At 43.4% G+C, this 288358-nt stretch overlaps 8 protein-coding genes, 1 long non-coding RNA gene and 2 pseudogenes across 17 annotated transcripts; 7 read left to right on the forward strand and 4 right to left on the reverse strand.

The window, feature by feature from the left end:
* Positions 1-10214: 10214 nt before the first annotated feature.
* On the forward strand, positions 10215-89633 carry LOC135513820 (growth hormone receptor-like). The gene is given in 11 exon segments (XM_064936768.1): positions 10215-10534; positions 44421-44537; positions 63540-63672; positions 64007-64179; positions 65508-65686; positions 66102-66255; positions 66729-66819; positions 66970-67039; positions 82855-83078; positions 83347-83900; positions 83903-89633. Coding segments are annotated over 10 exon segments (1968 nt in total). The 5' UTR covers positions 10215-10534; positions 44421-44440; the 3' UTR covers positions 84196-89633.
* A 9179-nt stretch (positions 89634-98812) lies between these two features.
* LOC135513821 (selenoprotein Pa-like) lies at positions 98813-105939 on the reverse strand (annotated as a pseudogene).
* A 23175-nt stretch (positions 105940-129114) lies between these two features.
* On the forward strand, positions 129115-146756 carry LOC135513822 (zinc finger protein 131-like). The gene is made up of 9 exons (XM_064936769.1): positions 129115-129209; positions 131625-131760; positions 132008-132109; positions 132288-132432; positions 143226-143331; positions 143490-143684; positions 143934-144309; positions 145060-145190; positions 145304-146756. Exons 2-9 carry the CDS (start codon positions 131640-131642, stop codon positions 145805-145807), a joined length of 1680 nt encoding a protein of 559 aa, XP_064792841.1. The 5' UTR covers positions 129115-129209; positions 131625-131639; the 3' UTR covers positions 145808-146756.
* A 7815-nt stretch (positions 146757-154571) lies between these two features.
* Positions 154572-161088, forward strand: LOC135513823 (RING finger protein 37-like). Of its 2 annotated transcripts, none has more exons than XM_064936771.1 (7): positions 154572-154715; positions 156247-156313; positions 157448-157549; positions 157677-158410; positions 158545-159320; positions 159460-159681; positions 160337-161088. In XM_064936771.1, exons 2-7 carry the CDS (start codon positions 156260-156262, stop codon positions 160606-160608), a joined length of 2160 nt encoding a protein of 719 aa, XP_064792843.1. In that variant the 5' UTR covers positions 154572-154715; positions 156247-156259; the 3' UTR covers positions 160609-161088. The 2 variants fall into 2 exon arrangements, with proteins under 2 accessions (XP_064792843.1, XP_064792842.1); XM_064936770.1 differs by having other exon boundaries at positions 156250-156313.
* A 6982-nt stretch (positions 161089-168070) lies between these two features.
* On the forward strand, positions 168071-176674 carry LOC135513507 (uncharacterized). The gene is made up of 3 exons (XR_010451551.1): positions 168071-168161; positions 176055-176149; positions 176341-176674. It is a non-coding gene; the product is annotated as an uncharacterized LOC135513507 (long non-coding RNA).
* Positions 176675-180331: 3657 nt separating this feature from the next.
* LOC135513825 (nucleotide sugar transporter SLC35D2-like) lies at positions 180332-188752 on the forward strand. The gene is made up of 12 exons (XM_064936772.1): positions 180332-180532; positions 183967-184000; positions 184185-184271; positions 184468-184535; positions 184724-184795; positions 184899-184967; positions 185106-185208; positions 185755-185847; positions 185960-186027; positions 186372-186450; positions 186687-186769; positions 188508-188752. Exons 1-12 carry the CDS (start codon positions 180375-180377, stop codon positions 188653-188655), a joined length of 1062 nt encoding a protein of 353 aa, XP_064792844.1. The 5' UTR covers positions 180332-180374; the 3' UTR covers positions 188656-188752.
* Positions 188753-188961: 209 nt separating this feature from the next.
* znf367 (zinc finger protein 367) lies at positions 188962-195828 on the reverse strand. The gene is made up of 5 exons (XM_064936773.1): positions 195192-195828; positions 194185-194347; positions 193871-193990; positions 193488-193626; positions 188962-193352 (listed from the first exon to the last, which is right to left on the reverse strand). The coding sequence occupies exons 1-5, from the start codon at positions 195468-195470 to the stop codon at positions 193100-193102; spliced, it is 954 nt and encodes a 317-aa protein (XP_064792845.1). The 5' UTR covers positions 195471-195828; the 3' UTR covers positions 188962-193099.
* A 17885-nt stretch (positions 195829-213713) lies between these two features.
* Positions 213714-216872, forward strand: LOC135513593 (intracellular hyaluronan-binding protein 4-like). Its single transcript, XM_064936477.1, has 8 exons — positions 213714-214144; positions 215086-215227; positions 215456-215566; positions 215658-215735; positions 215846-215932; positions 216065-216236; positions 216368-216541; positions 216807-216872. Exons 1-8 carry the CDS (start codon positions 213874-213876, stop codon positions 216870-216872), a joined length of 1101 nt encoding a protein of 366 aa, XP_064792549.1. The 5' UTR covers positions 213714-213873.
* A 730-nt stretch (positions 216873-217602) lies between these two features.
* On the reverse strand, positions 217603-235401 carry LOC135513827 (dual specificity protein phosphatase CDC14C-like). Of its 7 annotated transcripts, none has more exons than XM_064936775.1 (17): positions 235111-235400; positions 233260-233350; positions 232436-232511; positions 232084-232176; positions 231849-231925; positions 228594-228660; positions 228399-228461; positions 228224-228311; positions 227666-227896; positions 227367-227505; positions 226946-227108; positions 226690-226787; positions 221457-221504; positions 221267-221353; positions 220808-220976; positions 220329-220394; positions 217603-220051 (listed from the first exon to the last, which is right to left on the reverse strand). In XM_064936775.1, exons 1-17 carry the CDS (start codon positions 235217-235219, stop codon positions 220031-220033), a joined length of 1686 nt encoding a protein of 561 aa, XP_064792847.1. In that variant the 5' UTR covers positions 235220-235400; the 3' UTR covers positions 217603-220030. The 7 variants fall into 7 exon arrangements, with proteins under 7 accessions (XP_064792847.1, XP_064792846.1, XP_064792848.1 ...); XM_064936774.1 differs by having other exon boundaries at positions 231810-231925; XM_064936776.1 differs by lacking the exon at positions 235111-235400 and adding an exon at positions 233600-234089 and having other exon boundaries at positions 231810-231925.
* Positions 235402-235711: 310 nt separating this feature from the next.
* On the reverse strand, positions 235712-238921 carry prxl2c (peroxiredoxin like 2C). Of its 2 annotated transcripts, none has more exons than XM_064936782.1 (6): positions 238509-238921; positions 237997-238065; positions 236728-236781; positions 236506-236611; positions 236266-236400; positions 235712-236031 (listed from the first exon to the last, which is right to left on the reverse strand). In XM_064936782.1, exons 1-6 carry the CDS (start codon positions 238578-238580, stop codon positions 235901-235903), a joined length of 567 nt encoding a protein of 188 aa, XP_064792854.1. In that variant the 5' UTR covers positions 238581-238921; the 3' UTR covers positions 235712-235900. The 2 variants fall into 2 exon arrangements, with proteins under 2 accessions (XP_064792854.1, XP_064792853.1); XM_064936781.1 differs by having other exon boundaries at positions 238401-238919.
* Positions 238922-253397: 14476 nt separating this feature from the next.
* LOC135513594 (F-box/LRR-repeat protein 17-like) overlaps positions 253398-288358 on the forward strand; it is a 558551-nt pseudogene continuing 523590 nt past the window's right edge.

A 288358-nucleotide genomic window follows, 5' to 3' on the forward strand; every position in this document is an offset into this window, starting at 1 on the left:
TGACAGATCTAAAAACCACGATATGTGAAAAACATAAACACATGCCCAATCTTCCCTCCCTCTTTCTGCCTTCCACATGCATTCAGTTCCCTCCAAATCCCATCCCTGCATCGCTGACATGAAAACAGGCAGATTATGTCAAACTCTATTCAAGATTATAAACTGGATGGTTCGAGCCCTGAATGCTGATTGGCTGAAAGCCGAGGTATATTAGACCGTATACCACGGGTATGACAAAACATTTATTTTTACTGCTCTAATTACATTGGTAACCATTTTATAACAGCAATAAGGCACCTCATTGTGTGTAGTATATTGCCAATATCCAGGCACTCCACATTGCGTTGTGCGAACGAACAGCCCTTAGCCATGGTATATTGTCCCAATACCACACCCCCTTGGGCCTTATTGCTTAATAATAACAACGATGATGGCTATTCATGTAGTAATAGAATAGTATGCGTAACAAGAAAGTAAATGCAATTAGATTTTGTTTTCAGAATGTTTCACTCTTGAACCTGTTAATGTAGATTGTGGAGTTGCTCCTTCTTTGTTCTGTCTTTTTCTTTCTCTCTTTCTGTCTGAGTGGGTTCCTTCCTACACTCACTTTCCACCCCATCCCCCCTCCCTCTTTTCATCAGTGTTAAGTCCCTGATTTGTATTCTGAGTATTAAGACACAAGCAGCCTCTTATAAAACAACATTTGCATGATGCATTCAGTGATTAGGGTGGGCGTCATTTTTAATTGTCTTGTTTTGCCCCTGACTGGGGCTCTCACGCTGCTTCTCTGTGGACCTTTCTCATCCAATCACAAGTAGCACACATTCACTCCAATTTACCCCTCCATCCATCCATCCCTCCACCCCTCCAACATCTGTTTTTTATGTGTTTGACTAGGTAAGGAGTCATGATGCTTTGAATGGTGCTTTGTGTAAATGAAGGGTGAGAGCCAGCGTCAGAACGGTGTGAGGCTATTAGTGGTTATCAGATATAGACATGTGTTCTCAGATCTTCTCTGTCCCAGTTGAGTAAATTAGATTAAATTGACTTGTGTATAGGGGTCACTTCTTTATGATTTACTTCATTTCTAAAAACCTATACAGTCAGTGGCCATTTTATTAGGTACACCACCCCGTGGTTCGCTCCTACAGACAGTGAGCCACCTTGTTTGCTATATAAAGCAGACAGAAAGGCAACTAAGCATTCAGTTACTGTTCGATTGAATGTTAGAATGGGCTAAATGAGTGACCTAAACAACTTTGAGCGTGGTATGATCCCTGGCGCCGGTTTCAGTATCTCGGAAACAGACTGCCACCTGGGCTTTTCATTGCACAACAGTGTCTAGGGTTTACAGAGAATGATGTGACAAACAAAAAACATCCAGTCAGCAGCACACCTGTGGGCAAAAATAGCTAGTTGATGAGTGATCGAAGGAGAATGGCAAGAATCGTGCAAGCTAACAGGGGGGCCACAAACAGACAGGCAACGGCACAGTAGAACAGTGGTGTGCAGAACGGCATCTTGGAACGCTCAAATCGTCGGTCCTTGTCACGGATTGGCTGTTGCAGCAGATGACCACACCAGGTTCCACTCCTATCAGCTAAAAACAAGAAGAAGTGGCTCAAGAGGGCAGACAATCACCAACACTGGACAATTGAGGAGTGGAAAAACACTGCCATGTTTCTTATTGCATCATGCTGATGGCAGAGACAGGATTTGGTGTAAGCAGCATGAGTTTATATGCTTGGTGCCAACGGTACAATGCAAATAGTCTGAGTAGCCATTTGATTAGATGTTCAGGAGTCTTATGGCTTTAGGGTAGAAACTGTTTAGAAACCTATTGGATCTAGACTTGGCGCTCCGGTACTGCTTGCCATGCGGTAGCAGAGAGAACAGTCTATGACTAGGGCTGCTGGAGTCTTTGACAATTTTTAGGGCCTTCCTCCGACACCGCCGTTCATAGAGGTCCTAGATGACAGGAAGCTTGGCCCTAGTGATGTGCTGCGCACAATCCTCTTTAGTGCCTTGCGGTTGGAGTCCAAGCAGTTGCCATACCAGGAAGTGATGCAACCAGTGCTCTCGAAGGTGCAGCTATAGAACCTTTTGAGGATCTGAGGACCCATGTCAAATCTTTTCAGTCTCCTGATAGGGAATAGGTATTGTCACGACTGTCTTGGTGTGCTTGACCATGTTAGTTTGTTGGTGATGTGGACACCAAGGAGCTTGAAGTTCTCAACCTGCTCCACTACAGCCCAGTCGATGAGAATGGGGGCGTGCTCGGTCCTCTTTTTCCTGTAGTCCACAATCATCTTCTTGATCTTGATCACTTAGAGGGAGAGGTTGTTGTCCTGGCACCATTTGACCAGTTCTCAGACCTCCTCCCTATAGGCTGTCTCGTCATTGATCAGGCCTGTTGATCAGGCCTGTCATCGGAAAACTTAATGACGATGTTGGAGTCATACCTGGCCGTGCAGTCATGAGTGAACAGGGAATACAGGAGGGGACTGAGCACTCACCCCTGAGGGCCCCCTGTGTTGAGGATCAGCATGGCGGATGTGTTGCTACCTACCTTTACAACCTGGGGCGGCCCGTCAGGAAGTCCAGGATTCAGTTGCAGAGGGAGGTGTTTAGTCCCAGGGTCCTTAGCTTAGTGATGAGCTTTGAGGGCACTATGGTGTTGAACGCTGAGCTGTAGTCAATGAATAGCATTCTCACATAGCATTCTCACATTTGTCCAGGTGGGAAAGGGCAGTGTGGAGTGCAATAGAGATTGCATCATCTGTGGATCTGTTAGGGAATTATGTAAATTAGAGTGGATCTAGGGTTTCTGGGATAATGTTGTTGATGTGAGCCATGACCAGCCTTTCAAAGCACTTAATGGCTACAGAAGTGAGTGCTACTGGTCAGTAGTCATTGAGGCAGGTCACCTTAGTGTTATTGGGCACAGGGACTATGGGGGTCTGCTTAAAACATATTGGTATTACAGACTCGGGCAGGGAGAGGTTGAAAATGTCAGTGAAGACACTTGCCAGTTGGTCAGCGCATGCTGGCAGTACACGTCCTCGTAATCCATCTGACCCTGCGGCCTTGTGAATGTTGACCTGTTTAAAGGTCTTACTCACATTGGCTGCAGAGAGCGTGATCACACAGTCTTCCGGAACAGCTGGTGCTCTCATGCATGTTTCAGTGTTATTTGCCTTGGAGCGAGCCTAGAAGTAGTTTAGCTCGTTTGGTATGCTAGTGTCACAGGGCAGCTCTCGGCTTTGCATCCCTTTGTAGTCTGTAATGGTTTGCAAGCCCTGCCACATCTGTCAAGCGTCAGAGCTGGTGTAGTACGATATGATCTTCGTCCTGTTTTGACGCTTTGTGGTGTACTCCTCAATGCCATCGGAGGAACATATTCCAGTCTGTGCTAGCAAAACAGTCCTGTAGCTTAGCATCTGCTTCATCTGACCACTTTTTAATTGATCGAGTCACAGGTGCGTACTGCTTTCATTTTTGCTTGTAAGCAGGAATCAGGTGGATAGTATTATGGTCAGATTTGCCAAATGGAGGGCATGGGAGAGCTTTGAATGTGTGTCTGTGTGTGGCGTAAAGGTGGTCTAGAGTTTTTTTCCTCTGGTTGCACATTTAACATGCTGATAGACATTTGGTAAAACGGATTTAAGTATCCCTAGATTAAAGTCCCTGGCCACCAGGCGAAATACAACTCATTGAGTGTGGTCTTAGTGCCAGCATTAGTCTGTGGTGGTATGTAGACAGCTACGAAATATACAGATGAAAACTCTCTAGGTATATAGTGGGATCTACAGTTTATCATGAGATACTCTACCTCAGGCGATCAAAACCTCGAGACTTCCTTAGATATCGTGCACCAGCTGTTATTTACAAAAATGCATCCGCGACCCGTTGTCTTACCAGACGGCGCTGTTCTATCCTGCCGATACAGCCTATAACCAGCCAGCTGTATGTTGATAATGTCATCGTTCAGCCACAACTCTGTGAAGCATAAGATATTACAGTTTTGAATGTCCCGTTGGTAGTTTAATCTTCTGCATAGGTCATTGATTTTATTTTCCAAGGATTGCTCGTTTGCTAGCAGAATGGAAGGAAGTGGGGGTTTATTCGGTCGCCTACGAATTCTCAGAAGGCAGCCCGCCCTCCGGCCCCTTTTTTTCCGCCTTCTCTTCACGCAAATGACGGTGATCTGGGCCTGTTCCCGGGAAAGCAGTATGTCATTCATGTCAGACTCGTCGGACTTGTTAAAAGGGAAAAAACGACTCTGCCAGTTTGTGGTGAGTAATCGCATTTCTGATGTCCAGAAGTTATTTTCAGTCATAAGAGACGGTAGCAGCAACATTTCTTATAAAATAAGTTAAAAAATAAGTTACAAACAACACAAAGAAACGAACAAAAAACACAATTGGTGAGGAATACGTAAAACGTCAACCTTCTTCTTTGGCGCCATCTTGTACTTACGAACCAGTACGAGATGAACTGGCCACTGAGTGTATATGATTTGTTATGCTTTGATTATTGTCATTCTCAATCACACACACACACACACACACACACACACACACACACACACACACACACACACACACACCAATGAAGCCATTAATGCCACTATCTTTTGGCAGTAGTGTGAGTTTGTGCCCACCTGCATATGTGTGTGAAGCCTGCGGTGCTCTCAGCTCCTGACATCCTAATTCAATAGAGTGCAAGCTGTTGACAGCGTTGGTGAATGGCCACACTCTCCATGTGAACCTTTACTAAATACATTATAGGTGACAAGGCAGGGGACATTGCAAAGGCCCCTGCCTTGAGGAACAACATCCTTTGAACTAAATTAACTAAATTAAACATGGCCTTTGAGGTACAGTCCATTTCAGTAGGAGGAGATAGTGGCAGAAAATATCCAATTTGACATGAGTATCGCCACAAAGCCTTCAGTTACAAATGTATCTTATTCTATATCATTCTTAGACATCATGCAATGTTGTGGGAAGTCAATCAAACGGAATTATTAGCACAGATACATCACTGAGAGAAGACAAGTAATAGATTGACTGCATCAAAGAATCCTAGGCATTCCAAACCACCAGGCTGTGATCCAGTTGATCTTCTGATGGTAAAGAAGTGCCGCTTGGTTCAACCTCCCCACATAAATAGATATTGTATATGGCTCTGGTGATGATTAGTAAACGCTCTTCTGAGTCTCCGCTGTCCAAGCCTTCATTAGATATGTGTACCCAGAGGCTTCACAATCAATAGTCCCTGGCTGCTCTGGGAGGACAGCAACAGCACCTCAACACTCGGCCTTTCGGACATTCATCTTCTGGACAGCTTTTTGCCATAGCAATACAGACAGGCATTTTTTATTTGTCTTATTTTTGCTTAACTGACCACGATATCAGTGATTGATTAATTACTATTGTATAACATTTTATGATTATTGTAGAAAAATGTTTTGAATTTACAGTAATCCGTAGACTTGATCAACTACAGGTTATGTAGTGATAGATGGCACCAGAGACAGGTAGGTTCAAGTTCTTGTATTTGTATTTATTAAGGATCCCCAAGGCAGCAGCTACTCTTCCTGGGGACCAGCAACCTTAAGGCAGTTATATACAATTTAAAATATTACGTGACATTATATTTCATAACAATTTTCACAGCACATGAAGTGTTTGCCCTCAGGCCACTACTCGACTACCTAATATCTACAATACAAAATCTGTGTGTACTTGTGTGAAGAGTGCATGTCGTATTATGTGTATGCGTAAGTGTGTGTCTGTGCCAGTGTGTGTGTCTCTTCACAGTCCCGCTGTTCCATAAGGTGTATTTTTTATCTGTTTTTTAAAATCTGATTCCACTGCTTGCATCAGTTACCTGATGTGGAATAGAGTTCCATGTAGTCATGGTTCTATGTAGCACTGTGCGCCTCCCATAGTCTGTTCTGGACTTTGGGATTGTGAAGAGACCTCTGGTGGAATGTCTTGTGGGGTATATTGTGGTTCATCATCACATGAAGTAGGTCTATGCACTAGTTAGTTGATGGTTGTACTATGATAAAGCCTGATTGTAACGTTCGTCGATCCTCGTCTGAGAAGGTGTAGGAGAGATCAGACCAATATGCAGCGTGGTATGTGTCCATGTTAATTTATTCAACAGAACACTAAACAAAATAACAACGGAGAATAAAACAAAACAGTTCTGAAAGGTGACATACACTAAACAGAAAACATTCACCCACAAAACACAGGTGGGAAAAGGCTACCTAAGTATGATTCTCAATCAGAGACAACGAACGACACCTGCCTCTGATTAAGAACCATACCAGGCCAAACACATAAACACAACCTAGAAAAACGAACATAGACTGCCCACCCCAACTCACGCCCTGACCATACTAACACATAGACAAAATAAAGGAACTAAGGTCAGAACGTGACACTGATTAAAAATATATTTTTTTGTTTGTATCTCTGTGCTATATTTGGTTGCCCACTGTAGCATATGAGACATCCAACAAGGCCACCAACAGTTGTTGTGTTGCGTAACATTATTACATTTTTCACAGTCATGTTAATTACTAACATCAAAAAAGTTGGCCAAACATCCCATAAATTATTGTAGCAGGGTTCAGAGGACAGCCTGGCTCCAGAGTGGCTCTTCAGAAGGAGAGCAATATGGTTGTATTGTTCTCATGTCATATCCAATTTACATGATCATTTAGAGAGGAACCAGAAGGGAACAAAATAACAAACGAATGTGTCCTTTCTTCTTTTTTACTCCCTTATTAAGTGGATAAAATGGAGAGGGTCTCCACCCAGACAAAGCTCTGTTTTACTGTGCGTTTGCCAAATAACCAATCAGTGGTGTAGTGGGTGGAGGCCCTCTTTTTCCCCTTGGTGGAAAAAATCTATTGAACGATTAGGTAGTGTAACGTTCATTGAAAGATTAGGAAGTGTAATACCGCTGTTAGGTTCCAAAAATTCCCCAAATACTCAGATTTTCCAAAAGTCCTGATTGAAGGATTTTGGAGTTCCTGCTTATTTCCTCCTGACTCTGGGAATTCCAACAGGGGTTTCTGGAAAACCTGGGAATTGTCTTTGCCAAATAACACACTGTCCTGAACTCAAAGCAATAGTGTCACATGTAGCCCCAATCTCTTAGCCTGGGGGCCCGTCTGTTTCTGCACTCTTGCCAACTCCTGGTGGAATCGTCATGACAATGACACTAAAGTAGGCAAAAGCACAAACAGATCTGGGACCAGGCTGATCTCAAAGCAAAATTGAGAGTGAATACTCCATATATAGCTCATTTTGAATCACAAACAGAAATATGTATCTCTCTAAAACACATTTATAGATGAGCTGGGGAGTCCTTCCCCTTTAAATCTCATCCCTCCAGACCTGAGTTATAGTTTGTTTACAACAGGATCCATCCCGCTCATCTGCACAGCGTTTTTTTCACGGTGCAGAGAGAGGAGCAGGGAAAGCCGTAACTTCTGAGTCCTATAAATGGACAAGGTAAGGGGGTATAAATACAGGAGTCGGTAACTCAACACAGACAGGGCAATTCCATCTATCCTTCTGCAGCACGATTTATATCAGCAGAGCATTCTGGAGGCGAGCATAGAAGTGGCACATGGCCAGAAACACTGAGCTGCTGCCCTCGGCTGCTGAGCACCTTGGATAGTACAGAAACACTGAGCTGCTGCCCTCGGCTGCTGAGCCCCTTGAATAGTACAGAAACACTGAGCTGCTGCCCTCGGCTGCTGAGCCCCTTGGATAGTACAGAAACACTGAGCTGCTGCCCTCGGCTGCTGAGCCCCTTGGATAGTACAGAAACACTGAGCTGCTGCCCTCGGCTGCTGAGCCCCTTGGATAGTACAGAAACACTGAGCTGCTGCCCTCGGCTGCTGAGCCCCTTGGATAGTACAGAAACACTGAGCTGCTGCCCTCGGCTGCTGAGCACCTTGGATAGTACAGAAATACTGAGCTGCTGCCCTCGGCTGCTGAGCACCTTGGATAGTACAGAAACTGGTTACCAGACAGATGAATGCATGCAAAATACAACAAGGCAGAATCCAAACAGACAACCAATTGCCTAGATTGTTAAATTAATAGGGAAAATGTATTTGAAATCATTGCTATATGAGAATTAAATGTTATGTGGGTATTGGGGGGGCGTTCCAGTAAAGACTGCAGTATAATTTGTAGTTTCCATAAAGTTTAACTATATGACTGAATTGGCACATTTCACTGTTTTGCGTAGTATAGATACAGTACATAGGCCAATGCAGTAGATAGGCCTACTTCATACGGCTCGTAATAATGGCCGGACCGGAGCAAATGTGATGGCATCGAACACCTGGAAACCATGTATTTGATATATTGTATACCATTCCACCTATAGAGGTGTGGCGTACGCACATGGGACCCCGCGTCACCTTCACCTTCATTGACAGCTGAAATTCAGGGACCACACAGCTCCACATCCCTCCAGTGGGACCTCCACATGAGCCTGACCAACCTTTTTGACAACTTTTAAATCAATTCTGCAATCGTACAGATCAGGCTACAAATTAGACAACATTTTTTATTTCAACCACACCTGAAACAAAAATACAAATCATCATAGGCGATCTATGTCATCATTGATCTGCAATTCTGAGATGATCTATGATTTTTACCTCATCATTTAGTTCATCAGATATCTTTCTGAAGGACAATTTCTACCAAGAGAACATGCAAAGATGACATTACATACACCAAAGCATTACATTCCAGCAGTAATTGGTGGTAAGATTGAGGCAAATTGGAGATTGATTCATGGTTTAGACTCAGAAGAAAGAAATGAAAACTGCCTAGTTACTAAACATGTCCCACACACTATTGCAAATAACAATCACCTAAAAGAGGCAATCTGTTGTTCAAACAACAACAAAGTGGGACACCCCACCACTGTTTTGGTAAACAGCTGAGGGATGGGGCTGGAGAAATGTAACCAATCTCAAACTCATAGACAGAGCTTCAAAATGACCGTTTTAACCGTATTTTGAGGCGGTACAGTGATTGTTGTTTGCTTTTACATTGTTTACAAACAATGGAATAAAACAAGCTTATTGCCCCTTTAATTAGGCCTATCATCCCAGGACATAGACATACTGGTAGAAAGCTTAAATTATTGTTAATCTAACTACACTGTCCAATTTACATTAGCATTACAGTGAGAGAATACCATGCTATTGTTTGTGGAGACTGCACAGTTATGAACTTGAAAATGTATTAATAAACCAATTAGGCACATTTGGGCAGTCTTGATACAACATTTTGAACAGAAATGCAATGGTTAATTGGATCAGTCTAAAACTTTGCACACACACTGCTGCCATCTAGTGGCCAAAATCTACATTGCGCCTGGGCTGGCATAATATATTATGGCCTTTCTCTTGCATGTTTTTTCTTTGCATTATCTTTTACCATATCTAATGTGTTATATTCTCCTACATTAATTTAATATTTCCACAAACTTCAGATAGTATCAAGAATATGCATATCCTTGCTTCAGGTCCTGAGCTCCAGGTAGTTAGATTTGGGTATGTCATTTTAGGGTTGGATCCTTAAGTTTACTGACTTGCCTAGTGAAATAAAGGCTCAATAAAAAAATCTGTTAATTGCGAATAGCCTAATCAGATCGAGGCAAATAGAAGCTTGCACAAAAAATGTAAAATAAATGTTCTCTGGATTCTTCCACAGCAGCTTGAATTGAGTCTGATGGCAGGAATTTAGGATGCAATTGAAAGGCTAACATTCAATTCATAGGCAATAACATAACATTTCACATTTACAAAACAACCTGCTTGTTAATCACTTCCATATTTATTTATTTTATTGAACCTTTATTTAACTGGGCAAGTCAGTTAAGAACAAATTATTATTTACAATGACGGCCTACCCTAGCCAAACCCGACGACGATGGGCCAATTGTGCGCCACCCTATGCAACTCCCAATCACGACCGTTTCCACTTCATTTTAATTAAATACAATTGAAGCTACTAATAGACGTTGAATTGACGTCTGTGCCCAGTGGGAAATGTATTTCACCCTCTTGATTTCAGTAAGGAGTTTGGTAAATATTTTCCGGACGGGGGCGCGTATTTATGTACTTGACTGATGCAAGAGCCCGGAGCAGTGAAAGGGACACTGTCCCTTTCCGAATCCCTCTGTCGCACTTGATCCCAGTTGAAATAATCTAACGATAGGGACGGGTCAACTTGGTCAAATAGAGGAATCAATCAAAAAGAATCGCTGTTAGTAGTGCTTACTCATAGCTTGAAGTATGGTAAAGTGAACATTGGGATATTCTTGGATTTTTTTTCTTTACATCGACGGTTGAGGGGGTAGGCTACTCGTGGAGTTAAAAGGCGGACCACTTGTGTTTTCCCTGGTTCTGTCAGATGAACAAGTCGTAAGAAGTCGATACCACTCGCGCATTCTCCAGCTGACATCTTTGTGTTAGGTGAGTGTGTTAATAGAATAAAATGATTCATTCAATTGTCTGCCTATTTTAAAAATGTATTTGATTTAATTTGAGATGTCCTCTCAATGCTTTTTGGGGATGCAACTCGCACACTGAAACTGGCAAAAAGTTTTGACAAATCGCTATTCAACATAATTACCATCGTGTTGCTACATTTGTCGGTGTGCTATTCTATTATATTATGTTTCAATATTAGCCTATTGATAAAAGCTGTTTTTATTTTTGCGGAAACCCTCAAGGGAACTGGTTATTTTATTATTTTTGAATGATCTGCTATCTGAAGCGATTTATTACGTGCGGTGCACATTTCTGCGATGTTAATATTTGGTCGTTTTCGGCGTGGCAGATGTCTTCTGATGGAGGTGGTTAAGGTGTTTCGGTTTCCAAAGTAGTTCAGTAGTTGTAAGAAGTTCACACCTGGAATTCCCTTTTCAAACACTATTTAGTGCATCATTATATCGGTATACTATGCATGCTTGAATAGTTAAAGATTCTCAGGACAGACGTCAATGCTTCATAGCTCCATTTGTTCCCTATTGATTTCGCAGGGCTGCGACTCCTGTTGACAGTGTGTGAATGAATGATAGCCCAGCCCTAGTGTAAACCTGCAATGACTCAAAACTCCAATCTGAAGTATGGCACTGAGCTAGAACTGCATTAGCATTCGAAATGCATGGAATACATACTGAAATCCATACTGAAATCCATACTGAAATCCACGTCATAATTGGGGCGGCAGGGTAGCCTAGTGGTTAGCGCGTTGGACTAGTAATCGGAAGGTTGCAAGTTCAAATCTCCGAGCTGACAAGGTACAAATCTGTCATTCTGCCCCTGAACAGGCAGTTAACCCACTGTTCCTAGGCCGTCATTGAAAATAAGAATTTGGTCTTAACTGACTTGCCTAGTAAAATTCAAAGATAATAATAATTGTATTTTCTAACCCTAATTTGCCTATGTATTGGTCACTCAAAGGCTTTTTTAAATGAGAAATTGGATGACGGTACAGGATCTTTAAAAAAAAGATGTGCTGTTATACATGTATGCCAACCATGCAATAGGCCACTAAATCCATTTCAGTCAAAAATGGTTAGGATTTTACATTAAACAGGCTACAGGTTATTCAATGGTTGTTATGAAAGAATACAATATTCCCTGGCCTTTATTGATAAACCTTTTGGGTGCAAAAACCCACTGTTGTGGGCGCATCTACAACAGGAAAGTGATCAATGGTCTGATCTAGGGGTGACCACATTTAGTCGACTGGTCAATTGTTTGGTTGATAGGCTATTGGTCGTCAATATTGTTTTTAGTCAGCGGCAAATACAGTTGAAGTCGGATGTTTACATACACCTTAGCCAAATACATTTAAACTCAGTTTAACACAATTCTTGACATTTAATCAGAGTAAAGATTCCCTGTCTTAGGTCAGTTAGGATCACCACTTTATTTGAAGAATGTGAAATGTCAGAATAATAGTAGAGAATTATTTCTTTCAGCTTTTATTTCTTTCATCACATTTCCAGTGGGTCAGAAGTTTACATACACCAATTAGTATTTGGTAGCATTGCCTTTAAATTGTTTAACTTGGGTGAAACGTTCTGGGTAGCCCTCCACAGGCTTCCCACAATATGTTGGGTGAATTTTGGCCCATTCCTCCTGACAGAGCTGGTGTAACTGAGTCAGGTTTGTTGGCCTCCTTGCTCGCACACGCTTTTTCAGTTCTGCCCACAAATTGTATATAGGATTGAGGTCAGGGTTTGTGATGGCCACTCCAGTACCTTGACTTTGTTGTCCTTCAGCCATTTTGCCACAACTTTGGAAGTATGCTTGGGCTCATTATCCATTTGGAAGACCCATTTGCGACCAAGCTTTAAGCTTTAAGAGTGATGTCTTAAGATTTTGCTTCAATATATCCACATAATTTTCCCTCCTCATGATACCATCTATTTTGTGACGTGCACCAGTCCCTCCTGCAGCAATGCACCCCCACAACATGATGCTGCTACCCCATTGCTTCACGGTTTGGATGGTGTTCTTCGGCTTGCAAGCCTCCCCCTTTTTCTTCCAAACATATCAATGGTCATTATGGTCAACCAGTTCTATTTTGTTTCATCAGACCAGAGGATATTCATCAGAATCTTTGTCCACATGTGCAGTTGCAAAACGCAGTCTGGATTTTTTATGGCGGTTTTGGAGCAGTGGCTTCTTCCTTGCTGAGCGGCCTTTCAGGTTATGTCTGTAACAGTTTCAACTGTTCTGCCTGCGGCTATGGAACCCTGACCTGTTCACCGGAGGTGCTACCTGTCCCAGACCTGCTGTTTTCAACTCTCTAGAGACAGCAGGAGTGGTAGAGATACTCTTAATGGTCGGCTATGAAAAGCCAACTGACATTTACTCCTGAGGTGCTGACTTGCTGCACCCTCGACAACTACTGTCATTATTATTATTATTTGACCATGCTGGTCATTTATGAACATTTGAACATCTTGGCCATGTTCTGTTATAATCTCCACCCGGCACAGCCAGAAGAGGACTGGCCATCCCCCATAGCCTGGTTCCTCTCTAGGTTTCTTCCTAGGTGTTGGCCTTTCTAGGGAGTTTTCCCTAGCCACCGTGCTTCTACACCTGCATTGCTTGCTGTTTGGGGTTTTAGGCTGGGTTTCTGTACAGCACTTTGAGATATCAGCTGATGTACGAAGGGCTATATAAATCAACTTGATTTGATTTATATAGAACTCATTTTACTGTGGATATAGATACTTTTGTACCTGTTTCCTCCAGCATCTTCACAAGGTCCTTTGCTGTTGTTCTGGGATTGATTTGCACTTTTCGCACCAAAGTACGTTCATCTCTAGGAGACAGAACACGTCTCCTTCCTGAGCGGTATGACGGCTGTGTGGTCCCATGGTGTTTATACTTGCGTACTATTGTTTGTACAGATAAGCATGGTACCTTCAGGCGTTTGGAAATTGCTCCCAAGGATGAACCAGACTTGTGGAGGTCTACAATTTTTGTCTGATTTCTTTAGATTTTCCCATGATGTCAAGCAAAGAGGCACTGTTTGAAAGTAGGCCTTGAAATACATCCACAGGTACACCTCCATTTGTCTCAAATGATGTCAATTAGCCTATCAGAAGCTTCTAAAGCCATGTCATCATTTTCTGTAATTTTCCAAGCTGTTTAAAGGCACAGTCAACTTAGTGTATGTAAACGTCTGACCCACTGGAACTGTGATGCAGTAAATTATAAGTGAAATAATCTGTCTGGAAACAGTTGTTGGAAAAATTACTTGCGTCATGCACAAAGTAGATGTCCTAACCGACTTGCCAAAACTATAGTTTGTTAACCTGTCAGGTTAATGTTAACAAGAAATTTGTGGAGTGGTTGAAGAACGAGTTTTAATGACTCCAACCTAAGTGTATGTAAACTTCAGACTTAACCTGTGTGTGTGTGTGTGTGTGTGTGTGTGTGTGTGTGTGTGTGTGTGTGTGTGTGTGTGTGTATATATGGCATGTGAAACACCTGTCTGATTCACGCCTGTCTGAGTGGACTAATCAGTTGGGAGGCCGCAGGGATGGCACACCATTTACCGTTAATTCCCATAATTGCTAATCTACAATGTTTGTTTGGTTATGCTCATTTCTGTTAATGCATTCAAAAATGTTATGATTACAGTTTCACCGTTGTCATTGTAGGAGAGGACAAGTGGTTTGCAGAGCACACAGCCTAGGTTACACTTGTGAGAAACAAGTTTTGCTTTATTTTATTCCATTTACGAGTTCTCAATTGAGTCATTGTCTTTAGTTTGGAGCGCTCCGGTCAATGTTGAGTAAGGACACACACCTGATTACGCATATTGACTGGTCTACCTGACCTGCGTGCAAATGTAGGCCTATAAATGTCCCCATTTGGTGATCTGATACTATTTCTGATTGTCTTCATTCACCATCACTGTGGCACTTCTCAAAGTCATTTTTTCTTTGCCTTTAAACACCCAGGCTAATACAATAGTTGATACAATGTTTCAAGTCCCTTGCAGACAGGCCATGAGTAGCCAATGTGATTTATAGGATTGTTTTTTTTTTTAAACATCAGACAAGCTCAACATATAGTTGATTTTATTCAAACAGGTTGTGTCTATATATGGAAAAATACACGTTTTAATTGTGAACCAATCGATTGGTTGAAAGAACACACGACTCTTTGGTTGACTCAGATTATTTTTAGTCGGCGACATCCCTAGTCTGATCTATTCCTAATTGTTGGGAACATCATATCTCAATCCTCCTGATTCCTGTCTTGTTGCCCTGTTATGGGCTGGGCGATATGGCAAAAATATCATGTCACAGTATTTTTCAATGTTTTTGACAGTAGGTTGCTATAGAGGTATTTGACGGTATTTCATGTATCTGAATGATAAAAGTCTAAATATGCTTTATGAGTAGTGCATGACCCTAGGATGGCAGTAAATTAATTATAAGTTGTTTTCATGTCTTTCTCTATTCTGATTGTTTTATACTCAAACAAATTGGGACAAACCTGACAGTGTATTTCAACATAGCACTTTGGGGAGCCATAAAACAAATGGAGACCCATTAATTTTCAATGAAGGGAAGTGAAGTAGGCAGTTGGGCAATAGCATTAAAAGTGTTGTTTTTTGCATTTTAACAAACCCTAACCCTTTTCCTAACCTTAACCTAATTATCCTAACCTGCTACAAAAAGTCAAATCTTGACAAATTTGACAAAAGCTGGATGACTTCTAGCCATGACCATGAGTGAGGGAGCATGAAGAGGGCGGGACCAAAGGTGGGGAAAGCTGAACTTTGTGTAAATACTCCACGATATCACAATGCTATTGATCAATCAAAGCTCACTTTAGCGTCAAGCCCCTACTGGATTGGCGGTTGATACCTAGCGCTACTTAGCCTGCTTGCAAGTTTGCTAGCATCCACATAGAGTGGCTATCTAAATGAATGTGTTATGTGAAGATTTTGTGTAGTCCAATTTATTTCTATTTTATTTAGCGCTGTTTCAAGATGTTATAGACTGTGTGTGTACACCGTTATATTATTCCCCATGCTGATTCAAGGTACAAAAAATTGACATGACTAAAATAAAGTGCGACCAGACCACTGGCTGAGAGATATTGTGCATCAGATGTTTTAAAAGGGTTGTTTGGGGAGCTGAGAATCGAGCTACTTCCATTATCTCTGTTATTCTATGGAGTGTAGGTCTAGTACATGGTGATTCACTATTCCAAATCAGGTACAGGGTGAGCAGAGATGAGCTGAAGAGCTGAACAGACGTCATACTTTGTTTCCCCCTGTATATTATACTTCATCAACATGTCTGCGCTTAGTGCAGCAGGCAGTGATAGGGACCCTTTATAAATAAGTATAGTGAACAGCATTGGACTTTAGAAGCTGCCTCTGTAATGCAGGCTGATTGGCATACAGTATGTGATGTACCTTATGTTGCTGAAAACAAGAGTTTTATAGACGAGGACAGAAGTGGGCCGTTAAATCTACCTTCAACATGTCAAGCTCTATATAACCCTTTAATACACATGCACGCGCAGACACACACGCACGCGCGCGCAGACACACACACACGCACGCAGACACACACACACGCACGCGCGCGCAGACACACAAGCGCGCACGCAGACACACACACACGTGCGCGCGCAGACACACGCGCGTGCAGACACGCGCGCAGACACACACTCGCGCGCAGACACACACTCTCCCGCAAATCTCAGGCTACAGTGATGGGCCAGTCACTCCCAGTGTGGTGTGGGAACAGCAGTAAGAATTGAGAGGAGAGGATAGTGGTCCTCAGGATACAGAGTGGGTTGAAAAGGGCAGTTCATTTATTAGAATCTAGTGGTGTCCAACATGCGAGGGGATCCAATCCGGAACGTGTGGTTTGAGTGACTAATAAAAAATAGATATTTCATTTTTAGGTGGGGAGTGGGGACGAATTCAATATACTTAAATTACTAAAACCAAATGGAAACTGTATAAATTGGAATGGACCTACAGTCGCAGTTTCTTGACCATGTCCAGCTTGCTAATAATCACAAAATGAATGCTAGACTGTCAGGAAGCATCAAAACAATAGAAATTTATTAGGAAATATATATATATATTTTTTTATTTCACCTTTATTTAACCAGGTTGGCCAGTTGAGAACAAGTTCTCATTTGCAACTGCGACCTGGCCAAGATAAAGCATAGCAATTTGACACATAGAGCAACACAGAGTTACACATGGAATAAACAAAACATAATCAATAGTACAGTAGAAAAAAATATATATAGTGAGTGCAAATGAGGTAAGATAAGAGAGTTAAGGCAATAAATAGGCCACGTTGGTGAAGTAATTACAATATAGCAATTAAACACTGGAATGGTAGATGTGCAGAAGATGAATGTGCAAGTAGAGATACTGGGGTGCAAAGGAGCAAGATAAATAAATAAATACAGTATGGGGATGAGGTAGGTAGGTAGATAGATGGGCTGTTTACAGATGGGCTATGTACAGGTGCAGTGATCTGTGAGCTGCTCTGACAGCTGGTGCTTAAAGCTAGTGAGGGAGATATGAGTCTCCAGTCACAATGGTGGCTAGTGTATGGGGCTTTGGTGACAAAACGGATGGCACTGTGATAGACTGCATCCAGTTTGTTGAGTAGAGTGTTGGATGCTATTTTATAGATGACATCACCGAAGTCGAGGATCGGTAGGATGGTCAGTTTTACGAGGGTATATTTGGCAGCATGAGTGAAGGATGCTTTGTTGCATTATAGGAAGCCAATTCTAAATTTAATTTGGGATTGGGGATGTTTAATGTGAGTCTGGAAGGAGAGGTTACAGTCTAACCAGACACCTAGGTATTTGTAGTTGTAACCAATATTCAGTGCAGGCCTCCGAACCTCATTGAAGATCGAATGCGGCCCCCGGGGAATATTTGTTTGACACTGTTGTAAACACTTTAAATGTGGCTTGGTTGGATCTCTAACCTAACAATGCCATAGAGAGGTTTGAGGAGGTGAAAAAAACAAGTTTAAAATCACATTTTATGTAGGTGGTGGGTGTTGTATTTATTTTATTTAACCTTTATGTTGCTAGGTAAGTGACTTAAGAACAAATTCTTACTTTACATTGACTGCCTACACCAGCCAAACCCTCCCCTAACCTGGACAACGCTGGGGCCAATTGTGCACTGCTCTAAGGGACTCCCAATCACAGCCAGTTGTGATACAGCCCGGATTCGAACCAGGGTCTGTAGTGACACCTTTAGCACTGAAATGCAGTGCCTTACACCGCTGTGCCACTCGCACTCATGTCTGATTTGATTGTATTGTAATACACACAGCACACATGACAGAAATATTACGCATAGGGCCCTCCGACTGGAAACGGCCCTGTCTTACTTTCACCAAAATGAGTTAGACCCATCCTACTATGTTATGTAACATCCACACATTTTTTTCAGTAATCTGCTGCCTTGGGTTTCTAGAACACAATGCGAAGATCGGTGAGACGGTATAAAGATGTGTTTCAGGTAGAAGAATGAACATACACACAACTAAGGACGGAGTTCTCCGCAGCAGACATCTTCTATGCCGCGGCTCAGTGCAGAGATTCGGTATCAAATTGATTACTCTCTATTCTCACTCTCACACATATGAAAACTGAAAACCTACACAAGCACCATATTCTACCAGTTGCTGTCTGTCACACTCACACATACACACATACATCCACTTGCCTTCCCATAGCAGGGCTTGGAGATGTTTGTACTGATCCCCTTCCAGACTCACTGTGCTGACTGGGAGTTTTCCAATCCTCTGAAATAAGAGCAGGAGACATGAGCACCATCCAAAGAGCAGGCCTGCATGCCTTTACGCGCACACACATGCACACACATGCACACACATGTACACCCAGAGCACTTCCCACTCAGTCCTTGCCTACTGGCACAAAAGAGAGACTAGTATATAATCCAAGCACCGCCATCTGATTTGAAAGTTAATATATTTATATACAACACTGGAAAGCAGGAGGACACCCTATAGTCAAACTATCCCTGCCCTGGTCTGAAGTAGGGATGTGACAAATGGACAATTTTGCTTAACGTTTAAACGTTGTTTTTTTTTAAATCAATTTGTTAAAACAGTAAGGAAAAACCCATACAATTCCACCTCAATTCAGAATGCAGAATAATGGTCCTATTAGATATCTATGACCTCTAGAGCTGGGCAATGAAGCTCTATCTACCACAACCTTTTACAGACATAGAACACAGCTACAGTAACACGTCGACCGCAACAATTGCTAACTTTTCAGACAATTAGAAGCGTCTGTACCTTATCAGACAGTAGAATTCCGCTCCGGTATATAGACTCTTCTTTATAGAGGGCTTGCAGTTGCCTCACAAATCACCTAGCAACCGCACCAAGCGCCATGTTGGATGACCAAACTCAGTCTGTTGGAAGTCCTCTAATCGTCCACATGGCTGGCTGCCTTTTGCAACCAATGGAAACTTCATTTTTCTCAGGACCTAGAAAATGGAGGCAGTGGGAGAACCTACTCAAGTAAGTAAATATATTTTGAAAATGGTCAGTGTAAGAAACCTAGTGTGCAGGCTTACTCAAATAAGCTGCTAATGTAATGTTCACCAGTTAGCCAACTTTACATATTGTAGCTAGCTAAGTTAATTAAATATAACCAGCTTCTAACTTCCGACTGTAATTAGCTAGTTAGCTACCTATCTTGATGTATTTATCGTTGTACTGTAGCTCTAAATGAATGTGTAGCTTGGTAGCTAGTTAACAGCCATGGAAGAGGATGAAAGGATTAGCCAGCTGTTCCAGCTGTCCGAGAAGGCAGAGTAGGCTACTCTGGATAGGGCAGGTGCATTACCTTTGTGGGAGGGCATAATGAACCTATTCTTCTGTTCCAGTCCCTAGCAAGGAAAAACTGAGGACAGAGAGATACTGTATAGCAACATAATATTCAGTGCTGTCTAATTTGAGTATAATGAAGCCTGTTTCTTTGATGTTTTCTGTCCTCAGACACAGAGCCGTAAAACCCTGTCTGCAGATGAAGAGGTCCCAATGAATGTTACAAGAAAATAAGGGTACATCCTTGTATACCATGGATTCTGTGTACCTATGATAGCACATTTTGTGAACAAAAATACAGTTTAAAAGTTACACACATTGTATAGTACTATTCCAGCAGGCCAACTCTGCTGGGTGTGCAGGCGTCTGTTCCAGCCCTGCGCTAACACACCTGAAGGTGCTCTCTAAATGGCACAACAGAATCATTCAGATTGTCACAGCCTATGACAAACATCTAGTATGAGAGGAGATGCTGCAGCATTGCTCATCTTCACAGTGGGAATCCAGTCAACATGGGTGTCTTGATAGAGGTCAGCTGGTTGAACCTACAGTAGTACATAACAAATGAAAATCCCACCTGATGTTAGAATCACTTTCTCAGGTCAGCTATACCATGAGGTCTCTTCAGTGTTGTTTGGCTGTGTTTAATTCATTCAGGTGTTTTCGTGTCATATAAAGAACAACCAATAGTCAACACAGCAGGTTGTCCTACCCCATTGAAGCCTTTGTTCTATATCCATACATTTTCCCTCTTATGAATGAAGTTCTCAACAGATTATCATTGGGTTATTATATGAATACATGGTAACCGCTGTTTTTCTTTGACAAAAATGTCCTCCAGGATATATGGACGTCATATCGTACAACTTGCATCTCACTTTTTCATGGTCATGGAAGGGATCCAGCTTTGGTCAAATTAACTTAATATTTGACATTTCATAGCAAGTTAGTAGAATTTACGCCGCAGGTTACGAGAATGAATATATCAGGTTAGGATCATTAGATTACGGTTATGAATAGGGTTAAGGGTAAGCTAAAGTGCAAAAAAATTACTTTGACGTTAATTTGACAGAAGTTGGATCCCGTTTGGATCCCGTTTAGCCAGGATGTCTTTTTGGCCTAGGTTACATTCAAGACAAGTTTGTTTTTATTGAACAATCATGGTTAAAAAATTGCTTCCCCAAACTTTGAAACTCATGTGACACATGCTAGAACTGCAAGCTATCTAGCTAGCTAATTTTGGCTAACTTACTGTAACACCTTGTTAGCATAACATCTAAATTAATCTCAGGTTCAGGTTTTAACGTGCAAAAAGGTTTATTCACTTTTTTGACAGTTCTTGAGTTCATTGGTGCCACCAACAGTGTTTCATGATTGAGGGGAATCTGTATACATTGATTTCCTGTTGTTTTTCCTGCCTTGTTAGAGCAGCCAAATGATCTACAGAAAATGCCCGTGGTGATGAATGAACTAGTTTTAGGCACTGCAGTTTGGGTTAGCCTGTCGGCTGATGTTAACGGAATAATTCATGTGGTCGTCTTTCAACATGGCCCCCAGGAGGTGTCGTTCATTAACTGCAGGCCTTGGATTGTTTCCCTGACAACAATAAACATTGCTGATAGATGTGCTGATGTATTTTTTTCTACCGTTTTTATGGTATGGCAGCTAGATGTATTTTCTTTCAACTATACTGAACAAAAATATAAACGCAACATTTATAAACGCAGGTTACACGTGGTCTATGGTTGTGAGGCTGGTTGGACGTACTGACAAATTCTCTAAAATGAGGTTGGAGGTGGTTTATGGTAGAGAAATTAACATTGAATTCTCTGGCAACAGCTCTGGTGAACATTCCTGCAATCAGCATGTGAAATGCACGCTCCCTCAAAACTTGAGACATCTGTGGCATGTTTTTTTATTTTTTACAAAACTGCACATTTTAGAGTGGCCTTTTATTGTCGCCAGCACAAGGTGCACCTGTGTAATGATCATGCTGTTTAGGTGGATGGATTATCTTGACAGGCTAAAATGCTCACAAACTGGGATGTAAAGAAATTTGAGAGAAATAAGCTTTTTGTGCATGTGGTTCATTTCGGGGATATTTTATTTCAGTTCATGAAACATGGGTCCAACACTTTACATGTTGCGTTATATATTGTTGTTCAGTGTAAATGTCTTGGTAAGTCCCGGTATTTAACAAACTTTAAAGTACTTTTTTAGGAGAAGGTTGGTCTGTGCACAGGTAGGCAGACTGCACGCAGCAGATCAAGGTTATTTGATTGACAGTTCTGGTCGCCTAGTGATGGAACTTCAGAAGCGGCATTCCTTTACAGACAAGTAAAATGTTTCGTATCTCCAGAGAAGGTTTCGTGTTGGCGTTTAAAAAATACGTAGCCTACCCTAACAGACAAGCAAACATGTCATAGCCGAGATGCTTTCAAGGGGCCACATTTCATTGTATGAAAAAGGTTATCGATACAAGTAGCCTACTGTAATTTTAATATTGATACAAAAAAAGAAAACCACTCAATCAGCAATAAAGAGTAAGTACCCTGTGCTTGCAAGACTGGCCCGAAGATACCTCTGTATCCCAGCAACATCAGTATCCCGGTGAAGGGGGAGAATCAAGAATTCCGCAGTGACCTGTTGCCACAAGGAAAAAGCAACCAGTGGAGCGCAAACAACATTGTAAATACAACTCGTATATATCTGTTTATTTATTTCCCCTTGCCATTCATACTACAACTATTTGCACACGGTTACAGCACTGTACGTCGCTAATAGTATAACATTTGAGATGTCTTTATCCTTTTGAAACCTTTGTGTGTGTGTAGTGTTTACTGTTAATTTCTGATTGCTTATTTCACTTTTGTTTTTCACTTGCTTTGGCAATGTAAACGTATTTTCCCATGCCAATAAAGACACATTGGAGAGAGAGAGAGATTTGAAATGTCTTATTATTTTGGAACTTCTGTGTGTGTAATGTTTACTGTTCATTTTTATTGTTTATTGTCTACTTCACTTGCCTTGGCAATGTTAACATGTGTTTCCCATGCCAATAAAAGCCCCTTAAATTGATTTGAGAGGAGGGTCAGGCCGGCCAGCACGAGGGAGGGAGGGAGGGAGGGAGGGAGAGGAGGGGCATGCAGGACAGCCTGAGCGAGGGAGGGAGGGAGAGGCAGGACAGCCTGAGCGAGGGAGGGAGGGAGGGAGAGGAGGGGCAGGCCGGCCAGCGGAAGGGAGAGGAGGGGCAGGCCGGCCAGCGGGAGGGAGAGGAGGGGCAGGCTGGCCAGCGGGAGGGAGAGGAGGGGCAGGCAGGACAGCCCGAGGGAGGGAGGGAGGGAGGGAGGGAGAGGAGGGGCAGGCAGGACAGCCTGAGCGAGGGAGGGAGGGAGAGGAGGGGCAGGCAGGCCAGCCTGAGGGAGGGAGGGAGAGGATGGGCAGGCAGGACCGTGCGCCAATGTCTTGGTAATATGCATCTTGCAATGTCTTGTTTTGCCTCTTCCTCTCTGGTTTTAGTTAAATTACACAACTTTCCCCAGGCCTTTATAGCCTATCGTCTAGAAAATGTTAAGGATCCCAACTTTGTTTAAACGTTCACACCCCTAGACTGAAGAGAACATTCCTGCCTATGTGGTTCACACACACACCAATGTGTTCTAACCATTGCCACATCTGTAGGACACGTGTTTGCTCAAGTTTTTAACTTACTGATGAAAAGAACTATTTGCAAACTTTTGCAATTGGTGGGGGCAATGGCGAACCTTATACTTTGCATCTTGGTTCAGTAGCTTCTAGATTGACTGTCAGAATTTTAGCCGCATCACAATCCGAAGAGGCTCCAAGCCTATTGGCCAAACCTTTTTTGGTTTCTACATGGTTCCATATGTTTTATTTCATAGTTTTGATGTCTCACTTATTCTACAATGTAGAAAATAATAAAATAAAGAAAAACCTTGAATGAGTAGGTGTGTCAACTGTTGACTGGTACTGTGCGTACGTACATATGTCACGGTTGTTGAAGGAAGTGGACTAAGGTGCAGCGTGTTGAGCGTACATTTTCTTTTATTATAAAAAATGACGCAGAGAAAACAACTGTGAAGCTACAGGCTATGTGCCATAAACAAAAGTCAACCTCCCACAAAGACAGGTGGGAAAAGGGCTACCTAAGTGTGGTTCTCAATCCGAGACAACGATAGACAGCTGTCCCTGATTGAGAACCCTACCTGGCCAAAACATAGAAATACAAATAATAGAACATAGAATACCCAAATCACACCCTGACCAAACCAAATAGAGACATAAAAAGGATCTCTAAGGTCAGGGCGTGACAACATACATGCATGCATACATACACACACCGTGTTTCCTGTGTGTATGTGCGTATATAATATATATATATATACGTATACACACACACACACGGGAAACAGTATGTGTGTTTTTTATATATATATATATATATATATATGTATATATCCCATTCAAAAAACACTAATGTACTTGTCCTCTTGCTCAGTTGTTTACCAGGGCCTCTCACTCTTTCTATTCTGTTTAGAGCCAGAATGTGCTGTTCTGTGGAGGGAGTAGTACACAGCGTTGTATGAGATCTTCTTGACAATTTCTCACATGAGAAAGCTTTCATTTCTCAGAAGAAGAATAGACTGAAGAGTTTCCATTTTGAGCCTGTAATCAAAAAGTTATAGCACCGCTTCAATCTAGAACCAAGGGCTTCATTTGGCAACGTGAAGAAAAAAAGTGCTGTATTACTTTCATTTCAAAAGTTCTCTCTTTATGATGTCTTGAAGTTGGTGGTGAGAATTTATGCCGGTTGGATGCAGATTATAGGTAGCACACAAAGGTGAGAATGAGATCACCCTCATACACTCTTGGAGGGATGTCTCCATGTTGTGATGATTGAGTGGACTCTTGACCCTTGATGATGTGTCAACATCATTCTACAGAGGAAGAACCAGCAGGCCACACACACACACACACACACACACACACACACACACACACTTAGATAGGAGAGACGAGCTGGAGAGCCAAGTGATCCATGTCAGGCTCTCAAAGAAACCTTGCACTCGCACGCAAACACACGCACACTGTTCAGCGCATTCCTCTGAGTATTTTCCTCGGTGGCTCAATAAGAGGGTTCAAGTGAACTGAGAGAGGGGGGGCGAGAGAGGAGAAGGGGATAGGGGTGGCGAGAGATGAGAGGGCGTTGAGAGAGGAAGAAGGAGAGAGAGGAAGAAGGAGGAGAGAGGGGGGAATGAGAGAGTAGGAAGAGGGGTGTGAGAGAGGAGGAAGGGGGGTGAGGGAGGAGGAAGAGGGGGTGAGGGAGGAGGAAGAGGGGAGGAGGAAGAGGGGGTGAGGGAGGGGGAGGGGGCGCGAGGAGAGGAGGGGGAGGTCGGGGCGTGAGGGGAAGGGGAGGGCGCGAGAGAAGGGGGAGGGCGCGAGAGAAGGGGGAGGGCGCGAGAGAAGGGGGGGGGGGCGTGGAGAGGGGGAGGGCGCGAGAGAGGGGGAGGGCGCGGAGAGAGGGGGAGGGGCGAGAGCGTGAGGAGAAGGGGGAGGGCGGAGGAGAGGGGGAGGGCGCGAGCGAAGGGGGAGGGCGCGAGAGAAGGGGGGGAGGGCGCGAGAAGGGGGAGAGGGTGTGAGGAGAGAGGGAGGGCGCTAGTGAAAATGAGGAGGGCACTAGAGAAGGGGGAGAGGGCGCGAGGAGAGATGGCGAGGAGAACGAGAGGTTGGGGGGGGAGAGGAGAGAATGAGAGCGTGGGGGGTGGGAGAGAACAAGATGGGGCGAGGAGAGAATGAGAGCGAGGAGGTAGAGGTGAAAACGAGAGCGAGTGGGTAGAGGAGAAAAAACGAGAGCGAGGGGGGAGAGGGGAGAATGAGAGGAGGGGAGAACGAGAGAGATGAGTGGAGGGAGAGAACAAGAGGCGGGGGAGGGAGAGAACGAGGTGGGGGGAGGGAGAGGACTAGAGAGGTGGGGGGAGAGAACGAGAGAGGTGGGGTGGGAGAGAACAAGAGAGTGGGGGTGGGAGAGAACGAGAGGGGGATGAGAGAACGTGAGGGGGGTGAGAGAGAACGAGGGGGGGGGAGGAGAGGAGGAGAGAACGAGAGGGGGAGAGGAGGAGAGAAGAACGAGAGAGGGGGTGAGGGAGAACGAGAGAGGGGGGTGAGGGAGAACGAGAGGGGGTGAGAGAACGAGAGGGGGGTGAGAACGAGAAAGGGGAGTGAGGGAACGAGGGGGGGTGAGGGAACGATTGAGGGGGGAGTGAGGGAGAACAAGAATGAGAGAGATTGAGGGTGAGAGACCGAGAAAGGGTGGTGAGAGAACGAGAGAGGGAGGGTGAGAGAATGAGAGGGGGGGGGGTGAGAGAGAACGAGAGACAAGGGGAGAGAGAGAGGAGGGTTGAGGGAGAACGAGAGAGAGGTGAGGTGGAGAGAACAAGAGGTGGGGACTAGAGGTGGGGAGGAGAGGAGAAAGGTGGATAGGAGAGAACGAAAGAGGAGGGTGAGAGAGAACGAGAGAGATGGGGGGTGGGGGAGAACGAGAGAGGGGTGTGAGGGAAAACGAGAGAAGGGGGTGAAGGAGAACGAGAGAGGTGGGGGTTGAGGGAGAATGAGAGAGGAGTGAGACATGGGGGTGAGGCGGGGGTGAGTGAGAATGAGAGAGAGTGAGACAGGGGGTGAGGGAGATTGAAGGGGGTGAGGGAGACAAGAGGGGTGGGAGGGAGAACAAGAGAGAGAGGGGGGGGCAAGGGAGAACAAGAGAGAGAGGGGGGCAAGGGAGAACAAAGAGAGAGGGGAGCAAGGGAGAACAAGAGAGCGGGGGGAGGGAGAACGAGAGGGGGGTGAGGGAGAACGAGAGAGAGGGGGATGCGGGAGAACAAGCGGGGGAGAGAACGAGAGGGTGGGTGGGAGAGGACGATGGGATGAGAACGAGAGAGTTGGCGAAGAGATAGGTGGCAAGTAGAACGAGAGTGGGGGGTGGGAGAGAACAAGAGAAAGGGGGGTGGGAGAGAATGAGAGAGGGGGGGTGGGAGAGAATGAGAGAGAAGGGGTGGAAGAGAACGAGAGAGGGGGGGTGGGAGAGAACATGAGAGAGGGGGACGAGAGGTGGGGAGGAGAGAACGAGAGAGGTGGCGTGGAGAGAACAAGAGGGGGGAAGAAGAACGAGAGAGAGAGAGGGAGGAGAGAGAACGAGAGAGAGAGGGAGGAGAGAGAACGAGAGAGAGGGAGGAGAGAGAACGAGAGAGAGAGGGAGGAGAGAGAACGAGAGAGAGAGGGAGGAGAGAGAACGAGAGAGAGAGGGAGGAGAGAGAACGAGAGAGAGGGAGGAGAGAGAGGGAGGAGAGAGAACGAGAGAGAGGGAGGAGAGAGAACACGAGAGAGAGAGGGAGGAGAGAGAACGAGAGAGAGAGGGAGGAGAGAGAACGAGAGAGAGAGGGAGGAGAGAGAACACGAGAGAGAGGGATGAGAGAGAGAGGGAGGAGAGAACGAGAGAGAGGTAGGGACAAGAGAGTTTTGGAAGAGAGAACTAGAGAGGGGGGGTGAGGGAGAACGAGAGAGAGAGAGGTTGGGGTGAGTGAGAACGAGAGAGGGGGGAACGAGAGAGAGAGAGAGAGTTGGGGCGAGAGAGGGGGGGGAGAGGGAGAGAGGGGGGGAAGAGAGAGAGAGTTGAGGGAGAGAGAGGGGAGGAGAGAACGAGAGAGGGGGGGAACGAGAGAGAGAGAGAGTTGGGGCGAGAGAGAGGGGGGAGGGGAGAGAACGAGAGAGGGGGGGAACGAGAGAGAGAGAGAGTTGGGGCGAGAGAGAGAGGGGAGGGGAGAGAACGAGAGAGGGGGGGAGTGGAGGAGAGGGAACGAGATAGGAATTAGATCGAGGCTAGTCTGATGAGTGTTAGCTGCCGAACCCTGTTACCCCTGGTAAGAATAACAACACTTCAATGAGGGCCTCCATAGAACAAGAACCTGAGCAGGACAGAACACAGATAGACAGGAGATTAGAGAGGCCTCAGATCCATAGACTTCCAACCCTCTAATTCTACACGTTCTGCTCACAACACTAAAGACATTGCAACAAAGGCAAAACATGAAAACAATTCTCCACTTAGACTAACTGACTGGATGAAAGCCCCAATCAATAAATGGAAAGAACTTCCATTGGGATTTCAGTTCAGGTAGGGCCTTCAAGCAATTCTACCTTTCGGCCTGATTTGATGTTGGCTAACCATCCATACCCCTTTGCCTATGTTACGGACAACAAAGTATGATGCTGTTTGGTTGATTTGATTATGGTGTTAATAAAGTTATAGATTTAGATCTTAATAGGTTGTACATTATGACATCATTAGCTCCTATTGCTGCGCAGTACAATACCAAGGCTACCCAAAGCATTTCGTCAGGAAGATGTAGTCATGTATCTCTGGCAGGAGTTTGGTTGGTTCTTAGTGAGAGTTAGGGGTTGATCCTCAGAACAGTAGCAGTGTGTTTTAGATGGATTCAGAGTGTGCCTGCAGTCCCGTAGGTTCTCCTATGGGAACTAGAGGTCGACCGATTATGATTTTTCAACGCCGATACCGATACCAATTATTGGAGGCCCAAAAAAGCCAATACCGATTAATCTGACGATTTTTTTTTACATTTTTAAATTTGTTATAATGACAATTACAACAATACTGAATTAACAATTATTTTAACTTAATATAATACATCAAAAAAATCCATTTAGCCTCAAATAAATAATGAAACATGTTCAATTTGGTTTAAATAATGCAAAAACAAAGTGTTGGAGAAGAAAGTAATATGTACCAATATGCAATATGTGCCATGTATATGTAAAAATGTGTGCCATGTAAAATATGTGCCTTGTAAAAAAGCTAACATTTAACTTCCTTGCTCAGAACATGAGAACATATGAAAGTTGGTGGTTCCTCTTAACATGAGACTTCAATATTCCAAGGTAAGAGGTTTTAGGTTGAAATTAATATAGTATTTATAGGACTATTTGTCTCTATACCATTTGTATTTCATATACCTTTGACTATTGGATGTTCGTACAGGCACTATAGTATTGCCAGTGTAACAGTATAGCTTCCGTCCCCCTCCTCGCCCCTACCTGGGCTCAAACCAGGAACACATCGACAACAGCCACACTTGAAGAAGCGTTACCCATCGCTCCACAAAACCCACGGCCCTTGGAGCGCAAGGGGAATAACTACTCCAAATCTAAAAGCGAGTGACGTTTGAAACGGTATTAGCGCACACCCAGCTAACTAGCTAGCCATTTCACATTGGTTACGCCAGCCATTGGGCTGATAGGCTTGAAGTCATAAACAGCGCTGTGCTTGTGATGAGCTGCTGCAAAACGCACGAAAGTGCTGTTTGAATGAATGATTACGAGCCTGCTGCTGCTCAGTCAGACTGCTCTACCAAATCAGACTGAAGTATAACATAATAACACACAGAAATAAGAGCCTTTGGTCATTAATATGGTCGAATCCGGAAACTATCATTTCGAAAACAAAACGTTTATTATTTCAGTGAAATACGGAACCGTTCGGTATTTCATCTAACGGGTGGCATCCCTAAGTCTAAATATTCTTGTTACATTTCACAACCTTCAATGTTATGTCATAATTACGTAAAATTCTGGCAAATTAGTTCGCAAAGAGCCAGGCGGCCCAAACTGCTGCATATACCCTGACTCTGCGTGCAATGAACGCAAGAGAAATGACACAATTTCACCTGGTTAATATTGCCTGCTGAACTGGATTAGTAGTAATGACTAGGGATTATGATTGATTGCTTTTTTATCAGATAAGTTTAATGCTAGCTAGCAATTTACCTTGGCTTCTACTGCATTCGCGTAACAGGCAGGCTCCTCGTGGAGTGGTTAGAGCGTTGGACGGTTGCAAGATTGGATCCCCTGAGCTGACAAGGTGAAAATCTGTCGTTCTGCCCCTGAACAAGGCAGTTAACCCACCGTTCCTAGGCTGTCATTGAAAATAAGAATGTGTTCTTAACTGACTTGCCTAGTTAAATAAAGGTATTAAAAATAATGAAAAAATAGGAAACCGGTGCCCAAAAATACCGATTTCCGATTGTTATGAAAACTTGAAATCGGCCCTAATCAATCGGCCATTCAGATTAATCGGTTGACCTCTAATGGGGACAGACTTTTTTCTAAAAGCGCAGAGCAGAAACTCAAAGATTATGGAGTAGAGTAAGCTGTCTGGTCTTGTTTGTTAGAGAATTGAGCGAGAGGTTAAACAGCAGAATCTAGAGGAAAGGGAAAGAAGTGAAGATTGATGGTCAATTAGAATGGGGCTACATGCTAGAGTAGGGGGTTGGAGCGAGAGGTTAAACAGCAGAATCTAGAGGAAAGGGAAAGAAGTGAAGATTGATGGTCAATTAGAATGGGGCTACATGCTAGAGTAGGGGGTTGGAGCGAGAGGGAGGCAGAATTTTCAGCACATTAATGTTTCCTATGAAAAGAAGCAGTGATGCAGTCAGTCTCTCCTCAACTCTTAGCCAAGAGACTGGCAGCATAGTATTTATATTATCCTTCTGATTACAATGAAGAGCAAGACGTGCCGCTCTGTCCAAGGCCAGCTGCAGCTTAACTACAGTTGAAGTCGGAAGTTTGCATACACTTAGGTTGGAATCATTAAAACTTGTTTTTCAACCACTCCACAAATTCCTTGATAACAAACTATAGCTTTGTCAAGTTGGTTAGAACATCTACTTAGTGCATGACTCAAGTCATTTTTCCAACAATTGTTTACAGACATATTATTTCACTTATAATTCACTGTATCACAATTCCAGTGGGTCAGAAGTTTACATGCACTAAGTTGACTGTGCCTTTAAAATAGCTTGGAAAATTCCAGAAAATGATGTCATGGCTTTAGAAGCTTCTGATAGGCTAATTGACATCATTTGAGTCAATTGGAGGTGTATCTGTGGATGTATTTCAAGGCCTACCTTCAAACTCAGTGCCTCTTTGCTTGACACCATGGGAAAATTAAAAGAAATCAGCCAAGACCTCAGAAAAAAATTGTAGACCTCCACAAGTCTGGTTCATCCTTGGGAGCAGTTTCCAAATGTCTGAAGGTACCACGTTCATCTGTACAAAGAATAGTACGCAAGTATAAACACCATGGGACCACACAGCCATCATAGCACTCAGGAAGGAGACGCGTTCTGTCTCCTAGAGTTGAATGTACTTTGGTGCGAAAAGTGCAAATCCCAGAACAACAGCAAAGGACCTTGTGAAGATGCTGGAGGAAACAGGTACAAAAGTATCTATATCGACAGTAAAACGAGTCCTATATCGACATAACCTGAAAGGCCGCTCAGCAAGGAAGAAGCCACTGCTCCAAAACCGCCATAAAAAAAGCCAGAATACGGTTTGCAACTGCACATGGGGACAAAGATCGTACTTTTTGGAGAAATGTCCTCTGGTCTGGTGAAACAAAAATAGAATTGTTTGGCTATAATGACCGTCGTTATGTTTGGAGGAAAAAGAGGGAGGCTTGCAAGCCGGAGAACACCATCCCAACCGTGAAGCACGGGAGTGGCAGCATCATGTTGTGGGGGTGCATTGCTGCAGGAGGGACTGGTGCACTTCACAAAATAGATGGCATCATTGGTGATGAAAATTATGTGGCTATATTAAAGCAACATCTAAGACATCAGTCAGGAAGTTAAAGCTTGGTTGCAAATGGGTCTTCCAAATGGACAATGACCCCAAGCATACTTCCAAAGTTGTGGCAAAATGGCTTAAGGACAACAAAGTCAAGGTATTAGAGTTGCTGTCGCAATGCCCTGACCTCCATCCTATAGACATTTTGTGGGCAGAACTGAAAAAGTGTGTGCGAGCAAAGAGGCCTACAAACCTGACTCAGTTACGCCAGCTCTGTCAGGAGTAATGGGCCAAAAGTCACCCAATTTCTTGTGGGAAGCTTGTGGAAGGCTACCCGGAACGTTTGACCCAAGTTAAAAAAATTCAAGGCAATGCTACCAAATACGAATTGAGTGTATGTAAACTTCTGACCCACTGGGAATGTGATGAAAGAAATAAAAGCTGAAAGAAATAATTATCTAAAGCTACTATCATTCTGACATTTCACATTCTTAAAATAAGTGGTGATCCTAACTGACCTAAGACAGGGAATTTCAATTAGGATTAAATATCAGGAATTGTGAAAAACTGAGTTTAAATGTATTTGGCTAAGGTAAACTCCTGACTTCAACTGTATTTCTTTCTTTGCAGTGCTTGGCCACATGACTGTACAATAATCAAGGTGAGACAAAACTAGAGCCCGTAGGACTTGCTTTATGGAGTGTGGTGTCAAAAAAGCAGAGCATCTCTTTGTTATGGACAGACATCTCCCCATCTTTACAACCATTGAATCTATATGTTTTGACCATGAAAGTTTACAGTCTAAGGTAACACCAAGTCATTTAGTCTCATCAGCTTGTTCAACAGCCACACTATTCATTACAAGATTCAGCTTAGGTCTAGAGTTTAGGGAATGATTTGTACCAAATACAGCGCTCTTCATTTTAGAAATGTTCAGGAACAGTTACTGACTACAACTCCTTGTTAAGGGTTTCAGTGACTTCATTAGCTCTGGTTGCTGACACGTAAACTCAGCAAAAAAAGGATCCTGTCTTTTAAAGATAATTCCTAAATATCCAAATAACTTCACAGATCTTCATTGTAAAGGGTTTAAAATAGAGGTTGACCGATTAATCGACATGGCCGATTAATTAGGGCTGATTTCAAGTTTTCATAACAATCGGTAATCTGCATTTTTGGATGCCGATTATGGCCCATTACATTGCACTCCACGAGGAGACTGTGTGGCAGGCTGACCACCTGTTATGCGAGTGCAGCAAGGAGCCAAGGTAAGTTGCTAGCTAGCATTAAACATATCTTATAAAAAACAATCAATCTTAACATAATCACTAGTTAACTACACATGGTTGATGATATTACTAGTTTAACTAGCTTGTCCTGCGTTGCGAATAATCAATGTTGTGCCTGTTAATTTATCCTCGAATCACACCTACTTCGCCAAACGGGTGAGGATTTAACAAGCACATTTGCGAATAAAGCACTGTCATTGCACCAATGTACCTAACCATGAACATCAATGCCTTTCTTAAAATCAATACACAAGTATATTGTTTTAAACCTACATATTTAGTTAAAATAAATTAATGTTAGCAGGCAATATTAACTTGGGAAATTGTGTCACTTCTCTTGCGTTCTGTGCAAGTAGAGTCAGGGTAAATGCAGCAGTTTGGGCCACCTGGGTCGTTGTGAACTGTGTGATGACCATTTCTTCCAAACAAAGACTGTAATTAATTTGCCAGAATTTTACATAATTATGACATAACATTGAAGGTTATGCAATGGAACAGCAATATTTATACTCGTTTGATAAAATACGGAACGGTTCTGTATTTCACTGAAAGAATAAACGTTTTGTTTTCGAAATGATAGTTTCTGGATTTGACCATATTAATAACCTAAGGCTCGTATTTCTGTGCGTTTATTATATTATAATTAAGTCTATGATTTGATATTTGATAGAGCAGTCTGACTGAGCGGTGGTAGGCAGCAGCAGGCTCGTAAGCATTCATTCATCCAGCACTTTCCTGTGTTTGCAAACAGCTCTTCACAATGCTTGAAGCACAACGCTGTTCATGACTTCAAGCCTATCAACTCCCGAGGTTTGGCTGGCAATACTATAGTGCCTATAAGAACATCCAATAGTCACAGGTATATGAAATACAACTGGTATATGTCAGGATTTGGCCAGGGTTGTTCCGGGTTTTGGTCAGTAGATGCCCCCATTGTGCTTTTTGTCCTTATGTTTTTCCCTTGATCCCCATTATTATTTGCACCTGTGCCTCGTTTCCTCTAATTGTATTTAAACCCTTAGTTTCCCTCAGTTCTGTGCTCTGTGTTTGTATGTTAGCACCCTGCCCTAGTGTTCTGTGTACTCTTGTCGATTCCGGGTGACGCTCTTGTGGTATTCTGTTTTTTGTTTTTGTTTATTTTTTGTGAGTTTCTTTTGAGGCCTTTTTGTGCTTTTCCTACCACCTTTTGGATTTGCCATTTTTTGTATTTAAGGATTTTTTCTTTATTAAATACACCGTCTTAAGTACTGCTGTGTCTGCCTCATCTTCTGGGTTCCGCCGACTATTCGTGGCTCAGTTGGTTAAGTGACTCTTTCTCACTCCGGAGACCCAGGTTCGAAACCGTGTCCTGACAGTATAGAGAGAAATAGTCCTATAATTCCTATAATAACTACAACCTAAAACTTCTTAACTGGGGATATTGAAGACTCATGTTAAAAGGAACCACTAGCTTTCATATGTTCTCATGTTCTGAGCAAGGAACTTAAACGTTAGCTTTTTTACATGGCACATATTTCACTTTTACTTTCTTCTTCAACACTGTGTGTTTGCATTATTTAAACCAAATTGAACATGTTTTATTATTTATTTGAGACTAAATGAATTTTTATTTATGTATTATATTAAGTTAATATAAGTGTTCATTCAGTATTGTTGTAATTATATATACAGTATATATATATATATAAATCGTCCGAGTAATCGGTATCAGTGTCATGTCTGCTCCTGCTCCTCCTCCCTGGCGCTCGAGGGCACCTGGACTCCTTCACTTTGTTGATTACCCCCTGTCTGTTCCTTGGTTGTGTTCCCAGTGTCCGCATTGTTCCGTATTGTGTTTGTTATGTGTTCCTGTCCAGACGCTGTTCCTGTTCCATTTCATGTCCATCAGCTAATAAACCTTTACTCCCCGTACCTGCTTCTCATCTCCTGCTTTGCTCCCATAACAATATGTGACGATTTTTTGGTCCTCCAATAATCGGTATCGGCGTTGAAAAATCATAATAGGGTGACGTCTAGTTAAAACACTGTTTCCCATGCTTGTTCATTGAACCATGAACAATTAATGAACATGCACCTCTGGATTTGTCGTTAAGACACTAACAGCTTACAGACGGTAGGCAATGAAGGTCACAGTTATGAAAACTTAGGACAATAAAGAGGCACTTCTACTGACTCTGAAAAACACCAAAAGAAAGATTCCCAGGGTCCCTGCTCATCCTCGTGAACTTGCCTTAGGCATGCTGCAAGAAGGCAAAAAATTGCAATGTCCGTACTGTGAGACGCCTAAGACAGCACTACAGGGAGACTGGACAGACAGCTTGTCGTCCTCGCAGTGCAGACCACGTGTAACAACACCTACACAGGATCGGGTACATCCGAACATTAAACCTGCGGGACAGGTACATGGCAACAAGAACTGCCCGAGTTACACCAGGAACGGACAATCCCTCCACCAGTGCTCAGACTGTCCGCAATAGGCTGAGATAGGCTAGACTGAGGGCTTGTAGGCCTGTTGTAAGGCAGGTCCTCACCAGACATCACCAGCAACAACGTCACCTATGGGCACAAGCCCACCGGCGCTGGACCAGACAGGACTGTCAAAAAGTGCTCTTCTCTGACGAGTCACATTTTTGTCTCACCAGGGGTGATGGTCCAGCTTGACATTGCCACCAGCCATAATGCTCGTTCTGTGTGTGATTTCCTGCAAGACAGGAATGTCAGTGTTCTGCCATGACCAGTGAAGAGCCCGGATCTCAATCCCATTGGGCACGTCTGGGACCTGTTGGATCGGAGGGTGAGGGCTAGGGCCATTCTCCCCAGAAATGTCCGGTTACGTGCAGGTGCCTTGGTGGAAGAGTGGGGTAACATCTCACAGAATGAACTGGCAAATCTGTGCAGTCCATGAGGAGGAAATGCACTGCAGTACTTAATACAGCTGGTGGCCACACCAGATATGGTTACTTTTGACCCCCCCTTTGTTCAGGGACACATTGTTCCATTTCTGTTAGTCACATGTTTTTGGAACTTGTTCAGTTTATGTCTGTTGTTGAATCTTGTTATGTTCATACACATATTTACACATATTAAGTTTGCTGAAAATAAACGCAGTTGACTGTGAGAGGACCTTTTTTTTGCTGAGTTTATATAATTGAATCATCAACATACATGGACACACAGGCTTTGTTTAATGCCAGTGGCAGATCATTGGTAAAAATAGAAAAGAGTAGCGGGTCTAGAGAGCTGCCCTGCGGTACACCACACCCTATTAGTTTGACATTAGAGAGGCTTCCATTAAACAAAACCCTCTGAGTTATATTAGATGAAGGTTGAAAAATCTTTCAAAAGTTTGGGGTCACTTAGAATTGTCCTTGTTTTTTTGAAAGAAAAGGTATTGTTTTTGTCCATTTTTAAAATAACCTCAAATTGATCAGAAATACAGTGTAGACGTTGTTAATGTTGTAAATTACTTTTGTTGCTGGAAACGGCTGATTTTTTTCCCCCCTCCAACAACAAGACAATGACCCAAATCACATCTCCAAACTATGCAATAACTATTTAGGGAAGAAGCAGTCAGCCTGTATTCTGTCTATAATGGAGTGGCCAACACAGTCACCGGATCTCAACCCTATTGAGCTGTTGTGGGAGCATCTTGACAATATGGTACATAAGAAGTGCCCATCAAGCCAATCCAACTTGTGGGAGGTGCTTCAGGAAGCATGGGGTGAAATCTCTTCAGATGACCTCAACAAATTGACAATTTGAATGCCAAAGGTCTGAAAGGCTGCAAATGGAGGATTCTTTGACGAAAGCAAAATTTGAAGGACACTATTATTTCAATTAAAAATAATTATTTATAACCTTGTCAACGTCTTTACTATATTTCCTATTCATTTTTCAACTCATTTCATGTATATTTTCATGGTAAACAAGGACTTTTGGGGCAGCAGGGTAGCCTAGTGGTTAGAGCGTTGGACTAGTAATCAAAAGGTTGCAAGTTCAAATCCCCAAGCTGACAAGGTACAAATCTGTCGCTTTGCCCCTGAACAGGCAGTTAACCCACTGTACCCACTGTTTCTTAACTGACTTGCCTAGTAAAAAAAATAAAAATTCTAAGTGACACTAAACTTTTGAACGGTAGTGTGCATTATCTCAACAAAAGGTCACGGGCAATAATACCAAAGGCTGCACTAAATCTATCAGTACAGCTCCCACATTCTTCTTATTATCACTTTCTTTCAACCAATCATCAGTCATTTGTGTCAGTGCAGTACATGTTGAGTGCCCTTCCCAACAGTTTGCTAAGAGATGGCAACAAGCTGATAGGTCTGCTGTTAGAACCAGTAAAGGCTGCTTTACCACTCTTGGGTAGCGGAATGACTTTGGCTTCCCTCCAGGCCTGAGGACAAACACCTTCATCTAGACTCCGATTAAATATATGACATAGTCAGCTATCATCCTCAGTAGCTTTCCATCTAACTTGTCAATGCCAGGAGGTTTGTCATTAGTAATTTATGACATTAACTTCAACTCTCCCATAGTTAAAATTCAAACTTACAATGCTGTTCTTTCATTATTCGTTTTTTATGCATGAATATGATTGTTCGTTGTTGGCTTTTCCTGCCTAAGCTTGTCCGCTGTGCCAATGAATTACTCATAAAAATAATTGGCAACATCATGGTTTTGTGATGAATAAGCCATCTGATTTGATGAAAGATGGAGTTGAATATGTCTTTCTGTCCATAATTTTATTTAAAGTACTTCCATCATTCTTTATATCGTTGATCTTGGCTTCATAATACAGTTTATTCTTCCTTTTTGTTGAGTTAAGTCACATCATTTCTCAATTTGGCGTAAGTCAGCCAGTCAGATGTGCAGCCAGACTTATTAGCCACTCCTTTTGCCCCATCTCTTTCATCCATACAGCTTTTCAATTCCTCATCAATCCATGGAACCGTAACAGTTCAAACAGTCAGTTTCTTAACACGTGCATGTTTATCAATAATTGGAAGAAGCAAATGCGTACATTCATAAAGTGCAGCATTTGTATGCTCCTTATTTATCACCTCAGACCAATAAATATTTTTAACATTATCCAAATAAGAGTCACAGAAAAATATTTTGTATGATCTCATATACAATTTTAGGCCCAGCTTTTGGAACTCCACTATTTTGATCACTGCATTCAATGGGTATGGATACAGCTTTAGGACAAAGTTCTACAATATGAGTACAAATTTGATCAATACGTGTGGATGATCTTTTTCCTCTAGTATTTGTAAATACCCTGATAGGTTGATTTAGTTCCCCAAATCAGGCCTTCTGAGTAGTGCAGTGGTCTAAGACACATTGCAGTGCTAACTGTGCCACTAGTGATCCTGGTTCATGTCCAGGCTCTGTCGCAGCCGGCCACGCCCGGGAGACCCATGGGGAGGAACACAATTGGCCCAGCATCGTCTGGGTAAGGGGAGGGTTTGGCCAGCAGGGATGTCCTTGTCCAATCTTGCTCTAGCGACTTCTGTGGTGGTTTGGCTGACACGGTCACCAGGTGTACAGTGTTTCCTCCGACACATTGGTGTGGCTGACTTCCGGTTTAAGCGGGCATTGTGTCAAGAAGCAGTATGGCTTGGTTGGGTTGTGTTTCAGAGGACACACAGCTCTCGACCTCCGAAGTCGGAAGTTTACATACACCTTAGCCAAATACATTTAAACTCAATTTTTCACAATTCCTGACATTTAATCCGAGTAAAAGTTCCCTGTTTTAGGTCAGTTAGGATCACCGCTTTATTTTAAGAATGTGAAATGTCAGAATAATAGTAGAGAGAATAATTTATTTCAGCTTTTATTTATTTCATCACATTCACAGTGGGTCAGAAGTTTACATACACTCAATTAGTATTTGGTAGCATTGCCTTTAAATTGTCTAACTTGGTTCATACGTTTCAGGTAGCCTTCCACAAGCTTCCCACAATAAGTTGCGTGAATTTTGTCCCATTTACTCCTGACAGAGCTGGTGTAACTGAATCAGGTTTGTAGGCCTTCTTGCTCGCACTCGCTTTTTCAGTTCTGCCCACAAATTTTCTATGGGATTGAGGTCAGGGCTTTGTGACGGCCACTCCAATACCTTGACTTTGTTGTCCTTAACCTCTTTGAACTCTAGGGGCAGTATTTCATTTTTGGATAAAAAAACGTTCCCATTTTAAACAAGATATTTTGTCACGAAAAGATGCTCGACTATGCATATAATTGACATTTTGCCACATCTTTAGAAGAATGCTTGGGGTCATTGTCCATTTGGAAGACCCATTTGCAACCAAGCTTTAACTTCCTGACTGATGTCTTGATGTTGCTTCAATATATCCACATCATTTTCCTTCCTCATGATGCCAACTATTTTGTGAAGTGCACCAGTCCCTCCTGCAGCAATGCAACCCCACAACATGATGCTGCCACCCCCGTGCTTCACGGTTGGGATGGTGTTCTTCGGCTTGCAAGCCTCTCCCTTTTTTCTCCAAACATAACGATGGTCATTACGGCCAAACAATTCTGTTTTTGTTTCATCAGACCAGAGGACATTTCTCCAAAAAGTACGATCTTTGTCCCCATGTGCAGTTTATGGCAGTTTTGGTGCAGTGGTTTCTTCCTTGAAGAGCGGCCTTTCAGGTTATGTCGATATTGGACTCGTTTTACTGTGGATATAGATACTTTTGTACATGTTTCCTCAAGCATCTCCACAAGGTCCTTTGCTGTTGTTCTGGGATTTATTTGTACTTTTCGCACCAAAGTACATTCATCTCTAGGAGACAGAACGCGTCTCCTTCCTGAGCGGTATGAAGGCTACGTGGTCCCATGCTGTTTATACTTGCGTACTACTGTCTGTAAACAATTGTTGTAAAAATTACTTGTGTCATGCACAAAGTAGATGTCCTAACCGACTTGCCAAAACTATAGTTTGTTGACAGGAAATTTGTGGAGTGGTTGAAGAACGAGTTTTAATGACTCCAACCTAAGTGTATGTAAACTTCCGACTTTATATATATATATCTGTGTATGTATGTATATATATATATATATATATATATATATATCTGTGTATGTATATACTGTGTATATACTGTGTGTGTCATGCCCTGACCATAGAGAGACTTTTTATTCTCTATTTTGGTTTGGTCGGGGTGTGACTAGGGTGGGTAATCTAGGTTGTTTATTTCTATGTTGGCCTGGTATGGTTCCCAATCAGATGCAGCTGTTTGGCGTTGTCTCTGATTGGGGATCATATTTAGGCAGCCATTTCCCCACTGTGTTTTGTGGGATCTTGTTTATGTTTAGTTGCCTGTGAGCACGCCATAGCTTCATGTGTTGTTTGCTCTTTATTGTTTTTTGTGCGTTTCACAAATTATAATATGTGGAACCCATATCACGCTGCGCTTTGGTACGAATGTTCTTATGACGACCGTGACAGAAGATCTCACCACACTAGGAACAAGCAGCGTGCTCAGTAGGAGAAGACATCCTGGGCTTGGGATGAGATCATTGATGAGAAGATATCCTGGACTTGGGAGGAAATAATGGGAGGACACGAAAGCCTTCCTTGGAAGCAGGAGAGAAGGGAGGAGAGCGACGACGACGGTGTTTGCGGCCACAGAGAAAGCCCAAAAGACAGCCCCGATTTTGTTTTAGGGGGGAGCACACGGGGTGGTCGGCGTGGCCGAGAAGTGAACCAGAGCCAATCTGAGAGAAGATGGAGAGAGAAATGAGAGAGTTGTGTTGGTGTCTGAGGCATGAGCGTGTTGTCAGTCTGATGCTACCTGAGTCAGCTGGGACTTTGCCCCCACCCAGACAACGGGTCCAACCATGGAGCGGGACTGGACGCTGTGTCTGGACTGAACATCGGCGCAGAGGAAGGCTCCGGCCTTGGAGCGGGACTGGACGCCGTGTCTGGACTGAACATCGGCGCAGAGGAAGGCTCCGGCCTTGGAGCGGGACTGGACGCCGTGTCTGGACTGAACATCGGCGCAGAGGAAGGCTCCGGCCTTGGAGCGGGACTGGACGCCGTGTCTGGACTGAACATCGGCGCAGAGGAAGGCTCCGGCCTTGGAGCGGGACTGGACGCCGTGTCTGGACTGAACATCGGCGCAGAGGAAGGCTCCGGCCTTGGAGCGGGACTGGACACCATGTCTGGACTGAACATCGGCGCAGAGGAAGGCTCCGGCCTTGGAGCGGGACTGGACACCGTGCCTGGACTGAACATCGGCGCAGAGGAAGGCTCCGGCCTTGGAGCGGGACTGGACACCATGTCTGGACTGAACATCGGCGCAGAGGAAGGCTCCTGCCCTGGAGCTGGAGGTTCCGGACCGTGGACCATTGCAGGAGGTTCCGGACCGTGGACCGTTGCAGGAGGTTGGAAGCACTGGACTTGGGACCGTCGCCGAAAGCTCTGGACTGGGGACCTGAATTCGTTTCTAGTCATCTCTCCTCCTTCCTTCAGGTTTCTTCTTATTTTGGACTTTATATGGCGGTTGGCAACTAACTTTAGGTGGATTACCACCACCGACTGGAGTGTGGACCTCAGTTAATCTTTCAATCACCCACCTGGGTATATGCTCCTGAAAACTGTTAGCAGTTGTTATTCATCAATAACACTGACCCCAAAGCAAATCAGGGGGAGAAAAATAGGTTTATTCAAAGAGAACAAATCATAGTTGTTATGATGAGAAGTAGATGGTAGATGTTCATTCTTCCCTGTCCTCAATGATTCTCCACAGAACAAAAGACATGATGTAATTTTTAACCACCAACCCTAGCCTGTGGTTGACCAATTATAATTTCTGGCAATAAAATTGGCCAATGGCCAAATAACAAGTATCCATAGTCAGGCTCAAGGTATAGACTGTTCAGACCAATGAGATCTTGCCACATGTAGCTATGAGTTGTGGACTGAAATTCCTCCCATGTCTCTGAACCCTTAATCCTTAAAAACAACTATTTCCATTGATCATAATTCCCTATTACAGAAAAAACACTTTCTATTGATCGTTAATTCCCTCTTGACCTTTAGTCCTCTGCGTTGTGCCATCTCCTCGAAGAATAAATACACATGGGTATCTGCTCCTAAAAACCAATGAGGAGATGGCACATGGGTATATGCTCCTAAAAAACAATGAGGATATGGGAGAGGCCGTTCTTGCAGCGCGTTGAGCGCCACAAATAGAATCCAGTACTATATTAGCGCCTGGCCACGCAGATGCTCACAGACGCGCGTGTGCAGTGTGGGTGCAATGATTGAATAACATGTATGTGTACATTTATTTTGCAACACTCGCACGCGAGCGGTGTGGTCAGCATGTAAGAATACATATATTAAAATGGGCTATTTTCATCCCTTTCCTGGGTAACTTCTCAGAGATAGACATAATATGGAAAATAACAAACAAATCAGTTGATGTGTGTGCGGGGGGGTTGAAACTATAAACCCATAGGCTTGGCTGTCTCATCTCTTCCAGGATTTTGAGAGGGAGGGTGGACAATGAGCCTGTCATAGCAAATGTAAGCAATGTCCCCACGCGCTCTGGCTGCTTTCATGGCCGGGAGAAGTTATTTTCTCTTCTGGCGCACAGCTTCAGGATAGTCCTGAAACAGCTACAGGGATCTAGACAGTCATAAGACCGGGACAATCTGCATTCCCAGCCACAAGAGCTAACTGCGTCGCGGGCTACTTTCAAACCCTCAAGAAAACCCAGCTGGCTTGATAGGCAGCTAACAGTGGTAGCTAGGCTAGCTGCTACACCAAGCAGCACATCAGACCCTTGATCCTAACTCAAAAGGTAGCTAGCTAGTAGCCAAACCTTTTCAGAACACTTTTTCAGACTGCGAGGAGTGCGTTCCCCGAGGTGTGTGAGGTGCGAGAAGAAGGAATAGAGGGTGATAAACGTAGATGGTGAGAAAGAGGGAGCACAAGTAAGTGGAAGGAAAGAAGTAATTGATTTTGGACTGAACCATTTTCTATGGCCAAACAAGTATTCCTCTTGCCAGATTCCTTACTTTTGAATCCCTGCCTTGTATATGTTGGCCTCCTGGCCTGTAAACATACACGCAACAGATGGGCTTTGACTCTCAGGAAGTGGTTTGTTTATATTACAGATATGTGTGAGCTTCCATGCCCCGACGAATTGAGACTGTCCTGAGGGCAAAAGGGGGTGCAACTCAATATTTGGACCACACTGTTCCTAATGTTTTGTACACTCAGTGTATATATGACACTCAGTTATATATGATTGAGCTCCTATGCTTCTCAATGGACAGATCATATGTAGGATAACATTTGATACTTGTCACAAATGCCATACAATACATAAAAACAATTCAAAACCAAATGTAGCATATATGTAACCCATTCTCAACCTACTTTGCCTTGAAGCTGATACTTCAGGTCTTCACAACAGTGTCTATTTCAGTCCAATAGGTTTGAATTTCTAGTCCTTCCTGTTCTGCCGGTCTCTGCATTGTTGTCATAGGTGGCTCTGTCATAAAACACATCTTGGCCAGGTCGTTTTTTTCTAACATGGCCAGGTCGTTTTTCTAACATGGCCAGGTCGTTTTTCTAACATGGCCAGGTCGTTTTTCTAACTTGGCCAGGTCGTTTTTCTAACTTGGCCAGGTCGTTTTTCTAACTTGGCCAGGTCGTTTTTCAAACTTGGCCTGGTCGTTTTTCTAACATGGCCAGGTTGTTTTTCTAACATGGCCAGGTTGTTTTTCTAACATGGCCAGGTTGTTTTTCTAACATGGCCAGGTCGTTTTTTCTAACATGGCCAGGTCGTTTTTTCTAACATGGCCAGGTCGTTTTTCTAACATGGCCAGGTCGTTTTTCTAACATGGCCAGGTCGTTATTGGATACTGTCATGAATAACCCACTTGGATAAATAGAGATTTTAGTATCAGTAGGAATATTAGTCTCTAGTGTCTCCCCTAAGGCTTCTTGACCAGCCAGTCAGTCAGTCCCTTCTGGGTGGTAGCTTCGGACAAGGTTGTGGCAAGAAACACCTGTTATATCCACTTAGGGGTTACCAGAAGGTTCTGAAGACTTCTAGTTGACCCCAATCCAGTCAGATTTGGGAAGCAGTGCTCTAAATAGATGTTTGAAAGAGAGAGAGAGTGATAGAGACAGGGAAACAGAAAGAGAGGGGGGAGAGGGGGAGACAGACGGAGACAAAGGGAGAGAGACAGAGGTTGGCCTATATATAGGGTCTGGACATGCCACATGTAGAATCTGTTCCCCTTGGTGAACCACAACAGTTTGTCAGTGTTGCTGTGTCACTGCCACGCCACCTTCATGAGAACTGCTATTTTAGTTTTAGGAGGATGGCACCGCACGGGACCACCTGGAACTGTAAAGGTATCGAATGGACGTTTGCTAAGTCACAAAGGATAGGCCATTGAAGGTCAGCTTAATTATACATTGGAGTGCGTTTGAAATACAAAATGTATTGCATTTACATTTTTGCTTGTCGCTATAGCAGGCATAAAATGAAATATCCCAAGCTGGCAGTGTAAGAGAATGGAGCATAATGTTCCAGTCAGTCACCAGACTGTCACTTCTGTAGATTTCTGTTGATGTCTCAGTGACCTGGCTGACTGCCATACAATCAATGCATAAAGCCTCTGAGGGAACTATTTCATATGCACACAAGTTATACGGTGCCTCTTATATTATGGACGCGCACGCACACACACTACAAACACATTGGGCAACATACAGTACCTTGTGCACAGTAGTGTGGAGCGTCTCTGTAGCTGCTTGGATGTTAATTATGTGCTGTCCGGGGTTAGGTTTCACATAGGCCAGCTGAAAATAAATGTCAGTCACAGTTTGTGCTTGCAGGGCAGATAAGGGTGGAGAGAGGGGGGGGGGGTAGGGAAAGGAAGAGAGTGCAGGGTAAAGAAGATATTGGCTCAGTATTTCACACAGGGATGTCATTGGGTAACATCGCTGACAATTGTCTGTTTCTCTCTCTCCAGCAAAGGAAAGCTCCCCTGTCATGGCTGCTCCATCCTTCCTCCTCCTCTTCCTCCTGGGTTTGCTGTCTGCTGTGAGATCATCCTCGCTGATGGACCCTGGCTCTATGACGTCATCAGGTAGACTGCTACACCCCGCACCTTTTCACTCACTCGTTTGTCTCGTCATGTGATTATCAGCACTGTAGAGAGAGTGTGATGTGTTGAAATGTATGACACTCCTACTGTATCTGATTCCACCTACGGTAACTGACATTTATCTCTGACAACAATCATCTATCTTACAACACAATACTCCTTTTTTTCTAAATCGGATCTATTGCTCTTTTTAGTATCAAATCTTTAGCATGTGAACCGATGCCCTTTCTTGTTCGATCCAATATTGCACAGTCCAGGGCATTTACACTTATCAAATCTTATATCAGACAACAGTTGCAGAGTCCTGTGTTTGCACACATGGGAAAAGGTTGTTGGTTGAGCAAACGGCAGCCTTTCCTTTTTCAGCCAGTCCGACTGCACCAGATCAATAGTGAAGGTAAATAGATTGAACTGGGCTGTGACAAAGTCCAGGGACAGGCAGACAGGATGGGTGACATGTTGACCTAACACAGCTCCCTCCATACAGCCAAGGAAAACATGCATTTTATATACTGCACGTTTATTAACCACTACTACAAAGGACAAATAATATGTAAAACGTAATAAGCTATAGATATCATGAGTAAAGAAAATGGGGAAGGGAGCCCTAATTGTTTTGCTCCAGTAACCATGTAAATGGTGTCTCTCCTGAGTGGTGCAATCTAAGGGACCAAAATTCAGGAATGTCATATTCATGGCCATATTCTGTTGCCACATCATTTGTGAAACTATGCTCCGAGTCTCTGAGTTCAGAACATGGCGTTATAGAGAGAGATAGCTGGACCCGGAGTTGAGCGATGTCCTTGCAATGCACTGGCTGCTGCTCAAATGGACTCTGTCCATTGTAAGTGGGTTAAAGTGAACAGCTCTGGGCCAACCTCTACTGTAGAAACTGTTCCCTCACATGATGTTTGGTCAATCTGTATGGAGTGATCTAGAATGTTTTGTCACTTACCATGAGCCTGTCTCCACTACTCTGGAATGTTTTTTAATTTGGTCTGGAGGACTCCAGTACATAATGTATCTCTCTGTGACCCTGTCTAACAGCACTCTCCATGGGGAGTCCTCAATCTTCTCCTCATCCTCTCTCCCTCGCCTCCTCCTCTACCCAGAGCTCAGTGGTCCATAGATTATAAGGGCATAAACCTGGAGCACTCCCTTATGGATTAAACTGGAAAAGTAATGGGTCACTGTTGGTCTGCTGGTGAAGATTTAATGTTGGAACACGGGTGGTGTGGCCTCGCTCCTCTCTCACATGAATACCTGGGTGGTGTGGCCTCTCTCACATGAATACCTGGGTGGTGTGGCCTCTCTCACATGAATACCTGGGTGGTGTGGCCTCTCCCCTCTCTCACATGAATACCTGGGTGGTGTTGCCTCTCCCCTCTCTCACATGAATACCTGGGTGGTGTGGCCTCTCCCCTCTCTCACATGAATACCTGGGTGGTGTGGCCTCTCCCCTCTCTCACATGAATACCTGGGTGGTGTTGCCTCTCCCCTCTCTCACATGAATACCTGGGTGGTGTGGCCTCTCCCCTCTCTCACATGAATACCTGGGTGGTGTGGCCTCTCCCCTCTCTCACATGAATACCTGGGTGGTGTTGCCTCTCTCCTCTCACATGAATACCAGGGTGGTGTTGCCTCTCCCCTCTCTCACATGAATACCTGGATGATGTGGCCTCTCCCCTCACTCACATGAATACCTGGGTGGTGTTGCCTCGCTCGTCTCTCACATGAATACCTGGGTGGTGTGGCCTCTCCCCTCTCTCACATGAATACCTGGGTGGTGTGGCCTCTCCCCTCTCTCACATGAATACCTGGGTGGTGTGGCCTCGCTCGTCTCTCACATGAATACCTGGGTGGTGTGGCCTCTCTCACATGAATACCTGGGTGGTGTGGCCTCTCCCCTCTCTCACATGAATACCTGGGTGGTGTGGCCTCTCCCCTCTCTCACATTAACATCTGGGTGGTGTGGCCTCGCTCCTCTCACATTAACACCTGGGTGGTGTGGCCTCACCCCTCTCTCACATTAACATCTGGGTGGTGTGGCCTCTCCTCTCTGAAACTAAGCCTCACTTTGTTCCTGGACTTCTAGAAGGTCAGAGTGGGTGTCAATAAGGTTCATACAGGTGACAAAAGCATGTAGAACATATCATTTTAATAATTTCAAAAGTTGGCTAAATAAAAAAGCAATGACAATAATAATGCCTACTAAATTAGTTTTTATTAGTGAGCTTTCTCTGGTTTTGTGTTTGTGATATGTGTTACTGAATTGTGGGTAGCTAAAATTATACACAAATAGTTTGATTCTAGTGTCTGTCTTTCCCCGGGGGTCTTTAGTTCACCTGGCAATAGGCTGTTCCCAAAAACTGCTGCAAACACTTATCGCTTCCAGTTTACATAAACTTCTGATAACTATTTAGATAACGACTGTCCATCATGATGCGTCCAAAATTCCACCTTATTCCCTATGAAGTGCACTACTTTTGAACAGAGCCCTATGGGGAATAGGGTGTCATTTGGGATGTAGTCAGACGCTGAGCAGTCTCCGGGAACCACAGAGTTCCGTGTTTATTTGATTGGTTGTCAATGAAGGCAGTGCTAAGGAGATGATTGTGGACTTCAGGAAACAGCAGAGGGAGCACCCCCCCCATCCACATCTAAGGGACAGCAGTAGAGAAGTTTTAAGTTCCTCGGCGTACACCTCACAGACAAACCTAAATGGTCCACCCACACAGACAGTGTGGTGAAGAAGGTGCAACAGCGCCTCTTCAACCTCAGGAGGCTGAAGAAATTTGGCTTGTCACCCAAAACCCTGACAAACTTTTACAGATGCACAGTTGAGACCATCCTGTCGGGCTGTATCACAGCCTGGTACGGCAACTGTACCGCCCTTAACCACAACGCTCTCCAGAGGGTGGTGAGGTCTGCACAACGCATCACCGGGAGCAAACTACCTGCCCTCCAGTACACCTACAGCACTCAACGTCACAGGAAGGCCAAAAAGATCATCAAGGACAGCAACCACCCGAGCAACTTTCTGTTCATACCGCTAACATCCAGAAGGCGAGGTCAGTACAGGTGCATCAAAGCTGGGACTGAGAGACTGAAAAACAGCTTCTACCTCAAGGCCATCAGACTGTTAAAACAGCAATCACTAACTCAGAGAGGCTGCTGCCTGCATTGAGACCCAATCATTGGCCACGTTAATAAATGGATCACTAGTCACTTTAAATAATGCCACTTTAATAATGTTTACATATCTTACATTACTCATATCATATGTATATACTATATTTTATACCATCTATTGCATCTTGCCTATGCCGCTCGGCCATCGCTCATCCATATATTTATATGCACATATTCTCATTCAGCCCAGAAGTGTTAGATTACTTTTAGATATTACTGTACTGTCGGAAGTAGAAGCACAAGCATTTCGCTACACTCGCATTAACATCTGCTAACCATGTGTATGTGATTTGGAACTGGCCCAGTCTTCCTCAACAACGGTGAAACATCTTCCTCCTTTCTCCGCCTCTCTCTGCCTCTCTCATTCTCTCTCCTCTCTTATTCACTCCACTATTTCCTCTACCACGCTTCTATCTAAACGCCCCTGAAACTCTCAGCGTGTCTCTAGTTCCGTCATAGTTTCTACCCCAACCTGTTTTAGTATATCTACCCTTTACATATATTTACCAGATGTGCCTCTGAGATGCAAGTTCTGTTGGGCCTTCCTAGAAATCTTTAGCTACATGTTTTTTCACCAGTGGGCAGACCGCATAACAAGTAGAAAATATGCTTTTGGAGACGCTCCCTGTGTTTAGGGCCAGACCAGGGTGATTAGTGTGTGAGTGTGTGCCTATGTGCGTGCGTCTGACTGTCTGGACCCTGTGTACCTATTGATCCTGTTGTGCTGATTTTGAGGCTCTTGCTATTTAGCCATGCAGGCAGAAACAAGCGGTGACTGCACAGCGTTTGGTACGCCTTGCCCCCCCCCCCCCACACACACACACACACACTACAATTTCAGAGCTCTCAGTCTGAGCCCTACAAAAAGCAGTACTGGGTTGTGTTTACGGTTTGTAGCAGGGCTTGGCCAAGTTAAGTAGAGACAGGGCCCAATGATACAGCCAAGTTAAGGAGAGAAAAGGACCCAAAAATACAGCCAAATTAAGTAGAGGCAGGGCCCAACGATACAGCCAAGTTAATGAGAGAAAAGGACCCAACGATACAGCCAAGTTAAGGAGAGGCAGGGCCCAATGATACAGCCAAGTTAAGTAGAGACAGGGCCCAACGATACAGCCAAGTTAAGCAGAGACAGGGCCCAACGATACAGCCAAGTTAAGGAGAGAAAAGGGCCCAACGATACAGCCAAGTTAAGTAGAGGCAGGGCCCAACGATACAGCCAAGTTAAGTAGAGGCAGGGCCCAACGATACAGCCAAGTTAAGTAGAGAAAAGGGCCCAACGATACAGCCAATTTAAGGAGAGCAAAGGGCCCAACGATACAGCCAATTTAAGGAGAGAAAAGGGCCCAACGATACAGCCAATTTAAGGAGAGAAAAGGGCCCAACGATACAGCCAAGTTAAGGAGAGAAAAGGGCCCAACTATACAGCCAAGTTAAGGAGAGAAAAGGGCCCAACTATACAGCCAAGTTAAGTAGAGGCAGGGCCCAATGATACAGCCAAGTTAAGTAGAGGCAGGGCCCAATGATACAGCCAAGTTAAGTAGAGGCAGGGCCCAACGATACAGCCAATTTAAGGAGAGAAAAGGGCCCAACGATACAGCCAAGTTAAGGAGAGAAAAGGGCCCAACTATACAGCCAAGTTAAGGAGAGAAAAGGGCCCAACGATACAGCCAAGTTAAGGAGAGAAAAGGGCCCAACTATACAGCCAAGTTAAGTAGAGGCAGGGCCCAACGCTACAGCCAAGTTAAGTAGAGGCAGGGCCCAACGATACAGCCAAGTTAAGTAGAGGCAGGGCCAAACGATACAGCCAAGTTAAGTAGAGGCAGGGCCAAACGATACAGCCAAGTTAAGTAGAGGCAGGGCCCAACGATACAGCCAAGTTAAGTAGAGGCAGGGCCCAACGATACAGCCAAGTTAAGTAGAGGCAGGGCCCAACAATACAGCCAAGTTAAGTAGAGGCAGGGCCCAACGATACAGCCAAGTTAAGTAGAGGCAGGGCCCAACGATACAGCCAAGTTAAGTAGAGGCAGGGCCCAACGATACAGCCAAGTTAAGTAGAGGCAGGGCCCAACGATACAGCCAAGTTAAGTAGAGGCAGGGCCCAACGATACAGCCAAGTTAAGTAGAGGCAGGGCCCAACGATACAGCCAAATTAAGTAGAGACAGGGCCCAACGACAGCCAAGTTAAGGAGAGACAAGGCACAACGATACAGCCAAGTTAAGGAGAGACAGGGCCCAACGATACAGCCAAGTTAAGTAGAGGCAGGGCCCAACGATACAGCCAAGTTAAGGAGAGGCAGGGCCCAACGATACAGCCAAGTTAAGGAGAGACAGGGCCCAACGATACAGCCAAGTTAAGGAGAGGCAGGGCCCAACGATACAGCCAAGTTAAGGAGAGACAGGGCCCAACGATACAGCCAAGTTAAGGAGAGACAGGGCCCAACGATACAGCCAAGTTAAGGAGAGGCAGGGCCCAACGATACAGACAAGGATTTATGGGAAAGAATGGAAGGAGAACCAGGGAAGAATTTTCAAGGGGTGAGGGAATGAGGGTATGAGGGATGTTAAAATGATACATTTCCAATTTGTGCTACTAGTTCAGGGTGCCACTGGCGCAACATTGGGCGTCCACCATGGCTCTCCACCTCACTCTCTTCTGTATGAGGGCTTTGGCCTCTTGCCAGGAGATCCTAGCTTTTTTCAGTACTCGTAGTGTTCTTGGCACAACATTGGGCGTCCACCATGGCTCTCCACCTCACTCTCTTCTGTATGAGGGTTTTGGCCTCTTGCCAGGAGATCCCAGCTTTGTTCAGTTCTCGTAGTGTTCTTGGCACAACATTCAAACATCTGGCAGATATTAGCCTGGAGAAACCATACAATGCTCAGGCCTTATTCCATGTTCCAGGTAGAAACACACTTTATAAGGAGGCCAGTAACAGAACAAAATGATGTGAGAATATTTTATGTTGGCTCATAACAACTAAAAGCTCCCAGTGAAAACTAGGCTAGAACCACCTCAGTCAGTCCGTGTGAGAGACCAGCGACTAATCTTAACAAAGCAATCCAATGCCAAAGCAGTGTGCGCGTGTCTGTTGAGAAGGGTAACTGTAACCCGACCGATTCATCTATATTTACTCTCAGCCATTCTTAATATGACATAACCAAGCTAATGCTGTTGTTGGGAGGTTATTATAGGAGATGAACATTATCTTGGGCTAATAAATGACTGGATCCTGGCTAATCTGTCTGGGACTGTGAGTGGACCCCGGCAAACTATGGTTATCACACTTCAAAGTAGAATGGGGATGATAGTCTTAAGGCTCAACTCAATCTAAACCACATAGAAGTATTGTTTGTATTTTCTTTAACTCTTATTTTACAAGGTAAATTAACTGAGAACACATTCTCATTTGCAGCAATGATCTGGGGGATAGTTACAGGGGAGAGGAGGGGGGGTGAATGAATCAATTGGAAGCTATTAACTGAGCAGTTATTTTTCCTATGGCCATATACATTCACTAAATGGTTTAATGTACTTTAAACACGAACAACTCCTGCTACTTTCATTTCACAGGTTTGCTTCCGGTCTGTTTTCAGAATAAGACGTTTTGGTGTGCAGACAGTAGTTTGTGAATATGGACTAGCACGGTGTAAACATTGACAAGTTGAATAGATTTTCAACCTTAGATAGAGCTCCAGTTAACTTTCATAGGGGATTCTCTTTGTTTCTTAGAGGTGTGTTGAAGTTGTCTTTGTAGATCTGAACACAGAGGTTTGATTTGTTATGGACATTTGTGTGTGTGTGTGTGTGTGTGTGTGTGTGTGTGTGTGTGTGTGTGTGTGTGTGTGTGTGTGTGTGTGTGTGTGTGTGTGTGTGTGTGTGTGTGTGTGTGTGTACATATTTTACTGTACTTGTGAGTACCAGAAGTCCTCACTAGAATACTAAACCAACTCAAATTCAGAGGTGAGGACATTTTGCCGGTCCTTGCTTGTAAAAAGGCTATTTTAGGCTCAGGGGTTAAGGTTAGTGAGGACATTTTGACGGTCCTCACTTGTAAGAAAGGCTATTTTAGGATTAGGGGTGAAGGTTAGTGAGGACATTTTGACGGTCCTTGCTTGTAAAAAGGCTATTTTAGGCTCAGGGGTTAAGGTTAGTGAGGCCATTTTGACGGTCCTCACTTGTAAGAAAGGCTATTTTAGGATTAGGGGGTGAAGGGTTTGGCTTACCGGTTAGGGAAAATAGGATTTTGAATGATAATCAATTGTTGTTCCCCAAAAAGTCCTCACAAGTATAGTAAAACATAGGTGAGTGTGCGTGTTGGCAGTTATTTTTAACACCTATTTACAATCCCTTGTGTGAATCTGGTGTTCAGTGTGTCTGTCCCGTCCGTCTGTGTCTCTCTGTGCTTCGTTTCTGTCCATGAAAACAGGGTGTAGTCTAACACGGCCCCTCAGCCTGTTCACCTTATGGTTAGTTGACCTTTAACTTGATGATGTACAGTATAAGGGCATAATTCACTGAAGCTTCCTTTATACACATGTAAATGTTACATACACAACCAATACCTCATCCTCATCTGTTCACTTCAAAACCAGGATGATGCCTTAGCATGAACCTCTAAAGCAGCGGTGTAAAACTTTACAAGACTCCAAAAGGTGAAGCTCAGTTGTACGGTAAAAAGCATATTTCGCCCTTAAAAACAGTTAAAAAGACAATTTAAAGCAGGGTCGACAAACTCATTCCACGGAGGGCCGAGTGTCTGCAGGTTTTAGTTTTTTACTTTCAATTAAGACCTAGACAACCAGGTGAGGGGAGTTCATTACTAATCAGTGACCTCAATTCATCAATCAAGTACAAAGGAGAAGCGAAAAGCTGCAACCGCTCGGCCCTCCGTGGAAGGAGTTTGACACGTGCTTTAAAGTGTATTTGTAACCGCTTACGGTGTAAATATGTTTTTTACCCTACAGCTGAGCTCAACATTTGTCGTCTTGTGGAAATTAGGCTATTCAGGCCTACAGCTTAAGATATGACCCAATATACACTACCGTTCAAATGTTTGGGGTCACTTAGAAATGTCCTTGTTTTCCATGAAAACATACATCAAATGAGTTGGAAAATGAATAGGAAATATAGTCAAGATGTTGACAAGGTTATAAATTATTATTTTTAATTGAAATAATAGTGTCCTTCAAACTTTGTTTTCGTCAAAGAATCTTCCATTTGCAGCAGTTACAGCCTTGCAGACCTTTGGCATTCTAATTGTCAATTTGTTGAGGTCATCTGAAGAGATTACATCCCATGCTTCCTGAAGCACCTCCCACAAATTGCATTGGCTTGATGGGCACTTCTTATGTACCATATTGTCAAGCTGCTCCCACAACAGCTCAATACGGTTGAGATCCGGTGACTGTGCTGGCCACTCCATTAGAGACAGAATACCAGCTGACTGCTTATTCCCTAAATAGTTATTGCATAGTTTGGAGCTCTGATTTGGGTCATTGTCCTGTTGTAGGAAGAAATTGGCTCCAATTAAGCGCCATCTGCAGGGTATGGCATGGTGTTGCAAAATGGAGTGATAGCCTTCCTTCTTCAAGATCCCTTTTACCCCACCATGCTTGACAGATGCCGTCAAGCACTCCTCCAGCCTCTTTTTATTTTTTCTGCGTCTCACAAATGTTTTTCTTTGTGATCCGAACACCTCAAACTTAGATTTGTCTGTCCATAACACATTTTTCCAATCTTCCTTTGTCCAGTGTCTGTGTTCTTTTGCCCATCTTAATATTTTATTTTTATTGGCCAGTCTGAGATATGGCTTTTTCTTTACAACTATGCCTAGAAGGCCAGCATCCAGAAGCTGCCTCTTCACTGTTGACATTGAGACTGGTGTTTTGCGGGTACTATTTAATTAAGCTGCCAGACGAGGACTTGTGAGGCGTCTGTTTCTCAAACTAGACACTAATGTACTTGTCCTCTTGGATAGGTTGTGCACCGGGGCCTCCCACTCCTCTTTCTATACTGGTTAGAGCCAGTTTGCTCTGTTCTGTGAAGGGAGTAGTAGACAGCGTTGTATGAGATCTTCAGTTTCTTGGCAATTTCTCGCATGGAATAGCCTTCATTTCTCAGAACAAGAATAGCCTGACGAGTTTCAGAAGAAAGTTCTTTGTTTCTGGCCATTTTGAGCCTGTAATCGAACCCACAAATGCTGATGCTCCAGATACTCAACTAGTCTAAAGAAGGCCAGTTTTATTGCTTCTTTAATCAGAAAAACAGTTTGCAGCTGTGCTAACATAATTGCAACAGGGTTTTCTAATGATCAATTCACCTTTTAAAATGATCAACTTGGATTAGCTAACAACATGCCATTGGAACACAGGAGTGATGGTTGCTGATAATGGGCCTCTGTACGCCTATGTTGATATTCCATAAAAAATCCGGCTACAATTGTTTCCAGCTACAATTATCATTTACAATATTAACAATGTCTACATTGTATTTCTGATCAATTTGATGTTATTTTAATGGACAAAAACAATAGTGTTTCTTTCAAAAACAAGGACATTTCTAAGTGACCCCAAACTTTTGAAAAGGTAGTGTACTTTATTAACATTTCTTTGTCATTCAGGCTTATTTTTCATATTCTGAAAAACATATGTTTAGATTTGAGAAAAGTTTTATTGGAGCACTTCCTACATCGATGATTTGAAATCTCAACCACTTCCTGAATGGAATTGTGTTTGTGTGTCAGGTTGGTGCCAGGAAGACATATGGGCCAGCAGGTCATGGTGACACAGCAGAACCGTAGATATACATAGTTTGCCAAAACTCTGCTTAAGAATTAGCATCTTAATGTCCTGCCACTCCATTTGGTTTCTAGGGGAAGGTTTTCAAATCTGTACTCAACCCCCCTCCAACCCTCCCCTTTTGAAAAGTACACCCATGTTTACCATCCAGGCTGCACTGAATGACAACATGGAGGTATCTGATGCGACAATTTTGCAGGTAAGCAGTGGCTACGAGAACTTTTGGGTTAAAATCCAGGTCTCCAATTCAAGCACCAGCTCAGGATAATAAGGATAATCAGGATAATTAATCATGCTAATCCAAGGCACCGGGACATCGGTCACGAGATCCTGTTCACGTATCATGATGGAGAAGACGATTTCAACAACCAGCCTTAGTGTGAATAGTCCCTTCCTTTATTCCTTTCTTGAGATTTATCTAATATAAAGACCGTATGTAACCGTCCGGCTCAAATTGGTCTTATGTAGCAAAATATTTAATTGTGTTTTTTACATCGGATAAAAGACTCAGAGCTACAAAACTACAGTTGAGGAACAGTGGGAAAGTAATTTTGCTTTGAAAGTTGATAAACTTGTAAACAAACTTTTGAGAGAATGTACTTTGAATGTTTTGGTACGACTATTGGAGAGCTCTTCTTTGTCTACACCCATTCAGCATCGTTCACAACCTCTTAAGCTTTAGCCCCACCCATCTCTTTAAGGGTTCATCCGAATGTACTAACAGCAGTCAAGCACACAACCTAAGTTGCTAGCTACTTCCAGACATCTAGGTGAGCGAGAACAGCAACAAAAACATTACTTTCCCTAGCAGAGCGTTGTAATCCAGAGCGTTGGTGACTGCAACTGTGCTGTCAGATTGCCCGTTCGTAAATTCAGAGCACTTCGCATTCAGAGCGCACAGCAGACACTCTGGCTGATGAGTTTACTGACACCGGCCATATTCAACGGGTGTTGAGCATTTGTAAATTCATCAGTTATTCTGCGCTGTCTCGCACACTCAGGCGAGAGTGCTCTGAAACCGGTGTAGATGGCCAGACTGAATTTACGAATGCACTCTAAATGGTTACTTGCATAGTAGAGTCTTTTGTTAAGACATGTAGTTAGCTAGCTAGTTAGGTAAACAATGAACCCTAATGAACCATAATCACATAATGATGTTACTATCCTGCATGAATCTACAAGTGAAACTGGTTGGTAATCTAATGTTAGCTAGCTAACATTAGGCTATAGCTAGCTAAGCAAATGGCTCTGAGATACAAATAATAAGCTCATACACGTAATGCTAGCCAGCCGGCCAGCTAGAGGTTTTCAAATCTGTACTCAAAACCCCTCCCCTCTAGCTAGTTAGTATGGTAAACAATGAACCATAATCACAACTCATGACATTACTACCCTGCATGAATCTGCAGGTAGCTAACCAACCAGGTTGAACATTAGCTAGCTGGCATTAGGCTTTAGCTAGCCAAGCAAATGGCTCTTTCTGTCAATTAGAAATGTGAAATATCAGAAAATGTAGCTAGCTAGACTATTCATGGTTGGACGTGTCTCCTGTCAGATGCCGTGGTTACCCTTAATTTGAAGATGTAATCCGGAGACAGGTGTTTTCTCCATCTCCTTAGCTATCACACTCAAATTCCACTGATTTCAAAACTCAGTCCTCCAGAAAGTGGAGAACAACACTTATGCAGTTGTAATACATGCTAAATTTTTTTAAAAGCCAGGTTAGACAGGATTACCGAGACATACTGTCCAGCTCAACAGCGGGAAGGTTAATGTCTTCTTTGGCTAAACAAACTAGGCTCATAATATATCAATTGTATTCGTATTTACAGATGGCATACACTTTTGTTACTAAGGCACATAAAAGTTCACATGTTCAAGAAGGCATGTCTGCAAAAAAAATGCATTTTGATTAAAAAACAACAACTTTACGTTCAAACGGCTCTCCTGTGAAGTAGTGACCCGCGACATACGCATAGTTTCCTGAAATGGGTCCCATATTGCTCTCACCTCACCCAGCCTTGTGGATTGGGTTTTGTCCCACGTCACTCTTATCATTGTGTTGACAAACTATACTGTGTTCCATCATTTGCTAATTAGTCAGACGAGTGAATGATGGATATGGTTAATGTCATAGAGATCCTATTGGTATTATAATCCTAATTCTATGGTTACTAATGTAATAATGCTGCATGAACACCCCAGTCAGAGGAGACCTTCCCCGTCAACACACATTTACTGTAGCAGTTATTATTAGCTATTATCATCCTACTTAATAGAATCAGTGTTCAGTAAACACAGTTTTTATAACACTCACTCTGTCTGTCTTGCTCATCTGTTTGGCTCAGTCCTGCAGACGTGTATACACAGTGCGATGGCCTTGAGTAGCATTTAATTTGGTTTGTACCGGTGATGGAAAGCTAAGAGCAAAGAATTGCCAGTGTACCTCAGAGACTAGTAAGAAACAACAGCTTCCTCTGTTCTGTGTGTTTAGTCTGTGTGTACAGTGTTTTTGTGTGTGTTTGTGTGCTCGTTAATGTGTGTGTAAAAAGCTGTGGCCTTTCTCATGTCATGCTCTGAATGGATGTAGCCTATCTCAATTTGCACGGAAATCACATTCAATCCCACTGATTTGGACACTTAAGTGAAGAGAGCAACATGGTTGGTGAAAGGACATGCTTTTAAAATGACAGAATGTCCTGTAAGCAGAGGGATATTACATGGGGCCTATGGGGATGGATATAGGGCACTTACTAGCTAATCACATCTGTATTCAGAGCTACAGGTTTAAGCACAGTAGTTACAAGGGAGCAATGGATCTAATGATGGGAATCATTTAAGGCAAGGATCTAATGATGGGAAACATTTAAGGCAAGGTTTAGACTGCAGCTGGTGTGTCTAGATGAAGAAGAAACTGTAAAGGCCAACATGGCATTCTGATGAGCCTGTGAATGTAATGACAATAAAAGGCTGTTTTTAATTATTGTGAACGTCCTTTTTATGCATGTAGAAATGCATGCTAACTCGGACAGCACACGCATGTAAACATGCTTTATTATTTCACTTTTAGATTTGTGTATTGTTGTGAGTTACTTTTTTTTAAACTAGGCAAGTCAGTTAAGAACCAATTCTTATTTACAATGACAGCCTACCCCAGCCAAACCCTCCCCTAACCTGGACGACACCATAATTTGCAAATAAATTCGTTAAAAATCCTACAATGTGATTTTCTGGATTTATTTTCCTAATTTTGTCTGTCATAGTTGAAGTGTACCTATGATGAAAATTACAGGCCTCTCTCATCTTTTTAAGTGGGAGAACTTGCACAATTGGTGGCTGACTAAATACTTTTTTGCCCCACTGTACGTGTTCATGAGAGTCTCACCTTTGCACAGAGGAGCCCAAACTGTCCGGATGCTACAGACAGAAGTTGGCAGATCTGCTGTACCAACTTCAGACAAGTCTCCTGACACTTGTGGAGGTCAAAACCATTGTGTTCGTGAGAGTCATCTTTCCATTGAGGGGTCATAATAGTTGTAGGCCAAATCGTTCAGATGCTGCAGATGATTTTGTGAGAAGAGAAGATTTTCGAGAATATGCTGAGAACATGGTAACCACATTCTGGGTAAGATCTGTTTGACATTAAGGAAATTGTCTCTTGGTAACAGTCCTTATACATTACTGGAACATTCCTATGAAAATGTTAGGTATTGACCTAATGAGACTCTTAAAGGGAAATTTCTTCTAAATGTTTCAACTTCATATTCATCCTCTCCAGCACCACCCGAACATCAACATATGTGAAAATGGGGTGTTTCTATGTTTGGTAGTAAACAAGATAGAGGAAGATATGTGTTTCCAATGGCATCATCATTGTGCATCATGTCATTTAAACCAATTATGAGTAGGCACTGCCTACTAATGGATGGGTTGGCTTACAACGTCACAAAATGGTGTGCGTGCTTCCATGGAGCAGAAGTCAGCCTGTTGTAATTCTGGATGGACAGATTGCTAGCAAGAATGACAAGAAACTGCTATGTGGGGAATTGTAAGTGGCTCATTTCATCTTGTTATTGATACCATGTCTTAACTGATTTCATGTCAAGGCTATTTTTTTTAACTAGGCAAGTCAGTTAAGAACACATTCTAATTTACAATGATGGCCTAGGAACAGTGGGTTAACTGCCTTGTTCAGGGGCAGAATTACAGATTTTCATCTTGTCAGCTCTGGGTTTTGATCTAGCAACCTTTCGGTTACTGGCCCAAAGCTCTAACCACTAAGCTACCTGCCACCCCATAATATGCCCCCCCCCCCCCAAAAAATCTAGCTTACATGTTGTCAACAATCTAAGCCAACCTCATCTGTTTCGCCCCATGGTTGCGCACACACATCATTTTTGTTGCTAAAACAACCAACCCGTCTCGTCAACATCAACTCATTTGTTGATGATGCCACATCTATGTTATTACTAAACATAGAAATGTGCCATTTTCACATACATGTGTGTTGATGTTGGGGTGGTGCTGGAGATGATGAATATGAGTTGAAACATGTTAACATTTCCCTTTTAAGGGAACATTTTTTGTTAGCTAGGCATTTACCAAATGAGTTGGAAATGAGTCAGCGTTAGCCTCTTCAGGGTAATTAACTTACCGTTTAGCAATATACCCACTAATTCATCCTTATCATGCGTTTTGCTCTTTTCAAACCAGGATTTATCACTAGTCACCAGGCAGCTTTGGTACTCCCATAAAGTGATTTATTTTGACTGGTGAGGGTCTGTATGATGCATGATGACCAAAGCTGACATCTGGGCAGTGAGTCTGGCTCTTGTTTCCTAGCTACGCTGTATGGAGGAAGAAATGCAGGCAAACACTGTTTGAGAGAGAGAGAGAATTATTTATTTGTCCTTTTTTGCTCATCTTTATAAAGTGTGCCAATAATTTTGTACCTGGCGGTAGATGACATCACAAAAGGCGACTGACAAAGGTCTCTGGACCTTTAGTTGTCAAAAATGTACACATCAAAGGTTTGAATGAGCATGCAGGAGACCGTTTCACCTCGGACCTTTCACATCTGACTCACTTTAGGCTGGGAAGCTGGATGGATGTGTCCCGTTGGTGATAGATTAGTGGAGAATTGCCTCATTATATGGTAATTTAGCAGACACTTTTATATAACACCACTTACAACTTTACAACTTCAGCATTAATTCATCACAATCCTTTCACTTACTTAGCCTAGTAGACAAGCTACGATGGAGTACACTTCCTTTTGACGGGGCCTTATTACTACTATTATTATTATTACTATTGTATCATGACTCAGATTTATTTGATCTTAGTCAGTTTTGATACATTTTGAGAGAAAAAGTCCTGATTTGACATTTGTAAACAATTTACTGTTCAGACGTCTACCCGTATGTTCCTTTAATCCGTTTGGAAAGGGTCTTTAATGCAATATTTCCATTCATGCTTAGCCTATTAGTTTAGCTTTACAGTAATTGCCTTGGCAAGTTGTTTTAAGATGCAGATGGAGGATCTTAATTTGATCACTCTTTTGTTGCTGAGAATTATCCTGCAAAGCCGGACATACAAACGTGTATTTGAGTTTTAAAAAGGCTTTTAAAGTTTGTAATTTCCACATAGAAATGTCAGACATGATTTGCCCTAATGAAAAATGTATCAACCCCTACAAAAATGTCCATACATTTTTAATGCACATAATAATTCACATTTCCTGTTGCGGCAGGATTATACTATTGTTATAGAAAACTGTCTCAAATTAAGATCCTACATCTGTACGTGTTTTCTTCGATGAATCTCTACCATTAATCAAATCTTTCAGTTGGCAGGGGTTAGATTTTTTAAAATTAATATTGAACTCCGAGTATCTTAAAGCTTCAATATGTAACTTTTTGGCCAACCCAACCAAATTCACATAGATATGTAAGTTATAGATTTGTCATTGAAAGTAAATCTAAGAAGCAGTAGATATGCTATTTCTATGCTTCCCGTTCCACAATTGACTTTTTGCGTCTTTTACTTTCAGTTTTGTACACCAGCTTCAAACAGCTGAAAATACAATTGTTTTGGTTATGGAAAAGATATGTCACAACGGTTTAGATGGTATTGTCATTATCTACATAATGACTGCTGACCACCTGCACACCAACAGTCTCCTTGCAGACTCTCAGCACATATGCCCAAACATACAAACACACAAAAAATAACATTGTTTAAGTGCCTCACTGTATTTATATTCTGTATTTATATTTCTTTTATTATAACTCTTGTTATGCACCCTGCCGAGAGTGAACCTGCAAGTAAGCATTTTATTTTACTGTGTTGTGCCATGTGATTACGGAATGACAAATAAACTTTTGAGTTGACTTGACTTGTAGGCCATTCTCCTTGCTATAGGTTGTGGCCTCATTGCTTTCCAGGTCTGCGGTAACTCTGATTGTGGCAACTGGAATTCGAGGGGTGGGAGTTAGGGAGGGTTGAAATAACAGAGTGCAGGGAGCAACAGATCGACCTTGGTGTGAGAGAGAGAGAAAGAGAGGAAAAGACGGCGAGAGAGAGGAATGCACTGAAATAGGAGATGTAGGCCCATACTCACATAAAACCTGAATGCAGTATGTACATGTATTTAACATCACAATGAAACTGAGAAATACACTATATACACACAAGAATCCAAATACACCATTTCAAATTAGTGGATTTGGCTATTTCAGCCACGCCCATTGCTGACAGGTGTATAAAATCGAGTACACAGCCATGCAATCTCCATAGACAAACATTGGCAGTAGAATGGCCTTACTGGAGAGCTCAGTGACTTTCAATGTTGCACCGTCATAGGATGCCACCTTTCAACAGGTCAGTTTGTCAAATTTCTGCCCTCTAGAGCTGCCCAGGTCAAATGTAAGTGCTGGTATTGTGAAGTGGAAACACCTAAGAGCAACAACGGCTCAGAAGTGGTAGGCCGCACAAGCTTACAGAACGGGACTGCCGAGTGCTGACTAATCTGGAGTGATGAGTCACGCTTCACCATCTGGCAGTCCCGACGGACAAATCTGGGTTTGGCGGATGCCAGGAGAACGCTACCTGCCCGAATACATATCTGACAACTGTAACGTTTGGTAGAGGAAAAATAATGGCCTGGGGCTGTTTTAATGGTTCGGGACTAGGCTCCTTAGTGCCAGTGAAGGGAAATCTTACCGCTCCAGCATACGATGACATTCTAGATAATCCTGTGATTCCAACTTTGTGGCAAAAGTTTGGGGACGGCCCTTTCCTGTTTCAGTATGACAATGCACTCGTGCACAAAGTGAGGTCCATGCAAAAATGGTTTGTCGTTTGGTGTGGAAGAACTTGACTAGCCTGTACGGAGCCCTGAACTCAACCCCATCGAACACCTTTGGGTTGAATTGGAACACCAACTGCGAGCCAGGCCTAATTGCCCAACATCAGTACCCAACCTCACTAATGCTCTTGTGGCTGAATGGAAGAAATTCCCTGCAGCAATGTTCCAACATCTAGCCTTCCCAGAAGAGTGGAGGTAGCGAAGGGGGGACCAACTCCATATTAATGCCCATGATTTTGGAATGAGATGTTCAAACAGGTGTCCACATATTTTTGGTCATGTAGTATATGTTCCATGTTGATAATGGTTGTGATGGTGATGATATTGCCACTTATCAAATGCAAAGCATTTCCACAAACAAAAAATGTACAAGTACATTTTCATTGAAATGGCTAGTATTTGAAGATTTTAGTAGACATGTTTATGAGAGTAGATAACTTTGTGTGGGTTCTGGGTTCTGTGCTGCATTCAGTAGGGGAGAGCAGAAATCAATGGCACCTTCAGACCCTTATTTATGGTTGTGCCAAACCCAGAGCCTCACAACTGGATGACAAACTCACTGGAAGGGAGGATGGGGGTGTGGCGGGGGTGGAAGAGGGAAGAATGGGCAGGTGGGGGTGTGTGTGGAGGGGGTAGAAGAAGGCAGGATGGGCAGGTGGGGGGTGGGGTATGTGTGTGGAGGGGGTAGAGGAAGGCAGGGTGGGCTGGTGGGGGTGTGTGTGGAGGGAGTAGAGGAAGGGAGGATGGGTCGGTGGGGGTGTGTGTGGAGGGAGTAGAGGAAGGGAGGATGGGCTGGTGGGGGTGTGTGTGGAGGGAGTAGAGGAACGGAGGATGGGTCGGTGGGGGTGTGTGTGGAGGGAGTAGAGGAAGGGAGGATGGGCTGGTGGGGGTGTGTGTGGAGGGAGTAGAGGAACGGAGGATGGGTCGGTGGGGGTGTGTGTATGGAGGGAGTAGAGGAAGAGAGGATGGGCCGGTGGGGGTGTGTGTGGAGGGAGTAGAGGAAGGGAGGATGGGTCGGTGGGGGTGTGTGTGGAGGGAGTAGAGGAAGGGAGGATGGGCCAGTGGGGGTGTAGAGGGGGTAGAGGAAGAGAAGTGGCTGATGAGGGATGAGAGAAGTGGCAATGGAAAAACAGAGTAGGAAACTGTATATTTAGGTTACACTCAGGTGCCCTGCTACCAAGATTTGATGACTCAAAATGTCACTGTTTTCTACAGTAGTAATGCTCTGTCTGATTGAAATGCACAGCTAGCAGGGGTTTGGAATGTATATGTATGACTGCCATTGATTAACTATTGTATGTACTTTGCTTCTCCCTGTCTCAACCCAGAGGAAAGCACAAACTCAATTACACTCAGTTCCACCCCATATCAAAGTTTGTTCCAAGTCCACACCCCAGAGGCCTGCATATTTCTCCTAATGAAAGATATGATCCACACCACAGATGGAGTCACATACTGTGTCTTGTCTTATGCAGTAGCCCATGTTATTTTGTTAGTTTGCTTCTCTGTGATCATTGAAGTCTCTCTCTCTCTCTCTCTCTCTCTCTCTCAGAATTAAAGATTGTGCTGAAATCAAACTACTGGGCAAATAAAGGTATTTTTCAATATAAAAATCTCTCTCTCAGATCCCTCCGTCCAGGCTCCTCATTTGACTGGGTGTAAGTCCAGGGAACAGGAGACGTTTAGGTGTTGGTGGAGTCCCGGAAGCTTCCAGAATCTCACGGAACCCGGAGCACTGCAAATCCAGTACTGGAAGAAGTGAGCAGAGAGAGATAGCTGTTTATTGTTTAAGTTTTATTCTCTCTTTGTCAATGACCGATGCGGACTTGAGAGTAGGGGTGTGCCGATCTCATTATACATTATTTAAAAAACAGGAAGTGGGATTTACTTACTTGGACGTGTTTTTTTTTCTGATCACGGATAATAATAAATGGTACTTGCGTCATAATCGTATTCTGAAAATTCTCCATATCCGTTCCGATACTCGTTTTGTCTGGGTACTCGGCACACCCCTACTTGAGAGTATGCCTACATATACCTCTAAAATGTATAGTTGCGTAATAGACCTCTAAAATTCCTCTCTCTCCCTTAGGAATGACTTGACGAAGGAATGGAAGGAGTGCCCTGACTACTCCTCCTCTGTGAAGAACGAGTGTTTCTTTAATAAGAACAACACGGTTATCTGGATCAAATACTGTGTGCGGCTCCACTCTGAAAGCCAGAACAAAACCTACGATACCTTGTGCTTCGAATTGCAGGACATTGGTGAGGGCACAACAGAGATATGCTAATATGGACTGTTGTACTTAACAACACTTAGTTGATAGCCCCTAGACACTTCTTTATGCCCAGATGCAGAACTGAGGAATCTGAATGTCCTGACTGGCTTACCTACTGGGTGGGGTTCTCAATGAAATCCCTGTTCATTTTCTGGAAGCCACTGATGTCTTTTACAAATCCAGAACTTGACTGTTTGAAATACACAATTGTCATCAAGTCTCAGTCTTGACATCATCAGTGGCAGTTGACTTTAACACTTTGCTGCGTCCATCTACCTGATTGGTTGAGGGGCCATCCAAACATGTCGGGGGACGAGGGGTTGATTACTGTTTTGTTAAATCATGTTGACAGAAGTAATTGGGTTGAAATGAAAACCTGTAAGCACACTGGGTTCCCAGGAGGACCAGGAGCAGTAAGGCCGAGAGGGCCAACACGTTATCAGAAATACTAGGACAACAGCATTGTCCTGTTGCATGTTGGTCAATGTCAGACCATGCTCCGGGTTAGAGGTGGACAATCCTCAGTCAGAATAGAACTGATGATAATGATTGATCGTAGCAGCAGCTGTTGTTATTATTCTGAGGTTTCACACCGACTGGACTAGTGGATACAGGTACACTGACGGGGACAGGTGTCAGACATGCTCTTCTAATGTAAGGTGGACAGTGTGATAGACATTTTCTATAGCAGGGTTCCCCAACTGGCGGCCCGCGGATGATTCTATTTGGCCCCCCCCATGTAAAAGTAAATAAATGAACTCTTAAATAAATAAATCATTGAGTTAAAACATTTTATTGTTGGACATAAAAGACATCAGGAAAAAAAATCACCAGGAAATCACCTCAAAGTGATGTAGGAAATCTGTTCCCAAGTCTTCCCATAGAGACACGTGAACGTATCCCAATGTAATCAAGGTTTGAAATTATTATATTTAGTCAAATACTGTATCTGTTTGGGCTTATTGCGGTCCATTTGCAGTGTACAAGTTATTTATAATTATGTTCTGGCCACTCGACCCTCCGCTCAAGAAACAATCTGCCGGGCGGCTGAATGTAGTTGGGGACCCCTGGTTTATAGACTAGCAGCGGAACGTGAGATTTTGGTCCTGGGAGCCCCAAGGGGTACAGGCTTTGTCCCAGTCCAGCTCAAAACACATGATTAAACCAATTGAGGTTTATGTTGAAGACAATTCTAAATTGGTTGACTTGTCTCATCAGTGCATAATGCATATGGAGAAGGAAACCACTTTACACTATTGGTCATTTTTTGGCCAGTCATTCATATACTGACCTATGCCCTTTCGTCCCTGCCAGTGCACCCTGACCCGCCAGTGGCTCTGAATTGGACGCTGCTGAACATCAGCCGGTCGGGCCTGAACTATGACATTATGGCGAGCTGGGAACCCCCACCCTCGGCCGACGTATCCGTGGGGTGGTTGACACTGGTGTATGAAGTCCAGTACAGGAGGAGGAACAGCTCACACTGGAAAGTGGTGAGTCACAGGGACACACACACACACACCCTGGCGGCCAAATACCCAACTGCCTCTGTAGCTTTGATGCGGCCGTAGCGGAAGCCAGAGCTAGGCCTTCTGGGAAAACAGGGTCTTGATGAGGGGCAGGGTTCAGAGGAGTTAGAGGGCAAGGCCAGGGAAGGTCACTGACAGATCAACCTCTCATAGACACAAACAAGTAGAGAGATTCTGTTGTTGACTGCCTCAATCGGCGACAGTACCAAGTTTGTTTGTGGCACAGAAGACTGTATATAGAAACAAATTTACTCTGAGACATAATCAGTGTCAGCAGTGACATAAGCACTTTTTATTTGGACATTTCATAGCTTTACATCATATTCCTCTCTTACAAATGTTTTTCCCATGTCTCCCTCTTCCCCCGTCTCTCTCTCAGTTGGAGCATGAGTTTGGCACCCAGCAGTCAATCTACGGCCTTCAGACAGGAGAGGCGTACGAGGTGCGTGTGCACTGTGCAATGAGGGCCTTCAATAACTTTGGGGAGTTCAGTGATGTCATCTTTGTCCACGTGCCAGAGATTCCCAATAAAGGTGAGAGATTGGGGTCAGGTGTGGTCGGGCAGGGTAGTTTGGGGCCAGGCAGGGCGTGGTAGAGCGGGGTCTGGTAGGAGTCAGACAGTGTGGCTCATGTTGAGGCAGAGGGAAGAGGAGGAGCGGTGTTGTTTACACTATTAAATGTAGTTTTACAGAGACAGTGCGCATTAATCAACATTACTGTAAAAGTGCCCATTTTAGCCAGATTTTTCAAATGCTGTCCCTGGGAACAAACATTGCAGCCATCTTGTGCAAGGATAAGATAGTATCACTGCATAATGACAATGGTTAAATAAGTGTTCTTCATTATAAGATATGTTGGTGGTGGTGATGATGATGATGATGATGATGATGATGATGATGATGATAATGGTGGTCCGTGGTGATGATGATGATGGTCCATGATGATGATGGCCGTGATGAAGACGATGATGATGATGATTAAGTTGATGATGATGATCCTGTTCTAGAGTCAACGTTCCCTGTGACTCTGGTCCTGATCTTCGGGGCTGTGGGCGTGGCCATTCTCCTCATGCTCATCATCTTCTCTCAGCAGCAGAGGTGAGGACACACACACAGGCATGCGCACACACACACGCACACACACACACAGGCATGCGCACACACACACACACACACACACACACACACAGGCATGCGCGCACACACACACACAGTCATCTTCATCTCATCTCTTCCTCTTCCTCTCAGATTGATGGTGATTCTGCTGCCTCCTGTCCCTGCACCCAAAATCAAAGGGATAGATCCAGCACTGCTTAAGGTAAGACAACAAACACTGCGTGTGTGCGTGCATTTGTCTTTTGAGTAGGTGTGATCAACTATTTAGGATGTAAAAACAAGTGTGAATTGTTATGGCTCAGAGTGCATTACAGATGATTATACTCAACAAAAATATAAATGCATGCAACAATTTCAAAGATTTTATCTAGTCAGAGTTCATATAAGGAAATCAGTCAATCAATTTGAATACATTTATTAGGCCCTAATCTATGGATTTCACATGACTGGGAATACAGATATGCATCTGTTGGTCACAGATACCTATAAAAAGGTAGGGGTGTGGATTAGAAAACCAGTCAGTATCTGGTGTGACCACCATTTGCCTCATGCAGTGCGACACATCTCCTTCACATAGAGTTGATCAGGCTGTTGATTGTGGCCATGGAATGTTGTCCCACTCTTGTCACTCCTCTTCAATGGCTGTGTGAAGTTCCTGATATTGGCGGGAACTGGAACATGCTGTCGTACATGTCGATCCAGAGCATCCCAAACATGCTCAATGAATGACATGTCTGGTGAGTATGCAGGCCATGGAAGAACTGGGACATTTTCAGCTTCCAAGAATTGTGTACAGATCCTTGCGACATGGGGCCGTGGCTTATCATGCTGAAACATGAGGTGATGCCGGCGGAGGAATGGCACGACAATGGGCCTCAGGATCTTGTCACGGTATCTCTCTGGATTCAAATTGCCATCAATTAAGTGTAATTGTGTTTGTTTCCGTAGTTTATGCCTGCCCATACCATAACCCCACCACTATCCCGCAGGTTAAAGCCAGATGTGGGGGTCCTGGTCTGGCGTGATTACACGTGGACTGTTTGGTGGAGGAGGCTGTTTTTAATGATTCAGGCTAGGTCCTTTAGTTCCAGTGAAGGGAAACATTTACTCTACAGCATACAATGACATTCTAGACGATGCTGTGCTTCCAACTTTGTGGCAACAGATTGGGGAAGGCCATATCCTGTTTCAGCATGATAATGCCCCCGTGCAAAGCAAGATCCATACAGAAATGGTTTGTCGTTTGGTGTGGAAGAACTTGACTGGCTTGCACAGAGCCCTGACCACAACCCCATCAAACACCTTTGGGATGAATTGGAATGCCGACTATGAGCCAAGCCTAATTGCCCAACATCAGTGCCCGACCTCACTAATGCTCTTGTGGCTAAAAGCAAGCAAGTCCCCGCAGCAATGTTCCAACATCTAGTGGAAAGCCTTCCCAGAAGAGTGGAGGCTATAACAGGAAAGGGGGGACCAACTCCATATTATTGCCCATGATTTAGGAATGAGATGTTCGAAGAGCAGGTGTCCACATAATTTTGGTCATGTAGCGTATCATAAGCCATATGTGCAAGTCCATATGATGAAAACACATAATCCACATTGATGTTAATTCAAAACATGGTTTGAATAGGAAGTTGAACAATGACATACAATAAGATATTACTTGTTGTGTTTTTATTATTACTTTTCTATTAGTTCTCTATTTTCTCTGTCTCTCAATTGTTGGGAAGTGTCACGCCCTGGTCGTAATAATTTGTGTTTGTCTTCATTTATTTGGTCAGGCCAGGGTGTGACATGGGTTTATTGTGGTGTGTTTTATCTTGGGGTTTTGTGGGGTGTTGGGTGTGTAGCTTAGTGGGGTTATCTAGCAAAGTCTATGGCTGTCTGGAGTGGTTCTCAATCAGAGGCAGGTGTTTATCATTGTCTCTGATTGGGAACCATATTTAGGCAGCCATATTCTTTGAGTGTTTCGTGGGTGATTGTTGCTGTCTATGTGTTTGTGTTCACCAGATAGGCTGTATAGGTTTTCACGGTCCGTTTGTTGTTTTTGTATTGTTCGTTTTTTCTTCGTCATTAAACATGTATCAAAGATACCACGCTGCATTTTGGTCCGACTCCCCTTCGCCAGACGAAAGCCGTTACAGGAAGGGCCCGTAAATAAGCATTTCACTGTTAGTCTACACCTGATCTTTACGAAGCATGTGACCAAGATGATTTGATTTGATATGCTCTAGAGATACGAGCTAAAAGGGGAGGAGGATGTGTGGTTGTGACCAGGTGTGACCAGGTGTCATTGTGTTGGTGTGCTGATGAAATGGGATGTGGGCTGCTGTTGATGAGGAACATGTACTTTTCAAACAACCCCACCACTTGTACAGTAGCTCAAGTAAACCACTCAGTGTCCCTATGAACAGGAAACCACTCTGTGTCCCTATGAAGAGGAAACCACTCTGTGTCCCTATGAAGAGGAAACCACTCTGTGTCCCTATGAAGAGGAAACCACTCTGTGTCCCTATGAAGAGGAAACCACTCTGTGTCCCTATGAAGAGGAAACCACTCTGTGTCCCTATGAAGAGGAAACCACTCTGTGTCCCTATGAAGAGGAAACCACTCTGTGTCCCTATGAAGAGGAAACCACTCTGTGTCCCTATGAAGAGGAAACCACTCTGTGTCCCTATGAAGAGGAAACCACTCTGTGTCCCTATGAAGAGGAAACCACTCTGTGTCCCTATGAAGAGGAAACCACTCTGTGTCCCTATGAAGAGGAAACCACTCCCTATGAAGAGGAAACCACTCTGTGTCCCTATGAAGAGGAAACCACTCTGTGTCCCTATGAAGAGGAAACCACTCTGTGTCCCTATGAAGAGGAAACCACTCTGTGTCCCTATGAAGAGGAAACCACTCTGTGTCCCTATGAAGAGGAAACCACTCTGTGTCCCTATGAAGAGGAAACCACTGTGTCCCTATGAAGAGGAAATAAAACACAGTAATATGATAGGACTGGAAATTACCAGGGCACGCACATAGAAATAGAATCTAAATTATTGATATTATTATAATAATAGGCTTTGTGGGTACACATGAGGGCTTGGCAATGAAATACAAAGACCATCAATTTTGTCCTTGGAAATGCCAGAAGTTTTTTTATAGCCAATTTATAAACTCCCTGCTCCACTATACTTTTCAGTGGTCAGAGTTCAAGATGCTCTTATACTATTTTAAGGACTGGTTCTTAGGACAACAGCATATACGGTACAACACATTGTATACTTTAAAATTTAGAGACAATTGATAATATGGAGGGCAGGGTTGCACATTTTGGGGAATATTCAGGTGAAAACTTTCTGTAGGAATTAACGGAAATATATGCAAATTAATATTAATACCATTTAAATGTAGATGGTATTTGCATTGGATATATTTACCATATCATATGGAGACAGAAACATAAACATTTTACCTTATCATAAGTAGACATAATTGTAAATGATTAAATCCTTCCAATAGAAAAATACATATATTTCATTACAAATTGAACTTTAATTAAATGAGTTGACTCTAAACATGGGTTGATTTCACTGAACAACAAAAGAAATCGAATATTGAATGATCCCCAATGATCCATCGCATCTCCCAAAAACGGTTTCAACATACATCTTTAAAATGATAGTCTAGAAACAAAAGCTTTGGTTGTCTTCCTCTCAGGCTTCCATGTCTTCTCCCTGGACCTCCTCAATGTCCACCTCTTGAACATCAGACTCTAAGGCCTCATCTTCACTGTCACTTTCCAACCTTGTTGAGGATGGCTCGTTGTCAGGCTCAAAAAGGCAAAAATGTGCCTGGACGGCCACCAAATTTTCAACCCTTGTATTGGTCAGCCTGTTGCGTGCTTTGGTATGTGGACCAGTTGCACTCCGAGGCGGCTGATGTTGGTGGGATTTGGAGGATGATAGAGACAACAGGGGAAAGAGCCTCAGATCCACAAAGTCCCTACCGGGTGGCTGATGAGGTATGTTGGCACGACTTCCATATTGCATCTCCATCCCAAAGCCCTTGCTTGGAAGTGTGCTTTGCCAGACTGCCAAGAACCTTGCCCTCATCCAGGACAAGGTGGTGAGACATGGTAGTGATGGCACCATTGGAATTGTTGATCTCTGCACCAGACAGGATGCTCTTAACAGCATACTTGGGGTCCAACATGTGTGCTGCGGCGTGTATGGGCTTCAGGCAGAAGTCTTCACGCTTTTTGATGTATTTCAGAACTGCAGTTTCCTCTGCTTGGAGCAACAGTGAAGTGGGCAGGGTAGTACATATTTATTATCTTACATCTGCAAGCAGAGTCTGAACATCAGACCAGACAGGATGGCATTGTCTCCCTCAATCCGTGCAATGACAACTGCTACCGGTTTCAGGAGTTTCAGGCTGCTTACCACTCTTTCCCAAAATATATCATCCAGGGGGATCCTCTTGATGGGGCTGTCCATATCGGCAGACTGTGATATGGCCATTTCTTGGAGAGACTCCTTCCCCGCCAGGAGACTGTCAAATATGACAACACCACCCCAATGGGTGTTGCTGAGCAGCTTCAATGTGGTGCTCTTCTCACTTGGTGCTCACCAGCACCAAGTGAATCTGCTACCTCACCAGCAACCTGGTGAGGTAGGTTGCTGCTATAACTTGATGACCCTTCACATACCTAACCATTTCCTTGGCTCTCTTGTAGAGTGTATCCATTCTTTTCAGTGCCATGATGTCCTTGAGGAGCAGATTCAATGCATGAGCAGCACAGCCAATGGGTGTGATGTGAGGGTAGAACAAGCAGCCTTGTTTGGTCTACTCATGTTTGCAGCATTGTCTGTCACCAGTGCAAAAACCTCCTGTGGTACAAGGTCATTAATGACTGCCTTCAGCTCATTTGCAATGTAGAGACCGTTATGTCTGTGGTGCCTTGTGTCTGTGCTCTCGTAGAATACTGGTTGAGGGGTGGAGATGATGTAGTTAATTATTCCTTGCCCACAAACATTCAACCACCCATCAGAGATTATTGCAATACAGTCTGCTTTCTCCATGATTTGCTTGACCTTCACTTAAACTCTGTTGAAATCTGCATCCAGCAAATGAGTAAATAAAGCATGTTGGTTGGAGGGGTGCGTGCTGGGCGAAGAACATTCAGAAATCTCTCCCAATACACATTGACTGTGAGCATCAGAGGTGAACCAGTTGCATACACAGCTCGAGCGATACATTCATCACTATTTATCTGACGATGTTCCTCCATTGAGTCAAAAAAAACTATTGATTCCAGGAGGACTATGAGCTGTTGCTATCGATAAGGTGTCTGATTAATAATTTTCACCTTGAATAGAAGTAGAGGGACTTTTGTCAGAGGTTGCTTATTGTGAGCGCTGAGGGAACTTTATGCACTTGGCCAGATGATTCTGCATCTGTGTTGCATTCTTCACATGATTTGGCACAATATTTGCAAATATACACAGCTTTTTCTTCTGCATTTTCTGCAGTTTCTACACATCAGATAGTGCCTGTGGCATTTTCCTATAAACATATTTTTTAAAACCCAATACAATTCCATGTACAGATAAATAGTTAAGCAGTTAGATTAAACAACTGCTTTGTAAGATAAGATACGTATTTTAAAATGAAACATGTATGGAAACAGGTGAATTACACTCCTCGGTTAGCAGGCTCAAGCAAGCTAAAATTAAAATAGTAAATACTATTTACTAGTTAACAAATAATAATGTATGTCATAAAATATATTCATCCCACCCAGTATTGTAATCAAAACTTACCAGAAAGCATGGCTCAGACAGTGTAGTAGTGTGGGCTCAATAGAATCTCATTAGTGTGCAAGATCTTGAGAATCAGCTGTACATGTGATGGAAGAGTGCACTGTGCATGCAGAGGGTTGCAATTCCATTGAATTGGGGATAGTTTAACCAAAATATGCCAAAAGACCTAAATTTGACTTATGTGTATCCCACTAAAAAAGGTAAACTGTATTAAGGTAATTTTTTTTGATGAATTTAAGCAAAATTCCCAGGCTTATCTTCCCATGGAAAATTTCCTGGAAAGTTTCTGACCCTTTGCTACCCTAATGGAGAGTGATAATGCCAGCATAGGAGGAAGCTTAATGTTTCAGAGGGGAAAATTGTCTTCAATACACAGTACTGCTGTATACGAAATAGAAATGGGTCCTTACACACTCAACATGTTGCACATTATCCCTGTCATACACGTTACACTTCTCATAGCCACATATATTCACATACGTCATTATGTATTTATTTGACTTGTTTTACCTAGAGCCAGAATTGCAATTGAAACATTACTTAAAATACATATTCTCTTCTTTTTTTATACCTGCTTAAAACACAAATACACAGTTGAAGTCGGAAGTTTACATACACTTAGGTTAGAGTCATTAAAATTTGTTTTTCAACCACTCCACAAATTTATTGTTAAGAAACTATAGTTTTGGCAAGTTGGTTAGGACATCTACTTTGTGCATGACGCAAGTCATTTTTCAAACAATTGTTTACAGACAGATTATTTCAGTTATAATTCACTGTTTCACAATTCCAGTGGGTCAGAAGTTTAAATACACTAAGTTGACTGTGCCTTTAACAGCTGGGAAAATTCCAGAAAATTATGTCATGGCATTAGAAGCTTCTGATAGGCTAATTGACATAATTTGAGTCAATTGGAGGTGTATTTGTGGATGTATTTCAAGGTTTACCTTCAAACTCAGTACCTCTTTGCTTGACGTTATGGGAAAATCAAAAGAAATCAGTCAAGACTTCAGAAAAACAATTGTAGACCTCCACAAGTCTGGTTCCTCCTTGGGAGCAATTTCCAAACGCCTGAAGGTACCACGTTCATCTGTACAAACAATAGTACGCAAGTATAAACACCATGGGACCACGCAGCCGTCATACCGCTCAGGAAGGAGACGCGTTCTGACTCCTAGAGATGAACGTACTTTGGTGCAAAAAGTGGAAATCAATCCCAGAACAACAGCAAAGGACCTTGTGAAGATGCTGGAGGAAACAGGCACAAAATTATCTATATCCACAGTAAAATGAGTCCTATATCGACATAACCTGAAAGGCTGCTCAGCAAGGAAGAAGCCACTGCTCCAAAACTGCCATAAAAAAAGTCAGACTACGGTTTACAACTGCACATGGAGACAAAGGTCATACTTTTTGGAGAATTGTCCCCTGGTCTGATGAAACAAAAATAGAACTGTTTGGCCATAATGACCATCGTTATGTTTGGAGGAAAAAGGGGGAAGCTTGCAAGCCGAAGAACAACATCCCAACCGTGAAGCATGGGGGAGACAACATCATGTTGTGGGGTGCTTTGCTGCAGGAGGGACTTGTGCACATCACAAAATAGTTGGCATCAAGAGGAAGGAAAAGTATGTGGATATATTGAAGCAACATCTCAAGACATCAGTAAGGAGGTTAAATCTTGGTCGCAAATCGGTCTTCCAAATGGACAACTTCCAGAGTTGTGGCAAAATGGCTTAAGGACAACAAAGTCAAGGTATTGGAGTGGCCATCACAAAGCCCTGACCTCAATTCTATAAAAAGTTTGTGGGCAGAACTGAAAAAGCGTGTGCAAGGAAGGAGGCCTACAAACCTGATTCAGTTACACCAGCTCTGTCAGGAGGAATGGGCCAAAATGCACCCAACTTATTGTGGGAAGCTTGTGGAAGGCTACCCGGGAACGTTTTTCCCAAGTTAAACAATTTGAAGGCAATGCTACCAAATACTAATTGAGTGTATGTAAACTTCTGACCCACTGGGAATGTGATATATGAATCCTTCTCTCTACTATTATTCTGACATTTCACATTCTTCAAATAAAGTGGGGATCCTAACTGACCTAAGGCAGGGAATTTTTACTAGGATTAAATGTCAGGAATTGTGAAATGTTTACATACTCCTTGGCTTTGGTGTATTTAAACTTCTGACATTATCTCCCTCTCTCTCACTCACTCACTGCTTCACTCTCCCTACCTCGCTCCCTCTAACACATACATACACTCACTGTCCCTCTTTCTCTGTCTCTCACACCCACACTCACTCTCCCTTTCTTTTGTCTCAAACCTATTCTCTCTGCATGCTTGGAGTGTTTGGTGCATGCTGGGAATTGAATGAGCGAAAGAGTGCGTGTATTGTGGAGAGTTAGATATTCAGAACTTTCTTTCAGTTTTCTCTTTCTTGGTGCCATTTTTTGTTTTCTTTTGTGCATGATTAAGGTTATTATTTTTTATTTTTGTTGTGGTATAATTAAGTATTTTGTTTTTCGTATCGAAATTACCCTGAGTTTGGCAAGGATGTTACTGAAGCTACTGTCACTGTGGAGGAGTTTCTGGTCGACGTAGGAGAGAAGGTAGGAAATGAGAATGTTGCTTATGCGTCACGGATGAATAAAGCAATGGTGGTATTTCTTAAAGAAGAGCGTCTGGTTGATCGTATGGTTGAGCATGGTGTACTTCTTAAAGAAGGGCGTCTGGTAGATTGTATGGTTAAGCATGGCGTACTTCTTAAAGAAGGGCGTCTGGTTGATCGTATGGTTGAGCATGGTGTACTTCTTAAAGAAGAGCGTCTGGTTGATTGGATGGTTGAGCATGGTGTACTTCTTAAAGAAGAGCGTCTTGTTGATTGGATGGTTGAGCATGGTGTACTTCTTAAAGAAGAGCGTCTGGTTGATTGGATGGTTGAGCATGGTGTACTTCTTAAAGAAGAGCGTCTGGTTGATTGGATGGTTGAGCATGGTGTACTTCTTAAAGAAGAGTGTCTTGTAGATCGGATGGTTGAGCATGGTGTACTTCTTAAAGAAGAGCGTCTGGTTGATTGGATGGTTGAGCATGGTGTACTTCTTAAAGAGAAGCGTCTTGTTGATTGGATGGTTGAGCATGGTGTACTTCTTAAAGAAGAGCGTCTGGTTGATTGGATGGTTGAGCATGGCTTACTTCTTAAAGAAGGGCGCCTGGTTCATCGTATGGTTGAGCATGGTGTACTTCTTAAAGAAGAGCGTCTGGTTGATTGGATGGTTGAGCATGGTGTACTTCTTAAAGAAGAGCGTCTGGTTGATTGGATGGTTGAGCATGGTGTACTTCTTAAAGAAGAGCGTCTTGTTGATTGGATGGTTGAGCATGGCGTACTTCTTAAAGAAGGGCGTCTGGTTGATCGTATGGTTGAGCATGGTGTACTTCTTAAAGAAGAGCGTCTGGTTGATTGGATGGTTGAGCATGGTGTACTTCTTAAAGAAGAGCGTCTGGTTGATTGGATGGTTGAGCATGGCGTACTTCTTAAAGAAGAGCGTCTGGTTGATTGGATGGTTGAGCATGGTGTACTTTTTAAAGGAATGTTTATTCAAGTTACGTCGCTGTCTTTCTCCGTCAACAAGGGTAACGATTTCAAATGTACCGCCGTTTAGTCCCAATGAGCTATTGGAACGCAAGTTATTGCGCCGTTGGGTTGCAAACACCCGGCGTTGAAACAGGTTATGTCGTTTCGGCAACAGGTGTTTATGTTTTTGGACTCACCGGAGCAGACTTTAGAGTTATCGTTTAAAATCAAGTATGACAATAGACTGTATATGGCTTATGCTAGTACGGGTAGTCAACGGTGTTTTGAGTGTGGGGATGTTGGTCATAAGCGACATGCTTGCCCGAAAAGGGAGAAGGCAGAGGGAGGGGCGCAGGTGGTCATCGTAACGCCTGGGCCCACTGATGTAGGGAGAGGTGGTCATCGTAACACCTGGGCCCACTGATGTAGGGAGAGGTGGTCATCGTAACACCTGGGCCCGCTGATGTAGGGGGAGGTGAGACGACAGCGGTAGAGCAGCCACAAGCACCTGTTGCTGAGGAACAAGTTATCCGTGTTGAGGGCACGGAGTTGCAACTTGTATTAGAGGGAAATGTTATGCAGCAGAAAAATATTGTTGTAGAAGGTAAGGCTGTATCTGAAGAGCCAGTTCCTCAGACTGGTGAGGAGGTGCCCAGTACGAGTGCTGGTGTACAGGAGGGGGTTCATGTGGAGCTAATCTCCCAGATAGGGGTGGAGATGCCCACTATGAGTAATGGGGTACAGGAGGGGGTTCATGTGGAGCTAGGCTCCCAGGTAGTGGAGGAGATGCCCAGTACGAGTGATGAGGTGCAAGTGTGGAGTGTTGAAAGGGATGTGGTAGAGGGGAGTCAGGGGTCTGTGGTCTCAGCTGAGGATCAGGAGAAGGATATGGTTATCTCTTTTGATATGATAGCAGCTGGTGACGACTCAATTTATGATCTAGAGGTGGTAAATGGGTTTCTGGATCAGACTTTTGGGAAATCTGTCAAATTGGCAGCTTATTTTGATGTTGATAAGTTTGTGAGGTCAGCTGTGATGTTACAGAAGACGGTAGGGTTAGACCAATTGAGTGAGAATAAGCGGTTTCGCTTGAGGAAATGTGTTACTGTTGTTGCAGCAGCAAAAGGTGGTGGGAAACGTGGTCAGGTTAATAAGAGACAATTTAAATAATGATGATGATCATGCTTCACAGGGTGTCTTTTTTCTCTGTGGTTTCTTCTGCTTTTCTCTTTTCTATGTGGAGGTACTAAGGGTAGGTATTAATGTGGGAAGGGACAGGAATACGAGGGCTTGGGTATTAGAAGTAATAAAACAGAAAAGGCTTCATTTAGTTTTCCTACAGGAGACACATAGTGATGAGGAAAATGAGGTTGACTGGGGTATGTGGTGGGAGGGGCAGCATGTACTCAGTCATGGTACTAATTTCAGTGCTGGGGTGGCAATCTTGTTTTCCTCAGGCTTAGGAGTGACTGGTATCTACAACAGAGATTGTCAGAGGTCGGGTTTTATTGGTCAAGGTGGATGTTATGTTTTTATTTTTTATGTTTCTGCTGCTAATGAGGGTACAGAGCGTATTGTTGTTTTTGATCAAATAAAGGAAACCTTAAGACAGTGTGACCAAGAGGGGTGTATGGTTTTAGGGGGGGACTGGAACTGTAGTGGATTTTACTGTTGATCCCACCGCTGAAGAACCTCACCTGCGGTCAGCCACTTGCCTGTCTGGTCTATTAACTGAGTTTGAGCTTTCTGATGTGTGGAGAGTAGGAATGCAAAAGTTAGGCAGTACACATGGCTAAAAGTTCATGAAGGTTGTGTCAGTGCAGCAAGGTTAGACAGGTTGTATGTATCTGATCACTACTGTAGTAGGGTTGGTAGGTTAGACAGGTTGTATGTATCTGATCACTACTCTAGTAGGGTTGGAAGCTTAGAGAGGTTGTATGTATCTGTTCACTACTGTAGTAGGGTTGGAAGGTTAGACAGGTTGTATGTATCTGATCACTACTGTAGTAGGGTTGGTAGGTTAGACAGGTTGTATGTATCTGATCACTACTGTAGTAGGGTTGGTAGGTTAGACAGGTTGTATGTATCTGATCACTACTGTAGTAGGGTTGGAAGGTGTGACATTACTCCTATGGGTTTATCTGATCATCTTATTGTTACCGTTGATATTCACTTGTCCTGTCCATGAAGGTCATCACCTTACTGGTATTTTAATGTTAAATTGTTACATGATGTCATGTTTTGTGGCAGGTTTTTGTTGTTTTGGGGAAAATGGAGGGTTACAAAAGGGAATTCTGAGTCCTTGAGACAATGGTGGGAGGTTGGGAAGGAACAAATACGATTATTTTGTCAACAGTATACTGCTCTGTCTCAAACTGAAGTTAAAGAGACTATCAAGGCCCTTGAACAGGACATCAAATCTATTGAATTGAAGCTGCTCACTCAGAATGACCCTGGACTAGTCATGAACTTACGGGACAAGAGACATGAACTGAGGTCCTTTCTGCATGAAAGAGTGAAGGGTGCCTTGATTAGTTCTCTTTTCGCTTCCCTCAAGGATATGGATGCTCCTAGCGCCTTTTTTTAAACCTCGGACAGTCAACATTGAAACAGATGGTCTGCCTTCGTCTCTCTGATGGGAAGGTGACCACGGATGACAGTGAAATGCGTCGACTGCCGTGGATTTCTACTCTGCCCTCTATAAGGCGGAGGATTGTGACTCTCTGTGTACTGAACAGTTGTTACACGGTCTTCCTCAATTGGGACCTGAGCAGAGAGTCGCATTGGACTCTAACATTACACTGCAAGAGCTGTCCACAGCAGTTATGCAGCTCTCAACAGGCTGAGCCCCTGGCATCGATGGTTTACCATCTGAGTTTTATAAGCACTTTTGGGGGTCTATTGGGGAGGATTTTTATGAAGTGGTGTGTGAATCTTTTCATGAGGGTTCTCTTCCTGTATCCTGTGCAGTGCTTTCACTGTTGCCAAAAAAGGGGGATTTGGCTCTCGTAACAAAATTGGAGACCTGTTGCTTTGCTGTGCGCTGAATACAAAATTGTTTCTAAATGTCTCTCAAACAGGTTGAAAGAGTATCTGGGATTGTTGGTCCACAAGGACCAGTCCTACTGTGTACCTGATCGCTCTATTGTTGACAACTTGTTTCTGATAAGAGATGTTTTAGACCTTTGTAAACTGTCTGATGTAAATGTGGGTTTACTTTCTTTGGATCAGGAGAAGGCTTTTGATCGTGTGGACCATCAGTATTTGTTTAAAACAATGAAAGCCTTTGGGTTTGGGGATGTTTTTCTGTCTTGGATGAATTTACTGTATGCTGGGGCCTCGTGTATGGTGAAGGTGGGGGGTGGTTTAAGTTGCCCAATCCCTGTCCAAAGGGGCATCAGGTAGGGATGCCCAATTTCAGGGCAGTTATATGGCGATTGAACCAATGCTTTGTTTTTTAAGAGCGAAGCTTACTGGTTTCTCTGTGCCAGCTGTAATGAAGGGTCCCACGATAGCACTGTCTGCGTATGCAGATGACGTGACAGTTTTTATTACAGGGGGTGAGGATGTTAAGTTTCTCTCAAATGCTCTAAAGGTGTATGAGGGGCCCTCCTCAGCTAGAGTCAATTGGGGAAAGAGTGAAGCGCTATGGGCAGGTCAGCTTCAGTTGGGGTACGCTCCACGGTTACCAGGGGGGCAGAGATGGGATGAAGACTTTTTTTTTCTTTTTCTAGGCTCCGATGTCTTTCAGAAAAAGAACTGGGAGGGTGTATTGGAGAAAGTGTGTGCCAGACTGTCAAGATGGAAATGGGTGCTGCCCCAGCTGTCTTATATGGGAAGGGTCTTGTTAGCTAATAATCTTGCTGCCTCTACCCTGTAGCACAGACCAAAGGGTCTGATACAAGAGCTTCAGAGGACCCTTGTCAATTTCTTCTGGTCTGGACAACACTGGATTAAAGCTGCAGCCCTGTACCTGTCACTGCATGAGGGTGGGCAAGGCCTGGTGGACATTTCCTCTAGAATCATGGCTTTCCCACTTCAAACAGCCAGAGACGGTTCTAGCTGGGTCAAAACAGCCTACATATTGATGAGGAGAGCGGGCTGTTTGGGCTTAGACAAGCACCTTTTCCTCTTAAAGATGGAGGGGGGTGATTTTGCCTGGCCTGACTCCATTTTATGAGTGTGTTATGCAGGCTTGGAGGGTTCTTGTCAAGTCCCGTAACGCCTGCACGTCACCAGGGATGTGTTTTTTTTGAAGAGCCTCTTTTTCACAACACTGCCATCCAGTCCTGTGTTCTGGGTTCAGCTAGCCTACGTTCATGCCTGTTAGGTGTGGGGTGTACTAAGCTGGATCATCTGATGCGGAGCAGGAGCAGATCGTTGGAGGAGCTGGGAGAAAGAGCGGGGATCCGATCATCTCGCCTACTGAGGAAGGTTGTCGCTGAGGTCTGTGAATCCTTGCCAGGGCTTCATCTGCAGTATGTGACTGACACTTCCAATCTGATTGGTGGAAGGAGGGTCTGGATGACGTGTTCCCTGCACTGATTGTTAGTGCTGCGATGGGGGCATTTGAGGAGGACGTTGGGATGCTGCTTTCCTTCGATACCCCGGAGCTGGGGGAGTTCAAGGAGGTGGGAAAGAAGGCCATGTACGGAATATGTGTAAAGGTGTCCCATGCCTCTTCCCTGGAAGGGGTCAAATCGATGAGGTGGGTGGGTGTGCTTGGTCCAGGTGCCTCTCCAAAAGGCTGTTGGCGATCAACTGTATATTGATAACCTCCAATGGAGGATAATACATGGAGCCATAGCCACCAATATACATCTGGTACACCTGGATCCTACTGTTGGGGAGGGGTGTCCATTCTGTGCCGAGTCTGAAACTCTGGCACATCTGTCCCAGGTTGGTCGGGATGATTGACCTGATCACTAATTGGTTCTCAAGTTGGGAGAGGTTCTCTTCCCAAATGTATATATTTGGGCCAAAGTACAGGTTCAGTCAAAAGGGTGTAGTTGTGTTGCTTAATTTTGTGTTAGGGGCAGCAAAATTAGCGATATGGAAGACCCGAAAGAACAGTATTCGGGACAGGAGTCTGTGGATGTAGTGGGAATGCTGGAGGGAATGTTGGCAGCGAGACTAAGGGTTGAGTTTGCCTATTATAAACTTGTCAACAATATTGTTGTTATCTGTTTTTGAGTATATGGGGTATTCAGAGGCTGTTGTGTTTAGTTACTGTGGAGGAGGAATTGGACTTGTGTTTTTAATTGATGTGTAACTGGTTTTGAATGAGTATTTATTGTGTGGTGGGCTCTCTCTCTCTCTTTTCCACTCATTCAAGGGCTTTATTGGCATGGGAAACATATGTTAACATCGCCATAGCAAGACGAGCTTCAATACCATACAACACTCCTTCCGTGGCCTCCAACTGCTCTTAAACGCTAGTAAAACCAAATGCATGTTTTTCAACCGTTCGCTGCCTGCACCCGCACGCCCGACTAGCATCACCATCCTGGATGGTTCCAACCTAGAATATGTGGACATCTATAAGTACCTAGGTGTCTGGTTAGACTGTAAACTCTCCTTCCAGACTCATATCAAACAATCGAAAATCAAATCTAGAGTCGGCTTTCTATTCCGCAACAAAGCCTCCTTCACTCACGCCGCCAAACTTACCCTAGTAAAATTGACTATCCTACCGATCCTCGACTTCGGCGATGTCATCTACAAAATGACTTCCAATACTCTACTCAGCAAACTGGATGCAGTTTATCACAGTGCCATCCGTTTTGTTACTAAAGCACCGTATACCACCCACCACTGCGACCTGTATGCTCTAGTCGGCTGGCCCTTGCTACATTTTCATCGCCAGACCCACTGGCTCCAGGTCATCTACAAGTCCATGCTGGGTAAAGCTCCACCTTATCTCAGTTCACTGGTCACGATGGCAACACCCACCCGTAGCACGCGCTCCAGCAGGTGTATCTCACTGATCATCCCTAAAGCCAACACCTCATTTGGCCGCCTTTCCTTCCAGTTCTCTGCTGCCTGTGACTGGAACGAATTGCAAAAATCGCTGAAGTTGGAGACTTTTATCTCCCTCACCAACTTTAAACATCTGCTATCTGAGCAGCTAACCGATCGCTGCAGCTGTACATAGTCCATCGGTAAATAGCCCACCCATTTTACCTACCTCATCCCCATACTGTTTTTATTTATTTACTTTTCTGCTCTTTTGCACACCGGTATCTCTACCTGCACATGACCATCTGATCATTTATCACTCCAGTGTTAATCTGCTAAATTGTAATTATTCGCCTACCTCCTCATGCCTTTTGCACACAATGTATATAGACTCTTTTTTTCTTTTTTCTACTGTGTTATTGACTTGTTTATTGTTTACTCCATGTGTAACTCTGTGTTGTCTGTTCACACTGCTATGCTTTATATTGGCCAGGTCGCAGTTGTAAATGAGAACTTGTTCTCAACTAGCCTACCTGGTTAAATAAAGGTGAAATTTAAAAAAAATAAAAAGACAGTAGATAATAAAAATGTACAGTAAACATTGCACTCACAGAAGTTCCAAAAGAATAATGACATTTCAAATGTCATGTCTCTCCCTCTGTCACACCCCATCCAGAAGGGAAAGCTGGACGAGCTGAACTTCATCCTGAGTGGAGCTGGTATGGGGGCTCTCCACTCCTACCCCCCGGACCTGTACCAGGACGTGCCCTGGGTGGAGTTCATCGAGCTGGACGCAGACGAGCCTGAGCCTGGGGAGAAGGACAACCAGAGTTCAGACTTACAGAGACTGCTGGGTCACAACAACCACCACACAAACCATGGCTGCTTTCATGGCCTCAGGTATAGGATGGAGCAGGCTTTGTACAGTGAAACAATTCTGAAATTATACTAGGAAAGTGTCAGTCGACAGGAGCCTCTTTGCATGAAGCAGCGTTAAAGTAGCAAGCTATGAAATCTGGAATGGTACCTCCAGGTAACTCTCTCCCCTTCCACCCCTTCCTCTCTCTCTTTCCTCCTCCCTCTATCTCTCTTTCTCTCTCCCCCTCCCTCTGTCCCTCTCTCCCTCCCTCTGTCCCCCTCTCTCTTTCTCTCTCCCTCCCTCTCTCAGTATCCCTGATGATGACTCTGGCCGGGCCAGCTCCTATGATCCAGAGCTGCCTGACCAGGAGACCCCGATGTTAATGGCTGCCCTCCTGTCCTGCCAACCCAACAAAGTTGAGCCATGCTTGGGGAACTGTAGCCACTCTAGCACCCCATCCCTAGATGTGCTGGAGGTCCCATGCCCCGGGCTCCAGGCTCCAGACTTACCTCCAGAGGGAGGGGAGAGGCACCTGGTCCAGACCCAGCTGGGAGGCCCTCAGAGCTGGGTTAACATGGACTTCTATGCCCAGGTCAGTGATGTGACGCCCACCGGAGGGGTGGTGCTCTCGCCAGGCCAGCAGGTCGGAGCCCCGGAGAACACTCCAACAACAAAGAAGGATAAGAAGGGAAAAATGGAGGGAGTAGAGGAGGAGAGTGAGGAAGAGGAGGAGAGGAGAACAAACAAGCTGATGTTTCAGCTGCTGGTGGTTGCTCCTGAGGCAGGGGGCTACACGACAGAGAGCAGTGGCCGGCAGATGAGCACCCCTGATCCCTCCACACCTGGGGAGGTCTACCACACCTTCCCCCACCTTCTGCCGAGAGCAAGCCCCACCAGGAGGCCTATCTTCCTGCTACCACCCTCCTAGGGGACTACCAGTCCCCCTACATCCTTCCTGACTCCCCCCCTGCTCAGTTCCTCCCCCGTGTTTCGGATTACACTGTGGTTCAGGATGTTGATTTCCAGCACAGCCTTCTCCTCAACCCCCCTTCCCCCCAGAGGTCCCCTACCTGTTCTCCACAACCTCCCTCCAAGCCCCTGCCCGTCATGCCCATAGGGTACCTCACCCCAGACCTGTTGGGCAACCTCTCGCCTTAAGAAAAACTACACCTCCCAGGAGGCCTTGGGGCGTAGAGGTTGGAGGCCACTTGTCATGAAGTCAATAATCATCACAGACAGCCTTGTTCTACTTGATCGATGCTGGAAGCCAAATATCTCACGGGACAGACTCGACAACAAGCATGGTCCTTTGTTTGACAGTTTGCTTGAAGGGAAGCTGAGGAAGAGAAATGTTTAGTTGTTGTGTTTGGCTTTTATGAGTGACTGGAACTTGAGGAAAGAGCTTCTGTAAAATTGGCCTTTCTGGTTTGACAGAGCTTAAAGTAATACGTGAACAAATCTTACGGTGTTCTTTCTGACTAAGACTGAGACACCGAAAAACCCACAGTCTGAAACCTTGAAATGCACGGTTCTCTAATATACACACAGATACACTTATGCACCATACATACACAGACAGACAAGCTCAGACATGGTTCTAGTTCTATGTTACCTGATACTTCAATATATCTGTTGTTTGACTGATGAGGTGCAATGTAAACATGTGCCTTGCAGACACACCTAGTCCCACCTTAATGTATAAATATCTACGTTTAACATATACGTATTTAATTGCTTGTTGGTTTAAGTCTTAATTTGACTGTAGATGGATCCAATAACAACATGCCTGGGAGAATAACAAGCACATCTACTTGTCATTTATACAAACACACCAACTTTAACATCATCGTTATGGCCTCATTAATTGACAGAACACTTGAGTGTGCTGTTTGTCAAACTTAGCGCTACAGCGAGCAGTGACTATTAGTAACTACGGTCATTCATTTTGCACTCTCATTATTTTGCTTAATGGCATATTTTCATGCTTTATATTTCTCTTGCATCCTTTTTGCTGCAGAGTCATCTAATTATTACCAGACTGAGGTCAGTTTTTAACACAGCCATTAGACGACATGTCTGCACTCACTGTGACAACTCAGACACCGGTCACTATAATAAACAGAGAACAAGAAAACCCGTAACACCAAGCAGATTTCACTTACAGCATAGACTTAATTCTCACAATATAGGAAAGACTGCTTTTATATGTTGTACTTTCTTACTTTGCATTAATTGTAAATGCAGGGACAATAGAGCTCCACAGTGGAGGCGTCATAATAACCATAAAACCTAGTGGACATACAGGGAAATAGTTCCAATCATTCATTTTCCACCATAGGGGATTTTAGAAACACTTAAAATAAGGGTTGTGTTTCATGTGGGCTTTCCCTGGCGTGGCGTTTTCATAACCTTGTAAATCTCTCACGGACAAGGTGACTTTATCAATATATTCAGATCTATTTACGCTCAGAATCGAAAAATGCTAATTGATGTCAAAGTAGACATGCAAAACTACAAATCCCTGCAAGCTCCTGCACGTCGTCTCCAGCTGACACCTTTGCAAACAGATATTGTGTCAATTTAAAATTTGCACAAGACAGTTCATAGAATTCTCTGTTTAAAGAAATGTTGCCAATATATTCATTACTACATTTAGCTAACAATGGTTCATCCAGAGATTCTCACCTTTGCATAGATTTGGCAGTCTTGTCCAGATCATCATGGCATTTGTAGTTCTTTATGATAGTGATATTAGCATGAATTAGCATTTCATTTTTGTGCAGGTAAATACAGGTAAATATATTGATAAGACACCTTGTCCTTGAGAGATTTATATGGTTCTCAAAACGTCATGCCAGGATAAACCTACACGAAACACAGCTCTTAGTTGACCTATTTCTAAAATCCCCTAAGGGAAAGATTTATGGTGGGAAAATGATTGGAATCATTTCCCTCTTTGACCACTAGGTGTTATGGGTATTTTGACTCATACTGTGGTACTACTCTATGACTGGAAATGTGAAAAGGGGTAGTTATAATATTTTTCTGTTTCTAAATGTAATGTGCTCTCGCTTGGACTTTATAATGATAGTAAAATTAGCTCCTTTTGATGTAGTGAAATATGTACTTAGAAGCTCAGAGCTTTCTATACGCCCACAACCTTACAAACATACCCAGGCACGCACACACACAGAAGGGGAAAGGATAGTATCCACTCTTCTTTTGAGCTGACATACACACACACTGTCGTAAAGGACAACAACTGGCTGTGAACGGGAAATGTAACATTAAAACAAAGAACACATTATCATATTTGATTAATCTGCATTAGTAATTCCAGGTGAATGCTGTGATCCCTTAATGATGTCACTTGTTACATCCACTTCAATCAGTGTGGATGAAAGGGAGTTAACAGGTTAAAGAAGGATTTGTAAGCCTTGAGACAATTCAGACATGGATTGTGTTTGTGTGCCATTCAGAGGGTGAATGGGCAAGACAAAATATTTAGGTGCCTTTGAACGGGGTACGGTAGTAGGTGCCAGGCGCATTGGTTTGTGTCAAGAGCTGCAACGCTGCTGGGTTTTTCACCCTCAACAGTTTCCAGTGTGTATCCAGAATGGTCCACCACCCAAAGGATATCCAGCCAACTTGACACAACTGTGGGAAGCATTGGCGTCAACATGGGCCAGCAACCCCGTGGAATGCTTTTGACACCCTGTAGAGTCCATGGCCTGACGAATTGAGGCTGTTCTAAGGGTAAAAGGAGATGGGGGGGGGGGGGTGCAACTCAATATTATGAAGGTATTCCTAATGTTTGGTAAACTCAGTGTACATGTATCACTACTCAATTTGCTTAAAGTCTGTATTTTGCATTAGTATGTAATGTTTCCATGTATTGTGATTGTTGTTTATACTTCATGCTGTTTTTTGTTGTTTTGTTTTAGTTTTCTACCTTATGCGCATTGAGCGTGGAAAATGCACACTACAAATGAAATATTATTATCATCATCAGAAAGATTATCTTGATCCACAAGAGAACCATCAGCTCCAGAGGATATGTGAGGAGCCAAAACGGACTGAATCAACGGAACCAAAACTGGCTGAATCAACATTGTTTCCACGTCATTTCAACAAACAAATTCAATGTGATTACTTTGAGTCAGTGTGGAAAACTGATTGGATTTGCGAAGTTTCTTTGTATAACTGGGATCCATTCAGCCTGTACAAACTGCATCATAAGGACTAAAAGCCTCTCTGTAAGTGCAGGAAATCTGTGATTATTTTGTGTTCACTACAGGAACTCTTGAACTTGACGATTCGCATGGCTTTATCACAAATACAACAGCATAGAATAAGCTATTTTAGATTGAAGCTGTGACACAGCCCTTGCCAATCCAACCTTAAGACCAGGTTTCTGAGGTAAATATGAAAGATATATTATGCCGGCACAGCAAGAATGTTCACTTGTGGATTAATCTATTTAACAATTAATGAATGATAACTGTTTTTAGACACATGCTGTCGTTCACAACCTGTGCAAATGTGCCATTCTCTGTCATGCTTATTCTCTTTCTCTCTCTTTTTCTCACTTTCTCTCTCTCTCTCTGCTACCAGCATGTAAACATTGAAAAATAAATGTCTTAATATATCTCTACTAGTGCTGTAACAACTACTGTATTATGTATGTTGTATTTTGTCTCGTTGCTAGTCAGACATATTGCTGCTCGCCACGTTTCCTGTCTGCATTCAGCCTTGCCACGGGCTTATTCAGGCAGGTGTAACTTCATAGAAGGTTGAAATAGAAATGCATTATCATGGAACAGACATTGTTCTATGTTGTGTAGTACAATATGAAAGCATTGGAGTCAGCTCTATTCATTGCATTTCTATATGCAACATTCTAAAACTTTGCAATTAATTGAATAAGCCAGAGGTGCCTATGTGTATGTACACTATAAGGAAAGCTCTATCATATTATTTAGACAAGTACTGCTAAGGTTTAGTCTGTTGGACGTTGGTAAATGTTTGTATAGTGGAATGTGCAATGTGACATGGACGTGGTTTGTAGCATCCGAGGTTGCTATACCCAAGGTGTAGCACTTCACCTTACACCCAGAGTCCTAACACATTATGGCACGGTCATAACCTGTCATAACATGGTCATATCCCTGTCAGGACCCAGATATTTACACCTGTTGTGACATATTATGCATTCCTTTGTGGCTGGTTCTGACACCTACATAAGTGTCAAAACCCACATTTATTCAAATTAGTTTTTTTCCATGCTAATAGTTTCCTTTCTTTTTTGTTGTTTCAATGAATTCTTTACAGTAATGTTTTTTTATCAGATTTTAATTAACTTGTAGAAAATACACTTTTTGACACTGTCATGAAGCATTAAGACCATCCTGTGTCACTTTACTTGGACTAAGAAAATACACCATATGACACTGTCATGAAGCATTATGACCATCAGAATCATATAAGCCTCGTACATGTCCTAATGTCAGATACAAGTCAAAAAGGGAGTGTCTTGTTCGCCTCCTGCATGGGGGGTAGGTAATACTGTGGACTCGTAGGCTGTGGTGTAATGGAATGTTTTGCCTTGCGTGGTACAGTAGGTTTTGTGGGTTTTGACATTCTTATGTAGGTGTCAGAACCAGCCATAAAATAACGCAATATATGTCCCAATGGGTCTAAATATATGTGTCATGACAGCGTTAGGACCATATAACATGTTATGACGCTGGGTGTCAAGTAACGTGTTACCATTCAAGGTTACCAGACATTTGTTTACCATTTGTGTCAGTAATTTTGCCAATGTACCTTATGTTAAATTGAATACTAATGTGTCAATATTAGCTCAATTATTTGTGCTTTGGAATATTAGACACTGTATGAATTAGGCTGTTATATATACATATTTTGTATTTCAGACAAAGTCAAGTCTGTGAATTAGTCTGTGAATTATCTATCATGAATGCATAGCAAAGTCTGTTTTAAAATTGTATAAGAATTGAAGATGGCGAGACCTATTGCCTTGGTATTCACTACAAAGATAAGATATTTTGTGTTTTGATCCATCAGCCAATAAGAAGCTTTCCTACAGAGTATTTTGTATATGGTGATACAGTATAGATATTGTAGCACAATTATTATTTCAAGATATAAGCCAATATCTTAGTCTAATCGTGCTGGAACTAAACTCTATATTGTTTTTGGTTTTTGTACAATCCCATGTCATCTGTGTCAAAGGGTTATCGTAAGTGTTTCATACGTTGAAAATTAAAGAGCGAGATGAGCAGGAGGGTACTACAGATATGAGTTATAGTTCTTTTTAAATCGACATGAAACGTTTGCATCAGCAGACCGGAGCATCGACGCTACAGGCTCAGGTTATGTTTGTTTGTTTGTTATTTTTAGTCTGAAAGTGTTGAGTTCTGGGATTTATTTTGGAGTTGATTGGCTATACACCCAGCTTGACAGGTTCTGGTTCGAGGGGTTTCTGAAGTTCTGCTGCATTTTTTTCTTTCCTGTTGTTTTCTGTTCAATATCTTTCAAAAAGATTCACAATAAATATATATCTTTGTTGGTTAGGTATTTGTACATTGTTGTTGATTTCTCACACTAACTTAAAAAGGTCATGCCTGAGTGTAGATACTCTGATTTAAAGGCCAGAATGCATGGGCCATTAAACCTTCTGATGCAGAATGAAATAGGAGTGTGATATTCCACATTTTAGGTCACTCAGGATGAGTTCACAATGTGCCGTGACAGTGGAGGGTGTTGATTCAGTAAATGCTCTACTCAGCAAGGAATAAATAGTGTGTGCGTGCTCATGCGTTTGTCCATGCATCTGTGTGGGTCTCTCCGGCGCTAAGTGGATCAGGAAGCATCCTGGAAGCAGCCCTGTGTCGAGAGGACAACAGATTGGCCAATTAGACAGAGCCTGTGTACTCAGCTGCTCAGTGTGGGGCTGATTGGATCAGAGAGCCAGCCACTCACAGCTCTGCGTCCCAGGACATTGCAGGTAATTACCCATAAGTCACTGCTTCCCCTGTATTGGATCTTCAGGCCAATTACGCCCACGCTATCTGCCCACACAGCACTCGTTTATTGCCTCTGCTTGCTTGTTGACCTTCTTAGAGGAGCAGTCTCAATGGTTATTCAGCTCCATTACAGTGAGGAGTTGCTGTCGAGAGGCTTCTGGAATATGCTTTTTAAAGGTGGAAGAGGAAGCCTTGACCCCATTACATAAACTCCTAAGTACACTGAGTGTACAAACATTAGGAACACCTGCTCTTTCAATGACAGATTTCACCTGGTCAGTCTATGATCCCTTATTGATGTCACCTGTTAAATTCATTTCAATCAGTGTAGATGAAGGGGAGGAAACCGGTTATAGAAGGATTTTTAAGCCTTGAGACAATTGAAACATTGATTGCGTGTGTGTGCCATTCAGATGGTGAATGGGTAAGACAAGATTTAAGTGCCTTTGAACGGGGTATGGTAGTTGGTGCCAGGCGCACCGTTTTGAGTGTCAGGAACTGCAACACTGCTCATTTTTTCATGCTCAACAGTTTTCAGTGTGTATAAAGAATGGTCCACCACACAAAGGTCATCCTGCCAACGGCATGCCAGTGGTCGAAAATGTGTCATTGATGAAAGAGGACAAAAGAGACTGACATGAATTGTGCACAGCAACAGACCGACCACAGTTAGTCAACTGACAGTCCAGGACAACATTGGTGCCCAAGGACGCAAACCAGAATAAACAACTCGTGGTACTTGATACGAATGGGGTATGACAGCCGACGACTTTACGGACTTCCACTTCTTTCTGACAAAAAAACACGACACTGGTTGCAGTGGGCAAAGGAACGAAAACACTGGATAGTTGGAAAAACATTGCCTGGTCTGATGAATCCAGGTTCTTGCTGTTTCATGCTGATGGGAGGACTAGGGTATGGAGAACCATACGAGGACATGCATCCATCATGCCGGGTGTCAACATTGCAGACTGATGGTGTGGACCGTGTTTTCATGGCACACATTGGGCCCATTGATAAAAGTAGAGCAACGTTTGAATGCCACATGATGTCTGAACATCATTGCCAATTCTAGCAGCGGTGTATCCATCTCCACATTTTTTCAGCAGAATAATGCCCCATGCCACAAGGCTAGGATTGTCCAGGAATGGTTCCACAAACGTGATAGTGAATTCAGCTTACTGCAGTGTCCTGCCCAGTCACCAGAGCTCAATCCAATTGAGCATCTGTGGGATGAGATGGAATAACCTATTCAGAGTAGAAATCCACTACCAACCAACTTGACAGAACTGTCAGACGCTTTGGAGTCAACACGTTGTAGAGTCAATGCTCAGATGAATTGAGGCTGTTCTGAGGGCAAAAGGGGGTGCAAGTCAATATTAGGAAGGTGTTCCTGATGTTTTATACACGCTGTGCATATGTGCTGTGTCGAATCCCAGTTTAGGCCTCAGAGGTCAGGTATTATAATACATGCTGCCGTGTTAACTTGAGGAAAGAAAGAGAAAGAACACTGTTTGCAGTTGGTCACACTGGTCACACGAAGGTAACATACTGGTCACACGAAGGTAACCTGGTCACACAAAGGTAACCTCCTGGTCACACGAAGGGAACCTCCTGGTCACACTGGTCACACGAAGGGAACCTCCTGGTCACACAAAGGTAACCTCCTGGTCACACGAAGGGAACCTCCTGGTCACACTGGTCACACGAAGGGAACCTCCTGGTCACAGTTGAAAAGTCTGTTTTGATTGATGTGTGGTTTGTTAACTATGAGAATTCAGTGAGGATGACATTGAAGGGCCAAATGTCTTACACAAGGAAAGCTCAGCTCAGCAAAAATATTTGAAACGTGGGTTTCTTTATACAAAGAATTAGAGTAGGAACATCACTTTTATTAATTAAACAAATATTAGCCTAGTGCAGCAGTATTATGCCTAGGCCTGTACTATGTAGAGACAGACAGGGAGTTGACTCACTTTGAAAGCAATGTTCCTCCCAGGAATGTAATTTGTGAACCCAGTCGTCTGCAAAGGAAAAGGGACACTGCCCAGTTTTCTGGTATAACTAGTCTACAGGCTGCTTACACAAAGAAACACGCTCTGGCAATGAGCAGGATGGCCTGTGCAAGAGAGAGCTCTGGGACCTTTAACGTATCTCCTTTGCCATCTGGTGTTAATGGTTCTGAATTACAGGCAACAAAAAAGTGTTTCTGGGAGTGCTTTACTGTTTACTATTTTGTTTGAATAGTTGTTAAAAGTTGTACATGATTATTACCGTGATACATGTTTGTAGTAATATGACTTCCACTACTTGACTAAACATGTGAGTCAGGTGTTAAAGAACTAGACACGTGTACAGTAGGCGACATGCCAAATTCCTTTGACAGTCAAACCACTCTGAAGGGCTTCTCAAATTACTTCCCAGCTAGTTTATTAGAAGTAGAATAATGTTGAAGACATCAAAACTATGAAATACCACACATGGAATCATGTAGCAACCAAAAAAAGTGTTAAACAAATCCAAATCTATTTAATATTTTAGATTCTTCAAAGTAGCCACCCTTTACCTTGACGACAGCTTTGCACACTCTTGACATTCTCTCAACCTGCTTCACAATGTAGAAAATAGTAGAAATAAAGAAAAACCCTTGAATGAGTAGGTGTGTCCAAACGTTTGATTGGTACTGTATGTTTTTGGTTTCACATTGGTTGTGAGAACGAAGCCATACGTTTCCTGACCGGTAAAACAACATGTTTTTTAAACATTCTGAAAACAGAAGGGAACATTTCACCTTTTCTGGGCATGTTGATTTTTAGGTTGTAGGGAGGTTCTGAGAATGTTTTACTCTTAAAACGTTTTCATGGAAGGTTTTATTAACGCTTTAAGAATGGAAGTTACAGGATATTTGGAGATTTTTTTAAAACTTACTTAACTTTCACTGAATGTTTTAATGCAACTTTTAACACTGCTAGGTTATTTTGGGTTAAACTTTTAAAACTACAAGCACTGTTAGGACACATTTCCTGAGGCGTTAATCAAACAAATACATTTCTTTTTTATTGTGACACAGCATCATGACCTATAATCTCCTGATCTTTATCCATGTAGTTAGTCCATTATCTGTCACCAGGATGGATGATTTTAGTCTATTTAAACAGACTCCATTTCAAAGGAAGCACTCATGAAGATCGATGTGGCCGATTAGTAGGTGTTGCCAATTATTGGGCGCGGCCAACACCCCTAAACACACTTAAAGGAACATTTTATTTTCTATTTTATTTCAGTAGTCCATAGTTGATATAGTCCCAAAATGTTTTGTATATCAGCAATCAAGTTTTACAGATTCAGTTAGTATTCACACCCCTTCAGTTTTTCCACATTTCGTTAAGTTACAGCCTTATTCTAAAATGGATTCAATAGTTTTTTTCCTCATCAAGCTACACACAATACCCCATAATGACAAGCAAAAACAGGTTTTTAGAATTGTTTGCAAAGTTATACAAATACATTTTTTTACGTAAGTATTCAGACCCTTTACTCAGTACTTTGTGGAAGCATCTTTGGCAGTGTTTACAGCCTCGAGTCTTCTTGGGTATGACACTACAAACTTGGCACACCTGTATTTGAGGAGTTACTCCCATTCTTCTCTGCAGATCCTCTCAAGCTCTGTCAGGTTGGATGGGGAGCGTCACTGCAGAGCTAATATCAAGTCTCTTCAGAGATGCTGATCGGGTTCAAGTCCAGGCTCTGACTGGGCCACTCAAGGACATTCAGAGACTTGTCCCAAAGCCACTCCACTTGGCTGTTTGCTTAGGGTCGTAGTCCTGTTGAAAAGTGATCCTTTGCCCCAGTCTGAGGTCTTGTGCACTCTGGAGCAGGTTTTCATCAAGAAGGATCGCTCTGTACTTTGCTCCATTCATCTTTCTCATGATTCTGACTAGTCTCCCAGTCCCTGTCACTGAAAAGATCCCCACAGCATGATGATGCTGCCACGACCATGTTTAACCGTAGGGATGGTATTGGCCAGGTGATGAGCGGTGCCTGGTTTCCTCTAGACATGATCCTTGGCATTCAGGCTAAAGAGTTCAATCTTGGTTTCCATGGTCTGAGAGTCCTTTAGGTGCCATTTGGCAAACTCCAAGCATGCTGTCATGTGCCTTTTACTAAGGAATGGCTTCCGTCTGGTCACTCTACCATAAAGGCCTGATTGGTAGAGTGCTGCAGAGATGGTTGTCCTTCCGGAAGGTTCTCCCATCTACACAGAGGAACTCTGGAGCTCTGTCAGAGTGAACATTGGGTTCTTGGTCACCTCCCTGACCAAGGCCATTCTCCCCAGATTGCTCATTTTGGCCAGGCGACCAGCTCTAGGAAGAGTCTTGGTGGTTCCAAACTAATTCCATTTTAGAATGATGGAGGTCACTGTGTTCTTGGGGACCTTATTTATTTTTATTTTTATTTAACTCAGTTAAGAACAAATGCACAGTCCTTTAAGTCAGTTAAGAACAAATGCACAGTCCTTTCTCTGAGCTCTAAGGACAATTCCTTCGACCTCATGGCTTGTTTTTTTGCTCTGATATGCACTGTCAACTGTAGGTTCTGTATATAGACAGGTGTGTGCCGTTCCAAATCATGGCCAATCAATTGAATTTACCACAGGAGGACTCCAAGTTGTAAAACATCTCACGGCTGATCAAAGAAACCGGATGCACCTGAGCTCAATTTCGAGTTTCATAGCAAAGGGTCTGAATACTTATGTAAATAAGGTATTTCATTTAAAGAAATATACATTTTCAAAAATGTCTTAACTTAATATGAGGTATTGTGTGTAGATTTGTGAGGGGGAAAAATATTTGCAATTTTAGAATAAGGCTATAACATAATGTAATGCCAGCAGCATACCACCCTGCATACCACTGCTGGCTTGCTTCTGAAGCTAAGCAGGATTGGTCCTGGTCAGTCCCTGGATGAGAGACCAGATGCTGCTGGAAGTGGTGTTGGAGGGCCAGTAGGGGGCACTCTTTCCTCTGGTCTAAAAAATATGATTGGGGACACTGCCCTGTGTAGGGTGTCGTCTTTCAGATGGGACGTTAAACGGGTGTCCTGACTCTCTGAGGTCATTAAAGATCCCATGGCACTCCTGGCTAAATTCCCAATCTGGCCCTCAAACCATCACGGTCACCTAATAATCCCCATTTTACAATTGGCTCATTCATCCCCATCCTCTCCCCTGTAACTATTCCCCAGGTCGTTGCTGCAAATGAGAACGTGTGCTCAATCTACTTATCTGGTAAAACAATGGATAAATAAAAATTAATAAATAAACTGTGGAAAAAGCGCACTGTATAGCTGTTAAACTACAGAAATACAGTCGGTGTCACGCCCTGACCATAGTTTGCTTTGTATGTTTATATGTTTTGTTTGGTCATGGGTTTGATCTGAGTCTCTCATTCTTGGGCATTCTATGTTGTATCTCTAGCTTGTCTGTTTCTTGTTTGTGTTTTTGATGTTTGGCTTCCACCTTGATATGGTTCTCAATCAGAGGCAGGTGTTAGTCATTGTCTCTGATTGGGAACCATATTTAGGTAGCCTGTTTTGTCGTTGTGGGTGATTGTCTATGTTATGTTGCTTGTTAGCACAGTGTTGCATTAGCGTCACGGTTGTCACTTTGTTGATTTGTAGTGTTTAGTTTTTCTACTAAAATAACGAACACTTACCACGCCGCATCTTGGTCCGATCCTTACTCTTCTTCAGATGAAGAGGAGGAAATCTGTCGTGACAGTCGGTATAATGCATTTTGCATCATGATGTTTTCACACACTGTTGCTGGTATTTTGGCCCATTCCTCCATGCAGATCTGCTCTAGAGCAATGATGTTTTGGGGCTGTTGCTGGGCAACACGGACTTTCAACTCCCTCCAAAGATGTTCTATGGGGTTGAGATCTGGAGACTGGCAAGGCCACTCCAGGATCCTGAAATGCTTCTTACGAACCCACTCTTTCGCTGCACGGGCGGTGTGTTTGGGATCATTATCATGCTGAAAGACCCAGCCACGTTTCATCTTCAATGCCTTTGCTGATGGAAGGAGGTTTTCACTCAATCTCACGATACATGGCCTCATTCATTCTTTACTTTACACGGATCGTCGTCCTGGTCCCTTTGCAGAAAAACAGCCCCAAAGCATGATGTTTCCACCCCCATGCTTCACAGTAGGTATGATGTTCTTTGGAAGCAACTCAGCATTCTTTGTCCTCCAAACACGACGAATTGAGTTTTTACCAAAAAGTTATATTTTGGTTTCATCTGACCATATGACATTCTCCCAATCTTCTTCTGGATCATCCAAGTGCTCTCTAACTTCAGACTGGCCTGGACATGTACTGGCTTAAGCAGGGGGACACGACTGGCACTGCAGGATTTGAGTCCCTGGCGGCGTAGTGTGTTTGTTACTTTGGTCCCAGCTCTCTGCAGGTTATTCACTAGGTCCCCCCGTGTGGTTCTGGGATTTTTGCTCACCGTTCTTGTGATCATTTTGACCCCACGGGGTGAGATCTTGCGTGGAGCCCCAGATTGAGGGAGATTATCAGTGATCTTGTATGTCTTCCATTTCCTAATAATTGCTCCCACAGTTGATTTCTTCAAACCAAGCTGCTTACCTATTGCAGATTCAGTCTTCCCAGCCTGGTGCAGGTCTACAATTTTGTTTCTGGTGTCCTTTGACAGCTCTTTGGTCTTGGCCATAGTGGAGTGTGACTGTTTGAGGTTGTGGACAGGTGTCTTTTATACTGATAACAAGTTCAAACAGGTGCCATTAATACAGGTAACGAGTGGAGGACAGGGGAGCCTCTTAAAGAAGAAGTTACAGGTCTGTGAGAGCCAGAACTCTTGCTTGTTTGTAGGTGACCAAATACTTATTTTCCACCATAATGTGCAAATAAATTCATTAAAAATCCTACAATGGGATTTTCTGGAATTGTTTTATTTATTCTGTCTGTCATAGTTGGAGTGTACCTATGAAAATTACAGGCCTCTCATCTTTTTAAGTGGGAGAACTTGCACAATTGGTGGCTGACTAAATACTTTTTTTGCCCCACAGTATATACACTGCTCAAAAAAATAAAGGGAACACTAAAATAACGCATCCTAGATCTGAATGAATTAAATATTCTTATGAAATACTTTTTTCTTTACATAGTTGAATGTGCTGACAACAAAATCACACAAATTATCAATGGAAATCAAATTTATCAACCCATGGAGGTCTGGATTTGGAATCACACTCAAAATTAAAGTCGAAAACCACCCTACAGGCTGATCCAACTTTGATGTAATGTCCTTAAAACAAGTCAAAATGAGGCTCAGTAGTGTGTGTGGCCTCCACGTGTCTGTATGACCTCCCTACAATGCATGGGCATGCTCCTGATGAGGTGGCGGATGGTCTCCTGAGGGATCTCCTCCCAGACCTGGACTAAAGCATCCGCCAACTCCTGGACAGTCTGTGGTGCAATGTGGCGTTGGTGGATGGAGCGAGACATGATGTCCCAGATGTGCTCAATTGGATTCAGGTCTGGGGAGCGGTTGGGCCAGTCCATAGCATCAATGCCTTCCTCTTGCAGGAACTGCTGACACACTCCAGCCACATGAGGTCTAGCATTGTCTTGCATTAGGAGGAGCCCAGGGCCAACTGCACCAGCATATGGTTTCACAAGGGGTCTGAGGATCTCATCTCGGTACCTAAGGGCAGTCATGCTACCTCTGGCGAGCACATGGAGGGCTGTGCGACCCCCCCAAAGAAATGCCACCCCACACCATGACTGACCCACCGCCAAACCGGTCATGCTGGAGGATGTTGCAGGCAGCAGAACATTCTCCACGGCGTCTCCAGACACTGTCATGTCTGTCACGTGCTCAGTGTGAACCTGTTTTCATCTGTGAAGAGCACAGGGCGCCAGTGGCAAATTTGCCAATCTTGGTGTTCTCTGGCAAATGCCAAACGTCCTGCACGGTGTTGGGCTGTAAGCACAACCCCCACCTGTGGACGTCGGGCCCTCATACCACCCTCATGGAGTCTGTTTCTGACCGTTTGAGCAGACACATGCACATTTGTGGCCTGCTGGAGGTCATTTTGCAGGGCTCTGGCAGTGCTCCTCCTACTCCCTCTTGCACAAAGGCGGAGGTAGCGGTCCTGCTGCTGGGTTGTTGCCCTCCTACGGCCTCCTCCACGTCTCCTGATGTACTGGCCTGTCTCACTGGTAGCGCCTCCATGCTCTGGACACTATGCTGACAGACACAGCAAACCTTCTTGCCACAGCTCGCATTGATGTGCCATCCTGGATGAGCTGCACTACCTGAGCCACTTGTGTGGGTTGTAGACTCATGCTACCACTAGAGTGAAACCACTAGAGTGAAAGCACCACCAGCATTCAAAAGTGACCAAAACATCAGCCAGGAAGCATAGGAACTGAGAAGTGGTCTGTGGTCACCACCTGCAGAACCATTCCTTTATTGGGGGTGTCTTGCTAATTGCCTATAATTTCCACCTGTTGTCTAGTCCATTTGCACAACAGCATGTGACATTTATTGCTTCCTAAGTGGACAGTTTGATTTCACAGAAGTGTGATTGACTTGGAGTTACATTGTGTTGTTACACTGCTCAAAAAAATAAAGGGAACAGTTTATGTATATATATATATATATATATATATATATATAGAGAGAGAGACAACATAGCGCATCAACCACCTTTATTGATATGTTCTTACATGTTCCACCACCTACACTCCACAGTCAGAAAGAATTTGTTCTGTACAAAGCATAGGGTGTTCTCGGTGACCGTAGTCTTCCCCAGAGACCTTCATTAAGTACAGTATATTCAATATTTCTCTCTACCCACCTTCATTCCAGCTGGTATTTTTGTTCAATGAAAAGTGGTCACTTTGTTTTGTTAGTTCATGAACAGTGCATTATAGGTATGTGTGTAATATTGCCAACAGCAATAACAGTGAAAACTAAACACACATTATCACAGCTGTACGCTATGAATATTGAATTTTGTCTACAAAACACACTACTGCTTTAATAAACACAGCGTTAATTCAAAGGTACAAATAAATGTTGTTGCTTGAAAGGAGTGACATTAGATTTTTAGTTGAAGAAAAAGTTGAAAAGGTTGATGGGGTCATAATAGAAACATCTTACTCTATCAATAATGTATTTTATTCAAATTTGGTTTGTTAACACTGAATATAACAATGTCTAACTAACGCTGAGTATAACAATGTCTAAATAACGCTGAGTATAACAATGTCTAACTAACGCTGAATATAACAATGTCTAACTAACGCTGAATATAACAATGTCTAACTTTGGTTCAAATCTTGCATTTCTGGCCATGATTTCATTTTATTTCAACATTGGCCACTACTCCTTCATACTCCTTCTAAAGCTCTCGATATTGTGAACTTTGAATTAAGGGGGTGGTCATATTGTATGGCCCTCACCCTCCCCTCTCCCCAGCCGGACATCAGACAGACACCACTACAGCGTAGTTTCTGTGCCTACCTTCATTTTGGATGGAGGGAGCAAAACGGAGGGGGAGAAACATCAACATAGTCACCCAATACACTCCTGGGAGGGTGACACCAATGCACCGACAGAGAGAGAGAGGGTGGAGGCTACCGTCCTTGATGTCATACTATCCCTTTGGGTACATCTCAAATTCCATCCTATTCCCCATATCGTAACCGGTTTAGGCTTAGCATTTTTCTACCAGACCCAATGTATTCCTCCAACCCTCTCTATCAAGTGTGGCTTTACAGTACCGGACCAATACTAGTTGGTAAGATGGTATGACCGCTTTGCCCCGGTGTTGGTCTCACAGACGTTAATATGAGGCCTATAAGCAAGATAACTTTCACAGAGCCATGGCCCTGCTTACAGCTGCTCTCAGCTTCAGGTTTCAACACCCGGTGATCAGGCTGACATCACTGGCAGAGGCTGCTGTCAGTCAGCGGGGGGCAAGCGTCACTGTCAGGTCTCCCTGATGTGATTGTTGGAGTCGCCCATCAGTCCCTGTCACTGTCAGGAGGCGGGCAGCGCCTCATCACAGTGTCAGAGCCCAATTGGCTTGTTGCGCACCCCATTGCCAAACAGCCCCCGTCAGTGTCAGTATCAGCTGACCTTGGAGGAGGGACTTAAATCAGACCCCTCCTTCAAATGTCAGCTGAGCTCTGCCTTTCACCTGGCCCTCCCCTTCACTCAGGGCCTCTGCATAATATGCCCTTCCTGCGCCTCCTTGGGCTGCTGACCCATATGCTCCTGACCAACGTGCAATTGGCCATGGGCCTGGCCATGGTGGAGCCCCTCAGCGCCATTTTGGTGCTGCTGCTGCTCCACCCCATGGCCACGACCGTGTTCGTGCCCCACCTCACTCTCGCCATGGTGACCGTGACCATGGCTTTTGCCATGGTGACTGTGCCCATTGCCATGGTGATGATGACCGTGTCCACCGTGAGGTGTATCCCCTCCAGTGACTGGCTTCTCTTCTCCCTCAGGCTTTACCTCTACCATCCTGTTGCACTCTGCTGGGATCTCTGTGTTCTGTGTGTGAGAGAGTAGGATGGGTGTTGGATGGTTTGTCATAGAACTAATTCCCACATACAAACACATACATACCGAGTGTGTGTGTGTGTGTGTGTGTGAGTGTGTACCTCATATGTGCAGTCCCCACAGATGCGTTGGCAGTAGGTCTCCTTAATGGCGTTCTCTACGTAGGGAGTACCCAGGATGGAAAAGGGGAGGAAGATATGATGGGTCAGACGACCACACCTGAGAGAGAGAGAGAGAGAGAGAGAGAGAGAGAGAGAGAGAACATTTACATGATCAATTACACATCTTAGAATCAGCTATTAAAGACTAGCAGAACACACTGGATTCTTCAATTACATTAAATGAACTACAGGACAAAATAAAAAACCTCCAATCTCAAAAGGTCTGTGGTGTTTATGGTATCCTAAATGAAATTATAAAATATGCAGACCAAAAATTCTTATACTTAAACTCATTAACATGATCCTCAGCTCTGGCATCTTCCCCAATATTTGGAACCAACTAACGATCACCCCAATCCACAATAACTACCGTGGCATATGCGTCAACAGCAACCTTGGGAAAATCCTCTGGATTATCATTAACAGACCTGCTCCCTGACAGTGAATCTCAGTAGGACAAAAATATTGGTGTTCCAAAAAAGGTCCAGATGCTAGAACCACAAATACAAATTCCATCTAGAGACCGATGCCCTAGAGCACACAACAAACTATACATTCCTTGGCCTTGACATCAGCACCACAGGTCACTTCCACAAAGCTGTGAATGATTTGAGAGACAAGGCAAGAAGGGCCTTCTATGACATCAAAAGCATCATAAAACTCCAGTTAGGATCTGGCTAAAAATACTTGAATCAGTTATAGAACCCATTGCCCTTTATGGTTGTGAGGTCTGGCGTCCGCTCACCAACCAGGAATTCACAAAATTGGACAAATACCAAATTGAGACGTCATGCATAATTCTACAAAAACCTCCTCTGTGTACAATGTAAAACACCAATAACACATGGAGAGCAGAATTAGGAGGATACCCGCTAATTAGCTGTTAATTCTACAACCACCTTAACGGAAGCGATTCCCAAACCTTCCATAATAAAGCCATCATCTACAGAGAGATTAACCTAGAGAAGAGTCCCCTAAGCAAGCTGGTCCTGGGGCTCTGTTCACAAACACAAACAGACCCCACAGAGCCCCAGGACAGCAACACAATTAGACCCAACCAAATCATTTGAAAACTAAAAGATAATTATTTGACACATTGGAAATAATTGACTAAAAAACTGAGCAAACTGGAATGCTATTTGGCCCTAATCAGAGAGTATACAGTTGGATAATAACTGAGTGGCTGACCCAAAATTAAGGAAAGCTTTACTATGTACAGACTCAGTGAGCATTGCCTTGCTATTGAGAGATGCCACCATAGAAGACCTGGCTCTCGAGAGAAGACAGGCACTGCCCACAAAATGAGATGGAAACTGAGCTGCACTTCCTAACCTCCTGCCAAATGTATGGCCATATTAGAGACACATATTTCCCTCAGATTACACAGACCCACAAAGAATTAGAAAATAAACTAAGTGAAATACCATAGTGTGCCATCACATCAGCAAGTTGTGTGACCTGTTTCCACAAGAAAAAGTCAAACTACTGATAATATAATCATCTGAAATGGCTCTATATTTTTGAATCTTTTGTGAGTGTAATGTTTACTGCTCATTTCTGATAGATTATTTCACTTTTGTAAAACCCCTTGACCTTTCGACAGTTTGTTGTGTTTCAGCCTGAATTTAAAATAGATTCAATGTAAATGTTATGTCACTGTCCGACACACAATACCCTATAATGTCAAAGTGGAATTATGTTTTTAGAAATTATTAAAGTATTCAGCCCATTTGTAATGGCATGCCTAAATAAGTTCAGGAGTATAAATGTGGTTAACAAGTCACATAATAAGTTGCATTGACTGGCTCTGTGTGCAATAATAGTGTTTAACGTGATTTTTTTAATGACTACCTCATCTCTGTACCCCACACATACAATTGTAAGGTCCCTCAGTCGAGCAGTGAATTTCAAACAAAGATTCAATCACAAAGAGCAGCGAGATTTTCCAATGCCTCGCAAAGGGCGCCTGTTGGTAAATGCAAAACAAAATAAGACATTGAATATCCCTTTGAGCATGGTGAATTTAGTAATTACACATCCGATGATGTATAAATACACCCAGTCACTACAAAAACTCAGTTGCCGGAGAGGAAGGAAACCGCTCAGGAATTTCACCATGAAGCCAATGGTGACTTTAAATAGTTACAGAGTTTAATGGCTGTGATAGGAGAAACCTGAGGATGGATCAACAACATTGTAGTTACTCCACAATACTAATCTAATACATAACTGAGCACCACTCGTCATATTTTCAAGCACAGTGGTGGCTGCATCATGTTATGGGTATTATTGTAATTGTTAAGAACTGGGCAGTTTTTCAGGATAAAAAATAAATGGACTGGAGCTAAGCACAGGCAAAATCCTAGAGGAAAACCTGGTTTACTCTGCATTCCAAAGAACACTAGGAGATACATTTACATTTCCCAGAAAGACACAGCTGTAATCGCTGCCAAAGGTGCTTCTACAAAGTACTGACTCAAGGTTGAGAATTTTATATTTCATTTTTAATAAATTTGCAAACATTTCTAAAAACATGTTTTCACTTTGTCATTATGGGGTATTGTGTGTAGATGGGTGAGAGAAAACAATGAATTTAATACATTTAGAATGTCGAATAGCACAACAACATGTGGAATAAATCAAGGGGTATGAATATTTTCTGAAGGTACTGTATTTCACTTGCTTTGGCAATGTAAACATACAGTTTCCCATGCATATAAAGCCCTTTGAATTTAATTGAGAGAGAGAGAGAGAGATACTTTAATGATTACACAGCAGCATGCTGTAGGGAAAAAAAGGTATGTATATGAGATATATGATACTGTATAAGACAAGATAATGTGTGTGAAAGAGAGAGAGGAACAGACAGAATGCTAAGCAGTGTTTTGTATTTCTGAGCAGACCGAGCGCAGGCAGGCAGGAAGACAGACAGACAAGGGACAGACAGAAAGACAAACAGACAAGAGACAGAAGGGCGGACAGACAGACAAACAGAGAACGAGACAGACAGAGAAAGAGACAGACAGACAGACAAACAGAGAGACAGCGAGACCACAGTAAGGAGCTGACCTGTCATAGATGAGGAAGTCATCCTTCTTTCCAGCCAGGGCCTGCCACACGTCATCCTGTTTGGCTACCTGTTTGTACAATATGATGTTCTCAGACAGTTTCTGGCTCAGCAAGGTGTGAAGGTGTTGGGCCTGCTCCCCCTGGTGGTTCACCACCATATAGGTCACATTGTCCAGACCCTGGCCCTCCAGCTTCAGGCGCAGCTCATCCAATCTGCTCAAAGGAACACAAGGAAGTGAAAACTGAGGATATGGAGAGATGGCCAAAAATAAATCATGTTATAACAAAATAAAGAACGGGCATTCTATAAAGAGATGTGCTGCTGACAACCGGAAAAGTGTAAATTGTAAAGATTCTTTAAAAAAAACATTCCATTAGGGGTAGGAAAGTGGCTAAGGGAATGGAACAGAGCCCTATGTGGTCCACTTACAAGGATGCCTGCACCAAGCAGAACGATCAGCTGGCCTGGAGGAGGGCCACCACCGTGACCTGGCCCATAACCCCCTTCATTGGCTCCACCTCCCCAATGCTCCAACCAGGTGGTGGCTTACAGCGGGTCCCCTCCCCCTCACTCTCTGCTCCGCCCCCAGGGAGCAGGCAGAGAGCCAGGAGCAGGCTGAGCCCCGCCTTCATCACGGTGCCTTGCAGCAGGCTCGATCTGCTGAGTGTGTGTGTGAGTAGAAGAGAGAGACTGAGAGAGAGAGAAAGAAAGAAGCAGGACTCAGGTTAGAGTCAGCTCAGGTAACAAAGATTTGAACAGTGTCCCTTTCCTGTGTCAACACTAGAGAGAAATCTCAAGCTGACAATCTCAGAGAATGAGGGGGATGTTCCCTATGTACAAATGTTGGGTCCAAATCTTCCTATATTACTTCTCTTTCTCTGAAAGGAACTGATTTATTAGGTCTTTTCAATGGCAGGTAAAGGAGCAATCTGCAGTTGCTGCATCCATTTTTGGACTCATAAATTAATTATATGTACCCATTGATTCTTGAAGAATATATATATATATATATATATATATATATATATATATTGTAATTTAGCAGATGCTCTTACCCAGAGCGACTTACATTAGTGAGTGCACAATATTTTGGTACTGGTCCTTACGAATGCCTTGTGAGTTTAGTTCAACTGTCGTAGCCCATCAGAACCCAAAATATAAGCTTGTTTTACACCAATGTTTGTAAATAAAGTAAATGTTAACAAACACTGTGTAGCCACAAACATGGTTAAAACTATTTTCATATGGTCAGTTCTTGCATCCATAGCTCTGTCTATGAATTTGAGAGTGGTTACATTTCTCCAGTCCCATCCCTCAGCTTATTACAGAAAAAGTGGCGATGAGACGCTCTGTTATTGTTTCAACAGCGGATTGCCCCTTTAACGGAGACAAAGAACGGAAGACTTTGAAAAAATATATATTTATCTGCTGATATGAAATAAATTAGTGATTCGAATATAAGGTCATTCTTTCTGATGTTTTACACTCTAGCCTTTAATTATAGGGATATGATGTTGTTGTTTTTTTTTTTTTTTTTTTATTCTTTTGCACAACCAAAGGCAAACTGATGAACAACAGAAAAAGAAAGATTCTGAGACAGGTGGGTAAATGCAGAACGTTCTCTCTCTTTCTCTGCATATTAATGCTGTATAAACACTTCATTGTGAACCAACTGGAAATTATTAAATATATGCCGCACGGAGCATCAAAAAACAACGTTTTTTTAAAATAGCAAAACACTATCTCAATTTGTTCATATCGTGCGTCACAAGGTTATATACAGAAAGAAAACATTTAGAGATGTAGGCTGTTCTCTGTATTATCAGAATGCACAACAAGTTACAGAATAATTATGCAGTCACTTACCCTCTGTTAAAATGTCCCTCCTTAGTCAGCTCAGCTCTGTCTAGCAGTAGCTTTTGGAACAACAACAACTCCCTCTGCTCCCCCCTTTTATACTCGCACTGTTATTTTCCTGAAAGGAAGACAAAGTTCATGATGGGGTTCTGTGCAGATGCACTTCTGCACATCTGTGTGAGAGAGAGAGAGAGAGAGAGAGAGAGAGAGAGAGAGAGAGAGAGAGTGAGAGTGAGAGTGAGAGTGAGAGTGAGAGAGAAGGGGAGTACACAGATCTTGAGAGTAAGATGGAAAGTAACAGTGAACTTTTAACCGTCACTATTGCTTGGTAATTGTTTGTCATGTCTGTGCGCACTAGGCTTGCAAATCAAAATGTCCCTATATCTATATCTATATCTATATCTGAATGCAGATCATATGACTACTTCTGTCTCATTCCTTTGCCTGAAAAAGTGAAGCCTGCCACAGAATGGTTAAAGAACAGAACATTTAGACAGCCTGTTTATTTCTGAAGGGGAGAACTGAAAAAGGAATAGTGAAGAAATGGGGTGAGGGGAGGGAGAGGAAGTGGGGGTTGGCCAGTGTCCAGCATGTTATGCAAGTCAGCACAAATACAGTATATCACCTGATTGCCTAACTGAACAATTGGACACAAAACAGATAAATCTAATAAAAAGGAGAGAGAGCCTGCATGTATGGACTTGCAACCCATGAAGGCTATACTGTGTTGTAAAGTTGAACAGAAAAATGCACCAAAAAATCCCAAAGTTTTTCCATGTACTGTCTTGCAGCATGGTATGAAAATCCCAAAGTTGTTCCATGTACTGTCTTGCAGCATGGTATGAAAATCCCAAAGTTGTTCCATGTACTGTCTTGCAGCATGGTATGAAAATCCCAAAGTTGTTCCATGTACTGTCTTGCAGCATGGTATGAAAATCCCAAAGTTGTTCCATGTACTGTCTTGCAGCATGGTATGAAAATCCCAAAGTTGTTCCATGTACTGTCTTGCAGCATGGTATGAAAATCCCAAAGTTGTTCCATGTACTGTCTTGCAGCATGGTATGGAAATCCCAAAGTTGTTCCATGTACTGTCTTGCAGCATGGTATGAAAATCCCAAAGTTGTTCCATGTACTGTCTTGCAGCATGGTATGAAAATCCCAAAGTTGTTCCATGTACTGTCTTGCAGCATGGTATGAAAATCCCAAAGTTGTTCCATGTACTGTCTTGCAGCATGGTATGAAAATCCCAATGTTGTTCCATGTACTGTCTTGCAGCATGGTATGAAAATCCCAAAGTTGTTCCATGTACTGTCTTGCAGCATGGTATGAAAATCCCAAAGTTGTTCCATGTACTGTCTTGCAGCATGGTATGAAAATCCCAAAGTTGTTCCATGTACTGTCTTGCAGCATGGTATGAAAATCCCAAAGTTGTTCCATGTACTGTCTTGCAGCATGGTATGAAAATCCCAAAGTTGTTCCATGTACTGTCTTGCAGCATGGTATGAAAATCCCAAAGTTGTTCCATGTACTGTCTTGCAGCATGGTATGAAAATCCCAAAGTTGTTCCATGTACTGTCTTGCAGCATGGTATGAAAATCCCAAAGTTGTTCCATGTACTGTCTTGCAGCATGGTATGAAAATCCCAAAGTTGTTCCATGTACTGTCTTGCAGCATGGTATGAAAATCCCAAAGTTGTTCCATGTACTGTCTTGCAGCATGGTATGAAAATCCCAAAGTTGTTCCATGTACTGTCTTGCAGCATGGTATGAAAATACCAATCTTCTACAAAGAGGTTTTAACTGCCAATGGCTTATCTCTGGGGTTCCATTTCAAGGGCACAGAGAAATAAAAGTCAATGTTCCAAAGACATCATAAAAAAATACAAGGATGCAATGCACTCTTGGGAAACACAGAGCTTAAGTCCTTAAGCAGCAAATTGGTTCACATTCAGTATGGATCTAGGCCAGCTTATGAAACAGTGATCACTAAGGGGGCAGAAGTCAGCAAGCTAGAAGATAGGCTTAATGACATAAGACTTGGTTGAACTCTTCTACCTATTATGGCAATAGGTACCATAGGACAAGGTTTATCCACAGATAAGATTACAGTACAGGTGTAATTGGGTATAAGTTGAAAGACAATCAAGATAGTTTTTTTTATACAATCATTGGCCTATTTAGATGACACAATGACGGTATTTATTTTAATTGGTCCACACACAGATCTGTAGAACAGCCCAATGGGCAAAAAATTGTTGAATCAAAATTTTTCCACGTCATTTCGACCACAAAAATCAATGTGATGAAGTTAAATCAATGCGGAAAACAAATTGGATTTGCAAAACCTCATCAACGTAAGAGCATTTTATCTTTTAACCTTAATCCAACAAAATGCTCAGTCAGTAATTTTCACCATTAGTTTACACTTGTTCTCTTATGAAGCATGTGACAATTAAAATGTAATTTGAATGGTATTTGTCAAGATTTCATTTAAAACTGAGGGGTACACTTAATGCATTGTGAAATCTGTTGTAAAATGTATTTTAATGTTTAAAAGTGTTATTATAATATATATATATTACTGCCTTACTTTTTTGCTGGAGCCCAGGAAGAGTATCTGGTAAAAGACCAAGTCCATATTATGGCAAGAACAGCTCAAATAAGCAAAGAGAAACGACAGTCCATCATTACTTTAAGACATGAAGGTCAGTCAATCCAGAAAATTTCAAGAACTTTGAATGTTTCTTCATGTGCAGTCGCAAAAATCTTCAAGCGCTATAAAGAAACTGGTCATGAGGACCGCACAGGGAATGGCGGTCAAAATCAACTGTTCAGAAGAGAATTCGTGAATGAGGCCTTCATGGTCGAATTGATGCAAAGAAACTATTATTAAAAAACCCAATAAGAAGTTCCAGACTTGCTTGGGCCAAGGAATAGGAACAATGGACATTCACCGGTGGAAATCTGTCCTTTGGTCTGATGAGTCCAAATTTGAGATTTTTCATTCCGACAGCTGTGTCTTTATGAGATGCAGAGTAGGTGAACGGATGATCTCCATGTGTGGTTCCCACCATGGAGGAGGAGGTGTGATGGTGTGGGGGTGCTTTTCTGATGACACTGTCTGTGATTTATTTAGAATTCAAGGCAACTTAACCAGCATGGCTACCACAGCATTCTGCAGCGATAGACCATCCCATCTGGTTTGTGCTTAGTGGGACTATCATTTATTTTTCAACAGGACAATGACCCAAAACACACCTCCAGGCTGTGTAAGGGCTATTTGACTAAGAAGGAGAGTGATGGAGTGCTGCATCAGATGACCTGGCCTCCACAATCACCTGACCTCAACCCAATTGAGATGGTTTGGGATGAGTTGTACCACAGAGTCAAGGAAAAGCAACCAACAAGTCCTCAGCATTTGTGGAATCTCCTTCAAGACCGTTGGAAAAGCATTCCAGGTGAAGCTGGTTGAGAGAATGTCAAGAGTGTGCAAAACTGTCATCAAGGCAAAGTATGGCTACTTTGAAGAAATTAAAATATACAATATATTTAGATTTGTTTAAAACATTTTTGGTGACTACATGATTCCATATGTGTTATTTCATAGTTTTGATGTCTTCACTATTATTCTTCATGTAGAAAATAGTAAAAATAAAGAACAATTGTGAAATGAGTAGGTGTGTCCATACTTTTGACTGGTATATAGCAAATAATTACTATTTTGATATTGATCACTGCACTTTTGTTGAGCTTGCAAGTTAAGCACGTCAATGTAATTATGCATGTGACAAAAAACTTGAACTTGAACTGAACGATACTTCTTAAGCGTAAACGATTAACTTAGAAAATTGTCTTGTCTGCAAATTCAAAAGGTGTATGTTGACAATGGCTGATTACAAATGCTGTGTAGGCTAATTTGAAAATTTGAGACAAGTAGTTCCATTGCAGACAAGTAATATATTATATGTGAAATAGGCAGAAAGACAGACCACACAAAATTGATAATAGTTCTATTTTATTCTCTTCTAGATATGTTAACCCAGAAGTAGCTTCTTGCTAAATTTGGTCAGCTTCCTTATCAGAATTTGCCCATGAGAGAGTAGTTGATTTGAGTCCTTTCTAAAGATCTCACCAGCTTGTAGTCCTATAAACTGGAAATGATTTACCTCTGCTTTGTTCAGCCATTCCTAGGGGTAAAATGAATGGGGAAAGAAAACGGTTTGGGGATAAACACCGAAAATAGGGTCTGAGGTTAACACATGCATAGGAGATCTTATACGTTTTGTTCTCTGAGATAACATCAGTCAGTTAACATGACCTTAATGAATGATGAAGCCTTTATGTGCTTTATGTGCTTTTTGTGTTTACATTTATCCTTCAAAATTCACAAAATGTGAATGAAGATTATCTCATAGAACAAAACGTTTACGATCTCCCTTAGCCTGTGTTTACCAAATCAAATCAATGTTACCAGAAAGAGTTGACCAAATAAACTCAAGTAAAAAATCATAAAAAGTAACACAATGAAATAATAATAACGAGGCCACATACAGGCGGTTACCGAGTCCATGTACGGGGTTACAGATTAGTCCAGGTCATTTGTTCATGTAGATATGGGTAATGTGACTATGCACCAATAATAAACAGCGAGAAGCAATAAAAACAAATGGGGGTGTCAATGTAAATAGTCTGATTGGCCATTTAATTAATTGTTCAGCAGTCTTGTGGCTTGGGGGTAGAAGCTGTTAAAAGCCTTTTATTTTCCTTGACTTGGCGCTCTGGTACTGCAGCATGGTAGCAGAGAGAATAGTCTATGACTTGGGTGGCTGAAGTATTTGAGCATTTTTTGGTCTTTCCTCTGACACTGCCTAGTATAGAGGTCCTGGATGGCAGGAAGCTTGGTCCCAGTGATGTACTGAGCCTTACACATTACCCTCTATAGTGCTTTATGGTCAGATGCAAAGCAGTTGCCATACCAGGAAGTGATGCAACCGGTCAGGATATTCTCAATGGTGACACTGTAGAACTTTTGTGCCCTCTTCACGACTGTCTTGGTGTGTTTGGACGATGGTAGTTTGTTGGTGATGTACACACCAAGGAACTTGAAACTCTCCACCCGCTCCACTACAGCCCCGTTGATGCTAATGGGGGCCTGTTCAGCCAGCCTTTTCCTGTAGTCCACTTTCAGCTCCTTTGTCTTGCTCACAATGAGGCAGAGGTTGTTGTCCTGGCATCACACTGCCAGGTCTCTGACCTCCTTAAATGTCAATCGTTGTCGGTATTCAGGCCTACCACTGTTTATCGTCAGCAAACTTAATGATGGTGTTGGAGTCGTGTTTGTAATTGGGTGAACAGGGTTGAAAGACAATCATGTAGAGGGGCCCCAGTGTTGAGAATCAGCATGGCGGATTTTGATGACCTTTACAACCTGGGGCGGCCCGTCAGGAAGTCCAGGATTCAGTTGCAGAGGGTGGTGTTTAGTCCCAGGGTCCTTAGCTTAGTGATGAGCTTTGTGGGCACTATGGTGTTGACGGCTGAGCTCTAGTCAATGAATAGTATTCTCATATAGGTGTTCCTTTTGTCCAGGTGGGAAAGGGCAATATGGAGTGCGATTGCATCATCTGTGGATCTGTTGGGGCGGTAAATTGGAGTGGGTCTAGGTTATCCAGGATGATGCTGTTGATGTGAGCCATGACCAGCCTTTCAAAGCACTTCATGGCTATCAACGTGAATGCTATGGGGCAGTAATCACTTAGGCAGGTTACCTCATTTCTTGGACACAGGGACAATGGTGGTCTGCTTGAAACATGTAAATTACAGACTCGGTCAGGGAGAGGTTGAAAATGTCATTGAAGACACTTGCCACTTCCGTTTAAGCGAGTCACTGGTACTTCCTGCAGGAATCAGGAGGATAGAATTATGGTCAGATTTTCCAAATGGAGGGTGAGGAAGAGTTTTGTATGCATCTTGTGTTAAAAGTGCTGTATAGTTTATTTTCCTCTGTGGTTGCACATGTGACATGCTGGTAGAAATAAGGTAAAACAGATATTTTTTTTCATTGTTCGCCTGAAATGACATACACAAATCTAAGTCCATATTATGGCAAGAACAGCAAATAAGATGTAGCTCAGGCACTGAAGTAAGGATATGCATTTTCTTGATACCATTTGAAGGAAACACTTTGAAATGTGAAAGGAATAGGAGACTATAACACATTAGATCTGGTAAAAGATAATACTGTTATGTACTTGAGTGAAGACCCAAAAGCGGTTTTAACAGAAAACAGAGTTCTTTAATGAAAACAGGAATGGCATAAATCCTCTTCAACTAGTCAATGGAACAAAAAGAAGTTAGTATAATGCAGGATGCAATGCCAGGCGGACTTCGACAGGATAGGACAAGGTGGAAGCAAACGGGAACAGCTTGCTTCTGGCATCAAAAACACAAACAAGAATCAGACACTGAAAGTAGCAGGAACAGAGAGAGAAATAGAGACCTAATCAGAGGGGGAAGAGAGAACAGGTGGGAAAGAGTGAATGAGCTAGTTGGGGAGATGTAGAACAGCTGAAGAATGAGAGACAGAGAAGGTAACCTAAAAAGACCAGTAGAGAGAGACAGAGTGAAGAGAAAGGACAGGAACAGACATAACAAGACATGACAGTACCCCCACTCATGAGCGCCTCCTGCGCACTCGAGGAGGAAATGGCGGCAACGGAGGAAATCATCGATGAGCACGGTCCTGCACGTTTAGAGGGAACCCAACTCCTCTCCTCAGGACCGTACCCCTCCCAATCCACTAGGTACTGATGACCAGCCCCGAGGGCCATGTCCAAAATCTTACGAACCCTGTAGATGGGTGCGCCCTCGACAAGGATGGGGGGGGGGAGGGACAATGACCGCGAAAACGGGCTTAACACAGGAGACATGGAAGACCGGGTGAATTTGACGAAGATAGGAGGAGAAGAAGTCGCACTGCGACAGGATTAATGACCTGAGAAATACGGAACGGACCAATGAACCTCGGGGCCAACTTGAGATGCTGTCTTGGGAAGGTTCTGAGTGGAGAGCCATACTCTCTGAAACAATATCTAGGACTCTTGGTCCTAGCATTAGCGGCCCTCACAGTCTGCGCCCTATTACGGCAAAGTGCCGACCTGACCCCCTTCCAGGTGCGCTCGAACGCTGGACAAAAGCCTGAGCGGAGGGGACGCAAGGACTCGGCGAGCTGAGATGAGAACAGCGGAGGCTGGTACCCGAGGCTACTCTGAAAAGGGGAAACCGGTAAAGACGAGGGAAGCAATATATTTGCCCAGGGGAGCTGTTTACCAAGACGCAGGGTTCCGAAAGAAAGACGTACATGATTCAACAGTCTGATTGGCCCGTTTTGACCGTTAGACTGGGGATGAAAGCCATGACGAGAGAATGACGGAAGCCCCAATCAAACGGCAAAACTCCCTCCAAAATTGAGACGTGAACTGTCGGGCCTCTGTCGGAAACGACGTCAGACGGAAGGCCATGAATAAAAACTATTTCGATAATGATCTGAGCCGTCTCCTTTAGCAGAAGGGAGCTTATCGAGAGGAATGAAATGAGCCGTATTTAGAGAATTATCGACAATGTAAGAATAACTGTCTTCCCCGCTGATGAAGGCAGTCCGGTGATAAAATCTAAAGCGATGTGAGACCACGTCGAGAGGGAATGGGAAGCGGTCTGAGACGGCCGGCAGGAGGAGAGTTCCCAGATTTGTCTGCAGACCGAACAAGCGGCGACAAATCGAGGTGTCACGTTGACAGTGGGCTGACCAGAAACTGCTGGCGAATTGGAAAACGTACCCCGAGACGGGGTGGCCGGCTAACTTGACAGAGTGGGCCCACTGAAGAACGGCTGGACGAGTGAACGGGAAGGCAGAAGGTTCCTAGGACAAGCTCGCGGCGACAAAGTGTGAGCGAGTGCTTGCTTTACCTGCCTCTCAATTCCCCAGACAGTCAACCCGAAACACGCCTCAGGGAGAATCCCTCGGGGTCGGTGGAGACCTCAGAAGAACTGAAGAGACGAGATAAAGCATCAGGCTTGGTCCTTTTTGAGCCCGGACGATAAGAAATAACAAACTCGAAACGAGCGAAAAACAGAGCCCAACGAGCCTGACGCGCATTAAGTCGTTTGGCTGAACGGATGTACTCAAGGTTCCTATGGTCAGTCCAAACGACAAAAGGAACGGTCGCCCCTAAACCACTGTCGCCATTCGCCTAGGGCTAAGCGGATGGTTAACAGTTGCATTACCAACATCATAGTTACGTTTGACGGCGATAAGCGATGAGAAAATCGCGCAAGGATGGACCTTGCCGTCAGAGAATGAGCGCTGAAAGAATGGCTCCCACGCCCACCTCTGCTTTTTGTCAACCTCAACAACAAACTGACTAGAGATGTCAGGTGTAACAAGAATAGGTGCGGATGTAAAACGATTCTTAAGAAGATCAAAAGCTCCTGGGCGGAAACGGACCACTTAAAGCACGTCTTAACAGAAGTAAGGGCTGTGAGGAGCTGCCACCTGACTCGAAATTACGGAAAAATCATAGAAATTAGCGAAGCCAATGAAAGCGCTGCAGCTCGACGCGTGACTTAGGAACGGGCCAATCAATGACAGCCTGGACCTTAGCGGGATCCATCTTAATGCCCTCAGCGGAAATAACGGAACCGAGAAAAGGGACAGAGGCGGCATGAAAAGTGCACTTTCAGCCTTCACATAAAGACAGTTCTCCAAAAGGCGCTAAGGACTATGCACCGTGCTGAACATGAATCGAGAGAGAGATAAAAAAAATCAGGATATCGTCCATGTAAACGAAAACAAAAATGTTCAGCATGTCTTAGGACGTCGTTAACTAGTGCCTGAAAGACAGCTGGGCGTTAACGAGGCCGAAAGGAAGAACCCGGTATTCAAAGTGTTAACGGAGTGTTACGCCGTCTTCCACTTTTCCCTGATGCGCACGAGATGGTAGGCGTTACGAAGGTCCAATTTGGTGAAAAACCTGGCTCCCTGCAGGATCTCGAAGGCTGAAGACATAAGAGGAAGCGGATAACGATTCTTAACTGTTATGTCATTCAGCCCTTTCCTCTGCGCAGGGACCTAGTCCTTCTTCTGGCTCCGGCGGGAGGGAGGAGGAGACTATGGTACCCCAGTGACAAATAATCCTCGAGAGCCTTACGTTCGGGAGCCGACAGAGAGTATAATCTACCCCGGGGGGGAGTAGTTCCCGGAAGGAGATCAATACTACAGTCATACGAGGAAGTGGCCTTGGAACGACTGAACACCGTGCGCAGATCGTGATTCCTCCGGCACCCCTGTCAAATCGCCAGGCTCCTCCTGTGAAGAAGAGACAGAGGAAACAGGAGGGATAGCAGACATTAAACAGGTCACATGACAAGAAACATTCCAGGATAGGATAGTATTACTAGACCAATTAATAGAAGGGTTATGGCGCACTAGCCAGGGATGACCCAAAACAACAGGTGTAAAAGGTGAACGAAAAATTAAAAAAGAAATGGTTTCGCTATGATTACCAGAGACAGTGAGGGTTAAAGAGCGTCTCACGCTGAATCTTGGGGAGAGAACTACCATCTAAAGCGAACAAGGCCGTGGGCTCCCTAACTGTCTGAGAGGAATGTCATGTTTCGAGCCCAGGTCTCGTCCATAAAACAGCCCTCCGCCCCAGAGTCTATCAAGGCACTGCAGGAAGCAGATGAACCGGGCCAGCGGAGATGGACCGGAAAGGTAGTGCGTGATCCAGAAGGAGAGGCCTGAGTAGAGCGCTCACCAGTAGCCCTCCTCTTACTGATGAGCTCTGGCTTTTACTGGACATGAGGTGACAAAATGACCAGCGGAGCCGCAGTAGAGACAGAGGCGTTGGTGATTCTCCGTTCCTTCTCCTTGGCCGAGATGCGGATACCCCCAGCTGCATAGGCTCAGCATCCGAGCCGGCGGAGGAGGGTGGCAGTGATCGGCAGGTGGCAGTGATGTGGAGAGCTTTGGGGCACTATGGTCCCTTCCACGAGCTCGAGCTCGAAGATCAAAACCGTATTCTCATATAGGTGAGCTATTAAGGAGTCCAGACTGGAAGGAACCTCCCGGGAGAGGATCTCATCCTTAATCTCGTGGATCTGTTGGGGCCGGTTCCAGTCACTAGAGGCAGCGGAGTGGAAACTCAATAGAATAATCCGTTATGGATCGATTCCCCTGACATAGGGAAGACAGGGCCCTGGAAGCCTCCTCCCCAAAAACAGAACGGTCAAAAACCCGTATCATCTCCTCCTTAAAGTCCTGATACTGGTTAATACACTCAGCCCTCGCCTCCCAGATTGCCGTGCCCCACTCACGCGCCCGTCCGGTAAGGAGAGAAATGACGTGGCGATCGGGCTGCGCTCCTGGAGTAAGTGTTGGGCTGGAGAGAGAACACCACATCACACTGAGTGAGGAATGAGCGGCACTCAGTGGGCTCCCCAGAGTAACACGGCGGGTTGTTGATCCTGGGCTCCGGAGACTCGGAAACCCTGGAAGTGGGCGGTGGATCGAGGTGGAGTTGGTGAACCTGTCTTGTGAGGTCGGAGACTTGGACGGCCAAATGGCATGTCGAGCAGCAGACAATTCCTTCGTGTCTGCCTAGCATCGCTCCCTGGATCTGTGCGGAGTGAAAAGGGTCCGGAGCCGCTGGGTCCATTCTTGGTCTGATTCTTCTGTTATGTACTTGAGTGAAGACGGTTTTAACAGAAAACAGAGTTCTTTAATGAAAAACAGGAATGGCATAAATCCTCTTCCAACGTAGTCAATGGAACAAAAAGAACGTTAGTATAATGCAGGATGCACCTGCCAGGCGGACTCCGACAGGATAGGACAGGTGGAAGCAAACGGGACGACAGCTTGCTTCTGGCATCAAAAACACAAACAAGAATCAGACACTGAAAGTAGCTCAGGAACACTGAGAGAAATAGAGATAATCATTTTCTTGAGAACATGGGAAAGAGTGAATGAGCTAGTTAGGGGAGATGTAGAACAGCTGAAGAATGAGAGAAGGAAGGTAACCTAAAAGACCAGTATAAGAGACAGAGTGAAGAGAAAGGACAGGAACAGACATAACAAGACATGACAAATACATAGAAAAAAAACATTTTTTTGTACCATCATCTTTGAAATGCAATAGAAAGGCCAAAATGTATTATTCAAGCCCAGGTGCAATTCAGATGTTGGCCACTAGATTGCAGCAGTGTATGTGCAAAGTTTTATCCTGATCCAATGAACCATTGCATTTCTGTTCAGAATGTTGTATCAAGACTGCCCAAATTTGCCTAATTTGTTTATTAATAACTTTTCATGTTCAAAACTGTGCACTCTCCTCAAACACTAGCATGGTATTATTTCATTGTAATAGCTACTGTAAATTGGACAGTGCAGTTAGATTAACAAGAATTTAAGCTTTCTGCCAATATCGGATATGTCTATGTCCTGGGAAATTTTCTTGTTACTTATAACCTCATGCTAATCGCATTAGCCTACGTTAGCTCAACCGTCCCATGGATGAGACACTGATCCCGAAAAATAGATGGCTACGAATAATATATATGAGAACTCTCTTGGTAAATAGTGTGGTCTACAGCCTATCAAAAGGTACTCTACCTTGTGATCCAACCAAGATTATTAGACATCGCCCACAAACCTTGTCTTACCAAACAAAGCTTCTCTATCCTGCCGATGCATAGAAAATCCCGCCAGCTCTATATTATACGTGTCGTCATTCAGCCACGACTCTGTGAAACATAGGATATTACAGTGTTTAATGTCCCGTTGGTAGGATAGTCTTGATCGTGTATCATCCATTTTGTTTTCCAATGATTGCACGTTGGCCAATAGAACGGATGGCAGTGGAAGTTTACTCACTCGCCTACAAATGACTTGGATTTGGGCCCGTTCCCGAGAAAGCAGTATATCCTTCGCGTCGGACTCATTAAAGAAAAAATCTTTGTCCGAAGTTATTTTCGGTCATAAGAGACGGTAGCAGCAACATTATGTACCATGGTGTTCACGGGGTTCAAGGGGTATAACGATCTCCCTTGGGTGAGATTAATAAATTGGATAAATCACTCTCTGTCCACAAGGAGGCACCCCTCCCCATAGGTGGAGCATTACTGGGATTGATTGCTTATTCTTGCCTGTAGCTCACTAGTCCCTATGAGCTGTCTAGCGATACAGGTTATGGGCTCTGTGGCAATTGTTTGTTGGTAGCAGAGTCGAGGGAACCAGAAGGGTTGAACAGACCATGCTATTATCCCACAGAGTCCTTGTGGGTCATATGAACCTCGAAATGAGCTGTCTTTCTACAGCTCAAAGCTTTTCATTCCTAGGAATTAAATTCTGTCCCATTCTCAGTTAGGTCACAAGGCACTTTGTCGTCAGCACATATGACTGGTCAGTAGGATAACTTCCATGATAAAGTCTTTTCCCTGGGTTTATTTTTTATGTGTTTGGTCCACTGCTGGGTTCCAGATGGTTACCGGAGCACATCTTACCGCCTAAACCGAGTGAGGCTTGTTGTGACAACAGTATCCCCAGGTGGCACAATCAGGGGATGTCACTGAATTCCGGAGCCCTTGTACCCAGAGTGGGCAGGGAACTCAGAGTGGGATGGGCACTGTTTTTTTCAATTGCAAGTTTCACCATGTTCACGGGTGTCCAAAGTGTTTTGCATTTAAGTTCAATGAAAAGTGTCCCTTCTCCACGTTCAGACACACTGTTGTCAAGAATGGTAGAAATGGAAAAATAACCAATCTCTCCCAGTCCACAAGGTGGCATCCGTCCCCTTCAGATGGCACTTCATGGGAGGCTCGCTGTCTACTCCGATTAATGGTGCGCATGTGCAGTGTCGCCCTGGATCATGCTAACAGTGAAATCAGGTTACAGGCTACAATTTGTTGTGAGTCCCCTCGGCGCCTGTTTTGAGGAAGGAAATATCCTCCGGTCTCCAGAAGCAGGCAATCCGGTCTCCAGAAGCAGGCAATCCGACTGGTTCCTTTGTAGAAGATCCAGGTTGACGGGTACAGACAGTATTTCCTGGTTTCAAAAAGGAACAGGGCTTTGCGTCCCATTTTAGACCTACATGTCCTCAACAAGCATCTCATGGAGTGTATGGTTGTTGAAAATGTTGGGAGGGGTTGTTAGGTAATTTGGGGATGGGGAGGGTCTATTAGAAGTTAGTAGGGCTCTTTTATATTTTCTCAAAAGTGCTGAGTTAGGTTAGGAGGATATAGAAATGTTGTTAACCGTGATTGACCACACAGTAGGTGCGGGATTGACCACACAGTAGTTGCGGGATTGACCACACAGTAGGTGTGGTCAATGGCGGCATGCACCTTTAGTTGGTTTGCAGACAGCCATTATATCATAGACGAAGAAGAAGAAGAACATCAACAACAACAAGTGCCTCAGAGTCTACTAATTCAGAATGACAGCCTATTGGCTGGTGGCAGCAGAGTTGAGGGAGCAAACAGTGTTACACACATCCATGGTGCTGTCCCATGCTTGGTCTCTAGGCTTCATAAGAAACCAGAAAAAGAGCAGTGTGACTCCGTCTCAGCACATTCTGTTTCTGGGTCTTGAGCTCGACTCACACGCATATCGCACCTTTTTTATACCCGCGGAGGGTGTCCGGTTTCTGGCTCTGCTTAGCCCATATTTTGGCTGGGTCACACAGTGTGTTTTCGCCAGTGCCTACACCTACTGTGGTTGATGTCTTCTGTGATGGAAGTCATTCCCCTGTGCTAGTCCCTCACCTGGACGCATCTTGCAGCTAAGCCAGCGCTTCGGGTGTCCCCGTCATGTCGACCGGCCCTGGCCCAGTGGTGGGATCCTCTGCTATTGTCAGTTGTATCCCGCAAGCGACAGAAGCATCCCCCCGGATCGACAATATGTCAGTGGCGTGCATCAACAGACGGGGAGAGGCTGGTTGTGTTCAAGAGGATCAAAACCATAATGTATTATGAGTAAATTGTGACTGACGACAAATAATAATGAGTAATTATTTATGATGCAATGTTCTTTGTCGTTCAGTCAGTCGGCTTTTGCCTGCACTGTCGGCTACAATGACAAACAAGCCCTCTGTCTCTCTCCCTCTTAACCTTGCCTCGCTCCCTATTGCTGAGCAGCAGTGTGCACATGGTATTGCTACGGCGACGCATGTCCCTGGTTACCTCAACTCTTTTATCCAGATGGGACCCTGTTTCTCAGGAGTGAAGGCTATACCCCTGGTTGGTCTACCAGATATGGGAAATGCTCGGCAGGGCAGACATAAGCATTTGATGCTTTGCAAGAAAAAACTCTCAATGTCGTCTGTTTTTCTCGATAAGGGACCCGACGGATGCTCTGGCACCCCAGTGGCCTCGAACCCTCCTCTACGGATTTTTCCCTGTGGAGCTGATTCAGCCCACATTGGAAAGGGGGCGCCTGGAGGGCTTGTTATCGATTCGTGTGGCTCTCCTTTGGCCCAAGCAACCTTGGTTTGCGAGGATCATTTGCCTGTTGGGCGGGGACGCATGGCAAGGCCCACTGCGCAGGGATCTGTTGTCCCAGGCGCATGGATGGGTTTGGCACCCTCGGCCAAGGCCTTGACCCTGGCTATGGTGCCAAAATCAATTGTGCCTTTTCAGAGTTCTCTGGGGAACATTTAAATATTCCTACAGAAGCTTTCAAGCAGGAGGTTTTCAACCTTATGCCCTAGTAGTGTGGTTCCTAAAAGGTGTGCACTGTCTCAGACCTGTTTCAAAACCTATTGCGCCCACTTGGGTATTAGCTTTGGTTTTGGTTGCTCCTTGTGAGGACCCCTTTTAACCACTGGAGGCTGGGGATCTGAAGATCCTCTTCCACAAGTCTTCCCACAAAACACCAGTCTCAACGTCAACAGTGAAGAGGCGACTCCGGGATGCTGGCCTTCTAGGCAGAGTTCCTCTGTCCAGTGTCTGTGTTCTTTTGTCCATCTTAATCTTTTATTTTTATTGGCCAGTCTGAGATATGGCATTTTCTTTACATGTATGTTTTGTTCGGTAAAGTTCATATTTATATAAAAAAATCTCAGTATTCATTGGCGCGTTATGTTCAGTAGTTCCAAAAACATCCGGTGATTTTGCAGAAAGCCACATCAATTTACAGAAATACTCATTATAAATGTTGATGAAAATACAAGTATTATACATGGAAATATAGATAAACTTCGCCTTAATGCAACCGCTGTGTCAGATTTCAAAAAAGCTTTACGGAAAAAGCAAACCATGCAATAATCTGAGTACGGCACTCAGACAAACAAATACATATATCCGCCATGTTGGAGTCAACAGAAGTCAGAAAAAACATTATAAATATTCACTTACCTTTGATGATCTTCATCAGAATGCACTCCCAGGAATCCCAGTTCCACAATAAATGTTTGTTTTGTTCGATAATGTCCATCCTTTATGTCCAAATAGCTACTTTTGTTAGCGCGCTTGGTAAACAAACCAAAACTCACGAAGCGTGTTCACTAGTTGCAGACGAAATGTCAAAAAGTTCCATTACAGCCCGTAGAAACATGTCAAACGATGTATGGAATCAATCTTTAGGATATTTTGAACATAAATCTTCAATAATATTCCAACCGTCTTCAGAAAAGCAAAGGAACACAGCTACCTCTCATGTGAAATGCGCATGACCAGCACGTGACTGCTGGCAGACCTCTGACTCATCAGTCCCAGACCTCCTCTCTCATTCAGTCCCACTTCACAGTAGAATCCTCAAACAAGTTTCTAAAGACAGTTGACATCTAGTGGAAGCCTTAGGAAGTGCAACATAACCAATATCCCACTGTGTATTCAATAGTGGCTGGGTTGAAAATCAACCAACCTCAGATTTCCCACTTCCTGTTTGGATTTCTTCCCAGGTTTTTGCCTGCCATATGAGTTCTGTTATACTCACAGACATCACTGTTTCCTATCCAATATTAATAATACTATGCATATATTAGCAACTGGGACTGAGGAGCAGGCAGTTTACTCTGGGCACCTCTGGACACCTTTCATCCATTTATATTAGTGCAGGGTGAGCTGCACAGTGAACTTACTTCTAGGGCACACCGCCTCTGTCACTACTTCCGCCGATGTCGGTCCCTCTCCATTGCTGATCCACTTTTCATTTTCCATTTGTTTTGTCTTTGTTTTACACACCTGGTTTCAATTCCCCAATTACATGTTCATCATTTAACCCTCTGTTTTCCCCATGGTTTTTGTGCGTGTTTGTTTGTTGTATTTATGGTCCGTATTGTGGGCTCGGTATTATCGACTTGTATTTGTAAGTCTTGAGTAAATTTAGGTGTATTTCTCATCTCTGTTGTCCTGCACCTGACTTCTCTGCACCAGCAACACCCAGACCTATTACAGCCTCAGTGCTACCAGTATAACTCTGGTTTATAGCATACAATAGCTGTAGGATCAGCAGAGGAATTCAGGGTAGTAAGAGGGACATAAATTAGGTTTCTTACATTGTGTCTTCCAGCACCCCTGGGATAATGTATATTTTCCAAAGCATTACGCCAAAGCATTTTTCCCCCAATACCTTATCCCCCAGCGTACTTATACCTGTGTTCTCTGTTTGTCTGTTGCCAGTTCATTTTGTTTTGTGATACCTACCAGCGGTTTTCCCCTTGCTCCTGTCTGTTCTAGTTACTGTTTTCTAGTTTTTACCGGTTTTGACCCCTGCCTGCTCTGACCCTGAGACTGCCTGCTGTTCTGAATCTGGATTACTGACCTCTGCCTGCCCTTGACCTGTCGTTCTGCTCCTGTATTAGTAACAAACTTTTGTTACTTCGACACTGTCTGCATCTGGGTCTTACCTGTAATATGATACAAACAGAACAAAATGTCGATAAACATACCTGAATTTGTCCAGTAGAAACTCTCGTTTGCAACTGTTGGACTAATGATTACACCCTGTATCCTCTAGATGCAGGCAAGAGTGTGCAAGGCGGTATTGAATGTGTCACTGTCTGTCCATGTGTCACTGTCCGTCACCTTTTTATCTCAACCTGTGTGCACCTACGTTGCAAACTTTCATTCATAGGCTAGGTTGTAACAAACTCATGATGGGTATAGGGAAAATTAGTAGCCTAAATCTATTGCTGTTACATTGAACTGGGTGAATAGAAAATAAATGATAATCATCCAATATGCTGTAGTAGAAATAAGGCCATGCTCATTAATTATTTTTATTAATTCAATTTTTTATTTCATTTAGCAAAGGGTAAAATCTACAAAATTAGTCCACTCTGTTCATAACCGATTCTAGTTTTGGGAACAGAAAACTGTGTTGAGATCAAATGTTTCATTGATGTGAAAATGTGCATAGTCACATAGCCAGTCACTGGGCTTCCTCTCATCCCCATATTTGGTAGTGAGTGGAAATGCCAATTGGATGCGTCACACTTATACATCCGGTGAAATATTTGGCATATTGTTTTATCCAGTGACGATTTTAAATGTTAGTGGGGGGGAAATCAACAACATTTTATATGCATGCCAACAACACCACTACACAACACAACACGAAAAAATACATTAATTGCACTATAATGGTGAAAAAGGGTGCCCCAGCACCATGAAGTGAATCCTTACCACTGCTACACCTGACTATTGTCTGGCAGTGAAACAGTTAATTCAGCCTCATTTACTGCCTTTAAAAAAAATAGCTGCTTTGGCTGACTTGCTTAAACAAATGTGGTTTCTACTGACAATTGAGATGTACAAACTAAGGCATAAGGGGATGATGCACAGATTTTCAATTAAGACATTAATGAGCGAGCTGCGACGGACGTAGTCAATTGGTTCAGCACATTTGAAATGTACAGCGACAGAATTCAGAACATGGGCCGTTCTTATAGTATTCTCCTTTTACACCAAGTCAGAACCATAGGATAAATAAAGGGGGCATATAAGCAGACAATGAAAGCTTTTACAATATTCAATGATTACATTTCTCTAAAACAGGCTATAGGCTACATGTGCATGACCAAGTCAGAACAGTTGGCTAAATTATGAGGGGGAAAGGAACTACTAACAGCTTACTACACAACATACACTTAGTATACATTTTAAGCTACAGTATACACATCTCCCTGGCATATTATTGTATGTTACTGCAAGTAAAACTAAATGCATGCTCTTCAACTGATCGCTGCCCACACCTGCCCGCCCATTCAGCATCACTACTCTGGACGGTTCTGACTTAGAATATGTGGACATCTTCAAATACCTAGGTGTCTGGTTAGACTGTAAACTCTCCTTCCAGACTCACATTAAACATCTCCAATCCAAAATTAAATCTAGAATCGGCTTCCTATTTCGCAACAAATCCTTCTTCACTCATGCTGCCAAACATATCCTCGTAAAACTGACCATCCTACTGAATCTTGACTTCGGCAATGTCAGTTACAAAATAGCCTCCAACACTCTACTCAACAAATTGGATGAGGTCTATCACAGTGCCATCCGTTTTGTCACCAAAGCCCCATGTACTACCCACCACTGCGACCTATACGCTCTCGTTGGCTGGCTCTCGCTTCATACTCGTCGCCAAACCCACTGGCTCAAGGTCATCTACATGTCTCTGCTAGGTAAAGCCCCTCCTTATCTCAGCTCACTGGTCACCATAGCAGCACCCACCCGTAGCACGCGCTCCAGCAGGTATATCTCACTGGTCACCTCCAAAGCCAATTCTTCCTTTGGCCGCCTCTCCTTCTAGTTCTCTGCTGCCAATGACTGGAATCAACTGCAAAACTCTCTGAAGCTGGAGACTCTTACCTCCCCCACTAGCATTAAGCACCAACTGTCAGAGCGGCTTACAGATCACTGCACCTGTACATAGCCCATCTGTAAACAGCCCATCCAATCTACCTCATCCCCATACTGTATTTATTTATTTATCTTGCTCCTTTGCGCACCAGTATCTCAACTTGCACATTCATCCTCTGTACATTCTACCATTCCAGTGTTTAATTGCTATATTGTAATTACTTTGCCACTATGGCCTATTTATTACCTTACCTCTCTTGTCCTACCTCATTTGCACATGATGTATATAGATTTTCCTACAGTATTATTGATTGTATGCTTGTTTATTCCATGTGTAACTCTGTGTTGTTGTATGTGTCAAACTGCTTTGCTTTATCTTGGCCAGGTCGCAGTTGCAAATGAGAACTTGATCTCAACTAGCCTACCTGGTTAAATAAAGGTGAAATCAATTTTAAAAATATTACATAATTTATGCAGCAGCATAAAATATATTTTTGGACTCACCTTGTTGTTCTATGCTCACTTGAACAGGAAGGTGACGAGGCAGTCCTTTTGGGAACATTTTGTCATCAAACTTTGTCATCAAAGTCGGCATTCTCTGGATTTATAGTGCTTTCGAGACAACTGGGAACTCGGAAAAAACTACGTTGAATCACGACGTCAGTGATCTTCAGGTCGGAGCTCTAGAAAGAGGTCCGAGTTTCCGACTTGGAATTCCGAGTTGGTTGACCGTTCAAAACTTATTTCCCCATTCAGAGCAATTCTGAGTTTCCAGTTGTTTTGAACTCGGCAGAAGTCATGATAGAGTGACAGCATGGCCAATGCATGCAAGCTTTTCTGGCACATGGTGTTGGATGTTTATACTTTTAAGCTTGGAAAAGAGACCGTTAAACCCAGACTTAGACCACACACCCTCTCCACGGAATTGCAGGCTAGTGATTGTTTTGCAACGTTTGCAGTTAGCCACTGATTCCTTCCAAACCACTCATTGATGAATTTGCGTTTTCTAACTTGTTGTGTAATGTTTATGTCCAATGGCCGATGAGCACCGATACGTTTTATCTAACATTTATCTTCATACGACAAGGATTTGCCTGTAGATTGTCAACATGAGTCATGATGATGACTGCTTGTCTTGCTTGCTAGCTAAGATTGTGAAAGTATGATGTTGACATGATCAGTCCAATCAAAGCTATAGTAGATATAACGTGATTTGACGTAATTTTATCTGTGGCCAATGACCTTGAGCCTTTTTGGATGGGCACTTCTAATGTATCTCTATGGCAGTACCCAAGGGGCTTGAATTTTCGAGCTCTCCTGTAGATTTTGCGGTGACGTAGTGTCCTCATGAGTGACAGAACACTGAACCAATCATGGCACAACTTGAGAACATTACCAACTCCTACTCTCTGTATTTTCCCCTGGCTGCCCAACCACCACAGAAAGAACTGAGCTAGGCTGAAACACCTGCATGTTGGAGCTTCCTTACTCAAGAAAGAAAAAAAGAGACCATGCTTGTATGAGGCTTTATTAACTCAATGATATATATTTTATTGCATTGTTTGCAAACTGATATGTGACACGTATTAATGTCTAAATAACATGCAAAACAGGTGGGGCTCAAAACAGGCTCTGCCCCACCTGCCCTGAATGACGGGTCACCACTGGTTCTATCTGTGATGCAACTTTTCCACAATTCATAGTATACAGTGGATATGTACAAATTGTCACGCCTGCTCCCGCTCTTCCCCTCTGGCGCTTGAGGGCATCAGGCTCCTCAACATTACGCACTCCTGCTACGCCTCCGCCAGATCATTGGTCTCCCACGCCTCAGCAGGATTGTCAGGCTCCTATGCCTCAGCCAACTTCGAGAGGCTCTCACGCCTCTGCCGATTCGTCGGGAATTCACGCCCAGCCGGCTTGTCCAGCGCCCGTGCCTCGGCCGGCCCGTCAGGCTCGCCCAGGTGGGATGCCGGGTGGCGACCCTAGAAGGGGGGGGGGGGGTACTGTCACGCCTGCTCCTGTTCTTCCTCTCTGGTGCTCAAGGGCACCAGCCTCCCCAGCATTGCGCACTCCTGTCACCATCATTACTCACACCTGCCTTCCCCCGTCACCGCAAGCATATTATTGGACTCACCTGGACTCAATCACCTGTTTATTACCCCCCTATATTTGTCAGTTCCCCAACTCTGTTCCCCGCTGCTGCATTGATTGTCGTCTGTCTTTGTATACCGGTGTGCTGGCCCTGTTCCTGTCTTGTTCCGTGTCTGTACCTAATTAAATGTTGACTCCCCGTACCTGCTTCTCGACTCAGCATCGGTCATTACACAAATAAATGTGATATTTGAGGCTTTCTCACCCCAATTGATAGTATAATGTAGTACACTGAATATACACACATATATTAATTCATGTGTGTGAGATATGGGGGTTGGTTGGAGTGTGTAAAGCAAAACTTTTACAAACAATGGCAACACTGCCATGTTGCACTGAGTCTTAATGCTGTTGGAAAACCACATCTGTGTCTGACTTTCAGCTGTAGCAGATGCACCTCCCCCAAATTCACTCCTCGACTTTTAATTTATTTTTTTATTTTTTATTTCACCTTTATTTAACCAGGTAGGCAAGTTGAGAACAAGTTTTCATTTACAATTGCGACCTGGCCAAGATAAAGCAAAGCAGTTCGACACATACAACGACACAGAGTTACACATGGAGTAAAACAAACATACAGTCAATTATACAGTATAAACAAGTCTATATACGATGTGAGCAAATGAGGTGAGATAAGGGAGGTAAAGGCAAAAACAAAAAAAAGGCCATGGTGGCAAAGTAAATACAATACAGCAAGTAAAACACAGGAATGGTAGATTTGCAGTGGAATAATGTGCAAAGTAGAAATAAAAATAATGGGGTGCAAAGGAGCAAAATAAATAAATAAATAAAATAAATACAGATGTAGTTGTTTGGGCTAAATTATAGGTGTATTATTTATTGTTATATATAATATTATTTATTATTATTATAATTATATATATAATAATAATAATAATAATTACATTATTAATTATTATATGTACAGGTGCAGTAATCTGTGAGCTGCTCTGACAGCTGGTGCTTAAAGCTAGTGAGGGAGATAAGTGTTTTCAGTTTCAGAGATTTTTGTAGTTCATTCCAGTCATTGGCAGCAGAGAACTGGAAGGAGAGGCGGCCAAAGAAAGAATTGGTTTTGGGTGTGACCAGAGAGATATACCTGCTGGAGAGCGTGCTACAGGTGGGTGATGCTATGGTGACCAGTGAGCTGAGATAAGGGGGGACTTTACCTAGCAAGGTCTTGTAGATGACATGGAGCTAGTGGGTTTTTGCGACGAGTATGAAGCGAGGGCCAGCCAACGAGAGCGTACAGGTCGCAATGGTGGGTAGGATATGGGGCTTTGGTGACAAAACGGATTGCACTGTGATAGACTGCATCCAATTTGTTGAGTAGGGAATTGAACCCAATGACTTTCATCTGCAGTCGGTTGATTCACCCTTACCACTCAAACAAGACCATTATCTGTTAAGTTTCCCAAACTCGGTCCTGGGGCCCCCCCTGGGTTCACGTTTTGGGTTTCGCCCTAGCACTACACAGCTGACTCAAATAACCAACTCATCATCAAGCTTTTATTATTTGAATCAGCTGTATAGCGCTAGGGAAAAAAACAAAACGTGCGAACAGGGGAGGGCCCAGGACCGAGTTTGGGAAACCCTGTGGTAAGTGACAGGATGGAAAAGAGAGGGGTTTATGCTGTGTTCTCGTCGGAACTAGGAAACTTGAAAATATCTGACTTGTTAACTGGTTGTACGCAGCACGTTTATAAGCAGTTAACAAGTCGAAAATGTCAGTTTCCTAGTTCTGATTAGCATGTGAACGCGACGTAACCTAACATAATTTAAAATATTATGCTTTGGTATTGTGTCAGTGTTAATTAAGACTGGTCCTCAGGTATTGGAAAATCTTTAATAATCCAATGTTTTATGGAATGGATGAATATGTTGATTAAAACAACATCACATGAAATCATGTTAGCACAGACTGGAGAAAATAATATACAGACAGACTCACAAAAGATATGGGAAAGATTGTTGTTGTTCATTAAAAGCACATAAAATAATATCATGGCCATGAAATAGCCTGTCACCTATTAGCAGAAAGAACGAACAAAACAAAACATTCTCTCCATTGTATTTTGGTGTGTTTCTGTATATTTTGGTGTACTGTATGGTTGTTTTGTGTTGAATATGAAGAATGAAATACATTGTCTATATCAAAAAAGGGGGAAGGGGTTGATACCGAAATGGAACTGGACCCGAGAACCGAATCAAGGGGCCAGGGTTTCGATAAACCGAATGGGAGACAACCATCTGTTGCCCAGCAACGCTCCTCGGCGTCTTCTGGAGTTTGCAGTGACTGCTGGGAATCTGAGGCCCGACTGAGCGACCGCCCTTTTTAGACGAACGAAAGAAGAGCAACGCTGCAAGTGTCGGGAAAGAGCTATACGCAAAAACAACTTAATAAAGCGGCAGAACGTAACTTGAGGTATGTTTTCAGATGTATGATGTGAAATATTTCAGGCAAATTATGTCTAAATTAGGAAATGTCTCAGGAAAAAGTGTATTTTAATGCGCGATTTGATGACGTACTGGCGATGGTCAAACTCGAAATGGGGAGAGCCTTTACGGGCCTATTTGAAAGGATTAGCTTCTGTAACTTGTTGGCTAACGTAAACTGGATTGTTCGCTGCTTCTTATAACCCATTATGTAGTTAGCGTTGGTGTTATTAGGTAAACATTCTGATTAAATATATCGTTAAGTTTGATTTTACGGCCCTCAATTACCTCAATTACAGCCCGAGGCCTTCTGCTGCAGCTAAGCTTGCTAGCTACCGTTAGCATTGTCTGCTATTTTCAATTGGTCAACTTGATGCCAATCACACTGCTGTCAAACGCATGATTGGCTGAATTCGACGTCTTCTCTTTGCATCGGTATCATTCTATTGGATAACACATATGAGGTTGACGCGATTTTCCTGCCTCGAACGTTATCATATTTCATGAAGAAAAATCTGAAATACTGTCGTTCCAATTTTTTGCGAACACAAAAATACGATAAACAGCGATATTTCCCACATATTGCCCAAATTAGCAGATAAAGATGAAAATATACAGTACCAGTCAAATGTTTGGACACCTACTTATTCAATGATTTTTCCTTATTTTACTATATTCTACATTGTAAAATAATAGTGAAGACATCAAAACTATGAAATAATACATATGGAATCATGTAGTATCCCAAAAATTATTAAACAAATCCAAATACATTTGAGATTATTCAAAGTAGCCACCCTTAGCCTTGATGACAACTTTGCACACTCTTGGCATGTTTTATTTTTATTTATTTTACTAGGCAGTTAAGAACAAATTTATACTTACAATGACGGCCTACCAAAAGGCCTCCTGCAGGGACGGGAGCTGGGTTTAAAAATAAAAAATAAAAACATATTTAGAGAAAATTCTCTCAACCAGCTTCAGCTGGAATGCTTTTCCAACCGTCTTGAAGGAGTTCCCACATATGCTGAGCACTTGTTGGCTGCTTTTCCTTCACTATGCAGTCCAACTCATCCCAAACCATCTCAGTTGGGTTGAGGTCGGGTGATTGTGGAGGTCAGGTCATCTGATGCAGCACTCCATCACTCTCCTTCTTGGTAAAATAGCCCTTACACAGCCTGGCGGTGTGTTGGGTCATTGTGCTGTTGAAAAACAAATGATAGTCCCACTAAGGGCAAACCAGATGGGATGGCATATCACTGCAGAATGCTGTGGTAGCCGTGCCGGTTAAGTGTGCCTTGAATTCTAAATAAATCAGACAGTGTCACCAGCAAAGCAACATCGCACCTCCTCCTCCATGCTTCACAATGGGAACTACAAATGCGGAGATCATCCGTTCACCCACTCTGCATCTCACAGAGACATGGCGGTTGATACCAAAAATCTTGCATTTGGACAGATTTCCACCAGTCTAATGGTGTCCTTTAGTAGTGGTTTCTTTGCAGCAATTCGACCATGAAGGCCTGATTCATGCAGTCTCCTCTGAACAGTTGATGTTGAAATGTCTTACTTGATCTCTGGGAAGCATTTATTTGTGCTGCAATTTCTGAGGCTGGTAACTCTAATGAACTTATCCTCTGCAGCAGAGGTAACTCTGGGTCATCCATTCCCGTGGTGGTCCTCCTGAGAGCCAGTTTCATGATAGCGCTGGATTGTTTTTGCAACTGCACTTGAAGAAACTTTCCAAAGTAAAATATGGAATGTTGTTTGTCTTTGCTTATTTGAGCTGTTCTTGCCCTAATATGGACTTGCTATTTTTCCAAGTAAGGCTATATTCTGTATACCACCCCTACCTTGTCACAAACCAACTGATTGGCACAAACGTATTAAGAAGGAAAGAAATTCCACAAATGAACTTTTAACAAAGCACACCTATTAATTCAAATGTATTCCAGTGGACTACCTAATGAAGCTGATTGAATCGCAAGAGTGCAAAGCTGTCATCAAGGCGAAGGGTGGCTACTTTGAAAAATCTCATATTTTGATTTGTTTAACACTTTTTTTGGTTACTACATGATTCCATATGTGTTATTTCATAGTTCTGATATCTTAACTATTATTCTACATTGTAAAAAATAAAGGAAAAACCCTGGAATAAGTAGGTGTCCAAACTTTTCACTGGTACTATAAATATTCATAAAAGCTGCAGAATGCCCAATGATAACATTATATTTAAATCTATGTTAAAATCACATTACTGTCTGTGCATCAATATGCTGTGAGCATGTTGTTCATGTTTAACTTGTTTGCCCAGATGTAATTGTACACTGAGTCCATATAGTCTGTCATTACTGGTGATGTGAACTGTGTGTCATCTCTACATGGATTTCTTCCTTGTGTGCAGGTGAGGGGCTGAGCCATGGCAGATAAGGGTGAGGGGTGTGGTAGTCAGTTCCCTGACCATTATAAAGTCATGCTGGACAAACTGAATGAACAGAGACAGCTGGACCAGTTCACAGACATCACTCTCATAGTAGACGGTAAGCTCATCCTCAGGGATGTTTGTTTAATTGCAGAAAGTGAAGGTGCAGCTTTAGCTTGTCAACTAAAAGTTTATTTTTTAATATCCTTGTGTTTAGGAAAAATGCCCACATTGTATGAAGTATTCTATTATGTGCTGTACCGTTCACGCGTTCATCTTACCTCTGCTCTGTAGGACACCAGTTGTATGAAGTATTCTATTATGTGCTGTACCGTTCATGCGTTCATCTTACCTCTGGTCTGTAGGACACCAGTTCAGGGCCCATAAGGCAGTGTTAGCAGCGTGCAGTCAGTTCTTCCACAAGTTCTTCCAGGACTTCACACAGGAGCCACTAGTGGAGATTGAAGGTATGTACTGCTGAACCACTGATGCATCCACTGACGTATGTCTGTCATCAATCAAGAAAATAAACGATAGCGCTATAGACCCTGAGAAACAAAACAAGGCCAACATCCACTTCTGACAATAACTATAAGACTATCACACAATAACCCAATGTACCCATCAATCCCCTGTGTTGTGCAGGAGTGAGTAACTCCGCTTTCCGCCAGTTGATGGAATTTACGTACACAGCTACGTTGGCTGTCAATGGGCCAGAGGAGGTCAACGACGTGTGGAAGGCAGCAGAGTACCTCCAGATGCAGGAGGCCATCAAGGCCCTCAACAACAGGTTGGACGGCCATTATAACATCTGGACCCCCTTACTACTAATATAGTCCCTTACTACTTACTGTGCCTTCAGAAAGTATTCATACCTTTTGACTTCTTCCACATTTTGTTGTGTCAGAGCAGGTATTCCCAAACTGGAATTTCCAGGGGTACGCGCAATGCCGTCGGGGGTACTCCAAATAAAATGTGATTTACGTTAACGGGATCGATATGACAACTACCAGTGAAAATAGAGGGCGCCAAATTCAAACCACAGAAATCTCATAATTACAATTCCTAAAACATACGTGTTTTATATCATTTTAAAGTTAATCTTGTTGTTAATCCCACCAAAGGGTCCGGTTTCAAATATGCTTTTCAGCAAAAGCACTACAAACGATTATGTTAGGTCTCCACCAAACCACAATAAGCACAGCCATTTTCCAGCGAAATATAGCATTCACAAAAAGCAGAAATACAGATTAAATGAATCACTAACCTTGAATTATCTTCATCAGATGACACTCATAGGACTTCATGTTACACAATACATGCATGTTTTGTTTGATGAAGTTCATATTTATATAAAAAAATCTTGAGTTTACATTGGCGTATTAGATTCACTAGTTCCATTTACATTACATTTACATTTAAGTCATTTAGCAGACGCTCTTATCCAGAGCGACTTACAAAAACATCAAGTGATTTTTGCATAGCCACATTGTTTCAACAGAAATTCTCATCATAAATGTAGATGATAATTCAAGTTATACACATGGAATTATAGATATACCTCTCCTTTCAAAAAAAGTTTACGGAAAAAGCAACCCATGCAATAATCTGAGACGGAGCTCAGAACATTAGCCAAATTAGCCGCCATGTTGGAGTCAACAGAAACCAGAAAATACATGATAAATGTTTCCTTACCTTTGATGAACTTCATCAGAATGTAGTCCTAGGAATCCCAGGTCCACAATAAATGCTTGATTTGTTCGAAAATGTCCGTTATTATGTATGTCCAATTAGCTACTTTGGTTAGCGCGTTTGGTAAACAATTCCAAAGTTACGAAACGCGTCCACTATAACGTGACGAAACGTCCAAACGTTCCGTAACAGTCAGTAGAAACATGTCAAACGATGCACTGAATCAATCTTTAGGATGTTATTTACATATATCTTGAATAACATTCCAACCGGAGAATTAGAATGACTTCAGATGACCGATGGAACGCAGGTCCTTCCCCTGTGAACGCGCATAGTGAAAGCATGGTCAACTCGTGGCAGTGGTGACTATTTCCTGTCTCATTCGACCCCCCTTCACATTAGAGTCATCAGACAAAGTTCTATTGACTGTTGACATCTAGTGGAAGGCGTAGGAAGTGAAAACACATCCATATCTCGCTGTAATTTCAATGAGAGCTTGGTTGAAAATCTGCCACCCCCAGAAAAAAATCCAAACAGGAAGTGGAATTTCTCAGGTTTTTGCCTGCAATATTAGTTCTGTTATACTCACAGACATAATTCAAACAGTTTTAGAAACTTCAGTGTTTTCTATCCAATACTAATAATAATATGCATATATTAGCAACTGAGACTGAGGAGCTGGCCGTTTACAATGGGCACCTTTTCATCCAAGTTACTCAATACTGCCCCTGCACCCATAAAAAGTTAAATATATATATTTATTTATTTACTTAAGAAGAAAAAAATAAGAAAAAAAACATTTTCAAACAGTCCATTTATATTTTCCAACAGGGCTATACATTTGGGTGAGATTTTTTTCTCGCCTAATTAGCCTCGTTTCACTGCCAAAAATAAAATTCAACCGGCTAGTGTTCAGCGAATTAACAACACAATGTCAAATACAGGTAGCCTAGTCAAATAATTAACATCCAGCCAGCTGTGCCACCAGAGACTCTGGTTTCGCGCCCAGGCTCTGTCGTAACCGGCCGCGACCGGGAGGTCCGTGGAGCGACGCACAATTGGCCTAACGTCGTCTGGGTTAGGGAGGGTTTGGCCGGTAGGGAAATCCTTATCTCATCGCGCACCAGTTGCCAGGTGCACGGTGTTTCCTCCGACACATTGGTGCAGCTGGCTTCCGGGTTGGATGGCGCTGTGTTAAGAAGCAGTGCGGCTTGGTTGGGTTGTGTATCGGAGGACGCATGACTTTCAACCTTCGTCTCTCCCGAGCCCGTACGGGAGTTGTAGCGATGAGACAAGATAGTAGCTACTAAACAATTGGATACCACGAAATTGGGGAGAAAAATAAAAATGTAACATCCAATCACGTTAACCATTACTCTTCTGCGAGAATTCTGCTAACGGTCCATATGTAGCCAAACGTAGCTGCTGCTCATTCCGTTTGCTCGAAGATGTATAAATGTTTAAATGGTTAAAAGTCACACATACCAGAGACGTGTACCACCTCTACTGGTAGACCCTCTACTACCAGTAGAACTACACCTGCACCTGTCGACAACAGAAGTTGTTCTCCTTCAACGAGCACATCCAATGCTAGCATCAGTAATTCTACATTTGTTGTTAGCCCAGCTAACATGGACACTGATAGTTGTGAATCTGATACAGCTGAAGAGCTACTGACCCCTTACCCGGGAAAGGACCGAACAACAGACAGGGTCATTGGATCAACGAAGAGGCGCAAATATGATGAGAACTACATTGATTTGGGGTTCACTTATGTTGAGAGTAGTGCTTTTCCTCAGCCACAGTGTGTTATTTGTGCAAAAGTACTATCTCACAACTTGATGAAACCTTCACTCTTGCACGGACATTTAGAAACATAACATGCCAATTTTAAAAATAAACCACAGGAGTTTTTTGAGTGAGAATTAAGACGACTTTCAAGTAGTAAGACATGTATAAAAGCAACAGATACCATTAATAAGAAGGTGCTAGAAGCGTCTTTTATGGTGGGCTACCTAGTGGCTAGGACAGGCAAGCCCTATACTATTGTGGAGGACTTGAATTCTTCCTGCTACCACGGCTATGGCTGGGACAATGCTGAGGGAACAGGACAAAAAAACTATACAGACAATTACTTCATCAAACAAGACTGTTTCACGACACATCAGTGACATGGCAGGACATGTTTTGAAACAATTACTGCTTTGCATAGAAGCCTGTGAATTTTATGCCTTACAGCCGGATGAGTCAACAGTTGTGGCGGGCCTGGCACAGCTCCTGGTATACTGTATGTCCGTTACATTCATGGGGGATCAATTAAGGAAGACATCCTCTTCTGCAAACCACTGGAAACCAGGACAACAGGAGAGGATTCTTTAAAGTACTGGACAGCTTTGTGACATCAAATGAACTTTGGTGGTCAAGATATGTTGGTATCTGTACTGATGGCACAAAATCCATGACCGGGTGACATAGTGGAGTGATAACGCGAGTGCAAGCAGTTGCTCCCGACGCCACTTGGGTACACTGCAGCATCTACCGAGAGGCTCTTGTTGCCAAGGAAATGTCTGACAGCTTGAAATACGTTTTGGACACTATAGTGAATTTAAAAAAAACTTTGTTAAAGCAAGGCCCCTGAACTCTCGTGTATATTCTCCACTATGCAATATGGGCAGCGACCATGAAACGCTTTTACAACACACAAAAGTGCAATGGTTATCAAGGGGCAAAGTATTGACACGTTTTTTTAAATTGAGAGACGAGCTTAAAGTTTTCTTTACTGACCATAATTTTTCAGACAGCTTGCACGATGACGAGTTTCTCACACGACTGGCCTATCTGGGAGATTTTTTTTCCTCACCTGAAAGATCTGAATCTAGGATTACAGGGACTCTCCGCAACTATATTCAATGTGCGGGACAAAATTGAGGGTATGATTAAAAGTTTGGAGCTCTTCTCTGTCTGCATTAACAAGAACAACACACAGGTCTTTTCATCGTTGTATGATATTTTTTTTGTGCAAATTAACTCAAGTTTACGGACAATGTCAAATGTGATATAGCGAAGCACCTGAGCTGGGTGCGCAATTAAGCGGGTACTTTTTCGAAAAGGATGACACAAACAACTGGATTCATTATCCCTTTCATGCCCTGCCTCCAGTCCACTTACCGATATCTGAACAAGAGAGCCTCATTGAAATTGCAACAAGTGGTTCTGTGAAAATGTCTTTTAATCTGAAGCCACTGTCAGATTTCTGGATTGGGCTGTGTGCAGAGTCTCCTGCCTTGGCAAATCACACTGTTAAGACACTGATGCCCTTTGCAGGGGGCGGCAGGGTAGCCTAGTGATTAGAGCGTTGGACTAGTAACTGGAAGGTTGCGAGTTCAAACCCCCGAGCTGACAAGGTACAAATCTGTCGTTCTGCCCCTGAACCGGCAGTTATTAACCCACTGTTCCTAGGCCGTCATTGAAAATAAGAATTTGTTCTAAACTGACTTTCCTGGTTAAATAAAGATAGAAATAAAAACCACGCACCTATGTGAGAGTGGATTCTCAAACCTCATTAGCATGAAAACTAAATGTGTGGAAAACGATTTAAGACAGACTCTCTCCAATACAACCCGACATTGCAGAGTTATGTGCATCCTTTCAAACACACCCTTCTCATTAACCTTTGGTGCGTTATTCACAATTTGCGATGAACAAATAAGGTTTTATATGTAAGATGGTAAAATAAAGAGCAAAATGATTGATTATTATTTGGTCCTATAAGAGCTCTTTGTCACTTCCCACGAACCGGGTTGTGACAAACTCATTCTTATGTGTGTGTGGCAGGCTTACAATGATGGCAAAAAACAACATTTGAGAGTGCTCTGACCCTGGTGCTAGAGGAGGTATGCAGCTGGAGGTTGAATATTTGAAGAGGTACTGAACTATGAAAAGTTTGGGAACCACTGTGTTCGAGAATTCAAAATGGATTAGATTTTGTTTTCTCTCACCCATCCACACAAAATACACCATAATGACAAAGTGAAAACATGTTTATAAAAATGTTAGCAAATGTATTGAAAATTAAATACAGAAAGTATTCACGCCCCTGAGTCAGTACGTTTTAGAATCCCCTTTGGCAGTGATTCCAGCTGTGAGTGTTTCTGGGTAAGTGAGCTTTGCACACCTGGATTGTACAATATTTTCACATTTATGTTTTTAATTCTTCAAGCTGTCAAGTTAGTTGTCTAGGTGTTCCGAGCAGCGTCTGTCATTGCTAGACAGCCATTTTCAAGTCTTGCCATAGATTTTCAAGCTGATTTAAGTCAACTGTAACTAGGCCACTCACCTAACTGTGTTAGGAAGGATGCCTGTATCTTTGTAGTGACTGGGTGTATTGATACACCATCCAAAGTGTAATCAATAACTTCTTCAACATGCTCAAACGGATATTCAATGTTTCCTTTATTTTTTACCCGTCTACCAATAGGTGCCCTTCTTTGTGAGGCATTGGAAATCCTCCCTGGTCTTTGTGGTTCAGTCTGTGTTTGAAATTCACTGCTCGACTGGGGGACTTTACAGATAATTGTGTGATGCACAGAGATGAGGTAGTCCATGCAATTTATTAAGTGACTTGTTAAGCACATGTCTACTCCTGAACTTATTTAGACCTGCCCTAACAAAGGGATTCAATACTTATTGACTAAGCACATGTCTACTCCTGAACTTATTTAGACCTGCCCTAACAAAGGGATTCAATACTTATTGACTAAGCACATGTCTACTCCTGAACTTATTTAGACCTGCCCTAACAAAGGGATTCAATACTTATTGACTAAGCACATGTCTACTCCTGAACTTATTTAGTCTACTCCTGAACTTATTTAGACCTGCCCTAACAAAGGGATTCAATACTTATTGACAATGTCTACTCCTGAACTTATTTAGACCTGCCCTAACAAAGGGATTCAATACTTATTGACTAAGCACATGTCTACTCCTGAACTTATTTAGACCTGCCCTAACAAAGGGATTCAATACTTATTGACTAAGCACATGTCTACTCCTGAATTTATTTAGACCTGCCCTAACAAAGGGATTCAATACTTATTGACTAAGCACATGTCTACTCCTGAACTTATTTAGACCTGCCCTAACAAAGGGATTCAATACTTATTGACTAAGCACATGTCTACTCCTGAACTTATTTAGACCTGCCCTAACAAAGGGATTCAATACTTATTGACTAAGCACATGTCTACTCCTGAACTTATTTAGACCTGCCCTAACAAAGGGATTCAATACTTATTGACTAAGCACATGTCTACTCCTGAACTTATTTAGACCTGCCCTAACAAAGGGATTCAATACTTATTGACTCAAGACATTTCAGCATTTCACTTTTTTTTCTTTTTTTTTTACAATTTGTGAAAATTTCTAAAAACACAATTACACTTTATAGGGTATTGTGTCACTAGCCTACACATAATCTCAATTTTAATCAATTTTGAATGCATTAAATATTATGGCTGAACTCAAATATGCTGGTTGAGAAAATACCTGTATTTATGGGAAAGATGTTTTGAAAAGGGTATTTTGTTTGTAAATGATATTGTAAATTGTTATGGTAGAGTTATGTCTTTCATGGAGTTATCAGAATTTTATGGGACGATCTGCTCAATCCAAGATTACAACCAATTGATTACAGCATTACCCCAAAAATGGAGGAGGCAGTTGGCAGCAGAAGGAGGTAAGGAACTGGTCTGTCTGCCCAATATAAAGGATCAACTGACAGAGGAATACAAATAGCATAAATAGGAAAATATACCAGTTTCATTTGAGGACCAAGGATGTTGACAGCTGTGCCATACAGATTGCAAAATAGTTGGGAAGAGATTTATGATGTACCGAGTCCACGGTACAGAGTGTATCAGGTGATATATATATATATTTGTATATATATATATATATATATTATATATATATATATATATATACAAATATATATACAAATATAATGACTCAAGACTTTGTGCTTTTCAGCTAAAAGTATTATATAGAATTCTTGCCACCAACAAAATTAATAATTAAATAGTTAAATAATGTAGCATTCAATCATCGAAGCTCTGCAGATTCTTCGTGAGGATACAGAATCAATAGACCATTTGGTTCAGGAATGGCTGAAAATGCAGAACATTGATCTAAAATTTACCCTAGAAATAAACTTTTGGGAGCCACAGTAACCATTTTTTCAGGACCCAGTCTTTCAAAGATAATTTGTAAAAATCCGAATAACTTCACAGATCTTCATTGTAAAGGGTTTAAACCCGGTTTCCCATGCTTGTTCAATGACCCATAAACAATTAATGAACATGCACCTGTGGAACGGTTGTTAAGACACTAACAGCTTACAGAGGGTAGGCAATTAAGGTCAAAGTTATGAAAACTTAGGACACTAAAGAGGCCTTTCTACTGACTCTGAAAAACACTAAAAGAAAGATGCCCAGGATCCCTGCTCATCTGCGTGAACGTGCCTTAGGCATGCTGCAAGGAGGCATGAGGACTGCAGATGTGGCCAGGACAATAAATTGCAATGTCTGTACTGTGAGATGCCTAAGACAGCACTACAGGATAGACAGCTGATAGTCCTCGCAGTGGCTGTCCACGTGTAACAACTCCTGCACAGGATCGGTACATCCGAACATCACACCTGCGGGACAGGTACAGCATGGCAACAACAACTTTCCGAGTTACACCAGGAACGCACAATCCCTCCATCAGTGCTCAGACTGTCCGCAATAGGCTTGGAGAGGCTGGACTGAGGGCTTGTAGGCCTGGTGTAAGGCAGGTCCTCACCAGACATCACCAGCAACCATGTCGCCTATGGGCACAAACCCACCATCGCTGGACCAGACAGGACTGTCAAAAAGCACTCTTCACTGACGAGTCGCGGTTTTGTCTCACCAGGGGTGATTGTGGGATTTGCGTTTATCGTCAAAGGAATGAGCATTACACAGAGGCATGTACTCTGGAACGGGATCGAGGTGGGGGGTCCGTCATGGTCTAGGGCGGTGTGTCACAGCATCATGGGACTGAGCTTGTTGTCATTGCAGGCAATCTCAACACTGTACGTTACAGGGAAGACATCCTCCTCCCTCACGTGGTATCCTTCCTGCAGGCTCATCTTGACATGACCCTCCAGCATGACGATGCAACCAGCCATACTGCTCATTCTGTGGATGATTTCCTGCAAGACAGGAATGTCAGTGTTCTGCCATGGCCAGCGAAGAGCCCGGATCTCAATCCCATTGAGAAAGTCTGAGACCTGTTGGATCGGAGGGTTGGGGACCCCCCCGAAATGTCCGGGATCTTGTCGGTGCCTTGGTGGAAGAGTGGGGTAACATCTCACAACAAGAACTGGCAAATATGGTGCAGTCCATGAGGAGGAGATGCACTGCAGTACTTAATGCAGCTGGTGGCCACACCAGATACTGACTGATACTTTTGATTTTGACCCCCCCCCCCCTCCTTTGTTCAGGGACACATTATTCCATTTCTGCTAGTCACATGTCTGTGGAACTTGTTCAGTTTATGTCTCAGTTGTCAAATCTTGTTATGTTCATACAAATATTTACACATGTTAAGTTTTCTGAAAATAAACGCAGTTGACAGTGAGAGGACGTTTCTATTTTTCTGCTGAGTTTTACTGTTGGGAGATCTGGAGAGACCGGGTCAGTCAATTAATAATATACTAATACTCTTAGTAAAAGTATTTATCTTCAACTCGCAGTCTGTGGATTCAATTAGATAGATTGAATTTCTATGTTAAACATCACAGCATAGTTGAAAAATATGTGGTGTGTAGAAATCCAAAGAGGGTGGCCAGCAGAGATAGGTGGGAGGAACTGAGGGAAGCTGAGGGTTGGGATGTGGAATTGGAGACAAGTGGGAGTGGAGTTGTTGGGTGGGGTATAGAATGATGGTCAAAGATAAGTAAGTATAAAACAAAAGTATAAAACAAAAAGTTTGCTTGAATGACACTGAGGGACAGTGTTGTTACAGCTAATGCCGGGTTTGCCTGAGGCTGATGCCGTGCAGGTGTTTGTACACGTGCATATACTCACACTCTCATTCAAATGTGCACATACACGGACACACGCAGGTAAATAGTGCCATGTATGCACTCAAACATATTCAGTTGGCCTTGCGGTCATGATTTTTGTTATCCTTGATGTCTTTGATGTTTTCTGTTTTGCTTTGTCTTTCTCTTTAAAATATATATATATATATATATATCTATATCTATATATATATATCTATATCTATATCTATATCTAGATATAGATATATATATATATCTCTATCTATCTATATTGTTGGTTGTTGGAGCATGGGGGGGTCTTGGGAATGGGATTTTTTATTTTTTTATTATTGTAATTTTTTTTTACTGGGGGGAGGGGGTCTCAGATGGTTGAGGAGCTGCTCTTGAGGAACTGTGGGGAGGGATCTTGATGGTTGAGGAGCTGCTCTTGAGGAACTGTGGGGAGGGATCTTGATGGTTGAGGAGCTGCTCTTGAGGAACTGTGGGGAGGGATCTTGATGGTTGAGGAGCTGCTCTTGAGGAACTGTGGGGAGGGATCTTGATGGTTGAGGAGCTGCTCTTGAGGAACTGTGGGGAGGGATCTTGATGGTTGAGGAGCTGCTCTTGAGGAACTGTGGGGAGGGATCTTGGGTTGTTGGATCGCTGTTTCTGGTCCCTGTTTTTTGACCTTGTGGTAGATCTGTCGACGTGCCCTCGACTAAATCAAATCAAATTTTATTTGTCACATACACATGGTTAGCAGATGTTAATGCGAGTGTAGCGAAATGCTTGTGCTTCTAGTTCCGACAATGCAGTAATAACCAACAAGTAATCTAACTAACAATTCCTAAACTACTGTCTTATACACAGTGTAAGGGGATAAAGAATATGTACATAAGGAGTAACAGTGATCCAAGGTTTTTCCACCCCTGGTTGCGCAATCGATATGCTGATAAAATTTAGGGAGTCTTGTTTTCAGATTAGCCTTGTTAAAATCCCCAGCAACGATGAATGCAGCCTCTGGATAAATGGTTTCCAGTTTGCAAAGATTTAAATAAAGTTCGTTCAGAGCCCTCGATGTGTCTGCTTGGGGGGGTATATATATACGGCTGTGATTATAATCGAAGAGAATTCTCTTGGTAGATAATGCGGTCTACATTTGATTGTGAGGAATTCTAAATCAGGTGAACAGAAGGATTTGAGTTCCTGTATGTTTCTTTCATCGCACCATGTCTCGTTAGCCATAAGGCATACGCCCCCACAACTCTTCTTACCAGAAAGGTGTTTGTTTCTGTCGGCGCGATGCGTGGAGAAACCCGTTGGCTGCACCGCTTCGGATAGCGTCTCTCCAGTGAGCCATGTTTCCGTGAAGCACAGAACGTTACAGTCTCTGATGTCCCTCTGGAATGCTACCCTTGCTCGGATTTCATCAACCTTGTTGTCAAGAGACTGGACATTGGCAAGAAGAATGCTAGGGAGTGGTGCACGGTGTGCCCGTCTCTGTAGTCTGACCAGAAGTGTGTTGACCCTAGTTGCTTCTGTGTGTCATTCTGGATGGGAGTCTGTTAGATTACTAATGTGATGTAGTTGTTGAGTGGCTTGACTGCAAGTATATTATATGTTTTAAACATTCAATAAACAAAAATGAAACATTTTACATTCAGGCACTAACACAACAAAGTGGAAAAAGTCAAGGGGTGTGAACACTTTCTGAAGGCCAGCCCCCTTTTTGTGTGGTGTTGGGTTCTAGTCTTGTTTAATGGTATCTGGAATGTAAAGTACTTTGAATGAATATAACCCTTTATCTCTCTCTTTCTCCATAGGATGGGTGATGGCACCCTCTTCCAGCTATCCCAGACTCTGGTGGCGGGGAATAAGGCCAAGAAGAGGAAGATATCTGAGATTCTTCCCTCAGTGGAGGGGGAGCAGGTTGGAGATCTACAATGGCACATTATGTTTGTAGTTGTTATAACATAAAATCGCATAAAGTGCAAGAAAGTGTCCCAAATGATCCTGATCATCCTCTTCATCATCTGTCCTTTCCTCCTGATATGTATTGCTGTGCTGACCCAATGCTGTCCTTGCAGGTGGAGATTGAGGTGGAGATCGGGGAGGGTACCATTGAGGTGGAGGAGACGGGGCTGGAGGAGGTGGTGGATGCTGCTCGGAACACCCAGGCAGTCTCGGATGACTCTGCCCTGGCTCTGCTTGCTGACATTACCAGCAAGTACCAGCAGGGGGGGCTAACGCTGCACGTCCTGAAGAAGGAAGGACTGAAGGAGGTAAACAAAGCACTCTGTTTCTCTGTTGCATATGTAAAAACCACACACTTGGAAGGACCATGACCAACCTTGATTCAAAACAAAAAAACTATTATATATAAGAATATGTTTTGTTGACGTTTCCAAACTTTCTCAAAACAAGTCATCCTTTCATCTCAATGCATCCATACATCATGGTGTGTGTGTGTGTGTGTGTGTGTGTGTGTGTGTGTGTGTGTGTGTGTGTGTGTGTGTGTGTGTGTGATCCAGGAGATGGTGTATCAGGAGGAGACGGTGACACCTCCTAAGACTCTTGAGAGTCTGGAGATGGTCGAGGTCCAGATCTCTCAGCTGGACAAGATGTTCCGCTGCAACAAATGTGACCGCAGCTTCCGCCTCTACTATCACCTTAAACAGCACATGCGCGCCCACATGGCCGCGCTGGACAAGCCTCATGCGTGTTGCCACTGCGGGAAGGCATACACGCGGGAGGGGGCGCTTAAACAGCACCTGAACACGTTACATTACGAGGCGGAGGAGCTGTCGCGCAGCCAGTCCCAGAAGAAGAAGACACACGTGTGCGAGTACTGTGACAAGCAGTTTGACCACTTTGGACACTTCAAGGAGCACTTACGAAAGCACACCGGTAAGAGTTATCATACCATGAGGGATTAATTCAGGGGTTCATATTTGTAGAAGTGCCTGGGTTAACTATACACTGAGTGTACAAAACATTAGGAACACCTGCTCTTTCCATGATAGACTGACCAGATAGATATCCAGGTGAAAGCTATGATTCCTTATTAATGTCACCTGTTAAAGGGTGGGGAGTAAAAGGGTTAAAGAAGGATGTTTAAACCTTGAGACATGGATTGTGGATGTGGGCCATTTTAGAGGGTGAATAGGTAAGACAAAATATGTGTGTCTTTGAACGGCTTATGGTAGTAGGTGCCAGGCGAACCGTTTTGTGTCAAGAACTGCAACTCTGCTGGGTTTCTCACACTCAACAGTCTTCCGTGTGTATCAAGAATGGTCCACCACCCAAAGGACGTCCAGGCAACTTGACACAACTGTGGGAAGCATTGGAGTCAACATGGGCCAGCATCCCTGGCGTAGACTTTATAGAGTCCATGCTCTGACGAAATTGAGGCTGTTCTGTTGAAGGTGTTCCTAGTGTTTTGTATAGCTGATGTGCATTTGTAGTTTCTAGGCAGACTAAAACACAGCATCAACAGCACATCAACAACACCTTTCTTCTCTCCGAGTGTGGTCTTTGATTGTGCATTGATGAGTGAGTGACCTGTTCTTGTGAGGTGCATAGAAATCAGACCACCTTAATAGGATCTCCTGAGTTATGCAGTGGGTGTAATAAGTAGTTTATCCCTTGTGTGTGTAGGTGAGAAACCGTTTGCGTGTCCAGACTGCCATGAGCGCTTTGCCAGGAACAGCACATTGAAATGTCACATGGCTGCCTGTCAGAACGGCGCCGGGGCCAAGAAGGGACGCAAGAAACTCTACGAATGTCAGGTGCAGAGAACGCTCTTGTTTTTTCCTGATTTATAAGGAGTCAAAATCACCCATCACATCCGTGAGTAGGGCATATTCTGGATTGTAAAATGACCTCTTTCCCCCCTCCCCAGGTGTGCAGCAGTGTGTTCAACAGCTGGGAGCTGTTTAAAGACCACCTGACGACACACACGGGAGAAAAGCCTAACCATTGCACCATGTGTGACCTCTGGTTCACCCAGCCCGACGACCTCCGCCGACATCTTAGCGACCTGCACGGCGTCACAGACGACAAGTTGATAACCCAGGAATTGGTCATTGCCGCCGCGGCAACGCAAGAGGAAGTGGCCAGGGAGGGGAAGGGAGGCAAGAGGGAGACCCTTCTACTAGAGGACGGTATTAGCGTGGAGCATGTTACCGTGGAGCCCGTAGGTGTGGTAGCATTGGTGGAAACAGCCATGTTGGTGGATGGGGAGGTGACCGAGATGTGTGAGGAGGACATAGAGAGACTGAAGGAAGCGGGTGTTGAGATCCGGGTGCTGCAGGTGTCAGCAGAGGGACAGGTGAACTCTGAGATCCAGGTAGAGGGGAGCGAGGTGGAGGTGGAGGAGGATTCGCAACCGGCTATTGCTGTATGAAGTGGGAGCGGGGCAACATCTCAAATTATACCCTATTCCCCATAAATACACTGCCTTGGCTCTGGCCACAAGTAGTGCACTGTATGGGGAATAGGGTTTTATTTTAGATGTGCGCTGATTTTTGTCAAACTGGAAAAGCTCCCCCTTACCCCCTTCACCCTATGAAATAATAGGGTAACGGACAGACGAGGATTGGATGTTACTCATATTTCTATAGGGTATTTATTTGGAGCCTGATGTCATGGCTCTGTCTTCCTCTGTCTGCGGCAGAGAGAGACCGTATGAATGCCTTCACAATGAACCCGTTCAAGGTTTCGTTTCAATCTTTTTTCTTGTTGCTTTCTTTTGTTTTTTACACTTTAGGATGTACATTTGAGATGATCAATATTAATTTGCTAAGACAATATGCCATCTATAAAGATCCCTACTCATTTCTATGGTGTCACCAGCAGACACCATTTATTGATTGGGATGCACCGTGTGTTAAACTGTCATATGGCTGCAGACATATGGCTGATATGCCTCACTGATGACGCCACATATTTCCCAGTTTGAATCCATCTGAAGCACAGCTCTGTTTGTCGAAAAATAATTCAGAGAATTTGACTAAAGAAAAAGCATGTTTGTAATGGTGTCTAGCCCCTAACTGGTAAAAATAGCTTTATTTTCTTAACCTTTTAATCAGTTTGTTTAGCAGAATAATAGCTGTTAGCGTGCTTACGTTTCCCCCCCCCCCCAATTCCCTGCTTGACTTCCTGTCTACCTCTTCTTACTTCCTGTTCTGACTGCAGCCCACTAAACACTGGGTTTTATGTATGACACTGTTACAGCATGATGCTCCTCAGAAACAGAAGTAAGTAAGTATTAAGTGAACACTTTTTATTTGACACATGTTCATAGTTGTATTGTTTTATATGTACAGAGCAATAAAGAAGTGATGTAATCAATACATTTGGAATTCTCTAAATGTTTCCATACCCGTATTTCTTACAATGCTTTCAAACATGCCTTTCTGAGATGTGGAAGGACTGAAGATTAGATGTTTAGCTTACTAAACATGAAGAATGAACCCCCCCAAAAATGTATGTATGCTTGTAAATATAAATGTGGCTGATGTAACCCACAGTGGTTCTGTCTGTTGTTGTTGTTTACTGCGTGTCTCTCTGTCTGTCACTCCTCTTCTTCCACCACAGCAGAAGGACCTGGATAGGGCAGCATACAAACAGGTTCATATCAACAGCGGTGATGATGGCGTCCAGAACACATTGTCATCCTCAAGGAAACTGCTTACTGTAACCTTTGGTTATCCTGCCAGTGCCTGGTCAAATTGGGTTTGGGACGTGTGGACAGGGAATTTGGACTATGATCTTCCTAATGGTTATCTTCAGAATGTCCTGTGGGGTGGGGTTAAGGTGGATCAACTGAAGTTGGGGATTCCCGGTGTCTGTTATGCATGTCGTTTGGTGCGACAGAGACCCGGTGGTGAGCACAAGACTGAGGAGACCCTGTGTTCTTTTGAGAAATGTTTGCCAGATCAAGTCATGCTAGGGTATATAAGTTATCCCGTGAGAGCGCATGTTCTGATCCCACTACGGTGTTTCAGGAGCCAAGTTCATGGCCATGTTGCAGCAATATGTTGGAGGGAGATTCTGAGGGCATGGGACACTAGAGTATGTAGCTTCCCCCTTTGCCCTCAGAATAGCCTCAATTTGTCACGGCATGCACTCTACAAGGTGTCTTAAGCGTTCCACAGGGATGCTGTCCCATGTTGGATTCACATTCACAAGAACAGGTCACTCACTCATCAATGCACAATCAAAGAGCTTATACTCAGAGAGAAGATAAGTGCAATGAAGTGCTGTTGTTGCTATGTTTTAGTCTTCCTAGGAACTACAAATACACATCAGCTGTACACAGTGTACAAAACATTAGGAACACCTACAGAACAGCCTCAATTCATCAGAGCATGGACTCTACAAAGTGTCAAAAGCATTGCATAGGGTTGCTGTCCCATGTTGACTCCAATGCTTCCCACAGTTGTCAAGTTGGCTGGATGTCCTTTGGGTGGTGGGCCATTCTTGATACACAGAAAACTGTTGAGTGTGGAAAAACTCAGCAGTGTTGCAGTTCATGACAAACCAGTGCGCCTGGCACCTACTACCATACCCCGTTCAAAGACACATTTTTTGTCTTTCCCATTCACCCTCTGAATGGCACACATACACAATCCCTGTCTTAATTGTTTCAATGTGTAAAAATCCTTCTTCAACCTGTGTTCTCCCTTTCATCTACACTGATTGAAGTGGATTTAACAAGTGACATCAATAAAGGATCATAGCTTTAACTTGGTCAGACTGTCATGGAACGAGCACGTGTTCCTAATGTTTTGTATACTCAGTATGCTGAGGCAGTGAGAAAAGTAGAGGATGTTGTGCGAAGTGTGAGGGAGCCTAAGCGGATCCCTGTGAGTAGTAGGGATCCATACGCCACACATTTTACCTAGCAACCAAAAGTACTAGTTTTGAATGCTTAGCAGGACAGGAAAATTGTCCAATTCATGCACTTATCAAGACAACACATGGTCATCCCTTTTGCCTCTGATCTGGCAGGCTCATTAAACACATGCATCTTTAGTAAATTACGTCTGAGTGTTGGCTTCTGCCCCTGGCTATCTGTAAATAATGTCTGAGTGTTGGCTTCTGCCCCTGGCTCTCTGTAAATGATGTCTGAGTGTTAGCTTCTGCCACTGGCTATCTGTAAATGATGTCTGAGTGTTGGCTTCTGCCACTGGCTCTCTGTAAATGAGGTCTGAGTGTTGGCTTCTGCCACTGGCTATCTGTAAATGATGTCTGAGTGTTGGCTTCTGCCCTTGGCTCTCTGTAAATGAGGTCTGAGTGTTGGCTTCTGCCCCTGGCTCTCTGTAAATGAGGTCTGAGTGTTGGCTTATGCCCCTGGCTCTCTGTAAATGATGTCTGAGTGTTGGCTTCTGCCCCTGGCTCTCTGTAAATGATGTCTGAGTGTTGGCTTCTGCCCTTGGCTCTCTGTAAATGAGGTCTGAGTGTTGGCTTCTGCCCCTGGCTCTCTGTAAATGATGTCTGGGTGTTGGCTCTCTGTAAATGATGTCTGAGTGTTGGCCCTGGCTCTCTGTAAATGATGTCTGAGTGTTGGCTTCTGCCCCTGGCTCTCTGTAAATGATGTCTGGGTGTTGGCTTCTGCCCCTGGCTCTCTGTAAATGATGTCTGAGTGTTGGCTTCTGCCCCTGGCTCTCTGTAAATGAGGTCTGAGTGTTGGCTTCTGCCCCTGGCTCTCTGTAAATGATGTCTGAGTGTTGGCTTCTGCCCCTGGCTCTCTGTAAATGATGTCTGAGTGTTGGCTTCTGCCCCTGGCTCTCTGTAAATGATGTCTGAGTGTTGGCTTCTGCCCCTGGCTGTCCGTAAAAAAATAATAAGAAAATGGTGTCCAGTCTGCTTTGCTTAATATAAGGAATTTGAAATGATTTATATATTTTAGCAATTACATTTACTTTTGATAGTGAAGTATATTTAGAACCAAATACTTTTAGACTTTTACTCAAGTAGTATTTTACTGGGTGACTTTTACTTGAGTTGGGTACTTTTTCCACCACTGATGCTAAGAAGCCAACCTTACTGAAGCATATAGTGCATTCGGAAGGTATTCAGACCCCTTGACTTTTTCCACATTTTGTTACGTTACAGCCTTATTCTAAAATTGAATAAACAGTTTTTTCCCCTCATCAATCTACACACAATACCCCATAATAAAATAAGCAAAAACAGGTTATTAGAATTTTTTGCAAATGTATGAAAAATAAAAAAACGATGTAATATTTCCAGAAGAATTCAGACCCTTTACTTGGTACATTCTGAAGCATCTTTGGCGGCGATAACAGCCTCGTCTTCTTGGGTATGACACTACAAGCTCTTTCAGGTTGGATGGAGCTCCACAGCTATTTTCAGGTCTCTCCAGAGATGTTCGATCGAGTTCAAGTCCGGGCTCTGGCTGGACCACTCAAAGACATTCAGAGGCTCAGAATAAATTAGAGGAAAAACAAAAAGAAATGGAGTAACTTATTTAAGAAACTCAAGTGTAATATATTATAAAAAATAAAGCAAACTGGATAGAATATGGAGACAAATGCACCAAATTATATTTTAATCTTCAACATAGAAATGCTACCAAAAATAATTTACTGAAACTTGTTACAAATGAAGGAGTTACCCATGATTGAACAAATGTTGAAAGAGGAAGCAAAGTACTTTAAGCATATGTTTTTGTTTCAGTCTCCTCCATCTCCTCTAACCGAAGTTAATTGTATGGATTTGTTTCTATGAATAATGTTAAATGAACAGACGTACAGAAAGACTCATGTGAAGGCCAAATTACAGAGGAGGAACTTCTTGATGCAATTAAAGCCTTTAAGGATGGGAAAACTCCAGGGCTGGATGGCATACCAGTGGAAGTATACAAAACTCCAGGGCTGGATGGCATACCAGTGGAAGTATACAAAACTCCAGGGCTGGATGGCATACCAGTGGAAGTATACAAAACTCCAGGGCTGGATGGCATACCAGTGGAAGTATACACAACTCCAGGGCTGGATGGCATACCAGTGGAAGTATACACAACTCCAGGGCTGGATGGCATACCAGTGGAAGTATACACAACTCCAGGGCTGGATGGCATACCAGTGGAAGTATACACAACTCCAGGGCTGGATGGCATACCAGTGGAAGTATACACAACTCCAGGGCTGGATGGCATACCAGTGGAAGTATACAAAACTCCAGGGCTGGATGGCATACCAGTGGAAGTATACAAAACTCCAGGGCTGGATGGCATACCAGTGGAAGTATACAAAACTCCAGGGCTGGATGGCATACCAGTGGAAGTATACAAAACTCCAGGGCTGGATGGCATACCAGTGGAAGTATACAAAACTCCAGGGCTGGATGGCATACCAGTGGAAGTATACAAAACCTTTTTTGATATACTCAGAGGACCATTACTGGCATGTTTTAACAACTCGAATGTAAATGGTAGATTGTCAGACACTCAACAAGAAGGTCTGATTTCATTTTTCCTGAAACAGGATACAAGTGGGAAATATAAAGATCCAGTCCATTTAAAATATTGGAGGCCCCTTAAACTTCAGTTTTGTGATGCAAAACTTCAAGCAAAATGTATAGCTCATAGAATTAAAAAGGTATTGTCGGACATTATTCATTCTAATCAGACAGGTTTTTTACATGGACGATACATGAGAGATAATATAAGGCAAGTACTGGAAACAATAATTGTTTAACACCTTTTTGGTTACTTCATGATTTCATACATGTTATTTCATAGTTTTTATGTCTTCACTATTATTCTACAATGTAGAAAACAGTAAAACTAAAGAACTTGAATTAGTAGGTGTGTAGAAACCTTTGACTGGTACTGTATAGTATATATATTAGCAAAAAAATATATGGGGGATTGGAAGTGCTCCAGACAATTACATTGATGGGAGCTACAATCTATCTGCAATATTAAAGCTGATTTAGCCTCTAAAATACATGTTAAAAAAGTACATTCTGAGGCTTGTCCTGAAGCCACTTCTGCATTGTCTTGGCTGTGTGCTTAGAGTTGTTGTCCTGTTGGAAGGTGAACCTTTGCCCAAGTCTGAGGTTTCCTCCTCCTCCCTCTGTACTTTGCTCCGTTCATCTTTCCTTTGATCCTGACTAGTCTCCCAATCCATGCCTCTGAAAAATATCCCCACAGCATGATGCTTCAACCACCATGCGTCATCCTAGGGATGGTGCCAGGTTTCCTTCAGATGTTACGTTTGGCATTCAGGCCAAAGAGTTCAATCTTGGTTTCATCAGACCAGAGAATCTTGTTTCTCATGGTCTGAGAGTCCTTTAGGTGCCTTTTGGCCAACTCCAAGTGGGCTGTCATGTGCCTTACTGAGGAGGGGCATTCATCTGGCCACTCTACCATAAAGGCCTGATTGGTGGAGTCCTGCAGAGATGGTTGTCCTTCTGGAAGGTTCTTCCATCTCCACAGAGGAACTCTGGAGCTCTGTCAGAGTGACCATCGGGTTCTTGGTCACCTCTCTGACCAAGGTCCTTCTCCCCCGATTTCTCAGTTTGGCTAGGCAGCCAGCTCTAGGAAGAGTCTTGGTGATTCCAAACTTCTTCCATTTTAGAATGACGGTTTTGGGGGGACCTTCAACCTTCCCTAGATCTGTGTCTCAACACAATCCTGTCTCGGAGATCCTACAGACCTCATGGCTTGGTTTTTGCTCTGACATACACTGTCAACTGTGGGAACTTATATAGACAGGTGTGTGCCTTAACAAATCGTGTCCAATTAATTGAATTTACCACAGGTATCACAACAGTGAAGTGTAAGGGGCAATCAAGTTGTAAAAACATCTCAAGGATGATCAATGGAAACAGGATGCACCCGAGTTCAATTTTGAGTCTCATAGCAAAGGGTCTGAATACCCATGTACATTTTTAATACATTTGCAAAAATGTCTAAAAACCTGTTACACTTTGTCATCCCGGGGTCTTGTGTGTAAGATTGATGAGGATTTGTTTTTATTTAATTTTAAGCCTGTAACGTAACAAAATGTGTAAAAGTCAAGAGGTCTGAATACTTTCCGAATGCACTGTATATCACTCATTGGCTTATCCTTCTGTTGCAAGCACAGATGTACTATTCACACGGATCCTCTCAGAATCCCTCACCCTTGACCCATCCTCCTCCTCTACTTTCTTCACTGCCTCAGCATATGACACCTTCTGCACAAATCTTTTTTTCTTCTCTTTACCCCTGTTTTCTCCCCAATTTTGTGATATCCAATTGCGATCTTGTCTCATCGCTGCAGTTCCCCAACATGTACGGGAGAGGCAAAGGTCGAGTCATGCGTCGAGCTGCTTCGTAACACCCGCTCGCTTAACTCGGAAGCTAGCTGCACCAATGTGTCGGAGAAAACACCGTTCAACTGACGACGGCGTCAGCTTGCAGGCTCCAGGCCAGCCACAAAGTGCCTCTAGAGCGCGATCAGCGAAGTAAAGCACCCTCAGTGAAACCCTCCCCTAACCTGGATGACGCTGGGCCGATTGTGCGCCGCCCTAATGGACTCCCGGTCACGTCTGGGATCGAACCCCAGGGTGTAGCAACACCGCAACACTGCAATGCAGTGCCTTAGACCACTGTGCCACTCAGGAGGCCTTACCTTCTGCACTACTCTGACTCTAGCCACCTCAACCTGCCTCTCTCTCACTGGACACTTCCGATCCCCAACAACATGTGCATCTCTACAGTTGACACACACATGTATCCAGATAACTACACAATTCTCCATTCTATGCCCTTCTGCACACATCTTGGAATCTCCCTTCTGCACACATCTTGGAATCTCCCTTCTGCACACATCTTGGAATCTCCCTTCTGCACACATCTTGGAATCTCCCTCCTACACACTGGTGCGACATGACGATAAATGTTGCACCTGAAACAGCTCAGTCCGTTCGCCATAAAAGCTTTAACGGGATAACTGTTATATCCTAACAGGACCTTGTCTTGTAAAGACTCTGACTCAAAAGGACTGACAGTGACTCCTCTGTTTCACCACTCTCACCGCTGCGTCTGTGTCGCACCAAACAGCAGGCGTCACAAACACCAGGAATCTTCAACTTCAATTGCTCCCCCTCCACACTTAACGCTACCACAGAAATCATTCCTTTCAATGGTGCAAGAAACAGATCTTGACCCAAGTTGCGTGACATGGAGCGCCCGCTACCTCTGATCAGAAGAAACACAAACGAATATTACAAGTCCACTGCAGGTTACCTATTTACTGATTCAACTGCACCCAACTCCTTTTCCACCCACCCTGAAACCACAAATGGATCCGCCAAAAGGCTAGGATCCACTTTCCCCAAAAATGTCACTCCTACTGGATCAGAATCTTCTTTATCATGTCCATCAATGCCATGTTCAGGCCTCCAAGCTTTTCACCACACCTTCCACCTCATTTAAATCGCCCTCATTCACATCCAGAACTCAGGCTGGCGCACGGCTCACTCTGTTTGCGCTTGACACCAATCTTCTTCGACACTGCATCTACATTTTTAGCACCATCTTCCTCAAATTCAAATCAACCTCTTCTTACTAATTTCCCCCCTCCATTCCTCCTCAGAAATCCCAATATTCCTCTTCTCCCAACTTTGCCTGCGGCCTGATGACATCCTGGCATAACTACATCTGTCTTTCTCCCTGTGGCATTAGTCCGAGATCTGAACTCTCACTCCTGTTCCAGTTGCCTCACTGTCTTTCTGACGCGATCAGCAGATACTACTGTATTGGAGTGGCTCTGTCCCCTGCCTACGTACTGGAGTCATAGCTTAAAATGTACAATAGAAGTATAAAGAGAGGTTCCTGCAGATGCATGAATCCCCACATGCAGGAACGCCCAGAATTGCGGGCTGCAGTTGCACCCTGCTTAATAAATCTGCCAAGGCACGACTGCTTTTCTGATTTAATCTTCTGTTGCCACATGGAAACTATTAACCATTTACAATGTAGGAAAATACGTTCATTCATTGCAGAAAAGCTGAAGGAACAGATTTTACATTGTAGGCCTACATGCTTTCGGCATCATAGTGCTAGAGACGATTTTTGAGAACGCAGCAGGGGATCTCGGTCACATCATACAGGCAATCGCGAAAATAGTTGACGCCGTAATATGTCCCTTCTCTCTTTCCTTCCATTAGCTAGCCAGTGTTTTGGCTAAATGTAAAGTGGTCCAACCAGAGAAAAGTTCCAGTGATTGCATCGTTTGAATTTCTTTCAGACAGTTCGTGTGAGCTGGTCTACAAGAACATTAGGAAACACGGTGAGCTCCGTTAGCGTACTGGCCAACTTTATGCAAGAAATTAGACTGGGTTCAGTAAACAAAAACTAGCTAGCGTCAGTTAGCAAGCAATGAAGCAATTAGCCATGCTATATTACCCAGTCGTCGGGTCTCGGCTAGGAAGTAACCAATGAAGTACTAGCTACCGCTAGCTAGCGAGCTTTAGAGATGAGAGGGCCAAAATAAGGTACAGAATACTGTCATAAGTCAGCAGTTTATGTGTGGAATAAAACATGGTAACTACTGTGTACGAAAGCTAACGCGTTACCTATGGCTCTGTGTAACGTAAGCTAGCTATATGCTAACTAATCTGTGTGGTGGAGGAATAGCTAGGCTAACTGAACATGACTAGATTGAACTATAGATAGCTACTTTAGTCTATTGAATACAATCGTATATATATATATATATCTCGACTGAAAGCCATGACATTTGTCTTTGTGTTCTATTATAATGTAGTGTGTCATCCTTTGGATTGCTGGGATGTAATGTTAACGCGGTCGTTAGTCATCCATAGTAACGTTAGTACGGCGGGGTCAACTAACATTATGGTACCATCACACATTGCTTCCCATGAGATTGTTTTCTTGTCTTGAGTCAAGTAATTGCGTGAGTTTTTGGGGGGGACGCTGGGCTGTATTGTTGACTCCTTGCCCAATGTCTCAAAAGACTACCGAAGTAGCCCCTGACGCTAACTATTATTGTGATGTGAGACTAAATCAAATTCACCCGTTCTAAAGCAAGGTCAACTGACAGCTCACAGTGGAGAGAGGTCAAGTGTTATTGCAATTTCGTTAAGCCTGTAGGAGTGGGTATACTTTGTGGAACATTCCAATAGGAATCTGTTACCTGTTACAAAAACTTCGTAAGGTACAAGGTTGCCGACAAAAACGCACACAAAGTAGCATGATCAATTCACCTAGCCAACGAGCTGCCGAATAGGCATCAACTCACCTCGTAGCTTATTCTTAATGTTTGTCCATAGGCTACCAGAGTGAGGACAGACATTTTTCAGAATAAACGTGGTGAGTGAAAAACCTAATGAAATTGCCCACTCCCTACCCGGTATCTTATTCTGCTGCTAAACAACTTTGTATGCGTTGTTTTTTGGCAATCTTGTTGTTTGCGACGTTTTTGGAACCGATTCATGTTGGAACGTTCCACAAATTATACCCACCGGCCTGTATGATTGCCTGTATAGAACTTTGTCATGTTTATGATTCACAACACCCTGATCATATTATTCCCATTGTCAGTTTATTTGCTGTGTGTATATATGTATTTTTTATTTTAATGCTGCACAAGCATTGTAGTTATCGGATATTAAAGATCTAGGCTATTGAATTTAATAGATTATGAATAATCTCTGTCATACATCCACACGTGATTGGTAGGGTTCATAAGAGTTCACAGCAAAGAAGCTCTGGCTGTCTGAATGACTTGACTATTCCACAGCATGAGTAGGGTGTCCAGTGGAGAAGTTGAAAACATTGATTTTAGTTTCTTATTTCAGCAGGTGTGAGACCATGGTGGTGAATCTCTGCCTACCACATTTCAAGACCACCATCCAGTGTGACAAGGTACAAAACAATTAGAGTTTTATGGACTGGAGTAGCCAAAATGCCACTTGAAGTTCAGTACCTTGTTGTCAAGTCAAAACGGTCATCACCCATAATGCTTGCACTGCGGTGACAAACCCAGGATATGGCTCCAAAAGCGTACACACTGAACTTCAAGTCGAGGTTTGGCAAGGACCAGAGCTGACATTATCCCCCATGTCCCTCCATAGATTGTTGACTAACGTTGGTTCAATGTGTAACAATCTGAACAAATGGTTATATTCCCAGTCAAAGCAAATGGGAGAAAATGCTTCAAAATTAACATCTAAAATAAGCATTTTTATTGGAAAATTGTAGATCCTCTTCCTCTTCTCCATACTCTACCTCTTCTCCATACTCTACCACTTCTTCCTCTTCTCCATACTCGTCCTCTTCTTCATACTCGTCCTCTCTTCTATACTCTACCACTTCCTCTACTCCATACTCTACCTCTTCCTCCTCCAGAGTACAACACAAAGCCAATCTTCCCTTTGTCTCGTCACACCCCCCTGTCCTTCTCACCTACTGTGGTCATTTTCTGTCCTCTGGGTTTTATGGAGAGGGGGAGGAGAAAGGGTGAGAGATGTGTGCTTGAATGAGAAGAGGAGGAAAGGGTTGAAGGATGGAGGTGGCAGAGGAGAAGGAGAGGAGCAAGGTGCTGTGTGCGAGGTTGAATCACAGATGACCTTGCTATGTTCCGGTCTTTATATTATGGGTTGTCTGATACTCACTTCGCTTGGTGTTATTCTTCTTCTGGGAATAAGTCTTCCACTTTTTCACCCTCTTTACCTCTCCCCTCTTTCCTTTCTCTCCACCTCTCCTATTTGCTCTTTCTGTCACCTCTTCCTTCACTCCTCCCCCTCATCACTTCACTGCTTTTAAATGTATGTAGTTCTGTTCTTGAGCTATTCTTGTCTATTAATGTTCTGCATTCATGTCATGTTTAATGTTTTGTGTGGAACCCAGGAAGAGTAGCTGCGGCTTTCGCAACAGCTAATGGGGATCCTAATAAAATACCAAATACTTCTTCCTCAACCCTACCTCCCTCTCCTCCAATTCCTTCCCTCTCACGTTCCTCACTCTGCCCCTATTATTTTCCCTCCCTCCCTCATCTAGCTATGTGCAGATGGGTACGACGTCACCAACCTCCTATCGGCCGACCCAGCAGTCCGGAGGCGGGGTTTTAAGCTGGAGTACTTCCTGCGGCCGCCTGTTCAGGTGAGCTGACGCTGTAGAATATTTAGAGATGTGTATTATGACATCACTGTCCTATTCTTCTTCATCTCTTTCTGGAGAAGTGGTCAAGGTGGGTATATCTGTCTAATCTCCCTTTGTCTGACTCTAGGTGACACTGCAGTTTGGCTTCCAGGTGGAAGTGTGTAGGGTGGATGTGGAGCTGTGGCCCTGGGGCATGGACCGAGGACAGGCCTGCAAGAGGCTGGAGATCAGCACCAGCTCTGACCCCCCACTCCCCCACAATCACAGCTTAGAGCAGGGCCAAACCCAGGCCCAGCAAGGCCAAGAGAAGGGCCAGCAATGGGACCAAGCCAAGGCCCAGTTCAAAGGCCACCAATGGAGCCTCCAGGCCCAACAATATAGTCTACAAGGCCAGGAGAAGAGCCAGCAATGGACCCAACGTGGCCAAACGCACAGCCACACAGACACCAGCCAGGGGGCTTTTCACCTGGTGGGACGCTGTGAACTAACAGAAGAGACCCACGTCAGTTTCTCCCATCCCTGTTTCCGCCCGCGCCCTCCCTTCTCCTCCCTGCCCCCGGCACCCCGTGAGGGGTGTAGACAAGAGGAGCTGTGGAGCAGGGGCCCGCTCTCACTAGGCTCTGTGAAGCAGCTCCGTGTGACAGTGCCGTACGGTGCGGGTGCCTCCGCGATGGGGCTCAAGGCACTGGCAGTGTGGGGGCTGCCTTCTCGCTGCTGCCCTCCGGACGAGGTGGAGAGGGTGAGGATAACTCATGAGAACGCTAGCCTGAGACCAGTGCCACGGCTCAGCCACTTGGCATCAGCTCAGCCTTCACCTGCCAATCAACCACCGGCACTGTCACAGACGACAACAGCAACTAGGTACAATGTGTATAAAACAATGACTGTATGAGGCAGATGAATTGCAACTCTTTTCACAAAGCCAAAGGCAAAACCGTCATCTGTGGGAGGATATTAATGTATTTTTCTCCTCTTTTCTATTCTCTGACCCCCAGCCTCCTGCAAGTACCTGAGGAGTTCCTGGACCCGCTGACCCAGGAAGTGATGTTGTTGCCCATGCTGCTGCCCAGTGGAGTGTCTGTGGACAGCTCTACTCTGGAGGAGTACCAGAGGAGGGAGGCTACCTGGGGTCGCGTCCCCAACGACCCCTTCACCGGTGTCCCCTTCGTCCCTGAGTCACAGGCCCTCCCCAACCCCCACCTGAAGAGCCGCATCGACCGCTTCTTGCTCCAGACAGGGTTAGAGGTCAGGGATGGAGCGGTTGGGAGGCAGGGCCATGGGGAGAGTCCGCAGCCCTCCAGACTCATACCTCCACAGAGGACTGGAGAGAGTAGGGACTCTGCTGTCACCACTGCTGCTGCTGTAGAGTCAGCCAACCACCAGGGGACACTTAGCCGAAACAGTGGGACTCGCACACAGACTACCCAAAAAGGGGCAGAAAGTGTTATTACACAGAGGAGCCAGCTTACGCAGTACAGGGGGACTGGGGCTTTTAACAACAGGGCGAAGAATGGGAATGGGAAGGATCGGTGCGCTGGTAAAGTTGGCCCTAAAGAAGGGGCAGTGGATAGAGTGAGTTCCCAGGAGGGAGGGCCAGACTTGGGGACAAGGAGAAAGAGAGAGCTTGAGGTTTGGGCCACTCTGATCCGTTCAAAGGGAAAGGGTGAGCCCACCGGGCCCAAAGCAGCCTCTGCTAGTGCTGGTCACTCCAAGGAGCTACTTCCTGACTTGAAAAGACCAAGAACAGATGCAAACCCCACTATCTCCTCAGGTGAGTGGTAAATGCGAAAAGCGTGAGAACAAAAACATTGCATTCTGGCGTTTAGTTAAAGGGCCTTTGTTTAGGGTTGGCTGTATCAAGTGTTTGAATGTGTGACTTACGATTGTTTTTGTTATTCCTCTTGTTCCAGCCACAGTTCCTAGCAGTAGCTCCCATGAGCAGCGTTTGTCTGCCAGTCTAGACTATGAACAGCGTTTGTCTACCAGTCTAGACCAAGAACAGCGTTTGTCTGCCAGTCTAGACCAGGCCCTTCTCTCAGCCCTGCAGGGTCGACCCTCCTTTACCTCCTACCCCTCCCAAACCCCCCAGCTCCAGCACAAACACACAGACACACCTGCTGACACCCCAACAGGTAGGAACGGCCTCTAGCGGCTCTGTTTGAATTTGGCTGAAATGTACCCTTCCTTGGATTATGAATGCATGACGGGGAAATTCTTGAGTTGACTAGTCATTGGTTGAACAAGTCAGATGGTCAAGTAGTGCGACGTTGCCTAGGTATCCGGGAGAAAAACACTTTGTCAGAGGCAGTCCAAGTACTTTCAGCCTCATTACACTGTACCAACTATTTTCTAGTCTTTATTATGTTCACCTACAGTACAATAAGAATTTGGTGGATGATTATTTGTCCTGTTTCACTCATGCACAAGTGTTTGTTAATACGCATGTGTGAATTGGAAATGTGTTTTTTGCATAGCCCACTCTCCCTGAGACACCCTCAGAGAGTGGGGTCATGGCCAGGGTCTGCCATTGCCAACAGTGACCCCAGGTTTGCAGAGATAGGTTAACATCTGTCTTTATACTCCATCCTCCGACTCGCCATACAAACTTCCTTCCCATTGCTGTAATTAATGTAGTTTGTTGATAGAGCCTTTTTAAAATAGTGTTTGTTGTTGGAGTATTAAGTGGTCAGAGTATAAAATACAAACTGTGAAGACTCATTCAAGGTGTACATACTGCTCAATACATGCATTCTCTTTCTCTCCTTCATCCTCTTTCTCACCCTCTAGCTTTTCCTATTTCTCTCTTTCCCCCTCTTCTCTCCCCACTTCCCTTTCTCTCTCTCCCAGGTGAGAACAGGTGTGGTTCCTGTTCCTGCTCTTTATCAGTCTACTCGACCTCTCCATCAGCATATCGCCTGCCCTGTGGTCACTTCCTGTGCCGTCCCTGCCTACACAGGAAGTCCCGCCCACTTGTCACTACAGCAATGCCCAATCACATCCTCTGTCCCACCTGCCATAGCCCTGCCGCTTCCAGTGACATCACACACGTGCATCACTGAACGGAAAATGTGTCGCATTAACCACTGAACGGGCTATGGCGGCAGGTAACCTAGCAGTTAAGAGTGTTGGGCCAGTAATTGAAAGGTTGCTGGTTCAAATCCCTGAGTCGACTAGGTGAAAAGTCTGTCTGTACCCTTAAGCAAGGCACTTAAACCTAATTGCTTCTGTAAGTTCCTCTGGATAAGAGCGTCGGCTAAATGACTAAAATGTAAACGAACTGAACAACCCTACTGCAACTCACTGAAAATGTGTGTGCTCTTAACCACCAATGGATACGCAGTCACCCACTCAATCTGCCTGTGCTCTTCACTGCACACGTGAGCAGCAGAATAGTGGTGGACATTGGAGGAAACACAGATTACAATGGGACTCTTTATTGTCCATTGGACCTTGATGAACAATGACTTAAAATCCCTCCCTGCCTCTCTACCCCTGTCCTCAACAGAACTCATTAAAACGTTTACAGACATCTTCTGAAATGTGTGTTTTAGTTTGTATTATTCACTGTGGTGATGTGGGTTCTACTTATACCCACCCAACTGTCATAACTTGAACCTTCCCTTTTCTTGGTCGGGGAGTGTTTGTTTCTGCTTTTCCAACTTGTCTTGCTAAACCAAGGCTAGAGTGTAGTGTCAGTGCGTCACAGCTGCCATTGTAGATCTGTACAGAGAGGAATAGTAAAGTGTGTTCAGTCACAAAGAATGGTTAGGAGGGAAAAGAAGAGTGTTGGGCCAGGCTGCTGTCTCATTGAGAAGTGGACAGTACAGAACAAACCTACCTTTGTTCCCCCTCTTCCTACTTTCCCCTTGTTTTCCCTCGTCTCAAGTTCAAGTCTCAACTCAATTGTCCCAGAGGGGAAATATATTTTGCAGCAATAGTCTTTAAACATGGACATAAATACAATTGACAGGGACTTCATACATACAGTGCCTCATGAGTGGACATACCCCTTGCATAGTCTTCACATTTTGCTGCCTTAAAATTACATCTAAAAAGGGATTACATTAGATTTCTTTCCTACAGAACTACAAAACCTACTCCCCATATTCAAAATGAGAAAGTTAAAACATGTTATAAATTAATATTAAAAGCGAAGATGTCTTGATTACATATGTCTTCACACCCCAGAGTTAATACTCGGTGGGAACACCTTTGGCAGACATTACAGCTGTGAATCATTTTGAATATTATTCTTCTAACTCTTCACAATTCTTAGGGCAACATATGCCCATTTGTTCTGTTCAAAATTGCTCAAGGTAGGTAAATTTGGTTGGGAATCATTGATGGATGCAATATTCAAACCTTTAAATGAGGATAGACTAAGACCAGTAAGAAAAACTCAACACCTCATGGAAAGCCATTTTGGTGTGTCTTGTATAAAAATGTTAATGTCTTGCTGAAAAATAAAACTATCCCAGGGTTAGGTTTTCAGAAGACTCAGGCGGGTTTTTTTGTTTAACTTTTTACCTGGGCTTTGCTCCTTTCACATTTCTTTCGATCCTGACAAACTCCCCAGTCCCTGCCGATGACAAGCATACCCATAACATGATGCTTCTACCACAATACTTAAATACAGAGGGTTTCACTGTGTTGTATTGGATAAGAGCGTCTGCTAAATGACTTAAATGTAAATGTAAATATGACCAAAACCTGTAGTTTTTAATTTAGGCCATACAGGTAATGTCTTGCAGTATTACCAGTGGTGTAAAGTACTTAAGTAAAAATATTTTAAAGTACTACTTAAGTAGTTTTGTTTGGTATCTGTACTTTATTATTTATATTTTTGACTACCTAAAGAAAATGTCCTTTTTGTACATTTTCCCTGACACCCAAAAGTACTTGTGTATTTCAAATGCTTAGCAAGACAGGACAATTGTCCAATTCACACACACATCAATTTTCTATTAAGGTATCTTTACTCAAGTATAACAACTTGATACTTTTTCACCACTAAGTATTACTTAATGTCCTTGTTGCCAACTGAATGGAATTGTGTTTTTTTAACAGGCTTCCTTTCCCTTTGTTATTCAGGCCAGTAATGTAGAGTGGTGGCAGCATCAACTTATGGTCATAGCCATATGGGGGTGGGTGGCTTGGGAGTATTTTTGTCCACTCATACAGGATTAATAAATCCCTACTTGAAGGAGTAATCTAATTTAGTGGATTTGTTTTATTTTCTATACTGGGAGCACCCTCAGCGCTCCTAGCACCCATGAATATGGGTATATTTGTCACCAGCAGGGACTGGGGAGTTTGTAAAAATTGATATAAATATGAAAGGAGCAAAGTCCAGATAAAAAGTTAGAGGGAAAACCTGCCTCAGTCTTCTGAAAATCCTGTTATAGAATACAACTTTTCACGGCATAATTACCCACATTTTAATTCCAAAGACACCAGAATGGCTTTGCATGTGGTGTTGAGTGTTCTTGAATGGTCCAGTCTCTGTGCCGACTTAAATCTGCTTAAAAAACTCAGACAATGTTTGAATATTGCTGTCCATCAACGATTCTCAACCAAATTTACTGAGCTTGAACAATTGACAAAAACAATGGATAAACTGCATTTGGAAAGTATTCAGACCCCTTGACTTTTTCCAGTTTGTTACATTCCAGCCTTATTCTAAAATGCATTAAATAGTTTTTTTCCACTCAATCTACACACAATAACCCATAATGACAAAGCAAAAATCAGATTTTGAAATTTTAGCAAATTTATGAAAATATCACATTTACATAACTGTTCAAACTCTTTAATTACTTTGTTGAAGTACCTTTGGCAGCGATTACAACCTCGAGTCTTCTTGGGTATGATGCTACAAGCTTGGCACACCTGTATTTGGGGAGTTTCTCACATTTTTCTCTGCAGATCCTCTCAAGCTCTGTCAGGTTGGATGGGGAGCGTCGCTGCACAGCTATTTTCAGGTCTCTCCAGAGATGTTCAATTGTGTTCGAGTCTGGGCTCTGGCTGGGCCACTCAAGGTCATTGACGTGTCCCAAAACCACTCCTGCGTTATCTTGGCTGTTTGCATAGAGTCATTGTCCTGTTGGAAGGTGAACCTTCGCCCCGGTCTGAGGTCCTGAGCACTCTGGAGCAAGATTTCATCAAGGATCACTCTGTACTTTGCTCCGTCATCTTTCCCTCAATCCTGACTAGTCTCCCTGCTGCTGAAAAACCTCCCCACAGCATGATGCTGTGACCACCATGCTTCACCATAGGGATGGTCCCAGGTTTTCTCCAGATGTGACGCTTGGCCTTCAGGCCAAAGAGTTAAATCTTGGTTTCATCAACCAGAGAATCTTGTTTCTCATGGTCTGAGAGTCCTTTAAGTATCTTGGCAAACTCCAATCGGGCTGGCATGTGCCTTTTACTGAAGAGTGGCTTCCGTCTGGCCACTACCATGAAGACCTGATTGGTGGAGTGCTGCAGAGATGGTTGTCCTTCTGGAAGGTTCTCCTATCTCCACAGAGGAACTCTGGAGATCTGTCGAAGTGACCATTGGGTCACTCCCCCAATTGCTCAGTTTGGCTGGGAAGCCAGCTCTAGGAGGAGTCTTGGTGGTTGCAAACTAATTCAATATAAGAATGATGGAGGCCACTGTGTTCTTGGGGACCTTAAATGCAGCAAACATTTTTTGATACCCTTCCCTAGATCTGTGCCCTGGCACAATCCTGTCTTGGAGCTCTATGGACAATTGCTTCGATTTGATGGCTTGGTTTTTGCTCTGACATGCACTGTCAACTGTGGGACCTTTATATCGACAGCTGTGTGCCTTTCCAAATCATGTCCAATCAATTGAATTTACCACAGATGGACTCCAAGTTGTAGAAACATCAAGGATGATCAATGGAAACAGGATGCACCTGAGCTCAATTTTGAGTCTCATAGCAAAGGGTTTGAATACTTAAAAAGTGTAATACATTTTTTCCTTAAATCTAATTTCTAACAAACTGTTTTTGCTTTGTCATTATGGGGTATTGTGTGTAGATTGATGAGGAAATGTTTTTATTTAATCGATTTTAGGATACGCTGTAATGTAACACAGTGGAAAAAGTCAAGGGGTCTGAATACTTTCCGAATGCACTGTATGTTGCCATAAGAGTTGTGCAAGGTTGGTGGAATCAGTCATTCACAGCTATAATGGCTTAAAAGGTACTTCCACCAAGTATTAAGTCAGGGGTGTGAAGACATTTGCAGTCAATGTCTACTCATGTTGTATTTCTTAGTAATTGGCAAAATGTTGTATAATTTTTCCATCACTTTGAAAATGTGGAGTACATTGTGTAGATCGATGGGTAAAAAATCCAATTCCATTTTTATATTTAATTTTAAGGCAGCAAAATGTCAAGACTGCAGTGGGAGTCTAGACTTCAACTAGCGACAGTAGGTGATCGACAGGGAATTCATAGGTGAATAAATCTAGCTATATACTTCTTCCTTGCCTCCTCTTCATCCTCTCACACATGCCATTACGGGGACCCTTTGAGTTGTTTGCTGAAGGCTGAAACACTTCCAACCTTTGAAGAGAAGAAAGACAGAGGTGTAGAAAGAGGGAGAGTGAACAGAGTGCTCCTTCAGCTGATGTGTCATTGTGAGGAAACAAATGGCAGAACCATGTGCTGAACTGAACTGACCATTGGAGGCCTGTACAACATGAACATCTCTCTGCTCCCTCTATTCTTGTCTTCCATCTCAACTGACAGCAGGAGGCCAGTACAACATGGAACTACTCTACACCCAGTGGTGATTTTAGCATGCAAATCTTGGTGGGGCAAACAAAAAAAGTGTGGGATGCATGTCAGCCAAGCAGCAACACAACACTAAACAATACATTAATTGTACTATAATGGTGACAAACGGTGCCCACAAACTGTTAGGGCCGACATAAAGCTGTCCCAACACAGTCCCAACACCTTACCACTGCTACACCTGGCTATCAGCGGAGCCTTATCTGGCAGCGAAACAGTTCATTCAGCCTCATTTACTGCCTTTAAAAAAAACATAGCTGATATGGCTGACTTGCTTAAACAAATGTGGTTTCTAATGACAATTGAGATGTACAAACTATGACATAAGGGGACAACAAGCGGATACGAGGCAATGGGTAACGATGCTTCGTGGGTGACTGTTGTCTGTGTGCAGAGGGTCCCTGGTTCGGGGACGGATGAAAGCTATACTGTTGCATTGAGGCTGTGGACCTGGATCACTGGTTGCTGCGGAGAAAGAGGAGGTCAAAAGGGGGGTGAGTGTAACCGATGTGAAATGGCTAGCTAGTTAGCGGTGGTAATAGTGTTTAAATCGGTGACGTCACTCGCTCTGAGACCTTGAAGTAGTTCTGTTGCTCTGCTAGGGCCGCCGCTTTTGTTGCGCGATGGGTAACGATGCTTCGTGGGTGACTGTTGTCGGTGTGTGCAGAGGGTCCCTGGTTCGAGCCCAGGTTGGGGCGAGAAGAGGGACGGAAGCTATACTGTTGCATTTGTAAGCAGCTTTATTAACTCAATTACTTTATTTTTTTACATGGTTTGCAAACTGATATATGACATGTATTAATGCCAAAATAACAAGCAAAACAGGCAAGCCCCCCCCAAAAAAATATATGTACACGCCTGTTCAAAAGTTTAGGGTCACTTAGAAATGTCCTTGTTTTTGAAAGAAAAGCAATTTTTTTCCCCCCATATTAAAATAACATCAAATTGATCAGAAATACATTGTAGACATTGTTAATGTATCTATTGTAGCTGGAAACGGCTGATTTTTAATGGAATATCTACATAGGCGTAGAGGCCCATTATCAGCAACCATCGCTCCTGTGTTCCAATGGCACGTTGTGTTAGCTAATCCGAATGTATCATTTTAAAAGGCTAATTGATAATTAGAAAACCCTTTTGCAATTATGTTAGCACAGCTGAAAACTGTTGTTCTAATTAAAGAAGCAATACAACTGGCCTTCTTTAGACTAGTTGTGTATCTGAATCATCAGAATTTTTGGGTTCGATTACAAGCTCAAAATGGCCAGAAACAAATAACTTTCTTCTGAAACTCATCAGTCTGTTCTTGCTCTGAGTAATGAAGGCTATTCCATGTGAGAAATTGCAAAGAAAATGAAGATCTCGTACAATGCTGTGTACTACTCCCTTCACAGATCAGCGCAAATGGTCTCTTACCAGAATAGAAAGAGGAGTGGGAAGCCCTGGTGCACAACTGAGCAAGAGGACAAGTACATTAGTGTCTAGTTTGAGAACTAGAGCCTCACAAGACTGCAACTGGCAGCTTCATTAAATATTACCTGCAAAACACCAGTCTCAACGTCAACAGTGAAGAGGCAGCTTCTGGATGTTGGCCTTCTAGACAGATTTTCAAAGAAAAAGCCATATCTCAGACTGGCCAATAAAAATAAAAGATTAAGATAGGCAAAAGAACACAGACACTGGACAGAGGAACTCTGCCGAGAAGGCCAGCATCCCGGAGTCGCCTCTTCACTGTTCACGTTGAGACTGAAGTAGAAGACAGGATGACTACAGGTGCTCCTTTTCTGGCCAATCCAATGCCACATTCCATGCTTCAGCTGTGCGTTGAAAGGAAGGCTGGTTGGCGATGTCTATTCTTTTTTTCTTTTTTTTACAGAGTAGCTAGGCTAGCCTAACATCTTTTTTGTTCCATAAAAGGTTTTAGACCATTGTGTTTGAAATGTAGGCTACAACGGGTTTGAGAATAGTGGGAAGATGAATCTGAGTGGGCTGGTAGTGAAGAGCTGTTCTTGAACCATTGAAAATGACCTGGTGTGCAAGCACACATCCAAAGTGTCAAGATATTCAGAGAATATGTATTTGTTGTTTGTTATTTCACAACTAAGAAAAACATACATGTGTTAACAATGACAACTATTTAATAAATAATAATTATGGTAACAATAATTACGGAATGAAATGTAGATTTTATGGGGGGGAGCTCATCTGTGCTTCCAGTACTGCTTAAAACACACATACTGCCTTCAAAAATTGACATTTTTAAAACTATTTTAGTGTATTATTTTATATAGCTGTGGGGAAGGGCGGAGCTCCCTAGAGGAGGCACGCTGTCTGGAGGATACCTACCTGCCCACCCCCTGCTAGGTGGTAGGGAGACCCTGTGGATCTGAAGTAGAACGCTGTGCCGCAACGGGAGTCTGCTGTGACTCAGGTACGGTAGGAGGTGTCAATGTGTATTTTTGTCTGGTATGTTTCATCGGTGTGTGTGTTTGGGTGCTTACCCGTAAAGGCTATATGTTTATATATATTTCTAATCCATATCATTACATGTCTGTTGTTGACAGAGAGCTGTGTTCTAGACTTACACTGTTTTGGGGAGAGTCCGTACCACTCTCCTGCGGACCACAGCTCCGGAGCCACAAGAAACTCACCGGAGGAACAGCTCATGCATCTACTACACTTTGCCACCAGGGGGCAGGGTGAATACTAACAATCTCACTCTAGACTCACTCACATTTGAATGATTCCAAATCAACACTTACTAGCCTTTCACACTTCTTCAAGATTGGACAAGTATCAGCTATATGGTAATTGTTCCACCTTGCCAACTGATGGAGATTTCGCTATATTGTTGACCACTACTATCAAAGCGTTTTACATCTATACAATTTACCTAGCTCTAGCTGTATGGCCAGGGGTCATTTAGAATTGGGAAAAATGCTTAAACCACTGACAGAAATAACAAAAGGAGAAAAAGGATACAAGTTATGAACTGTGAGGAAGGCATTGTTTTTCCACACAAGGATGTATATACAGATACATACAGTAGACCTACACATTGAATTATTCAATTCTACAAGACATTTTATTTCATAATGCCTCAATAGTTATAGGTATTGTACACACCACCGACCAACTGGTCGGTTGTGTTTTCTACCCGGTTCCAAGACAGGTTTTGGTACTTTTTAAGAGTAATTACACCTGTCACATAACTTTGGTGAAAGGTGTTTTATTTCCTCCCCACCCTCTCCTCTAACATTCTGGTGTGTGTGTGTGTGTGTGTGTTATAATGACACCAGGAGCCAAAGTCACATTCAATACCTGGATGGTTAATTATACAATGTATTGATGGTTAAATAATAACTGGTCTGAGAAGACCAGTATGTGATATTGCGATAAGAAAATAGCAAGTTACCTTGTGGTGAGCGAGAGTGAGAAGGTGTGGAACATATGCAAGTCAATAGTAGTTCGAGCAACTAGCTCTCACAGTCTCACTTCAGAATTAGACATCCATACACATTTTTAAGTTGTTGCAAATATCAAAAGTGTTTAAGGTTACGTTTAGGCATCAACTCTGAATGGTTAAGGTAAGAGTTAAGGTTTGCGATAGGTTTTAAAACAAACATCTCAAAAACAACTTTTCAGCACTGGATTCAAACTTAGGCTACAACCTTTGGAATCAGAGGCAGATGCTTACAGGAACCGACTTGAAGGTAACAGTGCTCACTGTTGCTCCTAGTGGCCGGTTTCAAAGTCATCTCCCGACATCCTCAGACATGGGTGGACGTGGAATACTGGGTGTGTTTGTAAATTCATTCTGGAGTGCCACCGAGTGCTCTGGGCGTTAGTGAATTAAGAGCGTTGTCAGATTGTTAGTTCCTAAATTCAGAGTTTCGCTCTAGGAGTGTTCAGAGCGCACACTGGACACTCTGGACGAGAAGTAGGGTAAATCCGAGCATTCTGACCTCACAAGGGCAGTCAAGCACCCAAGCTAACGTTGGTTAACTTGCTAGCTACTTTCAAACACAAATGAGAGAACACCTCACTCAGACCATTTTACTTGCCCTAGCAGAGCTGGTTAGGCTGTTTTCATGATATCTAGAGTGCTGGTGACTGTAACTGTTCTGCTGGCAACCATTTTATTTTAATTTTTTGCCAATGTTTACTGACGCTGGTCATATTCAACAGGTGTTGAGCGTTCGTAAATTCATCAGTTATTCTGCGCTCTGGCACACTCAGACGAGAGTGCTCTGAATTCGGAGTAGATGAGTGGTATGATGACGGAGATGGCAGCATCGTGACTAGCTCTTAAGCAACTCTGCAGTATTTGCTTTGTTTATGTACTATTTTTGACGTTATTAGCTCAGGAATTGTTTTGTGTCATTACATACAGCCGGGAAGAACTATTGGATATTAGAGTGGCAGTCACTCACCAGAACTACCAGCATTACAACCTGGAATATGACTTCCCTGGAGCAGATCCTTTGTTTGCTCTCCCCAAAGCAATTAACTTGTTCCAGAGGCTGACCCAAAACAACGCAGGTGGAGAAGAAGTACTCCAGGCGGTCTTCTGGTTCGATTTAGGAAGCGTGCACACCACCCACTGCTCCCGGTTATTTTACTCGCTAATGTCCAATCTCTAGATAATCAAATTGATGAGCTCAAGGCGAGAGTTGCTTTTCAGAGAGACACCAGGGATTGTAACATACTCGGCTTCACGGAAACATGGCTCTCTCGAGATATACTGTCTGACTATAAAGCCAGTTGGGTTTTAAGTACTTCGCGCCGACAGGAACAAACATCTCTCTGGGAAGCAGAAGGGTGGAGGTATATGTTTTATGATTAACGACTTATGGTGTAACTCTGATAACATACAGGAACTCAAGTCCTTCTGTTCACCCGACCTAGAATATCTCACAATCAAATGCTGACCGTACTACCTACCGAAACAGAAGACCGCCTTGAAGATCGGTCAAGCAGATACCACAATGGCCCTCAAAGAACTTCACTGGACTTTATGCAAACTGTAAACCACATATCCTGAGGTTGCAAAGAAAATTTGATGAAAAGGCTCCCGAAATTCTATCAACATATTGATTGTTATACTCGCGATGCTAAAACCCTCGACCATTGCTATACTACCTTTCAGAATGCATAAGGTCCTCCCCCGCCCGCCATTTAGCAAATCGGACCACGATTCCATCTTGTTCCTCCCCTCCTACAGGCAGAATCTCAAACAGGAAGCACCCGTGGTGAAGACTATTCAACGCTGATCTGACCAATCAGACTAGATGTGAGCATTCGAGCAAAACTGAAAGTGCGAACCACTGCATTTAACCAGGGCAAGAAGACTGGGAATATGGAAGAATACAAACAGTGTAGTTATTCCCTCGGCAAAGCAATCAAGCAGGCTAAACGTCAGTATAGAGACCAAGTTGAGTCCCAGTTCAACAGTTCAGACACGAGACGTATGTGGCAGGGTCTACAGACAATCACGGTTTAAAAACAGAAAACCAGCCACATTGCGGACACCGACGTCTTATTTCCAAACAAGCTGAACACCTTCTTCGCTCTCTTTGACGATAATACAGTGCCACCGACGCGGCCCGCTACCAAGGGCTGTGGGCTCTCCTTCTCTGTGGCCGACGTGAGTAAGACGTTTAAGCGTGTTAACCCTCGCAAGGCTGCCGGCCCAGATAGTATCCCTAGCCACGTCCTCAGAGCATGCGCAGACCAGCTGGCTGGTGTGGTCACGGATATATTCAATCTCTTTATCCCAGTCTGTTGTCCCCACATGCTTCAAGATGGCCACCATTGCCCTTGTACTTAAGAAAGCAAAGGTAATTGAACTAAATGACCATCGCCCCTACCACTCCCCTCTGTCTTCATGAAGTGCTTTGAGAGACTAGTCAAGCATCATATTACCTCCACCTTACCTGCCACCCTAGATCCACGTCAATTTGCTGACCCTCCCAATAGATCCACAGACTATGCAATCGCCACCACACTACACACTGCCCTGTCCCATCTGTACAAGAGGCATACCGATGTAAGAATGCTGTTCATTGACTATAGCTCAGCATTTAACACCATAGTACCCTCCAAGCTCATCGTAAATGACGAGGCCCTGGGTTTGAACTCTGCCCTGTGCAACTGGGTCCTGGACTTCCTGACAGGTCATCCCCAGGTGGTGAAGGTAGGAAACAATTGTTGAAGGAATTCTAAATTCCGCTGTTTTAATTCCCAATCAAAATTAAACACTCTGTCAATGCATTAAGGGTTTGTAAGACCCTTATTTTATAAGAATGGACAGAGCCCCGGTCTTAAAGGTCAGGTAACAGCATTTAATTCAAGAGAGTACTGCCTTCATACACATTTTACCACAGGTTATAAACTGAAAATGATGTCAGCGTTTTCTAAATGTTCTATCTCTTCTTGACACTGGTAGAGAGGCCCTATAGTTCTCAAGCCTTCCCTCCTCGCCTAAAGCCAAGGTCAGTCAGTGTAGATAAGCATTCTAGACAGTCTGGAGTCCGTCCCTGCCATCTGGAGATAATTCCTTCATTTGTACAAAGGCATTGTTCTAAACTCCTGACTACATTATTGGGAATGGGAGCAAGAGAGAAAATTCATACATGTACAGTACATAATAGCATTTGGACTAGTCAGTCCTGATTGAAATGTATACATAATTAGTCATCATTGATAAAAATTCCCTTAACACAGCACGTCTTCAATCATCCTCAACACTGGGGCCCCACAAGGGTGCATGCTCAGCCCACTCCTGTACTCCCTGTTCACCCATGACTGCGTGGCCAAGCACGCCTCCAACTCAATCATCAGGTTTGCAGATGACACAACAGCTTGATTACCAACAACGATGAGACAGGGAGGAGGTGAGGGCTCTGGGAGTGTGGTGCCAGGAAAATAACCTCTCACTCAACGTCAACAAAACTAAGGAGATGATTGTGGACTTCAGGAAACAGCAAAGGGAGCACCCCCCCCTATCGACATCGATGGGACCGCAGTGGAGAAGGTGGAAAGCTTCAAGTTCCTTGGCATACACATCACGGACAAACTGAAATGGTCCACTCACACAGACAGTGTGGTGAAGAAGGCGCAATAGCGCCTCTCCAATAAGGAAATTTGGCTTAACACCTAAAACACTCAAACTTTTACAGATGCACAATTGAGAGCATCCTGTCGGGCTGTATCACTGCCTAGTACGGCAACTGCACCGCCCACAACCGCAAAGCTCTGCAGAGGGTGGTGCGGTCTACACAACGCATTACAGGGGAAAACTTCCCGCCCTCCTGGACACCTAATAAATTAATGAAAAATCCTACAATGTGATTTTCTGGATTTTTTTTCTCATTTTATCTGTCATAGTTGAAGTGTACCTATGATGAAAATTACAGGCCTCTCATCTTTTTAAGTGGGAGAACTTGCACAATTGGTGGCTGACTAAATACTTTTTTGCCCCACTGTACAGCACCCAATGCTATAGGAAGGCCAAAAAGATCATTAAGGACATCAAACCACCCGAGCCACTGCATGTTCACCCCGCTATCATCCAGAAGGCGAGGTCAGTACAGGTGCATCAAAGCTGGGACCCGAGAGACTGAAAAACAGCTTCTATCTCAAGGCCCTCAGACTGCTAAACAGCCATCACTGCCAATAGGCATAGATTAGGGATCACTGGCCACTATTAGAAATGGATCACTAGCCACTTTAATAATGTTTCCGTATAATGTTTTTCTTGCATTACTCATCTCATATGTATAAACTGCACTCCACACTATTCTACAGTATCTCAGTCACTTTTAAATTGTGCTTACATATTGCATCCCCCATTTCATATGTACAGTGGGGCAAAAAAAGTATTTAGTCAGCCACCAATTGTGCAAAACATTTTTTCCAGAAAATCACATTGTAGGATTTTTAATGAATGTATTTGCAAATTATGGTGGAAAATAAGTATTTGGTCAATAACAAAAGTTTATCTCAATACCTTGTTATAAACCCTTTGTTGGCAATGACAGAGGTCAAACGTTTTCTGTAAGTCTTCACAAGGTTTTCACACACTGTTGCTGGTATTTTGGCCCATTCCTCCATGCAGATCTCCTCTAGAGCAGTGATGTTTTGGGGCTGTTACTGGGCAACACAGACTTTCAACTCCCTCCAAAGATTTTCTATGGGGTTGAGATCTGGAGACTGGCTAGGCCACTCCAGGACCTTACGAAGCCACTCCTTTGTTGCCCGGGCGGTGTGTTTGGGATCATTGTCATGCTGAAAGACCCAGCCACATTTCATCTTCAATGCCCTTGATGCATGGAAGGAGGTTTTCACTCAAAATCTCACGATACATGGCCCCATTCATTCTTTCCTTTACACGGATCAGTCGTCCTGGTCCCTTTGCAGAAAAACAGCCCCAAAGCATGATGTTTCCACCCCCATGCTTCACAGTAGGTATGGTGTTCTTTGGATGCAACTCAGCATTCTTTGTCCTCCAAACACGACGAGTTGAGTTTTTACCAAAAAGTTATATTTTGGTTTCATCTGACCATATGACATTCTCCCAATCTTATTCTGGATCATCCAAATGCTCTCTAGCAAACTTCAGACGGGCCTGGACAAGTAATGGCTAAAGCAGGGGGACACGTCTGACACTGCAGGATTTGAGTCCCTGGCGGCGTAGTGTTACTGATGGTAGGCTTTGTTACTTTGGTCCCAGCTCTCTGCAGGTCATTCACTAGGTCCCCCCGTGTGGTTCTGAGATTTTTGCTCACCGTTCTTGTGATCATTTTGACCCCACGGGGTGAGATCTTGCGTGGAGCCCCAGATTGAGGGAGATTTTCAGTGGTCTTGTATGTCTTCCATTTCCTAATAATTGCTCCCACAGTTGATTTCTTCAAACCAAGCTGCTTACCTATTGCAGATTCAGTCTTCCCAGCCTGGTGCAGGTCTACAATTTTGTTTCTGATGTCCTTTGACAGCTCTTTGGTCTTGGCCATAGTGGAGTTTGGAGTGTGACTGAGGTTGTGGACAGGTGTCTTTTATACTGATAACAAGTTCAAACAGGTGCCATTAATACAGGTAACGAGTGGAGGACAGAGGAGCCTCTTAAAAGAAGAAGTTACAGGTCTGTGAGAGCCAGAACTCTTGCTTGTTTGTAGGTGACCAAATACTTATTTTCCACCATAATTTGCAAATAAATTCATTAAAAATCCTACAATGTGATTTTCAGGATTTTTTTTATAATTTTGTCTGTCATAGTTGAAGTGTACCTATGATGAAAATTACAGGCCTCTCTCATCTTTAAGTGGGAGAACTTGCACAATTGGTGGCTGACTAAATACTTTTTTGCCCCACTGTATAGGGCTATATATCAATCTAGAACAGGATTATATATTTTGGATGCAATTTGAATGGAATTGATGGAGAGAGAAAGACAGAGAGAGTGCTCTCGTGCAGTAATTTAAAACAACAATATTTGAGTGACAGGCTGTTTTAAAAATACAAATCTTTACAATAAAAAAATGGGACCCCCAAAAGCCAGATGGAGATGGGTAAATTAGATGCTGATTCGGTCTTTATATTATAGACTATGCTGCAGAAAATGTAGGCCTACCTGTCACAATAGAAAAAGTTACCATGATGAGATGATAGATCAACATGCATTGTGAACTGTGCTTCAATCTGAGATGGGCTGTCTGTCCCCACCCTGTGAGTTGACGATGCATCATGCAGAGGCCGTAGAGAAGCCAAATTTAGACATTGCATATAATTTAAGAGTTCAATTTCACGCCATGCTCTTCATACAAATAATTTATTATAATTTACCGGTTTCTCACAGTTATTTATCCCGGGAAAGGGGAGTGGTTTTGGGCGGTAAATCTCAGTAACCGGGTTCCAACCATTCAACCCTAGTGTGTGTATACATGCATGCATGCACGTAAGAGACATTGAAAGAGAGAAAGAAAGAGATTAAAATTGGCAGTAACTATAATTGGCAGTTATGTCCCCTAACAGGTATTGCTGAAAGTTGTTTATTTAGTAGCACAGGCAGGCTTATAATTAGTGGATTGTATCTGTTGTGACTTGCTGACTTTCAGTTGATATTCATCAACAACTAGGCTGCCATTCTACGGTCATTCTATAGTCACAGTTTAAAACAACACAGATCACCTGACTTTAAGGAACATTTATGAGTGTAATTCTCGGAAGTACTTCAGCTACCTCCAGTTTTCGACTTAGATTGAAATAGGTTCCAGGTACTCATTCTGGGTGCCGGTACTGTTTATGTTTAGATGCAGGAGCTCCACAATACTTTGAGCTGATATTCTAGAAGAGGAACAGGAGCTCCACAATACTTTGAGCTGATATTCTAGAAGAGGAACAGGAGCTCCACAATACTTTGAGCTGATATTCTAGAAGAGGAACAGGAGCTCAAGCAGTAGAATATTTGAGGTGTCGGTACTCAGCTCCGATGAGCTCCTGCCCATGTCAAGCACTGGCTACCTCTCCAACTCTTTGTTCTCTGAAAGAACACTACCACCTGTACCACTACAACTGTTACTACTACTACTTTATTACCATGCTTACTGAAGCCACTATTACAACTTCCTCTACTGCAATGACCACTACCATCACTAAGGCCACCATACTGCAACTCTTACAACTGATGGTAAACATTGCAGGTGTCATTCCTAAGTGCTGCGTGAAGACATCTATGGACATTCCCACCAATTTGCTGAGGAGAGGAGAGCAGACATGCAGTTGAGCAATGGTGTCTGTGAGTTCAACACAATACTGTCTAGAGTACTATCGTTAGAATCATTTAAACTGTCATACTGTACAGGAAGGTGTAGTTATGACATACTAGTATGTCTGATATGATTTACGTTAAAGATTCAGTTATGCTCAAGGCATTCTGCATCAGACGGTGACCTGAGACAATGATGGTCTTATCCTCCATGTCCACAGACTGCATGTGAAAGGGAAGAAGCTATGTGCCCAACCCAAGATCAAGAGAAAGCTGAAGAGGCTCCAGAGGAAAGAGCAGAAAAGGCCTTAGTGCTCTGTGGAGGGAGGGAACTCGTTAATGTGCGGCAGCTTGACTTTTCTGGCATGTATTTTTATACTTTGTACTTGCTTATTATGAAGTGTTCTGGAGGAGTTTCTTAATTGCATTAGTATGTTATGTGTGTTAGGCAGAAATCTGTGGTGCATGTGTGCTTAAAGCTACTTGTAATCCATCAACTAATCAATGTCATTCATGAAATTGTTTCCCATGTAATAAAACGTGTAATATAATCAAGGCTGGTCTGTGATATGAAACATTCTTGTGTTGTTGATATTCTCATAAGCTGCGAGATATTAAAATGCTATCACTGTGGTCACCAGCCCTCATTCTAAAGAGGTCTACAGGTTTTTCCCCCAGCCCTGCACAAACAACTGTTTCTGCTACTTGAGGTTATTGATGATTAGTTAAGTAGCTGGTGTGTTAGTGCTGGAATAAGCTCATGTTGCACAACATTTCTATAGGCTATGAAATTGTGTGAGAAAACAGAATGGTGACCTCTATTAAAAAGAAGAGGCTCCCATCAGCTTACTATAGGCTAGGCCTACTATTTTTATTTCTCAGTCTTCCTAATATTAAGCCCATTGCTTCTCTTTAAAACAGGAGTATAGCCTACCTGGCTGGCATGAAAATGGACCATGGGAAAAGTGTCCTTCATTCGCTATTTAAGTGCATAGATGACATGTATTTTTTGACATGTATGACATGTATTCCCCCGCTGCCCCTCTTTCGAGACAGGTGCATAATAATGGTCCAATTTAAATCAAAACCAATTTCACACATATATTATTTAGTATATTATATTATCTTGTAAAGGCAAGATTAAATCAAGAATAGTGATGGGTGACAATATTACCCCATCTCTTGTGAATTATATATTATCACGTGTGAATGATGCCCAGCTTAAGGCAAACAGCGCATGTTTTTTTGCAACTTTTTCTAATCCTAGCAGCACACCTCATGTGCCTAGCCTCACAACTAAAGTGGCCTTACAACTAAAGTGGCCAAACTTCTTAAAAGGAACCACATTAATCCACTTTACAATGGATGTAGGGCCTGCGCCCGAGTTTCAAGTGTGGGGAAGATAATTTTTATGGTAAAAATGCACCTTTATAATTAAAAGCATTACATGCATAATTGCATGTGGTCACTTTTGAGAATGGTGCTAATGGAACATTCACACTTATAGCCTACTGCTGTGTGTGCATTGCTGAGCTCATAATGTGAAGAAATAGCCTAATAGCTTATCAACATTTTAAGCTAAACGTTCTCATCTGTTGCGACAGGCTGATTGAATAAAACAGTTATTTTTATGCTAGTGGTTGTTTTAATTTGGGATCTATCGCATCCCACAACTGTCCCGGACTATGTTTGGAATATTTAATTCACGGCCAGAATAGGTACTTTTGTACTTTGAGGGGTAGTAGATTGACATAGGCTATTGATTTTGCTGTTCATTAGGCCTACTCATCTTGTTGGCTGACAAAAAGTAAATGTGGACATTTCTTCCAACATCTTCAATATACGCCTTGGAATTGCACAAGGACGCACGCAGTTGCGTCCCCGATGTGTCTGTCTTCACTTGTAGCCTGTGAGAAAGAGAGAATGATGAAGTGTGTATAGCCTGCGCAAAAAAACAAAGCAGTGCTTATGCTTTTCATGCAACTTTTTTCAAATCATCATTAGAGTCACATCATGCAGCCTTAGAATGTATTAAGATCAAAACATATAGCCCAAAATTTGTATCACAACTAAAGTTACAAAAATAACTCTAAATTAAGTATATAGGAGTTCCTGTTTCTTTGTTAACCGCTCAACACAGAATAGCCGCATGTGCACACTCCCTCAAATCGTTTGGAGAAAATATCCTTTCTATTTTATTTAGTCTGCTAAATGAACTAGCGTAGCCCACAGCCATGTGGCATAGCCAGATCAGGGCCTAACATAAGGACAAAGCAGAGTATGCTATTCTGTTCTAAAATAGACTATATTTTTTTCATATTATGTTTCTTTCGACCTGTCTAAAATAAATAATGTATTTATTGTGATGGTGTAGGCTATATTACATGGATTTATTGCACTTTTAAAAGTTATCCTAAAATCACCATGCGCAATGCCAAGTATCGGCTGAAGTGGTGTAAAGCTCGCCACCATTGGACTCTGGAGCAGTGGAAACGCATTCTCTGGAGTGATGAATAAATTCACCATCTGGCTGTCCGACGGACGAATCTGGGTTTGGCAGATGCCAAGAGAACGCTATCTGCCCAAATGCATATTGCATTTAAAGTTTGGTGGAGGAGGAATAATAGTCTAGGACTGTTTTTCATGGTTTGGGCTAGGCCCCTTAGTTTACAGTGAAGGAAAATCTTAATGCTACATTATAGAATGACATTCTAGACAATTCTGTGCTTCCAACTTTGTGGCAACAGTTTATGGGTAGGCCCCTTCCTGTTTCAGGATGAAAATGCCCCTGTGCACAAAGTGAGGTTCACACAGAAATAGTTTGTCAAGATCGGTGTGAAAGAACTTGCCTGCACAGAGACCTAACCTCAACCCCATCGAACACCTTTGGGATGAATTGGAATGCTGACTGTGAGCCAGGCCTAATTACCCAACATCAGTACCCGACCTCACTAATGTTCTTGTGGGTGAATGGAAGCAAATCCCCACAGCAATGTTCCATTATCTAATGTAAAGCCTTCCCAGAAGAATGGAGACTTATAGCAGCAAAGGGGGGACCAACTCCATAATCATGCCCATGATTTTGGAATGAGATATTCGACGAGCAGGTGCCCACATACTTTTGTATCTATCTTAAAATGAATGCATTGCTTTAGATAAGAGGGTTTGCTTACTGACTAAAAATGTACATGTTTCACATCAGTCTAGAAGGATAGGAGAGGAAGCCACTATATAGACTATGTGATGCCTACTTGGTATTACATCCGGTCTTCCAAGGAGAGAGATGTGCTGAAGTCTGTGAGACTGGAGAAGGAGGAAGCGGAGAAAGAGAAAGAAGCAGAGAGGGAGGAAGCAGAGACAGAGGAAGCGGAGAAGGATTAAGTGGAGAGGGAGGAAACAGAGGGTGAGAAGAGCCACTGGGCAGAGTAAAACAAAGCTTCAGCTCAGCTCTCTTATCGCCTGCCTACAAACCTGTGTAGAATAAAATGGACTCAGTGAAACGTTTCTAGATTTTGTCATAAAAGCAGCCAAGTACACATATGAGGAACTGTTCTAATTGTATTATCCAGTTACATTCACTAAATATCAATTTGGCTCCAAGAGCAGTGACTTCCAGCAGGGAGAATGTGACCTGTGGACTCAAGACAGACAAACAAACATACACAGATACACAGCTAAATACAGTTTGATCTAGCCTGGGAACAGATCAAGTTTGATCTAGCCTGGGAACAGATCAAGTTTGATCTAAAAGAAAGGTGCAAAGTTTGCACAGACTGCATTTTTAAAAAACTAATTCCACAATGGCATCCTCTAAAGGACTTACCTTTTGGTAATTTAGCAGAGCGATTTACAGGAGCAATTCAAATGCCATGTCATTCTACAAACAAAAGATCTATATTATAGCCTAGAAGTTGACAATCACTGGAAATGAATTGTGAATAATCATGCAGCAGTCCATATGATTCAGCAAAATGACATTACGTCTATTTGGTACTAGATGTATTTCTCCTCCCTTCTATGCAAAAAGTAAAAGTACAGATAGGCCTATTGCTTATAATCTTCCAGAATTATGCAATTGTTCACATTTCCTTCATAACACTTTTTCACAGAAACTATACGGTGTATGTGACAATAAAACTAAAACAAATACGAAAAATAATCGCTGCCTGTTTGAACAATCCCCGCCCAGTCTAATAAACACTTCCTCCACACGATCGTGACAAAGCCGAAGTGAAAGCAGCGGAGATCATTTCACATGTTGACGATTACAACTATTCTTGAAGTAATGTCTACCTCAGATAACTTGCCAGAAGCCGAACATTCCGGGTTGTTGAAGTTTCTCTCTGCTGCGTTCTACGCCGTCAGTTCATTCTTGATCATTGTTGTTAACAAAACGATTCTCACAAACTACAGGTAAGATCGTTTCGTCACTGCAGTACTTACTGTGCAGAGATCACTCGCTAGAAATCCTTTGCAAGTGGTGCTTTCAAGACAACTGGGAACTCGAAAACAATCAAGGGAAAATCATCTTTAGGTCGGGAAGGTCGGAACTCCAGAAAGAGGCCCGAGTTCCCGACTTGTCATTTCGAGTTGGATGACCGTTCAAATCTTTTTTTTCCCTCGTTCCCAGTGGTCTTGAACGCATGTAGTGGGAACTCGGATATTTCTCAGATATTTCCGAGTTCCCATGGGTTTTTAACGCGACATGAGCACAGCAGCTGGAGCAGTGGTTGGGTATACGCCGTATATCCACTTTTTCTGTGGCTATTGCCTATACTCCACGTCTTAATCCTCACCATGCGTATCAAAGTAGTGTAGTGGAGGTATACACCGTATCAATTAATAAGGTTGAAGGAACAGATCAGAATCTTTAGCTTAAATTGTTGATAAACTATTATTTCTTAACATTTTAATTGTGCCAATGTGCACACATCGGTAGGCCTACGAGCAAATGTTCCAAAATGCAATTGTCTGGAAAACACCGTTCTAAATGCGTACCTTACATACCAGCGCTTTCGTGGACAAAGATGGAAATATCCCTTAGAAATTTAGAAAGAGGGGTGATCTAAAGAAACAACAGCTATCATGGGTTGGTATTAGGCCCTAATCTATAGATTTCACATGACTGGGAATACAGATATGCATCTGTTGGTCACAGATACCTTTAAAAAAAAAGCTAGTGTCGTGGATCAGAAAATTAGAACGTTTCTAATTTGACCATTAGCCTCATGCAGCAAAACATTGATCGGGCTGTTGATTACACATCCTCTTCACTTGTAGTTGATCAGGCTGTTGATTACACATCCTCTTCACATGGAGTTGATCAGGCTGTTGATTACACATCTCCTTCACATGGAGTTGATCAGGCTGTTGATTGCGCATCTTCTTCACATAGAGTTGATCAGGCTGTTGATTGCACATCTTCTTCACATGGAGTTGATCAGGCTGTTGATTGCACATCCTCTTCACATGGAGTTGATCAGGCTGTTGATTGCACATCCTCTTCACATGGAGTTGATCAGGCTGTTGATTACACATCCTCTTCACATGGAGTTGATCAGGCTGTTGATTGCACATCCTCTTCACATGGAGTTGATCAGGATGTTGATTACACATCCTCTTCACATGGAGTTGATCAGGCTGTTGATTGCACATCTCCTTCACATATAGTTGATCAGGCTGTTGATTGCACATCTCCTTCACATGGAGTTGATCAGGCTGTTGATTGATTGCACGTCTCCTTCACATGGAGTTGATCAGGCTGTTGATTGATTGCACGTCTCCTTCACATAGAGTTGATCAGGCTGTTGATGGTGGCCTGTGGAATGTTGTCCCACTCCTATTTAATAGCTGTGCGAATTTGCTAGATATTGGCGGGAACTGGAACACACTGTCGTACACGTCGATCCAGAGCATCCCAGACGTTCTCAATGGGTGACATGTCTCGTGAGTATGCAGGCCATGCAAGAACTGGGACATTTTTAGCTTCCAGGAATTGTGTTCAGATCCTTGCGACATGGGGCAGTGCATTATCATGCTGAAACATGAGGTGATGGCAGCGGATGAATGGCACAACAATGGGCCTCAGGATCTCATCACAATATCTCTGTGTATTCAAATTGCCATAGATAAAATTCATTTTGTCTGTTGCTTATGCCTGCCCATACCATAACCCTGTCGCCACCATGGGGCACTGTATTCACAACGTTGACATCAGCAAACCGCTCACCCACACTACGTTTACCATCTGCCTGGCACAGTTGAAACCAGGATTCATCCGTGAAGAGCACACTTCTCCAGCGTGCCAGTGGCTATCGAAGGTGAGCATTTACCCACTGAAGTTGGTTACAATGCCGAACTACAGTCAGGGCAATAGCCTGGTGAGAACAACAAGCATACAGCTTCCCTGAGACGGGCACATCGCGCACCGCTCCCGAGCATACTACTTGCCAATGTCCAGTCTCTTGACAACAAGGTTGATGAAATCCGAGCAAGGGTAGCATTCCAGAGGGACTTCAGAGACTGCAACTTTCTTTTCTTCACGGAAACATGGCTCACTCGAGACACGCTATTGGAGTCGGTACAGCCAGCTGGTTTCTTCCGGCATTGCGCCGACAGAAACAAGCATCTTTCTGGTAAGAAGAGGGGCGGGGGGGTATGCCTTATGATTAATAAGATGTGGTGTTATCATAACAACATACAGGAACTCAAGTCCTTCTGTTCACCTGACCTAGAATTCCTCACAATCAAATGTCGAGCGCATTATCTACCAAGAGAATTCTCTTCGATTATAATCACAGCCGCATATATTCCCCCCCCCCCCAAGCAGATATATCGATGGCCCTGAACAAACTTTATTTGACTATGTAAACTGGAAACCACATATCCTGAGGCTGCATTAATTGTAGCTAGGATTTTAACAAGGCTAATCTGAAAACAAGACTCCCTAAATTCTATCAGCATATCGATTGTGCTACCAGGGCTGGTAAAACCCTGGAACATTGTTATTCTAACTTCCGCGATGCATATAAGGCCCTCCCCCGCACCCTTTCGGAAAAGCTGACCACGACTCCATTTTGTTGCTCCCAGCCTATAGACACAGACTTAAACAGGAAGCTCCTGCGCTCCGGTCTCTTCAACGCTGGTCCGACCAATCTGATTCCACGCTTCAAGACTGCTTCAATCACGTGGATTGGGATATGTTCCGCATTGCGTCAAACAACAACATTGACGAATACGCTGATTTGGTGAGCGAGTTTATTAGCAAGTGCATTGGTGATGTCGTACCCACAGCAACTATTAAAACATTCCCAAACCAGAAGCTGTGGATTGATGGCAGGATTCGCGCGGAACTGAAAGCGCGAACCACTGCTTTTAACCAGGGCAAGGTGACCGGAAACAGAGTGGTCTGCTGATGTGATCTAAGGATTGTTGTGGACTTAGAACATCCAATTTTGTTCTTTTTCTATTAAAAAAGTGTGACCGATTGAAAAGAATGGGGGAAATTTGAAACTTGTGAATTTCTGTCTCAGTTGAGTCTCCATTTATCTGTTTCAATAATATGCCAACTATTAGCCTACCAAGACCAATATGGAAGCAAAGTTATTTGATCTTTTTAGGTTATTAAGAGTGTATGTCACAATTTGTCATATCATTTTTCTTCACATAGGGTGCCGTTCCTCCGCAGGGTTGGCCGTTTGGAATATTTGAGCAAAATTAGAGTATACCTACTTCCCCAGGCAACACTGAACTTGAAGCTCCAACAGGCAGACAGTTGTTATGGGGTTGTTACAGTTTATTAAAAGGTCTTCTTTATTGACCAATAACATCTCTTTTCTCTCTCTTAGATTTCCCTCGTACATGTTTCTAGGAATTGGACAGGTAATATACCTCAATTCAGGATTCTTGAAGTTGCACAACAGATATACCCTCAGATTACCTTCATATCATCATAACCAACAAACCAAATTGTTGATGTAAAAAATATCTGATTCAATGTCAGTAACGCAAAATTGCCATCTTCTCATAAATATCGAACCCCCTCTTGATTTCCCCCTTTTTCCAGATGGCCACTACAATCATCATTCTCTATGCTGCTAAAATGAACCAAACAGTTCACTTTCCAGACTTTGACAGAAGCATTTTGATCAAAGTAAGTGTTTTTATGAAGTGAAGTAAGCTTGTTATATTCTTGTTTCAAGCCTACGCCTGTCTGTCACAGATGCATACAACAAAAGGTGAACCACCATAAGTCTCAAAAAGAGTCTGATGTTCCAAGATGTATTTTTGCAGTTTGCCATCAATTTAACATCTTGAATTCATTAATTAAATTAATTATTACTATACAGATCTTCCCTCTACCTCTGCTGTATGTTGGAAACCACATAACAGGACTGGCGGGTACAAAGAAGTTAAGGTACAATGGAGTCTAAATTCATGAGTGAAACTTAATGCATTAGTTTCAGATATCATCTCAATTACAGTATGTACAACTTAAACACCAACCTCTACTCATATGGACTTAGACCAGTGTTGCCAAGCACTCTGACAAATGCATTTATAAAAAAGCAGACAAATGTGATTGATCAATTTAATCTTTTACAGTTTACCCATGTTCACAGTCTTAAGGAAGTTCACCATATTGATGACAATGATCATGGAAGCAAGGATATTGAAGTTTGTGGTCATTTTTTCACATCTGTATATTTTATTGTCATCAACTGCTAATTTACAGTTCAGCCTTATAGTATTAACATGTGAATTTCAATATCCTCTCCAGAAAAAAAATCCCTAGTTGTCTGATCTACAGTGTTTTGGCCATCGTTTTTGGAGCATTGGTGGCTGCAAGGTTAGTTGCAACTCAAATGTTCACACTGTTAACAAATGAGCTACTCTTCTCTGCTTGATATTACTTCTGAAAACATCAAAGATACTTTGAAGGAAGTTACCATTATGAATAAAATGTTCCCTTTATTTTCTCCTATAGCTCTGACTTGGCCTTTGATGCCGAGGGCTACACATTCATTCTGCTTAATGATGTCTTCACTGCTGCCAGTGGTGTGTACACCAAGAAGAAACTGGGAACTGAGGTAGGACACATTCTTGCCACACTATAATAATAAGAGATAACGCATTGATTTGAGCACGTAAACTTGTTTTATTTTATTTTTTCTAATAAAATCCCAGAATGGTTTTGGATACTTTGAAAATACCAAGCACCTGATAGTAGATTCTCTTTGCAGGTAGATACTTCCAGTTTTCAGATGAAGATATTCTTTAACAGACACAGGAGACTGCATACATATTTCTAAGGCAGCTTGGATGAATCCAGGCATCATGTATGTTTACATTCCAGCCATGTGAGGAGATGAGGTATTGCTGACCTGAGCTCTATTGGTTGCATTGTGTAGGGTCTGAATTTGCATGATAATGACCTAATTGTGGCCAGGTTAAGTGATGTTGATTACCAGCGTGCATCCTAACAAATTAAAGTAAACAGTGCAGTATGCCTAACATGGTTGATCATTTTGCCTTTAAGCTCCAGCAACACTCTCCTCTTATAGTTGAGAAGTTGAATAGCTCACTGTTTTGTGTAATACTGACTCACGTAAATTGTATTTTCTATTTTTTTAAAGGGTCTTGGAAAATATGGGATCTTATTTTACAATGCATTCATCATTTTCATTCCAACTCTTTTGGCTAGTGCTTTCACTGGGGATTTACACCAGGTAAATGCATTTCCCTTTTTCTCAGGATATATGTTGATTTTAGGCACAGATCTAGGATTAGCTAATCCCTGTCTGTTTGACCTTGCCTGTGTGTGTGGTTTTGTGTTGACAGGCCATTACATATGAACACTGGTTGAACACCCCCTTTGTTTCTTGCTTCCTTATGTCCTGCATCATGGGGTGAGTGTACACATTACTGAAAGAGAAACTGGCAGCATATCCCTTTCTCTATGGCTGTTAAGAGGCATTGTTCCACCTAAACTAGGCAGTTTAGTATGTTGATGTTCAACATTGTAAGAGCAATGAAGTGTAGACTGAATGAGGCTATACTTCCTTACCAACCGGGGGCAGAGCAGAACACTGAGACACGCCCCACCTTAGCCTTGGCGTGGTCCCATTGGGCTCCATTGTTGCCGACAACTTCCTCTAACAATTCTCAGGACATATCAAAACATTAAATAGACCCCCAGTAGAGGGTGGTGATGGCCTTATTAATAAGAAGATATTGTGCTTCTCTGTTTCAGGTTTGTGCTGATGTATTCAATAGTGCTGTGTAGCCACTACAACTCAGCACTCACCACCACAGTGGTGGGAGCAATTAAGGTAAGAAGAACAACTGGACCAGTAACATGTGGGTCAATATGTTTGTTCCTAACATTTAGGGTTATATTGATACAGCTGGGTCAGTGAGCACAAAAGGGGAAAAACGTGTTTTCAAATGCAACCCTGATGCGAATGCCTGTGGGGAATCTTATTCTGATCATTTCCATCTCATGAGTCCACATACCCATGAATATCATGTCAAGTTAACTATATAGTGTATCAATTGTTTTCCTCAGAATGTTGCTGTGGCCTACATCGGTATGTTTTTAGGTGGAGATTACCTCTTTTCATGGACAAACTTCCTGGGCTTGAATATTTGGTAAGAATGGATGACTTTTGTTTACACATTAGCAATAGAAACCTGTTGCTATACCATTCTATTCTGTTTTTGCCAATGTCCAACTCTGTACAGTGCCTTGCGAAAGTATTCGGCCCCCTTGAACTTTGCGACCTTTTGCCACATTTCAGGCTTCAAACAAAGATATAAAACTGTATTTTTTTTGTGAAGAATGAACAACAAGTGGGACACAATCATGAAGTGGAACGACATTTATTGGATATTTCAAACTTTTTTTAACAAATCAAAAACTGAAATTGGGCGTGCAAAATTATTCAGCCCCCTTAATAAGTTAATACTTTGTAGCGCCACCTTTTGCTGCGATTACAGCTGTAAGTCGCTTGGGGTATGTCTCTATCAGTTTTGCACATCGAGAGACTGAATTTTTTCCCATTTCTCCTTGCAAAACAGCTCGAGCTCAGTGAGGTTGGATGGAGAGCATTTGTGAACAGCAGTTTTCAGTTCTTTCCACAGATTCTCGATTGGATTCAGGTCTGGACTTTGACTTGGCCATTCTAACACCTGGATATGTTTATTTTTGAACCATTCCATTGTAGATTTTGATTTATGTTTTGGATCATTGTCTTGTTGGAAGACAAATCTCCGTCCCAATCTCAGGTCTTTTGCAGACTCCATCAGGTTCTTCCAGAATGGTCCTGTATTTGGCTCCATCCATCTTCCCATCAATTTTAACCATCTTCCCTGTCCCTGCTGAAGAAAAGCAGGCCCAAACCATGATGCTGCCACCACCATGTTTGACAGTGGGGATGGTGTGTTCAGGGTGATGATCTGTGTTGCTCTTACGCCAAACATAACGTTTTGCATTGTTGCCAAAAAGTTCAATTTTGGTTTAATCTGACCAGAGCACCTTCTTCCACATGTTTGGTGTGTCTCCCAGGTGGCTTGTGGCAAACTTTAAACAACACTTTTTTTATGGATATTTTTAAGAAATGGCTTTCTTCTTGCTACTCTTCCATAAAGGCCAGATTTGTGCAATATACAACTGATTGTTGTCCTATGGACAGAGTCTCCCACCTCAGCTGTAGATCTCTGCAGTTCATCCAGAGTGATCATGGGCCTCTTGGCTGCATCTCTGATCAGTCTTCTCCTTGTTTGAGCTGAAAGTTTAGAGGGACGGCCAGGTCTTGGTAGATTTGCAGTGGTCTGATACTCCTTCCATTTCAATATTATCGCTTGCACAGTGCTCCTTGGGATGTTTAAAGCTTGGGAAATCTTTTTGTATCCAAATCCGTCTTTAAACTTCTTCACAACAGTATCTCGGACCTGCCTGATGTGTTCCTTGTTCTTCATGATGCTCTCTGCGCTTTTAACAGACCTCTGAGACTATCACAGTGCAGGTGCATTTATACGGAGACTTGATTACACACAGGTGGATTGTATTTATCATCATTAGTCATTTAGGTCAACATTGGATCATTCAGAGATCCTCACTGAACTTCTGGAGAGAGTTTGCTGCACTGAAAGTAAAGGGGCTGAATAATTTTGCACGCCCAATTTTTCAGTTTTTGATTTGATAAAACAGTTTGAAATATCCAATAAATGTCGTTCCACTTCATGATTGTGTCCCACTTGTTGTTGATTCTTCACAAAAAAATACAGTTTTATATCTTTGTTTGAAGCCTGAAATGTGGCAAAAGGTCGCAAAGTTCAAGGGGGCCGACTACTTTCGCAAGGCACTGTAGTTCTCTCTTCTCGTCAGTATATCAGGGGGACTTGTGTATTCCTACCTGACGTTCCACAGCAGCAGCAAACCATCCCAATGCAATGGAAGCAGAATCCAGAAAAAACAGGATCACCTGAAGATTCCCATTATGGAAGATTCCACAGACAGACTCCTTGTAAAATAAGTTACCTTTATTTAACCTTTTATTTTATCAGGGTCCCATTGAGACCAAGGCCTCTTTTTCAAGGGAGCTCTGCGTGAACACAATTTGTAAGTGAATACAACTGGTCATGATGCCATAGTTTATTTTCTGTACTGTAAGCACAACCCTTTTGTAACTGCTCCATATTGTAGCAGACGTTCTTACATGATGTTTTAATGTACCTTTATGAAAAATGATGATCAATGTTTGTGTTGCAAGTTGAAACCTGTAATTTTAATTGTGTTGACAAGTGGTGTTATACTATACATACATACTAGTACATGTGTAAATGGCAATGGCCACTAGTGGTTACTAAGCAACCCGTGAAACCAATGTGTGTACTGAGAGATATACTGTAGTGTATTGAGCTGTATGTTCAAGGACAACTGAACTGCAGTGTAGTGATGATGAAGCTCTTACCAACCATTAGCATAGCAATAAACTAGAAGGAATGAACCTGTCTCCTGGATCATGATCATTGATGGTGTTTATTTAAGACCAACAAGTACCAACAGTGTGGACTGCCTATAAAGAGAAACTGTTTTAAACATCAACAATGTCATCTCTACAAAGCAAGTCAGAACATTTCATATCAAGGCCTAAAACGCACAATGCTATGGTCTGTTAACATGGTGGGAGGGAGAATGAATTTCATAATAATTTAAACATCAACTTCAAAGCTCTTGTACTGTAGATTGTGTGCATGAGATTTGTTTTCTCTTTTTCAAACAAACAAGTTGTAGAATATATTAACTGCCAAAACTTAACTTTTTAACCAAATAATCAACAAAGTGTTCAAAATACATCAAGATATATACACTACACTTGGGTTGTTTTGATTATTAACTAAGTTCCAGTTTAACCTGTGTTCTATCAAAAAAATGTATTGGACATGTCATCCCACTGGACACAGACGTCAATTTAACATCTAAACTCGGCAAAAAAATAAATGTCCTCTTTTCAGGACCCCGTCTTTCAAAGAGAATTTGTAAAGATCCAAATAACTTCACAGATCTTCTTGTAAAGGGTTTAAACACTGTTTCACATGCTTGTTCAACGAACCATAAACAATTAATGAACATGCACCTGTGGAACGGTCATTAAGACACTAACAGCTTAAGGTCAGTTATGAAAACTTAGGACACTAAAGAAGCCTTCCAACTGACCCTGAAAAACACCAAAGGACTGATGCCCAGGGTCCCTGCTCATCTGCGTGAACGTGCCTTAGGCATGCTGCAAGGAGGCATGAGGACTACAGATGTGGCCAGGGCAATACATTTCAATGTCTGTACTGAGAGGCCTAAGACAGCACTACAGGGAGACAGGCTGGACAGATGATCGTCCTCGCAGCGGCAGACCACGTGTCAAACACCTGCACAGGATCAGTCCATCCGAACATCACACCTGCGGGACAGGTACAGGATGGCAACAACTGCCCAAGTTACACCAGGAACGCACAATCCCTCCATCAGTGCTCAGACTGTCCGCAATAGACAGAGAGGCTGGACTGAGGGCTTGTAGGCCTGTTGTAAGGTAGGTCCTCACCTGACATTACCGGCAACAATGTCACACATGAGCACAAACCCATTGTCGCTGGACCAGACAGGACTGTCAAAAAGTGCTCTTCACTGACAAGTCACAGTTTTGTCTCACCAGGGATAATGGTCGGATTTGCGTTTATCGTCGAAGGAATAAGCTTTTCACCGAGGCCTGTACTCTGGAGCAAGATCGATTTGGAGGTGGAGGGTCCGTCATGGTCTGGGGCGGTGTGTCACAGCATCATCGGACTGAGCTTGTTGTCATTGCAGGCAATCTTAATACTGTACATTACAGGGAAGACATCCTCCTCCCTCGTGTGGTACCCTTCCTGCCGACTCATCCTGACATGACCCTCCAGCATGTCAATGCCACCAGCCATACTGCTCGTTCTGTGCATTTCCTGCAAGAAGGGAATATCAGTGTTCTGCCATGGCCAGCGAAAAGCCCGGATCTCAATTCCATTGACTATGTCTGAGACCTGTTGGATCAGACAATGAGGGCTAGGGCCATTCCCCCCCAGAAATGTCCTGGAACTTGCAGGTGCCTTGGTGGAAGAGTGGGGTAACATCTCACAGCAAGAACTGGCAAATATGGTGCAGTCCATGAGGAGGAGATGCACTGCAGTACCTAATGCATCTGGTGGCCACACCAGATACTGACTGATACTTTTGATTTTGACCCCTCAGGGACACATTATTCCATTTCTGTTAGTCACATGTCTGTGGAACTTGTTCCGTTTGCTCATTTGTTGAATCTTGTTATGTTCATAGAAATATTTGCACATGTTAAGTTTGCTGAAAATAAACGCACTTGACAGTAAGAGGACATTTTTTGTTGTTGCCAAGTTTAGTTTTGATTTATATTCGATTGAGTTGTCAAGAAACGTAATATCAACAAACATTTGAACCATGTCGTTTAGGTTAAAAGCTGGGTGAAATAGACAAATATTCCCTAAAGTCCTTTACATTCATGACTTTTTCCAAATCTAATCAGTTTTGCACATTGATTCAATGTCATAACATCGTGTTTTTTTTATGCCTTGGAAACAACGTTGATTCAACCAGTATGTGCCCAGTGGGATACAACACTTAATCACATATGGCCAACAAAGCATCTGGGTGTTGCAGGAAGCACAAACCTAATGAAAACAACCAAAACATATATATAAAAACAATTGGCAATTTACACAATGTTAAGAGATGTAGTGTTGCTAACAAATAATAAAACATTGCCAACGCCAAGCATTCATTACACCCTCCTTTATGTAGGAAAATGTCCCATTTCTCTAGACTGGTCTAATAGGTGGAAACATGTCCCATTTCTCTAGACTGGTCTAATAGGTGGAAACATGTTACATTGCAAGCTTAATCCATAAATGCAAAACGTAGTAGCAGATACTGTAGATACACGTGCTGCTGCAAAGGGGAGTACAATTCTTACGGCTAGAAGTTGACGTCGATAGATAGTAAATCATTTTAGGGAGGCGATGATCAATATATTCTTCAATGGAACTATATGTCAGTACTCGGAGACAGCTTGTGATAGCAGATCGTTAACAAAAAAACATGATGAAATAAATACCTATGAAATGTTGATTATAGAGAAGACTTGTACATACACCACCAATGGGGCTACAAGTCCGTATCTCCAATCAGCCAGCATCTTTTAATATAAAAGGTGGCAACACTAATAACTTTAAATACTCCTCTTCCGTATGTCTGGCCATGTAATTTGGTTAGAGTGGAGAAGGCCAACGCCAGGCCTGCACAGCCATAGCATGGGCAGGCTTTTGTTCCAGCCCAGCTCTAACACACCTGACCCAACTAACTGTGGTCTAAATCCCTGTGATAAGATGATCATCTAGATCAGGTTTGTTAAGGGCTGATATGGAGCTGCGGCTGCTGACTCTGCGGCTCTCCAGGACAAGAGTTGTCCCTCCAGGGTTATAGCTACAGTTCTGGGTGTTGTACATTTAATAGGTGAAGGGGTTGGAGCTTGAATTTTTGTGAAAGCTTGTAGCTAGCCACTACTGTAGATTAGGCTTGCAATGGGTTGCATCTCAATAGTCTCTACAGTCACTTCCTCCCCTCATCTACTCTCCTTCACCTGCACTGATCTGAAAGAACTAGACAGGTGGAAGCGAAATCCCCTGATAGGCTTCCACCACATTTGCTTTTTCACCTATCGTGTCACAGTCCAGATCAGAGAATCAGAAGAGGAATCCAATTTCCAGTATTTAGATACACCTAAACTGTCCTATGACTGACCGCACCCTGTATCACTCCATCCATCTGAGCTAAATCTACATAGACTTCCATTATATAAACATACTCACACAATATACTTTATCGTCAAAAGTAAAAGACAACAAATAACTCGTTACCACCAAAGTGCAAACAAAACAAACTAAACATTAAAAGGTCATCTCCTCCAGTCTTTAGAAGGCAGAGGAAAGTGAAACGTTCTTCATATATTGACATCTACAACACAGGAGACTGGTGAGGGGAGGCTCATAATAATGGCTGGAATGTAGAGAATGGAATGTTCCATTTATTGCATTCCAGCCATTATTATGAGCCCGTCCTCCCCAACTAAGGTGCCACCAGCCACCTGTGATCTACAATCTTAGCAGCCTAATAAGGATACAATTGGAAGCTGGATAAGGTGCTTTTAGCTTGTGCCTGCCCCACACTGCACATGGAGAAGAACCCCAGATACTGATCTAAGTTCCGCTTAGAATTTCCCCCCATTAATGGTTAAGTATTTGGGGAGGGTAAGCTTATCCTAGATGTTTCCCTACAGACAACTTTTACCCAGAACACATTGTGCAGGGAGGCAGAAGGGGAGTGACTGGGGAGGGTTTCAACACTGGGATATGGGTAGGGTTTCAGGCAGACAGGTTGTTAGCCAGCTCAATGAGCGCCAGGGCACCATGGAGACGCTCCCGTTGCTCTTGAAGACTCCGTTTGGCAGCCCCACCCCCGTTGCACTTCTCTTCCTCCATTGGCTCCTCCTCTTCCTCCTCATCTGATTGGAGAAACTCCCGGGGGTCCTGCTGCTCCTGGTCCTCCACCCCGCCTTTGCCCTGGGGTTTCCCCTTGGTGGGCACAGGGGCACGCTGCTCACGGGTGTGCCAGTACCTGCCACAACACAGAGAGTCAAAGGGGGATAAGGTGAGAATTGTGGTGTGCAGAATAAGGTGAGATCCCTCAATTGCTTCACTTGTTTTACTATCCATCTGATCTGCCTGTCCACCTCCCCCCGGAGCCACTCACTTTGCCAGCCACTCTGCCACAGCCTTGTTGTCTACAGACTGGGCCTTGTTTGGTCCGTCCTTGGGGTCTTCTCTCTTCAAACGGGCATATGGGTGCTTTGGGCAGTGCCGGTTAGCGTGGGTAAAGCGACTCCCGCAGGCTTGGGCGAGAACAATGATATCAGAGTTAGTGTCATTCCTTTCTATATGGTGGATTCTGCACCCCTCCTATGAGAAAGGTCTAAAGGTACCACCTATATTTGGTAGGCCGTCATTGTAAAGCAGGCCGTTATTGTAAATAACAATTGGTTCTTAACTGACTTGCCTAGTTAAATAAAGGTTCAATAAATAAATAAAGGGCCTTAAGGTATAATCTCAAAAGTGAAGGTCTAGTTGTGTGCTCACCTTTCTCAGAGCAGACAAAGGGCTTCTCTCCGGTGTGAAGGCGCTGGTGAGTCTTTAGCTGGCCACTCTGGACAAAAGCCTTGCCACAGTCAGGATAGTCACACGGGTAAGGCCTCTCCCCTGGGAGAGAACACAGGGAGAGTTATTTGTTTGTAATTGTTCTATTTTTCTAGCAGATGCCTATAAAAGTGAGCAGTGTGTTGGTGTTGTAACACAGGGAACCACATAGTGTCCTGGTAGTTTGGGTGTCAGGGCCATCTGTGCTCTGCTTTCACCTGTGTGTTCTCTTGTGGGCCCGTAGAGTCTTTTCTCACCTGTGTGTGTTCTCTTGTGGGCCTGTAGGGACTTCTCTCTAGGAAACACACGGTTGCAGATGTTACAGCGGATGCGGCTGGAGGAACTCTCCCCCTCGTTAATCAACTCACGGACAGTGTCAGCACGCGGGCGGCCACGCCGAATAGCGTCCTCTTTACTGTCCTGAAAACCAAGTGGAAACAAAGTTACCTACAGTTATATTAATGAATGCAGCTTTATTTACTTTCTGAATAGTGAATGTAGGTAGGCTTACAACTGCTTAGAAAGCAGCATTATTCCATATCAACCTTTAAATAAATTGTACGGCCTATCATTATGCAAAACTAAAGTTAATGTCAAAAGTTAAGTAAAACTTACTAATGCATGGTGACATGTGACTGTTCAATTCTTGTCCAGTCCAATTTCAAATAATTGCTACATTATATTTTGTTCAATTAATGGTGCCGCAAGGTGCATGTATTAATTTATTCTAAACACATCCGGAAACATTTTTGGCGGGCGACGCTACGTCACGTATGACAGCTGCCTGGGGTTTAAAATCCATCATGTCACACAGTGAGCGCGGGCGTTTTTTTAAATACACTTTTCAGAGTTTCCGCTTCACTCAAAACACGTTATTTTTGTTGCAAGCACTCAAAGATACGGACTCTTAAAAAAAACTTGGACAGCTATTCAGATTGCCACTAGATTGCATCATTCAATGATGTAGTGTAAAGTTAACTTTTAGCTGGCCAGTGACCTAGGAATCCTCTGAATGTAACATGATCACTAAGATTCTAAAGTTGAAGCAATGTAACCGATAATCTCATTATTCATTGCAAGACTATTTAACACAAATAATTGAGAGTTACATGCAAATAAATCCTAATGTTTCAGTTATTACGGCGTCATATACGACACATAATTCATGCAAGGTCTAAAGAAGCCTACCGGATAGGATTTAAACTTCAACACAACACAATACTATTTAGGCTAAACATGAAAAACAACCTGAAACTTATCCTACCTTCATCTGGTCAGGGGAGGCACCCATGTCCGCCTCGCTGGCAGTGTTGGTCCCGGTAGGGGAGGCAGCCCCGTTTACGGAGCCCGGGCTCAGGCTCACATTATGGGCGTTCTCCCCCCACTTCCACGGGTACACCATGAAGTCGCTGAATCCAGGGCTGGTCGCTATCAGAGATTCGTTCTTCCTGGGCTTGATCGGGGTGGTTTTGATCACAGACACCAGGACCCTCTTTGGAGAGTCGTTGCAAAAAATAACTTGAGGATGCTTGTTCTCGGCCATCGTTGAGATGAAAGACGAATGTGTCAAAAGCTGATCAAATCTCAAATTGTATCACAATGCTCAGGAATCACTTGTCATCTAAAGAAAAAGCTTTGCTATAAAGTAAGCTAACTTTAGCAAAAAGTTGGGTTCGGCAGCTATAAGACCGAAAGTGTCCCACAAAATTCAGCTATTCAATCAGGAGTGAAAATAGGATTCATTTCCAAAGACGTAGAAAACCGTGCCACAATTCCTTATAAAAAATATGCCACAAAAATTAATGAATTTACAAAAATTGTGTTCACACTGTCAATGTGGATACAATGTGTGCTCCTATTTTTGCAAGTATTTCCCGCGTTGCAAATCGCGCCTGGGCGGTTCATAAATCCTTTTACCACATGTATGGGAAATAACCTATTATAAGAGCCAAAGCATGAGGTAAACCCGAACGAGCGCAACACAGTAACCAATGGTCATCATCGGAACATTCAAAGTACGCTGATTGGTTGGTACTTTTTATCCAATGAGTTTTAAACGTTGTTGAGCGCGCCTTTCCGGACTGACAGCAGATTGAACCAATGTAGATAACGCAAATGAATCCGCTACGTATATTAGACGAAACAACCAATGGTACTAAAGGGCGGTCAATTTGACAGGAGACTGGGATTGGACCACTGTCGATCAAAAGCCTCTCCCGGGCATACAGCAGCCTATGTTAATATATTACGTTTTTGGGTCGATTTAAAGGGAAAGGGTGAGTCAATGGCGCCAAAGTTACGTAATCAAACCGCCAGAGAGAGAAACGATACTGAAACAAAGGTTGCAGTCAGTCATTTAACCTATGCACTACAGTACAGTTGTTATTACTATATTAATACACTGGGCCTATATAATTAGAGTTATATTTTGTTTATCAGAGGAGTATACAGTTTGTCCTATGTAAGAAGACTGGCATTGTAACATTTAAAAAATATACAGAAATCCACTGAATACCTTTACCCTGGGTGCATATTGCACATTGCCTTGTGTGTGTGTGTGTGTGTTTGTTTAACCATCCTTGTTGATACCAGAAGTCCTCACAAGGATAGTAAAAACAAGGAACATTCGGACAAGTGGGAACATTTTGCCAGTCGCCATGAGAAATGCTATTTTAGGTTTAGGGGTAGGGTTAGAATTAAGGTTAAGGGTTAGGGAAAATAGGATTTTGATTGGAAATTCATTGTAGGTCCTGAGAGGATAGAAGAACATAACGTGTGTGTGTGTGGCCTCATTTTCCCTCTTCTGGTTGTTGTGCCTCCTCAGGCCGGATCATGTTTTTTGTGATCGAATAGGAGCATCAATTGTGAATGGAGGTTGTATGACAAAACATTTTTATAGCAACTTCGTCTGGGATAAGTGAGATGGTGTCAGGGATTTCAACATTTTTTTTTGTTGGGGGGGGGGGGGGGTGGTAAGCATACTATGGCCTCCTCCATAAAGGTTGTGACCTTTATGGGACAGGCACTGACTGCACTCTCCTATCCAGTATCTGATTCTTATACATTAAATGGGGGTCTGAGACAAGAACAGAGAGGGAAATGTTTAAGAGCGACTGCCCCTAAAATCCAGCGAATCCCTTTGAAAACGGCCTGTGGCATCAATATAAGAAAATTGATTACTGTAAAAGGTCAACTGCACTTCCCGATTTGGCATAATGTTTTATCAACGCTCATTAAAAAAATACCATGACAAAAAAATACCATACATAAAAAAATGCCATGACAGAAGGCAAACGAGAGTTGTCTTAAGGGTGTGGTTTCATGTGGGTGTTTCTTGGGTGTGTCCTTGTCATTCAATCACAACAAACATGTGCAGTAGTGAGTATAGCAAAGTAAGGAAAGCTAGCTTTGCTATGGAGAGAACAACATTTTTATGTTAAGGACTTCTCCCCTCCTGACTGACTCGTCATCTCAATATGGTCAGCTAATTCAGTTCTATGTGTAGGCTAAAGCCTGCGGTGACCTTGTGTTTAGCTTAGCTGACAGCAGCTTGCTAACCTAGCTTGGTGATAGCTGAGGCTGTCTATCAATTTAACTGATATTTCTGTCAAATCAGTTATGGCAAGACAGCAAGAGCCAGTGTCTGGAATGTTTTTCAAAATGTAACAGTACGACTTTAAACCGTCCCCTCGCCCATACCCGGGCTCGAACCAGGGACCCTCTGCACACGTCAACAACAGTCACCCTCAAAGCATCGTTTCCCATCGCTCCACAAAAACCGCGCCCCTTGCAGAGCAAGGGGAACCAATACTTCAAGGTAACAGAGCAAGTGATGTCACCGATTGAAACGCTATTTAGCGCGCACCACAGCCAACTAAGCTAGCCGTTTCACATCCGTTACACCAAGACACTCATTCTACAACTTAGTTTTAATGATCATCACCTCATGTAAATACATTTTATTGTGTAAACTATATCAATTACTGTGAGTTGAATGCCCGTGCACGGTCTTTAGTCAGCTCAGCTTTCCAACAACACAATATTCTATAACTATTTTTGTCTCGTCTTATGTCCGCTGTTAGATCTTTCCTGGGAGACAAATCCCAGAACTAATATCCCTGCACAAACATCACCCAGCTTGAGTGTAGATACATCAACAAAAAGAACGATGGATTTGTTTGTCTTACAAAGACAAAACATTTTCTGCTGTAAATATCATATTGATGCCTACACTTCACCGAACAAATCAAAATCAGTTGTGTGTAGAGTACAACTTCAGCAGTTTAATCAGAACTAGAATGGCATTTCTATTTATATCTTCTATTTGCCCAAATCTAAGGATTTGGCTGTCTAACACACTGACATGCACAGCTCTATTCGGTGAGGTTCTGTCTTCAAGTCTCCAGTGGGTGATGAAGTCCCTTCCATCTATATAATATATTACAGATTCTAGTCAGGTGGCAGGAGGTGTGGAGTGAATGACATCCTGGATATGACAGAGTTTGCCTCATGGGTAAATAATTATAGGCAATGCAGAAGGACGGCACTCTTCTCGCACAGAGTAGCCCAAAGAGTAATATTAAAATAATTAAATTGCTGAACTTACTTTTTCCACATTTTGTTACATTATAGCCATATTCTAAAATGTATTAAATATTTTTTTCCTCATCAATCTACACACAATACCCCATAACGACAAAGCAAAAATCTGATTTAGATATTTTAGCAAATTTATTGAAAATAAAAAAAGTCTGAAATATCAGATTTCATAAGTAGTCAGACCTTTTACTCAGTACTTTGTTGAAGCACCTTTGGCAGCAATTACAGCCTCAAATCTTCTTGGGTATGATGCTACAAACTTGACACCAGTATTTAGAGTTTCTCTCATTCTTCTCTGTAGATCCTCTCAAGCTCTGTCAGGTTGGATGGGGAGCATTGCTGCACAGCTATTTTCTGGTCTCTCCAGAGATGTTCAAGTCCGGGCTCTGGCTGGGCCAATCAAGGACATTCAGAGACTTGTTCCGAAGCCACTCCTGCATTTTCTTGGCTGTGTGCTTAGGGTCGTTGTCCTGTTGGAAGGTGAACCTTTGCCACAGCCTGAGGTCCTGAGTGCTCTGGAGCAAGATTTCATCAAGGATCTCTCTGTACTTTGCCCTGTTCATCTTCCCCTCAATAGTCTCCCAGTCCTTGCCACTGAAAAACATCCCCACAGCATGATGCTGCCACCATGCTTCACCGTAGGGATGAGGCCAGGTTTCCTCCAGACGTGACACTTGGTATTCAGGCCAAAGAGTTCAATCTTGGTTTCAGAAGACCAGAGAATCTTGTTTCTCATGGCCTGAGAGTCTTTAGGTGCCATTTGGCATCTCCAAGCTGGCTATCATGTGTGATAGCTCAGTATGGCCGGGCGGCCAGCTCTAGGAAGTGTCTTGGTGGACATGTTATGACACCCACCTTTGCTCCTTCTGGTAGGTCCAGGCATCCGTTCATGACCAAGGGATCAGTCTGACAACCAATTGTGCACTTTGTGTAACAAAAAAAAAATTGGATCAACGATTGTCATCATCCCTCAATTATAAACATAGCTTGAGAAATAACGTAATCTCATTTGGAAGCTAATTCTATGCTTTATAGATGTAGACTGACTGGCTCCAGATTGGATTCAGGCCGGGTAACCAATTGTGATATGTTTTACTTTGGGTTTGTTGCTGCTAGTATGTACACTGTTGTAGTCATGAGTTAGCTAGTACCACCATAGCTGCATCCAGCATTTATTTGTGCCCTAGACATAGTTTGCTCCTCAGAGGCGAATGTGACTGTTTCGCAGGGGTGAAAGTAAGTCAATGCGGTCTGGGACGGCTTGCTGGCAAAATAAATAGTGAGGTACGCCGTACCGGTAAAACGTGAGCCTATCACAATAATTAACACAAAATGCCTAGAAAGCTATAGGCTACTACACCATTATTTAAAAATTACCACCTGTCAGCCACATGAAAAATGAGCGAGTTGGCTTGAAACCGAGTGGTATACACTCCAAATTGTGTTGTGGTTTGACATTTTGCCAAGGCGAAGATGAGTGGCTGAGACGAGACATGCAGACAGCAGTGAAAGCATCCATTCAGACTACAATTGTAGGCCTGCTAATGACAATCGCAGAATAACAATACATGTTTAGGTGTTTTGTAACAGATATCTCTTTCTATTCATCAAATTGAGGGTGCACAGCTCAGTTTGGATGATAGAATTATTTTGTGAGTGGACAAATGTGGGCCGGTAGCTTACAGGAGCGCCATTTTGAAGTGATTGTTTGACAATCAGATTAAAACATCATGACTGGTTGTGTTTAAGCCACTGTAAAAGCTAATACTATCACGTTTCAGGTAAGACCCAAATGCAGACTGTGTTGAAGTAACAATGTTTATTACAGCAACAGGGGCAGGCAAACGGCAGGTCAAGGCAGGCAGGGGTCGATAAAGGCACAGGACGGCAGGCAGGGTCAGGGGCAGGCAGAGTGGTCAGGCAGGCGGGCTCAGAGTCAGAGCAGGCTAAGGTCAAAACCAGGAGGGCGAGAAAAAGAGCGACTGGGGAAAACCAAGAGCTGAGACAAAACGCTGGTTGACTTGACAAACAAGTGGAACTGGCAACAGACAAACCGAGAACACAGATAAAATAACCCGGGGTATAATGGGGAAGATGGGCGACACCTGGAAGAGGATGGAGACAAGCACAAGGACAGGTGAAACAGATCAAGGCATGACAAATACATGTTAAAAGTGATATGATAAACTTTTACTAGGCCCACAGAGATCATTGAAATTACTTAAATTCCCCTACTGGTAAGAAATCAAATCTACTTTCACCCATGCTGTTTCGTCTAAATGACACTAACTCATAGTGGCATGGGAATACGATGACAGTGCTAAAGTTGGCAAATATTTAGTAGGAAACAAATACAATAAAATACAAAAACACAGTCATGGGAAACACAAATAAAATATGACAAATCAATCAGAAAACATTTATATTCCTCCACAAATAAGTCCCCAGTCAATGCTTTTAATTGCCCAAACTGCCCCAGAACATCAACATGAAATGTATTTTGAATTTTGTTCCAGCAATAAGGTGCATTAAAACCAAAAGCAGATTTACCTAGCTCGGTGGAGACCCTAGGAACCTCAATAGTTAACCAATCCTGTGAACGGGTTAGACAATTCAAGTGTCTATACTTCAAAAGCAAAGTTAGATGAGACAGAAGTTTATGAAGTAGGACCTTGTAAACAAAAAGGGAGAAATGTAGAGATCTACGGGTCTTTAGCAAAGTCCAGACAACCTTTTGATACAGGATGCAGTGGTGAGTATCAAAACTGTCACCTGTAGCAAAACAAAGGGCACTATGGTAGATGGCATCCAAAGGTTTAAGAGTAGTAGCAGCTGCACTTTGATAAATAATATCACCACAATCAATTGTGGCTGGTAATGTCACAGTGTCTGCAATAGTGTGTGGTTTCATAGCGTATTGTGCCTAGCCATTCACTGTGGGAATGATTCAAGTGCAACGGTCAAATACGGCACTTAGAGATCATGGGAAAAGGCTGCATTTGACCGTTGCACTTGAATCATTGCCACGGTGAATTGCTAGGCTCGCTACGCTATGAAACCACACTCTATTGCAAAGACTTTGATATTACCAGCCGCAATTGATATGGTGAAAACAATGTGTGGAGGCAGAGACACAGAAACTCACATCAATACCTTTGTCAGATAACACTGTTGTCGTGTCTTTGGCTATGCCGGATTAAGTGATATGACATGCTATTCTATAAAATAATTTCTCTGTAATTAATATTACCTGATTAAGCTAATCAGGTAAATAGTTAACTAGAAAGTCAGGGCACCACGAAATAATGTTTATAGAGCTGTTATCTTCCGAATAAACTCTTAAAGACCTAGTAATCTTTTACATCAATAGCAGTCAATACTTAATCGTCACCTTATTTAGTCTCATCTGAAAGTTGTAAATTCTTGGTTATTTTCACGAACCCTTGCTAACAAGTTGAATCAGCGATACAAAACTTGGTTGAATTATTTATTTACTAAATACCTAAATAATCACACAGAATTACATATACACAGAATGTATCATACATTGATTACAAATTATGTCATAAAGGAAAACGTCCCTAGTGGACGGAACAGATATGACAGCTGGTTACACAAAGGGGGTTGGTTTGAGTGAAAGAGCGGGAAGACTGAGGAGCAAAAAGGGTTTGTGCCTCTATAGGGCCAAAGGCAGCTATGCTATCGTAAATACAGTAGCTTTTGAATTCTAAATTACCGCCCATTTGAGAAAGGAAAATGCAATAATATTTACTCTGAGCTGCGCTTTTTACCTTTATTTAACCAGGCAAGTCAGGTTGTCCTTTGAAGAATGTCTGGTGGTAGAATGGATACTTGGTAGTACCGTCATCGTTTGGTAGAATAGATACTCTATCCGTCCTCTCCTAGCCCACGTCTACAGTTGTCTACAGTAACAACGGCTAGGAGGTATCACTTCTTTAGTGAATAAGAGTTCATACCAAGTTGCCATACTTTAAGCTCATGCTATATTCTGGCTGGTATAGTTAAAATTCATCCTTCCGGCATGTAGGTTGTCACCTTCACATTGGAATTCAATGCTAATTTCATTAGGTTCTTGCTGAGGTTGACTTAGTTCTGTAGGTGGTCTTTGTCTTTTCAACGTGGGGACCTCAAGTCCACACGTCCTTGGAATAGGAAGTTACATTCTCGTCAACGGGTTTATATAGTGGTGAAAGAAGGGCCTGTTTCATAGTTTACAACCCATGTCTGTTCACTTGGGCGGGGCCTCTGAGTGAGCAGAGTGGTGTTCTTTTGACAAACAGTTCTCTCATTAAGAAGCTAAAATTACATTTCATCTTTTCACAAACAGTTTCATATTTAAACATTTAAATTGCACAACAATTCCATGTGAATCTGATAACTAGAGTGTGTAGATTTTCCAAGATACAGTTTATGTCGTCCTATCATCAGTAATCATGTCTCAGACGCCAACTGAACTGACATCATATTCATTAAGTCCCAACGCATATTTTCAACTGGTTGGATGACCGAAATATGGTTCCGTTTCCCATCTTTTGATATCACCAGACTCTCAATGTTAACAAAGGCTTTACTAGAGTCACATCAGTAGAGTAGAGAGGAAAAAGAGGAAAGGTATTTATGGGGGTTATAAACCTCCCTCATCAGGCCGATGTCATGACACTGTTGAACAAAGAATTTATGCTGTTACTAGCAATCAAGAGGAAACTGACTGAACCAATCAAAAACTCCCCAGCTTATGCTCACCAAATGGATGATGGCTGGGAGGGCCGAGATTACCATACATTGACTTTTGTTTGCTAAACATGTTTGGAGATGCTATTCACGAGGACGTATTGTTCCGTTAACGATTCCAGAGCATGAGAAGGCACAGGGGATGTTCAGTGTTCTGCATGGCTAAAGAATTTACGAAAAACAGATTCCATGGAAGTGAATGGTGGGCTTTTGCACGGATGGGGCTCAATCTTTGGTGGGACCGCAGGCAGGCCTCTGTACTCTAGTTATGAATGTGTCTCGCTCTGCCATGTGGATGTATTGTATGATACACCGAGAGCAACTGGTGGCTAAAGAGCTGAGCACAGCATTTGGAGAAACTGTATACTGCAGCAGGTAACTTAGTTTGTAAACAACAAACGACATCCACTGCTCGCAAGATATATGAGGAAGAAAATGTTCTATTTCACACCGTGGCTTGGTGGTTATCGTGGGGGAGTGTTGGAAAGATTGTGTGCATTCAGAGAGGAGCTGTCATTCAACATGGATGTAAAAAAACAAAAAAACAGACTTGGTTGACCTTCTGTGTAAAATCAAATAAAAAAAATGTCTCCTTGCCTATGTAACAGACATACTTGGGTAACTGAACAAACTGAATGCGAGCATGCAGGGAAAAGACACCAATATTCTACAGATGAATGACCGATTCAGTGGATTCAGAGGAAATCATTCTTATTGGAGAGAGCCTTTCAAAAGCGAAACATGCGCCGTTCCCTTGGCTGTGCATGTTTCTAACAGAAAACAGCATCAGTAAGTGTCCCACATGAGTGAAGACTGCTCACCTCCAACGATTGGAAGAGCACTTTGGGACCTACTTCCCAATCCGTTTGACCATGATTCCGGCTCAGTTGACATGCCAGTATTTGTATTTATTATTGATCCCCATTACTTGCTACCATGGCAGCAGCTGCTCTTCCTGCGGTCAAGCAAAATTAAGGCAGTTTTACCATTTTAAAAACATTACAATACATTCACAACATATTTAACAACACATTAAGTGTGTACCCTCAGGCCACTACTGTACTACCACATATCTACAACACAAAATATATGTGTACGTGTGTGTATAGTGCGTATGTTATCGTGTGTGTATGCATGTGTCTGTGTCTCTTCACCGTCCCCGCTGTTCCATAAGGTGTATTTTTATCTGTTTTTTAAATCTAATTTTACTACTTTCATGAGTTACCTGATATGGAATAGAGTTCTATGTAGTCATGGCTCTATGTATTACTGTGCGCCTCCCATAGTCTGTTCTGGACTTGGGGAACCGTGAAGAGACCTTTGGCATGTCTTGTGGGGTATGCATGGGCGTCCGAGCAACATGCCAGTAGTTCAAACAGACACCTCGGTGCATTCAACATGTCAATACCTCTCACAAATACAAGTAGTGATGAATACAATTAGAGGTCGACCGATTATTCAATGCCGGTACCGATTATTGGAGGACCAAAAAAAAAAGCCGATACCGATTAATCGGACAATTTTTATATATATAGTTGTAATAATGACAATTACAACAATACTGAATGAACAATGAACACTTTTATTTTAACTTAATATAATACATCAATAAAATCAATTTAGTCTCAAATAAATAATGAAACATGTTCAGTTTGGTTTAAGTAATGCAAAAACAAAGTGTTGGGGAAGAAAGTAAAAGTGCAATATGTGCCATGTAAAAAAGATAACATTTAAGTTCCTTGCTCAGAACATGAGAACATATGAAAGCTAGTGGTTCCTTTTAACATGAGTCTTCAATAAGTTTTAAGTTGTAGTTATTATAGGACTATTTCTCTCTATACCATTTGTATTTCATATACCTTTGACTATTGGATGCTCTAATAGGTACTTTAGTATTGTCAGCCTAATCTCGGGAGTTGATAGGCTTGAAGTCAAACAGCTCAATGCTTGAAGCATTGCGAAGAGCTGCTGGCAAAGGCAGGAAAGTGCTGTTTGAATGAATGCTTACGAGCCTGCTGCTGCCTACCATCGCTCAGTCAGACTGCTCTATCAAATCATAGATTTAATTATAATACAATAACACACAAAAATACGAGCCTTGGGTCATTAACATGGTCAAATCCGTAAACTATATAATTTCAAAAACAAAATGTTTATTCTTTCAGTGAAATACGGAACCGTTCCGTATTTTATCTAACGGGTGGCATCCAAAAATCTAAATATTGCTGTTACATTACACAACCTTCAATGTCATGTCATAATTATGTAAAATTCGGGCAAATTAGTTCGCAATGAACCAGGCAGCCCAAACGGTTCCATATACCCTGACTCTACGTGCAATGAACGCAAGAGAAGTGACACAATTTCACTAGTTAATATTGCCTGCTAACATGAATTTCTTTTAACTAAATATGCAGGTTTAACAAAAATATACTTCTGTGTATTGATTTTAAGAAAGGCATTGATGTTTATAGTTAGGTACATTCGTGCAACGATTGTGTTTTTTCCCGCAAATGTGCTTTTGTTAAATCATCCCCCGTTTGGCGAAGTTGGCTGTCTATGTTAGGAAGAAATCAAATCAAATCAAATTTTGTTTGCCACATACACATGGTTAGCAGATGTTAATGCGAGTGTAGCGAAATGCTTGTGCTTCTAGTTCCGACAATGTAGTAATAACCAATGAGTAACAATTCGCAATGAGCCAGGTGGCTCAAACTGCTGAATTTACCCTGTGTCACGCCCTGGTCAAAGTATATTATGTTTGTCTTCATTTATTTGGTCAGGCCAGGGTGTGACATGGGTTATTGTGGTGTGTTTTTGTCTTGGGGTTTTGTGGGGTGTCTAGCATAGTCTATGGCTGCCTGAGGCTGTTCTCAATCAGAGTCAGGTGATTATCGTTGTCTCTGATTGGGAACCATATTTAGACAGCCATATTCTTTGAGTATTTCGTGGGTGATTGTTCCTGTCTCTGTGTAGTTTCACCAGATAGGCTCGGTCACTTTGGATTTTCTTTTTTCCTTGTTTTGGAAGAGAAGACAACGAGCGCCATTCTCCTTGCAGAGATATACTAAATACATCAACACGGTCGGTCCCTGGGATTGGGCTGGCCAACACGATTAGTTTTGCTTGGAAGGAAAAGGAGTTGGAGCCTTTAGGATGGGAATCTTTTGGAAGGATAATATTGATGGGGATTCTAAAGCTGACGGTGAAGGACGTGTTTTGTTTCCAAGGCAACTCGTTGGAGGGAGCATACGACGTGGCACTATATACAGAAGAAAAACACGATGATATCCTGAGAAGGGCAAGAGCAGTGGGAGGTGAGAGACCGATGTGCCACTACGAAATAACAAGCCTGGCGAAGAATAACTTTAGGGTTGTAACTGTCAACATTTACAACCCTTACGTTAAGGACAAAGAGGTGAGGGCTTTTCTGGGGAGATACATGGATAACGTCTCCTCAGCTAGGCACCTCAAAGACTCCCTTGGGTTTTGGAATGGGAGGAGAGGCTTCCAGGCCCTCCTCAGGGAGGACCCAAAGGGACATGGTGGCTACCTGCATCCTCCTGCTATGTTCTCCCTTGGGGCTGACAGGGGGACGTTGTTTTATGCACGTCAGCCCCCATTTTGCAGGTGCTGTATGGCCTGCGGACACATTTTCGCCTCGTGCAGCATGAGAAAATGCAGATTTTGTGGATCTGAGGATCACGAGGCGAAGGATTGTGACAAGCCTAAGCCATGGTTGTGGCTCGTCAGCACACCTGTGGCGGGGGTGCCCGGCCCGTCAGAGGTCATATGCGTCTGCGGCTGGGGGGGGGAGCAGGAGCGGGGGATGGGGGAAGAAGAGGAGGGGAAGGAAGCACGCCTCATGACAAGAGTACAAGTCCAGAGGGGAAGGCCACAAGGAAGGAAGAGGAGCAAGAAGCAGCGGATGAAAGAGAGAAGGAAACGGAAGGCATGGGAGTAGGAGAACCAGGGAAAGCGGCGGAAGAAGGCAACCGAGTGGAGGAGCATGAGAGAGAAGAAAGCGAGGGAGGAGTGGTGGAGAAGGAGACGGTGGAAGAGCAAGTGGACTGGGGGGAAAGTGCCCTGGTGGAAGAGATGAGGGGTATGGTGGAGGAGCTGGTGGGGGGGGGGAGGGTGGTATCTCTCCACTGCCGCCATCACCAAAGAAGAGAATGAAGAGGAGGGTGCGATTGGCCGACAGTGAGGGGGAGGGGATGGCCAATAGAGTGATGGGGGTGGGAGAAACCTCTGGGTTGCTGCTGGTTTCCCCAGGCTCTCAACTTCGTTTGGGTGGGGACACACCTAACACGACTCAGGACTGGGTACAGGAGGAGGTGGGGAGTTTTTTGTTTGGGGACTCAGCCTCCCCAATTTTTTTCCAAACCAGCTGCAACACTGGGGAGGGGGAGGATTGTGGGGGTAGACCCAGGGTGCACCCCGGAGCCAAACACTATTCCTGCATCCTGGGATGGTGTGATGGAGGAAGAGGGGGGATGTCGGGGGATGTCACCGGTAGATATGGAGCAGGGGAGCATCGGGTGAGTCTCCTGTTTTTTTTTCTGTCTGGGTTTAGAATTTGAGTGTATTACATGTTTTTATTTTTTCATGGAGTCTAATTTTACTTTTGTTAGTTTAAATGTAAGGAGTTTAAGGGATATTGTTAAGAGGAGGGCGGTTTTTAGTTATTTGGAGGGTGTGGGTTTTGATTTTTGTTTTTTACAGGAGGTTCACCTGAGGGATGGAGGGGATGTTAGTAGGTTTAAGAAGGAGTGGGACAAGGGGGAGTCGGTTTGGGGTGTTGGGGGGGTGCACTCATCGGGGGTAGGGATTTTGTGTGGGCACAGGGAGGTAAAAGTGGAGGATTCTTTTGTGGTAATGCAGGGGAGGGTTATAGGGGTGGATGTCACGATAAGGGATTGTAAATTTAGATTAGTGGTGGTGTATGGGCCACAGGTGGTGGCAGAAAGGAGGGAGATGGTGGACTGTCTGACGCCCCTGTGTGTCACAAATAGGAAATTACACACTACTCCGAAAATGGACGGTCCTACATGGCGTAACTCCAGGGGGGTTGAGCGGAGGCTCGATTATATTTTTGTACCCAGGTCTCTGGGTAAGTTGTCTGGGCGGCTGTTGCCTGTTTTCTTTTCGGATCACGACAGGGGGCTCCTGCAGGTGGGGTCGCCAGTCTGCCTCTTTGGTAGGGGGTACTGGAAGCTAGATCGGGATGTGCTGGAGGAGCAGGCTTTTGTTGACGGGTTTTATGGTTTCTTTAGAAGGCTTGAGGGCCTCCGGTCCATGTGCGAGGGGGTGTTAGAGTGGTGGGAATTAGTTAAGGTGAGGATTAGGGCTTTTATAATAGGGTATTGCAAGAGGAAAAAAAGGGAGGAGAGGAGGGAGGTGGATCGTATCCAAAGGTTAATTGAACTCGAATACGAGGCAGGCAACCTCGGCGGGTCGTTTGACTGGGAGAGATCCGCAACCCTAAAGGCGCAGCTCAGGGAGTTGCAGGAGCGGAAGGCTCGAGCTTTCCTGGAGCGTGCGCATAGTGGCTTTCTAGAACATAATGAGACTTGTTCTGCTATGTTCTTTAAGTTGGTTAGGGCAAGACAGAGTAGGAAGGTAATGCATGGTGTTAGGGAAGAAAATGGTAGTATAGTTAGAGAACCAGAGGATATGGTCAGGGTGACAACTGATCATTTCCAAGGTTTATTTAAGGAAAGGGAAATAGATGTAGAGCAGGGAAATGTGTTTTTAGAACACTTGTCCAGGCGGTTGCCGGAGGACATTAGAGAAGTGATGGAGGCCCAGATCTCACTAGAAGAGGTTGAGAGCGCTCTTAGGAGGATGGGAAAAGGGAAGGTGCCTGGGATGGATGGGCTGCTGGCTGAGTTTTATCTCAAGTTTTGGGGTATACTTGGACCAGTGGTCCTCGAAGTCTTGAAGGCCATCCTTGAGACGGGGGTCCCGGGGGGATCAATGGCTGTTGGTGTGCTGTCACTTTTATATAAGAAGGGGGAAGTAACAGACCTTGGCAACTGGCGGCCGTTGACCATGCTGTGTATAGATTACAAGCTACTTGCAAAGGTTTTAGCAGACCGGTTGCGCACAGCCCTTCCCTACGTCGTTCATGAGGATCAGACGTGCGGGGTAGAGGGCCGCTCTATTAGATGGAACCTACAGTTAATCAGGGACTCCATAGCATGGGTTGAAGATAGAGGACTGCCTTTTATGGTAGCAGCGCTAGATCAGGCGCAAGCCTTCGATCACGTGAATAGATCCTTTTTATTCAGAGTGTTAGGTCGATTAGGATTTGGGGAGAAGTTTATAGGATGGATTCGTACATTATACGTCGGAGCGGGGTGCCGAGTTTGTGTAAATAGTCACTTGGGTGACGTTTTTGACCTCTCGTCTGGGGTCAGGCAGGGGTGCCCACTCTCGGCTCTCCTCTTCGTTCTGTACATGGAGCCTCTGGGGGCTGCCATTAGGGCAGACACAGGGGTGGATGGTTTGCTGATCCCTGGAAGTGGTGGGCTGCGTGTTAAGATGACGCAGTACGCCGACGACACTTCCTTGCTGTTGTGCAAGGACTAGTGCCTGACAAGGTCCCTTGCCATCTTTGGGGATTTCACCCGAGCGTCGGGAGCAGTTCTGAACCATGCAAAGTCTTCCGTCAAGTTTTTCGGAAGATGGCGCAGTAGAACGGATGTGCCTGGGGGGTTATCTCTCTGTGAGTTGGCCCTGAGGATTCTCGGGGTCCATTTTGAGACCTCCGGCTCAGCGACACTAAACTGGAACATGCGTATCGCAGTGGTACAGAGGAAGCTAGCAATGTGGAAAGCTAGGTATTTGTCTTTTATGGACAAAGTCCTGGTCCTAAAGGTGGATGTGTTGCCGTCTCTTTTGTATTTGGCATACATCTACTTATTGCCGGCTTGTCTGAGGAGGCCTCTAGTGAGGCTTGTGTTTCAGTTTATGTGGAGTGGCAGGTGCGAGTGGGTCGCCAGGGCACGCATGCTCTGTCCCATCGGGGAGGGAGGTAGGGGGTACCACATTTCCCCCTCAAGCTGGACACAATTTTTGTTTCTTTCTTGTTAACGGAGCTTGCTCAGCCTGTGATACACCCGTCCGGTTACCTCCTGCGGGTATTTTTCTCGTATCAGGCGAGAAGCATAATGGTGTGGTCTAACACGGGTCCTCGGGCGGAACAGCTGCCGTGGCACTTTGGTCATGCGGCCAAGTGGCTGCGTGCGCACCCTGAGGTTGAAGTTGCCCGAGTAGGTTTAGATCATAGGCACCTATACGAGGAGGTCAGAAAGGCAGGGAGTCCGGCGCCTGTAGTGGGCATCTCGGAAGTGGTCTGGGAGGGAGTGCAGGCGCGGGGTCTGGACAACAGGCTCAAGGACCTAAATTGGTTGAGCCTCCATAAGTGCTTGCCGGTACGTTCCATCATGTACCGGTTTAGTTTGGTGCAATCCCCCACCTGTCCAAGATCCTCTTGTGGCAGGGAGGAGACTGTGCGCCATGTCTTTTGGGACTGTGCCTTTGCCGGAGTAGTATGGGCTAGGTGTCATTTAGATTTGTAAGGGGATAGATTAGGGATGGGGAGATAGGGAAAGGTAGTTTGTAGGGTGACGGGGAGGGAAGATGCTCCCCTGAGGTTTTGTTTGGGGTTTTTGTTTTGTTAAAATTAAAATACCATTATTGGAGTATGTATGAAAATTATGAGTTGTAAAGAATGAATAGTATTGAAGGTAATAAATTATTTTTTATTAAAAAAAAAGATAGGCTGTATAGGTTTTCACGTTCCGTTTGTTTTGTACTTCCATGTTTAGTTCATTTTTTCATTAAAGAACATGAGTAACCACCACGCTGCATTTTGGTCCACTTCTCCTTCAACAGACGAACGCCGTTACACCCTGACTCTGTTGCACAGAACACAAGAGATGTGAGAAGTGACAATTTCCCTAGTTAAAAGAAATTCATGTTAGCAGGCAATATTAACTAAATATGCAGGTTTAAAACTATATACATTTTTAAAAAAGGCGTTGATTTTTATGGTTAGGTACACATTGGTGCAACGACAGTGCTTTTTTCGTGAATGCACTTGTTAAATCACCCGTTTGGCGAAGTAGGCTGTGATTCAATGATAAATCAACAGGCACCGCATCGATTATATGCAACGCAGGACAAGCTAGATAAAATAGTAATATCAACCATGTGTAGTTAACTGGTGACGATGTAAAGATTGATTGTTTTTGTAAGATAAGTTTAATGCTAGCTAGCACCTTACCTTGACTCCTTGCTGCACTCGCATAACAGGTTCTTTAATCAGCCACAACAGTGTTCAGCTGTGCTAACATAATTGCAAAAGGTTTTCCTAATGATCAATTAGCCTTTTAAAATGATAAACTTGTATTAGCGAACGCAACGTGCCATTGGAACACAGGAGTGATGGCTGCTGATAATGGGCCTCTGTACGCCTATGCAGATATTCCATTAAAAAAAAAATCTGCCATTTCCAGCTACAATAGTCATTTACCACATGTCTACACTGTATTTCTGATCAATTTGATGTTACTTTAATGGACAATTTTTGCTTTTCTTTCAAAAATAACATTAAGTGACCCCAAACTTTTGAACAGTAGTGTAGGTTACAGTCCACTTGTCATTTCAGCCACAAATGGTGGGAAAATGTTATGAAAATCTAGACATGGTGTAACAGGTGCAGTTTGTAATTCCTCATTTTGCCATTGTATTGCTGGAGCATTGATGAGAAGGCCCAGGCCTTTAAGCACATGGCTACTTAGAACGAACTCAGCAAAAAAAGAAACGTCCTCTCACTGTCAAGTGCGTTTATTTTTCAGCATATGTAAACGTGTAAATATTTGTATGAACATACCAAGATTCAACAACTGAGACATAAATTGAACAAGTTCCACAGACATGTGACAAACATAAATGGAATAATGTGTCCCTGAACAAGAGGGGGAGTCAAAATCAGAAGTAACAGTCAGTAGCTGGTTTGGCCACCAGCTGCATTAAGCACTGCAGTGCACCACCTCATGGACTGCACCAGATTTGCCAGTTCTTGAGATCCCGGCTCATCGCTGGCCATGGCAGGACACTGACATTCCGGTCTTGCAGGAAATCACATACAGAACGAGCAGTAGGGCTGGTGGCATTGTCATGCTGGAGGGTCATGTCAGGATGAGCCTGCAGGAAGGGTACCACGTGAGGGAGGAGGATGTCTTCCCTGTAACACACAGCATTGAGATTGTCTGCAATGACAACAAGCTCAGTCCGATGAGGCTGTGACACACCGCCCCAGACATTGACGGACCCTCCACCTCGATCCCGCTCCAGAGTACAGGCCTCGGTATTCCTTTGACGATAAACGCAAATCCGACCATCATCCTTGGTGAGACAAAAACTTGACTTGTCAGTGGAGAGCACTTTTTGACAGTCCTGTCTGGTCCAGCTACAGTGGGTTTGTGCCCATGGGCGACGTTGTTGACGGTGATGTCTGGTGAAGACCTACCTTTACAACGGGCCTACAAGCTCTCAGTCCAGCCTCTCAGCCTATTGCGGACAGTCTGAGCATTGATGGAGGGATTGTGCGTTCCTGGTGTAACTCAGGCAGTTGTTGTTGCCATCCTGTCCCTGTCACGCAGGTGTGATGTTCGGAGGTAGATGAGCAGGAACCCTGGGCATCTTTCTTTTTGTGTTTTTCAGAGTCAGTAGAAAGGCCTCTAGTGTCCTAAGTTTTCATAACTGTGACCTTAATTGCCTACCGGCTGTAACCTGTTATTGTCCTAATGACCGTTACACAGGTGCATGTTCATTACTTTTTTATGGTTCGTTGAACATGGGAAACAGTGTTTAAACCCTTTACAATGAAGATCTGTGAAGTTATTTGGATTTTTACGAATTTTTGTTGAAAGGCAGGGTCCTCAAAAAGGGACGTTTCTTTTTTTGATGAGTTTATGTGCTCCAATCCAGGGTTCCCCAAACTCTGTCCTGGGGCCTCCCTGGGTGCACATTTAGTTTTTTGCCATAGCACTACACAGCTGATTCAAATAATCAAAGCTTGATGATGAATTGGTTATTTGAATCGGCTGTGTAGTCTTTGGGTAAAACCAAAATGTTGCATCTGGGTGCCCAGGACTGACTTTGGGCAACACAGTGACTATGCCACTACTGTCATCAATATGTCCACTCCTATTTATAGTTTATCTCATGATCTTGATAAAACAACGTTTGTTATGTTGTGATCATGAGATAAATAATTCGTAATCTCAACATAATAATGATTTGATTATTGTCCTCTCTGGAGAAATAGAGATGGTTGTAAAAAAGAAAACTTCTCCTTTAAGTGTCATGAATATTAAACAGACATGGGCGAGGTCTCTTCTAGTTCCCCACGTGAAACCATTTAAACTCACGACCAAACTATGTGAGCCTACTAGGTGTTTAGCAAGTTCATATAAGATGCTCGTTATACCTTAACAACGTGTGGGTTGACTTCAGCAGTTTAACTATATTCGCTACTTTATGAGTACTGTGTAGTAGCTAAATTAGCAAGCTACATTTCCATGGCTTTGAAGTTGATTGGCCTTTCCGAAAATGCAGCAATGCTCCCCGACGACTACGGTTGTAAGGTGGCGAATCGTTTCTGTCAGCTTGTGGATGACGATGCCGACCCGTTCGACTTTATAAAACATGCCGAGGTACAGAAGGAGAAGAAAAAGAAAGCAAACCAAATGACAGTGAAGCCTAAAAAACCTGGACAGAGGGAGTCCCAGAAAGATCGGCGGGTCCCCGTTTTAGCCGACAGAGAAGACAACCTGCCAGGAACTAAAACAGGCAGGTGGCTAGTTTAGTAGGCTAGCTAGCAAAGTTAACTAATGGCTGGCACTGCTTAATTGGCTAGCTAATGAAAGCGCTTGCGTCTGTTCTGTCAAAGTGAAGTGTGTTGTGCACATGGATTCATTTAATGAAATGGCTACTAGCTAGACACCAAAGAAAGTACTTGGTAAAGCCTGGTTCGGAGTTCTTTCACGTCAATGAAGATGAGGGATGCCACTGCAGCAGACTATAGAGATGCACCCTACTGCAAGTCTCTCCTGTCGTATGGTTGGGGTGGGTATAATGTGTAAGGTTCCAACAGGAATCTGTTCCAAAAACTTCGTAAGGTACAAGGTTGCCGACAAAAACGCACACAAAGTAGCATGATCAATTCACCTAGCCAACGAGCTGCCGAATAGGCATCAACTCACCTCGTAGCTTATTCTTAATGTTTGTCCATAGGCTACCAGAGTGACAGACATTTTTCAGAATAAACGTGGTGAGTGAAAATTATGCAATGGCAGTTTCTTATTCGGCCGCTTTACAACTTTGTATGCCCTTTTTGTCGGCAACCTGGTTATTTACGATTTAACAGATTCCTGTTTGACCGTTCCACAAGTTATACCACCCGTATGGTTGCATTGACGAGCAGAGGGCGCTATGATTCTACCCTGAAAATAACTTAATGCCACTGCGTAATTCTGGCAGTCAGGCCTGCCTTGTCCTATTTCTAAATTGTGTAAATCCAGCTTTCAGTTGATTTAGGTGCTTTCAGCACTGTGCTGATGCTGCAATGTCATTCAGAATGAGTGGCAGAACAAATGGGTGATGTTTCAGTAGACTAGATATATTGGCATACAATGTTATTGTCCACTCAGAAACGTGTCTACAGTAAATTTGCCTTATCTTTAGATGATGCATGACAAATTTGACAATTCCATTTCAATCTCTGTTTTCAGGTGGTAAGTGGTCTGCCCGAGGGGGAGTGTTCCAGAATGAGACCAGAGGGGTGGTGGAGGCTGAGAGTGGCGCAAGGCGAGGTGTTCTTGGGGAATGCAGGACCAACCAAGAGGAACACCCACCGGAGTACTCCTTCCAGAAGTAGGTCCCCTTTCTGTGGAGACGTGACAAATGGAACATTCTCTTGTTCCGTCGCCTTCCTGGTGTGGCTATCCTATGAGCTTGGCCAAAGAAGCCTACATTTTTGACACTGCAAATGCCATGCTCAAATGAAACTTTATTTCATTACTTTGTGAATTTTTTATTTTAATGTTCTCATATGGCCATCATTAGGACCTTGATGAACTTTCTCCACTCATGTTCTCCCAGGCCAGCTCATTATGCTTATGGCCAGGTTCAAGGAGGTGGCTACAGAAACATGGATACTACCGGTAGCTTCAACCTGAGGGGCAAGAGAGAATATGAACGCCGCAGTGGAACGTGAGTGCCTATCAATGTTGCAAATGAGACTTGTGTAAAGGTAATGTCATTGTTTACCACATGATAAATGTGAAGTTTTCTTGTCTTTCAGAGTCGTCTCCCTTGAGGAGAAGAGAGGAGGATGTGGGCCCTGGAACAGGGGCTGTGTTCAAGACTCTATTTCCATGGGGTGAGTTTACTACCACATGGAGAAGTTACAATAGTAAACCTGTTATTGACTCTTTTACATTATAAATCCTAGCGATGGATGGTTTAGCATGGTTACGATCTTATCTATAGTGATGTAGGGGTGAATGTGAAGCCTGATGCAGGAGGCATCCCACCTGAGGCCGGCCAACAGCCAGCAGAGATGGCGGGAGAGAATCAGTGAGTCACCGCACCTCCACCACAACTCAACTTTTGGGGGTAATAACAACATTGATAGATACTGGGAAGATGCACAGTGCAACAGGTTTATTTGTTTTTAGCAGTTTTATTTATCCCTGCCATTCATCACAGCCTATCAGAGGTGGAGGGGGATGTGGTGGTCCAAGTTGCCATGGAGATGTCTCTGGACGAGTGGAAGGCCCTGCAGGAGCAGCGTCGCCCCAAGGCGGAGTTTAACCTCCGTAAACTGGACTGCAAGGTGCCCTCCAAGGCCAGAGTAATACACAAGTCCAAACGCATTGAGGTGAATGACCCCTTCAGATTAGAGCTGTGGAGCTTGACCTTTGGCAGGACCCATACATTAATAAACAATTTGGCATTTATTTCTGTTAAAGTTGATGTGTTTCTGTCTACATTTGGCATTTCCTTTCCTAGAACTTGAAGGTGGCGTCTGTGGAGGAACAGGAAGACGACTGTCACTTCTCCAGTCTGCGCAGGTCTGCCAATGACATCACTTCCCACGTGGAGTTCAACTTTGACAGCCTGCTGCGCCCCAGCCGAGGGGGGAAGGGACAAGGCAGGGGGGAGAGAGGGGGGGTGACTGAAAGGGTAGGTCTTCTCTCCTTTAGACAAGATGCTGGAAACCACTACATTAGGGCAGGGGGTTTTGAGGTCTATACAGACCAGTTTTATTTTGAAGTGAAAGCTGCTGGCAACGGTTTGACCATTTCCTGGTAAAAACATAATTTAAAAATAAATAAATACAATGACTGATTTATTTGTAATCTGACCATTTTGTTAGAACTTATTTCAGAAGTATGAAACAATGTATCCTGTTCCACTTGTATTAATGTCCTGTTGTGCTTCTCTCCAGGCTTACGTCCTAGCCCCAAACCCAGAAGACCCTGATGACTTCCCTGCATTGACTGTGGGGAGATAGGTTACTCACTATATAATCTAATACAATTTTGGGAATTTAGTGTGCCATTTTATATATATGGAATCCCTTGTAATACAATTACTTTCAAGGATCTATCTTGAGATTAATTGTATTACAAGGGATTCCCTGTTTACATTTGCCTCCTGGTGAAATGGGTTGCTCTCTAATAAGCACTGTTTGTTTTGTTGCTATGACAACACACTGGTTTTGTGTACATTTGTTATTTCTCCTGGCTTGGGTTCTGACTGAAGCAATGTTCAATAAGACCTGTGATAAATGCACTGATGGCTTGTCTTGTCTTACTCTGTTCCTCTTAAGGACACAATAGCCCAACAGTAAGGTTGGCCTTGCACAGTGGGTGTCCTGCCCCAGACAGAATATTGGCAGTCCATTGTCTTACAATTTTCCAATGATTCTACATTTTCAGTAGCCACTGTTCGACACCCAGGTGTGATCTACTGTGAACGGTAGACTGTTCCTGTTGATCTGTCTTGTACTTTACACACTTGCGTCTTACCAGTTAAGGGTGTTCTGTGGTGACTTTGATGTACAGCGCGCACATTGAACAATTCTCTCCTGTGATAAACTATCTACACCTGTTCTCTGCTTTCATTTAGCACAAGTGTAAGATTTAAGTACAACGCTTGGAAAACCATGAGTGGCACTAGTAAGGGGTATCCAACAGAGTTGAGTTTGTCACATGTAATTTATAGAATAAGACAATGGTGAGTACAAGTGGTGGGATTTTATTTCAAAGCTGGTATACTCCATGTGCATGATAGTCACAAATGAGGTGTCCCTTTAGGACTTTTTCTGTAATACTTCTGATTGTATGGTTCACAAGTACAAAAATATTTACAAAGTACAAATCAAATGTTATCAAATTTGACTTATTTACAGTTAAGTACAGCATCTCAACAAAAATAGATGAAATGCTTCACTGGGTAAAAGGGCATAGAAATGCAGGCAAATCAGGGTGGCATTGTAGTTTCATTTCTATATGCAACATTCAGAAAGATACCCCCGAGACTCGACAGCCCTCTTGAACAAGAATTGACTTGCGCTAGGCTTTTCAGTTCTCATTAAAGGTTAAATCTGAGCGGTGCCTAGCGCTGACGGACCTTTGTCAACAAGCAAATAAGACTAGTCTGACAGTTCGGGATTGCTGTGGCAACATTCAACGTAAACAAGCAGGCAACGCTTATGTACTGGTAACTTTCAAAATAAAGGAACCTCAAGTGCTTTATAGGGCCACCCAAATGGTGTCAATGTGCCTGGGCATAGATTCTACAAGAGTGGACCTGGTGACAGAAACACACCCGCTGAGACCCCTCTTTCAAAATCACTGGGTATTTAAATTGCCTTATTAACTCAAACCTGAGGCGTATACTCCGTGCCTGGTTTGAGGTAACTTTCAACTCAGGATAACCAGAAGTGGCTCATCTTTTAGCCAGGTACTTTATGCTGCAATGGATGACTCAGAACTAACTCCACTAATACTTAAGTGTCTGAGCCTCAAGTTTAGGACCAATGAGAGATTCCCTCCCTCTCACAAACATTGCGTCATCACCTTTATATTTCATGAATGCCAGGCTTCCCCAAATGTTTGACCCCCCAAAAATATAAAATGTGTTTTTATTTGATGCCAGCAAGCATTTGGCCTCCCTTGATAAATGTTTGTTAAAGGATTAGTGCAACTGTGGGTTGTCTTGGTGCAGCAAAACAGGATGCACCTGAGCTCAATTGAGTCTCACAGCAAAGGGTCTGAATACTTGTAATTAATACATTATGGGGTATTGGGTGTAGATTTGAATAAGCCTGTAATGAAATGTGGATTAAGTGAAGGGGTCTTAATTATTTCCAAATGCACTGTATCACGGAGTATTTAAAAAAATCTTTATATAACTAGGCAAGTCAGTTAAGAACAAATTCTATTTTCAATGACCTTGTCAGCTCGGGGGTTTGAACTTGCAACCTTCCGGTTACTAGTCCAACACTCTAACCACTAGGCTACCCTGCCGCCCCAGGGTAAACAACACAATTATCACAACATTGGTTGTAACATGGCTTTTTTTTCTGGCTTGGCTTCCTCAGTGAATTTACGCACGCTACTGCACCACTAACACGGAACCCAAACTGGATGCACTCCTGCGCCATTGTGCATAAATGTATTTTGTCCCTCCACACCAAACGCGATCACGACACACAGGTTAAAATATCAGAACACTCTGAACCAATTACATACAATTTGGGGACAGGTCAAAAGCATTTATGGCAATTTAGCTTGCTAGCTAATTTGTCCTGGGCTATAAACATTGAGTTGTTATTTTACCTGAAATGCACAAGGTCCACTCCTCTGACAATTAATCCACACAAAACGGTCAACTGAATCGTTTCTAGTCATCTCTCCTCCTAGGCTTTTTAAAGACTTTATATTGCGATTGGCAACGTTCATAAATTAGGTGCATTAACGCCACTGACCTCGTTTGTCTTTCAGTCACGTGGGTATAACCAATGAGATGGTACGTGGGTACCTGCTTCTATAAACCAATCAGGAGATGGGAGAGGCAGGACTTGCAGCGCGATCTGCGTCACAAATAGAACTGACTTCTATTTTAGCCCATGGCAACACAGATGCTCGTGAGCAGTGTGGGTGCAATAATTGAATAATATAGATTTCTACATTTATTTTGCGATGCAAGCATTGTAGTCAGCCTGTGAGCTGGAATGTGAAGCAAACTGAAGCAAGCTGCCCCCCTTTCAATATACTTTGAATCCCTCAGTTACTTAAGGTTTCCTTTATTTTGGCAGTTACATTTGAAATGGCACTATTCCCACTACTTATGGCCAGGACACAGTTTTGTTTCATGATATAAACAGTGAAATATATACATATATATATAGTAATAAAAAGGGATGTCAAATTAATTCCAAACTAACTGAACATGGTTTACATCTGATTGAATGGGAAGAAAAACTGAGACATCACATTTCCTCATCAACATCCCTTAAAATCAGCAATTGACTGGACTGGTTCAAGTAAAATAAACCCAGTCCCTCTTAAGAAATGAAAACAAAAATCTCAATTTGCAGGAGCTGCAGGTAGACTGTGCTCCCTTAGAATTCCAGAACCTTAGGCTCAGCGCAGTAGAGGAGCTCTAGCTTTGGGTATGGAGTGACTGAAGGGACAGAAAACACACAATTACACACAGGAAGAGAGAAATGAGACATACAGATCATACACCTCAAAATGCTCAATAACACTTCATTGGCTTCTATTCATTAGACCCTAGGGGTAAACAAAATTCAACCAGATTCGACTGCATGCAATCTTTCCATTATAATAGTAATAAAGGACTAAATGAAAAGGGGAAGAGGTTGACTGGAGACATTTTGCACACTAACAATAGCATAGAACAGAGCAGTGAGACGAGGATAGAAAAAGGAAATAGATACCATAGTCTCGTAAAGCGCATTGATTGTAAAGAACATCGAGTTTTCCGTCCTCCGGACACAGTGCGTCTGTTAAGAGGGAAATTACAAAGAAGAAAACAAGGGAAAGGAAAGGGACATGTGATTCCCCTTGTAGAACAATGATTCATGTCAGCAGAATCCCAAACAGCTTATGACAGGATGCCGGTGTCTGAAAGCAAGGAGACCGTGTGAGCAGTAAAGTCCAGAAGAAGCTATAGCCAGTCATACTTCTGGATCAGCCATTCTAATAGAACATGCACGGAGCCATAGGGAGTGTGAAGCGCTGCAGAGAGTATTCCAAGTGTTTGAGCTGGAGCGTTGAGAGCTTGAAAGTTTTTGGAAGGTCATGTGAAATGCAAAGGCTCAGTTAAGCAGACCTTGGTATGTGGAGGACCAACGGAGTAGGAGAGAATGAGGTTGAGCCCAGAGAAAGAGATTGAAGAGAGGCTAGGTGGGCTTGCCTTCTGAGGGGCCTGCAGCATGTTTAGGTTGGGCAGGTTGCCTGTGCTGCCTGCGTTGGTGGCTGTGTCTCTATGGCAGCCACTGGACTCACAGCACACTGGCTCTCTGTCGCTGGCCACTACATGCATGCTGCCTAGAGACCTGGCTAGTCTGGAGCTGCACAGGGAGCTGGCGGAGAGGAGGGAATGGGTTATTGGAACCATGAATGGCTATGGCTGATTCTGTCCCATTTACTTTACACACGTGTCAACTCTTTTCTGTATGACTGAGTAAACAAAGAGTTGCAACGCAAGCCATTTAATATGAATACACAGCGAGTAAATATGAGAAATAGTGCCCGAGCCAAAACTTAAGTTACACACACCCAATATTAACTTTCACATAAATCATGCACTGCTGTCAATGAAAGTAGTAGTTTGAATTCTCTAGGACGGCTCATTGGAGACATTGCCACTAACCTGCCCCCCACACTGTTGGCAGGCAGCGAGGTTCTGGTTCTCTTCCTATTGTCTGAGGCATCAGGCCCACTAGACTGCAGGAGAATCCTGAAGCAGACACACAACTCACACTTTAATGGTGATGCTCAACGTCCTCAACGGGCATGTATTTAAAAAGTGTGTGTGAGACATTCAGGATGTGTTTAAGTACCTTAAAGACTGCGATGAGGACCTGGTGTGAATCTTGTTCTCTTCTTGTCTGTAAACACAAACACACACAATATTTCAACACCAACAGCAAGCGAGGGGGAAAGACAGGAGGAGATGCCAAGACTGAAGGTGGGAGGGATTGTAATCGTTTTTAATAACCTGCCCAGGGACTGCGGTGAAAATTAGCCGGCTGGCTAAAACCGGCACTTTTACTGAAACGTTGATTAATGTGCACTGTCCCTGTAAAAATAAAAATAAACTCAAACTCAACTCAGAGAGCAAACAGGCAGCAACTGCAGAATATTACAGAATTCTAAGATCATTGATCCATGTACATTTAATTATTATTGTAATGCAATGGACCCTCATTCATTAACCTAAGGCTCTGAGAGATTCATATTAGTTATCCCCAACTTTAAAAGTTTGACGCAAAGCGAGTGGAATATGAGGCAATAATAGCATTGTTGTTTGCTAAGGTTCTGGAGGCATGAGAGGTAAAATATTAGCTAGTTGATTTATTAGGGCACTTAATTATTAATTTGATAAGTATCTCCTTTGATAAATGAATTGAAGTGCAACATCTAGTGTTGTGTGTAAGGTATTTGCATTGGCTTTGCAGTGAAGGGAACCATTATTCCAAAACAGAGTTAAACCTCAGGACAACCATTGTCAGCCAAGGAGGACACAGCGTTAAAAATAACAGACCATTAAAACGTGATTCCTGCCCTCCTCATTTTCAAAAACATAAACTTCCTTTGCAGCCAGGGGGTGGCAAACGTGTAGCCGGTTTAGAAGTGTAAAGTTAGGTGAGGATGACGGGCGGGAGACAGGGCCAGGCACATAAACTGGTGTTGAGGAGGGGGTAAATAAAGGAAGGCATAAACTTACAGCATTCTCACTTAGACTCCGGAAGGGGGAAGGGTTTGGGGGACAGACTGGCAGGAGAGCTCAGTGAAATCCTAACCCGTCTATACAGAAATGCAGGATGGAAGAAGGGAAGCCATACACAATCCACCACAGGGCAAGGCTACACAGGGACGAGAGCAGCATGGCTACCAACCATCTAAGAGGGGGAAAACATCCAACAAACAGAACAGAAACAAATACATGACAGAGAGAAAGGAAGGATAGACAGAGAATCTCACTTTTTCTCCTCCCCACGGACTGGGTCAGGCACAGCCAACAGAAACGCCCCGTCATGAGTCCTACACATCCACTAGCATGGGTGACAGACCCTTTCTACTAAAGCCATCTGGTTGTCTTGCTTGACAAAAGTAAGAAAGTGGTATTATTACATGCTGAAACTGTTAGGCACCCAGGCTACATATTCACTAGCAGAACCAGGCTAACAAGTAAAGCCTTTTCACATTACACCAGAGCAGAAAGGGGTACCTGTCATTTTTTCACTAACTACTCAAGTCTCACCAAAGTTCTGGCATTGATTTTAGACAACTTGTTTTCCACAGCATGCTAAAAGTGTTTCCCAAACGGTGGACTGGGCCTTTGACCCTATGCAGTGATAATAGCACCTTTCAGAGTCTACAATCTTCTATAATTGCAGAGGTATAGGCCTAAGAGTGGTTTAAAAATGGGGAAACATGAAAGCTTGGTTCTAGTTTTCTGTAAGACTGAATTCAAAGACACTATGCATATATAGGCCTAGTCATAGCTTCACACACACACACACACACACACACACACACACACACACACACACAGTTGAAGTCGGAAGTTTACATACACCGTAGCCAAATATATTTAAAAACTCAGTTTTTCACAATTCCTGACATTTAATCCTAGTAAAAATGCCCTGTTTTAGGTCAGTTAGGATCATCACCTATTTTAAGAATGTGAAATGTCATAATAATAGGCAAGTCGGTTAGGGCATCTACTTTGTGCATGGCACAAGTAATTTTTCCAACAATTGTTTACAGACAGATTATTTCACTTACAATTCCAGTGGGTCAGAAGATTACATACACTAAGGTGACTGTACATACACACACACAGCAAAAAAGAGAAATGTCTCCTTTTCAGGACCCTGACTTTCAAAGATAATTCGTAAAAATCCAAATAACTTCACAGATCTTCATTGTAAAGGGTTTAAACACCGTTTCCCATGTTCAATGAACCATAAACTATTAATGAACATGCACCTGTGGAACGTTTGTTACGACACTAACAGCTTACAGACGGTTGGCAATTAAGGTCACAATTATGAAAACTTAGGACACTAGAGGCCTTTATACTGACTGTGAAAAACACCAATAGAAAGATGCCCAGGGTCCCTACTCATCTGCGTGAACGTGCCTTAGGCATGCTGCAGGGAGGCATGAGGACTGCAGATGTGGCCAGGGCAATAAATTGCAATGTCCGTACTGTGAGAGGCCTAAGACAGCGCTGATCATCCTCGCAGCGGCAGACCACGTGTAACAACACCTGCACAGGATCGGTCCATCCGAACATCACACCTGCGGGACAGGTACAGGATGGCAACAACTGCCCGAGTTACACCAGGAACGCACAATCCCTCCATCAGTGCTCAGACTGTCCGCAATAGGCTGAGAGAGGCTGGACTGAGGGCTTGTAGGCCTGTTGTAAGGTAGGTCCTCACCTGACATCACCGGCAACAACGTCGCCTATGGGCACAAACCCACCGTTGCTGGACCAGACAGGACTGGCAGAAAGTGCTCTTCACTGATGAGTCGCGGTTTTGTCTCACCAGGGGTGATGGTCGGATTCGCGTTCATCGTCAATGGAATGAGTGTTACACCGAGGCCTGTACTCCGGAGCAGGATCGATTTGGAGGTGGAGGGTCCGTCATGGTGTGGGGCGGTGTGTCACAGCATCATCGGACTGAGCTTGTTGTCATTGCAGACAATCTCAACGCTGTGCTTTACAGGGAAGACATCCTCCTCCCTCATGTGGTACCCTTTCTGCAGGCTCATCCTGACATGACCCTCCAGCATGACAATGCCACCAGCCATACTGCTCTTTCTGTGCGTGATTTCCTGCAAGTTAGAAATGTCAGCCCGGCTCTCAATCCCATTGAGCACGTCTGGGACCTGTTTGATCAGAGGGTGAGGGCTAGAGCCATTTCCCCCAGAAATGTCTGGGAATTTGCAGGTGCCTTGGTGGTAGAGTGGGGTAACATCTCACAGCAAAACTGGCAAATCTGGTACAGTCCATGAGGAGGAGATGCACTGCAGTACTTAATGCAGCTGGTGGCCACACCAGATACTGACTGTTACTTTTGATTTCGACCCCCCCCTTTGTTCAGGGACATATTATTCAATTTCTGTTAGTCACATGTCTGTGAAACTTGTTCAGTTTATGTCTCAGTTGTTGAATCTTGTTATGTCATACAAATATTTACACGTTACGTTTGCTGAAAATAAACGCAGTTGACAGTGAGGGCGTTTCTTTTTTTGCTGAGATATATATAGGCCTACACACCTGAAGAATTGTATTCACACACACATTGTGAAGCCAATCACCTAAAAAAAATATATTAAAGTAATAAATAAAAATCTGCCAAATGTTGTCCCACAGAGAACACCAAGGGCATGTCACAATCACATGTAGGCCACTCTCATAAGTCTGTAAAAGTGCCTGTGGCAGATAGTGGTCAATTAAGGATATAAATTGAGACTTACTGGCAATAAGAGCAATACAATTCCAAAGACAAGAGTACAAGGGACAGAAGTAGCCTATGGTGCTCGAACCTTTACTACCACAAGAGTCCGAGGGATTCTTCCAAGACAGATGTGAGCTTGGTTCAATAGAGGACTTTTAAGCAGGAGGAAGCAAGGCTTAAACAGTACACAGGCAGTGCCCAGTCACAAACACAGTGGAAAAATATACATTTGCAGCATTTTATATTCAACCCGGCCCAACACTTAATACATATTACACACATACAATACAGAGGCCATGCATGTCAAAGGTTAAATCATGCTTTTAGTCGTGCATTGGTAAAAAAAAACAGATCACTCGTGCCCACAGTCAATGTTGCATTGTGCATTTTAGTCCCTTTCACAGAGCGGGAAAATAAATAAAAATAAATAATAGGTAGCTAGATTATGATTCAGTTTATTAGGAGTTTAAGGTTTGGCCTGCGATTCACAGCATCTCAGAGCATATTGGTGTATCCATGATGGAGAAACCACATTCTGTCTCAGATCAATAGTACAAGTAGTCCTACAGTGGATTCGCACCCTTGCTAGCGGATCAAAGCAGCACGTGCCAGAACAGGTGACCAAAATCATTAATCACATTATGCATCCATCCACTGCCTATCTTATCTTACTGCGGTCACCCAAAAGCCACACATCCATTGGCATGGCAAAATTTATACAGGAAGAGGAAGCTAGTCAGACAGGAAGTGACATGCACTTACCTCCATTATACAAAACCTCACTTCCTCTCTCTGTGTTTTTCCCCCCTCTGTCTCTCTGCTACATTTTAAAATGCAGACACTCCAGACAGCACTCTGGCCACACGATGCCTAAGAGGCTCCAGCAATGTATTACCGCTTGCCTGCCACGGGATAACAAAACCCACAGCCATAGGTGTACACAGTTGCCTGCAAACTGTCCATGTTGGCACCAAATGTTCCACAACAATAACATTCTCATTTGGATTCTCATTGGATGTGCCAACATGGAACCCTTTAAAATAGCAAATATGGCACTCGTTAAAATAGTAAAGTACTTTACTAGGCATACTTTGAATGACTACTTTCAGTCATTCAACATAGCCAGTATAATCAACAATCAATTTGTGTTAGGATCCTGAGTGGCAGCTATTTGATATGGTTCTGAGGCAGTCAGTGGAAAATAAGCCATGATTACTAGACCAAATACATGGCACAAACAGAACAATCTGACTGTTATATTAAGGTAATTAAAGCTGTAAAACTAAGCTAAACTCCATTCAACCCAAACCTGTATAGAAACCCATAGTAGATGGGTATAATGGGCCAGCTGTCTTGAGGCAAAAATCAAATACTTGTCACCCAAGAATGCATGGTGGGGCATGAAATAACCTGAAAAAAGGACACCCTACAACAATATCAAAGGATCTCAAGTCATAATCCAGATGAAACCTCAACTTCCTCTAATCATCAAAATGACTTGGATAAGCTGACTACAGAGGCTGCTCCTACCCCCCCCCCCCCCCGAAACAAGTCAGTGTGATGCATGGTGGGAGTTGTAGGCAGATCGGAGACTTACGATAGGGAACCTGTGGTTGTTCTCGCCTGCCTCTTGCTCTTCAGGGCTCGCAGTTTATCACCCTGAGTGATGCCATTCCTCTCCTCGTCGTCACTATACTGAGGAAGATAGAAGAGGGAGACAAACATTCAAAGAATGTGTAAAAAAAGAAAAGGAGACGAATACATTTGCTTACCATTCCCTCCCTTCTTTATGTGAAGGTATATTCAATTTCTGCATATCAAATAAAACCAGAAAGGATTTCCAAAATTCTCACAAGTTCTGCCTCTTCCTTTTTGGACATCCTGCTTTTGTTGCTGCCGTTGATAGTGATATCATCAACCCCCGACAGGATTCTGGTGACGGCCAGCTTGCCGTTCTCCTGCTCGTTCATCTTCTCCCGGAAAACATCTCCTTCCGACCACAAGCTGATCTGCTTACTGCAGCATCGTGAGAAAAAACAGCAATCAAGTTGTACATCTCCCTACAAACAAATTGGTTACTGATCAACAATTGACACGCAACTCAATCAAAGAGCTCCCAGAATTGAAACACTTGAGTTGAATCTGGCGCATTAGTGCTGGGTTGGAACAAAAGCATGCCTGTGGCTCCCCAGGACTAGAGCTGGTGACCACTGATCTTTACAGTAAAATCCATCACAACAATGGATTGAATCTAGATAAAAATCAGACACATACTCTTCCACAAAGTTTTGTTGTGGTCCGATGACTGATCCTGGCCGGCAGATCCTCATCCAGGCGATGGCCTCAGACGCAGTCAGGCGGTAGTGCTTCATCATGTAACAGCCTATCAGAGTGCCTGTTCGACCCAGACCCGCTGAAAAATGTCGGCATTGGTTAAATACATAGTTATTGATCAGACTTTTGGTGCAAATCTTTCCCATTCGTTTGGGACAGAGGCCGACACATTTTTTGGGAAATATGGCCTCCACTCAACTCCAGATGGTATAAAAAGATAACATAATGAGGTCTTGTACCTTTGCAGTGAACAGCGATAGCTCCATCTGCATTCTCACAGATGTTGAGGAACTTCCTGACGATGGCGTCATTTGGCGTGCTTCCGTCCACGAAGAAGAGGTCGTGGTGCTCGAAGCCCATGTCAGTGAAGCGCTTGGCATCGTACATCTTCTTGTTGAGACGGACGATGGCTGTGATGTTGTGTTTCCTGAAATAAGGAAAGTAGGCCTCGGGGGCATGGAGAGGGTAACCTGGAGAGAGAACAAGGGTTTTGTAGAAATATGTAATTGAAAAAAAAGACATACAAAAAAAATCTGTACACCTGAAGTAACATATTTGGGCACAGATGTGTAGCTGAAGTGTACGCACAGTGTATACTTGTAAAACAAGCAATCATTTGATTACGGTCTGTGACTGAAATATTGCATGTTATTCGATATCCACTTTGCAAATATAGGCTTCTACACAGTATAAAGGAGGTCATTTCCCAGTCATTCTCAGTAGGGAAAATATCCCAATTTGGCAGCATGTCCTTACATCTCAGATTGTAGAAAGCTAATGTGGAGGGTTTCACATACCGTTCTCTATTTTGCTTTTTGGATGAGGGCCGCTGAACGCTAGGAACTTCCCAGGAATAATCCAGTTGAAATCTCCATTTTCTGCTCTCTGCAAAAAAGAGATGTGGACAGAATTATGAATCACTTATTGATGTTTACTCAACTTGCATTCTGAAGTATGATAATGAAAACTTACCTCATAATGCTCGTATTCCTCCACATCAAACTGGGAGAAATCAAGCCAGCCAAACTGCAGAGCCTGAAGAGAAACTTAATGGAAGTTAAGAGTTCCATGCTCCAAATAAAATAATGCAATATTTCTTAAATGTCATAACTGTGCAGCTGCAAATTAACTTGTTAGTCTAACATCAGACTGACTGAAGCAGTGTACCTTGTATATGGCGCGCAGGCAGTCTAGAATGTTCAGATTGTACATACAAGTTCCAAAAGAGGCATCTCTGTTTAAAGCAAACCAGAAACAATCCAAATCAACTCCATCTTTTTAAAGCATTCATACCACATTTATAAGTAGAGATGCACGATATATCAGTGAACATATCGGAATCGGACGATATTAGCTAAAAATTCCAACATCAGTATTGGCCAATGTCTAGTGTAACACCCTGATTTGCAAAACCGATGTCGCCACGGAAAATGATGCGCTACACGTGCAACACAGCATTCAAAACCTAGCCCACAATGTCTGCTGTGTGGATTGAGCAGTCAAGCAGTCATTTGAAAGAGTAACACAATTTCAACGAGACAACTCAAAGGCGAAATCCATTAAAAGCCAAGATAATGGATTTCATTGCCCTTGACAATCAACCATTCTCTGTCGTGGGTGATGTTGGCTTTCACCGACTGGTCGAGCACCGGTACACACTACTAAGTGTGCTATTTTTCAGATGTTGCCCTACCGGAGTTAACACAGTAATAGCGTCACTGCTATTAGCTTCACGACATGCATACTATGGAACACAGCTTGGGTCTTTGCGTGTCAAAAAAGATACAGCAGCACTGTCAAAGCTGTACAAAAAAGTGTGCAAACAAGCAAACACCGGACACGAACCATGTGTTTACAATACCGTGTTGGTAATAAAGTATAACTTGTTCGACCGCAACTTCTGGGATAGCTCGCTTTAGCTTGGTACCTAGTTAGCAGAAATACAACCAACCTGAAAACAATGACCAGTAGAACCTGCAGTCATTTTCATTATTCTTAGCAATGATTTAGGAATCGTTGTGAGTAAGTATTAGCTAGGTTGCCACTTGTTGTTCACTTATTGAAATTGAACTTCAGTTCATTAAAATTAATATGTAGCCAGCTACTTAACTCTGTTGCCCAAAGCTAACGTTATAAGCAGCCAGCTTGCTTCATCGGGCTAGTGAGGCTTGACTGCACCAGGCTGTGTGTGTGAGAAAAAATCCACAATAAGGATTAGGCACAAGTGGAATTTGCGGTTTGCTTTCAAAATAAAAGTATATTAAATTACAGTAATTATTACATAGTAGAATTATGCCCTACTTTTATTTTGAAGGCTAACCGCAAAGGCCACAATTTCTATTTTTTTCACCTTTATTTAATCAGGTAGGCCAGTCGAGAACAAGTTCTCATTTACAACTGCGACCTGGCCAAGATAAAGCAAAGCAGTGCGACACAAACAACAACACAGAGTTACACATGGGATAAACAAACGTACAGTCAATAACACAACAGAAAAAAGTCTATATACAGTTTGTTCAAATGGCACGAGGAGGTAAGGCAATAAATAGGCAATAAATAGGCCATGGTAGCGAAGTAATTACAATTTAGCAAATTTACACTGGAGTGATAGATGTGCAAGTAGAAATACTGGTGTGCAAAAAAGTAAATAAAAACAATATGGGGATGAGTTAGGTAGATTGGATGGGCTATTTACAGATGGGCTGTGTACAGCTGCAGCAAGAAGATATGAAGATATGTCTGCTCAGACAGCTGATGTTTAAAGTTGGTGAGGGAGATAAAAGTCTCCAACTTCAGCGATTTTTGCAATTCATTCCATTCATTGGCAGCAGAGAACTGGAAGGAAAGGCAGTCAAAGCAGGTGTTGGCTTTGGGGATGACCAGTGAGATATACCTGCTGGAGCGCGTGCTATGGGTGGATGTTGTTATCGTGACTAGTGAGCTGAGATAAGGTGGAGCTTACCTGGAAAAGACTTATAGATGACCTGTAGCCAGTGGGTCTGGCGATGAATATGTAGCAAGGGCCAGCAGACAAGAGCATATAGTTCGCAGTGGTGGGTGGTATATGGGGCTTTGGTGACAAAACGGATGTCACCGTGATAGACTGCATCCAGTTTGCTGAGTAGAGTGTTGGAGGCTAATTTGTAAATGACGTCGCCGAAGTTGAGGATCGGTAGGATAGTCCGTTTTAAGAAGGTATGTTTGGCAGCGTGAGTGAAGGAGGCTTTGTTTGCGAAATAGGAAGCTGAATCTAGATTTAATTTTGGATTGGATTAGCTATTATTGTGGCTAATCCTTATTGTGGCTAGCTTCACATAGATGGGTCCAACCACCATTAATCAAATAAGAACTGCCTTATAAATTAGGGTTATTTTAGATGACACCTAGCTATATAGTTAGCTAGCTAACTATAGCTACTGAAACTGATTGCCGTTTTGCTATGTTTTTGGGGAAGAACATTGTTGACATCCATAAGCAAGCTAGCTTTTTTTTAATGACCAGCACTAAGTGCGCGAGACAACTTTACCAGCATATGTATCGATGAATCGTTGTGACATATGAAATAAGAGTGATAGTGTAATCAACGTGTAATAACTAGGTAAAAAATGTATGAACCCGTTAAATTATTGTGTCGTACAGTTATATTCAGGTCCTGATTGGTCAACAAGCTTTTTTGACACGTCAAATAGTGTTAAATAGTATATTTTTTGACACGTAAAGACCCAACGGCGTTCCATAGCAGAGACCCAAACAGCGTTCCATAGAAATTCTGGTTGAAAATGAAACGACTGAACAAATGAACAATGAAACAGCACAGCATGTAAGTGAAAGAAATAGGTTTTGATTATGTTTTACTGATAATGGGAACATACGTAAATGCCAACAAAATAACTTTTTGGTCAGTGTGGTGTGTGTAACCTTTATTTAACTAGGCAAGTCAGTTAAGAAGAAACTCTTATTTACAATGACGGACTACCCTGGTCAAACCCGGACCACGCTGGGCCAATCGCGCTCCGCCCTACGGGACTCCCAATCACGGCCGGATGTGATAGAGCCTGGATTTCGAACCAGTGACTGTAGTGATGCCTCTTGCACTGAGATGCCGTGCCTTAAACCGCTGGTCCATGTGTGTTTTTTAACTATTTAACTGTACTAGAATGCTTAAAAGGCCAATGAAATTTTAAATATCGGTTATTGGCATCGTTTTTTTGGCAAGGAAAATATTGGATATTAGCCAAAAAAAAGTAATATCGGTGCATCACTATTTATAAGGTGTAAATACATATCAAATTACAGCTCCAGACAGCATGATAAAAACTTAATGACATTGATCAATTGTCATAGATGCTACTTTCTAACATGTGCTCTTGAGAAGTTCCTCACTCTGTGAAGTTCTCCTTCAGTGTGCGCGTGTGTGTGTACCTGAAGGACAGGTAGGTAGAGTTCCTGGACACCAGTAGACTGTAGGCTTCCTCTGGCGTCTTCTGCAAATGCATCACCTTCAAACAAACAGGCCAGTATTATGGAGAAACTACTAATGGATAGCAACATTTTAAAAGAAGATACACAAGCACTTTTAGTGTACGGTAACATGTAACACATCATGACTCGGGGCTATCAACGGGTATGACTTCTCTGCTGAGTGAGAAATACTTACTGCATATGAACCAATAAGATAGGCAGCATTGGCTTGTTTCTTATTATCTCCACAGGTATAGAAGACTATCTTCTTCTTTGCTAGTGTGAATGACTGCTCAAGATGATGTGGTGAAACGAAAACAAAATAACAATGTTAGCCAGGCTTACAATTCTGCACATCACTACACACATCACTATCACTACTTGGCCTGGACATCTAAAACCCTGCCAACATTCTCTTCAGAATATACAAGCATTAACCCCTTCTCTGACTAGTGTGACATAACTTCTATTTGGTTAGGCTGAGAGAACTGTTGACTATTAACTGTCAGTTCTCTGTCAGCGTGTGTGTTGAGGTTGAGTTTCTTTACCTTGAGCTTTTTAGTGAGTTTGCAACAAAAGCGATAGAACATGGCCAGGTTGAGCGGGCCAAAGTCTGCATAGAAGCTGGGAGAGATAGAGAGAACAAGGCACAGACAGGTTAGGTTGACTGTTAAAGGCAAGTTTCATTAGAGACTATTCAGAAAAGTCAAACATTGAGAATGTTACAGATAGAAAAATAGTTACTTTTTGCATGACCACCTATTCTCTTTGACAATACCTTATCTACATTATATATTCATATGTGAGTGTTCTGTAATGTTGCACCGGTCTTTTAACCAATGGATATAATCAATTAATCCACTACCCAAAACTAAGCCCCAGATGAAGACCTATGGGTGGAGACATTTATTGTGACAATAACCATATTTCAGAGCCTGTTTCACTATGTGAACTTCACTCTTAGCTGATGAACATTCATACACCACACCTTCTATCAGACAGTGTTCTAAACATTTTATAGTGAAGTTTTATTAGAGCTCATAAAAACAACACAGTATGCCTACTATTAGTGGGACCAAGGTAAGATACAATTAAAATTGACAACATGAACTCCCTTTCATGATTGAAAAATAAATAAAATGTTTTTTTTATGTAACCTTTTCATCAGGGAGCCATACAGAGACCAAGGTCTCTTTTATAGATGACCTCCAAATTACAGAATTACAGACACATCAAAAATAGTAATATATAATGCATCTGAAATGACTTATAAAACTGACTGAGCAGATAACAAAACAATATACTAGTGAACTGCAAATGGCACAGTCTTTTGGATATGGTCTACAAACATCCTGTAATATAAAGTACCCACTTCTCATATGACAGCTCTTCGTCTATGCAGAAGAAATGTCTGTCAGCTGTGCTTTTAATCTTCTGCTGCAGTATGGCGAAATACAGTTGATCTTGAGAAAAAATATATATACAACAAGAAAGGGGGTTTAAAAAGCTTTGCTTGGCATATGGACAGTTAAACAAACATACAACGTAGCTACGACTGAATGTATGTTAATTGGGACAATGTATGGACAAAACAATGGAACACATCCTACACGTCACACGTGTCAGTTTGAATTTGAATTTCCCCCGGAAATGCCTCGACGGACTAATGTCTGCAATCTGCAGGTTTTGTTTGCTTTCAGAAAAGCACTTACCTTTGACGATTTCAATGATTTTACTTGTGACATTGTCCTCGGTCATTCTGATAGCGACTTGAGCCAACAATAAGTTACCAAATCAAGTTCAACGGCAATTGCTTGCTGTCTTTACTTTATAGACTCACCTAAATAATAACTTAAACGTCTGTCATAGGCACAGACCAGCACAATAACATACACACTCAGTAGGTTAAACAAAATTATTTTCTATATCCCGTGAAATTAAAACGGTCCACTGAAGCGAACTGCATGTGGTATAGACTACCACTCAGAAACCATAGAAAGTGTGACAATTTTTTTTAAATAGCCGAGCATAATGCTTTGCTGGGCAAGGGCTATAAATGTGTCTGCCGTCCGTCTCAGTTAACGAAATATCTCAATATATACTGATATGACAAATAAAACGTGAACTGATTTAGCGACGAAAAAATAAATGCCCGCATAGGAGAGGTGCTACGTACTCTGCTCAAACCGAGTTATGAAGGAAACTCATAAACGCCTCCCTCTGCAACAATGTAACGTTATTGGTTCAAGGAAACGGTAAACGCTACACAGTTGCATGGTTGGCAGGCCAATCATCCTACATTCTAGCTTGAGGATTTTTAAAGTTCATTTGAGATTCTAATTGGAACGCTGCCCAAGCCGTTGCTAGGAGATTAGTTTCGCTTGGCCAATAGAAATATATTTCCTACTTTGACGGAACACTTCCAACGTAGTCCTCAAGTGAGGAATGGGTACGTTAGATCAAGCGATGTGTTGAATTGATTGCAACATTTTTTCTTACCAAGCTATAACAAAACAATAATGGTTGGTTCTACAGGACTGTAGCCTACCTATCATGCAGGAGGTAGCCTAACAAATAGCCTACAATTGACGTATTGTTTCTGTGTGTAAGAAACTCAATGAAAAATAACAAGTGAGACAACTTCATTTAGTGCTGCTCGGTTTATAAAAACAGCCTAATTATCAGCCTTTTGATTCAGATTTATTTTTGCCTATTCTCATTTCGAGTCATAAAGGTTTCTGCATTTTTCTGATGCTCATGGTCAATATAGAAATAGGCCTAGACGAAAATCGAATAAATTGGGGTATATGTGATCTGACTGCAACATTGGTCACTGCATTTACGCAGCAGCATAAAAATGCATCCACATGTAGATTAGGAATAGTCACAAGAGGAATATAGCCTGCATCATAGAAGCTCTAAATTAGTTGTTTTTCATTCAGGCTGTCATGTCTGACATGCCATCAAAAGGCGGACAACGTAGTGTACCAACGATAATATGTAGTCAATACTGTACTTCAATGCGTTAGCGATTTGGAACCGATGGTGTCGCCATTTTAGGTCAAAACAGCTGCAGGAAAATCAATTATAGGTCGAACAGTCAGCCACATCTTAATATCTGCATTCAGACACCGCAAGGCCAGGTAGCCTATTGTATTTGCACAAAGCTTGCTCTAAACAGAGTAAGTAGCCCACGACGGGATCCATTCCCCCAGTGTCTTACCTGATATTATACTAATGTAAATATCTGACTTTGGCTCCGCCTCCTCTCTTTGAGCTGCAAAACGCTTTTTCCTTGACTCGGGTCGCCTCTTCTCGCTTTTGCGCTTCATTCTCGCTTTTAAGCATGCACTGCCAGCATCTCCAAATCACGCAATAAGATATCCTGTCTGCAGTGGGGTTGTCCTAGTTTACGGTGCTTTATTTGATGCTCTCTTTTGCTCTTTAGCTACGGTGTCATCCGAAACACAGTTGTTTGTTCTCCCTCAGTTTTTCCTCTGGTGACGTCTGTCAACGGTGCCAGTTTCTAAATCCCACTTCTGTGACGTAAGAGGTTGCCAGCCCCTCACTAGTCACTAGTGCTACACAAATGAAGTTGGGCTACTATAAAAAAACAAAAATACACATAAAGGTTGGCATAGCTTAAATATAATAGGCTGATACGTTATTACAATGTAATAACAATCTTTTATTGAGAAGGTTATTTAGTGGTGTTTTAGAGAATGATGTAGAATTAATGTGTAGAGGACTTGATGTCTGATGGGGTGATATATAGCCTAAGCCTATTGGTCAGCCATTGAATTATGACAATTATGACTAAGATGCAGCAGTGAAAAAGAAAGTATTTTTTATGTACATGATTATAATCAGACAATTAAGCATGCATCTCCAACACAGTGTCAAGCCTGGGTGGCTGACTGTTTGTTGTATTCAAAACATTTTTTTTATTACTATTGACATGAGATTAATGTTTTTCATCATGGCACAAAAACAAAGCAGAATACACAAGTGGGCTACACAACAATGATCTTTGGCTTATCACTGAGGTCCAGTGTGTGTTGTACTCCGGACAGCTGTAGCAACCAGTTGATGGGCATGTGGTCCAGCCGGTTCATATCAAAATGGGCAAAATGGACCTCAGAGCCTGGGCAGAACGACAGATTTGCACACTAATAGACAGAGCAATATCTTCACAACATATGCCATATTGGATACTGACCAAACTCAATTTTAGAAAAATGTAAAAATTGAAAGGGATATACCACTGTGCATAAAACCTATAGAATAGCCCAAGATGTGAATCACATGTACTACAGTAGGCTATTTGTAAGCTATAGCTAATACTATCAACAACACTGTAATAGCACAATGCAGTTACCTGGGCCAACGATTATGGCTCCACCCTGCTGTCGAGGATCTCCCTGGAAGTCAAATATAGGGCTGGTCATGGCCCTCCACATGCTCTTCATATGGCCCACCAGCATACCTGACTTCACATGAGGGCTAGGTTTGGCTAGACAGACAGACATTATTTTACATTTAATTTTATTACAGCTTTTATGTAGAGTAGACTATTGCTATTTCAGGAATACAGCAAAAGACAGAATGAATGTCTCACCTGATTCCACAGACATCTCTCCTCTCCTCATCCCCAGTCTTTTGTATATGCATCTCTCTGGGTCGACGTATATGTCATGAGGGTAGCCAGTCAGTGAGCAGAATGACTACATCACACAGAGAAAACACACGTCAGACACTGCACAACAACACAACAAACAAGACGCTTACAAGTATTATTGACATTGACATAATTGCAGAATGACACATTAAATATGCCTACCTCAATATGATGATGAGATGATTGTCCAATAACAACCAGTCTGAGACCAGCTTCCTGCATTGAATATACGAAAACATTCATCAAGTTAGACATAACAAGTTATAGCCTATATTGTTGGCTATGTCACATTTGTCACTGAAATCAAATCCAAGTTTATTGGTTACATTCAGAGATGTTATCGCATGTGCAGCGAAATTATTGTTTTTCTAGCTCCAACAGTGATGTAATAGGCCTAATACCTAGCAATAAAAAACAATACGCACATAATACGCACTCCAGTGGTGTGGGGGCTGTGCTTTGGCATAGTGGGTGGGGTTATATCCTTCCTGTTTGGCCCTGTCCGGGGGTGTCCTCGGGTGGGGCCACAGTGTCTCCTGACCCCTCCTGTCTCAGCCTTCAGTATTTATGCTGCAGTAGTTTATGTGTCGGGGGGCTGGGGTCAGTTTGTTATATCTGGAGTACTTCTCCTGTCCAATTCGGTGTCCTGTGTGAATCTAAGTGTGCGTTCTAATTCTCTCCTTCTCTCTCTCGGAGGACCTGAGCCCTAGGACCATGCCCCAGGACTACCTGACATGATGACTCCTTGCTGTCCCCAGTCCACCTGGCCGTGCTGCTGCTCCAGTTTCAACTGAACCGCGGCCCTAGGACCATGCCCCAGGACTACTTGACATGATGACTCCTTGCTGTCCCCAGTCCACCTGGCCGTGCTGCTGCTCCAGTTTCAACTGTTCTGCCTTATTATTATTCGACCATGCTGGTCATTTATGAACATTTGAACATCTTGGCCATGTTCTGTTATAATCTCTACCCGGCACAGCCAGAAGAGGACTGGCCACCCCACATAGCCTGGTTCCTCTCTAGGTTTCTTCCTAGGTTTTGGCTTTTCTAGGGAGTTTTTCCTAGCCACCGTGCTTCTACACCTGCATTGCTTGCTGTTTGGGGTTTTAGGCTGGGTTTCTGTACAGCACTTTGAGATATCAGCTGATGTACGAAGGGCTATATAAATAAATTTGATTTGATTTGATTTGATAATCCAAAAAGTAAAATGAAAGAAATTAAGAAATGTCAGAACGTGAAATGTCAGAGTAGGGAATAGTGGGTAAACAGTATGTAAACATTATTAAAGTATCTAGATTAAAATGATAGTTTATCTAATACTGCAAATGTTTTTCATTAAAGACAGTTATAGACTGAAGAAAGTAGCAATTGGAAACGTGTCCCTATTAGAAATAGAAAAAGTCAAAGAAAAAACATCTCTTCACCACTCACCTTCAGAACTTCCGCTGGTATTCTGCTCAAATCATCCACATATTCTTTGCAGGTGTGGCACAAGAAATTCTGTCGAAATACAGAGTTTCTTTAGGAATTTGAAGCGTGTCTGCTGTTATTCGTTCAATAGTCTCCCCCTCTTTGAACAGTGAACACCTGTGCATGTTGTGTCCTCAAAATCTGTCTCGTCTGACTGCGCTGAACAGTACGCTAGCTAGGCTACTTTGTTGCCTGCGCAGTGCTGCCAGAAGCATGTTGCTTTTTCAACTATTAGATCAATATATAAGGTTTAGAAACCTAGCCCCAACGCCATAAATACTTCTGAGTGAAGGCTATGTAGGATAGTCTAAATGTTTTGTAAAGTGTGATGTGAATATACCGTAAAATAGCCTACTATTCCCTACCCGAACAAAAATAACGACTGATTTCCTGTCTTGGTATAACTCTTTGAAGAAAGTTGAGACTCCATATCGGTCATAAATCAAACAGTCCTCTACATCCTCAAGACGAACATTTACGGGTGGTCTCTTGATCTCTCGATGATCCTTCGTTATTTGTTGCGTTATAGGTGGATCTGTCGCCATCGCAGCAGTTCATGGTAACTTCATTTTTCCAAGGCCGCCCTGCCCATGCTATTTTGGGACTTGCCGTTGAAGCGTTATCTGGCTTCAGGTCAGGAGTAGGCTACTGAACACTATTCACGCCCATTTTCGTGTGCAGTCTTGCCTCGAATGTCTCTTATTTGCCCATAGGCTAGACTTTCACCACACACGTTAATTTTATAGCCCACTTTTAACAAAGCAGGCATATGGACCAATTTGGGCAACCTGAAAGGCTAAAATAATAGGCCTACCTGTGTCTCTCTATGTGTAATTTCTAGCATATAGAAGGAGAGAAAATAGCTGTGACGGGGGTTTCATCCTATGACCGTTGTGTGCAAAGTCTAGGGGAGATTCTCATTTAGGCACGTCTGGCTCACACCAGCAGCTCGAAGTTGGTCGCGTGTCAGCCATACTATATTTGGGCACATTTTATTCATTTGTATTTAAACTTGTCAAACTGTACAAACATATACGGAAGTTTAAGTATACATTCAAAATGCATTGGTTATGTTAGCAAAGAACATAACCAAGAACACATGTTTAGGAAAAAAATAAAAAAAAAAAAAAAAATATATATATATATATATATATATATATATATATATATTACAAACGTCACAGGGGTCTTATACTGTATACTGTACATACAATTATATATATATCATATCAGCTTGTATGTATCAAAGGCAGCACTGCCTTTCAGGGCATGTTTGTTTTGAACAAATCTTAATGATTGCAAAGAAATATAAAGCTCTCTTATCAATAATAAGATAGTCTTCAAATATCTACATTTGAATATACAGAATTTGGCTAACACTATGACATTATTGACTATGAAATTTAAATAATTTACATCTTAGAATAAATCAAATTTGACATCATTGTCTGTGAAATTGGCAAAATTCATATTCTTTGAAAATAACTCCACCCAGAAACAGGTGATATGATCGATCACAGCAAAATAGAATATGTTCAGTAGTTTCAATGTCATTCCCACAAAATGTACAGTCATTACACTCTACATTGATTTTCAATCTTTAAAATTAATTTGATGAATAAATATGTCGAATTTTAAAATGGTTCTCTTTGGCCATCAGTGGTATAGGACAAATATGTTGTTCTTGTTTTCTTGGTTACAGATACATCAAACATTTGACAGATATAATTCCTTTTGAATTAATGGTTCTAGGAATAATTATTTGGAAATAACTTGTCTGACATGTTGGTTATACTTCTTATCCACTAAACAACAGTCATTATGTACACTGAACAAAATTATAAATGCAAGATGCAGCAATTTCAAAGATTTTACTGAGTTACAGTTTTTTAAAGGAAATCAGTCAATTTAAATAAAAAACATTAAGACCTAATGTAACGGCCGTCGTCGGTGGAAGAAGGTGAGGACCAAGGTGCAGCGTGGTAAGTGTTCATGATTTTTAATATAATCAAAACTGAACACTATAAACAAAATAACAACTAGGAAGAACAAACAAACGAAACAGTCCTGTCTAGCAATGACACACAAAACAGAAAATATACACCCATGAAACACAGGTGGAAAAAGGCTACCTAAGTATGATTCTCAATCAGAGACAACTAGCGACACCCCCCCAAAGGTGCGGACTCCGGCCGCAAAACCTAAACCTATAGGGGAGGGTCTGGGTGGGTGTCTGTCCGCGGTGACGGCTCTGGTGCGGGATGTGGACCCCACTCCGCCATAGTCCTTCTCCGCCTCTCTACCCGCCTCCGTGGCCTCTTTAACGCCGGCGCCCCTCGCCGCCAACCTCGGACTGGAGACCCAAGCCACGGGTCCCGAATGGACGGCAGATTCCAGCAGCACCGGACGGACGGGATATTCCTGCAGCACCGGACGGACGGGAGATTCCGGCAGCACCGGACAGGCGGGAGACTCCGGAAGCACCGGACAGGCGGGAGACTCCGGAAGCACCGGACAGGCGGGAGACTCCGGAAGCACCGGAGTGAAGGGCGATTCTGGCAGCTCCTGGCTGACTGACGGCTCTGACAGCTCCTGGCTGACTGACGGCTCTGGCAGCTCCTGGCTGACTGATGGCTCTGGCAGCTCCTGGCTGACTGACGGCTCTGGCAGCTCCTGGCTGACTGACGGCTCTGGCAGCTCAGGACAGATGGGAGACTCTGGCAGCTCCAGTTCTCCTACCTGACATAGCCACACTCCCGTGTGCCGGCAGCACCGGAGTGAAGGGCGATTCTGGCACCTCCTGGCTGACTGACGGCTCTGACAGATCCTGGCTGACTGACGGCTCTGGCAGCTCCTGGCTGACACCCACGAAACACAGGTGGAAAAATGCTACCGAAGTATGATTCTCAATCAGAGACAACTAATGACACCTGCCTCTGATTGAAAACCATACCAGGCCAAACTCAACAACCAACCTAGAAAAACAAACATTGACTGCCCACCCTAACTCACGCCCTGACCATACTAAAACAAAGACAAAACAAAGGAACTAAGGTCAGAACGTGACACCTAATCTATGGATTTCACATGACTAGGAATACAGATATGTATCTGTTGTTCACAGATACCTTAAAAAAAGGCACGGGCGTGGATCAGAAAACCAGTCAAGATCTGGTGGGACCACCATTTGCCTCATGCAGAGTGACATCTCATTCGCATAGAGTTGATCAGGCTGTTGATTGTGGCCTGTGGAATGTTGTCCCACTCCTCTTCAATGGCTGTGTGAAGTTCCTGATATTGGCAGAGCTGGAACACGCTGTCGTACAAGTCGATCCAGAGCATCTCAAACATGCTCAAAGGGTGACATGTCTGGTGAGTATGCAGGCCATTGAAGAACTGGGACATTTTCAGCTTCCAGGAATTGTGTACAGATCCTTGCGACATGGGGCCGTGTATTATCATGTTGAAACATGAGGTGATGGTCGGGGAGGAATGGCACGACAATGGGCCTCAGGATCCTGTCACGGTATCTCTGTGCATTCAAATTACCATCAATAAAATGCAATTGTGTTCATTGTCCATAGTTTATGCCTGCTCATACCATTACCCCATCATCACCATGGGGCATTCTGTTCGCAACGTTGACATCAGCAAACCGCTCGCCCACACGACGCCATACGTCATCTGTCATCTGCCCGGTACAGTTGAAACTGGGATTCATCCATGAAGAAGACACTTCTCCAGTGTACCAGTGGCCATTGAAGGTGAGTATTTGCACACGGAAGTTGGTTACGAAGCCGAACTGCAGTCAAATCAAGACCCTAGTGAGGACAACAAGCATGCAGATGAGCTTCCCTGAGAAGTTTCTGGCAGTTTGTGCAGAAATTATTTGTCTGCATAAACCCAATCAATCAATCAATCAATCAATAAATCAATCAATCAATCAATCAATCAATCAATCAATCAAATGTATTTATAAAACCCTTTTACATCAGCAGATGTCACAAAGTGCTATACAAAATCTCAGCCTTAAACCCCAAATAGCAAGCAATGCAGATGTAGAAGCACGGTGGCTAGGAAAAACTCCCTGGAAAGGCAGGAACCTAGGAAGGAACCTAAAGAGGAACCAGGCTCTGAGGGGGTGCCAGTCCTCTTCTGGCTGTGCCGGGTTGAAATTATAACAGTACATGGCCAAGATGTTCAAACGTTCATAGATGACCAGCAGGGTCAAATAATAATAATCACAGTGGTTGTAGAAATGTCAGTTGTCTTTTCATAGCAGAGCATTCAGAGTTAGAGACAGCAGGTGCGGTAGAGAGAGAGTCGAAAACAGCAGGTCAGGGACAAGGTAGCACGTCCGGTGACCAGGTCAGTGTTACACAGCCGTAGGTAGAACAGTTGAAACTGGAGCAGCAGCACGGCCAGGTGGACTGGGGACAGCAAAGAGTCATCAGGCCAGGTAGTCCTGAAGCAAGGTCCCATGGTTCAGGTCCTCTGTGAGGGGAGGGAGAGGGAGAGAGAGAATTAGAGGGAGAATACTTAAATTCACACAGGAGACTGGAGAAGGAGAAATACTCCAGATATAACAGACTGACCCTAGCCCCCCGACACAAACTATTGCAGCATAGATACTGGAGGCTGAGAGAGGAGGGGTCGGGAGACACTGTGGCCCCGTCCGACGATGCCCCTGGACAGGGCCAACCAGGAAGAATATAACCCCACCCACTTTGCCAAAGCACAGCCCCCACACCATCTTCAAACCACCAACTTACTACCCTGAAACAAGGAGTATAGCCCACAAAATCTCACCTACGGCACAAACCAGAGGGGCGTGCCAACCCGGACAGGAAGATCACATCAGTGACTCAACCCACTCAAGTGATGCACCCCTCCTATGGACGACATGGAAGAGCGCCAGTAAGCTTGTGACTCAGCCCCCATAATAGGGTTAGAGGCAGAGAATCCCGGTGGAGAGAGGGGAACCGGCCAGGCAGAGACAGCAAGGTCAGACAGGTCAGACTACAGACAGGTCAGACTACACTCAATCATAAGGCCTACTGAAGAGATGAGTCGTCAATAAAGATTTAAAGGTTTAGACCGAGTCTGAGTCTCTCACATGGATAGGCAGACCATTCCATAAAAATGGAGCTCTATAGGAGAAAACCCTGCCTTCAGCTGTTGACTTCGAAATTCTAGGGACAATAAGGAGGCCTGCATCTTGTGACCATAGCGTACGTGTAGGTATGTACGGCAGGACCAAATTGGAAAGATAGGTAGGAGCAAGCACATGTAATGCTTTAGCAGTAAAACATTGAAATCAGCCCTAGCCTTAACAGGAAGCCAGTGTAGAGAGTCTAGCACTAAGGTAATATGATACAATTTTAGGGTTCTAGTCAAGATTCTAGCAGCCGTGTTTAGCACTAATAGAGGTTTATTTAGTGCTTTATCTGGGTAGCTGGAAAGTAGAGAATTGCAGTAGTCTAATCTAGAAGTGACAAAAACATGGATGAACTTTTCTGCCACATATTTCTGATTTTTGCAATGTTACATAGATGGAAAAAAGCTGTAATTGAAATAGTCTTGATAAGTTTTTCAAAAGAGAGATCAGGGTCCAGAGTAATGCCGAGATCCTTAACAGTGTTATTTGAGACGACTGTACAACCAAAAGATCACTTTGTTTCTTGGGACCTAGAACTAACACCTCATGTTCCAGCGAAATGTCCAGCTGTGTATCGTCCGTATAGCAGTGAATGTTAACATTGTGTTTCCGAATAACATTACCAGGAGATAAAATATATAGTGAAAACAATAGTTGTCCTAAAATGGAACCTTGAGGAACATCGAAACTTATAGTTGATTTGTCAGAAGACAAACCATCCACAGAGACAAACTGATATCTTTCCGACAGATAAGATCTTAACCAGGCCAGAACTTGTCCATGTAGACCAATTTGGATTTCCAATCTCTCCAAAAGAATGTTGTGATCGATGGTGTCAAAAGCAGCACCAAGGTCTAGGAGCACGAGGACCGATGTAAAGCCTTGGTCTGATGCCATTAAAAGATAATTTACCACCTTCATGAGTGCAGTCTCAGCGATATGATGGGGTCTAAAATCAGATTGAAGCTTTTCATATACATTGTTTGTCTTCAGGAAGGCAGTGAGTTGCTGCGCAATAGTTTTCCAATTTTTTTTTAGAGGAATGGGAGATTCGATATAGGCCGATAGTTTTTAAAGTATTTTCTGGGTCAAGGCTAGGCTTTTTCAAGAGAGGCTTTATTACTGCCACTTTTAGTGAGTTTGATACACATCCGGTAGATAGAGAGCCGTTTATTATGTTCAACATAGGAGGGCCAAACACAGGAAGCAGCTCTTTCAGTAGTTTAGTTGGAATAGAGTCCAGTATGCAGCTTGAAGGATTAGAGGCCATGATTATTTTCATCAATGTGTCAGTTTTCACCAGCCGTCCGGGTGGCTGGACTCAGACAATCCAGCAGGTGAAGAAGCTGGATATGGAAGTCCCGGGATGGCATGGTTACACGTGTTCTGCAGTTATGAGGCTGGATGGACGTACTGCCAAATTCTCTAAAACAACATTGGAGGCGGCTTATGGAAGAGAAATTAACATTAAATTATCTGGTAATTGCTCTGTTGGACATTCCTGCAGTCAGCATGCCAATTGCAAGCTCCCTCAAAACTTGAGACATCTGTGGCATTGTGTGGTGTGACAAAGTACAAGATGCACCTGTGTAATGATCATGATGTTTAGTCAGCTTCATGATATGCCACGCCTGTCAGGTGGATGTATTATATTGGCTAAGGAAAAATGCTGACTGAAAGGGAGGGAAACAAATTTGTGCACAACAATTTAGAGAATTAGCTTGTTGTGTGTATGGAACATTTCTGGGATCTTTTATTTCAGCTCATGAAACATGGGACCAACACTTTACATGTTGGGTTTATATTTCTGTTCACTATATAAAGATGGTAGACAAGGAGACACACCTGAATATATTTTTTTAGCACACAATTGGTCCAGCGTCGTCCGGGTTTGGCCGATGTAGGCCGTCATTGTAAATAAGAATTTGTTCTAAACTGACTTGTCTAGTTAAATAAAGGTAAAAAAAACAGACCACATATTTTTGTTCATTCAAATGCTTCTGAGTGGCACAGCAGTCTAAGGCACTGCATCTCAGTGCAAGAGATGTTACTACAGTCCCTGGATGGAATCCAGGCTGTATCACATCTGGCCGTGATTGGGAGTCCCATCGTGCGGCGCATAATTGGCCCAGTGTCGTCCAGGTTTGGCCGGGGTAGGTCGTCATTGTAAATAAGAATTTGTTCTTAACCGACTTGCCTAGTTAAATAAATAAAAATTAATATGATTATTATTCCATATCGGTGTGTTAAGTGGAGTGAAGTTGTGTTTACAGCGCCTTGCAAAAGTATTCGGCCCCCTTGAACTTTGCGACCTTTTGCCACATTTCAGGCTTCAAACATAAAGATATAAAACTGTATTTTTTTGTGAAGAATCAACAACAAGTGGGACACAATCATGAAGTAGAACGACATTTATTGGATATTTCAAACTTTTTTAACAAATCAAAAAATGAAAAATTGGGCGTGCAAAATTATGTCATGCTATCCAGGTCTGTGCCCAAACAGTTCAAACTTCTGCTTTTAAAAATCCATCTTTCCAAAAATAAGTCTCTCACTGTTGCCACTTGTTACAAACCCCCATCAGCCCCCATCTGCGCCCTGGACACCATATGTGAATTAATTGCCCCCCATTTAACTTCAGAGTTTGTACTGTTAGGTGACCTAAACCTGGATATGCACCCCGGCCGTCCTACAATCTAAGCTAGATGCCCTCAATCTCACCCAAATTATCATGGAACCTACCAGGTACAACCCCAAATCCGTAAACTTGGGCACCCTCATAGATATCATCCTGACCAACCTGTTCTCTAAATACACCTCTTCTGTCTTCAAGCAGGATCTCAGCGATCACTGCCTCATTGCCTGCGTCAGTAATGGGTCCGCGGTCAAATGACCACCCCTCATCACAGTCAAACGCTCCCTAAAACACTTCAGTGAGCAGGCCTTTCTAATCGACCTGGCCCGGGAACCCTGGAAAGATATTGATTCCGTCAGTAGAGGATGCCTGGGTATTCTTTAAAAGTGCTTTCCTCACTATCTTAAATAAGCAGGCCCATTCAAAAAATGTAGAACCAGGATCAGATATAGACCTTGGTTCATTCCAGACCTGACAGCCCTTGACCTGCACAAAAACATCCTGTGGTGTACTGCATTAGCATCGAATAGCCCCCGCGATATGCAATCAATTAGGAATCAATATACACAGGCAGTTAGGAAAGCAAAGGCTAGCTTTTTCAATTTTCCAAACAGCATCCTGTAGCACAAACTCCCAAAAGATTTGGGACACTGTAAAGTCCATGGAGAATAAAAGCACCTGCTACCAGCTTCCCACTGCACTGAGGCTATGAAACACTGTCACCACCGATAGATCTACGATAATCGAGAATTTCAATAAGCATTTGTCAATGGTTGGCTTGGTTTCAACCTGGCTACCGCTACCCCGGTCAACAGCTCTGCACCTCCCATCTATCCTAGCCTGCCTTTCTAAGGTCTTCGAAAGCCAAGTAAACAAACAGATCACCGTCCATTTTTAATCCCACCGTACCGTCTCCGCTATGCAATCTGGTTTCCGAGCTGGTCAAGGGTGCACCTCAGCCACGCTCAAGGTCCTAAACGATATCATAATCGCCATTAACAAAAGACTAAACTGTGCAGCCGTATCCATTGACCTGGCCAAGCTTAATATGAGTCTGGAAGGCGACTGTAAACTCTCCTTCCAGACTCATATTAAGCATCTCCAGTCATAAATTTAATTTAGAATCGGCTTCCTATTTCGCAACAAAGCATCCTTCACTCATGCTGCCAAATATACCCTTGTAAAACTGACAATCCTACCGATCCTTGACTTCGGCAATGTCATTTACAAAATAGCCTCCAACACTCTACTCAGCAAATTGGATGCAGTCTATCAGAGGGCCATCCGTTTCGTCACCAAAGCCCCATATACTACCCACCACTGCGACCTGTATGCACTCATTGGCTGGCCCTCGCTTCATATTCGTCGCCAAACCCACTGGCTCCAGGTCAACTATAAGTCCTTGCTAGGTAAAGCCCCGCCTTATCTCAGCTCACTGGTCACCATAGCAGCACCCACCCACAGTAGCTTACAGATCATTGCACCTGTACGTAGCCCGTCTGTAAATAGCCCCTCCAACTACCCCATCCCCATATCGTTTTTTATTTAATTTATATATATATTTTTTTTTTGCTCCTTTGCACCAGAGTATCTCTACTTGCACATTCATCTTCTGCACATCTCACTCCAGAGTTTTTTTGCGAAATTGTAATTACTTTGCCACTACGGCTTATTTATTGCCTTACCTCCCTAATCTTACTTAATTTGCACACACTATATATAGACTTTTGTATTGTGTTATTGACTGTATGTTTGTTTTTTCCATGTGTAACTGTGTTGTTGTTTGTGTCTCAATGCTTTGCTTTATCTTGGCCAGGCCGCAGTTGTAATTGAGAACTTGTTCTCAACTGGCAAATTATTATGTTCAACAACTGACATTTTCAGATATTATTTTGACAAACACACTTTGGTGCTTACAATTCATTCTCTATTGTCATAGATGACCAAGGAGCTATAGAAATGTTACATTTAGAAAAATTCATGTAACATCATGTGAGATGAAATTAGACAAACTAAAGGGTGTGCAATGTGTAGGCCCACTGAGTGGATATTCTGAACCTTGTTTGAAGTCACTAGGTCACATGACCAAGGAGCTATTAAAATTCTACATTTTGAAAAATTCATGTAAAATCATGTGAGATGAAAATGGACAAACTAAAGGGTGTGCAATGTGTGTCTATGCCATTGGGTTAGCTACAACCAGTTTTGAAAGTGTTAGGAGGAATCGTTAAAGAGCTATTGAAATTAGAAAGATTTGATTTGTCACTGCTGCTGTTGGTGGACGTAAGGAAAACTACAGGCGAATATCCGTCGAATATCCAACCTGAAACTGTCTTTACCTCCGTCTATTATCAGTCAATCTTACCATGTAGCCTATTGCAAAAGGGTTGGAAACTTTCCAGTAATTTTCTATGGGAAGTTAAGCCCAGGAATATGGGGAATTTTGCTTAAATTCATCCAAAAAAGTTAGCTTATAATAGTGAACCTTTGTGAACCTTTTTTTGTGGGATACATAAGGTAATTCTAGGTCTTGTGGCATATTTTTGTTAAACTATCCCCAATTCAATGGAATTGCAACCCTCTGCATGCACAGTGCATTTTCCATCACACATGCTATTGAGCCCACACTTCCATCACATGTACAGCTGATTCTCAAGATCTTGCACACTAATGAGATGCTATTGAGCCCACACTACTACAGTACCCTGTCTGAACCAAGGACTACATGCTTTCTGGTAAGTTTTGATTACAATACTGGGTGGGGTGAATATATTTTATGACATACATAATATTTTGTTAACTAATAAATTGTAGCCTACAGCAAATTGTGTTTAAATAATTTCTTAGTTGTTAACAATTTCTGCTAGTTAGTTTTTGCTACCGTGTGAGTTTTAGCTTGCTTGAGCCTGCTAACTGAGGAGTGTTAATTTACCTGTTTCCATACATGTTTCCATACATGTTGAAACCATTTATCTTACAAAGGAGTTGTTTATTCTAACTTCTTAACTATTTATCTGTACATGGAATTGTATTTTTTTAAATATTTTTTTACTATTTTTTGTTGAATCTTTACAGGAAAATGCCATGGGCACTATATGATGTGTGGAGACGTTTCACTGCAGCAAAAGTAGAAGGAAAATCTGTGTACATTTGCAAATACTGTGCCAAATAATATGTGAAGAATGCAACAAAGAACAAAGATGCAGGATCATCTGGCCAAGTGCATAAAGTTCCCTCAGCGCTCACAACAAGCAACCTCTGACAAAAGTCCCTCTACTTCCATTTGAGGTGAAAACGATGAATCAGACAACTTATCGATAGCAACAGCTCATGGTCCTCCTGGAATCCGAATTTGTTTTGACTCAATGGAGGAACATAGTCAGAGAAATGCTGATGAATGTATTGCTCGAGCTGTGTATGCAACTGGTTCACCTCTGATGCTCACAGGCAATGTGTATTGGAAGAGATTTCTGAATGTTCTTCACCCAGTATACACCTCTCCAACCAGACATGCTTTATCTACTCATTTGCTGGATGCAGAGTTCAACAGAGGTCAAGTGAAGGTCAAGCAAATCATAGAGAAAGCAGACTGTATTGCAATCGTCTCTGATGGGTGGTCGAATGTTCGTGAGCAAGGAATAATTAACTACGTCATCTCCATCCCTTAACCAATATTCTACAAAAGCACAGACACAAAGGACCACAGACACACCGGGCTCTACATTGCAAATGAGCTGAAGGCAGTCATCAATTACCTTGGATCACAGAAGGTATTTGCACTGGTGACAGACAATGCTGCGAACATGATGGCTGCTTGGACTAAAGTGGAGGAGTCCTACCCTCACATCACACGCATTGGCTGTGCTGCTCATGCATTGAATCTGCTCCTCAAGGACATCATGGCACTGAAAACAATGGATGCACTCTACAAGAGAGCCAAGGAAATGTTTAGGTACGTGAAGGGTCATCAAGTTATAGCAGCAATCTACCTCACCAAGTAAAGTGATACGAATAAGAGCCCGGCATTGAAGCTTTCCAGCAACACACGTTGGGGAGGTGTTGTCATGTTTGACAGTCTCCTGGAGGGGAAGGAGTCTTTCCAAGAAATGGCCATATCACAGACTGCTGATATGGACAGCCCCATCAAGAGGATCCTCCTGGATGATATATTTTGAAGACTCATCGCTTCAGTAGGTTCTATGATGGAGTGTAGTTTGGCCCAGGGGTGCGAAGGTGAACAGCAAGGCACTGGAGCGACAAACCGCCCTTGCTGTCTCTGCCTGGCCGGCTCCCCTGTCCACTGGAATTCCCTGCCTCTGATCCTATTACGGGGGCCGAGTCACTTGCTTACTCGTGCTCTTCAATGCCGTCCCTCGGAGGGGTGCGTCACAAGAGTGGGTTGAGTCACAGACGTGATCTTCCTGTACGGTTTTGCACCCCATTGGGCTTGTGCGGTGGAGGAGATCTTCGTAGGCTATACTCAGCCTTGTCTCAGGATTCAATCTTGCAACCTTACAGTTAACTAGTCCAACGCTCTAACCACCTGATTACAATGCACTCCATGAGGAGAATGCAGTAAGCCAAGGTAAGTTGCTAGCTAGCATTAAACTTATCTTATAAAAAACAATCAATCAATCAATGATAATCACTAGTTAACTGCACATGGTTGATGATATTACTAGTTTATCTAGCGTGTCCTGCGTTGCATATAATTGATGCGGTGCGTATTTGTGAAAAAGGACTGTCGTTGCTCCAATGTGTACCTAACCATAAACATCAATGCCTTTCTTAAAATCAATACACAGAAGTATATATATTTTAACCTGTATATTTAGCTAAAAGAAATCCAGGTTAGCAGGCAACATTAACCAGGTTGTCACGCCCTGGTCGAAGTATTTTGTGTTTGTCTTCATTTATTTGGTCAGGCCAGGGTGTGGCATGGGTTTTTGTATGTGGTGTGTTTGTATTGGGATTGTAGCTTAGTGGGATGTTCTAGTTAAGTCTATGGCTGTCTGAAGTGGTTCTCAATCAGAGGCAGGTGTTTATCAGAGGCAGGTGTTTATCGTTGTCTCTGATTGGGAACCATATTTAGGCAGCCATATTCTTTGAGTGTTTCGTGGGTGATTGTCCTTAGTGTCCTGATGTCCTTGTGCTGTGTTTATTTACACCAGTATAGGCTGTTTTTTGTTGCGTTCTTTGTTTTGTAGTGTTTGTAATTGATTCGTGTTTTACGTTTGTTTATTAAACATGGATCGCAATCTACACGCCGCATTTTGGTCCGACTCTCCTTCCCACCTAGAAAGCCGTAACACAGGTGAAATTGTGTCACTTCTCTTGCGTTCATTGCACGCAGAGTCAGTGTATATGCAACAGTTTGGGCCGCCTACTTTTCCAGAATTTTACGTAATTATGACATAACATTGAAGGTTGTGCAATGTAACAGGAATATTTAGACTTATGGATGCCATCCTTTAGATAAAATACGGAACGGCTCTGTATTTCACTGAAAGAATAAACGTCTTGTTTTCGAAGTGATAGTTTCCGGATTCGACCATATTAATGACCTAAGGCTCATATTTCTGTGTGTTATTATGTTATAATTAAGTCTAGGATTTGATAGAGCAGTCTGACTGAGCGGTGGTAGGCAGGAGCAGGCTCGTAAGCATTCATTCAAACAGCATTTTTGTGCATTTTGCCAGCAGCTCCTCGCTGTGCTTCAAGCATTGCGCTGTTTATGACTTCAAGCCTATCAACTCCTGAGATTAGGCTGGTGTAACCGATGTGAAATGGCTAGCTAGTTAGCGGGGTGCGCGCTAATAGCGTTTCAAACGTCACTGGCTCTGAGACTTGGAGTAGTTGTTCCCCTTGCTCTGCATGGGTAACGCTGCTTTGAGGGTGGCTGTTGTTGATGTGTTCCTGGTTTGAGCCCAGGTAGCGGCGAGGAGAGGGACGGAAGCTATACTGTTACACTGGCAATACTAAAGTGGCTCTAAGACAATCCAATAGTAAAAGGTTAATGAAATACAAATGGTATAGAGAGAAATAGTCCTATAATTCCTATAATAACTACAACCTAAAACTTATTACCTGGGGATATTGAAGACTCATGTTAAAAGGAACCACCAGCTTTCATATGTTCTGAGCAAGGAACTTAAACGTTAGCTTTCTTACATGGCACATATTGCACTTTTAATTTCTTCAACACTTTGTTTTGCATTATTTAAACCAAATTGGACATGTTTCATTATTTATTTGAGGCTAAATTGATTTATGTATTATATTAAGTTAAAATAAGTGTTCATTCAGTATTGTTGTAATTGTTATTACAAATAAAATAAAAAAATCGTCCGATTAGTCGGTATCGGCTTTTTTGATCCTCCAATAATCGGTATTGGTATCGGCGTTGAAAAATCATAATCGGTTGACCTCTAGTCTCCAGACGCGGCCAATCCGAGTGGTGTCTATGTCGGATCCGGAATGGCTGGTACGGCCGCTATTTCCTGGTTCCGAGAAGGGGTCAGGACTTGGACACCCTGTTCTAGATGTATGTGTCCTCAGCAAACACGTCCAAGTCTATGAATTCAGAATGCCCACAAGCCACCGGCTGTTACATTCGATGGGCTGGGGGCAAGCAGTGTTACACGCATACATTCTGGTCTCCCATACTCAGTCTCTAGGCTTCATAGGAAATAGAACAAGAGCTGCCTGCCTCTCTCAACTCATTCCGTTTCTGGGTCTCGCGTTAGACTCACTGGAATCACACTTGTCTATCCCTGTAGATGGTGTTCCGGCTCTGAATAGCCCAAATTCATCTGGGTCACATTTCAAAGGCAGACATTTTGGTTTAGCAACCTTCGTAACAGTCTTTGGTAACACTTTTATAGTGTTTTTTTCATACCTATGTGGTGCTGCAGTGTTTAGCTGTGTTAAATCTCTTCCACACATCTGTACAGTTTAATATAAAGTGTCATGTTAAATTCTGTTAATTTATGCCCTTCTCTCTTTCCCGACCCAGAGTCTCATCTATATGGGCCATCTTCTCTCGAAAAATGGTTACCGCTTAATTATGTCATTGATTGGCCAGAGTATCCATTGACTTGATGTCCCAGGTTTAAATCAGTCCCTGTTTAGAGATGAAGGATGAAAATGGAGGATGAAAATCACCCGGCACTGTCTGAGCAGTTTGCTCCAGTACCATAATACGTCCTGGTGTCGCTTCTAATATCATCTGTCTAATCCCTCTTCATGTGGTTCTCGTTGGTCTGTGTCTGGTCCTTCTTTCTCTCCTAGGTGTGTAAGAAGAAGTGTTCGGAGGTGCGGATGTGCTTTCTGCAAGCGGCCGCGATGTGCCTTCCCCGTACCTGAGGGAGGGCTGGAGAACAGAGGATGAGGTGGGGATGCCTCCTCTAACCCTGGGACTGGCCACTGCTCACTCTACTTCTGTCCCCTGCCCTCCTCCTCCTCAACTACCGAGGGCAGCTCTGGGATGGCTCTCGATGGCGATTCGCTTCAGACTCCTCAACCTTCTGCCCACATGACTGTGACGACTACCAGGGAAGGGGCTGCAACATGATTGACACATCCAGCGTCAACAGCCTCCCCTCCTCCATGCTGCTCAAAGTAGGATGTTACCATTAGGGTGCAGTTTCTTTTTGGAGGCCTGATTAGATGCTTTCAAAATCCTTTTAGTCTAAAAACACAATTGAAATGGGTTGGATGTGGGTGGATGCACAATCTGTAAATGTTATTGTGTGTTCTGTTCATCTCAGCTGTTCTCCCACCTGTCGGTGAAGGAGCGCTGTCTGTGTGCCTCGCTGGTCTGTAAGTACTGGCGGGGACCACTGCTTAGACATCCAGTTCTGGAAGCAAATCATTCTCAGTGGCCTACAATAAGTGAGTAGAATATTTGAGCATTTTTAAGGTAACATTGCATTTTCAAGAGAATGTTTGTAAACCTCTTATCTTCTTTTGTAATGTTCATGTATTTTATAAAAAGTTTATTATTTGAATATAAGGAACACTTTCTCATCAAACCTTACCTTAAGCCATAGTATCTCTCTCTCGCTCACCCTCAGGTAAATGATGACCTCCTGGTGAAGATAGCATCTCGGAGGCAGAATGTGACGGAGTTGACCATCTCAGACTGTTGTGGCGTGCAGGACCACGGTGTGTGTTCCTTGGCAACCCACTGCTCCGGCCTTCAGAGGTACACTGTAAACAGCTGAGTGACCTGTCTCTCAGCACCCTGGCCTCACACTGCCCTCTGCTGGCCAAGGTCCATGTGGGCAACCAGGACAAACTGATGGACAAAGCACTCAAAGGTTCTCTCTCTCTCCTCCCCCTTATTTCCTCGCTCTCTCCACTCAATCGATCAACCAAGTTTTGCAACAAGTGTTACTAACAAGTGTTGCTTTCCCTCTTTTTCTCTTCCTCCTCCCCTCCCTCTCTCTCTCGTGGCACAAGATGGGAGAGCACGGTTCAGAGCTGAAGGATATCCACCTGGGCCAGTGCTACAGTATAACTGATGAGGGGATGGTGTCTCTGGCCAAGGAATGTCCCAAGCTGCAGAGAATCTACATGCAGGAGAACAAAATGGTGAGTTCTCTTACCAGAACTTAGGCGACATCAGTGTTCAGTTGGCCTGCAGAACTTGGCAGACCAATGGTCTGTCTCTGTAGTGGTAGGGGAAACGTTGCCTTCACGTTTTAATTTTAACCCATGAAAGGGAAATGTTCTGGAAGGTCCCAAAAGCTACTCGATAAACATTAAGTGGTGTCTCCGTGACGTATAATGTGTAACAGCTTCATTTGGGATGTGTGTTTACTGTGTGTGGGTTGGTGGGGTATTTTTGCTGTTGGGATCGTGGTACATCTGTTTCAAATGGAACGCAAATCCCAAACTCAAAACAAAATCTGTTGAAAACATGCAAAGAGGCACAGGCTAAGGGAGAGCACTGTGTGCATTTTGGATGACATGTACAGTCGTAGCCAAAAGTTTTGAGAATGACACAAATATTAATTTTCACAAAGTTTGCTGTTTCAGTGTCTTTAGATATTTTTGCCAGATGTTACTATGGAATACTGACATATAATTACAAGCTTTTCATAAGTGTCAAAGGCTTTTATTGACAATTACATGAAGTTGATGCAAAGAGTCAATATTTACAGTGTTGACCCTTCTTTTTCAAGACCTCTGCAATCCGCCCTGGCATGCTGTCAATTAACTTCTGGCCACATCTTGACTGACTGATGGCAGCCCATTCTTGCATAATCAATGCTTGGAGTTTGTCAGAATTTGTGGGTTTTTGTTTGTCCACCAACCTCTTGAGGATTAACCACAAATTCTCAATGGGATTAAGGTCTGGGGAGTTTCCTGGCACGGACCCAAAATATCGATGTTTTGTTCCCCGATCACTTTTGCCTTATGGCAAGGTACTCCATCATGCTGGAAAAGGCACACACACACACACACACACACTGTGATCTCTGAGCTAGCTTCCCATGTTAGCTGGTTGTGTTGTGGTGGGGTCTTGGTCACTTCCGTTAGACACCATTACTCTGCAAGTGTCGAGGTTGTGTTCCTGTTCTGCAGGGGATTTGGACATCCTGACGTCCTGAATCTCTGGCCCCATTTTAAGTTAATGTCCACTTCTTTCCCAAAGTAGGCTATCAAAAAGACTAGGAACGACTGGAACACTTGAGGTCTGTAATAGCCTACCCATTTTTACATGTTGCCTCAGCACTCGGCAGTATGCACTCAGTTCCCAGTGTTATTTCTGAACGATCCCTGACACTGTCTCTCCTCCACCACTGGAGGTCACTGTTCCTCCACTACTGAACGCGGACAGTCAACAGGTCTTACTCTGTGAGAGGCTTGATACATGGGTCAGATCATTTTTTTAAATGATTTTAACTAAGCCACAGTGGCCGGCTAGAATCCTCTACTTTTGTCAGTTCCATGAAAAGCTTTCCTGGATATGTACTGTATGTATTGAGATGTGCAATTGACTTCTGTTTCCAGGTCTATCTAGGCTTTGCAGCTTTGCATCATAATCCTCATTATTCTCTAACCTAATGCATTTGCCTTCCTTTCCTCTAAATATTCTCTCTCCTCTCAGGTTGATTATGCTCTTGATTAATTAGGTCAACTTAAAGTTCTTTAACAGTAGCTCAGTTTGTTAAAATGTCATTCATCACCATAATAGTTATGAAAATAGGTATTATAGTGAGGTGAGAGATTCATTTCGGCGCTAATAATATTTCTAATGTTGTGGGATCAATTTCAGACAGTCATTTTTCAGACATTAGAAGGAAGGTTTTCTGGCTTCCTCTTTATATTGTGTCAGAGAGAAGTGGGTTGTGAATATTTTTAGGAGTTGTTATGTCTAGCCGCACTCATTGTGTTGGCCTGATATTGTCATTAATTTGGCCTGCTATTAAGAAGACCAGGGAAACTTCCCTCTCTCCTCTCCGTAGAAGACTCATTATCTCACTGGGCTTTCTCTCCCCAACTGTTTTAAGAAATAAAATGTAATAGCTCGATATCTATTCTAATGAGAAATGTAGGACCAGATTAAAGCATTGATTTCACCTCGTTAAAAAGGAAAGTGGGCAAGGTGAATTATTTACAATTGTCTTGTAGGTCTCGGGACAAGTGTCCTTATCTCTGGATTAAAGTTAGGCTGCTGGTTTTCATGTTGTCTCCTGTGTTTAGCTAGAAAACTGGATTCAAGTATTTCCATTTGCAGACATTTAGTGCGGGCTGAGGATAAACATATTGACTAGCCTGTCCTATATGCCCTAAGGAATCTAGCTTTTAAAATGTTTTGAGGAGAGAATTTAGTTGGCTATGAGTGATGGAATTGTACATTTTTTGACTGTTAGAGTACTTGCATGTAATAGTTATGATAAATGAAATTACTCCCCAAAAATTCAGCAATTCTTTTTAACTCAAGGCCCGTGCTGCGGAAAAGATACGTGCTGATATATCCATATGCCAACAGTGCAACAATGCCTAATTTATCATAACCATTACAGATAACAAATCATAATTGCTAAATTGCCCCATATATATTCGGTGAATAAAAAAACAAGTGCCATTTTAAGAGTCCTTAATTCAAATCGTAATATTAACTGGTTCTATTATATTGTGGAACACAGTCTATTAAAAGGCAGTAACCTCAGCAGTGGTGCTTGATGGTCGACAGCCTTGTTTTGTTCATTTAGCAGACTGCTGTTATTTGCCGAACCATTATCACAGTCAAGACACACCTATTTTATAGTAAAAACAAGAGAAAAGAACTGTGATATACAATATGCAAACTGGTGAGCCAATGTTTAGGGGGGTTATTAGCCGAGGCAAACCAATTAAAAATTACACTTGCAGTTTGCAAAGTAGGGTCGTCACTAGTTACCAGCTCCACAAAGTCATGAACCCCGCCTATTTCTACAATTTATCTTCTTCAAATCGGATTTTAAACCTAACCCTGAACTCTAACCTTAACCACTCTGCTAACCGTATGCATAATCCTAACCTTAGCTTGTGTATAAGGGGATATCGGCTGCGCTGATAGATGACGTGAGATACATTTGACATTTCTCGGTCCCTTCCTCTCTTTCTCTCTCACTCCCTCTCGCTCCCTCTCTCTCCCCCATCTCCCCTCTCGCTCTCCCTCTCTCTCTCGCCTTCTCTCTCGCTGCCCCTCTCCCCACTCTCTCGCTCGCTTGCTCGCCCTATCTCTTTCTCTCGCTCCCTCTCGCTCCCCCTCTCTCTCTCCCCCTCTCTCTCTCTCTCTCTCTCCTCCTCTCTCACCCCCTCTCTCTCTCGCTCTCCCTCTCTCTCTCCCTCTCTCTCGCTCTCTCTCGCTCTCTCTCGCTCTCTCTCGCTCTCTCTCGCTCCCTCCCTCTCTCGCTCCCTCTCGCTCCCTCTCGCTCCCTCTCTCGCTCCCTCTCGCTCTCTCTCGCTCCCTCTCGCTCCCTCCCTCTCTCTCGCTCCCTCCCTCTCTCTCGCTCCCTCCCTCCTCTCTCTCGCTCCCCCCTCTCTCTCTCCTCCTCCCTCTCTCTCTCGCTCCCTCCCTCTCTCTCTACTCCCTCTCTCTCTCTCTCTCTCACTCCCTCTTCTCGCTCCCTCCCCTCCTCTCGCTCCCTCCTCTCTCTCTCTCTCTCTCGCTTCTCTCTCGCTCACCCCCTCTCTCTCTCGCTCCCTCTTTCTCTCTCGCTCCCTCTCTCTCTCTCCCTCCCTCCCTCTCTCTTCTCTCTCCCTGTGGCTCCCTCGCTCAGAACATGCAGTGTCTCCCCTCTCTCTCAATCTCTTTCTCTCTCGCTCCTTCTTTCTCTCTCCCTCTCTCCTTCTTTCTCTCTCGCTCCCCTTCTCTCTCTCGCTCCCTCTCTCTCTCTCTCCCTCGCTCACTCTCTCGCTCCCTCTCTCTCACCCCACCTCTCTCTCTTTCTCTCTCTCACCCCACCTCTCTCTCTTTCTCTCTCTCACCCCATCTCTCTTTCTCTCTTGCTACCCCCTCTCGCTCTCGCTCGCTCGCTCTCGCTCCCTCTCTCACCCCATCTCTCTTTCTCTCTTGCTACCCCCTCTCGCTCTCGCTCGCTCTCTCGCTCCCTCTCTCTCGCTCTCTCTAGCTGGTTAATCTCCCTGTGGCTCTTCCTCTCTCGCTCAGTGTCTAGTCTAACTTTAATATTGGTATGAAGGAGTCTGCCTCTCTCCCACCTTCCCCTTCAGATCTCTCTGGTTAGCCAGCTCCCACCCGTTTCCTTGTCAGATCTCTACTGGTAAGCCAGCTCCCACCTTCTGTTTCCTAGTCAGATCTCTACGGGTTAGCCAGCTCCCACTCTCCTTGTCAGATCTCTACTAGCCAGCTCCCCTCTCTCTCTCTCTTGTTAGCCAGCTCCCACCTTCTCAGATCTCTACTGGTTAGCCAGCTCCCACCCTGTTACCCTCTCTCTCTCGCTCCCACCTTCTCTCAGATCTCTACTGGTTAGCCAGGTCCCAACTTCTCGCTGTCAGATTGTTAGCCAGCTCCCACTCTTCTGTTCCCTCTCTGTCAGATCTCTACTGGTTAGCCAGCTCCCTTTCTGTTTCTGTCAGATCTCTACTAGCCAGCGCCCACCTTCTGTTTCGATGTCAGATCTCTACTGGTTAGCCAGCCCCCACTTTCTCTTTCCCTGTCAGATCTCTACTGGTTAGCCAGCTCCCACCTCTCCTTGTCTCTCTCTCTCTTGCTTCCCTGTCAGATCTCTCTGGTTAGCCAGCTCCCTCTTCTGTCGCTCCCGCTCCCTCTCTCTCTAGCCAGCTCCCACCTTCTCTTCCTCCCTGTCAGATCTCTACTGTTCCTTCTGTCTCTCTCTGTCAGATCTCTACTGGTTAGCCAGCTCCCTCTCTCTGTTCCCTGTCAGATCTCTACTGGTTAGCCAGCTCCCACCTCTCTGTTTCCTTGTCAGATCTCTAGTCTGGAAGTGTTTCTGTTAGCCAGCTCCCACCTTCTGTTTCCTCAGATCTCTACTGGTTAGCCAGCTCCCACCTTCTGTTTCCCTGTCAGATCTCTACTGGTTAGCCAGCTCCCACCTTCTGTTTCCTGTCAGATCTCTACTGGTTAGCCAGCTCCCACCTTCCGTTTCCTTGTCAGATCTCTACTGGTTAGCCAGCTCCCACCTTCTGTTTCCTTGTCAGATCTCTACTGGTTAGCCAGCTCCCACCTTCTGTTTCCCTGTCAGATCTCTACTGGTTAGCCAGCTCCCACCTTCTGTTACCCTGACAGATCTCTACTGGTTAGCCAGCTCCCACCTTCTGTTTCGCTGTCAGATCTCTACTGGTTAGCCAGTCCCACCTTCTGTTTCCTGTCAGATCTCTACTGGTTAGCCAGCTCCCACCTTCTGTTTCCTTGTCAGATCTCTACTGGTTAGCCAGCTCCCACCTTCTGTTTCCCTGTCAGATCTCTACTGGTTAGCCAGCTCCCACCTTCTGTTTCCCTGTCAGATCTCTACTGGTTAGCCAGCTCCCACCTTCTGTTTCCTTGTCAGATCTCTACTGGTTAGCCAGATCCCACCTTCTGTTTCCCTGTCAGATCTCTACTGGTTAGCCAGCTCCCACCTTCTGTTTCCTTGTCAGATCTCTACTGGTTAGCCAGCTCCCACTTTCTCTTTCCTTGTCAGATCTCTACTGGTTAGCCAGCTCCCACCTTCTGTTTCCTTGTCAGATCTCTACTGGTTAGCCAGCTCCCACCTTCTGTTTCCTGTCAGATCTCTACTGGTTAGCCAGCTCCCACCTTCTGTTTCCTTGTCAGATCTCTACTGGTTAGCCAGATCCCACCTTCCCTGTCAGATCTCTACTGGTTAGCCAGCTCCCACCTTCTGTTTCCTTGTCAGATCTCTACTGGTTTCCCACCTTCTGTTTCCTTGTCAGATCTCTTCCTGTCAGATCTCTACTGGTTAGCCAGCTCCCACCTTCTGTGTCAGATCTCTACTGTTAGCCAGATCTCTACTGGTTAGCCAGCTCCCACCTTCTGTTTCCTGTCAGATCTCTACTGGTTAGCCAGCTCCCACCTTCTGTTTCCTTGTCAGATCTCTACTGGTTAGCCAGCTCCCACCTTCTGTTTCCATGTCAGATCTCTACTGGTTAGCCAGCTCCCACCTTCTGTTTCTTGTCAGATCTCTACTGGTTAGCCAGCTCCCACTTTCTCTTTCCCTGTCAGATCTCTACTGGTTAGCCAGCTCCCACCTTCTGTTTCCTTGTCAGATCTCTACTGGTTAGCCAGCTCCCACTTTCTCTTTCCCTGTCAGATCTCTACTGGTTAGCCAGCTCCCACCTTCTGTTTCCCTGTCAGATCTCTACTGGTTAGCCAGGTCCCACCTTCTGTTTCCTAGTCAGATCTCTACTGGTTAGCCAGCTCCCACCTTCTGTTTCCTTGTCAGATCTCTACTGGTTAGCCAGCTCCCACCTTCTGTTTCCCTGTCAGATCTCTACTGGTTAGCCAGCTCCCACCTTCTGTTTCCTTGTCAGATCTCTACTGGTTAGCCAGCTCCCACCTTCTGTTTCCCTGTCAGATCTCTACTGGTTAGCCAGCTCCCACCTTCTGTTTCCCTGTCAGATCTCTACTGGTTAGCCAGCTCCCACAGATCTCTCTGGTTTTCCCTGTCAGATCTCTACTGGTTAGCCAGCTCCCACCTTCTGTTTCCTGTCAGATCTTTCTGTTTCCCTGTCAGATCTCTACTGGTTAGCCAGCTCCCACCTTCTGTTTCCTGTCAGATTCTACTGGTTAGCCAGCTCCCACCTTCTGTTTCCCTGTCAGATCTCTACTGGTTAGCCAGCTCCCACCTTCTGTTTCCCATCTCTACTGGTTAGCCAGCTCCCACCTCTGTTTCCCTGTCAGATCTCTACTGGTTAGCCAGCCACCTTCTGTTTCCTTGTCAGATCTCTACTGGTTAGCCAGCTCCCACCTTCTGTTTCCCTGTCAGATCTCTACTGGTTAGCCAGCTCCCACCTTCTGTTTCCCTGTCAGATCTCTACTGGTTAGCCAGCTCCCACCTTCTGTTTCCCTGTCAGATCTCTACTGGTTAGCCAGTCAGATGTCAGATCTCTACTGGTTAGCCAGCTCCCACCTTCTGTTTCCCTGTCAGATCTCTACTGGTTAGCCAGCTCCCACCTTCTGTTTCCCTTCAGATCTCTACTGGTTAGCCAGCTCCCACCTTCTGTTTCCCTGTCAGATCTCTACTGGTTAGCCAGCTCCCACCTTCCGTTTCCTTGTCAGATCTCTACTGGTTAGCCAGCTCCCACCTTCTGTTTCCTTGTCAGATCTCTACTGGTTAGCCAGCTCCCACCTTCTGTTTCCCAGATCTCTACTGGTTTCTTGTTTCCCTGTCAGATCTCTACTGGTTAGCCAGCTCCCACCTTCTGTTTTCTGTCAGATCTCTACTGGTTGTCAGATCTGTTTCTCAGATCTCTGGTTAGCCAGCTCCCACCTTCTGTTTCCTTGTCAGATCTCTACTGGTTAGCCAGCTCCCACCTTCTGTTTCCCTGTCAGATCTCTACTGGTTAGCCAGCTCCCTTCTGTTTCCCTTTGTTTCCTTGTCAGATCTCTACTGGTTAGCCAGCTCCACCTTCTGTTTCCCTGTCAGATCTCTACTGGTTAGCCAGCTCAGATCTCTCACCTTCTGGTTGTTTCCTGTCAGATCTCTACTGGTTAGCCAGCCAGTTTCCCAGACCTTCTGGTTAGCCAGTTTCCCTTTCAGATCTCTACTGGTTAGCCAGCTCCCACCTTCTGTTTCCCTGTCAGATCTCTACTGGTTAGCCAGCTCCCACCTTCTGTTTCCCTGTCAGATCTCTACTGGTTAGCCAGCTACTGGTTCAGCTCCCACCTTCTGTTTCCTTGTCAGATCTCTACTGGTTAGCCAGCTCCCACCTTCTGTTTCCTGTCAGATCTCTACTGGTTAGCCAGCTCCCACCTTTGTTTCCCTGTCAGATCTCTACTGGTTAGCCAGCTCCCACCTTCCCTGTCAGTTTCCCTGTCAGATCTCTACTGGTTAGCCAGCTCCCACCTTCTGTTTCCCTGTCAGATCTCTACTGGTTAGCCAGCTCCCACCTTCTGTTTCCCTGTCAGATCTCTACTGGTTAGCCAGCTCCCACCTTCTGTTTCCCTCTGGTAGCCAGGTCCCACCTTCTGTTTCCCTGTCAGATCTCTACTGGTTAGCCAGCTCCCACCTTCTGTTTCCTTGTCAGATCTCTACTGGTTAGCCAGCTCCCACCTGTCAGATCTCACTGGTTTCCTGTTTTGTCAGATCTCTACTGGTTAGCCAGCTCCCACCTTCTCATTTCCTTGTCAGATCTCTACTGGTTAGCCAGCTCCCACCTTCTGTTTCCCTGTCAGATCTCTACTGGTTGGTTTCCCTGTCAGATCTCTACTGGTTATCCCACCCCATTTCCCTTGTCAGATCTCTGTAGCCAGGTCCCACCTTCTGTTTCCTGTCAGATCTCTACTGGTTAGCCAGCTCTTCACCTTCTGTTTCCATGTCAGATCTCTACTGGTTAGCCAGGTCCCACCTTCTGTTTCCTGTCAGATCTCTACTGGTTAGCCAGCTCCCACCTTCTGTTTCCCTGTCAGATCTCTACTGGTGTCAGATCTCAGCTGGTTAGCCAGCTCCACCTTCTGTTTCCCTGTCAGATCTCTACTGGTTTAGCCAGCTAGCCAGGTCCCACCTTCTGTTTCCCTGTCAGATCTCTACTGGTTAGCCAGCTCCCACCTTCTGTTTCCTTGTCAGATCTCTAGTTAGCCAGCTCCCACCTTCTGTTTCCCTGTCAGATCTCTACTGGTTAGCCAGCTCCACCTTCTGTTTCCTGTCAGATCTCTATCTCTTGTTAGCCAGCTCCAGCCAGTTAGCCCTCCTTCACCTTCCGTTTTCCCTGTCAGATCTCTACTGGTTAGCCAGCTCTCCACCTTCTGTTTCCGTTTCCTTGTCAGATCTCTACTGGTTAGCCAGCTCTTTCCCTGTCAGATCTCTATTTGTTTCCCACCTTCCGTTTCCCTGTCAGATTCTACCCTGTCAGTTTCCCTGTCAGGTCTCAGCTGGTTAGCCAGCTCTCACCTTCCGTTTCCCTGTTAGATCTCAGCTGGTTAGCCAGCTCTCACCTTCCGTTTCCCTGTCAGATCTCAGCTGGTTAGCCAGAGCTGGCTGTGGGTGTTGGCCAAAGGAGTCTCAACAGACTCAGAGAACAGCTATTTTGGGCACCAAGTGATTTCTAAGTTCCTCAGGTGAAGTTCTGATGTTTGGGTCTATCTCTTTTTCTCTCACTCTTTCTCTCTCTCTTTCCTGCACCCACGCTCTCTTTTTCTCTCTCTTCTCTCTGACGGTTCTCTGTGTCCACACAGAACAAGGTGAACTGGCTGGTTTGAACTGGATTAACGTTTCTCTCTGCTATGCTGCGCGTGGGAAGAAGAATGTTGGGGATCACCTGTAAAGAATAAAGTATGTTTGTTCTCCTATTTGACTTGTTCATAGTTAGACTCTGTCAGAGTTGTAGCTATTTGTTGTTGTCCGTTTTCAGACCTTGTTTTGAGCTCTTGTTGATTTGCCATATGCTGTTCTCTCTCTGTCTACCTCAGAGGATAAAGACTTACAGAATACCAAACTCCTCCTCATCATCATATTAATGTGTCCTAGGAGAGAGACGGCCTGGAAGTTGAGCTGAGAGTTTTATAAATGCAATACAGACAAGGCATATCTTCTCAACAGATCACACCCATTCTTCTGCTTGAATAAATCTATTCCATTAGTCCTTTAAATTAAACACGAGTATATCGCAATTTTAGGAACATTTTGCAACATAGGCACTTTTCTCTCTCTCTTTAATTTCCCTCCCGCCTCTCCTTTCCTGGTGGAATCCAAGCACATTTGTTTTAATTTTCCATTCAGGTGATAGAATATGAACACACAGACACACACACACACACACACACGGTTCTGATTAAACACCGTTTCAATTAGCTTAAATGTGTGTAAGTGTAAATGGATTTGGAGATGACCTACAATAGATTACCATGTGCCCTCAATTTAGATCTAATTAGTCGCAAATGTGAATTTTCCTCTCCTTTTTCCCTGAGACCTGTCCATCTTGGCTAATCCTCCCAGCTTGTCAGAGGGTGGAGTGTGACGGCTATATTTGTGTGAACAGACCACAGAACACGGACCACAGAACACGGACCACAGAACACGGACCACAGAACACGGACCACAGAACACGGACCACAGAACGCTCTGGGTGATGAGGTGTCACATTGAATGGCGTCTGTTTAGCCATTGGTCGGTCACAGATACCTCATCTCCCTCCCTGGTAGGCTGACAGCTTGTGAACATTACAGTGTAGTTAAAAGTCGTCCGATGCGGTGAGTGATCTGTGTATTTTTTGCTATATCAGATTGAACTGGCCAGAACAAAGGCAGAACAGGGGAACAGGTAATGAATATTCTTAGTTCTAGGATATCTATTCTGACACAACACCCAACTGGTTAGTTTAAACACAGGGAGACACTTGGGAAAGGCTGGTCAAAATGTACACTTTCTTGGAAAACTTGTCCCAGGAAGTATTTTGGAATGATTAGAGATAAGCAGGACCAACTGACCAGCGGACTGGAGGAACGCTCTCCACAGCCAGCCTTCTTCCCTCTCAGAGAAAACATCCCAGTGACAGTCTCCTGTCTGTGACATGGACGATGTGTCTACTTTGGCTGGAACATATTGTTGGGATGACGTGACATTACTCGCTACTGGACATGAAGGATTACAAAGGACAGGAACTGACTCACTCCATCTCTGTGTCTCTGTCTCTCTCTCCCCCAATGTTATCTCTCTCTCACTCGCTCTCTGTCTCTCTCACCCCTCATTTTCTCCCTCTCCCCCATGTTATTGCTCTCTCACTCTCTCACTCCCTCTGCGTCTCTCTTTCACCCCTTCATTTTCTCACCTACATGTTATCACTCTCTGTGTCTTTGTCTCCTCTGTCTCTCTCTCTCACCCACTCATTTTCTCTCTTCCCACGTTCTCTCTCTCACACTCTCTTTCTCTCTGCCTCTCTCTCTCTCTCTGCCTCTCTCTCTCTGCCCCCTTCCCCTCTCTGTGGTTGTCTATCGTTGAGGTAACCACCAGTTAGATCTGCTGTGTTTCTGAGCTGACAGGAAGCTGTTCCCTGTATCTCTATCTCCCAACACAGGGGAGCAGGCTATTGGATGCCCCCCCTCCACTCCCCAGGTGATTCAGTTGAAAATTGGCACTATTTTCCCCATTTCCCTCATCTCCCAGACTCCCCCTTTTCCTCACCTCCCAGACTCTCCTTTTCCCTCACCTCCCAGACTCCCACATCCCTTATTTTCTCCCCTTGCTCCCCCTTTCCTTCTTACCCTCATGTACCTTACACTTCTCCCTGTCTCTCATTCACCTCAATTTATTACCCCCTTTCACTCTGTTAGGTCTCCTTCCACCTCTCTCTCACCTCTTCCTCTCTCTCCCTCCTGTTTCTCTCCTGTTCTTTCTTTTCCTCTCTCTATTCCCTCTGTGTGTTTGTGTACTCTCATTTCCTCTCTCACCTGCATTCTTTGAAGTCCAGCTATCGATCCGTCAGAAAACCAGTGAAAGCTGTTTCATGTGGTTAGGAGTGAGGACCCTCTGTTGGGGGTCATCCAGTTGATCATCTCTCAGGTTCACAAGTCATCAGGTCTATTAATGCTGTATTTCCTCTGATGGCCTGGCTGGCGGACTGGACCTAAACATACTGCTATCAATATGGAGGAAGAAGAGAGGAAAGAAGAAAATGGAGAGAAGCGAGCGATGAGTTTTGTAAATGTCACGACTGGCCTCTAGATATGAGTGTCTGTGAAGTGAACTGTCCATTTGAGCTGTTCTGGGGATTACAGTGTGACAGTCCATGTCGGACAAAGAGACTGGTTGGAAGAAATGAATGTGGTTTAAAAAAGGTTCCCCTGGTGACAGGAAATAATTTGTACGAGTGAGATGTTGTTCAGATTAAGGCTTGGTGTTTGTTATGTAGCTGGTAGGGATGGACATTTTGAAGTTTCACTATTAGAATATGATAATATTTTGCTGCACTTCCCATCCTCGTCTACAACCCCATTCCATGCGGTGTCAGAGGAAGGATCTAAAAATTGTCAAAGACTCCCGCTACCCAAGTCAGTCTGTTCTCTCTGCTACCTCACGGCAAGCAGTACCAGAGCGCCAGGTCTGGGACCAAAAGGCTCCTGAACAGCTTCTACTCCAAAGCCATTAGATTGCTAAACATTTAATTAAGCGGCTACCTGGACTCTGCTTTTCACCCCCTACCTACAAATACATTTTACCTCAATCAATCACCTAACCAAACCTACATGTACATATTACCTCAATCACCTAACCAAACCTACAAGTACATATTACCTCAATCAATCACCTAACCAAACCTACAAATACATATTACCCCAATCAATCAATCACCTAACCAAACCTACATGTACATATTACCTCAATCAATCAATCACCTAACGAAACCTTCAAATACATTTTACCTCAATCAATCACCTAACCAAACCTACGTGTACATATTACCTCAATCAATCAATCACCTAACCAAACCTAAAAATACATATTACCTCAATCACCTAACCAAACCTAAAAATACATATTACCTCAATCACCTAACCAAACCTAAAAATACATATTACCTCAATCAATCACCTAACAAAACCTACAAATACATATTACCTTAATCAATCACCTAACCAAACCTACGTGTACACATTACCTCATTCAATCACCTAACCAAACCGACAAGTACATATTACCTCATTCAATCACCCCAACTATCTCATATCCCAGTCCACTGACTCGGTACCGGTACTCCTTGAATATTTTTTTATTTATTTATTTTATTTTACATTTATTTATACAGGTTTTTTCTCATTGAGATAAAATCTCTTTTCCAAAAGATACCTGGTCCAATAGCAGCAGGGGGAACAACATTTCAGACAAAACAACTTACATACACGAACACAACATTAAACAAAACTATAAAACACACAAACAGTACAACAATTACATATTACATTAAAAACACAAACATCTTGTCAATTACAAAACAATTACACCCTTCTATACATCGATCAAGTGTTTAAAACTCCACCAACGAAACTATTTTTATTTAACCAGGCAAGTAAGTTAAGAACAAATTCTTACTTTCAATGACGTCCTAGGAACAGTGGGTTAACTGCCTGTTCAGGAGCAGAACGACAGATTTGTACCTTGTCAGCTCAGGGGTTTGAACCTTTCGGTTGCTAGTCCAACGCTCTAACCACTAGGCTACGCTGCCGCCCCATAACTAGATCGTCACATTTTAAAATGTTCAGGAGAGAATTCCAGGACCACTGTAACTAAAACTATTTCTACCATGTCCTGTTCTAATTTTTGGTACTGTTAGAAGCAAATCAGAATGGGACCGTAATTGGTATTTATTTACTGACCCGACTAAAAAAGAACAGAGAGAAAATGGCATTTTAACTAATATGGCCTTACTTTTTATTTAAGAAAAGTGTATACCAGTGTTTAAGCCTAAGCAAGGTCAATGACGACCAGCCAACAGCGCTGTAGAGATCACAATGATGTATTAGACGTTTCTGATTTGAAATGAAGCTGAGGGCTGCATAATACACTGAATCAAGTGCTCTCAGGGTAGTGGCTGAGGTCTGCATATATATAACATCACTAACATCTAAAACCGCCAGTAATGTACATCGTACCAGCTCCTTCCTGGCCTCAAATAAAAACAAGCCTTATGCCGGTAATAAAATCCTATTTTCAGCTTGAGCTTCCTTATCAAGTTCTCTACATGCACAGTGAAGCTCAGCTTATCATCAACCCACACACTCAAATATTTGTACACTTTAACTTGCTCTATAGTATGTCCAGCCAATGTAGCAATGACATGACTGGTAACATGTCTGGCATTTGAAAATATCATGCATTTTGTTTTACCCAAATTTAGAATCAGCTTTAAATCATACAGGTTATGTTATATGATGTTAAATGCTCTTTGGGCATTTTAAAAAGCTAAAGATAAACTACTACCACTTGAATGAAAAACAGTATCATCTGCATAAAAATGAACATATGTTGTTTCAATAAGATCCCCAATGTTATTGATATACAAAATGAACAACAATGGGCCCAAAATAGAACCTTGCGGAACACCTGAGCACACCTCTATGGACTCAGATTTACAACCCTCCACCATTACACATTGTGTATGATTTGATAGGTATTTTATAAACCAATCTAGAGCATGACCAGTAATTACACAACATTTTAACCTTTGCACTAACACAGCATGGTCCACAGTGTCAAAAGCCTTCAAATCAATTAAAACAGACACACAAGAGCACAGTGGATGTCATTTAAAACCTTCAATGTTGCTGAAACAGTGCTGTGGCCAGACCTAAAACCTGATTCAAATTCCATTTAAAATGTTTTCTTGGAAGTAGGTCTTTAGCTGCCTACTAACTAAGGACTCCAGTACCTTTGACAATACAGACAATTTTGATATGAGTCGATAGTTACCAAGTAGCGAGGGATCTCCACCGTTCAGGAGAGGCAGTACACAAGCAGATTTCCATAACTTGGAGATTTCCTTAACATCAAGCGTGAGGTTAAAAATACATGTTAAGGGGGAGCAATGATGTCTGCAGCTAGGTGTAGGAGGCTATGTAGTCTATGTAGTCTAGTTCATCAGGGCCAGGGGATTTCTTTTTATCAATTTCTTTCAGGGCTTTACACACTTCTGAAACAGAGAAGGATGACAAGGAGAACCTGGTGAAGGAGTGCACAGGGGTGTCAGGTAAATTCCTTTGACCTTTTCAAATAAACTGCCTGCATCTAAAACATGCTGGTTCAAGGCTTTCAGAATGGAGGTTCTGTCAGTTACAATGTGTGTCGATCAACAATTGTTTAGGAAGCTGTGTATCTTTTCTGCACTCCAAACCTTTCACTACTTGCCAAAAGTTGGATAGATTATTTACATTTTGTGAAGTACATTTCACGAAGACGTTTACAAGCCATCCAGTCATCTGCCAAACCAGTCCCACATAGCCTGTATATAGTCTCGTTATTATTATTTTATTATGTTACTATTTAATTTTTATTTTCATGCTTTTATCTGCATTGTTGGGAAATGGCATGTAAGTCAGCAATTCACTGTGAAGTCTACACGTAAGTCAGCAATTCACGGTGGAGTCTACACGTAAGTCAGCATTTCACGGTGGAGTCTACACGTAAGTCAGCATTTCACTGTGGAGTCTACACGTAAGTCAGCATTTCACTGTGGAGTCTACACGTAAGTCAGCATTTCACTGTGGAGTCTACACGTAAGTCAGCATTTCACTGTGGAGTCTACACGTAAGTCAGCATTTCACTGTGGAGTCTACACGTAAGTCAGCATTTCACTGTGGAGTCTACACGTAAATCAGCATTTCACGGTGAAGTCTACACGTAAGTCAGCATTTCACGGTGAGGTCTACACGTAAGTCAGCATTTCACGGTGAGGTCTACACGTAAGTCAGCATTTCACGGTGAGGTCTACACGTAAGTCAGCATTTCACGGTGAGGTCTACACGTAAGTCAGCATTTCACGGTGAGGTCTACACGTAAGTCAGCATTTCACGGTGAGGTCTACACGTAAGTCAGCATTTTACGGTGGGGTCTACACGTAAGTCAGCATTTCACGGTGGGGTCTACACGTAAGTCAGCATTTCACGGTGGGGTCTACACGTAAGTCAGCATTTCATGGTGAGGTCTACACGTAAGTCAGCATTTCACGGTGAGGTCTACACTTGTATTGTATTCACCACATTTGACAAATAAAATTGGATTTAATTCATATGAATCAACAGCCTACCTTTTGGTTGCTCATTGTAACCTTTTTCTTCTCATTTAGTCAACTTAGTTCCATCATTTTAATTCCATTTTGCATTGATTTAGAAATCTCCCACTTCACTTGCTACACATGTAGCCTCTGACTGTAGCGTAGCTGTGATTGGACAACAAAAACAAGCTACATGTGTAAAATGGGTGTGTAGGCTATGGGACTCACTCATAAAAACTCTTAACTGTTGTTTTATTAAAATGTCTAATGAAATGGTCTATCCCGGTAGGCTATGTAAAAATGTCACAAATCCTTTTACATTTTTTTTTAGACAAAAGCCTTATCAAAACATGAATACTCTGCCAAGTAATCGAATACTAACGTCTGTTTGGATATTCTAATGACCGTGCCCATCCCTAATAGCTCGGAGCCTCTTTCTAAACATATTCTTCCAGTCAGGTGTCTTCATCACAGAACAGGCAAGACTGCGCTGTTTGTCTCTTTGTTACAGAACAGGCATGGACCCAGCTCACTAACTTACTTTTAAACGATGAAAGACAGACAAGGTTTCTATCAACGTGGACCTTTGCCAAGCCTTCTGTCTCTGAGTGGTATATATCTCTTTATTTGTGACAGTTCAGCTGTCAAAGTCAGTTGAATGCTATTTGTTGTGGCCTGTTAATCTCATGTGATCTTTTAATGTAGCAATACTGCAGAAATACAGCAATTCACTAAACATAACTGACAGTGACACAATGTGTTATTAAGATGGACATCTTTCAAATCAGGAAGGCATAGAACGGGAGGTAGTCTAGGTAACTGGGAGCACAATGAAAGGCAGAGAGTTGGAAGAGTTTGTCCAGACATTACAGTGTCTGTGGCAGAGGCTGTTGTCTTATACCTTGACCTGCAGAGAGTGCTCTAAGACTGGTTTTCAACAGGAGAGCAGCAGTGGATATCAGTGTAGCTTCGGCAACTACAGAGTTAAAAGAAATATATTAAGAATGGAAGCATGCCTAAATGAAGCAAGCATTTGGGCTTATGTTAACCATTTGGCTTTTCAGCAGCACAAAGTGGAACCGAAGTACATTTTTCAACACCAGCAATAGGGACAGTGGATAATCTCAACCCTGAGAATGAACACATTGTTGGCTGTAGTATCACTGGTAGTTGCAACATAGCCTGTTAAAGGGATTGTTTGGGATTTTGGCAACTTGTGGGTACCATTTCTATGTCTCTGTGTCCAGTATAAATGAATTTGAAGGTAGTTTTGCGAGCCAATGCTTACTAGCTTAGCACAAAGATTGGAAGTCTTTGGGTACAGCTAGCATTCTAAAGGGACTCGTTGCCAAAATCCCGAACCTTTAAATCTTTGTATAACTAACACACATTTTCATCCAGAACTACAATCAACATAAATGCGTGATTTAAAGGAAAGTTAGTTATATGCAACCATTTAATTTTAGGATGGAAAAACGATCCACTAGCCTCGACCCGTTAGCTTTTTCTGAATGCTGTGTCCCCTGCTCGCCCAGTGTAGTAGTGAATACCGTACAGCACCCGGACTCACCTATTGCTACTCTTTTGACCCTATGATCACTCGGCTACACAACTGATGCCCCCTGGACTGTTTCAATAACACGGTACCTCATTTTGTTTACCTGTCGGCCCCAGCCTCGAACTCAGGTCCTGTATGTACCTAACTGATCCGCTCTGCCCATTCATCGCTATTTACCCATTGTTGTCTTAGGTCTCCTGATCAACACCTGTGATTTCTTTATGCCTCTCTCTAATGTTAATATGCCTTGTCTACTGCTCAACTATCTATCTTACCCTGCCTTTCTAAGGTCTACAAAAGCCAAGTTAACAAACAGATTACCGACCATTTTGAATCCCACCGTACCTTCTCCGCTATGCAATCTGCTTTCCGAGCTGGTCATGGGTGAACCTCAGCCACGCTCAAGGTCCTAAACGATAACATAACGATCATCGACAAAAGACAATACTGTGCAGCCAAATTTATCGACCTGACCAAGGCTTTCGACTCTGTCAATCACCGCATTCTTATTGGCAGACTAAACAGCCTTGGTTTCTCAAATGACTGCCTCACCTGGTTCACCAACTACTTCTCAGACAGAGTTCAGTGTGTCAAATCGGAGGGCCTGTTGTCTGGCAGTCTCTATGGGGGTACCACAGGGTTCAATTCTCTGGCCGACTCTTTCCTCTGTATACATCAATGATATCGCTCTTGCGGCTGGTGATTCTCTGATCCACCTCTACGCAGACAACACCATTCTGTATACTTCTGGCCCTTCTTTTGACACTGTGTTAACTAACTTCCAGACAAGCTTCAATGCCATACAACTCTCTTTCCGTGGCCTCCAACTGCTCTTAAATGCAAGTAAAACTAAATGCTGATCGCTGCCCGCACCTGCCCGCCTGTCTAACATCACTACTCTGGACTGTTCTGACTTAGAATATGTGAACAACTACAAATACCTAGGTGTCCGGTTAGACTGTGAACTCTCCTTCCAGACTCACATTAAGCATCTCCAATCCAAAGTTAAAACTAGAATCCTATTTTGTAACAAAGCATCCTTCTCTCATGCTGCCAAACATACCCTTGTAAAACTGACTATCCTACCGATCCTTGACTTCGGTGTTGTCATCTACAAAATAGCCTCCAACACTCTACTTGGTAAATTGGATGCAGTCTATCACAGTGCCATCCGTTTTGTCACCAAAGACCCATCTACTACCCACCACTGCGACCTCTATGCTCTTGTTGGCTGGCCCTCGCTTCATATTTGTCACCAAACGTACCTGTTCCTGGTCATCTATAAGTCCTTGCTAGGTAAAGCCCTGCCTTATCTCAGGTCACCATAGCAGCACCCACCCGTAGCACACGTTCCAACAGGTATATTTCACTGGTCTCCCCCAATGCCAATTCCTCCTTTGGCCGCCTTTCCTTCCAGTTCTCTGCTGCCAATGACTGGAACGAATTTCAAAAATCACTGAAGCTGGAAACTCATATCTCTCTCACTAACTTTAAGCACCAGCTATCAGAGCAGCTTACAGATCATTGCACCTGTACGTAGCCGATCTGTAAATAGCCCTCCAACTACCTCATCCCCATCTTATTTATTTTATATAGATATCTCTACTTGCACATTCATCTTCTCCACATCTACCACTCCAGTATTTATTTGCTAAATTGTAATTATTTTGCCACTATGGCCTATTTATTGCCTTACCTCCCTAATCTTACTTCATTTGCACACACTGTATAACTCTGTTGTTGTTTGTGTCACACTGCTTTGCTTTATCTTGATCAGGTCACAGTTGTAAATGAGAACTTGTTCTCAACTGGCTTACCTGGTCAAATAAAGGTGATTCCCCCCCCCCCCCCAATTTCGGCGTAGTTACAGCTGTTGTGTGTCTTTGCTTCGTAGTTCCGAGTCATTCAGGGCCTCCTGTCTGTCCACTGGCAGACACAGAGTAACCCATTCCCCTATCCCCCTCACCCCCGTATTCCCCCTATGGTTGGTTTTCCTTTTGATTTAGAAGTGCAGCTTTCAGGACCTATTGCTGGATTTGGGAGCTCCCTTTGCCTGACAGTGAGATGGAAGTCGTTAGTGTCCTGGCTCTGTCTCTGGCTCTGGGATGTGATAGTCAGTGATAAATAGCTCTGGGTGAACTGGATTCTGTAGGGTCATGGGAGAGGGGGAAAAAGATAGGTAAAGGGAGTGAAAGACAACTCTTCTCACTCCGTCTTTCCTGTCTCCTTTCTCTCTTCTGTTCTTATCTCCCTCTGTCTCTCTGTTGGTCTAATCACTGGCTTCATTACTAATGATGGATGTGAGGCAGAGGTGTGTGTCTGTCTGAGTGAGTGTGTTGTCTTCCTCCTCTTCCTCCCCTTCCTCTTTCCTGTCTCCACCCTCTCTAACAGTGAAAGTGGAACACCCCCCTCTCCTAATGTGTTTGGTCCTGTGCTGGCGCATGGTAGTGGTTCGATCTGGGCTGTAATGAATGTGTTTAATAAGCTCTGTGGGTCGATGGACTTAATGAAGGTGTGACAGACGACGGGCCAGGAGAACGCTAACACCTTAACGAGATGCTAATGAGCCAGAGGGGTTAACAAGGTCACAGTAATCAGTATCTTTCTGTTTGTCTGTCTGTTCTTGTTCTCTTTCTGTTTTTTCTTGGTCGGTCGGTCTGTCTCTGTCTGTTTGTGTTTCTCTCTCAATGACATTTCTCTCTCTCACTCTTACTCTCACTCACTCTCTTACCCTCTTTTGGTCTCTTTCGTTCTCTCGTGTTCTCTCGTTCTGTCTATCAATTTAAGAAAGGCTTTGTTGTCATGAATGTGTGGTTGCCAAAGCAATGCATGTGAGGTATTACGTAAATTAACCACATGTTTGATTAATAATAATAATAATATATCAACAAAAACATTTATACAAGGAAATAATACACCAAAAAGTAAAAATTAAATCTACAAGGCTCATGTGTATGACATGGTGGGAGCGACAGTCTAATATCAAAACAGGCCAGGACATCTTCTGCAGTAATGTCTACTTTCTCTCTAATATCATGACAGGCCAGGACATCATCTGCAGTAATGTCTACTTTCTCTCGAATATCATGACAGGCCAGGATGTGATCTGCTGTAAGATCTACTGTCTGTCTAATATCATGTCAGGCCAGGACATCATCTGCAGTAAGATCTACTGTCTGTCTAATATCATGACAGGCCAGGACATCATCTGCAGTAATGTCTACTTTCTCTCTAATATCATGACATGCCAGGACATCATCTGCCTCTAACCCTATTACAGGGGCTGAGTCACTGGCTTACTGGGGCTCTCTCATGCCGTCCCTGGAAGGGGTGCGTCACCTGAGTGGGTTGATTCACTGATGTGGTCATCCTGTCTGGGTTGTCGCCCCCTCTTGGTTTGCGCCATGGCGGAGATCTTTGTGGGCTATACTCAGCCTTGTCTCCGGATGGTAAGTTGGTGGTTGAAGATATCCCTCTGGTGTGGAAGCTGTGCTTTGGCAAAGTGGGTGGGGTTATATCCTTCCTGTTTGGCCCTGTCCGGGGGTGTCCTCGGATGGGGCCACAGTGTCTCCTGACCCCTCCTGTCTCAGCCTCCAGTATTTATGCTGCAGTAGTTTGTCGGGGGGCTAGGTTCAGTTTGTTATATCTGGAGTACTTCTCCTGTCCAATTCGGTGTCCTGTGTGAATCTAAGTGTGCGTTCTCTAATTCTCTCCTCTCTCTCTTTCTCTCTCTCGGAGGACCTGAGCCCTAGGACCATGCCCCAGGACTACCTGACATGATGACTCCTTGCTGTCCCCATCCCAACTGGCCGTGCTGCTGCTCCAGTTTCAACTGTTCTGCCTTATTATTATTCGACCATGCTGGTCATTTATGAACATTTGAACATCTTGGCCATGTTCTGTTATAATCTCCACCCGGCACAGCCAGAAGAGGACTGGCCACCCCACATAGCCTGGTTCCTCTCTAGGTTTCTTCCTAGGTTTTGGCCTTTCTAGGGAGTTTTTCCTAGCCACCGTGCTTCTACACCTGCATTGCTTGCTGTTTGGGGTTTTAGGCTGGGTTTCTGTACAGCACTTTGAGATATCAGCTGATGTATGAAGGGCTATATAAATACATTTGATTTGATTTGAAGAGAGGGATGACCACTGCAGCTTTCCAATCTTTGGGGATCTCAGATGATACAAAAGAGAGGTTGAACAGACTGGTAATTGGGGCTGCAACAATGGCGGCAGATAATTTTAGAGAGGGTCCAGATTGTCTAGCTCAGCTCATTTGTATGGGTCCAGGTTTTGCAGCTTTCAGATCATCTGCTATCTGGATTTGAGTGAAGGAGAAGCTGGGGAGGCTTGGGCAAGTAGCTGCGGTGCGTGCAGAGCTGTTGGCCGGGGTTGGGGTAGCCAGTTGAAAGCATGGCCACTTGTAGAGAAATGCTTATTGAAATTCTCGATTATTGGTGGTGACAGTGTTACTTAGCCTCAGTGCACTGGGCAGCTGGGAAGATGTGCTCTTATTCTCTATGGACTTTACAGTGTCCCAAAACTTTTTGGAGTTAGAGCTACAGGATGCATATTTCTGTTTGAAAAAGCTAGCCTTTGCTTTCCTGACTGATTGCGTGTATTGGTTCCTGACTTCCTGATTGTATGTATTGGTTCTTGATCGCGGGGACTATTCAATGCTAGTGCAGTCCGCCACAGGATGTTTTTGAGCTGGTCGAGGGCAGTCAAGTCTGGAGTGAACCAAGCTATATCTGTTCTTAGTTCTAAATTTTTTGAAAGGGGCATGATTATTTAAGATGGTGAGGAAATTACTTTTAAAGAACAACCAGGCATCCTCCTCTGACGGGATGAGGTCAATATCCTTCCAGGATACCCGGGCCAGATCGATTAGAAAGGCCTGTTCGCAGAAGTGTTTTAGGGAGCATTTGACAGTGATGAGGGGTGGTCGTTTGACCGTGGACCCATAGCGGATGCAAGCAATGAGGCAGTGATCGCTGAGATCCTGATTGAAAACAGCGGAGGTGTATTTGGAGGGCAAGTTGGTCAGGATGATATCTATGAGGGTGCCCATGTTTACGCATTTAGGGTCGTACCTGGTGGGTTCCTTGATAATTTGTGTGAGATTGAGGGCATCTATCTTAGATTGTAGGACTGCAGGGGTGTTATTAAGCATATCCCAGTTTAGGTCACCAAACAGAACGAACTCTGAAGATAGATGGGGACAATCAATTCACAAATGGTGTCCAGGGCACAGCTGGGAGCTGAGGGGGGTCTATAACAGGCGTCAACAGTGAGAGATTTATTTCTGGAGACATTAGTTTTTATAATTAGAAGCTCGAACTGTTTGGGCACAGACCTGGGAAGTATGACAGTACTTTGCAGGCCATCTCTGGAGTAGATTGCAACTCCTCCCCCTTTGGCAGTTCAATCTAGATGGAAAGTGTTGTAGTTGGGTATGGAAATCTCAGAATTTTTGGTGGCCTTTTTTATGGCTACAAGATAACCTTGTCGCATATATCTCTAACATTAACACTTTCAGTGGCACTTCTCATGTCTATGTGCTGTTGGCTTTCTAGACGCTGTAGTGTGTTAAAATGTTAGATATTACTTGTCTATTATACAAGGTAATAACAATGGCCTGACCGCCACCAACCTTACATGTGGTGTAGTGGAGGGTAAATGTACGTTTTGCTGGAAATGCATTGAAAATATAGGTAGCGCTACCTTATTCACAGTGATTAGTATTTACTATTTTCACTGTGAACGTCAAGCAGAGGTCTTCATCCTGGAGAACTAGAGGGTGGACACATCTTTTAAATTCTTCTTTTGTCAACTTTATCCCTTACTTCATCTCTCACTTCTTCACCTCATCTACTCTTTCCATTGTGTCTCCTCTGAGAGATGGGATGAAAGGAAAGAGGGATGAAATGTTGACTTTTTATTGTCACCTGTCACTATTCCCCCTTCTGCTCCCTCTCCTCCCTTGTCATCTCTCGTTCCCTTCTCTTCTCCTCCCCTGTCATCGCTAGTTCTGTTCTCTTCCCCTCAGCTCCTCTCCTCTCCTCAGCTCCTCTCCTCTCCTCAGCTTCTCTACCTACACTGTGTGTATTTTGGGCAAAGCTGAATCAGTTCCCTCAATTAAAGTAAATTTGGTTAAAGTGATTTGGCGCCATTGGGCTCAGATGAAAGAGCGCTGGGTGCATTTTATTTATTTATTTGTTTTGGGGTTTGTGTGTGTGTGTGTGTGTGTGTGTGTGCGCGCAGAGTGAAAGCAGCTGATTTACATTTAGATAAATCCCCATGGATACGCTCTTGTCATTGAGATGCAGGGGACTACATCCAGGGCCCCCACCTGTGCCCTATTACCTGCAGGAGATAGCCTACTTTCACAGACAGAGAGTCAGGGAAGGAAATATCAACCCTGACTGCTTAAATAGCCACCGTGTGTGCAAGTGTGTAATATAGTTCCTGACATACAGCACATCAGTGACATGACATTCCAGACCATGTCGTGATTGCGTGTGTAGCTTGTGTTTAGCTAGACCAGAAGTGCCCACAAGAATAGTAAACAAACACAAATTTGACCAACTGGGGACCTTTTTTTATTCCTCACGAGGTCAAATGCTATTTTTATGGGGTTTAGGGTTAGAATTAATGTTAGGGTTAGAATTACGTTAAGGGTTAGGGAGCAAGGGTTTGTTTTAGGGTTAGAAGCTAGGTTTAGGTGTAGGGTTAAGGTTAGGTTTTTGGGTTAAGGTTAGAGTAAGATTACAGGTTAGGGTTATGTTTAGGGTTAGGGGTTAGGGAAAATAGGATTTTTAATGAGAATAAATTGTGTCCCCACAAGGTTTGCTGTACAAGACTGTGTGTGTGTGTGTTGGGCAGGCAAGGCGATGATTGACTGTGGGGAGGTGGGTGGTGGCTGATTGACAGCTAGTGTTGATGGCGGTCGGATGGGCTGAAAAGGCCATAAATATTAACCAGTGCCAGATGAAGGTGTGTGTGTGTTGCTGTTGGGAGGTAGCGATTGCTGGAGTTCTAGCTGAAAGGCTAGAGGAGACTATTGATTTACTCAGAGTATTCCATTAATACTGTACCTCTCTACTATAGTGCTATAGAGTATTTAATACTGTACCTCTCCACTATAGTGCTGTAGAGTATTTCATACTGTACCTCTCTACTATAGTTCTGTAGAGTATTTAATACTGTACCTCTCCACTATAGTGCTGTAGAGTATTTCATACTGTACCTCTCTACTATAGTTCTGTAGAGTATTTAATACTGTACCTCTCCACTATAGTGCTGTAGAGTATTTCAGGCAGAAACAGCATGGGATGAACAGCGGCGATACCAGGAGTCATGGCAACGAGGCAAGCACGAGAGGCAGCTTGACGAGAGCAATTTTTTTTGGGGGGGAGGCACATGGGGAGTGTGGCAGAGTCAGGGTTCAGACCTGAGCCAACTCCTCGTGCTTACCGTAGGGAGCGTGGTACTGGTCAGGCACCGTGTTATGCGGTGGAGCACGGTGTCTCCAGTGTCTCCTGCTCCACGCTCGAGACCTCCAGTGCGCCTCCACGGACAAATGTATCCGGTGCCTGCTCCAAGAACCAAGCCTCCAGTATGTTTCTCCAGCCGGGTGAGTCCTGTGCCTGCTCCCAGAACCAGGCCTTCTGTATGTCTCCCAAGCCTGGTAAGCCCTGTGGCAGCTCCACGCACCAGGTTGCCTATACGTCTCCTCACTCCAGTGATGATTCATGGCACGAAGCCTCCAGTGATGATTCATGGCACGAAGCCTCCAGTGATGATTCATGGCACAAAGCCTCCAGTGATGATCCATGGCCCAGAGCCTGCAGTGAGGGTCCCCAGTCCGGGGCCTGCAGCGCTTTGGTCCGATCCTCATTACGACGAGAGCCGTGACAGCTGTAGAGTATTTAACACGGTACCTCTCTACTATAGTGCTGTAGAGTATTTAATATCGCTCTACTACAGTGCTGTAGAGTATTTAATACTGTACCTCTCCACTATTGTGCTGTAGGGTATTTAATACTGTACCTCTCTACTATAGTGCTGTAGAGTATTATGTACCTCTCTACTATAGTGCTGTAGAGTATTTAATGCTGTACCTCTCTACTATGGTGCTGTAGAGTATTTAATACTGTACCTCTCTACTATAGTGCTGTAGAGTATTTAATACTGTACCTCTCTACTATAGTGCTGTAGAGTATTTAATACTGTACCTCTCCACTATAGTGCTGTAGAGTATGTATATACCTCTCTACTATAGTGCTGTAGAGTATTTAATACTGTACCTCTCTACTATAGTGCTGAAGAGTATGTATGTACCTCTCTACTATAGTGCTGTAGAGTATTTATATACTGTACCTCTTTACTATAGTGCTGTAGAGTATTTAATACTGTACCTCTCTACTATAGTGCTGTAGAGTATTGGAGCGAGCGGTCGCATCTACACTTCGGTCCGCAGGAGATACTGCTAGCTAGCTAGCCAACAGCTAGCCTACGTCTACCGAATAGAACTTCAACAACCCGGTCAACATTCCGCTTCGCTCCACAGGTAGTATCACATTTTCATTTCACTTCATTACAGTACAACGGTTTGATTTGTTTGATCGTAGCTAGCTAGCTACATAGCCGTCTTTGTATCTAAGACAATTGTGTAGTCTAGAGCGATTTTCTAGGTTAGCTAGCCAGCTATTGTCGTTCTTTTAACGTAACGTAACGTAATCAACACTGCTAGCTAGCCAGCTAGCCCCCGAATAGCAGCACTGTAGAAACTATTACACTCGACGGAACGACTTGATTAGTGTAGTGTCAACAACGCAGCCACTGCCAGCTAGCCTACAAAGTCAACAACGCAGCCACTGCCAGCTAGCCTACTCCAGCAGTACTGTATCATTTCAATCATTTTAGTCAATAAGATTCTTGCTACGTAAGCTTAACTTTCTGAACATTCGAGACGTGTAGTCCACTTGTCATTCCAATCTCCTTTGCATTAGCGTAGCCTCTTCTGTAGCCTGTCAACTATGTGTCTATCTATCCCTGTTCTCTCCTCTCTGCACAGACCATACAAACGCTCCACACCGCGTGGCCGCGGCCACCCTAATCTGGTGGTCCCAGCGCGCACGACCCACGTGGAGTTCCAGGTCTCCGGTAGCCTCTGGAACTGCCGATCTGCGGCCAACAAGGCAGAGTTCATCTCAGCCTATGTCTCCCTCCAGTCCCTCGACTTCTTGGCACTGACGGAAACATGGATCACCACAGATAACACTGCTACTCCTACTGCTCTCTCTTCGTCCGCCCACGTGTTCTCGCACACCCCGAGAGCTTCTGGTCAGCGGGGTGGTGGCACCGGGATCCTCATCTCTCCCAAGTGGTCATTCTCTCTTTCTCCCCTTACCCATCTGTCTATCGCCTCCTTTGAATTCCATGCTGTCACAGTTACCAGCCCTTTCAAGCTTAACATCCTTATCATTTATCGCCCTCCAGGTTCCCTCGGAGAGTTCATCAATGATCAAGGCTTGATGCCTTGATAAGCTCCTTTCCTGAGGACGGCTCACCTCTCACAGTCCTGGGCGACCTTAACCTCCCCACGTCTACCTTTGACTCATTCCTCTCTGCCTCCTTCTTTCCACTCCTCTCCTCTTTTGACCTCACCCTCTCACCTTCCCCCCCTACTCACAAGGCAGGCAATATGCTCAACCTCATCTTTACTAGATGCTGTTCTTCCACTAACCTCATTGCAACTCCCTCCAAGTCTCCGACCACTACCTTGTATCCTTTTCCCTCTCGCTCTCATCCAACACTTCCCACACTGCCCCTACTCGGATGGTATCGCGCCGTCCCAACCTTCGCTCTCTCTCCCCGCTACTCTCTCCTCTTCCATCCTATCATCTCTTCCCTCTGCTCAAACCTTCTCCAACCTATCTCCTGATTCTGCCTCCTCAACCCTCCTCTCTTCCCTTTCTGCATCCTTTGACTCTCTATGTCCCCTATCCTCCAGGCCGGCTCGGTCCTCCCCTCCCGCTCCGTGGCTCGACGACTCATTGCGAGCTCACAGAACAGTGCTCCGGGCAGCCGAGCGGAAATGGAGGAAAACTCGCATCCTTTCACTCCTTCCTCTCTACATTTTCCTCCTCTGTCTCTGCTGCTAAAGCCACTTTCTACCACTCTAAATTCCAAGCACTGCCTCTAACCCTAGGAAGCTCTTTGCCACCTTCTCCTCCCTCCTGAATCCTCCCCCCCCTCCTCCCTCTCTGCAGATGACTTCGTCAACCATTTTGAAAAGAAGGTCGACGACATCCGATCCTCGTTTGCTAAGTCAAACGACACCGCTGGCTCTGCTCACACTGCCCTACCCTGTGCTCTGACCTCTTTCTCCCCTCTCTCTCCAGATGAAATCTCGCTTCTTGTGACGGCCGGCCGCCCAACAACCTGCCCGCTTGACCCTATCCCCTCCTCTCTTCTCCAGACCATTTCCGGAGACCTTCTCCCTTACCTCACCTCGCTCATCAACTCATCCCTGACCGCTGGCTACTTCCTTTCCGTCTTCAAGAGAGCGAGAGTTGCACCCCTTCTGAAAAAACCTACACTCGATCCCTCCGATGTCAACAACTACAGACCAGTATCCCTTCTTTCTTTTCTCTCCAAAACTCTTGAACGTGCCGTCCTTGGCCAGCTCTGATGGTTCACAGTGTCGATCCAAGGCAGCCGATAGGTCTAGAAGGATGAGAGCTCAGAGGAGAGAGAGTTATCCTTTAGACCTATCGGAGCGCCTCCGTGAACCAGAGATCCTCCTCTCCAGTCTCAGTTGAATGACTAGTCTTGAAACCTGACTGATTTGGATCAAGAAGGTCATTCTGAGAGAGATACTGGTGCGGGAGAGCTGGCCAAGGACGGCACGTCATAACCTCAAGAGTTTTGGAGAGAAAAGAAAGAAGGGATACTGGTCTGTAGTTGTACCACCTCTACTATAGTGCTCTAGAGTATTTAATACTGTACCTCTTTACTATAGTGCTGTTGACTATTTAATACGGTACATCTCTACTATAGGCTCTGATTGCCCTACACCCAAAGGGCACTGCGTTCATCCACCTCTGGCCGTCGCCTCCTACCACTGAGGAAGTACAGTTCCGCTCAGGCTCTCACAAACTCCCTCACGACGCCAGGACAGCGGAGTCAATCACCACCTTGCTGTAGAGTATTATATACCTCTCTACTATAGTGCTGTAGAGTATTATATACCTCTCTACAATAGTGCTGTAGAGTATTTATGTACCTCTCTACTATATTGCTGTAGAGTATTTATGTACCTTTCTTTTACAGTGCTGTAGAGTATTTATGTACCTCTCTACTATAGTGCTGTAGAGTATTTATGTACCTTTCTTTTACAGTGCTGTAGAGTATTTATGTACCTCTCTACTATAGTGCTGTAGAGTATTTATGTACCGTCGCTGGAGGCTCTGGACCGCGGACCGTCGCTGGAGGCTCTGGACCGCGGACCGTCGCTGGAGGCTCTGGACCGTCGCTGGAGGCTCTGGACCGCGGACCGTCGCTGGAGGCTCTGGACCGCGGACCGTCGCTGGAGGCTCTGGACCGCGGACCGTCGCTGGAGGCTCTGGACCGCGGACCGTCGCTGGAGGCTCTGGACCGCGGACCGTCGCTATGAGCTAATACAAAACAAAATAAAGAATAAACGAACCGTGATGATAATGTAGTGCGAACAGGCAACTAAATATAAACAAGTTCCGACAAAGCACAATGGGGAAATGGCTGCAAAAATATGATCCCCAATCAGAGACAACGATAAACAGCTGCCTCTGATTGGGAACCATACCAGGCCAACAGATCATTAAACACCTAGGTGACCCAACCCATTAAACACCAAGATGACCCACTGTCATGCCCCAACCAACATGGAGAATAAGCAGCTCGCTATGATCAGGGTGTGACAGTAGAGTATTTATGTACCTCTCTGCTATAGTGCTGTAGAGTATTTACATACTGTACCTCTCTACTACAGTGCTGTAGAGTATTTATGTACCTCTCTACTACAGTGCTGTAGAGTATTTATGTACCTCTCTACTACAGTGCTGTAGAGTATTTATGTACCTCTCTACTACAGTGCTGTAGAGTATTTATGTACCTCCCTACTACAGTGCTGTGGAGTATTTATGTACCTCTCTACTACAGTGCTGTAGAGTATTTATGTACCTCTCTACTACAGTGCTGTGGAGTATTTTATACAGTGCTGTACCTCTCTACTACAGTGCTGTAGAGTATTTATATACTGTACCTCTCTACTACAGTGCTGTGGAGTATTTATATACTGTACCTCTCTACTACAGTGCTGTGGAGTATTTATGTACCTGGACCGCGGACTCCACTACAGTGCTGTAGAGTATTTATATACTGTACCTCTCTACTACAGTGCTGTAGAGTATTTATGTACCTCTCCACTACAGTGCTGTAGAGTATTTATATACTGTACCTCTCTACTACAGTGCTGTGGAGTATTTATGTACCTCTCTACTACAGTGCTATAGAGTATTTATATACTGTACCTCTCTACTATAGTGCTGTAGAGTATTTATGTACCTCTCTACTACAGTGCTGTGGAGTATTTATGTACCTCTCTACTACAGTGCTGTAGAGTATTTATATACTGTACCTCTCTACTACAGTGCTGTAGAGTATTTATGTACCTCTCTACTACAGTGCTGTAGAGTATTTATATACTGTACCTCTCTACTACAGTGCTGTAGAGTATTTATGTACCTCTCTACTACAGTGCTGTAGAGTATTTATATACTGTACCTCTCTACTACAGTGCTGTGGAGTATTTATGTACCTCTCTACTACAGTGCTGTAGAGTATTTATGTACCTCTCTACTACAGTGCTGTAGAGTATTTATATACTGTACCTCTCTACTACAGTGCTGTGGAGTATTTATGTACCTCTCTACTACAGTGCTATAGAGTATTTATATACTGTACCTCTCTACTACAGTGCTGTGGAGTATTTATGTACCTCTCTACTACAGTGCTGTAGAGTATTTATATACTGTACCTCTCTACTACAGTGCTGTAGAGTATGTATATACTGTACCTCTCTACTACAGTGCTGTGGAGTATTTATGTACCTCTCTCTACTACAGTGCTATAGAGTATTTATATACTGTACCTCTCTACTACAGTGCTGTAGAGTATTTATGTACCTCTCTACTACAGAGTATTTATGTACCTCTCTACTACAGTGCTGTAGAGTATTTATATACTGTACCTCTCTACTACAGTGCTGTGGAGTATTTATGTACCTCTCTACTACAGTGCTGTAGAGTATTTATATACTGTACCTCTCTACTACAGTGCTGTGGAGTATTTATATACTGTACCTCTCTACTACAGTGCTGTGGAGTATTTATGTACCTCTCTACTACAGTGCTGTAGAGTATTTATATACTGTACCTCTCTACTACAGTGCTGTGGAGTATTTATGTACCTCTCTACTACAGTGCTGTAGAGTATTTATATACTGTACCTCTCTACTACAGTGCTGTGGAGTATTTATGTATATACAGTGTACCTCTCTACTACAGTGCTGTAGAGTATTTATGTACCTCTCTACTACAGTGCTGTAGAGTATTTATGTACCTCTCTACTACAGTGCTGTGGAGTATTTATGTACCTCTCTCTACTATAGTGCTGTAGATTATTTATATACTGTACCTCTCTACTACAGTGCTGTAGATTATTTATATACTGTACCTCTCTACTACAGTGCTGTAGATTATTTATATACTGTACCTCTCTACTACAGTGCTGTAGATTATTTATATACTGTACCTCTCTACTACAGTGCTGTAGAGTATTTATATACTGTACCTCTCTACTACAGTGCTGTGGAGTATTTTTATGTACCTCTCTACTACAGTGCTGTAGAGTATTTATATACTGTACCTCTCTACTACAGTGCTGTAGAGTATTTATATACTGTACCTCTCTACTACAGTGCTGTGGAGTATTTTTATGTACCTCTCTACTACAGTGCTGTAGAGTATGTATATACTGTACCTCTCTACTACAGTGCTGTAGAGTATTTATATACTGTACCTCTCTACTACAGTGCTGTAGAGTATTTATATACTGTACCTCTCTACTACAGTGCTGTAGAGTATTTATGTACCTCTCTACTACAGTGCTGTAGAGTATGTATGTACCTCTCTACTATAGTGCTGTGGAGTATTTATATACTGTACCTCTCTACTACAGTGCTGTAGAGTATTTATATACTGTACCTCTCTACTACAGTGCTGTAGAGTATTTATGTACCTCTCTACTACAGTGCTGTAGAGTATGTATTTACCTCTCTCTACTATAGTGCTGTAGAGTATTGAGTTCCTTCTCTTCCTCTATAAATCCCTCTCTTCCGTGTGTAACCCCCCCTGTGTTCCTGTTCCTGTAAAACAGATTCACCCTCTGTCTATTCCCCTCTTCTCTCATCTCTCTGAAGAGCTGGAGCTGTGTCAGAGAAGTGTAGGATTACCACATTTACAGCACACACACTCCAGAGGACACTATGTTAGGAGACGTTGCTTCTGTTTTTCAATGGCACAGAGCTGTGAAGCTGATATGCTAGAATATTGTATTTCAACTCAACCCTATGGCCAACTGCTATGTTGTGTTTGAATTCTCATACTAAAAGTACTATTTGTGATCTAAATGAAGTATGTAGTATGCTTATTGGTCATAGTATGGACATAGTTAGTATTCCAAAAGTTCCCAGCTGTCGTTTTACATTCGTCAAAATTTGAAGTATATAGGCAGTGGACGCTATTTCTGTGCTTTTAGGGTCCATAATGCAATTGTTCAGAAAAGGTGCGTGGCTTCACAACATTTTCAGATTTGAAGAAAATGGCGTAAAATATGCAGCCGAAGTCCGACGAGAGCGGATATAAATGTAAGTACAAAATGTAAATGTTCATTGCTTTAACTAATTATGATAAATGTTAAGAATATTACGAAGAAATTGTTTAGCAACACGGAGCATAGCATATCATTACAGCAGTTGCTTGTATGTATTGGTATGTTAGCCACAGTAGCTACCTAATGTAAGTTGGCTGCTAATACATCAAACTTGCCAGTATATGAACTCTTACATAATTGTATGTGGTACAGTATGTCTGTCTCAAGCCGCATACAGTGCATCCCGTGCAGAGTTGAGCCATAAAGGGTTTAACATGGAATGGACACATGTAATGAAACCTCCAAAAAATAATGGAGATGGAGGAAAACATTTGACTTCATTAGTCACGTCATTTTGAACTTAGCTAAGTGGTATAGTCGTTGTGCGTTCTCAATGGACATTGTTAATGAAGTCGTAAGATGTCCAGCTAGTCATTTGTTATGCTAACAAGCTAGCAAGAAGTTGTGTAGCAATAGCATCAACTTTTGGTGGACAGGTGAAGCACAAGTTCACTCTACTGAAAGGATACCGTTAGTTTACAGTTTACGGAAAGGAACTAATAGTATATACTCATTCAGTATGTAGTATAATGTATGTTAGAGTAGGTATTTGAACACAGCGCTATTGTTTACTTCAAACCCACTTGACTACTCACGCAACACCCTTTCTGTTAGCTGATATCAACACAGACACGGAGAGAGCGACAGAGGGAGAGCTGGATGGAGACCCAAATGAACATGGTGTAAGACTAATTGAGTTAGAGAGAGGGCAGGGGGAAGAGAGAAAAGACTTACAGATTTACAGAGAAAGTCAGACATGGGGAATGAGATCGAAAGTAGAGACAAAGGAGGTAATGAGGCTGCATAAAGACAGGAGAGGGTGAGAGATGTTGAAGGGGAGAAAGAGAGAGAGAGAGAGAGAGAGAGGAAGGGATGGAGGGAGACGAGGGGAAGAGAGGCGTGAGGGCAGCGGGCTTCTCATCCCTGTTGGTCTCGTTATCCTGTCAGTGACACAGGTATCATCAGAGAGAACACAGCTGCATGCCTCTGGAGGACACACACACACATACACACACACACACACACACACACACACACACACACACACACACACACACACACACACACACACACACACACACAGCCTCTCCATGTGTCTCCATGAGAAATTCCATCATTTGGTGTGTTGTTGATGATGGTGGGAAATGCTGTCTCAGGCACTGCTCTAGAATCTGTTATAAGTGTTAAATTTGGACAAAACACACACACACACACACACACTCTTTAAACCCCCTATGCCCTCTGGTGACACACACACACAAACACACACACATATATTATACAGAGAGCCCCATGAAACTGGTGCCAAATGAAACCTTTCTTCATCAATACCTTTTTACAGAGTTGTTGTCTACATATTTTAAGCTATCAAGCAGCATTCGTTTGTACAATTTACTTTGATTTGAACAATTTATAGATTTCTATGAGTTAATCGATTCTCAATTCGGTCTGTGCATAGTTAGTGACAACAATGAAACTCAGACGTAAATGTGTCAGCTGGCCTTTTAGTCTAATTAAGACCGCCTAAAGACCACAGGAG

The sequence above is a fragment of the Oncorhynchus masou genome, chromosome 25 (genome assembly GCF_036934945.1).
Source record: "Oncorhynchus masou masou isolate Uvic2021 chromosome 25, UVic_Omas_1.1, whole genome shotgun sequence".
In the NCBI taxonomy this organism is placed as follows: Eukaryota; Metazoa; Chordata; class Actinopteri; order Salmoniformes; family Salmonidae; genus Oncorhynchus; species Oncorhynchus masou.

What these genes read in the sequence shown, in the direction of transcription:
- LOC135513822 (XM_064936769.1), top strand. Translation starts at nt 131,640, where the DNA reads ATGGCAGATAAGGGTGAGGGGTGTGGTAGTCAGTTCCCTGACCATTAT. An exon ending in CATCACTCTCATAGTAGACG is followed by an intron (nt 131,761 to 132,007) that starts GTAAGCTCATCC and finishes TCTGGTCTGTAG; the next exon opens with GACACCAGTTCAGGGCCCAT. An exon ending in AGAAGGAAGGACTGAAGGAG is followed by an intron (nt 143,685 to 143,933) that starts GTAAACAAAGCA and finishes TGTGTGATCCAG; the next exon opens with GAGATGGTGTATCAGGAGGA.
- LOC135513823 (XM_064936771.1), top strand. Translation starts at nt 156,260, where the DNA reads ATGGTGGTGAATCTCTGCCTACCACATTTCAAGACCACCATCCAGTGT. An exon ending in CCACCATCCAGTGTGACAAG is followed by an intron (nt 156,314 to 157,447) that starts GTACAAAACAAT and finishes TCCCTCATCTAG; the next exon opens with CTATGTGCAGATGGGTACGA. An exon ending in ACCTGCTGACACCCCAACAG is followed by an intron (nt 159,682 to 160,336) that starts GTAGGAACGGCC and finishes CTCACCCTCTAG; the next exon opens with CTTTTCCTATTTCTCTCTTT.
- LOC135513825 (XM_064936772.1), top strand. Translation starts at nt 180,375, where the DNA reads ATGTTGACGATTACAACTATTCTTGAAGTAATGTCTACCTCAGATAAC. An exon ending in ACAGAAGCATTTTGATCAAA is followed by an intron (nt 184,272 to 184,467) that starts GTAAGTGTTTTT and finishes ATTACTATACAG; the next exon opens with ATCTTCCCTCTACCTCTGCT. An exon ending in ATGGAAGCAAGGATATTGAA is followed by an intron (nt 184,796 to 184,898) that starts GTTTGTGGTCAT and finishes TATCCTCTCCAG; the next exon opens with AAAAAAAATCCCTAGTTGTC.
- znf367 (XM_064936773.1), bottom strand. Translation starts at nt 195,470, where the DNA reads ATGGCCGAGAACAAGCATCCTCAAGTTATTTTTTGCAACGACTCTCCA. An exon ending in CCACAAGAGAACACACACAG is followed by an intron (nt 193,991 to 194,184) that starts GTGAGAAAAGAC and finishes GTTCTCTCCCAG; the next exon opens with GGGAGAGGCCTTACCCGTGT. An exon ending in GTGGCAGAGTGGCTGGCAAA is followed by an intron (nt 193,353 to 193,487) that starts GTGAGTGGCTCC and finishes GTGTTGTGGCAG; the next exon opens with GTACTGGCACACCCGTGAGC.
- LOC135513593 (XM_064936477.1), top strand. Translation starts at nt 213,874, where the DNA reads ATGGCTTTGAAGTTGATTGGCCTTTCCGAAAATGCAGCAATGCTCCCC. An exon ending in CAAGACTCTATTTCCATGGG is followed by an intron (nt 215,736 to 215,845) that starts GTGAGTTTACTA and finishes TCTTATCTATAG; the next exon opens with TGATGTAGGGGTGAATGTGA. An exon ending in ACAAGTCCAAACGCATTGAG is followed by an intron (nt 216,237 to 216,367) that starts GTGAATGACCCC and finishes TTCCTTTCCTAG; the next exon opens with AACTTGAAGGTGGCGTCTGT.
- LOC135513827 (XM_064936774.1), bottom strand. Translation starts at nt 235,219, where the DNA reads ATGAAGCGCAAAAGCGAGAAGAGGCGACCCGAGTCAAGGAAAAAGCGT. An exon ending in GCCTGCGCGCCATATACAAG is followed by an intron (nt 228,462 to 228,593) that starts GTACACTGCTTC and finishes GTTTCTCTTCAG; the next exon opens with GCTCTGCAGTTTGGCTGGCT. An exon ending in ACAACCACAGGTTCCCTATC is followed by an intron (nt 221,505 to 226,689) that starts GTAAGTCTCCGA and finishes TTGTGTTTACAG; the next exon opens with ACAAGAAGAGAACAAGATTC.
- prxl2c (XM_064936781.1), bottom strand. Translation starts at nt 238,580, where the DNA reads ATGGCGACAGATCCACCTATAACGCAACAAATAACGAAGGATCATCGA. An exon ending in CAGTCGTTATTTTTGTTCGG is followed by an intron (nt 238,066 to 238,400) that starts GTAGGGAATAGT and finishes GTATTTCGACAG; the next exon opens with AATTTCTTGTGCCACACCTG. An exon ending in AGCCATAATCGTTGGCCCAG is followed by an intron (nt 236,032 to 236,265) that starts GTAACTGCATTG and finishes CGTTCTGCCCAG; the next exon opens with GCTCTGAGGTCCATTTTGCC.